The 224,578-nt window shown below is 45.5% G+C and overlaps 1 protein-coding gene across 1 annotated transcript; it reads left to right on the forward strand.

The window, feature by feature from the left end:
• Positions 1-16,142: 16,142 nt before the first annotated feature.
• Positions 16,143-197,441, forward strand: GALNT17 (polypeptide N-acetylgalactosaminyltransferase 17). Its single transcript, XM_052688489.1, has 11 exons — positions 16,143-16,568; positions 62,634-62,817; positions 79,393-79,559; positions 87,284-87,458; positions 89,315-89,512; positions 131,024-131,141; positions 182,808-182,993; positions 185,965-186,102; positions 187,271-187,366; positions 194,996-195,163; positions 195,422-197,441. The coding sequence occupies exons 1-11, from the start codon at positions 16,331-16,333 to the stop codon at positions 195,548-195,550; spliced, it is 1,797 nt and encodes a 598-aa protein (XP_052544449.1). The 5' UTR covers positions 16,143-16,330; the 3' UTR covers positions 195,551-197,441.
• The last annotated feature ends 27,137 nt before the right edge of the window (positions 197,442-224,578 follow it).

Raw genomic sequence — 224,578 nt, forward strand, 5'->3', positions numbered from 1 at the left:
TAACAAAAAAGGTCTTGGCTGAAGCAAGCAGCAACATGCAGGTGTGGCCCAGAGCTGTCAGTACCCAGAGACCTGCTGGTGAGTAACAAACACTGTGGCCACGGAGAAAAATGCCAGGCAAGAGGCTGGACGGTATGGGAAAGAAAAGCCCTGAACAGCAATTCTCAGCCCTTTGGTTTTATTCCTCCCTGCTGTTCTCCTTTCATTTTTTCAGCTTTATCCTTGACCTCAGTCAGTAGAAAACATCTGGCAGGACACAACATGGAGTCCTGTGTGGAAGCCACCTGCACCAGGCAGATGACTATTTCAGTCTTACAGGCATCTCACCTAAAATAGAGCTTTCATAGCGTGACACTGTTGACTTTTTGGTGTGGCTTTGTTCTGATCTGTGGAGCAGCTGGGCTGCCTAGCCAGCAGCTGATTCCAGTGATAGGTGGGCTTTTCCCTCTGGAATCTTTCATTCCAAACTCTGATCTGAATTCAGAGCTGTACTTTGCTCAATTTCTACATTCCATGGGAGTCATCTCATTGGACAAGGAGAAGCAGACATCGAAGGGGAAATGGTGCTGTCTGCAGTACGCTTTAGTGCTGCTAATTAGAACCAGTGTTGCAGCGCTCTGATTGCTTGATGTTCACATAAATTCCCACTTGGGGTTCATAATCCAGCTTCTTGCTTGAAACAACCTCACAGTGAGACTAGGAGAAACTCCTCTGGGGAGCTGTGGGTTTTTAAACTAGGGATAAAAAGCCCATTGCTGAATCTACTTATCCAGTTTTTCTTCAACTTTAACAGCAGACTTAGCACAGAATGCAGAGATTCAGCCCAAAGTTCCAGGAATTCAAACCTGCTGTTTCCTGACGTATGTTGCCTGACACAAGTCACTTAGCCTATATGGAGCATCTTGTTGTTTTTTTTTTTCCTCTTCCTGTTTTCTATCGACATGCTTTGCTCAAAGCTCACCTCTGGTGGAATTACAGAATTGAATCCCTGTGACATCATTCCTGTGATGGGTGTAAATCTGAAGTTGAACAGAGCTTGTTTGATATCTGGGCTCTGATGACCACAGAGGCTGTTTGGACAGGCTTTCTGCATGTGCAGATGCTTCTGGTGAGGAACAGGAAGATGCTGAGTCTGTGTCCAGCTGCTTTTGTACCCCTCGGCCTCTGGGATAGGTTCCCCATGCAGCTGGATGGGGCTCTGCATGCAGGCTTGAGCACTGTGGGCTGTCCTTATAGTCAGAGCCAGCAGGTCTGATTGTGCTTCCTTCAGCTCTGTGTAATGAACACAGTGCACCAGAGTGCAGTGTGCCTTGTCCAGGGACAAAAGCTTTCATAGCTCAGTGTATATGCTAAGATCTCCACTACTCTCTCTCTCTCTAAGGAGATAAATTGAGGAAATAAGTTTTTTTCCCTTAAGAACTATAGTATGTTGCTATTTTGTAAATTCACAGATGTCATCTGGAAAAAAACCCAAATACTGTATCAAGCTGGGATGTGTGAACGATTGTTTTATATTCTAATAGACTTGCTTTGTTACTGAAGACTTGGATCTTGTGAAAGCGAATATGCATGATTTAATTTTTTACAGTGCTACAGCTGAGCAGTTGTAAAATTCTGTTGGTGTGTATTTAGTGTATTTGCAGGGGAAGAAAGAACAACATAACCAATCTTTCTATTGTAAACTTGATGCTGTACTTTCTGGAGTATATTAGTCACAGTATAACAGTCTTTAAGAGAAAGGAAGCAGAAGTATGACTAACTCTTACAAACCTTCACATCTTCTGCTTTGGCTTTGGCTTGCTTGAGTATCCCAGATGATCTGAATTTTTATGTTGAGTTAGAGGAGAGCGAAGCTGCCAGATATTTTAATTAGCTGTATATTTGTCACATGAGGGATTTGGCTCAGAGAAATTGATTCCATGCTTTTGTCTCACTGGAGGGGAAAAAAAAAAAGGGAAAATGTGCAGTACTGTGAGCACCACAAATAGGCTCAAATCATTGCATGCCTGAATGTTCTTGCAGACTTCAGTGCAACAGCAGCCTGCAGTGCTGTCCTAAAGCTGGGAGGTAGGTTGGGCTGCTGGTGCATGAGCTGCCACCTGGAGCTGTGGCCTTTTGGACCCAGTCCCCTGCGTTTCTGCTCACACCTCTCAAAGATGTGGGGCTCTGAGAGGTTCCTTCTGTCGCTGTGTTTGGTTCAGTTGCTCACCTCATTTTTCTTTAAACTGAGGATGAAAGGTAATTTGCACTAATCTTCAAGAGCTAATGCAAAACCCCGGTGTTGAGACAGGAAGAATGATGCTACATCAATCTGTGAGAAACTGCGATGCAAGCATGGGTGATTCTGGAGGAATAATACATTTAACATCTTTACATTTAAGACATTTAACATATGCCTCTTGTTTTGGTGCCATCCAGGTAAAAAGGCCCCTGCTGCAGCTTTGGTGTAGGAATGACTTTGAGTGGCTCAGTCCACAGCACTCAGGTAGGCAAACCCAGGTTCTCCTGGCAGAGACACCTGAATGCTCTGCTGAGATCCTCGCTGGGAAACAGAGGCAGGGGAAACAGAAAGGACCTGCCTGTGCCTCATGTTTTTAAGAGCCATAAATAATACAGCAGAACTTAAGTTTTCCTCAAAAGCATTTTGTGCTATTTGAGTATTTTCCACCACAATTTGTCATCTCTAAAATATCCTGTTTTCTTATAGATTTATTGTTTTCCTTTGGCTAGCAAATAGCACCGTGTGCAATGTATAATAAAGAGCTTGGCAATTAATAAAGCACACACACACACACACACAAAAAAAAAAACACAAGCAAACCAAGGAAATACTTTGGGATTTGATTATCCAAATCCTTGCCTCCTTCCTGCAGAGCATCTCTGCCAGTCAGGCAAATAAAATTTGCCAGGTTCGATCTGGTCCCTTGTAGGAGGGCCTTGAGAGGAGGAGGAAGGAGGTCTGCTGGCTGCGTGTGGGGCTGGCTGCCTGCTGTCACCACAGGACCCCTGGGAGGCATTGGCAAATCGCTCAGAAATGAGGACCTGCTATTCAAGGTGCCCCTCTACGGGCTGTCGGATTCATTAATGTTGTGGGCATGATCCCTTAATAAAAGTAGCAATATGAGGCAGTTCAATAGGTAATTAAACCTGATGAGCCAGGAGGGGGTCCTTTCCCATGCTGTGAAGTGCTTTGTGGCAGACAGAAGCTGTTCAAATTAGGCTGAAGGACTGGGGTTTTGTTGAGAGCTATGAGTGAGGGTGGCACAGAGGAGCACGCAGCAGTGCTGGGTGTTCAGTGGCATTGCTGTGTTGGACTGCTGTGTTGTTTGAGCATATGTAAGCCACAGAGAGCACGAGGCAGGCATAGCATTAAATTAAAATCTAAAGGAAATACTCATCCACCTTGGACAAGTTAATATGCACTAGACAAGTACATACACGAACTGTGCAGATCAAAGACAAGTGCTTGATAATGTCTGAATAATGTTGCCCTTTAAGAGACTTGTGCTGAACTGCAAGGTTTCTCCTGGGATGTGAGTATGGGCTAATTGCAGTGCTGTCAGTCAGGCAGCCCCAGGTGTAGCTCCATCCTTATGCTTTTTTTTCTCTGACAATAATCAAGGCACTGCATTCACAAGCTCTCACTTGTGGCCCTTTATAAATGACCACCAAAGCCTGCTTCTGATATCTGAGATGTGAACAGGTATGGATTTACCCGAGGAGGAGTGGTCAGGAGGCACTGGAGGTTCTCCCTTTCCCCTTTGATGTTTTATGCTCTGAAAAGCTGTGGTGTACGTTGCTGCCCTTTGCAGCGTGGTAAGGATTTGGTGTTTGCTGGCTATTTTAACTGTCGTCAGCTCAGAGCTGAATTGACCTCAACCTACACAGATGTTAACAAAAAAACACCATATAGTGCATGCACTTTTGAACTGGGCAGCATTCTGAGTGCAGGCTGACTTGGGTGGGTCTCTGAGCACTGGCACATCATGTAACATTGCAGGGTTTGCTGTCTGCCTTCCCTGTGACCTCCCTGGGACTGGGGTGTTCCTCAGTTCCTGGAGTGAATACCGACTTTTGGATGCAATTTGATCTCCTGCTCCTCCTTAAGGATCTTCCTCCCAATACTAGCCGAAACCACGCTCCCTGTGTACAGGCCCTTTTTCTTCCTCTTGATGTTTGCCTCTGGATTTGAGAAGTGCTATAAACACTGGCTTGTAGCAGGATGATGCATTATATCAGAGTTAGCTTGCAGACCTGCAAGGCTGCTACAACAGGCATCAGACCTGTGTGTACTGAATCAGGTTGCTGCTGCAAAACAGCAAGGCTCTTGCTGGCTGAAAAGTGTGGCGTATTCTTTAATAATTGTGGAATCGTGCACTCAGGATGTAAAAGAAGGCAAACAATTCCAGTTTTAAACCACTGTCACTGCCATTTCACTCAGTGAGTTATATTTAAGGTGTTTACAGAAGACTGGGCTTTGCTTTTCTTATCCATAACACGATAAAAATTGCTATGTGATCTGTTCCAGGGATATGAATGGGGGTGGTCTCTAAGTAAAGCTCTACTTGGTATTAAATAAAAGTGTCAAATATTAGTCCATGATAAAAATCCAAATAATGGTTGGTGGATGATGGCTTTCACTCTGTACCTAAGCGTCTCACATCTAATATGCCATAAAAGTGTTGTATTTTATAGTCGTGCCTAATACTGAAGGTGAGAGATGTTGCATTTCTCAGCCTCCAGTGCTCGATTTGAACGTGCCTTTATCTCTGGCTACATACCCAGCAAACGCAGATCCCAGTAATGTTTTCATTAAAGGACCATATGGGAAGCATATGGGAAATCATCTCTGGTTGACCTGCCATTTATTAACGATGCTTTATGTTTGTCTTTTGCTTAGGTTTCTTTTTTTTTTTCTTTTTTTTTTTGCCTTCCCTTGAAGTTCAGCTCCCCTCCTCTGAGCAGCTGATACGATACAATTGTTTGTCTGCTGAGGAAATGAAAAAGAAGCACCTAGGGAGGGATGAACTTCAGTTAGGGGAAGAAGCCTCTGTAGCAGATGAGATCCCTGAAAAGGCTCTTGCTTCTGTGAAAGTGCCCTTAATGATATAGAGGGAAGATAGATCAGTACAGAAAATACAACCTAGCTGTTTTTTCTAAGCAGAATGCTTACCACACACACACAGTGCTGTTTCAGGCATTGGAAGCTCTTTAAAGGAGCAACATCAGCTCCTTATTTCAGAGAAATACCACATCAACAGGCTTATTTGCCTCAGCATAGTCCCTAGTGATTAAAGCTACACCTACAAGAAAAGCTGAAAGCTTTGCCTACAAGCCTTCTTCTTTGATAACACAGCTGAAAGACCATTCATTATCCCACCCAAGGCAGAGTTTAAAAAGCAGATCCTTTCCAGACTCCCTGCACTGAAGAAAGAGATTCAGCACGCACTTGTTCAGCAGCAGAATCCACTATACACCAAAATGTTTTAGCATTTCAGCATTGATTGCTGTGGGGATGCCCATAATGCATATATAGACCCTAAGGACTTTCTTTGAGCAGTCGGTTATCACCTTATTCAGAGATTTTGCAAAAAACTGAGCAAGTCCAGGGTTCAAAGATAATTGATGAATTATAGACACGAATAGTTGGAATATGAGGGGTTGACACAAGCTAGAGAATATCATCTATATAAAAAACTCTATTGAGTTGTTTGAGTTCACTGCATCTGAACAACCACGTACAAAACATCAGCTTAGTTAAAATTTACTCCTTATTGGCTTATTACATCTGGTATGTCAAAGTTTATTTTCTTTCCCCGCTGAATTGTAGTCCAAATTAACAGAGTCACCTTGTAGCTGTTCATCAAAAACAATCTCATAAGCCAGAATAGAGCTAGACAAACAGCATGACAACTCAAACAGGCTTGCACATATGATTACTGATGTGATTCAATTCAGGGAGCTATTGTAATGAAATTTTAAACACAGGGTTTAAGCAGGTTTGAGTTAATGCAGGTATTATCCCAACCCTTTACTCAAGAAGGAATTGCAACTTTGCGGAACGACTGACAGGCTATAATGTGTGCCTTCAGATTCCAATTGCACTATGGAGGCTGTCCTCAGAACAGAAATAAAATGCATCTTTGCAAGCAATTCACAAACAAATGGAAGGATTAATTCCAGTCGATAGTGTTTTCTTATGCACAGATTTGTTCTGATTTGATCTCAGTAACTTTTTCCCTCCACACCACCAGTCAATGGAGCCACTGGCTTCTCACAGGACTACGTGCTCACCAGCATCAGGAAGCATGTAAGTGTTCTGTGTGTGGACCTCTGACTCCAGAGGGGACAGACCAAGCCCTCCAGCTGGTGGCTACAACTGGGAGACCTCAGACCTAGAGTAAAGTTGGAGTTCAAAATAATTTGTATGTAGTTCTTCTCATTCTGTTAAACCTGCAAAGGTGTACGTCTGGGCTGCTCTTAGCCTGTTGCATTTCTCCTGCTGAGTGGTGCTGTCTGTGATTCTTCCTTCTTCGATAGTAAACCACTGCAGGCAGCTTAGCAGCTGAGTGAGCGAGAAGCTTTTCTGGTGGGTGGTATTTGTTTTTTTTGTGTGTGTGTGTTTTTCTTTTTAATTTATGCATAGATGAAATTTCCAAAATGCTCCACTCGCTTGATGGAATTTTGTACAGGCAGAAAAAAATCCATCCACAGGATTTGTCACAAAAGTTTGGAAGCAGGTTTCCACTGTTTTACCCACAAAGCAGGCAGGCATGTATGTCTGCTCGGAGCCATACCACATCCATCTCACTACCCAAAGGGGTTTCCTGCTTGCATGTGCCTTCCCCTGTATCCAGCTGGGACAGAAGAGGGCTTATAGTATCAGTTAAGGGAGATGGCACACGTCCCATATTAGCTGTTTGATCTGCTGTAAATATGCCCTGAAATAGTTTAGAGCAGTGTTTGTGAACAGTGAAACCCTGTGGTTCTTGCATGCGAATTCTGGAAGCTGAAGGATGTTTACCAGGCTGCTGGTGGGATGTGCTCAGCCTCCCAGGCCTGCAGATCTGGTTACCATGTGATGATCAGACCTCTGTGGGCTATAAGAGCAGTGCTTTCTTTCCAGAACTATCTGCTCCTCACCACAAGTGCTTTATTTGAAGTGTTTATGACACTGTGACAGCGCCGTGCTATGAGTCAGCATCATACTGCTTACACTCCGTTGAATGAAGGGAGATGAGGTGTAATTTCTTCATCTCTGAAACCTGTTTTTAATAAAATCATAGAATTTGGCTCCTCCTCATATATGTACACGTCTAATGGGTTGCAAGCAAGCACCAAAGCCTTCTGTGAGGACCAGAAGCACACCACTATGCTGATATGCCCCTACTCTTGCAGTAGGAGGCAGGAGCAGCAGTGCTTGCTAATTATTCTGGTACATCCTTTCCTTAATTATCTCTGAGATGTGAGCAGTTTTTTGGGGGTGGAGGGGAAGCTGTTGTTGCACACAGTGGGTTATTTCCCACGGAAAAACCAGAAATATTTTTCTTATGAGCGTTATTCTTTCTGCAGGAATCACTCTGCATAGAAGATGCAGGTATGGTGGGCAGAGAAGCCCACACTGGAACAGCATCACTGCTGGGCGAGGAGAAAGGACAGAGCTTTCATAAAGGGAATGGAAGAAAGGTGGGAGACAAGATTGCGCTTTGGTTTTATGTGTGAGAATCACAAACTGTGTTTCCACCTTGCGTTCCTCAAACATTTTCTTATCCTTCCTGGCACCCCCACCAGCCCTGCCACTGCTGCAGTGCAGCCCTTCGGAGCAGCAGGGCCTTAAGGACTAATGGGTGTGCTTTAGTGTTCCCATCCACAAAATGGATATTGCTCATATCTGGTTGGTTATGGTCAGTGCTGATGGTTCTATAGCTCCTTAAAGGTATGAAGCCATATAAAAATGCAAAAGCTATTTATGGTTTACTATTTTTTGTATGTGATATTTACTACCCTCCCTGCTTTTGTTCTGTAGCATGAGAAACAGTCTTCTGCTTCCTGAAAATGTGTGGTAAATCCATTGCTCAGCAATTTTTTCAAATATCCTTAATTAATATTAGTTTTGATATGCAGATTTTAGAAACTATGTAAAATATGCCTTAAGTAGCAGAATAAAATAAATACTGGGGCTCTAACAGCTTCTCCCACCTGCTTTCAATGCAGAGTTGCCAAACAATTTCAATGCTTTATAGCCTGTTGCCCCAAATCAAATTCTGTGTTGCTTTTGGTTTAAGGGCTAATAGCTTTTTGAAATATATTAGTGCTTTCTGGTGACAGGTCTAAGATTAGCTGTTTATCCATAGTTCTGAGAGGTATTCTATAATCCTGTGGCACAGTAAACTTTATGAGGAATTTTACAAGCGTTCATGAGTGCATTGTGTTTTTAAAATGCTAAAAGAAAAAAAGAAAAAGCAGTTAAGGAGAGAAGAAAACAAAGCACTGCAGTGTCTCCATCTGATGTTCTGCTGGGCTTTCAGTGCAGCACTGCTAGCAAGGGAGGAGGAACGGCTACACGACCTACAGGGGGGAAGGAACCGGCACTGCAGAACTGATTTACCAGAAACATACAGGGCTTATAAACAGCAAGTAACTCTTCCTTGAGCCAAAGCTGCTGATGAGGCAGAGAAGCTTTAGCATGCACTCAGTAGCACCGAGAGAATGACGTCTCTCTGATTCACCTTTGCTGATTTTTTTTCCACTTAATGGGATTTTGGAGGCAGCGTGCGAGCAGGACGCTCAGGCTGTTTGCACTGCTGTGCTGCAGCTCCCCAGGCCGATGGCTGTGCAGGGGAGCAAGGCCGGGGGCAGCTCTGGGCACACTGTGTCTTCTCCACTTCAAACTGTGTGTGAAACCCTGCATCTCCTTATGCTTTGTTCTCCTTTTGCCCTGGGAAAAGGGGAAGCACCCAGGTGCTGCGATAACATTGAGAGAGAAACCTGATAGGCTCTCAGTCTTTTTCCTTTAAAAAATATTTGTCTGCAAGATCTTCGGCCCCAGATGAAAGTGCGCATTCCTTCAGGGGATACATTTCAGAAGCAGAGCCTTGAACATAATTCTCTTCTCTGCTTCCTTAAAGATGTCATATCTTTCACCCACAACAAATGCTATTGTTGGAAAGAAAACAGAAAATTGTCAGCCATTCTTCTGCAATGAAAGCAGCAATCTTCAAAGCTAAAAACAATTGCTTCAGGGTAACTCAATAACTCCTTAGACCATACGAAAACAGGCAGTTTGTATTTTTGAGGCATCAAGATTAACAACTGTTGTATCAGGCTGGAGCTGCCCGTGAGGATGCTCACAACTAACCCTAAGCAGGGCTGGGACGGTGCTCCACCAGTGCATGGGGGTCTGTGCTTGGGTCGTAGGAGATGTCCTGAATCCTGCTTTTGTAACTGCAGAGAAAATCACAGCCAGTATTGAGCTTCAGCTTTCATGGAGCAAGCCATCGGTTTTGGATAAGCATGGATAAGCCTGACAAGAAAGCACAATACAGCCCAAAGTCTGGCTTGTTCTGTCCCTGATCTCCTACAGCAGTTTCACTGAGATGTTAAACAAGAGGAGGCAGGTTTTGCCCTGAATGACTTCCCAGCTGAGAATATTTGGAATAAAAAGGTGACTCCCACCTAAAAAGAGCTGCTTTGAGGAGCCTTCTTGCTCTTTTGCCCCTTTACAGCCCCAAAATCTTCACCCAGGGTCAGCTATGAGGAGAACTTGAGCAGCATTAGTGAGCTGAGGATCACAGAATCAAATAATTATAGAAACATAGAATCATTAAAGTTGGAAAGATGACTAAGATCATCTACTCCAAGCATCAACCCATGCCTATGACTGCTCATTCAACGAAATAATATATAGATTGCCCCAAGCCAAAGGGTGATGATGTGATGGGAGGGAATTCAGTTGTTTAATTCAAAGTATAAGCATATATATATGTCAGTTTCTTGACCTACATAGGCTTCTAAACATTAGAACTGCTTTGAAGCATATCTTTGCTGGGATGAAGACCTCTTGAAATTTTTATGAGAAGTATCTTTTAAATTCTGTAACGAGCACTTTGTTCCTATTTATCAGTGAGATTTAATTAGCGTGATGCACTACACAGTTCATTAAGCAGTTGTTGCAATCTGTGGTACCTCTTTATTGGGAGGTTTGCATTCTTAAGGTTAAAACACCGTGTGCGTGCTACTTCCAGATGGTCAGCACCATTCAGGGTCACAGCAGGATGAAAGCTGCCGTGGTATGACTGGAACATAGCTGGAACACAAATCAGTGCAAGAAATATCTTAATTATCTGAAAAAGGATTACAGGAAAAAGACCTAAAGTACTAAGTTTGTGTGTGCTGGCTTGTAAAATTCACACTAATTTCTTATTGCTTTTTATTTTAAAAGATGCTTTTTTTTTTTTTCTTTTTTAATCAGTACAAAGAGAGCTCTATTAGGTAAGGAGGAAAAAGCAGCTGTCAGTTTTCCACTGATGCCTGCATCTGCATTACAGCTGAGTTTTGAGTGATGCTTCTCCAGCACAGGTGCATCTGCACCCTGCTTGTGCCTGAGGAGCCGCAAGTTGCACCCCAGTGGTCTGTAGCTTCCAAAAATCTTTGAGTCTTCCCTTTCATCCAGAGCTGAGGACTTAATGTAAGGGATAGGATGGTTAGTTGTCCTTAAGCACAAGCTGCAGCATCAAGAGAAGTCTGCAAATCCAGGATCATCGTGCAGCTGGGCAGGGATGCTCCATTTCTAGGAGGTCTTCTGCTGATGTAAAACTCACAGATGGGCTTTTAGGGAGAAAAACTGAACCTTGGAAGGTTCAATTGTATCCAAGCAGATGGGCTTCTTATTTTCATGCTCTGAGATGCTTCTGACAGTCAAATGAGAGGATGGTTCAATGTTGATAGGAACAGGGGTGCACTGCAAATTGTGCTCAGTGAGATTTCTGGATTTCTCTGCTTTCCCTTGTCAGATACTCCACTGCTGAAGGGGGGGCTATCAGCTGTAGGTTACCTATGAACTTATCACACAATCATTGTATGATTTGAGTTGGAAGGGACCCTTAAAGGCCATCTGGTCTCATGCCCTGCAGTGCACAGGGACACCCACAGCTCCATCAGTGCTCACAGCTCTTCCAGCCTGACCTTGGCTGTCAGCAGGGATGGGGGACCACTGCTTCCCTGGCAACCTGTGCCACTGCCTCACCACCCTTATCATAACATTCTTCTTCCTTATTTCCAGTCTTGATGTTCCATTTCCCCTTGTCCTATCAAGGGGACATCGACTTTATATTGACTTCATGTTGATGATCATCGACTTCATGCTCTGATTTAAAGGCTATTGGTTTGATCCTGGCACAGTTATTTTTATCATCTAATTTTCTTGGGAATGTAGAGCCCCTTTTCAAAGGTCTTTAGGTACCTTTTTGTTTGTACATGTAATGTGAAGTAACATATTTCCTAGCTCAAATGAAATGTTCTGAAGGGCTGTGAGATGATGAGGTGCTGTAATAATACGGGCTATGCAGGTATCTTGTTTAATATGGCAAAGCTAATGGGGGTTCTTTTCTGATCATCCAAAAAGACAGTATTTAAATCACTTATTGAAAATGTTTTTTAATGCTTGGTCAAAATTTCAGTGAAGTTGCCCTTTTCCCTGTTTTTGATAAAGAATTTGAAACTTAAATATAGCTTCAATAAGAAAACGATGTAGGAATTAGCATTCACAGTGATAACCAGAATTTGAAATGCAAAGCAGCAAAACTAAAGAATATTTGAGCTTTAAAATATGATTTTGCTGTTTCTCAGTGGGTTCTTTCATTTCCAAACTCAGTCAAGATTTGAAGCCATTCTAGAAACTTCAGAAGTGCTGATCCTGAAAGATACTTATTGATAATCCTTGCAAAGATCTCTTTTTAATATCCTTGAGGGAACCATAAAGCAATCTCATAAGCTAAAAGCACAATATGTTGCTTGTTTTTCACAGCATTTCACTGATGTGTCAGTGATGAGCTGTCCGTGCTCACAGTCTGAACTTAAAAATTCATGAAATATGAATAGAATCATTGTAATGTAGAACTAAATATGTTTCCAAACTTTGAAGATAAAACTGGGGGAAAAGTTGCTTTTGTGTGGTGTAGCAAAGGAGAATTGTAAGGCTGGAGATAAAGGCTTAACTCCCTGATGTTAAAGACATGCTTAATTTACTGCCAGAAATGAATCCTGAAGGAGCACACAATGAGCCATCAACTTTAAAAAGAAAGATCTTTTTTGCACATGCTTACTCATTTGTACAAATTGGGCCTCGAGTGATCAGTGCAACGTAATGCTGTTGCTGGCTCTGGTGGGGAGCACCGGACTGCAGCCTCGTGCACAACAACCTTCAGGTCGTACTGCAGCTGAGATTCCCCGAGTGCTGCTGGTGCTGCTGGCACTGAGTGTGAGCTACGTGAATCCCACTGCAGCCTTTAGCTCCTCGTGGGGCAGATTGCTGCATGGAGGAAACACCGGCGTGAAAAGAAAGAGCCCATCAGCAATGGAGGTGCTTGCATTCAGCTGACCTGGCAATTGGGGCTCTCTTGGTGGTTTCAGACAACACAGAAATAAAAATCGAGTTAAATAATCAGGTATTCTCCAGCATCTGAGAGAAAAATGAAAGGCTGACAACTTTTGGGCACCACCTGAATCCTGCAAACAAGGAACCCCAACTGTGCTAATACCAAGGATATCCAGAGTCTGCCCTAGCTGCTTGTTGGCACCACGCTGCCATTGGATGTTCTGAAGTAATTTGGATGAGATAACCTCTGGAAACCAAGTTATTTTTATACTTTTAATTCACGTAACTGGCAGCTAGCGTTCATGGTATTTTAAGGCGCAGAGATTTTAGCTAAAGGATTACTATGTCGTTAATCAGCCTGCTGAATATTCATGATTTAGTGGATTTTTTTCCCCCCACAGAAGGAGAGAATAATTATTTTGGCTAGCACTTGAAAAGCATGTGTGCTGTTGATAGAACCTCTACTGTAGTAGGCAAAAATAGAACTGTTCTATTAGGCATGCCGATTGATCTTCTCTCCCAACACCAACAAATACCCGTCAGTTCTTCTTTTCTGTTTCGTAACTCTTCATGACTTTTGGGGGGATAAGAAAGTAATGAAAATGCACAAAATGAGGAAAAAACAAACAAACAAGAAACCAAAAACCAAAACTTCAAACCAACCCAACAGCCTCCAGGGAAGCTGCTCATTTGTGAAAGCCCACTCCAGAGAGCAGAGTCCTGACAGATGCTCTCACATTTGTTGTGTCCCAACACCTTGTATTGCCATTTATACCCCAGTGAGGCCAACCTGAAACAGTGATTGCAGGAGGCTGTTCTATGATTTCTATGCCACAAAGCCTATTTCTTGGTCCATCCTCAGTAGGTCTTGTCCTCATTGCATTTTGTTCAGCAAAGCACACTGGTTTCTCCTATATAGGGAATGCATAAACCTACCTGTTGGCAGACAGTACTGCAACTCCTAGTGACACAGTTGTTCCTTCGGGCAGCTGAAGGGCACTTAATGATGGCTGTTAATTCTTTAGGTTTGGAGCCCCAGAAGTTTCTAAAATCTTCATCGTTGGACAGAATGCAGCAGGTCTTTGCAGAGGGAAGGGATTTGTCCAGTTGTATCTTTTCCCTTTGCGGCCAGCAGGAGGATTTTGCATAGAAAAAAGCAACGACGACAATGGATACCTGGAAAAGTCTTTGTAAATCATCCTGGGTACGAGTGGGGCTGATGAAAGTGAGTATCCTTGATTTTATTTACAGCTCATGATTTTTCACAGATGAGATGAGAGGGGACGGCCCAAAGTTGCTCCAGGGGAGGTTCAGGTTGGATATTTGGAAAAGTTTCTCAGAAAGAGCGGTGCTGCAGAGGCACAGCTGCCCAGGAGTGGTGGGGTCACCATCCATGGAGGTGTTGAGAACTGTGGGGATGTGGCACTGAGGGATGTGGACAGTGAGCATGGTGGAGTTGGCTTTGGGTGGCTGTCACACGAGCAAGGTGTCCTTGAACTGCACCCAGCAGCGCTGTAAGGTGGATCATGGCTTTCTTCTCCCAACCCTGCTTGTTGTACTTCAGCAAGGAGCTGGCTGAGGCTCTCAGCCTCTGCTGGCAGACTCAGCTGTCCAAAGGGGCAACCAGATAAAAACAAATGTACAGATATGAAAGTTATAGGACAAGGGGAAATGGTTTTAAACTGGGTCGGGAGGTTTAGGTTAGATATTAGAAGGAAGTTTTTCCACACAGAGGGTGGTGAGGCACTGGAACAGGCTGCCCAAGGAGGCTGTGGATGCCCCATCCCTGCAGGCATTCAAGGCCAGGCTGGATGTGGCTCTGGGCAGCCTGGGCTGCTGGTTGGCGACCTGCACACAGCAGGGGGTTGGAACTGGATGAGCACTGTGCTCCTTTTCAACCCAGGCCATTCTATGATTATTGCTTTAGTCAAACAGCTTTAGAAACCCTCTACTAACAGCAGTCTGGGCTCCTTACACTCAAACTGCAGGAATTTTAGCAAGATGGTAGTTAATTTTTTTTGAAGTAGGAATGTTTTTTTCTTTATACTCATATTCTGTAATAGCTCCGTGCCAAAATTTATTAAATCTAGCTTTTTACAATCGGCGTTTTATAATTAAAATAGATCTTGCTGTTTCTTTGTAATACAACAACACTTAGTTCAGTGGGAGCGCGGCGCAGTGAAAGACTCGCAGGAATAGATTCTGTATCCAGGACTGCTTTAAAACAAGCAGCAGGTACCCTTCTGTTTGCACAACTATTTCTGCTCCTGCTAGTCTTGAGGCTACATGCCTTGCTTTGTTGTAAACAACTCTGCAAAGTGTTTTTTTTCTTTTTTTTCCTGGATTAACATGCACCAAAACACCCCCTAACAACTCCCAGCCATGCAGATATAATACGCTTTCCCTCAATGCCAGCAAAAAGCTGTCCTGGTTGTAGGGAATTCCTTTGCTAGGTGGAGCTTCACATCCTGCAGATCACTCAGCTTTGCCCCCTTAAGGCACCTGGGCCATCTGAGCAGGTAATTTCACTGTGCCTGACGCCCTTTCCTCTGGGTCTGTAGCAGGTTCTTGGATCTGAAACCACAGATCAGCCCACAAGTAACACACTGAAACTCCCAGTCCTTAAAGCAATTTTAGGTTTGTTTCCATGGCCTTCATATATATATATCTATATTTTGTTTTCTAAGTTATGGCTTGAAGGTGAGAGGGGATGCTCTCACCCCTTGGAGTGGTGACTGGGACGATACAAGTCAATGTTTGTATTTCTCATCTATTTTCTTCCTGAGAAGCTGGGCTCGCTGTGGCCCTCTGATCAGACACGGGCTTACTGCATTGCTTTGTGTAAGCCATGCTCTCAGATGGCAACTTCCCATATTCTGGCATTTAAAATTCGAGTTTCAGTTCGAGCCGATGATTTCTACCACCAGAGCTTTTTTGTTTTTGAAGCGCGGTAGATCTGTGCTGGCCAAGCAGGTGATAGCAACGCATTCGGGGGAAGCAGACGCCTGCTTTTGTGGCTGAAAGCCTGGGGATGGAGAGCTGTACTTCCAGGCGGAGAGATACAGCTTTCCCCCGGGAAAGCCGAGGAGCAAAGTCGAGGAAGGGACCGCGCGGCAGGCTGGAGGGCAGGTGGAACCACAGCACCGAACGGCAGACGTGCGTGATTTCCGCCCCTCACATCTACGCGCGTTACAGCCGGGCGGCCCCGAGCGGAGCCCGCGGGGGCTGCGCGGCTCCAGGCGGCGCGCTCGGTGCCGCAGCCCCGCAGGGCCGGCTGCCGAGGGGCAGGGGGCGCTCCCTGCGGCCGCCGAGCGGGGCGGGGAACCGCGCGGCTCCGCGCCGCCCCCGCTCCCCGCCCCGCCGCCGCTGCTGCGAGGAGGAGGCGGCGGCGGAGCGCGGGGCGGGAGGGGCGGCGCGGCCGGGCCCGGCGGGGCGCGTCCATGTCCCCTCGGCGCCGCGCCGCCACGCGCGGAGCTGCCGCAGGGCCCCCCCCGCGCCCCGCCGCCGGGACGCGCCGCGCGGGGCATGAAGTTGCGGCCGAGCGGGGCGGGCGGCCCCGGCTGCGTCTCCCCTGCGGGGCCGTAGGCTGAGCGAGCGGCTCCGCACCCCGACGCGCGCAGCCCGCGGCCGGGCGCAGCTCCCGCGCAGCCGTGCGATGTGCGCGCAGCGGCACGCACCTGCCCGGCCGGTCCCTTAGCGCGGCGCGGAGGCGGGAGGCGTCCCTCGGGAAGTTTGATGGCTTCTTTGAGGAGAGTCAAAGTGCTGCTGGTGTTAAACTTGATCGCGGTGGCCGGCTTCGTCCTCTTCCTGGCCAAGTGCAGACCCATCACGGCCAAGAGCGGCGACTCCTTTCATGACGTCCATCCCCGGGCAGAAGTGGTCAACTTGACGGCCCGCGGCATCAGCTCCATCCAGGACGCTGTGCTAAAGAGGCTCTCCCTCCTGGAGGACATCGTCTACAGGCAGCTCAATGGTAAGAACTGCTCTGCGCATAACGCTGGGCTACGGCCGTGGGGCACCGAGCGAGCCTGGGGATTTCGTGAAGTTTTGGTGGTGGAGCCACGCTCCCTTTATCTCATACGTGGGCTCTCAGCTCACCGGTGTGGCATCTGATTTCCAAGTTGTGCTCGTGCTGATGGCTCGGAGCACCTGGCACAGTGTGCAAGGAAGGCACAGCAGTGTAACACTGCCTTCGGGTCTGGGGTGCCGGCTGGGAGATCACAGCATTCTGGTTTCTGCATCCAGAGAGAAGGACGTTCTGTGGCCGAGCAGAGCAGCGCGCATTATTGATCAGGGAATGGCTTAATTGCCACAGAAGTGCTTTTTTTGGAAAGGAGTTTCTAAATGGCCGTAGGGTCATTTGGGTGCAGAAGGTCGCTAAGCAAAACACGGTGACTGTGAAGTTGAGCGAACAATTTGGTGTTTCCTACGGCTCAGTCCTAACAGCTGCTAATTGAAACCTCAGTAATGCTTCTCTTTATAGCACAGCAAAGGGATTTCTATTAAAATCTCACCAGGTTCAGTAGTTCCAAGATGCAGAAAGGGAGTTCTAAAGATGCCGTGTGGGATAGAGAAACGTTGTAAGGACATAAGAAATGTAGGTGAGGCATCTAATTAAAACACTGATGCGGAAGCTCATCTTTCTTAAATTGCTCCCCATAGACTCCCAAGTGGCAGCGTGGTCCCAGCCCAGGCTCCCATTTATTCCTTCCCATCTTTGTAGCGTTAACGACTCCCATCTTCAGTGCTGCAGAATGAGTGGAGTTGGTGCTCCTGGAAGCGTCAGTGCGATTCCCTCGCTGACTTTTGAAGAGGAAAAGCGATGCTCGGTGCTGTGCTGCGTTGTGCTGACAGCCGGTGTGCGCTGTGCTGTGCAGCAGGAGAGCAGTGTGCCCTTCCTGAGAGGGGTGGAGGGGGGGGAGGTTTGAGCAGCTGTGCTTTGGGGAAGGGGCTGCACAGAGAAGTGCTCAGCTGAGTGGGAAGGTGTTGTTTGTGCTGCTGCTTCGCACACTTGTGTTCATTACCTGTTCTGTTTATTTATTGCACCGCGGGAAGATGAAGCAGCAGTGTGGGGTGGCAAGCAAAGTGAAATGGAAAAAGGAAAGGGAATAAGGTGAAAAAATAGGTTGTAATTGTTACAGAGACTGAAACTGTGAAGCTTGCTGCTGATGGGTGCTGCTTGAGCAGAAGTTTGGGCACTTTGCTTACAAAGGGGCAGCAGGTGCAGTTCAGGATAGGAGACCTCATGCCAGGACCGTGGTGTCAGACCTGTAATCGTGATGCTGTCTGCATCCCACAAGTACAGAGAGAGAGCTGAAATTAAAGTGATTGCTCTACTCTCGTGGAGGGGAGCCTGGGATGCCCTGCGCCAGGGCTGGTCCTGGGGCCACAGGTGTGAGCAGTGCTGTACTGTACCATCTGGGGGCTGCCCTGGGGGAGGTCAGGAGCCTGCTGTGTGCTCAGCAGCAGCTGTGCACCTGGGAGCAGGGGAGGCAGAGAGGGATCACGCACTGCCCACATCACAGACGTTTTCTTAGCGCAGGCAGAAAGCTGAACACATGTATGTGATACCTTACCTGCCCTCTGTGTTCTGGGGTGCTTTATGGCTGATAAGTCTGGCTAGCAGATGGTTCTCATGTAGAGCTATTTTTATGTAACTTTGGGTCAGGTATATATTTGATATGTGTGTTTTAGAAGCGTACTGCTTGCTCTGGGCGCTGGGCAGTGTCTGTGTTGTGCTTCAGCAAGGCTTCGGTAAAGGCAGTGGTCCCCCCACACCCATCTCTCTCAAAGGACACCAGCAGTTGGGATCAGGGGTGCGCAGCCACTGGAGCAGCTTCCCCACACCGGTGCTCATCCCTCCTCCTGGGCACCCACAGAGTGGCTATGACAGAAATCCTCGTGCCTACTTGAAGTGTGTAGCTACGTGCTCACTTTGTTTCTGCTGGTTTTAGGATAGGAAAGGCCAGCACCCAGCAACAGCACCTGGTGCAACACATCCACCAAGAGAATTTGTTCTGGTGCTTGAAATTGTATTTTGCTTTCAGTCTGACTTGTGCTTCAGCATTCATGAGGTGTCAGAGCATCCTGTGGTGCAGCACAGGGTAAGCCTGCAGCTTAGGGAACATCAAGAAGCGTCTGAACACGGGGAGAAAGCGAAGCACAGTTTGGGTGAAAGTGGCTATGGATTCTGTCTGCGTTACAGCACTTGGCTGGCTTTCAGTGGGAGTTGGAGCTATTTTTAAAAAAGCAAATCTCTTAAAAAGCACCGATTCTGTACAGATGAAATGAGTGATCCCATCCCACAGCTGCTGTGGTTTCGGTTCCTTGGAGCAGAAGAACAGAAAGAACAGCAATCTGTGGCGTGGCAGCCCTCATGTTATACCTACGCCTGTTTATTTCCTTAAAGGTCGGTCATAAAAACAAGCTAAGCAATGCTGTGTGCCTCAGGTCTGGTAAAGGAATGGTTTTACACCATCGCTCCCTCTGAGTTACGTATTTTTATGTTGTTCTGCAAGCAGTGCCAGGCTCTGCTCTGCAGTGTGATGCTCTGTGCACAGACAGCTGTCCCAAACACATCCTGACTTGCTGCCTGCACTGCCCCTCACATGGAACGTGAAGCTTGAGCTGGGGGTTGGGCATTAATCACATGAAGCCTTGCCTTGCTTGGTTTTCTCCTTTTAGTCACTCATCAGGAATCCGTGAGAAGACTCAGCCCTGTCCAAATTTATCTATCCAGTCTTTTATTGGGGGAGGCCTAAAACTCCTGGAGAGCTATACACATGCCTTGCTCCTTCTCACATGTTATTCTTGCCCCTCAGCTCGTTGCAGCAGTCCCATGGTTCTCCCTTTCCCTCTGTGCCATTCCCTACAGGTCCCTACCCAGGTGCTGCCCTGGTGCACTGTGTGCTGCAGGTGACCTTGGAGCGATCTGTCGGAGGCTGTTCTGCAGGCATGTGCTTATCTGAGAATTCAGGGAATTTCTAATTCCTGCTGTCGTTTTTACGGATGGAATTCTCTTGTTGAGCAGATGTTAGGAGAAAGCTAATAGGAGTCTGAAAGGAGCACACTGTTTCGTTTGGGATGTTAACCACTACTTGTCTTTGCGATCCAAGGTGTTTTGTTTTGTTTTTTTTTAACACTGACATTTACATAAGCAGTCCAGATTACCTCCAATTATATGGAGATTCACACAAATGAACTTTCGGTTTGGGCTCGTGTTTACAAAGAGAGGATCTGCGTGCTTATGTAAAGGCAAAGCCGAGGTAGCTGGGGAGGATCTGCAGTGTGTGAGCACTCAAGGAGCACAGTCTGCCTCTGCTGCAGCCCTGTGCTGCCTTTGGGGCCACTGTTGAAAGCTCACCGATGAGCACAGGGAATATCAGCCTTCTGAGTGTGTGTAGGGCAGGGGAACCACAAGGCTGGCCCAAAGTTTTTAGCACCGAACTGCCGTGTGCTGAGATTAGTGGCGTGTGTGACAAGCAGTGTGATTTGAGAAAAGCTGTATTCTTCTTCCTTGCGCTTTTGTGTTTCTCTGCTCCATCTCCCTTCATTCTCTGGAGGCTGATCCCAGCCTGGGTGTGCAAAAGGGAAACGTTCACAGCAGTGCAGCACGCATTCACTCCTCTCCCCAAAGGCAGAGAGGAGAAGGGTAGCCCAGGGTGCATCGAGCTGCCGGGATGCAGGTGGGATGGATGGGGCCTGTCAGCTGCTCCTAGGCTCCTAAGTCCAGCATCATTGGTGATGAGTGTTCTGAGCCCTGCTTGCCAGATGCTCTTGAGGTCAGTATGTGAACAGTGCGCTCCTGAAGTAGCACTACCACTTTGAGAATAAGAAGTGCAGGGAGGAGATGTCTGAGTAGACCCCAGATTTGCACATGGGGAAAGCCAGCACCCCTATCAGCTGCCACTGAGTACCTTGAGCAAACAGAAGGGAATCGGTTCAGCTGCCCGCTGGTTATCTGAGGCAGGTACTGAACCACCTCCCAGTTGTGCTGGGGTAAACATCTGCATGGCTACTTGCTAGCAAAGCTCCGGACCGTGCTACCTGTGCACGTTCAGCAGAGCTCTGGGTGCTGGGTTAAAACCTGTGAGCAATGAAGGAGGAGTAAGCAGGCCAGAAAGTGGGTGAGCAGAGGCAGGTTTTCCCTATTGCTGAAGTGCACAGAACAAACTGCTGTTGTGGTTACGTTGAAGAGGAGCTTTGAATTCCTTGGCAGTTAGATAAGCTGTGCTCTTTTTTTCTTTTTTCTTTTTTTTAAACAAGCTTGCGTCTGTGCTTTTGCACATGCAGTGATTTGCACATACTGAGTTATGAACAAGTGTGTGGCAGCAGCCTCCATGCATACAGATTTTGCTCTCGTCTGCTTATCCAATTAAATTAACTCTGTGTGGACATGGAGGCAGATTCGGTAACGCGGCCTTTTGCGTGGTCTTCCTATCCCCCTTGTAAAGTGGCACTTAATTAACTTAAAACACTTCAGAGATATGTGGATTTACTTCCCATAAGAATAAGATAATGCTTATCTTCTATAACACTTATCATCCTCAAAGTACATTACAAACTTAGCTAACTACCGAGTATAAAATTATATATGTAAATAAGGCAGATTAGAAGCCGTTCCGTCAGCCGTTTAGTGGCATGTAGCAGTGCTACACCCACAGATTAGCAATATGAGGATTTCCCAACAGGTAGGTAATATATAACTGAAGCACAAAGACGTTCTCTGATTAAGATAAACAGCTAAACATACAGAGCTGAGAGTAGAATAGCGCTGCTTGTAGGCAGAGCGGGCCAAACTTTAATCACATTAATGAAATCAAATCAAAATAGATCTTCATAGGAGCATAGCCTTGCTGCGTGAAACCCTTTGATATCAGAGATGGTGACGTGGAGATAAAACAGAACAGTGGCACGCTGCGATGGATGTGAGTGCTGTGTTAACTGATGGTTATCACACAGCATCGGATATACTTTCTTCCCTCTCTGTTCTGATACCGTGATGTTTCTGAAGTAGAAACAAACTATATTACTTTATGTGGCCTTATGTAGCAACCTGATAAAAGCCGCAGCTTTCATGTTTGTTGCATACCTAACAGACCGGGCTGCTGTGGTCCCTATTGCGAATAATGCAAGCTGTCCAGATTCAGATTCATGCTTTTAAAAGTTCTCAACCTAAACTCAGTAGCCGCGAGGTGAGCGGTCTGCATGGTCTGTGGGCACCTGAGAGCTGCTGCCTGTAAGTTGTACGTGGAAATTAAGTCTGATACTGGCCAAAGAATGAACAGGATAAGTAAAAGAAATAGTAGAGTTGCAAGGTGAGGCTTCACACAGTCAATTAGGAATCGTCTGGAAGCTCAGACGGTGATGTGACATTTAGTTTACAACCCGGCTGGCTGGGGACTGATAGATAATTTTTGTTTTCGATCGTTGTTTGGCATCATCATCTGAATATTCACAGTCATTGGCAGTGAATGAGTAATGAGCCACTAACACGTTTGTCATGCAGAGACAACACGAAGTCATGAGATGCAGCAGCATTACTAGCAAATAGTGACAACTTGGCATTTTATTCTTGCATATCAATCACATCTGACTGACTGGAGGAACAGATCCTTGGGTCGATGGTAAATTTTCCAAAGCTACGTCAGATTTAGGCGACCAAATTCGTTGTGTGAGCTTTCAGGGATAGAACTTAAGCCGTTAAAATTATTGTAATTACAGTATTATTTCCCAACCTCAGCGACTCCAGTACGAGACATTTGGAAGTGGATGCATTTGGCAAAACACGGGCATCTAAGTGACATTGCAGAGCCCGCGGGCGTCCTGCCTGGCTCCCAGCTGCCACTCCAGAAGGACACGACTCTGCTGTCGGAGCAGTGTCACATCTGCTGGGCTCGCGCCGCATCTCGGATGCCCCAGGGCTGTTGGAGTGGCAGCAGGCATTGCTTGGACAACAGAGTGCCCTGCTTGCTGGAGATCTTCTTTGATCAGAGGGGACAGGCAGACGAAGCTGGCTTAGGGTGTATGCTGACAGTGTGCTTGGCTGTGGGGAAGTCAACCCTACTGTTGGCCATCGCTTTCCCTCGTTGCTTCTGTCCTGGCAAAGGCTGCATGTGTTTCCCACAAGGAGATGCTTTGTGTAGCATGTGAGCACCTCTGATTTAGTGCAAAAGAAAACAGAGACGAGCGTGTCAGGTAATTAAAAAGGTTTTTCTCGTTTTGTGCTCTACACCTTTGATCTATACATAAAAACGCAACAATCTGGTCCAGATGTCACAGCAGGCTGGCAGGCTGCCCCCTCCCAGGCTAGGTGAGGCCATTCTGCTGAAATGTTTTAAACAGGAGATGTTTTCAGCAAGATGTCCTCATCGACGTCTGCAAACGGCCATTCAGACCCAATGCGTGCAGTATTGACCCTACTGTGAGTCAACAGCAGTGATTCAGCTCCACTAACATATCCTAGTGGTACAATATTATTTCCCCTAAGCAGTTTTGGGAATACTGGCAACCGTATTTTCTGGCCCCCAATCCCCGTGGTCAAATTTCTTTCTGAAATTTTTGAATGCTTTTACATTTTATTGCTGCAAGCATGGCTAGTTCTGCCTATAAATCTAATAGCTTATCGACCCGCATTCTGACACTGGCTGACAGTTATCTAAAAATAATGCAGTCATGATGCAATGGGGGCCCTACGTCACGCGTTACGTTCAAGGAGAGCGCAACGTGGAGCTGACACTGAGCCATTCCATGCTGTCTCTGCTGCCTGCATTGGTGCAGGGATACAAAGTTAACCGAATAAGAGCGACAATTCCCTAAAATCAGGAGTGAGTCGGATAAGATTGTTACTTGCTTTCATCTTTTCTTTAATCAGAGCTTGCCTCCTGCTTGCTGTGTGATGGGCGCTGGGTACTGTGCAATAGGGCCCTCCCTGGGATTCCCTCTGTTGCTCAGTATTCACAGACAGTGATGCTAAAGGGTATCTGCTGTATTGCAGTGCAGGAAATACTTGCCTCTTCCCAGTATCTGTAATACAGAAATAATGCGGTAACTCTTCGTAAGTGGATGTTTTAGAGTAGGGATCTTGCTAGGTTACGTGGCCCAGGCTGTGCTGTGAGAGCACCTCTCCCTGCTGATAGTGAAAATGAGTGATTCTTGAAATCTGGGGCTTCCCTACGTGGTAAATCAGTGCTCAGTATGAATTTGGTGTGCCTTGTCCTGCCTGATTGGTTTCAGAGCAGTAAAACCAGCTGTGATGTGCCAGCATTTGGCACTGGAGATGGAAACGGATCCTTGGTCCTTCCTCCCATCGCTACCTTCAGCTAACGTGCAAGCTGCAGTCTCTTCTCCCAGCTTCTCTACATGGCAGCAGTCGGGATCTTGCTGTGTTTGCAGGCAGAGGGATTCCCACTTGCTTTTCCTTGATGTGTCCAAGTGCTGGTGGTATACAGAAAGCAGAAAACCATCAGAAAAGTCCACAATGGGTTAAGAGAGCAGCAATGCCCCAACTGCTGTTTTGGGTGCTTCCTCAACTGCAGGGAGCGTGAGCAGCCATGAGGGCTGAGCAAGTGACCTGACTCTGGGTGAAGTCTTTTAACTTCTGTTGGATTTTGTATTTGTCAGGCAGTATTTCAGAAAGCATAGCAGCTTCCCATGGTTGTGTTCTCAGAGCATAAAAACCAAGGGAGAAGGTTAATACGAAGGAGTGAAACAATGAATTTCTTTCTGGGTCTTTGCCCACATTACACTTTAAAGTAAATCATGAAAGCACTCGTATTTATGCCAAATTACTACAATTCTTTTTGGTGAAACAACAACTTGGTCACACTCTAACACAAAACAAAGGAGAAAAAAAAGGGAGAATCCATTTAATGTTATTTTAATGCTTGCTTTTATTCTCTTACTGGGTTTAAAATAACTTTGGTTGACCTTTATGCGTTTTTTACACTGCACCCTCTTCAGTGAAGGGTGTTGGAGCACTGACTGCTTTAAAGGTTGGAGCATAAAAGCCGTATTCTGCCTGATTTTATTGGAGCTTTTCCTATTTGTGCTGGCAAGACAGTAATGGTAACAACCCATACGTCTTTCTAAACCTGTAGTCCCCCCGTGTATTGGGATCCACCCGCCTGTTTCCATGAAGTTCAGCCTCCAAATGCTTTCCACGTCCCCATGAGGCTGCTGGGGACAGGTGGGCTCAGCAGGACGAAGCCAGCAGCATCGTGCAGGGGATCTGTGGGCAAGCAGAAGCTTTCATTTAGAAATCTGCCCCTCCAGGAGAGTCTGGCAGGCAGCTGTCGGCCTCTCACGATGCCTTGGGTGAAAGGTGCTCCCAGGGTCAGCTCACACCGACTTCTGGTTGTCTTTGCATCAAGCACTGAATCGATAAGTGACGTTCTGGGGGAGCTTCATAGCAGCTCTGCACGGCCATTGAAGGAGGACAGACAGCAGTGTGGGGTTTTACGCTTTCATCAGTCTTTCCTCAGGATGTTGCACAACTTTCCAATACTAATTAATGCTGTGTTCCCTGCACGCATTTCCTCCATCCTGATGCTGCCTCTTTGATCCTGTACAACAACATCAGCCCTTGCAAATTAGAACTGGCTGCCAGGCTGCTACGAGAGAAAGAGGCAATGCGTGGCAAGGAGTGAAACTGCCACATCTCATCCCAGTCTGAGGCACCCGGCGTGATTTATGTCCTTTGTGCAGCTGTATGGAAAACTGTGACGTTCCCCTGAATGTCCATCTCCAGTGATGATTAGTGCAACTGAAATACCCGGCTCTGATTATAATTACTGCAACTGAATGTCTAAAGGAAGAATTTCATCCAAAGGTGCAGGCCCAAGCGTAGACATCTCTGTTAGCATCTTCTTATGAGGCTGCCCAAATTTTGCCATCATGAGAAACTGCTTTCATTTATTTCTCATTTTCCCAGTTAGGCTGAAGTGGTCAGGTACTGTGTGCATCCTCTTTATCTTTCATCCCAGCAAATGATTCCAGGTGTTTCTGGAAATGATGCATGAAGAAAGCAAGTGTTGTTGTGCCCGTGGAGGGGCAGAAGAGGAGCGGAAGGGCTGAAAAACCAGGAGAGCACAGAAAGAGGGAGATAAAGAGGCTGGCATGGGAATTGGGCATGGGGCGAAAAGCTGGGGCAGGGAATGGTGCCTGCCTGTGTGGTGCCCCTCTATTTTGCCAATATTTGTACTACTGTTTGGATACACAGCCCTTGCTTACGGTTTTGCTGTAAGCTGTGAAAAAGTGGCCATCTGCAAAAAAAAATGTGTTATTTGCAATTAGATATTTTCTATAAATGAAGTGTAACTATCCTTTGATGGGGAACTTCCAGAGGCCTTACTGCCAGGTGTATTTCTGCTGGTTTCATGGTTAGCATGGCAGGGCGTTCAAAAGGTGTGGGTACAGGGCTGGGCAGGTATCACAGATGTGTGAAGCGTGACCATACCCTCACCGTGGCAAAATTACAGGGTTTGTTTGTAACCTTTGTTTTTACAACTCCAGAAATGAAGCATTTTGTTTCTTAATGTCGGCTGAACGCTCAGAGTGTGCGCAGGCTGGGTTTTCACATCCAAATGTATGAAATGCTGGCCTATTAAAATCTGCTTTAATGATCTCTTTTCCCATAACTCCTAATATTTGCCATTTACTAATTATGATGTGCCTAAGTGTTTCTCATTTGTAGTACGTATTTTAAATACTGCAGCTGTCCTAGTTCCCAGCTAACTGCTGGTGATTTTTTTCCTTAATGCCTCAGAACAGCGAGTAGCACCATTGATTTTTTTTTTGCAGGTTGGCATTAAGCGTTCACCTCACGCTGTTCTTCATTAGAAAGTTTTTGATGTAAAGGTCCCTGGTGGAAGCAGCCACAGTTGGGTTTGGCAGAGCAACAGCAGTGCTGAGGAGTGCATAGGTCCTCAATGAGCATTGCTTTGTCTTACACTGGTGCTGAGTCAGAGGGGGCAAACCCAGGGGTGGTTGTTGTGAAGCAGTTTTTCATTTGGGATTTCCTGCTCTATAGTATATATATAATATAATATATATATTCCTTTTCTTTTTTTCTTTTTTTTTTAAACAGTTCTTAGGATTTTGTGACAAATTTGTAACAGGGGAGAGTTGGTAATGTGGGAGGCTGCAACCCAAGCAGCAGCTTTGTGAGCTCCCCAGGCCGCCCCTGGGGAAGAAATAAGGTTTTCTTTGTGCTTTGTTTTGTGATGGGGCTGAAGGGAGGAGACCAACTAGGTAGGATGCTGCCAATGTTCCTGAGGCCATCGGCCTTGAGCCCTGGTGGACCTCCCTGCAAAACAAGGAGCAGAGGATGCAAGGAAAATGGAGAAAAGTGGGAGTGAAAAAGAAAGTGTAAAACACAGGTTAGAAATACTGGAAGGAAAAGGGAGGAAATAGGCAGTTCATACCAATTTAGATGTTCTGCAGGCATGGGAAGCCCATTAGCTCAGATGTCTGTCCTCCCTGTGTTTCATTTTACCTGAATTTCACCTGTATTTTTCCTTCGTCCCATTTCTCAATCACCTCCACCAGAAGCAACTCCAGCTGTGATGTGACAGCTGCTACTGTCTTCTGCAGCATGTGCTGCCAAAAATCCCGGCTGATTCTAGGCCTTAAGGCACAATGCTGTCTATTTTCTCTATTTCTTCCTACTATGAAATGGTATATATGAATATTAATAATGCCCTTTCTAAATTTAAAAGCCTCCAGGCGTGTTGCAATTATGTTTTTTTTTTTGTGAATGTCAGTTTTTGGAAGATGCATCCTGGAAGCAAACGCTGCTCCAGAAGCAGGGCCTGGAGTATGGGTGATGCAAGGGTAGGTGCTGCAAGCACTCTGGTGTCATTGCATGCTGTGATGCATCTCTGAGTCCAACTGGTTTCCTTCTCTTAGTCATCCAGGCACTGTTCTCACAAGAAGACGTTGGGCTCCTGCATGCTCATCTCGTGGGGTTGAAGTTCAGTGAGTTGTTGAGCCCAGGCTGGTGCTGCCCTGTCACGGTCTTCCAAGATGCAGGAGGCTCTCAGTGGGAGTTTGACAGGGAGATGGATGACCTGTGTGCATACTTTGGGCTTTTACAGGGACTTGCTGTATTTCCCTGGTGGGAGTCATCCTTTTCCTTATTATCAAGCTGGAAAATAAGTATGAATATATATTTCTACCTAGACACACATCTGTCAGCTCTCCGGCTTTTTCCCTTTGCATCCAGTGAAATAATTCCCTGTGAGTTAAGAGTGTAGACCGGTGCCAGCTGTACGATGAGCTGCCATGGTCCTTCTGCACACACTGGCAGCCCCAGTGCAGCTGTGTATTTCCCAGCTTACTCCTTGTTTCCAAGCCATTTGCTATGTGAAAGCAAAACGCTGCTTTCTGTTGGAGATTCCATCTGACCTACAACCTCGTTTCCCTCCCTTTCCTCCAAAAGTTTTTAAAAATAGATGGAGATATTTTTCCTTTTTTTTGCTTGCTCCTTCATTTCCCTTCCTCAAGCCTCCGTGCTGAGCCTTGGCTTAAAACCTTAAGAGCTGAAACTCAAGAAGTTGCAAAGGGAAAAAAAAAAAGCTGATCTAGGAGTCTTCTGCCTGGATCAATGGAGCAGAGGAAGAGGCTGAAGTTGCACAATTGTGAGTCAGAACTTTGCTGAACGTGCTGCGTCAGGATCTTGTACGATGCGCCTGTGTTCAGAGGTGCACAAAGGCAAATGCTTTCCCACTCTTAGGAAGTTCCCTTATTCTTGACTTTTAAAATACTCAAAAAAATAATAAAAAAAAATGCTGATATGGGCATTGAAGAGATAATGAAATTCTCATGGTTCACTTAAACTTTTTTTTTTGTGTGTGTTATTAAATAAATCCTTTGAATATTTGCCTTCTGTGGGCTCTGGAATTTCTTTTCACACCTTTGAGTTGCGTTTTCTGCCATTTGTGTGCTCAGAGCTTGCAGAAAGGAGCTGAGAGGTGGCCCCAAGGTTTGGAGGTCCAGCTCAGCTCCTTGCAGTGGTTGCTCGGATGTGTAATGGCTGGAGCCGAGCCTGGAGGATGCTGCTTGGGTCAGACCAATGTTTGGTGTGTCTGTGTGGGGATGGCTCTGTGCTGTGAACTTGTCCAGTGAGTGGTGGTGGGTCCTGCCCAGGTGCTTCCATATGGGTGAGCTGGAAAAGCCGCAGGGAACCCACTCTGGTCTTTGCAAGCGGGTTGTGTTCAGTGCCTTCAGCAGCGTGAGGATCGGGTTCAAGTTGGGTGCTTTATTAACTGGCAGTAAGAGTTAGAAAGCTGCATGCTGAGCTTAAAGAAATATAGCAGCAGTGTCCTGTTTTCAGCCTCGGATTGGTGTGAGCTGGGCTTCTCTGCCATCAGTCCCTTAAGCTTTTTTCCCCTTGCCAGGTCAGTAGGACCCTATGTATTTGATTTGCATTGTGTTGTGTCAGAGACTTGGACTTCAGCTATGTACTGAATTCAGAACTGTGTGGGAGATACCTTGCAAGCTTTCATTCATTTTTAATGTCTCAGGGTTTTTTTGACAAGTAAATACAGCTTCATATTTATACCCATGCCAGGGATAAATCGAATTAGTCTGAAATTAACTTTTGCTCTTACAATGGTTTGCACATTTCTAATATTAAGGAGATAAGGGAAGAGAGGAGCAAACCTGCTTTGAAGGCGAGCTGATTTCCATAGCAGGCAGTGACCTACATAGCAGGGGGTGGGAGAGAGCGAGCTGACTCAAATGTGGGCTGTTCTTTATTTATATAATTCTAAGGGATCTGCGTCAGTGCTCCTGGACCGAGTCCTCTTCTGCCACTCACCTGGGAGCTCAGAGCCAACAAAACCTCCTTGTCCTTCAGGAGTTTCCTGTGGATTAAAAGCTTCGTGCAGAGGCATTTGGTAGATGGCAAGGTTCAGGTATGGCTTCAGGGGAATGTTAGCCACAGTTCAGTGTTTTTAGGAAACCCATTCCATTGCTTCACTTAAAGGGGAAGGAGCAGCGTGCCTTGCATTGGGGCATTTAAGTGCAGGAGATTTGGGAACATCCTTGTGGAGAGCTGCCAAGTGGTGGCTGATCTGCAGATCCCCCCGAGCTGGGCTGTAGCAGCAGATGGGTTGGGACATGCGTTAGTTTCTGTTTTCACACACTCCTTGTTGGGCAGCCAGGAGAGGTGCAGAGTTGTACGTACATATATATAAATATACTGTCACATCAGCTGTGCATATGCAGCTTGTGGCCTTTCTCCTTAAAAGAGGGCTCCTGCTTTTCTGTCTGACGAGGAGTTGGTCTCATCGTAGCAGGAGCTGCAGAACAACACTGCAAGGCTGGTGCTGTTCCCAGGGCTGCAGCGTGAGTGTGCACAGCTGTAGCTCATTGCCCTGTCTCTAGGGTGATCATTTGCCTTGGTGTAAAGTCAGTCTGATGTGTGCCCAGATCAGAACGACTGTCACTCATGCCAGACATTGAAATGCATGGATTTCTGCAGAAAAGGGTGATGAGTCAGTACCAGAGATTGTATAACATGTTAGAGAGCCAATACTCATTTGGCTGCAGGGAGCTGCATGCCCTGCTCTCAGTATTTGCCCCATTAAAGCCTTTATGGCTGTACTGACACCTGCAGGTCCTACAGGCTGTCATACAAACTGGGTTTTACACTGTTAGGCTTGATGAGAGAGGGCTTATTTGGCTCTTGCTGGTTCTGAATGAAAATCATACAACGATGGAATGGCTTGGGTTGGAATGGACCTTAGACACCACCTGGTTCCTGTCCCTCATCCAACCTGGCCTTGACCACTTCAGAAATGTGGGGTGTCCTTAGCTTCTGTGGGCAGCCTGTTCCAGCTCCACCATCATACAGAAGAATTTCTTACTGATATCCAGTCTACATCTATGCTCTTCCAGTTATAATCATAACTTGATTTGCATCACCTGCAGAATCGTTCATATAACTAAGACCTGACTTGGGTACAGGACATGCATTGCAAGAAGCAGTGAGAAATTGAGCTCTTGAATGCTGCTAAGCTGATACTCTGCTCCTGCATTTAAAGGATCAAGGAGTTCTGGTAGGCATGTAGGAGTTCTGGGAGAACATGCTGTTGGTCTGAGCTTCTGCTGGGGAACATCTTGACTGAGCTGATCTTAACAAGTTCAGGTAGCGATGGAGATTCACTCCTTTATTCAGAGAATACAGTGTGATGTTTTTCTTTGCTAACCCTGTGCACTGATAGTGTTTTATAAGAGCACCGTGTTCCTTGCCTTTGCCTGAAATATCTTCCTTCTTTTTCCCACTTCTGGAGTGCAATGAGCTGAAGACTTCCCTGCCCTCTGGGTACCTGCATTTCACTGCAGCCGTATGTTGGGTTTGCAGAGCCTGTTGGGAGTTCGGCAGGGTCTATGAACCAAGTTAGAAATTAAGAAGCAATGAGTAGGTGAGAAAAGGCTGCTCACAGCCACCGAAGGGTGTTCATGCTCCCATCTCAGCTTGGCTCTACACAATTACTGTGTCCTGTTGCTTTTTTAATAGAATTTCTTTTTCTCTTTTCCATTCCACTATTCGCTCAGAATAGCAAATCTGAGAGGTATAGAGGAGGTCTCATGGCCCGCTTTAAATGTTGCATGTCTTCAGTAATGTATAAAAGAAAAGCTTATTGGTCCATTGCAGAGAGGAAGGTATTTTGAGTCGATCTAACGGAGCGATGAGGAGGGCAGCTGCCCTGCTCTGTGGTGGTGTTCCTTTCCCCTGGCTTGCTCTACACAGAGATTTGGTGTCCCCCAGCTAGTCTGCTGCAGCTGGGTGGGAAAGCAAGGTCTGAAGGAGAAAATGCTTCAGCCACACATTGGGGAAATGGCATCAATATATGCAGGAATGTCAGAAGCATTCCTTGAAGTGTAAATCCCCACAGTTCATGTTTTGAGTGGCCCAGCCCTCACACGGACAGTTTCATTTAGCCTCAGTTGAATAGTTCTAGTGTTTCAAAGTCCTTCTCCTACTGACTTTCCTGTCTTGGTGCTGCAGAAGGTGGGGATGGATTGTTCCTTCAGTCTCCCAAACCTCCAGGTTGTTTCACAGCATCTCTCGAGTCTCAGTGTGTCAGAAGAGCAGTTGAGTGGCTTAAAGCTGAACACAGAATGGCACAGACCATTTGCAGCTATTCCTCTTGCACAGTGATCCTTGCATCTCAATCTTTCCCAGTCTTGCATGGTACACTCTCTTGTTTAATTTCAGAAAGCAGTAAGGCTTTGATTTTCACTTTTTTTGTAGCACTTGTATTTAATGTGTATGTCGATACGAGGCTCTTCAGATTTGTGTGTGCCGATGGTGCAGAGCATAAACTGCCTGAACTGAAATGTAAAACATCAGATATTTTACAGTGTCATTAAAACAAGTTGTGTCTATAGTAGGGTTTTAATGATTCCTTTCAGAAGGATTTATTTTAATATTAAAAAAAAAGAAAAACTTTAACCAGCTGAACTGCTGGAGAGATAACAAGGCAGTGCTTTCTTAGATGTTTATCCATTTGTATAAATATTAGAACAGGTTAAGTTTAATTAAAAAATCTTATTTTGCAGGGCACTTAGGTAATCCTGAAATGCCAGCTGATTCCTTGCATTGCCCTGTGTGCTCAGTTAGAGAGGAGAGTAAGCAGCGTAGGTGATGCGTGTGGCTGGAGCCTCGGGGCCAGATCCTGCCCTGCAGGGAACCTTGTGGCTCCTTTCTATCCAGCAGGAACGCAGCCTGGTGGGACACGTTACGCTTGCACTATGTGAAAGCATTTGCAATCAAGGGATTACATTTGTAGCGTTCATGCTGCTTGAGGAAGGAGGCCAAGAACTCATCAGGTTCACTGGTGTTGACGTAAAGGAGAGGTCAGGAAGGACAGGATATTGCCCAAATAAAAGCAGTTACTGAAAGAGGATGTTTAGTACTAACCAGAAAGCCAGTTGAGAAGGGAATGTGAGAAGTGACTCTGGCTCATGTCAGGGTTAATTCTGGGGAAAGCTGATCTGAAAGCAAGACTTGGGAATCAGCAGAGCTCGCCAACAAAGGTGTCCTCAAAGGGAATCCAGAATCAAAGCAGTTCTGTTGCCTGTTGTCACAGACCCATCTTCAAATAACTGGTAAACAAAATTGTGGTTATTAATACAGTAGCTTCTTGCCTTTAGCTGAAAGCAGTTTGCTATGGGTGATGCCTTCAGATGGCTGGCAAATCATTTCCAAGGTCCTTGGGGTTTTTGGTAAGCAGTGATTATCTCTGCCAGTGCCCAGAATGTTAATCTGAGATCAGAAGCCCCAAAGATCTTATGGGATGCTGTGAGCTGGTTTCATTTCTCAGCTGGAAGCTGTGGCATTGGTGAGGTGTCTTCTGGAGATGTGATTTAATCTGTAATGCGCAGAAGTAACACAGATGTGGGAGAAACAAGTCCCCTAAGACCCAACATTTGCTTGGCATCAGCAGTCTGCTTCTTTCTCACCATCTTTTCATTCAGTTGTTCTGTGGGGAGGTTATAAGCTACAAAGATTAAACCTCATGCTTTGAAACATCGAGCGCTTCAGCTGTCGGTTGCTCCATATGGACAGCATGGACAAAGCAGGCTGAAGGCCCATGAGAAATGCCCAGGGTTTCTGTCCTCAGGATTTGGGAGCTGGCAGAGCTCAGCTCCAGGGCGGAGAGCTCAAAGATGGTTGAGCAATGATGGTGACAGTGCCCTTTTTGAGATGTGCTTGTCCATGGCACAGGATAAAGACATTCCCATGAGTACAGAGATGGAAATAATAACAGCGGAGCTCTTGGATCCAGTTGTGAGAGATGGAACAGATGGGCCCTTGTGTGCAAACAGAGCGTTTTATGCATTTGCTGGCACAGCAGCCAGTGTGTCTGTTGGAGGAGTGGAGCTTCTGTAACACCAGACCCTAGCAAAGCCCTGAAAAGCATGTTTTCCTAAGAAAATTAATTAACTTGCTGTTTTTCGTAATGCATGTGGACTGACAACTTGTGCAGGTACACGTGGATGTTGTGTATTGCTGAGCCCTGTGATTTCTTCCCTCTTGCTCCTGTGAAGCTCCAGTAATTCCCTTGTGCTGACGGGCTGTGGAACCACCATGCTCTGCTCACAGGGCTCCCAGCCCTCCTCTCTGCCTGCAGGAGCACTAACTGCTTTCCTCGTGTACCTGCTGAAGGAACGTGGTGACTTTGTGGGCTACCAAGTGGGTAAATTAGGGCAAAATGACTGGGACCTTGTCTTGGAGAGGGAAAAAGTTGGATGCAACAACTTTAAAAGGATTGGTGAGAGGTTGCTGGCAAGCCTTTGAGCAAGGCTGTATCATGAGCTAAAGCCATGAGAGCAGATACTGCTGGGCAGGGTGCATCAGCTGACCCTCTGGAAGGGAGAGAAAGATATTTTTAAGGACCAGTATATGCAATAAACTGGGGTTGGAGGGAACATTTCTCATAGATGTAAGAAGGGGGCCATGAAAATTTAGATTTTGAGGGCAGAATACCTTACTATGTTTTGTTTCTGCCCTTAAATCCTCCTAGAATGCACACTCTGTGCAGGTTGGTGGCTCCTTGTTCCCTTGGCTTTCCAAAGAGATCCTGGGGCTCAGATTTCTAATGATCCCGGAGCCAGAAGAAAACACTGGTACTAGTGAAGTGCTTCCCATTCAGGTGCTCAAGCAAAGGGACAAGCCCCTGGGCGGTTTGTTGCAGTTGAACCTTCCTGAAGGGCAAACACTCTGAATGCTGCAAAGTGTAGACCTCAGAGGGGAAAGGAATTAGAAGAGCTGGGATATGGCAGAGCTCCAAATTTTCCCTAGCTTTGGATGCTTTATATTCTTTGCAGCCTCTGCAGAGTGGCTCTATCACTGCTGATAGAAGGAACACGGTGGTGGTGGTGTAGCAGAGCTGGGGTCTGACTCAGAGGAACATCCTGGAACCAATGCAATCTTCCAGTTTAAAGAAAACAACAACGCTGCAGAATGGCATAATATAGCCAGTTCTGCGTGGAACGGAATATAGAAAACTGTCACAGAGAAAATCTATGCTTAGGGTCTGTGAAATCAGGCTGTTAATGTTTTTGAATATCCTTAGTACCTGTTTTCCAAGTACTGCTTCGTAGTTGCTTTCACATACTGAGATGTGCTGTCTGGATGCGGCGTACCTGCGAGCTTTCAGCCTGGACCAAGCCTGTGATAAGCAGCTTCCTTTTGGCAAGAGGTCTCTGCATTCCTCCCACTGCTCTCCCTTTATGGCTTCATTTCTTCTGCTTTGCCACAATTTGATTTTGTTTTACAGCTTGCAGCATGAGATCCTGAAATCGTTTGCATCTGTTGAACAAACATCTATTCCTGGGATTGATGTTTTAATTCAATAAAACACCTTTTATTGGGGGTCGGCTGCATCTGGTAGTTTGTAATGAGCCTCGCTGGAAGCCCTGTGGGGTGGCAGTGTACAGCACAGAGCATGTGGGGATGCTTGTTCTGAGCCCCAGAAGTGGGTGAAGATTCAGAGGGGCTTTGCATGGTTTGTGTTCCTTTCTCTGCTACCTCCTCTTGTGTGATCTCTGAGCTGTAGAGGTCTGAAACAAGTGGTGTTGGGATGCCTGGGGTTTGGATCTACCTGGGTCCATAGTTGCAAATGGAAAAAGCAGACATCTGTGCCAAAGAGTTGTGTGTTAAATGGTGCTGGGAGCTGCTTCTAGATAAGAGAAACTTTTCTAACACTTGAGATTTTGTGCTAAAATGTCGAAGAACATTTGGTTTTAGATGGTAGCAAGGATGCCTGTGAGCAGTGTGTACCCACTTGGGCTAATTGACTTGTTGCTCAGCATCAAACATGTTGCAGTTATTCATGAGGATAAGCCCCAAGACACAGTCTGCTGCTCCAAGTCTGTGCGTAGGCAGAGAGTTTGTACAGCAAGGTGCAGGCTTTTTGTTGAGGTCTGTAGCAGGTGAAGTTAACTGGGGTCTTGTTTCATTTCCTAAAGCAGCACAGAGCAATTCCAGACTGCTGCCTTTATTCTTGGCCATCAGGCAGAATGATCCTTCATAAATTGTATGTTAGTTTGTGTATTCTTTCAGTATGTCCTTTCTTGTATTTGCTAAGCTCTGGTAAATCAATTGTTTTGTAAAAGAAAACAGGCGTGCAAAGTCTCGTGGTAATAGGTTTTTAATAAATTCTCCCTTGAGCCATTCATTTCACTTTTTCTCTTTAACTTGCCCTGTCCCTTCTCTTTGGTTAGCATTTTTAAATGTTCATACATTGCCAGAATTTTCCAAATAGATTTGGGAAGGAACAGTAAGGATCTGATTAAATTTGGTGGTGCTCTCCCCTGAAAATTTTGACTTCCAGAAAGTGGAAACATATTTCTAATGAAAATCAATGAACTTTCTTTCCTCCCAGAAAAAATTGGCTTACCCATCTGCTTTATATTTCTGACAGAGCAATCTCTACAAAGATTTGCAGTCATAATAACCAGTCTATTCTTATAATGGTGCTCTCTTCTAGGATACACATTTTCCCATGACCTCCGATTCTATTCCAAGGCAACTGTCAGAGATGCATTGGACAACAGAAGCTTTGTTGGCATGGGTTAAATTTCAACTGGCAGCTTTAATTGATGAGATTGAACACCTTCCAAACCCCACTGACTGCAGTCACCTGTTGGTATGGAGGGGGGATGCACCGTGTTGTGTCCACCCAATTTCTGTTTCTTCCACTTTTCCTCAAACGGTTCAGCACTGGGTTATTTGGACCACGTGTTGGCTCTAAAGGTTAATGCTCAGACCTCTAGAGAAGGACACTGAAGCCAAAGCTGAAGTTGCTGATGAATGTCATGATTGGTTTGAATGGTGTTGGTACCCCAAGTTATGTAAAACAGGACTGGGTGCTTGATTGCTGCCTATTGACCACTCACAGGCACCTGTTCTTCTCTAAAAATGTTGTCAGTAGCTTCCAGGAAGCATTGTGCTCCACTTATGGCTGGAGCTTTGCACATAAATAACTTATTAAGAGCTGTGGGAAACCTCCTGTTGTAACCATCGTCCCTTGATTGCAGGGAGTTGACTCTTTCCTGTGTTTGCCTTGTATTTCTCTATTAAGGACATAGGATTATCCTGTAGCAAGTGGCATTGCTGCAGAGAAATCTATGCTCAATATCTCCAGCCTTAACCATTATCATGAGAAGAATAGATTTCTCCTCTTCTGTGTATTAAGGACATGTTGTGACTTTGTGGAATCGCTGCAGGAGTAAATGATGTATGAAATGAGAAATCTCTGCTCAGCGCGCGGAGACACAGCCAGAGCTGTAAAATGTTCAGCTCAGATGCAGCCAGAAAAATCTCTGAAGTGTCCAGCATGAGCCCCCATTCCTCCTCCCATAAAGCATGGTGGTGAGCCTGCAGCTTGTGCCACATGTGCTCAGCACTGCAGCATGGGAGGGAGCGTGGGAAGAAAGGTGATGGCAAAAGAGCTGAGTAGAGGAGAGCTCAGTTGGGTGAAAAAGGCAGAGGTAGTTTTTGGAAAAATTCAAAATTGAAATGTCTGGGGAAAGAAAATGAAGGGCTAAGAAACAAACAAACAAACAAAACAGCAACAGAAAACAACAACAACAAAAGGCTTGTATAAAAAAAGTTGCGAGCTATTTTGGAGGCCATTTCAGCACTTTGGTTCACGGACAGCAGCAGCCCTTGCGCTGCGGCTCCCTGGACCGCAGGCGTTTCGCTCCGTGCGCGGTGTAAAAGAAGCTCAGTTCTCTTTATGGGAAAAAAACCCTACTTCAGCTCATTTCAAATCTGAGATCTTCACAGAGAATTCAGTTGGAGAACAATTTGGAATTATTCACAAAGTACGTTTTTCTTCCCGTCTTTAACAATGAGGTGCAACAACCAAGAGAGATAACTCCCTCGGCTTCATGCCAAGAAGCTGCACCAGTGTTCCTGGGAGAGTGCCTGGAACTTCTGAAAAACACGTTATCACTTTGGCCAAGGCCACGTTAACGAAGCACATCTCTGCACTTTCCTACAGCAGTATTAGGGACGAAGCCTCTCCCTCTCAGACTTCCATGGCAGACAGGTGAGGCAGACCCCTAGGATGTTGCAGACCTACTTCACCCCACGGTTTGTGGTGGTGTGAGTTAGTGTGTCTTGCAGTCTTGATGGCTGGGTCGTCTCTGTGCCTGCTGCTTCTCACAGCCCCCCTGCTGCCATCGTGCCTCCCCTGCATCCTTCTGACCGTGTTCTGTGCTACACTGATGCAGGGCTGGAGCTGAGCATTGATAGCTACAACTCCTCTGTGATGGATTGCAAATCCTCCTGGCATAGCTTTTCTCTGTCACAATGTTAGGTATGGATAATATGGGCACAGCTGACCTTTTGCAGCTCTGCAGACACCCTGCCTGCTGGTTTTAGTGGTGCTTTCTTGCTGCATTTGTCACGTGCAGGGAAAAATGACGGTGTTCTGTGCCATCAACTCCTTAACTGTCACCCTTGCTAAGTCTCTGTCAGGGACAAACAAATCTAAGTTGGGAGGGAGGGAAGAGATGGAGGAAAAGTAATTTTTTTTGTTGTCACATAGATGTGGCCCTGTGTGCTTTGCTGTGCATTTCAGGCATGCTTGATAAACTGTAAGAGCTTCTGCAGTGCTTGGAGAATGAGGGTACCTGGCGATTCTGAGGTTTTTCTCCTAAATCACAGATTTATGTCATGTTCTGATGAGAAAATAGCTGTATGGAGAGCGCATCTGGGTTCTTCCAGCAAATTGTCTTAGGAAAGTGTAATGCAGGTCTTCCAACGTCTGATCTCTCATCAAGGGGTGTTCTACAGAGTTGAAGGACCAGCTTTTATGTCCTGAAGACATCGGAAGCGCTTCTGTCCGTGCATGCTCACCTGGAGGTCTGTTTGTGCTGTGTGCCATGTGATGCTCGCGCTGTTCTCCTTGACCTTCTGTACGTTGGGAACAGCTGACTGTCTTATCCTCCAGTGTCCATCTTCTGTGCCTGAACACTTCAGTGCTGCTGGGTGAGACCCAACGTAAAACTTCCCCAGATGTCGTTTGTGCGCTGGGGGGAGGCAACTCTTTTGTGGGCTTTTACCAGCACTGCAGCCACCTGCAACTGGATATTGCAGGAGTGTTCTTAGCAGTGCAGTAGCCACATCTCGGGTTTTTTCCCACTCGATGCATGCTGTAGTGAGGCTACTATTGTGTTGAGCTTCCTTATTCATGCTATGTAGCATTATTAACATTTTATATTCCCTTTGCACTGTCCTGCTGTTATGTCTGCAGAGTTTTTTTCACCGTTATGAGTTTGTTCTGCGCTGGCTGAAAATAGCAGCTCGATGATTCCCAATTAGTTTCTGACCATCCCTCTTTTAACCTTCCTCTCAAATGTGGATTATTTTGAGTACCAGACAATGCAAGTGCCGCAGTGACTAATTGAGCAGATGATATACGAGTAGTTGGGGAGGCATTGGCCGTTTGGTGCTCTTCTTGCAGTCTGCACTGACAGATTGCTGTTGGCCAGCACTGCCAGCAGCCCCTGAGCACAAATGAAGCACTGGGCTGCTGGGACGGCACTGCTGGACCAGTGGGTAGGTGCACAAAGTCAGTAATAATGTGTGCATTGTCAGGGCATTGGTATTTTGAGCCTTTTTGACCACTTGTATTTTGTAAGGTATTAATGCTAGACTGCTGCGGAGTTTGCTACAGCATTTACTAGAAAAAAAGTTAAGCTGGCACAGTCTGATTTTTATTACTTTTATTTTTTATTTTTTTGGTAGAGCACATCGAAACCCAAGTGATTTGTTGTTCTTAATATACTCTGATCAACATGTACCCCCCGAGACAGTGGCACCATATTTCCTTATCCTTTATCATAAACTCAAGAGAAAGCCTTATCAGTATCATTAGGAGACAACTGATGGCTTCTATTTTGGGAAAGATGTGTTTCAGTTTTCCCTTTGATAGGCCTGCAGGGGGTACAGTACATCTCTTTGAGGCTTTTACTTCTGTAGTTTCATTTTTATCTTTTTTTTTTTTGTCCCTTCTGTTACAGGCTAATGTCTATGAGAAACGATAATTAGCAGCTTTGTTTTAGACTTTCATCACAGTCTAATGGTTTTAGATGCATGTTTCACAGTAAAATTAATAGTCTGCATTAAAAATGCAACCACAGAACTTCACTGGGGCAATGGAGTAATGTTTGTAGGGAAATGTAATCAGCTTGTGGTAGAAACCACGTGTGCCTTGAAGCCTGCAGAACATGGCTGTGCTGGGAGCCTCTCTGCCTGGGCTTGGAACCGAGAAGGGAACATCTCTCTCCCATGTTCTGCAGAGTGGTTCAATAAGGCTAATTTTGGGCCATTGGACAGGACCTCTTCATCAGGGTGAGGTGATATCCCTGGGGGCTCGGAGCCCTCTTTAAATAATGCACAGGAGCACTGCATGCTCTGTAACTGTGCAACCTTCCCAGAGAAATTGATGTCTTTCATAAGTCTGGTTCACAGAGTCTCATTTTTTTGTGTCTGAACAGGCTTGCTTCACCTAATAAACTAGCGGTGTGTTGGGCTATAATTTGAGTCCTGGAGATCGATGTATTTTTTTTTTCAGTGTAACAACTTGGGAATGAATGCAGAGCTGTACAAAAGGGGATGGTTAATGCTAGTGATTAGTGAGATGTTAGGGGCAGATGTGGTAGGTAGATGAGCCAGCAGTCTCATGGGTGAGTCCTGGTCCTGATTTATGTTATCCTTTTCCAGTAGCTAAGCCTCGAGTTCACATTAAATACCTGGGATGTTTTGGGGCATCGAAGAGTTGTTTTTGTCTTCACTTGCAATTCACTTGTGTACATGGTGCTGTCTTCCTTCCTTCTGGAGGGGAGAAGGAGGAACAGTTCTTGTCTTTCTGCCAACTTTCAAGCCCAGCTTTCCATTTCAGTGCGTTCATTGGGGCAGACAGCGGAGTGGCTGCTGGAGGGATTGATCTTTTCATACCGACTTGACTGCTGACTTCTCCTGAGAGCTCGAACAGCTCCCTCCACGCTTCTCCAGTAAAAAGCATCATGTCTTTATCCTGCTAAGGAGGGAAGGATTTTTCAGCCCATGGGAGGATGATGTACAGAACAATCGTTATCCTGTTAGGTCTGTACCCTTTGGTTCCTGGCTCTCTAGGCAAATCTTCCTGTCACTGTTTCAACCACAGGTGTCCTTCACTGGATCCTCTGCTCCTGTGAGCCTTCATAGGTCCCCTTGGCCACCTCCTTCTGGAGATGTCTCCAGCTAGGAATGTGTGGCAGCCAGCCCTGTTGGTGTGGGGCCCTGTGTAAAGAGAGCACCAAGATAACAGAATCAAAGATCGGCTTGGGTTGGAAGGAGCCTCAAAGGTTGTTTGGTTCCCCCCTGCCTCAGCTCAGGCTGCCCATCGTGACCTGTAGCACCTCCAGGGATGGGGCACCCACAGCTGTGGGCAACAGTGCCAGGGCCTCATCGCCGTCTGAGTAAAGAATTTTTTCCTGACACCTACCTAAATATCCCCTCTTAAAGTTTAAAGCCATTCCGCCTTGTTCTATCACTATCAGACCATGGGAGAAGTTTCTCTTCCTGCTGTGTATAACTTCCCCTCGGGTATTAGAAGGCCACAGTGAGATCTCCCCAGAGCTTATCTTCTCCAGTCTGAGCATCCCCAGTTCCCTCAGCCTTTCTCCATAGGAGAGGTGCTCCAGCCCTCTGAGCATCCCTGTGGCCTCCTCTGGGCTCACTCTGACATTTCCATGTCCTTCTTGTGCTGGGGGCCTCAGACCTGAACTGAGGATGGGAACTTCTCTGAGGCTGTTTGAGGGAAAGCTTTGCAATAAATAGCTTTCTTCACACTCCTGCATTGTTTAAGGCTTGAGGAGCAGAGGTCAGGCACAGAGGCACTGACTGTGTCACTGGAATATCAGATGGGGCTGCAGCCCTATGAAGTTGTTGGGTGCATAGCTGAAATTCTGGCTGGTCTGCCAGATCAGAAATCCTGGATAATGGTTGAATGTGAATTTTGTCTGCCTGTGGTGCCTGGAGTGCACAAGGACTGTGGACCTAGCAGCAGCAAGGGCAGCAATGGAGACATACTGCAGCTCTGCAGGTTGGTGGCATTGGAATGCCTGGCACCAACCTCCTGTTTGTTGTGCTGCTGTTAGTGCTAATGTTGCACTGTTTACGTTAACATAATTACATTAACATAAACAAAATGTTTATATTAGTCGTTGCAAGAGAATAATCGTTCACCTCCTTTTCCTTTTCCTGTCTCTCATCTCTGTGTTGCAGAGCCTTTTTTTTTGTACCTTGTAGTCTACAATTACAAACGAGGAAAAGCCAAAATAAATCTTGAAAATGCAACTGATAAGAAGTACAATCATAGCATTATAGAATCATTCGTGTTGGAAGAGGCCCCTAAAGGCCATCAGGTCCCACTCCCTGCACTGCACAGGGGCACCCACAGCTCCATCAGTGCTCAGAGCTCCTCCAGCCTGACCTTGGCTGCCTGCAGGGATGGGGCACCACTGCCTCTCTGGGCAACCTGTGCCCCTGCCTCAGCACCCTTGTTGTACAAAACTTCTTCCTTACATTCACTCTAAATCTCCTCTCTTTTAGTTTGAAACCATTTTCCCTTGTCGTATCAGGATGACTTATGCCAGAGAGAGGATGGTGTCAGTGTTTCAGATACGTGTTTTAAAGCAGATGCTCTTGAATCCTGTTTTCTGTGTAAGGCGATTTTCAAGGGAATGGTATCACATGCTCAATTGCCATTGAGCATCAAGAGGATTTAAAGGCTAAACAAAAGAGTTAATGTGATCTGAAGGCCAAACTTCATCAGGAATCATTAAGATTTAGGCTTTTACAGCATTCAGGCATAGGCAGTCGCATGTGTTCAAGTTTGTTTTGTTAGTAGGGCTACTCAGCCAGGCGTTAAGGTATGTAGGATTCTGCAGATCTACAGGACTTTGGAAAATCAAAGTATTTTACTTCCTCATGCCTTTGGAAATCGCTTCTTTCATCTCAAGGTTTAGCTCGAGGAGCCTGGCTTTAGGTATCCAGTACCAAAAATTTTGGCCTCAGTGCCTGTAGCATCTTGTTTCTCCTTCAGAAAGCAAGCTTTTGTTTTGCTGCATTGAGCCCAACAGTTACAGCAATTACAATTAGTAATAACAGTCTCCAGTATCTATCGCTCTTTTTCACCACGACAGAGATTTTAATACATTTTCTGAAATGTTTGCTCTGAGACAGAAGTGCGAATGTCAAGTTTCACCCTGGAGGAAATTCCTATTTTCAACTTGAAGATACAGATTTTAACAGAAACGCTGACAGCCTTCTAACGACGCTGCTCCAGCAAGAGCCAGGGGATAACACATGATGCTCCGGATCTTTTGTGACGTTAATCTTCCTGAGAGAAGAAAGAGATTTGATAATGCAGCTGCACCAGTCGTGAGTTGTTGGTCTCTGGTGTCTTGAAGATGAGTGTCAAGAAGTACCTAAGGCAGCCCGTGTTGTTTAGACATCCCCACTCGATTATTTAAACATATTTGTGTCTGCTTCTGGACTTTGCGTTGAGCGTGAAAAAGACACTGATATCTACAGAACACTGAAATGAAAAGCTGGTTTTCCATGTGGTCACTGCAAAGGGTACCTTTATTTTGTGTGCCTTTTCTGTCTTTAACTGTGGTATCTTGTTAAAGGCCGCATATTTTTCTTTTATGAAATGGTTACTTGTTTTTTTCACTTGATCCCTATCAGGACAATTTGAGCTTTTTGTTTGTGTGTTTGCTTCTGTTTGGTGTTAATCCTGGTTTTTATGTATGTGTTCTACCTCTGCAAGTGCTTTTGTACAGCAAAATGTCCGACTTCTTTTGGCATGAAGGTCCTGTTTTTTGGTTTTTGTTTTGTTTTGAAATTGAAGTTTAGAGGAAAATGCTGTAATTGCATGTAATGGCATGCTCGTGTTAAAATTAAGCACAAATGGTAATTAGAGCTGAGTAGGTCACTGAACCAATGCTTCTGGCCATGCTTGACAGTCGGTGCATCTGTGTGTCCCCTGGCTGTGTGCACAAGGGAACTGGCAGGACGGGAGCTCAGGATGTGGGGAACTGTTATTTTAAATGTAGTCAGATAGAAAAGGCAGGAGGAGAAGACCGAAGGTAAACCATGAGGGTCTGCAGGACCCTAGCGTGGCATTGGGAAAAATCTTTGGTTGCTCTTATGGAAGCTTTGCCTTCGTTGAGACCAGAAATCTGGAAGACTTTGCCAGTCCTCAGGGGTGCACAGGTGCTCTTGAGTTTTCTCTCCTCCTTTCTTTCCTATGACCAGATGCTATGAAGCACTTCCATCCACGTGAATGTTTGTGGGCAAGGAGTAAGCGTGCACCAGGTACCTGTGGCTTTGCTCCTGTCCATGAATTACACACTTCTCTTCAAACTACTTCTTCCTCACCAGAAATGGCTCCTGGGGCAGTTTTAGGCTTTAGGCTTCCATGAGCATCACTGCGGTTCTTTCCATCAGACTTAAATTCGCTTTAAAAATCAATTACAGGTCCTATTATCAAGGGCACTATTAAACCCCTGCAGCATCTATCTCTTTGGTGTGTATGTTAAGTGGATGATCTATTTGCAGAGTAAAAGGTAGTATGGCACCATATATCACAGAGCTGTGGATGACTGTGCCAGCAGTTAAATACCTGCCTTGATTTGCACAGATGTCAAGCACGTGTTGTTTCCTTTGCTGCCAGATGCTGTCAGGTGTCCAGGTAAACTTGGCACATGTGTACTGTGCAAAGTGGAGGTGGGTTGTGTTCTCCCATGAACTTTATGGAGTTGGTGTACATTGCCAGCAGAATTCATTTTCTCTCTGGCACGGGGTGCGATGGGCTTTGTGCCTCAGAGTTCTCTGGTTTTCAGTGTTGTTTTATACACTTACACTGCCATGCTGCCTGCTGGGAATGGGGGCACGTGGGGATCAAAGCATCTCCTTTAGTGCCCCAGGGGAAGGTTTGTCATGAATTTGTCCCACAGCTGGAAACATCTGGCCTGTAAAACAAGTGCCTGGTGGGAGGAGAGCCCATAGATAATATTTGGCCAGCTTGTATAGCCACCAGCAGACTCTGCATGCATTTAATATGTAGCACAATTTGCTGTGGCCAGGCTTATTGCTCTTTGCTTGTACGAAATACATTTGTGCTGCCTCAGTGGGAAGGAAAATCTGTTCTTCGAGGACGTGGGCTGCTGCAGCACATGGGAGCACCGTGCACAGCCACAAGATGGAATGGAAGTGAGTTAAGAGCTCCCGAGATGACAGATTTGCTGATGTACAGAAGCTTGGGAATGCACAGCTTGTGCTGTGAATGAGGCCGGGCTGTGCAACAGGTTGCGATGTGCTTCAGCAGCCTGATGAGGCGATGACATGGGAGATAGCTTGGGATAGAGTAATGCTGCTTGGATCCGCTCCAGCAAACATGCCTCTGTGCTCCTGTAGTGCCTTTTCTTTAATCTCTGCACATTCTTCTCCTTTCTTATCTTAATCACTTCTTGCCGCCTTCGAAAAGCAGCACTCAGATATTATTGGTATTTTACTCAGTATTTGTGCTAGCGCTGCACCGGCTACATCTCTTGTATGGTCTGTTTATTTTCCAGGGGTGCACAGATGTACTGAGATACTAGAAAAAAATATATATTTTTTTTCCCAGAGAAAAAAAAAAGTCACCCTATAAAAGTGCTGATTTTCATTGTGATTCCATTGAAATGTCATTGGGCTGTACGTATTCTAAAGCAAAGTCTGTTCTTCCTTTGCTGTTACACATGCCATGTTTATATTTGCATTTTAAGGTCTGGAATGTTCGTGTCTCAAATAACAAAACCGAGAGGTCTGTAACTGGGTTCAATTAATGCTAAAATAGGAGGAATTGCAGAGAGTTTGAGCAGCACGTGCTGGGTGCCTGCTTGAAAAGCTCCAGCTGCCCCCCAGGCTCCCAGCACAAGCTCTGCTTGCTTGCCTGCTCCTATTCCAGCCAAATCCAAAATTAAACACAAAGAGGCATTAATGGCACTCATTCTTGCCTTTGCCTGGTTTTAATTATTATCATTGTTCATTATGGGATGAATGCATGGCAGTGCTGCCACTTGCCCTCTCTGTTGCAGTTGCCAGGAGCAGAGCAGTGGTTTTACTGCAGCCACACTCCTGCCTGGGTACAACCCTTCTTCCTAAGGCTCAGTGCTCCCTGTCTCAGGGTTAAGGAAAGATCCTTGACTTTGCAGCGTCCTAACACCTGCCAATGTTTTATATCCCAACCAGATGCAAGATGCAAGCAATCTGCACTTCCTCCATCTGTCTTGTATCTTTCCATGCCTCCTTTCTCTATTGGGCTGCTTGCTTCATGTGTCTCTGTGTGCTCCCGGGTGCTAGAAGAACTCCTCCTCCAGCAAATAGGACCCTGAAAGCAGCAGGTGTTTTAGGGTGGACTTTTCAAGGTGTGCTTGATGCCACCTCATATGGGCAGAAGTTTGGTATCTGCCCACTGCTGGGCCTCACTGGGATAACCAGAATGCTTCTGTGAGGGTGGCTGCTTCAGGTCATCCACAGCTTCCTAAAGCCCTGCCTTCAAGGGTGGAATTCTCTAGATCCACCCTGAGATGTGCTTAGTTAATTTGTACACTGGAATGTTTGTTAGGCATAAACAGACTTAGTGTCTCATCTGGAAGGGATTTAACCAGTCCTGTATTTCTATAGAGATATATGATGCACAGAAATCAGAACAGCATCATGGGTGCCTGTGCTGTGGCTGCAGGGGGGTTCCTGCTCCACCTTCAGCTTGAATGGTTGGGGATCCTACTGGTGCTGAGCTCTTGCAGCTGTAGCATCCTTGGGGGCAGTAATAGAAGGAAAGGAGTGGGAGAAGAGAGGGCTGCTGCTAAGCCTGCACAGCCCCATGGAGGGGTGATTAGGCTGTCTTCTTCCACAGGCAGCTGCAGACAGCCCTAATGTGTTAGATAACATTGCGGTTCGGTAGCCGCATGCTAATACAAACTCATCTATCTTCATTTACCATCCTGCTGCTGTCCTTTCCTTTCCTTTTTTCCTTCTCTTAGTGCTCAGGTTGGCTGACATGCTGATAGTTTATCAGTTTGGTAGGGCTAAGCCTTGGTGTTGCAGGGCTGGGATGCCCGCAGTGCTGGAGCCAGCAGCATCTGTGTGCTGCTGGTTGAATTACTGAGAGATTCTCTTGATCCTTAGTTAAGCTGAAGAGCTCTGGGCTCTTCCAGGAATCTGCATTCAGGTAGCAGATTGTCTGCCTAAAACTGCCTGTGTTGTTGCGAGGGTTATTTTCCTGTTCTTTGCCCATAGAAGGCTGCAGCTGCATGCTGTGGGTGGCTTTATGAAGCAGATTGCTTGAAGGTCTGACATGTTAGGAGTGGGGTAAGTGGAGCTTTGTAGAGCTCTTGGTGGAGGTTTGGGCCGCGAGGTTTTTGGTAGCTGGTGCCAGTTGTTGATTTAATGAATCATGTGAATGGGAGCACAGCCTGCTTGTTTTAAACAGGGAGAGAGAGAGTAGGATCAAACTTGAGGGAAAGAATGGAATTGAGGTATTTATTGGCCAGAAATTGGCGCTACCTGAAAACTTGCATCAGAATATCAGAATGTGATCTGCTGTTAATAGAGTGAAACAGGGCTCAGTGCCTTATTGCTGGGGCTGCTATATCACGAGATGAGACCTGGTGTGTGTGTGTAATGATTTGCAGCTGTTTAATATAATTCCTTTTGACTAATGCATAGACGAACACCGAATTCTCAAATGCAATCTCAATAAATACCAGAAATAGGCACAGCAGGGTTCTTCTGATTTCATATAAGCAGCAGGTTACTTTGTGCAGACAATTACAGGCATGTAACACAGGGGAATTACAGGGTGAGGTCTGATTGACATGTATTTGTTTCAGAATTCATCTGGGAAGCATTGATCCCATTGGTGAGCAGTGCCTGCAGCCTGCTGTTGGACCAGGTCCTTGTGGCTGCTGTGCCCCCATGGCTGCCACAGCCCACCCACAGCCCTGGCAGTGAAAAGCACTTCTATATGAGCTTTCAGAGCAGCAGTTTCACTGCTATGTGAACTCCCTGTACGGTGTGAGGTAGGTGATACCCAGGAAAGTTGTTGCCTTAAGTTTGAAGGGTAAGGGAATGTTGTAATTAAAGAGTTTTGGCTGGTTGGCTTACTCTGAGGAGCTTCGTGGGCTTCTCTGACAGCAAAGCCAAGAACCAGCTACATGTCACTCTTCAGATACTAATAAAAGTTTTCTGATAGAAATTCATGGGCCACTTTCCTGTCTTTCCCTTTGTACTTTGTACTTTGTATTGCCCAGCTGAACTCAACAGAAGGCATTTTCTCCCTTTCCCGGCCTAGAGAAGGGATGTTCCTTTTATACAGCACAGGCAAGCGTTGTGAAGAAAGCCAGTGGAGTGGCAGCCAGCGTTGGCTGGGGATGTGAGCTTCGACACCGCAGGAGATCAAGACAGATTTGGGAAAATCCTGCTTAATCCGTGGGATCTAAGATAGTCCAATCGCACGCGTTTCCCATTCGGAAGCACAGCCCTCAGACCAGGTCCTCATCCCCGCTGAGGCACAGACTGAGTGATAAATTTGTACTGATTAACATCTTCTTCCCGGAGCCTTGCAGTCACCCTGAATATATTGCGTTTATGGCTGTTGTCATTGGTTATTTGTACCTGGGTAGTGTTTAGGAAACTGTCATATATCAGGATCCCATTGAGTCAGGCTCTGTACGAATAATGAAACAACTCTGCAGACCTTACAGTTAACGACTTAACTAATTACTCTAATTAATCTGTGCAAAAATTGGAGCATTTGCCCTCAGACCTTTCAAAAAATTAGTAAACATATGTTGTCCTTTCTTCTGTCTGTGTTCTCTATCCGTAGGTTTTTCTCTGCCCTTGATTATATGGAAGCACAAGACTAGCCATGCCAGGCATGAGAGTGGCACAGAATTCCCGTGTAGCCCTTATTTGCTCCAAGTACCTTCTGATATCTGTTCATCCCCTGAGCCATGGAGGGTGGGCTGGTACTGAGCAGTGCTCAGGGGTTTTCTTTGGAGCAGCAGGGATCTGCATTGACTGCCAGAAGGGTGAGGATTGTTTGGTCTGCTTGTGGAGCCCGTTGGCTTTCGTCTCCGCTTTCAAAGGTTTGCTCCAGGAAGGACTGATTTGTTTGAGGCAAGTCTTGTTGAAATGGGCACCATGTTTCATAGAAGAATGTGTGTACTGGAAGTACGATGAAGTATTTGGACTAATGGACATGGTACTGTCCTTCTAAATGTATCCTCTCAGCAATCTGACCTTTTACAAAGATATATATGTATTTTTAGCTAGGTATTTTCTATAAGCTCGTACTGTGCCTTTCTTCCCAGTCTTGTAACTGTACTCATTTTGGAGCTTAAATCTTCCTCAGCACAAACGCTCGACACAAATGAGAATTTGTCTGCATCTTCTTCACTCCCTTCTTGTGTGGATCATTAGGCATCTGTGTGCACATAAAAGCTTTGGTTTAATCTGCTGCATACCTGCGTGGGACAAAAATCAGTGCTGTACCTTCACGAGGCGATGACAGATACGGGAAGTGACAGTGGAGATGTGTCAAAGGGATAACATTTCTTGTGTCTGAAATGAGGCTCCTTAAGTATGCAGCCCCAAATGGTGGTGACCCTCAGGAAATTGCTCACTGTTCTAGAGAAAAAGGAATTTGTCTTAAGGCTTTCTGCAGTGAGGTGAAGAAATCCCTTCAAGTCAGACTCCCGCAGAGCCATTAGCACCTTGGGGTCAGCAGTTCAGGTACTTGTTTTAATCTGCAGAAGTGGGCACAGAGAGCAGTTGCCAGTATTGCAGTGTCTTTGTGTGCTGTCATGCAGGCTGCAAGCTGCATCCCCTTTTGCCCAGGAACTGTGACATTGGTTTGTGAGCCACAGAGTGTAGTTTAACTCACGCAAATTAATAAGTTGCTCTGGAGTTCATGTGGTGCATAGCAAGGCAGCAGCAGCACATCACACTCATGGGCTCCCTCTGCATTCCATCCAGGGAAAACTTTCACAGAGTTATGAAGCTGTACTTCGATTTCAGACTTAAAAGTCCTACAGTCTTTGTTTCAAGCCCACATACGTACCTGAATTGCATATTGATGCCAAAGCAGCACCAACCTCTGAGTGTGTTTAGTTTGGCACTTCAGAGCCTGAATTTCTGATAGTAATATGTTTTGTCAATAATCTGAAAATGGGGTGAGAGAGTATCTGCAGGAATTAATGCAAAGCACTGAAATCACGCTCAGCATGGTTATTAAGGAGAAAAGGTTCTGGTCCCCAGGGCTGTCGGAGGACCTGGAACACGGAGGGGTGAGATGCCTGAGGTGAGGGCTTGGTCATGGTACAGTCGTAGAAGGAAAGGGAGGGCTGGGTGCCCAACTGGCAGAACTCCTGCCTGGCTTGAAACCACTTGACCACAGAGCCAGAAAGAAGTTCATGGGCTCAGAATCATCATGGCAGTGCTGGGTGGCTAAAGCAGAAGTGGAGGGGTGAAGTTCTGCCATGATGGAGAACTGGGTGTAGGAAAAGCAGCACTGTTGCTCAGAATAACTTACTCCTCTTCATCCCACTTTGAGAATATTTATTTTACAAAATTTAAGCCCAAAAGATGAGTTGGGAGCATTTCTTTGCATTGTAGATCCAAGTTCTTCTCAAATGTTGTCAAAAGGTGACATTTCTGTAATAAGTAAGCATGAAGAAATGAATGTAATGCTGTTGGCTTCTCTTTCTCTTGACCTGCATCTGGAGCAGGAGCTATGTTTTGCTCATAAATAAATAATTTCCCCAAAGAGAATTTGATCTCTGCAAACTCAGGATGTGTGGGAGTCTTTGTCATGGCAATGAGGAAGAAAAGGTATCTTTGGGAAAGAGTGGGGGAAGATAATTGATGCCCACCAGCCCTTGTGTGCATTGGCAGAACGGAGCCTGTCCTGCTGGACGAGCGTGTCCCTGCTGTGTGTCCTCAGCTCTTCTTTCAGCCCAGAGCCTCCACTGACGTCTGCTGTTCACTCTGCAGCAAACATGGGATTTGTAATCCTTAAGGACATTGTAAAGTGGTACCTCCCTTTCTTGAGAAGGGACAACATCTTTCTCATGGCATCTTCTCCACAGCACCCCCAGTACTTACTGAGCGGGGAAGGGACAGGGGGTGAGGGTTTGGTGCCTCAGTGTCTACTGCAGCAGTGTTTTCTTCTGGGAATCTGAATTCCTGGTAAACCCGACCTGGAAGGGGCAAGGAGCTGATAAATGAGGTTGCTGACCCTTGGTATTGTACAAGAGCCCTTTTATTCCCCTGAAGTCTTTTAATCTGCTTAAGGTGAGTAGGGCAGGCTTGGTGAGGCTGGTGTTAATTGCATTCCCCCCTAGAGGAAGAGCAAGAGGAAAGTATAACCCGCTGTTTGAGGAGTTGCAATATACATCCCAAATAGCTCAGGATGAGTTGGAGGATTAATTAATATCTTGTTTTTCTCCCTGTGTGTCTGGAAATATCAATGGTGAGGCTTTATTTATTTATTTGTTTGTTTATTTGCTACTTTAAGCATCAGAACAAAAAGAACAGCTGATTTCTACATGCTGTGTAGCAGTGGGGTTACTCATTAGCACAGTTTTTAGGGGTAAATTAGTCTGTGTTCATGGGAGCCTGGGTGGGGAGTCCATGGGCTGATGGTGGCTGCTTCTGAGTAGGTCTGAGCTGTAACTTGGCCCAATCATTGACCTCAGTGGGACAGAAATACATCCCTGGTAGGATGACAGGGAAAGAAGGGCTGTATGCTGGAGGGCTGGGAAATGGCCAGAGGATTGAGGTGCAAATTGCATCTGTGTGGGAAGCCTTGGCACCATGGCAAACATAGGGCAGATCCTAACAGAGAAGAGGTTTGGCAAGGACAAGGATTCATGAGACCTCTCCTATTCCCCTTTCTGCACTAATCCTTTCTAGCTAGGTCACCTTGGACCGACTATTTTCTGTGTTTGACTGTCTGGAAAATGAGTGGGGTATGCTTTCAGGTCTATTCTCTTGGAGTGCCAAGTGCAATGGGACTGAGAGGCTGTTGTACCACGTACCCTGCTGTACGGTGTGTTCTACAGGGTGAACAAGGGCAGTCCTACTTCAGGTGGCTTAAAATCCGAGTCTCATCTTTAGCTCCCTCTCAGGAGTGCTTTGAGCATTAATTATGTTTTTAAAGCACTTAGTGCCTATCATCATCCTCTTTCTCTAGCAACACAAAGTTAAACAGTCACGGATCTGTGACCTCTTAGGAACAGTTGCCAAAGCTGCACCTGATGGCTCTACCACCAGCATCCAACTCATAAATTTGCACTGACAGTAGAGAGCATGCTGAGGTTCTCCTTCCTGGAGACCTGTGTCTGGCATTTAAGCATATACTTGACTTACACACTCGAATGCTTTCACCAGATTCACTAACCTAATTTTGGAAACTACTTAAGTGAGGCTCTGCCTTCACCACTAGCAATACAGAGACAGGATAGAGCAGTTCCAGCCTGCTATCTGAGGTTGTGCTTGTGTTCGCTGTGATAACACACACATTACATAAAACACCTTAGACCCATTAACAGTGGTATTTTGGAGGATGCAGATGTGTAAGAGAACAGAGGCATCGCAGTGGAGAATATTTCTCTCTGATGACCAAATTAATGTCTTTATTTCTGTCCTTAGATGTTGCGAGTCATAGTGTGTCACCCCTATGACCCATTAGCAAAGCACAAGCAGATGGGAAGAAATGTGAAGAGCAGAAGCACTCTCTGGGGTGTCCTGTGAGTCTGAGAGCACGGAATGCACACCAGTAAAGCAACAATAAATTGTTTCAGCTGCTGAGTGAGAACAGCGTCTGAGCACAGCCAGAGCAAGTATTATAAAAGAAATTAAGTGCACTAAGCAAAACCCTGTAAAATAGACTTTCTTGACCTTAAAAAGTAGCAAGTTCACAGCTCAGCAAAAGGCAGTTGGTCGGAAGAAGCGTATACAAAACTTAGTGAAGATGCTTGTGTTAACCCTGAGCATAACTGCATGTTGGAGTTAAGGAGCTTTTATTTATTCTGAGAAAGCCCTCTGTGGACAATATCTTCTTTAATAACCTCACTCTTTACTGGTTTAGTGAACAGGTTTAGGGGTAGCCCAGGGTAGGATGGTACAGAGCAAATGGTCCCTGTGCAGAAACCTGGGAGCACACAGAAGAGGCGTCTGAAAAACACTGTACAGTGTTTCTCACTGTGCAGTGCCACGTGCCTTTCTGTCACTGATTCCAGGCTTTTTGGTAGAGCATTTCACTGTACTCTTGGGTTAGAAATACCACCTGTGCTTGCCTCGCTCCCTTCCCAAGTGAGAATTAGGGAGCAAGAAGGAAGATTTTACAGTCTTTCTGCTGCAGCAGTTTGGTGACTGATTCCATTTCTGTGCCCTGTCCTTCCTTTGGCTCCCAGGGGCTCTGCACGTGTCATGGGGCTAACAAAGTGTGTTACCTGTTGTATAACTAAAATGCCCCAGACAAAACCAGCATTGAACCTGCACTAGAATGGGGTATCCCTCAGTTTCCTTCCTTGCTGCGTGGCCCTTAACAGGCTGACAACCATAGAGAAAGGAAGTGTTTTACAAGGAACACGAACATGCATTGGCAGAAATGACAGACCCTAACGGCTTGTTGTGGAGATGCATCAGCAAATACCAGATTCTTGATAATAAGAATGTAGAATATGATTTTTAACCTTTGAGTTCAAGTTAATGTTGGCTCGTGGTTTTGTGAGTTCCTTTCTTTTCCCACTTCCAGATTTCTTTGAGGGCTGTGAGGGGTGAGCGCAGACTGCAGTGCCCAAAGAAGCTGAATTTTACTCTGGAGCATAAAAGCAGGTGCTCTGAGCCCACCAAAAGGCTTGGCTGGCCCTGAGTTTCTGTCTGATGCGGGTAGGAGTGACTGCTGAGGATGAATAGCTGGCAGGATGGCCCTCACAAACCTCTGCATCAGCGCAAATGAGAGAGATGATGATCTGCTGCCGAGAGCAGAAGAGTTTGGGAACTTGAGCTGTCTTAACTATGAGAGAAGTTATAATGAGGAATGTCTCCTAATTTTCCTTTGTGCTTTCTGGTGCTTGAACTGGGTCTCAGAATAAATGAGACCTCCACGTGCTGCTGCTGCCAGCTTTTCTGAGCGCGTCCTGCATGTGCCTGGGGCTGCTGCTGTGCTGATTCCCACATGGTTCTAGTGGGAAAGCAAGATGGTTTGTAGTTGCTTGAATTTCAGTCTGGCTTGTAAGAACAAAGTTGCTGAGAACTGCTTAATTACTCCCAAATGACCTCTTGGCTGACCAGTACAAAGATGCAAGCATTCATTCTACCCTTGACTTTTCTCATTCAGGCTCCCGTGTCCCCAGCTGTGTGATATTGCGCCAGGTCAGCTGGGCTGTGTGGGAATAGCTTGGGTGCCTCAGCAAAGTCCATCAGATGCAGAGCTGGCACTTCTGTGTTTGCAGAATCAATACCCCATTAGGAGCATGGGCCAGGGGCCTTGTCTCTCTTTTGAATGGTGATGCACCCTAAATTGATTTTGGAAGTTGCTGGAACAGTACCATGTTGTTAATATGAAGTCCTGTCATGTTTTACATTGTGCTACGTTGCTAAGCTATTAATATAGACTCTCCTTAAAATATTTCTTTCTTTTAGGTTAACTCATTGCAAACGTTGTGCTGGACGAAGCTTTTAGCGTTGCTCTTTAACCTCACTGCTGCCATCAGCATGAAGAGAAGCCATGGACACAGATTCACTTCTCATGGAGAATCTGTAATAGGAGTTGCGTGCCTTGAGCCCACTTTTGTCTCTAGCTGAGTGTCCTCCTTACTTTCTTATTGCTATCTGTGTGCAGCGGTGTTTTCTGATGGCTCCTGCCAAGTTAAAATAACAGTGAGAAGATTGCTTTAGAGTATTTTAAACACTTGATGGAAATTCATTGCTGTGTGTTGGTGGGGAAGTGGTTGTGCCTGCATCCTATAAGATTGAATGGCTGAAAGCAAGCCTTAGGCAGGGCTTAATAAAGTGAGCTCTCTGGAGCTCTTGAACATCTTGAACATGGATGCAGTGTGCCTGGAGTCAGCTGTCTCTCTAAATGATCTCAATGATGTTTTCGACCCTGATTTTCCTTTTGCTTAAACCCTTTTGATCTACTACTACTTGGTGGATTGTTGTTGTTTTTTTTTCCCTCTTCTCAACTAAAAGCATATATTTCCAGAGTACAGTGGTACCGTGTGTTAGAGATATAAATCTGTATTCGTGTCATAATGTGAAGGGAGATTGCTGCAACACATTCTTTTCTTTGCCTCTCTGCAAACGCACTTCATCCATCCCCCTCCACAGATCCGAGTCTGTTATCTGGAACTGCAAGTAAGATGCTGGTGCTACATATGTCATTCCTCTACATGGCAACTGCTTCAAATACATCAATACCTCGCCTGCCAAAAGTGCATCCTTTTCACAGCACGCGTGTCTTGTCCCTGCTGATGTAATGATGTGGCTTATTATGGCGTATTTAATTGCAGAGAGCGTGATGAGCTGCCTGCCTGTCACAGGAGTCCCTTTTCCTCCAGTTGATGTGGAGATGCAAACCCCGGTGCTGAGCACCACGTGCAGTGGGGCACAAGGAGAAGGTGGGAGATATGCTGGAAAGCCACATCCATTGGAAATCCCCATGTTCAGCTGTCATCAGTTTGAGATGAACCTTTACTGACCAGGTCTGATTGGTGCCTTGGTTTGAACATCTCATCTGAAAGGCACAGCTGCTGGGGTGGTGATGTTAGTGCTGGGGAAGAGCATTGCTCTCGTTAAACTGCCAGGAGCTCCTCACACACGTCCTGGCTTTTCCTTGGGATATTAATCACCTTCACTCTTGTCTTTTGTATCCAAATTAGATGTTTATGCATGAGCCTCCTGCCTATTTTCCCTGCTAACACGCAGAGAGCTTTTCTTAGCCTGATCTCCTTGGTCTCCTGATTCAAAACCAGTTCTGTTGCTAAATCCTGCTTTTTTTTTTTTTCTTTCCTGACAAGTAACATAAAAATGTTCAGCAGAATCATAGGTGCTAATAATATCTCTGGGTCTTCAGAGAGCATACATCTGTGTCTAAGCTCTTCTACTAGTCCCAGGTTTTAGAGTTAACTCTATCAATCCTTTGAACCAAACGGCCTCAGCTGGTTGAAAGATTCCTGTTATTTTGTGCCCGAGGTGAATCATGATCAGGAAATTCATTTTCAGGCACTACTTTGTAGTGCAATGGCTGGAACAGGGCAAGGCTGGCTTTGAAATTCTCCTGAGGACCATATTCTCTCTGCTACAGGTGCCAGTGTTCCCTCTGGCTCTGAAGGTAATTGCTCTGCGTTTCCATTTCCATATAGATAAGAAAACTTCAATTACCCATGTGTGTATGTGTATACATATAAACACTTGTAAATGTATATTTATATTAAACATTTCAAACCAGTCTCTAAACTCTTTGCAGTTTGAGAGCACGATCTTCATCCATCATTTTCAGAGAGTACAGAGTGGGAAGGAACCTTGGAAGTTGCCCTGCTGCTCCCTGTGTGAGTTCAGCTGGTGCTTACATCCTTCTGGATACAGATGTTGATATAGCCTGTCCTTAAGTGCATTTACTTAGAAGCTGTGGCCATCCTGGGCAGCCTGTTTTGTGCTTGCCTACCTGGGCTGCTGGAAAACTTGTGATTCTCATGCCCATTCATCATAGTGACTTCAGTAAGCTCTGTCTGATCAGCTGGATGAGCACATTTTACTAAGAATTATTCAGTTTTTCACCTACACCAGAGTTTCCTTAGACATCAAACGTTGGATTGCAGGTAAGCTGCACTGTATTTTCAGTTCACCTGTGCCTGGCTGGAATCCCTGCTTACCAAGCATGGGCCCATCAGGATCCATCAGCTGCTTTCTCAAGCTGCCTTCTGTCATTTAGTGTGAAGCCAAAGGTTTGAAGTCTTCTTGCAGCCGCCCTCTGCTAGTTGTGGTGTTGAAGTTTCTCTCTGCAGCAAACCAACATGTCATCTGCATGGTTCAGGTGTGCTAATTGGAGAAGTACCACCCAAATGGAAGCAGACAGCAGCGGTCCTTTGTGAGGGGGATTGGTGCAAAGACTGTTCAGTTTTGATGCTAAGGACATGCTGCTTTCTGGTGAGCGATCAGCTCTGGGTAAAACATTCCTGTCATCTACACTGAATGAAATGGCGTGGGGTTCAGGTGGACTCCACTGGCCCTACTGAATACTATTTTAAGTTCGTTTGTAAAATGTGTGGGGTTTATTTTTTATTTTTCCTCCAAAGAAAGTGATCCTGTGTCTTGCAGTGCTTCTGCTGCTGCATTGGGTGCCTTTTGTGAGAGCTGAAGGATGCTCTGGGGAAGGAGAGAGTGCAAAGGGAGGCTGATGGAGCCGGATGGGTTTTGTACTGCCTGGGCAGCTTCTATTGCCCTTGTAGCACAGAGAGCTGTATGCTAAGCAGATGTGACCTGCAGTCAGAGGAAGGGGCATTATTTAATGTAATGAACAAGTCTGAGCAAAGCCTGGGTAAAAACATAGTGGAAAAACTGCTGCAGGGAGAAAAGATAAAATGTGTTTGTAGGTCCCCGGCTCCACCAAAGCTGTAAAGGAAAATTGGTGCCTGTTAGTCTGCCAATTACCCTTATCTTTAATGAGCCTTCCTTTTAATAGGCTGTATTTGCAGCGTTCAGCAAGACAACACTCAAAACTACAGCAGTTTTCCATAATTTCCAGCGTTACCTATGATGTTCACCCTCTGGTATCTACTCTAGTTTCTTGTACAATTTACCCCTGAAAGTCTATATCCACTGCATCATTTCTTTCCATCTTGGCTGGGAGGTCAGAGGGAAGCAGTATCAGCAGTTTAACATGCAGCACATATCAGGCCATCTTCTCTGTCGTTCTTTTCCTGAGTTGGGGATTTCTGTTCAGCCCACAGACCCCTGGCAGGAGTGAGGCTGTGATGGTACCTGTGATGATCCCTGCAAGAGCCATCCGGGCCACTCCATGCAGCGCAGCTCGGATGAGCGGTGCTCTTCAGACATGGCCTTTGGTGTTCTATTTCTGCATCCTTTATTTTCAGTTTGAGGGCTGTCTCTTGTATTTATCACTCCTTGAGAAGGAAGGGCTTTGTTATTGTGTGGTTACAGATATGTGCCTTGAAGTCCAGACTGCGTGCTCTATAGCTCACGTATTAGGATGGCATAAATAATAAATGCTGAAGGATGCAACTTGAAATTCTTGCCCATTCTTTGCCTTTTCAGAAATCTTTCCTATGTTATTTCTTCTCATTCTTCCCCTTCTCCGCCTTCAGTTTTCAGGCTCAGGACCTCTGCTTGTCAGTTTCCACTACCCTTCTCTGTTCCCCAGCCTTAACAAAGGACATTTCCCTTGCTGTAAGTTTGTATGGGGAGGGTTAACGTTTTCTTTCATCTAGGCTGACACATAGCGAAATGCTTTTCCAACAGGCCTGCTGCCTGGGGAGCCTGTTTGGCTGGGCACTTTATAAATGAAGGCCGTGTATCACACTGTATTGCATTTTACCAAAGGTTTTCTCTATCCCAGAAAGCTCCTGTCTCCCAGTGAAATATACTGCTGGTTTAAGAAGGGAATAATATATTTACTGTAACTGTCTAGGAATGCTTTGGCTCTGGAGATGAAATTTTTATATTGTTTTGAAAAAAAAACAACAAACCAGCAGCTCTTTGTCAGTCCTCAGGGAATGCAGTGTGGTGGTTCCAGCAGGAGGGGCTCCAATATTAGCAGGCGAAAGTGGTGTCTTTCCTTCCTGCTATTCCTGCAGCATGAGAGCAATACACGCCTCTTGTTTCAAAGCTTGGATGTTTCAGGAGGCTTTGAGGAAAAACATCTTTTCATTTTTAAGCTAGTTGTTGGGTGAATGAAGCTCGGAACTGCTCAGAGCTCTGATCTGTGTTGGGCATTTAAACCAAATGCAGCCCATTTCTGTCTCATGGACTTGTAAATTCACTAGAGAGTCTCTCAAGGATCAGCCCTTCTGTGGGGGATTAATGCTGTTTATCACTATAGATAGGCTGAAACAGGCATCAGGAAAGATGTTTTGCCAGCATTTCAGCACTACTGCTTTGGTGCTTGCCCAGAATGATAACAGATCAGGTTCTGACTGTTCTTATATCTTAGCCCTATTCTTCGAGGAAATAAGCTGGTGCAGTTATTTGCTCTTCTTTGCTCTTTGTGTCTCTGTGCTGTGGCACTGCAGGCTAATTTCAAGCAGCTTTGGCAGAGGGCTGGAGGTTCTCAAAGTGCAAAGACACTGCAAGCATATTGCTGCTAGCAGGCCACAGCAGACAGCTGCTGAAAACCAGCCCTGGGCAGCTGTGTGTTGGGAGCAGCTGGCTTCAGAGGTGATTTTGCCTCTCTGCTTCTGCACCACCACAGGCACTTAATTGTTCAGTGCAGCATTTGAACACGGTACTGGAGACTGCTGATTCTTTGAGGACCAAATGGCGTTTCCATGCTGACTGTGATGGGCAAACAAAAAATGAAAGAAGATGCACATGCTGCCTGCAGGAACCTGTGCTTTGTGGCTTCGTGTTCCCAGACAGTTTGCTTGGTTCTGCTGGCTGGAGCCTGCAGGCGTCAGTGGGGAATCCCTGGCTGTGCTGAGGACGATGTCTGAAGTTTTGTCAAAGATGTTTAAGGCTTCTGGAATTGTGTCCTTTGTGCAGCCCTGAAACTGAATGAGTACAAGCAAATGAGTGAATGCATTGGCTGACTGAGGGTTGCGTTAAGCATTCTTTTTTACTTCTGCCTCTCCTGAGGTATCCTTTCAGCTAGCTGGAAGCCAGCTCTGTTTGGACATGAGTTATCTTTCCTGTCAGACATCAGCTGAACTGTGCATGCACGTGCCACAAAGCAAAGTGATGCTCCAGCTGCACCAATGAACCCTTCTGGCAGCCTCGACTGGAGGGTGCCATGTTTAACCATGAACGCCTGCATCTCCCACTTGCATGGCAGCTGGGAACTGTGACTGTCCCTGTGGGTGATTTTGCTATTGTGGCATTGGAAGAGAGACCAGCAGCAGTTTATCTGCAGGAACGAACTTTGGGGAAGGTAATGAGTGAGTCGAGATAAATGGATGCTGGTGTGTGTACGCATCTAGTTGTCACGACTGCAGTCTTGGAAAAAGGCAGTTAATGGCATTATGAGCTTGTCAGTCAGAGCTGCTACATGTGAAGTCATGTCCTGGTGTTTCTCTGGTGCCTCTGCAATCGGCAGAGAGGCATCGTTTTGCCAGACCTGGAGGTCACTGGGGAGCTGCTGCCTTGTGACAGATGGGTCTGGAACGGCTCTTCCTGCTTCTTGCCTGTATTTTGGGAGAGGTGAAGCATGCACCATCTCCTTTTATATCTTTCGAATGGAGTAAAAGCACAGATGAGCAAGTAAGGAGGTTATCCTTGTGCTCTCCTGTAGTTTTCTGCGCTGTGCCCAGCCTGCAAATCCCCTGCAGATGAATTCATTGGTGAAGATATCCTTGCTCCAGGCATCTCCTGCTGCAGGTAACACCAGCTCAGATCTCCAGGCTGAGTGGTTCAGGACAAGCTGGGACAGCTGGCTCCCTTGGCTGTTGGTGAAAGCTACATTCTTCCTGTCTGTTTTCAGGTATTTCACCTAGATAATCAGGAGCACAGTTGCATCGTGCAAGGCAGAGATGAGCACGCCTGGAAGCTGATTCAGATCTTCTGGTGTTTCAGTTAATCTTGGAGGAAGGAGTCTCTCCCTGTTGCCTTCAAGTAGGGAGCTCCATCTATGGAGCCTCTGCCAGCCTCTCCTGCTCTGAAAGCCTCTGCTTCTGTGCAGCCCTTCTTACAGGCACGTAGATTCAGAGCACCATCAGCAAAAGCACCAGGGAAGTGAGAAGTCTACTGAAATGAGTGAAGAAAAGCAAAATCAAGCTTGAAAAGGAAACTGTAGATTCTGAAAAGCGCAGTTGGAAGGGTGTCATAGCGCTGTGTGAAATCGTTCTGACCAAGAAACAGAATTGCTGTGCAGTAGGACAGTTTCTTCCAGCTGGTTTTTTGGAAGAAGCATTTCATGGGGGGAGATGAAGAAAGGGGAATTTTATAAACCGAATTCTCTTCTAATGTATCTGTTAGCGATAAAGCTCTCAGCTGATAACAGAGGAGGATGTTTTGTCTTTTTGGACAGGAGGCAGGACATGATCTAGGAGACACTGAGGAAACGTATGCATTGTCAGGTGTGCCATTCCTGAGCAAAAAATACCGAGTTTTGAGAAAACAAATGGGCATTTCCAGAGCATTTTGTTTTTGTGAGAATGTTTTTAAAAAATACCAAGTTTGTGCTTCTGTCTGTCTCTCATGGCTCTCTACAATTCTCTGAAGGCAGCTTGCAGCAAGGTGTGGATCGACCTCTGCTCCCAGGTCACAGTGATAGGATGAGAGGTGACGGCCTCGTGTCGTGCTGGGGACATTCAGGTTGGATACTGGGAAAAACTTCTCCAACAGAGCAGTCAGGCACTGCCACAGCGATGGGGTCACCGCCCCTGGAGGTGTTCAGAGCTGTGGAGCTGTGGCACTGATGGACGTGGGCTGTGGGCATGGTGGGGTGGGTTGGCAGTCGGATTTGGTGATCATAGAGAGCCTTAATGATTCTGTGATCTGTCTGGCAGCAAAGGCATTTCATGATGGCAGCATGGATACCTAATCCATCCCCATGTCACAGCCAGCTTCTCCTTGCAGATGATTTGTTATTACAGTCTTCAGATGCAATCTGATCAAACCCAGTGAGGTCTGAGGCTCCATCAGCTCTCAGAAGCTCTGGGCTGTTTGGAGGTACCTTGTCAGAACGAATAATAACAACAGTTTACATCCAAGTATTTCAAACTGTGGTTTTCATTCAGAGGTGATTTTCTTACTGCCTCACAATGCTGCTTTTTAAGGAAGTGTTAAAATCTGTATCTTGTAGGTGAGGAGGCAAAGTGTTTTGTGCAGGCTGGGAGATGGACCATGCTCTTGGATCATGGTGCCTTGGGAATAGCCTAAAGGTTGTTGTCCTTTAATAAATATCAGTGGTGAAGTCTGTTCAGCTCGCAGAATCAAGACTCCGCCATTACAACAAAAACAAATGTGTTCTGGTATCTTAATTTAAAAAAAGAAAAAGAAAAAAATAACAGAATCGTCCATCAGATTTTTTGTTTTCTGACAGTGACGAGTGCAAGTCTCTGCTAATGAAAAATATTAAAATCCCAGGTGTCCTTTGTAATAAATAATAACATGAGTACAAACTTGGCTTCGCAATTGCCACCAAATCATCAGTATAGCTCTTTTTGTGCAGCTCATTTTGAACTTTGCCCATTTCCTTCAGCTATGCAGATATAAATAAATAATTCAGCTTGATAAAGGTCTGGGTATGCTATACCATAAAAGATAAGAAAGCTTTGAGGGGAAATTGTTTTTAAATCCATAACATTTGTATGCTGTTCACTGTTCATCCTGAGCGAAAACTGATTCAGCTGGCAGTTAACCAACCCAATTTTATTCTTATTCTGTGTTCCACCTATCCTTCTCCTGAGGACATCTAACCTCATGTGTAATTACCTCTCTTAGAGGGGAAGGGGGCCCGAATAACCTTCCTAACAGCTAAATAAATGCATGGATTCCTGGGACAGGTTATCAGTTGGATGCTGGTAGTAGAGCTGTCAGGAGCAGCATGCTTGAACTGTGAAGAATATCAGAATTTGACTCATTTTCCCTGCTATGTTGGGTCAAAGGACTAGAATTGGGAATGTTCTCAGAAAAGCAAAATAAAACGCCTTGTCAGATTGCTTTTGTTCCTGTTCTGACTTGGAAGTAGCAGTGGTGAATTTAGCAGTGACCGATGGCTCTCTTTCTCTTGAGGTCTGTCCAAGTCACTCGGTCTCATCGAAGGCTATGGTGGACGTGGCAAAGGGGGACTTCCAGCCACCCTGTCCCCCGAGGAGGAGGAGAAAGCAAAGGGACCCCATGAGAAATACGGCTACAACTCCTACCTCAGTGAGAAAATTTCACTGGACCGTTCCATACCAGATTATCGTCCAACCAAGTAAGTACTGCTGGCTTCGTGTCGCTCTGAGAGCCTGGGCCGATGGTTGCTTTCATGTTCTGGTGGGATCATGTTTTCTCTTCCCTGCTTATCGTTCTCAGCGCAGTGCTCAGTGATGAGCAGCAGATGCAGTCGGTGCAGCCTCCACGCCTCTCCCAGCATAGTCCTGGGACACTGGTGGAAATCTCCTCTTGAGCTTTAACTGCCCCTAAAGGATTGGTGGGAAGGAGGGAGCTGAAGCTCTTAAACCGTTTTGCACCTCGGTGGCAGAAGGACTTTAAAAACTGAGCAGAAAGAGCAGCAGATGTCTCCTGAGCAGCGATACCTCTGTCCAGACACAGTGGAATAGGGCTCGGTGGATGCACTGACAATACCTTCTCTATATTATTTCGCTAGATAGACCTTTTAAGGTGATGGTGATGATGAACATTACCTAGTAAGCACCATCTCACTTTAAATGAGATACCAGATCATTGTTAAGAGTGTGAGAAAAGCTGCAGTGAAAGTTATCTGTATGAAAGTTAATTTTAGATATGGCTAGCAGCATGCTCCTCAAAATAGGAAAGTGACAATTTTTCTAGGCCTGGAGTGACAGCTCCGATTGAAAAAACTAAAATAAATAGCTAAGAGAGATTTAGATTCTGAAAGATACATGTCCAAATGCCTGTGTCATTAGGGTGGTGACAGAGCTATTGCTTGGCATCTGCAAACCATTGAAAATCGTGCAGCAAGGAGATGCAGCTACATGTCTCCAGCGTACTGGCAAATTGTTAACGATGTGAGAGCATGGAGAGCTTTTGTTCCTTCACTTCTCTGCATGCTGCATGAATTTCAAGCAGCCACTCATGGTTTCCGAGGCTGTCGACCACTGACAACAGAAATATTTGGATGAGTTTTCAAAGGCATGGAGGCCCAGCCTCCAATCTGCTGCTACGGTCTGTCTGGACAAAATAAATTGCAGGTAGAAATTCACCTTTGGCTATATGATATGCAAATCTCACTACAATGACAAATCCTTTAAAGTGAGACCTTCTCTAGCAGTTACCTGAGTCTGAATTTCCTATTTCATTTCTCATCCAGAACTCTGACTTCTAGCAGAGCCAGCATTACTTTCTGAGAATTAATTTGAGAATTAATGTTTTTTTTTCAGATCTTCGAGGGAAGAAAAGGATTAATTCTGACATTTTTAGGTTTGCATTGTATTTTCCTCGGTCCCACCATCAGACATTTCATGGGGGGGCGGTGGAGAGGACAGAGCAGACACAGCAATTTATTAACATATGCATCATTTTGGAGCTGGGCTAATGCTTTGGAGGAGAGAATTTGTGGGTTGCGCAGCTTAGTAAATTTTTTTCTATGCAGGAACTTCAGGGTGGTGGGTTTTTTGGGTGTGTGTATTTTTTATTAGATCAGTTTTCTTGGTATCTTAAGAGAACGCTTGATGTGGTGATGAAATAAGCTTCATTTTGCTGGAGGATTTGAAAAGTTTCAGCTTTTCCTGCTTCTGACTTCAAGATCCATTCGCTATTTTGTGCATGCAATTTTATGACTGATTTTATGAAGGGTTTAATGCAAACCATTTAAGTCAAGTATCCTGGTCTCTGATTAAAATAGATTCAAGGCAAAGGAAATTAGCCTAAATGGTTTTGAAATTGCAGCATTAGTAGGAAAAATTGTTGAAAACACTCCAGCTGATAAGCATTACAAAGCATGTATTACTTTTAAATATAATAGTGAGGCCTGTTTGTTTCAGCTAAAGGCTGCTCAGTGTCCAGAATGCTGATGGCCCTGAGCTGCTCATGTAGTGGCTCTCACATCCTTTCCTTTTAACTTTCTGCTTTTTACAACCTGTCCTGCTCCTCACCACCTGAGCAGCGCAGGGATTTGTGCTGAATTGATTCCGAAAGAGGCGCTGTGCGTTCAGAGGGAATCTAGAAGTGTTTCACTTTGCCCAGGAAAGCTTTTCTTTTGGCTGAAATACTCCAAGTCTCCATCCCTGGAGGTGTTCAGGGAAAGGGTGGACATGGTGTTGGTTGCACCGTGTGATCCTGGAGGTCTTTCCAACCTTAGTAAGTCTATAATTCTATGATCTCATTTCATGTCTAGCTATTGAACAGCGGGGTTATGAGATAGGCATAAGCAACACATTTCTAGCTAGCTTGATTAGGTTTTTGGACCCTAAGATGAGATTTCTTTGTGTTCTGGGAGTACCTAAGGTCTGGAAATACCTTCATCTGTGATTTCCTGCAAAAATTGGGAAGGATTCGGCTGCTCTGTGAGTTTTATTGTTGATATAGCATACGTTTATTGTATTTTGTATCCGACCTGGTGCTCAGTGAAGTAGTTAGCAACACTGCCCACAGCACTGGGGTTGGACCCGGGTGGTCTTTGAGGTCCCTTCCAACCCAAACCATCCTAGGACTCTGATTTTCTGCCTGCCTATGAAGGGGGAGAGAGGACATTGAGATGTCTGTTATTTTCTTTATTGAAAGTGAATATTTTATTTATGTGGACCCTATGGGCTGCTAGCATTCCCCACTTTGATGCTAGCTTTTACACACATCTGTTTTAATTGGTTGATGTATGATTTAATGGGAGCCCCTCCTACATGTAACGAGAGAGTAAAAATTGCTGCATTAAATCAGCCTGGCTGTCCATCTTATCCAGTATTTAATCTCTTATAGTGGAATTACCAGATGCTTCAGGTTGAAGAAATCATATTAAGGAGAACTATGAAATAATCTGCCCATCTGCTACGTTGTCTTCTCTATTCTCTTTTCTATCCTATCCAATATAAACGTGGAGTTCTCATTATCTCTTTAAAAGTCTGTTCCTTTCTGGAATCCTGCTAAGCTTTTATTCAGTGGTATTTTATGGCATTATGGGATTAAGGAGTAGATTTAAGAAAAATAATACCCACAATTGTGAGGACTATTGAATCATTGGGTGAAGATGACATACTCCTGCTGCTGCAAATCTCCGAGCAGCTGTTCTCATGCAGGCAAACTTCAATTCAACACCGATGTTAAAGTGAAGGGGAAAAACCGTGAGCGAAAAGTAATTTCCACGAGCTTAGTCTGCTGAGGTTTTGAGGGCTTTCTAAGTAGGAAACCCCATCCCTTCCCACTGCCTGCAGTTTAGTTCTCACACATGGCTCTTGCAAAGCACGAGTGCATGGGGAACGTGATCTGCTGCTGATTTTTATCACAGCATGGCAAAAAGGTTTGCATTTGTTAGCTGGTCCACATAGCCTTAGAGCAGTGCCTTGGGTAGAGCTAGACCATCACCTGGAAGCAATTGCTGAATTTCAAACAGTTACGTATCAGTAACTTGATTTTAATGGCATGTTTGGGAGTTGAGTCAGAGTCATTACACTCAGGTGTCTCACGTGACTGAATCAAACCTGTATTTCTAGGGAGCATGGGAACCTTGGGCTTGTTAGCATCACCTGGCTTTATTATCAGAGCCCGCTGTGTTGTTCCTGCTTGAAATTTGGGCTATAATGGGAAGGACAGAGGGTTTTAGAGGAGACTTTGGGTTGTTTGCTGGAAACTTATAGGAGCCAAATCAATTTTTGATTTGATTTTTACCCTTTAGTGACTCAGTTTGTATATACTGGGTGCAAGAATGTGTTTTGGGGTAGAGAAAGTGTGCTGTAGAAGGAGGCATTGCTCCTCTTGGGATATCTGGAGAGCACCTTGCCCCTTGCTGTGGGGAAGATCCATGTGTTTCCTGTGGATCTCAGCCTCCATTCATGTTGCAGGGTGTTACAGGACCGAAAAATGGTGTGTATATATACATATATATTTGTTTATACTCAAAATGGAATGCATCTTTGGAAAGTTATGATGGGGAACATGACTTGGTTACATCAGGACTGTCCAGGAGCGTGAGCTATAGGAGAGCTGTAATTGAGCTTCTTGCCTATGAGACCTCATCTTCCTTTGGATATTTCATGATTAGGAGGAGGAAGTGGAGGAGGAGGATGATGAGGAGACTGCCCTGTACTCCACACATCTAGCGTCCACTTTATCTTAGCATCTCATTTCCTCTTCAAACTAGAAGCCATGCAAGCTCATTCAAGCTTTCCTTGAAACACAGTGTTTGGGTTTTTTTCCCCTCTGAGCATATTTTTCTTGTGGCTGAGATCTGCAAACATTACTGTAGCAAGCGAGAGCTCCTTATTGGTGGTTTCCTCAAGTATTTTTGTAGCTGGCAGTTGCACATTTGTGATATTATGCCAGTTCTTTAGTCACGTCCTGCCCCAGGGTGTTAAACCAGGCTCAATGAAATGAATCTATGGAGAAGGACAGTGCTTAAAAGGCTAAAACAATCTGCATTACATGGTAATATTTGCTGGGAAATAGACTCACGACTCTTGCTTTGTAGTCTTTGCTGTTTACTGCAGACAGAAGAGGTTAAAAGAGCTCTTTCTCCATTGTGTCCAGAGTTTTAGCTTTTGCAAAGGCTTTCTCTTCTTAAACTTTTGTAATCCTATGTACAAACAATAGGAAGGAGAAGAGAAACAGGGTGTAGTAATTTTGTTCTTCAAAGAACTGAAGGAAAAGCCAGCAAGGAGCCAAGGCTGAGTATCCCTGCAGACACCCAAGGTTGGGCTGGAGGGGCTCTGAGCACTCTTGGAGCTGTGGGTGTCCCTCTGCACTGCAGGGAGTGGGACCTGATGGTCTTTAAAGGTCCTTTCCAACTCAAACAGTTCTGTGATTCTGAGAAGGAGGAAAATTATGACAGTGTTTCAAGTAGGAAATCGTGCTTGAAGAGAACACGGCAATGAATCTCTAAAAAGAAAGTGCTAGGATATTTCCTCTCTCCTAGTAGATACTTGTGATCTGAACCAGCAGTGTGTGAAAAATCCTGTCCATGCTTTTTTGTGGCTTCCGCGTGGACAAAGCAGTAATTTCTGATACTTGGAAAGATGCCACTGGAAAATCTGTGCGGAGAGAAAGCAAAGAAACCAAGCAGCGAAGGCCGGTGCCAGGAGTGGTGTGAGGAAAACGTGTCTCAGGGAAGGGCTTACCAAAGCTGGATCGTTTTGCTGTTCAGAGGTGGTTTGATGAGTATTTTCTATGCAAGCACGCTGTCTTTCCAGATCTCTCCTACCTCTTTGTAATTTCAGGCATTTTATTCTGCTGGGCTGCACGTGTTCCTTGTGTTCTCCAAAGGAACGCTGGAGGTTGTGCCAAACCCATCCCGCTCCTAATCTGAGGTTTGGGGTACAAAGATGAATTCAGCTGCAGAGCTGAAGCCCCATGCACTGGATGCCTGGGATGTGATGTCTGCATCCGTGCTGCAGCTCCTGCTGCCTTCTGCCTGATTTGCACAGGGGAAGAGCTCTGCACCTGCCTGCTTTACCACTGCACTGCTTTGCCAGTGCGATACAAACCACTCTGCTACTGAATAAATACTGGTGTGGATCTGTATTCTTCAGTGCATCTCTGTACATATGTATGCAGAGATGATTATTGGACTTCCAATAACTCTTCTCCTTGAAAGCTGGGCAAGTGAAGTCCCTACAGAGACAGTTTCCTCACTGCTGCTTGCTTGATGCAGTATCCTTTGCCTGACAGCTCTGTGTGGAGTCAGAAGTGACAAAAAGCTGCAGAGCTTACAAGTCCCAGCAGCTCCGTTTAACCCAGTCAGTAAGAAAATGCTTCTGGGAGGGTGGCTCTGGGGATTGTTAAGTGGCTGTTGTGGGATTCTCTTGGCACTGTTACTCTGCCTTATGTGATCTTGAAATGCTGTGGCTGTGGATTTATATACAGAGTACCTTCATTTTTTCTCGTAGTAGGTTCCACTAATTGTCAAATTTCCCTTGCTGACTACAGAATTGTTCCCTGTTCTGAGTTGGGAACATGATGCTTCAGGGAAGACTTTTATCTATGAAGTGTGCTGTAGAACACTTACTAATGCAAACATAAGTGTTAAATGTGTGCTTTGGTGGAAGACAGCTTTAGTGTAATTTAACAACTAGCTTTGTGCTTGTCTGAACCCCTGCACTGAAAAATACCTGTTACAAATACCTTTGACTACGCTATGCTTACGAAAAGACATGAACCAAACGAAGCTTTGGATATGCTGCTTCTAAAGTACTTTCCAAAGGAAACAAAGCCTGCTTGTCTGTGCTGCTGACCCATCTGTCTGCCTTGCAGAGAGCAGTTCTGTTGCTTTGGGACCTGCTGAATAAGTTGCAAACTCACAGCCAAGCCAGGGAGAGCTGTGGGTCCAGCACTGCTGTCTGCCTGCATAGATCCTGAAACCATTTATTTGGTTTTCCAGCGTCCAAAGCAGCACAGCAAAGCTGGCAGGGATGGGCAGAAGGACGCAGAGCGGGTGATCTGTCCTGCAGTCAGCAATGTGTCTTGAAGGACAGTCAACACAAAGCATGAATCCATTGAAATAATTCTAGAACTCATTACTTTTCTTCCTCCCTCCTGTCCCCAGCTTGGGGCCATTCAATAAATCCTAGTCTGAGGGTCTCCCAGCGTTCTGTTCCTTCATGAATGTGAAATAGCTTGTGTGCGTGGGGAGAGACGGGTAAGTGGATGTGACACTGAGAATGGCTCTGGCTTTTATGTCCCTTAGACCTGTCTGAACCTAATGACTTTATTACAAGAGCCTGTCACAAAAATAAATCCTGCTCTGCACGTTCTGTTTTTACATTTTAGGAGATCATTTCTTGTTACAACTTGCTGAGTAAGTGATGTGCACTTAGAAATGCCTGAGTGTACCTAAATCCTGAAATCGTAGTGCATGTTTTTGGTGCTGTAATTGTAAAAACGTAAGGCACAACGTTTCTGAGAAGTGGTTACTGGAAATGAGGTGAGAGTTGGGGAAACAACAAAACAGAAAGAGATTTCATGGGAAAAACTTGATGAGTTTTAGAGGTTTAATGATCAGCAAGTCAATTTATGAGAGCCTTATGTTCTGAATCTATAAACATAAAACTTTATCAGATAGTGCTAGACCTCTTAAGATTCTCGGGTAATAGGAAATAATTCACTTTTCCATCTACTTCACAGGGCAGATAGAATTTATTTAATATTGATAATCCCTTTTGCCAGAAGATGTGTGACTGAATCAGCAAAATACCAACTGAAATAAGCAATCAGTGAATGGGGTGTGATTAGGAAGTGGCAGTATGAATGGAGGGCTGAACTCGTGCTTTCTTCTAAGCTTGTTTATAATCTTTACAAAAAGCAAATGAAGATCAATTCATTTCCTGGAGAAGCTTTATTTTTGGGAGGAGAACATGAACAAAGCTGGTTGGCAATCAGTCCCTGCAGTTCCTGGGCTTACTTGCCCATCGGTACAGAAGGACGTGCAAGTTTTTGCTTTTCTACTGAGATTTAAAGCCAGAACCCTTTGTGGATATGTAAGTAAAAGCTGAGAAGCAGTAAATTTGTCTGGATTAAGGAAACTTGAGCAAGCCTGAATCTGCCTGGGCACAACAGCGTGTGCGGAGGCAGCAGCAGATTGTGGAGTGATTTATAACGTATTGTGTTTCAGTCACGGTGCTTCGCAGCCCGATCGTGAGTAAATCATTCAATCCAATCAGTGCTGCATCCATACACCAGAATTTACCTCCCAAGTTTTCAGATGCACCAACACGAAGCGCATAGCAGTTCTCTGTGGCGAGACCAGGAGGATGTCTGTGAGCTGGTGTGGGAGGGAGAAACGTGAATGCTGGGTTGTATTAATTAATGTGTTAGGTTTGTGCAGGTGGGAGGAGATTCGGTTGTGTGTTTGGTCTGTGTGAAGCAGGTGAAAGTCACGTAGAATCACAGAATGGCCTGGGTTGGAAGGGACCTCAAGGATCACGAATCTCCAACCCCCCTGCCACAGGCAGGGCCACCAACCTCCCCATTTCATACCAGACCAGGGTAGTGAAAATGGTGCCAGTTCAGAAAACCGTTCAAAAGATTGAATCAGCCATGAAGAAAAAGGAAGTTGTCTCTAAAAATCAGCTGCTGCTTTTTAAATTCATCATTTTATGTTGCCTGTTAGATGGAGCAATGGCATTGTTCCAGACAGCACTGTGTTAGCCACTTTGCTTATTCACTGCCCTATGTATATACAGGGGACAGCAAGAGCATGAGTTCCATGAGATCTGTTCTGGTAAGAAGCTCCTAAGGTAAGGCAGTACAGCAAGGATTTCATGCTATGTTTGGCTGTATCCCAACATGCCTAAGCAGGGCTGAGCAGCTGGTGGTGGGGTGCTCGTGGGTGCGATTGTCACCATGGGGTCACGGCCCTGAGCGGCTCGGTGAGGGTTTGCTTCCTGGAATGTGTCCATCTGGTGCAAGTTCAGCCGAGGTCTGTCTGGGATCAAAGGAGAGGAGAGGCACTGCTCCCGAAAATAGCTGCATCAGCCTGTGAGCAAGTACCACGTACTTCTAGGAGAGCAGGGTGGCATGAGTTGTCCTTTGGCAGTGCCACTGTTTCTGCACTGACCTCAACAGGAGCTCAACTTCATCTTACGCTGAATGTCTGTTAATTAGCTGCATCCAGCATCGTGTCTACATGATCAGCTACGCAGGTAGGTGACACCTCTAATAGAGAGTGTCAAAGCATACACTGCTAATTTACTGCTTTACAATCCTGCCTTTCACACGGTGATCTCTGAGCACTTACGAGCTCGTAACGTGGAGGATTTGGTTGCCCCTTTCCTGTTCCTCTGCTCGTGATGTTGACTGGCCCAGTGCCCATATGTCCCGAGTTGGAGCTTGGATCTGTTCATCTCCTGGTTGGAGGAGGCTGTACAATGCCAATTTCACAGCCTCTTCCTTCGATCCGTGCATATTTTGGCAGTATTCAGCCCAGTTCAGAGGGGACCATTTATGTAACAGACTGACCGAAAAATGAAAAAGCTTGTAGATGTTCTTTGTGTTTGTTGGGCTTTGCCCAGGATTGCAGGTAGGTCACCAGGTTGGCACTGCCATCACTGCACGACCTGTGGGCTTTGTTCCTGAGTGCCACTGACCTCCTGTGGCCTTGGGTTGGCTGCCTGATTTCTGCAGTTCCTCAGTTAAGGGGTTGATAACAGGAGCTTTGAATGGCATCAAGTGGTGCTTAAATCATCGATGCCTTAATTAAGAGGAGAGCAGCCTCCTCCTCCTGAAGTCTCTTGACAGACCAGGAGTCCCCGCTTGTGCTGTGGGCTTCCACAGTGTCCAGATTCACCTCCCTGCAACATGGCCACATGGGACAATGGCACCAGACTGTGCCCAGCCCTGCATTGTCACGGTGTGATTTGTCCTTATGGGACAGATAAGGAGCAGGTGAAGAGCCCAGGGCTCTACACGAGAAGCAGAGACAGCAGATGTCGTTGATTGAGCTATCCTGGAAAGTATGGGTCTGGTGATAGGCACCCAAAGTCCAGCTGTAGGATTACAAACCAAGCACGTGTTTTGTGGGCTCTTGAGGCCCTTCTGCACAGAAAGAGCCTGGGTGTCCCCCCTGTATAATGGGTTGAAATGTCTTACAGGGTCACTGCTCTAACACTGCAGTCTTGGAACCAATGAGTCCAAGCTTCCTAGGCACCGAGGGATCTATTGATGCCTTTATTTGCAGGATGATGCTCGATCCAGCTTGGTTTTATAAGAGCTTGACCGAACTGTAATCCGTGTGATAGTTAATTTTGGGGAGAATTCAACTTAATGTGCAGAAATTCTAAACAAGTTGACTTGGTTGCACCTTTGCTTTAATGTTACAACTCCATATGTCACTGTGGGAGAGGCATTTAAAAGCATGTGAGCTTGTTAAGTTGAACTCTCTGCTGCCGAGGCACATTTTGCAGGAGAAGCTACAAAATCCTGTAAAAGCTGTGCCAACATATTTGAACGCTTTCACGAGGCTTACTGTTTTTAAGGGCCGTAAGTAACAAGAATCATTTATTCTACTAATCAAAAGAATATTTGCCTATTTAAATATTCAAACCCTCAAGCCTGTACGAGAATGAAATGTCAGTGAGGGATAAGCTTATGAGAAGCACGTTAGCTGGATTTATTTTGTGTGATGGCCAGCAAGGAAATGATTAATAACTAACTTCAAGAACCAGAATTGGGAGCTACTGGGTGCTCAGAATTAAAAGTAAAAAAATAAAGGAGAAGAAAAAATCCAGCCACTGTGGTAAGAAGGACAGGAGGAAATCTGTGAAAAAGCAATCTTTGAGGTCTTTTATGAAGAAGTGTGGTCTCTATAATCAAAGCCACTAAAGTCCTTGTCTGCTTTGTTTTACTCTTTAGGCACCAGCATGAATTTTTTATACTTATTTCTGTCTGTCCAGTTGGTGTCTTTTGGCTGGATCACACGTATGAGATGGGGTGGATCATATCATGGAATCCTAGAATGGCCTGGGTTGAAAAGGACCACAATGACCATCTCGTTTCAACCCCCTGCTGTGTGCAGGTCGCCAACCAGCAGCCCAGGCTGCCCAGAGCCACATCCAGCCTGGCCTTGAACGCCTGCAGGGATGGGGCATCCACAGCCTCCTTGGGCAGCCTGTTCCAGTGTGATCCAGTCGGACCCCATCAGTAGGTGTAGGGGTAACTTCAGAAGGAGCTGTGGGTAGAACTGTAGGGCACTGTGCAGGCATGGCTGCTTGTCCTTCTTCGTGGTAGTTTCTGATGTTGGAATCCCAAAAAGGATGTGCGTGTTCTGTCACCTCTGCGCCGTGCAGAGCAGTGCATTGAGCAGACCTGAAGGGCATTTCTTCAAAGATGAGTAATGGCGTGGAGTCAGAGCTAATGATGATGTAGCCATTAGACAGAGACAGTGCTCATCCATCAGTCTGAATGCCTGGAAGGCTGGCACGGAGGGCTTCTGCTGCTGAGCCCCTCTGCCTTGTGGCAGCCGAAGCAGCAAGTTCATCAGTACTGGCTTGTGGCTGTCTGTGCCTCCTAACTTCAGAGGATAACAGAGCTCTTTGTGCTCCCAAAACTTACCTTGTGTGATGCTCGCCCTGTGACAGCCATTAGTCAGACCAATTAAACTGTTCCAGTGGCTGCAAGAAAGCAGCCCGCCGTTATTTTGTTGACCTTTTCTTCTGTGTGTGTTTTTCATACTCGACATCCATCCAAAGCAGAACCAGTCCTGCTTGGTAATGCAGTGTCTGTCCTTTGTATGGGAAATCTTACCTGCTTCCTGCTGGGGGAAGGACACAGAGCAATGAGGAGGCTGAGGAGGGCTGAACAGCAAGGGGAAAGTAAGAAATAACCTTATTTTAAAGTGATAAAAAGGTTATGCAGCATACTTCTGGGTTCCTGGTCTGCTAGTAATTCATTTCTGGGCAATTGCATGCATTATTCTGCATCACCTTTCCATCTGTCAAGTACTGACTGTTCCTGCTGTTGTGGAAATGGGAAACTTAAAGTTTGCACTGCACTTAAATCTCTGAATAGGATGTGCTGCTCCTCATGTCAACAGTTACCTTGCACTGATGTTGAGGATGAGTAAGTACTGATGCTGTCTGGAGTTGTCAGAGGGGATGAGGCTTTGAACTCGTGCCTGTGCCTGCTCACTGCCCTGCCACACAGCACATGGGCTCAGGAGCTGTTTCCCTCTGCAGGCTGCAGTGGTAGTACTTGAACTGGATCCACAGCAGCTGGCATGCTTTTGATGCCTTACTGCACTTGTGTATGTTTTATCTGGAAAACTTGCCTTGCTCATGGCTTGCACCAAGGACATGGTGCCACCAGATCACTGTGTGCTCATTGGATGTGTTTGGGTTGGATCAGGGTCCTCGACTGCTGCTCATTTGGGTAAGGCTGGAATCAAGGGCAGGCAAGTGCTGGTAGCAGTGGTAATGGGAGGACAGCTGGACTAGATAATCTTGCAGGTCATTTCCAACCTTGTGATTCTATGATTCTGTGACCCCATGCACTGCCTCTGGCTTTCGTCCAGTGTTTCCTGTCCTTCAGTGGCTGGCCAGCTGTGTGCTTAAGAACTAAACATGCAACTTAAGGGAAGCTGCAGTTGTCTCTTAGCAGGCTTTGATTTGGCTGGCACCAGGTCCTGCCCAGCTCCCTGTGCTCCTTCTCTCGTGCTGCAGGGCATGTCTGAGGGCTTCCTTTTGCAGGAAGATTTGGTTTTCCATTGACATTTTCAAACACTTTGTTTGCCTTCCCTTGTTGATGTAGCAGCATCCCAGGCAGCAGGGCACAGAGCTGGATGCAGAGCTGGAAGTGACCTCTGGAGAGTGGGTTGCGCTGATGGGGCTTTAATAGCACCATCTGGGTTCTGTGCCTGCAGTAGCAGATACTTTTCCTTCAGTGGCATTTCTCTCCTATTTCTTTACCACCTGACACTCCTCCCAGCTCATCTGTCTCTGAGTTTTCACCAAAATCTCTGCATTGGTTTTTTTTTTTTTTTTTTTTTTTTTGCATCCTCATCACATGGTTGGAGTGTTTGCTCCAGACTGATAATCCATGGTGAATAAAGAATGGAAATATTCTCTAGAAATAAATCACTAGGAAATTCAGGTTCTGGATGGATTGTTTTCAGACAGCCTGTTGAATTCTGTTTGTTTTTTCTTTACTAGATCCAAGTATTTCCCTTAAAACATGGAGCCTATTTGAAACCCATGGCACATCCCATCCGGAGCAGACTTCTCAAATTTATGGAGTTCTGCCTTCTCGCTAGGAGTGAGAACAGCTATACTTTCTGCTTAATGGTTTTTAATCTTCACGTAAAATTTGGGTAGGCATATTTATATATGGATTTGGGAGGAAGGACTTTGCAGACGGTACAGCTGGGACAAATTAGGAAAAAATGATGGCCGTAATGATTTGAGGTACTGCAGAAAATAGAGGTGCGTGCTGCCAGGAGTGGATGAGCTGAGCCTGTTGCAGGAGGAGGCAGATTGCTGCTGGACTCAGTTGGTGCCATGGCTGGGATCCGTGGTGATGGGGTGTGGGTGGCAGTGGTGTGATGTGCAGGCTGTCCCACTGCTCCTGGGCTCCGTCTGTGTCTGGGTGCTGTTTTTCCTGCAGCACGCTGTCGTTGTTGCACAGCCTGATTTTTGTTGTTGTTGTTGTTTGGAAATGTGCTGACTTGATTAATGCAGCCTGACGCACACCAAGCTGTTCCCCATAAACTCGGCCCTTCCCCCACCTCCTCTTTTCATCCTTTATTTGTTTCTCAATGGCTTCTTGCATAAAATTGTCTCAGTAAAAAAATAATAACAACAAAAAAGCCTCCCTGTAAATATATTTTATTCCACGTGCTCTTGATTGCAAGGTCAGGCTTTTGTGTAGGACAAAGATCTCGGACCAAAGAAAGGTGAAGGGGACCGGGGGTGGAATAAAACCCCGTTTCCTACTGTTGGAGATCAAGTGATGCTTCCCAGTGGTTGCTCAGCTTGGGCTTTATCTTCAGCCCTGATGCTGTGTATTGGGAAGGCAAAACTTAAAGAGGGTTTTGTCAGTGTGATTTAAGGGGGCACAGTCAAGCATGATTTAATGGGACATAAAATGCCTCTTATTCTGATGTCCCATTGATCTAAATGAGAGACAAAGCCGTAAGGGCTCTGTATCTTTTTGCTATTAATCCATGATATTTTGATATAAATCCTGCAAGCAGGTGCCAGCCTACGTTAGCTGAAGAGAGTAGGATTTAGTGAGGAAAATGTCACTGTGTAACCTGTGCTAATTAGCTCACAGGTGTTGGCAAGTGAGCGTTGTTCTGAGCTTTACTGATGGAGTGTTCCTCATCTGGCAAAGAGGAAACGAAGGACCAACTGCAGACTGCTTGATTTTGTTTCCAGTTCGAGGTATTTCCTGATATACAGGGCCAGGTTTTGCCCTTGTATTCCAAAATTGCCTTTTGGTAATGATGGATGACTGGAAGTGGGCAAATTTATGTTAAAAAGAGGTGCTGGACTTTCGCCCCAGAAAGGCTGTATTGTATTGATCTCACCATCATCATATTTACATCCAAAAGTTTTCGAAGTATTTGCAGTTGTTGTCTGAGAAATCCATCCTTCCTGGGCTGGGAGTAGAGCCACCAGCAGATATGGTGTGAACTGAGCGTTAGAAATAAAACCTAAGGTTGTTTTCCTGGAAGATGAGAGGATCTGCAGAGGCTTTCTAGTCTACATAGAGGTCTGTTTGCATTGGTTTTAGTTCAAGTTCTCAATAAGCTTGGCAAATGCCTTGGGACAGCCAGTTTCTTCCAGCACTTCTTGCCTTTCTGTTAGCCTCATGTTCCCTTGAGAATGTTCTAGAGGATCACTTCCATCTCACTAATTTACACATCCCCAAGGAGACAGGGCTGGTGTGTGTGCTGCCTTCTGGATGCTCAGCCTGAATCCTGCACATGGACGTGGTCTGGGCTCTGCGTTTGCAGGCTGCAGTCGCCCAAATGATGTCAGAGGGGAAGGTTTTCGCTGAGAGTTTCTCACTGTCCTGCCCTGAGAGGCTGTGGATGTCCCATCCCTGAAGGTGTTCAAGGCCAGGTTGGATGGAACTCTGGACAGCCTGGTCTAGTACTTGATGTAGTGGTTGGCAGCTCTGCCTGTGGCAGGGGGTTGGAATTGGCGATCCTTGGGGTCCCTTCCAACCCAAGCTGTTCTGTGATTCTATGATTCTATGAAGTGCTTTGTCACCTGGAGGTGAATGCTGTCTCAGCCTGAACCTTGGGACTTGTCCCTGTCTGCTGTTCCTCTTGGGTTTGTAGTCATTATTCCTGCTGCTTTAACAAGTTCTCTGCTAACCCTTCTAATTGGGTCGGAACCTGAGCGCTCCTCCTGTTGCTGGCCCCGCAGAGCACACAGCACCAGGTGCTCTCTGGCATGCATGGATGAAAAACATGGCCCATGCATGAGTTTGGCTGCAGGCAGAAGCTCTGCTGAGCACAGCTGCTTCATGCACCAGAGGGCCCTCAAGAGGGCTGACCCACCTGAGGTTAGCTTGGTTTTAAACGGCTGCTTTCCCTGCTCCAGTGGTTGCAACCACAGCAACCAGCATGGGGTGTTTATGTACAGGGCCTCCTACAGGGAGTTGCACAGGGACAATGTGGGCGTTGAGGTGTCTGCTCCTTTCCTGACTTCTTGTCTCTCTGTAATGCTGTTGTCCAGCCCTCGGCCACTGGGTGATGGAAACAGTGAGCAGAAGATGAGCCTCAAAGGACTTGCTTTGGATTTTACCCCATACCACTTTTATCACACGCTGAGTATTCCCCAGAAACGTGGCCTGGGGACCAGAGGTGTGCAGTCATTAGAAGGAAACACTCCTGATCTTGTGACCACTTTCCCTTCAGCTTAGCAGGTACTGACAGCTATGAAAAGCAGGTTTTTAATCTCTCCCTGTTTAGTTTGACTTTTGTGCCAGGATTGCAGGGTCAGTTGTGTTCATTGTAAAGAGATATCTGCCTTCTGGAAGAGAGATTCCTTTTTGTGGAAAGCTTGGATTGCTTTAGGGTATGCAACAGTTAAATCAGGAAATGCAACCTTGTTTTCATCCAACATGCTTGTTAACTAAAGAGGAATCATAAAGAACTGTGTTTCTGTGCAAATCTCTGTCTCCAGTGTCTCTTTTTGGAGCACAGAGAATGCCTGCTGTTGCCTAAGAAACACCCAGCACAATTAAATACAGAGTCATCGCTGGGGAGTCAAGGAGCTTGAAGCTGCTCCTGGATATCGGTCCTGCATTGTTCTGTCTTTGCTTACCTGGGCAAGATCTAGTTGGTAAATGCTCCCTGCAATTCTGTGAACACTGATGTTGTGTGGCTAATCCAGCTTCAATGGGGAGAGGGAGAAGAACAGCTAATTTTCTTGTTCTTCCCCCTTTGTAACAGGGGAAACTGACAAGTTAGGTTGAATTGTTTAAAGTAGGGAACATGTTACTGGCTGGGGTGCAAGCTGATGGGGAAAATGGAAACACCTTGCATCTCTCTGCCACCAGTACCACCTCTGACAACAGAATTGTGCCCAAGCAGATGTTCAGCCACCAAACCAAAGCTGGAGTTAAGCAATGACTCCTGTAACCCAGGCAGCTGATCTCAAAGCTGTGGTTTAGCCTGTACTGACTGTGAAGTATAAAGACCCCAGTTCACAGCAGCGCCCTGCTGGGATGCTTCAGAGACAGAAGTGTGTTCAGAAGAATCTATAAAGAGAGCTAAAAATGTATATTAAAACTATTTAAACGTGGGTTGTTTTGTATTCGTTTCATACCATGACAGATGGGAGAAAGTTCACAAGTGTGGTTTAAGAACTAAACTCATATCTGAGCATCAATTAATCTTGACATGGAGTAGCAAAGCGGAGCTTCCTTCTAAATGGGAAAGGCTTCCTCTGTTCTGGCAGCCGTGGACATACGGATATGCAAACACAACCTCAGCTGAGCGAGCTGTTTGCACCCTGCCTTGGTGAGCCAGGAGGATGCTCTGTGGTGCTGCCATCTCTTCCTATGCAGTGCTGGTGAAATCACACCCAGGCAGCCAAAATACCGCGCAGAACTGTCAGTGCTGTGCCTTAACTGCTGCACATCAGACGTGTTCCCAAAGCTGAGTGCTGCAGCACGCTCTGCTAACCTCATCTCTTTTTTCCCCTTTGTGCTGCAGGTGCAAAGAGCTGAAGTACAGCAAGGACCTGCCCCAGATCTCCATTATCTTCATCTTCGTCAACGAAGCGCTCTCGGTCATCCTGCGGTCGGTGCACAGTGCTGTCAATCACACGCCGGCCCACCTGCTGAAGGAGATCATCCTCGTGGATGACAACAGCGATGAGGGTTAGTGCTGGGATGTGGGGCACCAGCACAGGAGGAGTTTTGATTTCCACACGTCTCAGATTTGCTTTCCTCAGATCTCATGCAGCGTTGCGTTGCGTTTCCTTTGGTAGCAAAAACTGGTAGCTTTTGTAGCAAAAACTGAAACAGAATCAAACCAAAGTTAACATCTGCAATAATTACTGATTGGAATTGTAATTAAAAACTGGAAGTCTGCAAAGGAAACTAGAGAGCAGTCTCACCTTTGTCTTCATTGGAGCATTCACAGGTTCTGGTTTCGGGTGTATCCTTGTTCTGGTCACAGCGCTCTGCTTGTTGCAGGGGATTACCTCTAAATAAGAGGCAGAAGGACAAGACCCTGGAGCACAGAGATCCAGTTCTGCTTTGGCTCCTCACAGCGGTGTTACACTCTGCATTTCCCCTTTGTGTGCCTCAGTTTCCCTATTTGCAACAAAACTCCAGTTTAAAAAAAAATGTATATATATACTTTTTTTTTTTTAAAAGCTGGGATCTGCAGAGATCCTCATTCCTCTTATATGACGTTTTTGATGTGAGAAAGATTTGTGCAGAGGAGGAAACCAGCGCACCAGACACACGCAAGTTCAAGCCATGACAACACTTGGAGAGAAATGCTAGGTTTCCCATGTTACCTTTGTGTTTTGATTCAGCCTTCTTACAGGCACTGCTGAATATCTTCCCTTCTGGCTTTTAATTACAGAAATATGCAGGGTGTTTAATTTCATATGGCAGCGTTTTCGGTCTTGGATTCTTCCCAGGTTTGTTCTTCCAGTGTACAGTTGGATAACGTCATGAGGGCAGTTAAAATCTCATGAAGACCAGCAAATGGTTGTTGCTTTGATTGCTGCCTTCATTTGCATTGCATGCTTTTGGTATTATTTAAAAATAATAATAATAATAGACATGGGCTGTGGATTCCGTGATGAGAAAAAACAGGGCACAGGATGAGGAGAGCTCATTTCCAAAGGAAGTCTGAGAGGTTGCTTGTCTGTCTGCAGCGAGATGAGATGGTGTGCAGCGAGCTACTCAAGCCTGTAAAAATAGGCACTCAAATATCGCAGTAATGAGCACCATAGAAAGCTGATGAATTATAATTACCAGTAGAAGAAACAAGAGGCCAGCTCCTCAGATGAAAATCGCAGCAGCTCTGGTGCAGAAGCTGAGCTGACGTTCACTGGTGAAGCTGTAGGATTTCAGAGCTCAGGTATCGGTTTGGATATTGAAGAGAAAGTGCAGGCGACCTCTTGTTGTGGTATTGCCCAGTCTGAAACACCAAAACGAGACGTTCCTTCTCCAAACTGAACCGTACCAATGGGGTGAAGAGAAGAATTCTCTTCATTAGAGAACCTCCTGGTAATGATTGCTGAGTTTTTCCACACGCTTCTAAACAGCCTCCACTCTGCAGTTCGCATCACTGACATCCAGTCAGGGACTCTGGAGGCACTATTAAAAGACAGGAGACAATGAAATGAATCCTTTCAAAAAGCATCAACCCCAAGTAAACTGAGACTGCTGGTGTTGAGGATACAGGATGGAATCTGTTTGTCCTCAGCTGAGATTGCAAGGCAGGGCCTTTCCTGGTGGCTTGTACGAGGGTGGTGCCTTGCAGGAATGCTGTACCAGCACTGGTATTAGCAGGGTGATAGCAGGGCTCTCGTACCTGGAGGGTTCCCTCTGTGTACCTGTTTTTGTGCTGCTTGAGCTCCCTGTGCTGCAGTGCTCTGTGGGAGCTGGCCAGGCTGGGGGAGATGCAGAGAAATGACCCACTCTGATTGAGGGGTGGAGGAGCTGTGTAAAACCAATTTGCACGCCTGGGCAGTTTGTGCTGTGTCCCACCACGAGGATGCATCACTTCCATCAGTGAGCATTCCTCATAATGGGATGGTGTTGTACAAAACCCGAGCACCCAAGTGCTACTGTCCTCAAAAGCATTCCGATGGAAATATGAAAGGAAAACGGGGCAAGGCATAAGGAGATGCTGTTATCCACCAGGGTTAGTTAATAATGTTGGAGCTATGCTGCTGAATCTTTGTGGGCATCATAACAAATGAGATTTTGAAGGGGGGGATTTGGAGGAAGGTAATGAGGTAACTTGGCAGATGTTTATGGAGAGCTCCTCCCAAGCGTATAATAACATAGAGTTTTTCTGTAAAAGAAATGATACAAATCAACACGTAGCTCTTGGACCTGTGCACTCGCTCTCTGCATCATCAAGGAGCCTCAATGACAGCAAAGAAATATTAATGGCCATAATATTGTCATATTAATTTGCATTAATGGTAGGAAATAATTGTGAGCAGCGATAGTAACATCTTACAGTTGATGCTTCAGATATTGCAAACAAAGTCATTATAATATATGGATTTATCTCTACAGGAAAATAATTACAGGAAAATAGATTCTCATGAGCTGTGAGATTTAGAGATGACTCCTGGAGGAGTAAGCACTTGTGCCAAGGATGCCAGCAAGGATGGAGCTGTGCGTGTGCATTGTCCACTGAATGAGACAAGGGCAGAGTTGTAGGGGTTGGAAGGGACCTCTGGAGATCCCCCAGAGCAGTTCCCTACAGCAGGACATCCAGGAAGATGTCCAGGTGGGTTTTGAGTGTCTCCAGGGAAGAGACTCCCTCACCTCTCAGGGCAGCCTGTCCTGGCACCCTTACAGCAGTGAACTTCTTTATGTTCTGATGGAAATAACCCCTGTTCTGGTTTGTGCCCATTGCCCCTTGTCCTTTTGCTGGGCACCACTGAAAAAAGCCTGGCCCAAGAAATTCCTAGAGTTGGTTGTGAGCATGGGTCAGTTTCTATGGCGTATGGCTTGTGGCTGAGCCTGCATGAAGTTTTGGGGCTCAGCTTTGTGCACCAGAAAGGAGATGGACTTTCTGAGAGCAGAGGCCCAAAACCCTGGTGGTTTCCTGGAGGTAACTTCTGGGCAAGCAGCTGGAGGGCCAATGGAAGCCCATGGCTCTGGACCACGGGCTGTAGGGTGCTGTGTTTTCGTGTGTTTTGTGCTGGAAAGCATTTTTCCGTTTTTCCCACAAATACAGGAAGAGAAAAATGTAGGATGGGAATATGTATAGGTGTCATAGAATCACAGAACAGCTGGGTTAGAAGGGGCATGAAGGATCATCACGTTCCAACCCCAACCAAGAGCCCTGGGATTTCCAGGTCAGCTTCATGTTTTGGAGTCAGTCACAGGGCTGGAGGTGAGAGCTGAGTGTTGCTCTCAGCTTTGTTGTAGTGCTAGAGAACAACGTAAAACTGTGCAATGAGAGATGAAAAGTTAATAAACAAGGGTGTTCTGATTCTTTGTCTGTGAGCTGTAAGGAGATAAAAGATGCAAAGCTATTGCAATGGGAAGAAATCCCTTCTTGAAGGAAGAAGCGTGAGGAGTTGTAGTTGGAGCCCCCGTCCCCCTTGAGCTGCGTGTCACGCTTTGTAAAGACTTTTTTGGAGGTTTCTTTTGTTTGTTTGTTGCAGGGGTGTGATTACCAGGCTGGCATGCAGGCTGTGTTCCGCACTGATAAGGTGTTTCCCAGCTTGTTGGAGGGATGTGGCCGCCTGCCCCCGAGATGCTGCGTTATCTCACGCTTGCACACTTTGTCTGAGTGCGTCGCTTAAATCAACACCTGCTTTTTCGTGCTGTCTTTTAATGTTTTTAATCTGGGGTAATATCTCTTTGAAAAGCAAACTCCTTGGTATCAAAGGAAACCTTTGGATGAAAGGCTGCTCGGAGCAGCTGGCTGCACCCAAGGGTGCGTGCTGCTGGTTGCAGTTTAGCTCTGTGCAAGGCATGAGCTGTGGCTTGGTGCATCACTTTCTTGTTTTGCAGCACCACCAGCAGTGTACGTGTGCTCCCCTGGGGGCTGGCTCACACGTTAGAGAATAGCTTCAACAAACTTCTAAGAGGCTGGGTCTTATCTCAGCTTTTCCTGGACGTCGGTCCCATCTGAGTGCCTGCTCATTCCAGTTGCTCTACGTAAATGTGGGTTGCTCTATTGCAGCAGACCTGGTGCTGTCCCACAAGTGTTCAGTACTGGTGCTTTCAGGCCCTGCTAAAGAGCAGAGGGGGCAGTGAAACTAATTGGTTTGTCCCTATTTCTTGGGCTCTGGTCAGATGAGAGATGTGCAGCTGAAGGCACTCAGTGTTCCAGCCTTGCCTCTATCTGAGTAGAACCAGCCCAGCCTGTCTGTGTTTGGGAATTGGTTCACACACCTGCTCCCTTGTTCACAGTTACCTCTTTGATATTTGTGCACAAACATGAAAAGCTTTGGAGGCTCACCTGGATCTGAATCTCACTGCCATAATTCTCATGGCCATTTGTTGATCATTGAAGAAGTTTCCTCCGTGGGTTCCTGACCTGTGATGGCTGTGGCACTTCAGGCAGGTGAGGCACTTCAGACAGTGCTGCTGTCCCCATGGCACGGGGCATTCCCAGCCCTAACCCACATGCCCTGCAGTGTGTGGGCTTTCTGATAAAGCCTCCGTAGACTTTTCCCACTTGGCTCAGCCTGGCAAACACTGCCATGTTTTCCTTCGAGGTGTAGAGGAGGTGCAGTTCCTCTGGCCATCTGGTGCCATTGGTCTTTGCTCCTACCTTACTGTGCCACCAGGTAGTTCCCATCTTGAGGGGATTTGGGAAGGACTGGGCAGGATTTGCAGCACAAAACACAGAGCAGTGGATATTCCTGGAAGTTCCCACGGCTGCTTCAGGGCTGCTGTCTGTGACACAGCTGCTTGGAGTGGCAGCCGGTGGCTCTGTCTCTCTGGCAGGCCTATTTCCCAAAAGGCTCATGTAGGTGACAAACCACTTTGCAATACATAACATAAGTCATTACAGCTGACAGCTGGAATTTTTAATAGAGCAACAGGTCTATTGGATTCTACTTTCTTGGACTCGCCTTTCAGTGAGGATCAATACAGACAGATGGAGAACAAAAGGGAGGATTGAAATTGAACCTGCTGGCATTTTCAGTTCAGTTTCTTTCTTCAAAACTTCCCTGGAAATGTCTCATGCAGTGGCAAAGACCGAATGTTCACAGATACCTCAATGTGCAGGTATTGATTGCATCTGTAACGAACGAGATTCAGGAATGATGTGGGTGTGCTGTGGAGGAGCATCCCTGGAGTTTGACCCATGCAGATACCTTGTGAGCACGTGGGCTGCACAGACTCTGCTTTGATGAGGATGAGGGGGAGTGGGGCAGCCGCTGCTCTGCTCCCACCGTGGCTCCTTTTGGTTGTCTCTTTGCATCCAGAGTTCTTCTCTGAGCTGCATACCATGCTGAACTACTCACTGGTGCAGTATGCTGTGGATGTTCTCATTTTCAGCAACGAGCTGATACGAGCAAGAGCATTGCAAGTACATAGCATAAGGCAGAGGCAAGGAGAACAGCGGCCAGATGCTTCCTCCCTCGCTGTAATTTGTGTGGAGTACTGAAAATAGCAAGTTCAAAGGCCAGATTACCAGTCTGAGGGAAAGCTGACTCTATTAAGCAAGGCTCATGGCTATTCCCCTCTAGTGGAAGTCACTTAATTCCTGGCATATTATTTCAGCCCTCCTAACCTTCCTGATATAGCTTAGGGATATGCTGCAGAGATGCAGGAGTTGGAGGTGAAACACTTCTGAAGTTGGTGGCAGATGAAAAGGTTTGCTGCTGCCAACCTTACTGCCGCGGTGCTCCGGATCCCAGCCTGGATCTGCGCCTTCTGACAGCACGACACATCCAAAGCCCAGCCCACTATTGAGCCTGCTCAGTAGGTTATTACCTATTTGGTAATATCACCTGTTTGGGTGCTAAGTGGGAGTCTCCTAATCCCCAAAGTGCTCTGGCATCGTGCTTACACCTGCTGAGCACCATGCTTTCCTGCAGAGCTGTTGCCCTCCTCGGAGGCTTCAGACACCAACCAAGGGCAGCACAGATGTGCAGCCTTCCTCTGGCCAGGGCTTGCAGAGGCACATCTGAACAGCTGATTCTCACCCCAGGGTGCTCAGGGCTGAGGCAGACTGGGAGAGAAGAGAGGGAGTGAGCCCAGAAATCTGCCCAGCATTGTTCCACTTCACACAGTTCCTCCCTGGTTCACTAAATCTATACCCTCCTTCTAGCTGCTCAGACAGTTCCCAGGAACGTTTCTTCCTCTTTCCCTTCAATGAGGAAAGCTAAAAATTCCAATTTGTTGAAAGTGGTTTTAATAGTTCCTTCTAGCCTGCAGTGCTATGGTCTGCAGCATTAATGACAAAAAGACACGAGAGGCTGTGCTGTGCTCGTGGGGCTTCATCTGCCAACAAGTCTGTGTCCCTGTCTCCTTAAAATCATTCAGAAGAGTTGTTGTCTCCATAAAACACTGGTTTTTCTCCGAATGGCTCAGCATGAAATGGAAGTTGCTGAGTTATGTATGTATGTGATGCAGATGCTTTGAGTTGAGGAAGGGGCTCATTTGCTTTATTCTTTTTATTCCCATTTCAGCATAAAAGAGAAATGAGACTTTGGGGAAATTGGTATGTGAGGGGAACAATGCCAGTCTGAAGGAAGCACATTTTATGTGCTTGGGAAAAGGAGTGGAGGGAAAGGGAATCAATGCTGCCGTATCCTCTGAGGGTATCCCAGGCTGGCCTAGCAGATGGGCCTTGCTGTTGACTCATTTGCTCCCCGATTGCTGTTTCCTTCCTGCAAGAATGGCTTTGTTACTGATATGTGCTGTATGCTGTGGATTGTGTCTATCTGGGAGGTAATAACCTTCACTTGGGGTCACTGACCATATCTTAATTTCCTGATGTCTTGGAGCCTTGTAGGAATCAAAGACCCTCATGGCGTTAACAGTGTGTGCTGGTAAACTGTAGTTTTACCTAGGTCTTACAGAGCACTTTTCATCAGCAGATCTTTGTGCATGTCACTGATTCACCAGGAGGTATAAGGACCAAGGTAGAGGCAGAGCACTAGAGTCCAGCACAGAGGGTGATTTTTGTAACAGGAGGCTCTGTACCGATGTAGTAGGGCACAGTTGTAAGCTGGTGTGTTCCGTTAGTTTTCTCTGTTGTCTGTGGTGGTTGGATGTTCATTCATTTATTGTTTGCTTTCTTTTTGGAGTGTTGGGCACAGCATGTTGAAATCTCCCTTGGGAAGCTGGAAGGATGCATGTGACACACAATGACAGGTGATTGCATTATGTCCCTGAATGGGGTTGTTCTCAATCCCAGGACCTCCAACCAAACCTTGAACTGAGAATCTCAAATGGGGCAGTAGAGATTTTGGAGACTTTTCCAAACAGTTGAAAAAACGTGCTGCTCTTTGCAGCCTTTCCAACCTTTCTTATACTCCCAGGTTCAAAAATTCTGTACCTCTCTTTTCACAATGTGTAACTTGTACCTACCATCAAGTTCAGTGCTGGTAATGACTGCAGGCTGACAGCTCCATCATGTTCTCAGCCACAGCACATGTACAGGCTTGGGTAGCACAATTATATGATCTGTGGTTCCAATGAGCATTAAGACACAAAGGATGAAGGTCTTCCAAACAAAGCCAAAACCTCTTTAATTCTATCGGAGTCCGTTCAACGTCAGGTTTAACAAATGCAAAACAGCATTAACTCAAATCTAAGGTAGTTTCAGGTGAATATATCCCTTCTGGCGGTGGTGTCAGGGTGCAGGGGGTTACGTTAGGTGGAAGCTTTGCAACTTTTCAGTGGGTTTCTGGTGCTTCTCCTGGCAGAGGAACTGAAGGCACCGCTGGAGGAGTACGTCAATAAGCGGTACCCAGGGCTCGTGAAGGTGGTGCGCAACCAGAAGAGGGAAGGCCTCATCCGAGCGCGCATCGAAGGCTGGAAGGCGGCCACAGGCCACGTCACCGGGTTCTTCGATGCCCACGTGGAGTTCACTGCTGGCTGGTAGGTGTGAGGACGACGATGGGGGGCAGCCCGTCGTTTTGTTAGGATGCATGAGAGCATTTCCACATGCTCCTTAATCCTGTCTTCCTTCCGTGCTGAGCGGTCGCTAATGGGACACGTTGGGATGACACAGGGAAGGTCTTCTTTATATTAATTGTTAGTGCTCTTGTTTACTGTCATCATTTCCTAGTCCCTTGTTTGATGTTTCCCTGTTTCTCCCTCGCTTCTGGTTCGTTGTTCACATTGATTTCCAGTTCTCTTAGGCCTAAGAACTCTAAGTTTAAAAAACAAAAAGCCCAGACAGCGGGGGATTGAGAAAGAAAGCATTTCCCACATTCTTGCCCTTTGCAGCTGGATCCCACTGGGGGAGGCTGATATCTTAGATTGATTTGTTTTCTTCTGCAGCTAGGAATAAGTGCAGAGGTGCAGAAGCAACAGAGGTATTTCATAAGGACTCTTTTCCAAAGGGATCAGAAACGTGTGGGTTCAAGTGGCTGAAGTTTCTGTGAGTGTAGATCATGAAAGGAAACCGAGAGTGGTTTTTCTCTCCTACCTCGTGTAAAAAGTAAATGGCCCGTGTTTAGGAAACTAGGTGTAGAGGAGACTAACTTGTGTCCAATTTGAACACGAAGAAACATCCACTATAAAAATGCTTCAACATTCAACTCTGCAGCGCAGAGTTCTGTGCAGTCATTGGAGTTTTTATAATAGCAGCACATCAGGAGAGTGCATTGAGGAGTCATTACTTATGTTGATATCTGCCCAACTAAACATTCCTCTCTTCAGGTCATTAAGTCTCCACACATGCTTTTATTGGTATACTGAGAAAGTTACAATTTACTGAACTCTTGAAATAGCTTTTGTAAGGGATGGAGTGGTTCTGCAGCAAGGACTCGGCTCTGGCACTGCATAGCTGCTGCTGTTGCTGTTCTTCCATGGAAGGAGTCTCCAGATGGTCATTGAGTGCCTTCTCTGTATTGCTCTGCCTGCAGAGTCAGTCCATGCTGCAAATCCAGCCCTTAGTTGATGGTTTGTCCAATTTCTTTGCTACCTCAGTGAAGATATCAGGAAAGCTCAGTTTAAAAACATGACAATTTTGAAAATTAAAAAGTTCCAAGTGTGGAATTACTGTTTAATAATATTTTTTGTTGTTGTTGTTTTTGTTTGTTTGTTTTAAGCAAGCATACCATACAGAGAAAACACGGTGTGCTGGCTGTGCAGGAGAAGATAAGGTCCACTTTCAGAGCTTTCATTCATTTCAACAGCTGAATGCCTTAGTTTGTGGAAATTGTTTTTTGCTTCTGCTGCTGGCCTCAGCTCGCCCATGGGTTTTCATAGGAGCAGTCAGAGGTGTAGGAGGGTGCTGGAGTGCCCAGACATGCAGGGCTTTGTCCCTGTCTCCGCTCACAGCCCTGCACAAGGGATGTGTTCAGACAGGGAACCCCGCTAAGTGCAAGCACTGCAACCTCCTGCTGCATCTCCCTGTTGGCTTGGCAGCGCCTTTTAGAAACAACCTTTAGTCCTGGCCGTGTAAATGTGTTCTCTCTGCATGTGGTTTCTGTGCAGATAAAAGCAGGGGCAGATGGGTCAGTAGTACAGAGGCCAGGGTGTTGCAATGTGAATTGCTCAGTGGCTCTCCGAACCCCTTTGTGTGGGTTCTGCTGCATCTCTTTCGTGCCATCTTCCAAATGGCAGCAAGAGATGCTCACAACGTTCCTTTCTATTTACTGAATGGTGACAAGATGCTCATTTCCTTCCCCTTATTTAATCATACAAGCTGTATGAAAGCAACAGTGTCCACGTGCAAACAGGGCAAGAAATTAAATTTCTTCCTGCACATTGTTTCTTTTTCCCAGGGCTGAGCCAGTGCTTTCACGAATTCAAGAAAACAGAAGAAGAGTCATCCTTCCCTCCATAGACAACATCAAGCAGGACAACTTTGAGGTGCAGCGTTATGAGAACTCGGCCCACGGGTACAGCTGGGAGCTGTGGTGCATGTACATCAGCCCCCCCAAGGACTGGTGGGACGCTGGGGACCCCTCACTGCCCATCAGGTATGTTGCACGGCCCGCCAGGTGAGATGTAATAGGGCAGAATGTGGGAAGACATAGTGAGAAGCCAGCCTAGAGAAGTTGGATGCTCAGAGAGGGTGTTGTGTTGTAACACCACCAGTTGAAGGGTGTTACTGGGGTGAACAGTTTTTGAAGAGGGTATTATTTGGCCATGGTGTGCAGAAGCACTGGGAGTTGTGGGCACTGTGTAGGTTTGTACAGCCTTGTGTTTAACTGCACGTGACGAAGGTGCTTTATTTCAATTACAGCATTCAGTTTTTGGAAATCATAAAGAATGAGGTGATTATTGCTGCATAATGATCTGAGTGTGAATTCATGAAATAAAGACACTGCGTATTTTGAATAAAAACTGCATCTCCTTTCAGGGCAAAGTTAGAACAAGCAAAGATATCATTTTACAAGCCCTGAAAGAATAGGTCTTAAGTTGTTCTTACACTGATCTCTGCGTGGCTGGCAGCTCTAAAATGTTGTTCCTGCAGGCTGCAGGTATGGGACAAGTCCGTTTGAGCAAAGTATAACAGCAGGAGGAGGGAGAGCAGCTCGGTGCGTTAGGCTGGGGTTGCTTTGTGCATAGAGGTCAATTATTTCCTCTTGACAACCCCCAAATACCTGAAGTGAAACGTGGGCACTGCTGCCTCAGGTGTGGGGTGTGCAGGATGGGCACAGGGGCTGTCAGAGCCAACAGCCTTGCGATGCTGCTGAATAATTCAACAGCTTACTAAAATAACGTTGTTAACGTGCACTGGGGGAAGGGTTATGAGATAGATGAATAGTAGTGACCACAACAAAAAGCTGATGAAAAATACTCTCTCATTGCATTATGTCGTGGAACTGCCTTCAGACCAGAAATAAATGACCGCAGTTATTTTTTTTGTCACCCAGTGCTATGAAAACTGTGCACTTTATGACAGTGTTTGCATGAGTGGGATACCGATGCGGTACTCCATGTAATTATGCATGGGATTAGTGGAAATTCTGAAGTGATAATGTGCAAAGGTACATTAGTTTTATAGCGAGCTTTTAGGATAAAAGAGTGGGGGTGAGAGGGAAAAAAAAAAAGGCAGTTTATTCCTTCTGTTTGTTTTTGGTTTATACCACTGGTGTGTGGGGATCATGGCAGCATCAAGAGAAACTCCACTGCCCAAGATGGGGGCTCCAGTGTGCCCCTACCAAATCCTTAGCAGTGGAGACCGGAGGCAGACAGCTGTGGGAACGCACTGGCAGGCAATTTTCTCTCATGGTTGATTCATAAGATATAATTATCCAGGCAAAGAGTGCTGATGGCATGAAACTCATCTACAATATGGCCCAGTCTCAAACTGGTTCCAGGTTTATGCTCTATCCAATGATTTTCCCACAAGAAGCAGTCTCTCTTAATGGCTGGGAGGGATGCTGGTGTAATACTTGGATTCTGTAATTCATCTTCTGTGGTTTTTTTTTCTTCCCATTAACATTTAAAATTCTGATACATGAGGAGACCCTCAATCTCAGCACTCTGTTGTGCATGCATTTCACAACTAGACTCTCCTTGCCAGGCCTATGGACTTTTCTGTCTACTGCCCAGAAGATAAAACTGTGATTATGGCATGACATATCACATCTAAATTAGCACTCATAGGAGAGGAAGGCAGTAAGAGATATTTTAAACAGTCATCATGTAGATCCTTATCTGCATCAGCATGACCTCCCATCAAGGCAGTTGAATTTTCTCATTCAGGCGGTGTTAATGTGTGTATATAGAATCACAGAGCAGTGTAGGTTGGAAGGGACCTCAGAGACCATCAGTCCAACCCCCTGCTACAGCAGGTACCCTACAGCAGGGCACACAGGTAGGTGTCCAGACAGGACTTCAGTATCTCCATAGAAGGAGATTCCACCGCCTCTCTGGGCAACCTGTTCCAGTGCTCTGTCCCTCTCCATAAACAAGTTCTTTCACATGTTTGTATGGAACTCCTTACGTTCAAGTTTTAGGCCATTGCTCCTCATCCAGTCATTGCACACCACTGAGAAGTGTCTGGCCTCATCCATTTGCCTCCCACCTCCCTTTAGGTGTTTAAGAAACATTTGTCAGATCCCCTCTCAGTCTTCTGTTACCCAGGCTGAACAGACCCAAGTTACTCAGCCTTTTCTCATATGGGAGGTTCTTCAGGCCCTTTGTCATCTTTGTGGCCCTCTGCTGGACTCCTCCTAGTCCTGACTTTTTTGAGCTGGGGAGGCCAGAACCAGACACAGTATACTCAGTGTGGCCTCCCTAGGGCAGAGCAGAGGGATAGGATCACCTTCCTCAACCTGCTGGCCATGCTCTTGGTAATGCACCCCAGGACATCATGGGCCTTCCTGGCCACAAGGGCACACTACTGGCTCATGGCAATCCTGCTGTCCACCAGAGCACCCAGATCTTTATCTGCAGAGCTTCTCCCATAGGTCTTCCCCTAACCTGTACTCATGCAGTTCTTTATTATTAATGATACCCTTTGAGCAGTTTACTGCCAGCCCAGAAATCCTGTTCATCAAGGGAAAACAGAAGAAAGCTGATGTTTTCTGTGTCCTGTCCCAACCAGGTCTTTGGAAATGCCATAAAATGGTGTGCTGCTGACTTGATCATCCAACAACAGGGTGGGAGCTGCTCTCGTTGCTCTCCAGGAAAGCTTCATCTCCCACCTGGAAGCCCGTGATTTTGGGGGGCTTCTCAGTAAGGAGTCTGCCTGCTGCTGCAGCACTGCTGGTTCCTTCTGCCTGACTCATTTCGTTGGTGCTGCGTCAGGTTTTGTCAGAGAACAGCTTTGGAGAAATTGCTGATATCTGAGATTTCTGGCTGGAGCTGCTGATTGTGCTCCAGATGCAAGACTCATGATTTATAATTACATCTGTGACACCTCAGTGGCTCTGGGGGTCTGATTCAGGAAGACATCTAAATGCACTCTTGCATCTTTGTTTCTTCAAAAGCCAAGTAAGCAGACAGAGCGTCTAACCAGACTTGAGGATGAGGGACACATGTCTGAGCACAGAAATTAGGGTCCCACTTTTCCACCAGCAGCAATGTGTGTAATCACAGAATCACAGAATGGCCTGGGTTGAAAAGCACCACAATGATCATCTGGTTCCAACCCCCTGCTGTGTGCACCGACCAGCAGACCAGGCTGCCCAGAGCCACATCCAGCCTGGCCTTGAATGCCTCCAGGAGTGGATAATCCACTTGCGTGGTTGGTGGGTCCATCAAGAGGCTTGTGAATAGAATATAATGCATTTCTTGACTTCTCTTGGTCTTTTCTGCACTTGCCTGGTGGATTGGCTCAGCCTGAGAGTTAAAAGCAGTGCTGAACGGCTCTGTTAGCTTGCAAGCACCCTAATGTGCTGGGACTGAAGGAGTCCTCGGGTGGCTTCAGAGATGACAGATGTGTGTTTGCAGGCATGCAGAGTCCAGCTGGGAAGCAGCAAGCAGGTTAAATTGGGCTTTGGATGGGGTTTTGCTGCAGCTGTTTTATGTGGTACTTCATCTTTAGTGGTGTTGGAAGACAAAAGCTCATTTAATTAGTATTAAGATCACTGTGAGGGGGAAATTGGTTTTGAGAGTTATGGATTGTAAAAGAACAAAAAAGCTGGTGATTTTGAGTGGTGTTTTTTTTTTTTTTCTTAATGATGAAAATAATTTGAATTAGCCCACCCAATTACCTGTTATCTCAGCCTCAAATGCTAATGGGTTTGCTTTGCTACGTACTTAGGAAAGAGAGAACTCTTGTCGTGGTTGTGTAAATGATGCTGAGGTTGAGATGGGAAGAAAACAAGGGTTTTGGGTATTGAATATGACAGACAAGTGGAGAGAAGGTGCCTAATTCTGCTGCTCAGCAAAATGCTTGTGGTGTTTATTATGAACTGTCACCTCTGTCATAAACTGCAAATAACACTGAGATCTCCCACTCTTGTCAAGGTGTGTTTTGCTTGCTGTAAGGCCGTAGGGGTTTGTGGTGTTGTTTTGCTATTACTGTATTTATTATATATACATTTGGAAACTGCTAGGTATGTCCTTAGTGCTTCCAGCAGCCACCATCCCAAGCTGGCTTTCAGAAGCACAAAAACTCACTGTTTTCTTTAATTAACTGATGTCTCCTTTCCTCCTTATCTACTCAGGCTTTCTCCAGGCAGCTGTTGCAGCTCTGTAGCACGCAGACCATGCTCCAACCTCTAAAGAGCCATAGAAGTAAAATTGTTCTCAGGAATACCCAACATGCAGAATGATGCAGGTGAACCTTTGTTTAGGACAGTTTGTTCCTGTGGTGTATCTGCACTTCTGCAGGGATGAGCATCGTAAAGCAGCACACAGCCCTCAGCAGATAGCTGTGCACAGCCTTGCTAAAACTGTTAAAAATGTTTTCATAGAATCATAGATTGGCTTGGGTTGGAAGGGACCCCAAGGATCATCAGGTTCTTTAATCTCCCTGCCACAGGCAGGGCCACCAACCTCCAGATCAAATACTAGACCAGGCTGGCCAGGGTCCCATCCAACCTGGCCTTGAACACCTCCAGGGAGGGAACATCCACATCTCTCTGGGAAGCTGGTGCCAGCAGCTCGCCACTTTCTCTGTAAAGAACTTTTACCCACGTCTGAGCCCTCAGCCTGACAGTCTTATGAAAAAGCATCCAGGAGGTATGGCAAGCTGTTAAATGTAGGTGATGTTGTGAGAATTTCAAGGATTATTCCTTGGGGTTTTGTTTTGAAGAAGGTGTTTGTATGAAATGCTAAATTAGCTCTTCCTGGTGCTCACTAGCATCTCCAAACTGTAGGGAGGTCCCCATTGCTGTGTGAAGGCAGGTGTAAAATGTTCTCACTCTTCTGGTCTAGCTGCTTTGGAAATTAAAGGGAAGGCTGATTTTCATAAGAACCAGACATGGTTGGTAATGGTAACTTGCATTGGGAAGCCTCAGCAGGTGTGTCTGTTCTGTGCAGGTGTGTGCTTAGAGGAATGGGGTGTGTATGAGCATCACAGCAGCTGCAGAGCACTCAGGGAGTTCTTTAATGGCCACATACAAAGAGTAAATCAAGCACAAGATAAAATAACAGTGCTGATGAGCTGTCTGTCTCTAAGGCCCCTTTTCATAAGCAGCTCAAAGAAGTTCTGCATTGACCACCAAATGCTGATCCCCCCCCATGCTTGCAGCTGCACCCTACTGTCACCCTTATAGCAAAAATCCCCACGGCCTCAGTGGTCATTGGTCCAAACCTGAGACAGATAGGGGATTATCATGATTCTGCTACGCAGGAAGGTTTGTGAGTGCTCCTGGGCAGTGAGGAGGTACAAGCATCTTTCCATGTAAACATCTGTAAATCAAACGCATGCTGTCTGTGCTGTGGTTGCTGGAGCCTCGTGCATCCAGGTACATCATTCTTAAAATTAAGGTCACTCCTGACTGACAGTGGTCAGCACAGAGGCCTCTGACAACTTGCAAACAGCCCAGCAGAAGAAAGGAAGGGATTTTTTTCATCAGTATTTAATTTGGTGCAATCTTATTTGGACCTGTGTTCCAGGAGAGGGAAGGCTTAGGTCAGAATCCTCATCTCAATAAACTTTGTCATCCATCTCTGGATTAAATTACAACTGTCAAGTGCTTTACTGGCTTTAAAAAATGGCTTTGCAGGAAGCTTTTTAGCCCTATCAGTGTGGGTTTGCTTTTAGATGCAGAGTTTCTTTGACTTTCCAGATTTTGAATGGGAATGCACTGGGGAGAAGTGCACCCCGACTCACTGCACTGCAAGTGACTGTCAGCAGAATGCTGATTTTCAGCCCTCAAACTTCACAGGGATTCCCCACGGTGTGAGAAACCTGTCGTGCCTTTTTGTGATGAATTCCCTGACTCTGGTCATTTTGAACATTACATAATTTAGTGCAAAGCGTAAAAGAAGGGCGCCTGATGATTTGTCACTGTGTCAGGTTTTACAAGACGAACAGACTTAAGTTGCTGCCTGAAAGACTATTGAGCTTTTGCTGAGGGTGCACCTGGGATTTCAGCATATGTGGGTGGTTTGCAGCAGCCCGTGTGCTGACCAGCTCTGCCTGTGTGTGTTAGTGCTGCACCAGAATGGTTTTTAATTTCTCAAGGACTGTCCTTGTGATCGCATGCATTGGCTGCAGTGAGGAACTGGCCAGATTCATTGAAATGAATGGTGAGATTTCTGCCAAAGACCAAAGGGGCTGGGGCTCTGCAAGTGTGATTTTTCTTAAAATTGGAGGAAAGCTGCTGGAGGAAAGGATGGGAGAGGTGGTGGGGTCACCCTACAGATGTCCAGAACTGTGGAGATGTGGCAGTGAGGCAGTGGGCAGTGCTGGTGGTAGGTGGATGGTTGGACTGGATGATCTTAGAGGTCTTTTCCAACCTTAACGATTCCGTGACTCTGATGTTTCTGCAGCCTCTGAGCATTCTGCTTGATGCTATTGTAGATGCTGGTGTGCACCTCTGTGCAGAGAGTGGGCTCATGCTTGGTTGGCTTGGCCCAGTAACCGTCAGAAGGCAGCATTTGAAAACCTCTAGGTGGCTCATTTTGGAACACAAAGGGGGAGTTTGGGTGCTGGGCAGGGCTAAGCAGCTGCTCCAGAGAAGCTGTGCATCTCCTGGCATGGAAGAGCCCTCCCTCCAGCCAATCCCAAGCCTCCAGACCAGCTCAGTGCAGCATGATGTGGATGTTCCTTGCATTGGAACCACTTCTCCACGCTGAAATGAAGGCACAGTGCAAGTAAGGCTTAGCAAATCAGCAGGAATTTTTCCCAGAGCCGGGTCAGGGACAGCTGGGATTGTCCCTGCAGGAAGCAGATGGTGCAAACATTCTGCCTCCTGAGAGGGTCGCATAATGTAAGGCATTTCCATGAAGAAAGAAGGCTGGCCATGCTGGAGTAATCTGCCTTTCTTCAATCTTTACATAAGAGAAGTATTTTGATTAAAAGGAGGGAAAAAAAAAAAAAAGAAAGAAAAAAGCATGCTTCTGATTTATAAATAAATAAATAGACGCACAAACAGAACTTTTAATCTGAGCCCTTGTCACAAAAACAGCCTTTATTGATGTCAGTTGCTTTAGAAAAGGGAAGAATAAACAGGATTTGGCCTTTAATTTGTGAAGGGTTTTGATTTTTCGGAAGCATTAAAGAGACAGAAAAGATGGGTATTGAATTATTTAACAATTGCTAGTAAAATTAAGCCTCAGTCAGCCTGCTTTCACTGAAATAATCTTATGAATAAAAACAAAACAATCTGGGGCAACAACAATACACAGAGCTTCCATCCCGCTGGCTGAACTGTTTCAAAGTGGTCCATGAAGTGGTTTTGCAAGTCAGAGCCAAGCAGAGCCTTTTCTGTGGTCTGTTCACACTCCCGGAGGAGAAGGCTGCTGCTGATGGGTGACACCAGTGGCTTTTCTCTCTAAATCTGAAAGCGAGGGCAAAAATATGCAAAAAGGAGTTGGGGGAATTTGGTCCTTTGAATTTCTTTCTTCTCTAGTAGATGGCATTTAAGTGATAGATTGGCTAAAGCCAATCTATTCTCGTTAAGCAGGAAGTATCTAGTGAGTTCTGAGGTGGGTGTTCAAAACAAAGAGGTGATGATCGAGGCAGTTGCTCTCGGTGACAAAACATAGCAGCCCTTCATCAGACAGGACTTAAAAGAGTGTTTGAGAGCAAGTGCTAAGGGCTGTGATTTTCTTTCATGTGCACTTTAATTCACTGTTCCTTTCAGTCAGTGGAACGTAAATAAGCATAGTTTAAATTAAAGGAAAAATAGATCCTTATTATCACATCCATCAGTGGGAGCAAGAAGGATCTGATGCCACAAGCTCCCAGCTGCCTCTGCTTGGGAGTTTGGGGGTTTGCAGAAAGGCTCTCAGCCCAGAGCACCACTGTGCTGGTAGTCTGAATTAAATCTTCTGGAGCTTAAATCTCCTCATGCTTGTAAAGTACCTGTGGGTGTGAGCAATGGCTTGACACATTCGTTGTTCAAAATGTGTCTTGTTCATTGGACCCATGCTTTGCATCCTCAACTCAGTGTGCATTAGGACCAGCTGTGGCATTTGCAAGTGCTCAATTTCTGTGCTGCTGTGTGGGCCAGGGCAGCTGCAGCCTTTATTCCTTTTTGGTTTCCATTGCAAACGTGCAGATGCAGAAATCTGCGAGTGAACAAAGCCAAGGAGGGGCAGCTCGGAATCCCCCTGACCACTGCCTCAGTGGTGGTGTGGCCACAGTGAACATCACAGGAACTTGAGAGGTGTGGTGATGTGGAAGGAGGTCTGATGATGTGACAGCCAGGGAGCAAGGGGAGTGGACTTGGCACAGGAGCTGTAGCTGGGCAGTGCCTTGGTGACAGCAGAGGAGTTATTCTGGAGACAAGCATGATGGGTCTCCTGGCTGCCAGCTCTCTGCTATCCATCGCTGCTCGCTCTGAAGGCAGAGCTTTCACGGCAGGATCTGTTGTACAAAATTCAAGCCCAGATCAAGAATTATTAGCTCTGAGAGCACTGTTAGGTGCAGGTTTGGTCTCCAGCGAGCAATGCTGTGGGCCCTGCAAATGCATCCTATGGATGAAGGAATCATTGCTAAACACCTTTGATGGAGACAGCCTGTCTGCAGAACACAGCCCCCACATCCCCATCATTTTTCAGAGAAAGTGACACATCAAAAAAGGTGCAAACTTCAAGCTAAGCATGGGGAATGTTTCAGGCTTTGAGAAGGAGCTGCTATGTTCCTGGAGGCACGAGGCTCCTGGGGTAGGGATCACTGATCTGCCACCCACAGACATGGGGCACACACCCTCTCCCCACCTCCTGATCTCTGGGGAAGAATTAAAAAGTGTTGATGTTCTTTGCTGTCTGTATGGTGACGGGGGATTTATCACGTACCTTCTGAAGTCCTAGTCCTGGAAGATATTGGTGTTGCTGATGAGTTTTGCATTCATATGGAAACAAAAACACATTCAGACATGTTTGTGTTGCTGTTTTTTTGAGGCTCCAGAATGCAGCTTTCATCAGCACCTTCAAATTACTGCAAGTAGAGACAGCCTGCAGCCAGCTCTGTGCTGAGGATGGGGCAGCCGCCTACCAGCTGTGGGGTCCTTCAGCTCAGCAACACCTAGAGAAGCTGTAGGAAGAACATCAGCTGTGCTGATCCTGAAGGATTCTGTGAGGCTCTGGGTTGTCACTGGCCCTGCTCTTTTGAGGTCCCTACACCAAAAACCTGCTTTGCTTCTAGTCCCAAGATAAGCCTTTGAGGGAAACGTGAGGCTAAGAGTAGGTTTTGCTCTGGTTAGCAGTCCGGCTGGAGTTTATCCCTTGATATGACAGTTGAGGAAGCCTGGTTTTTCCGTGCTGGGCATCTTGGTGCTTAATGAACACCTTTCTCAGATCCTAATTGCCTTGTAGGAGCAGCTGTGCTCCTTAGAAGACAGGCAGGTATTTGCTAATGAGCAGTCAGACTCGACGTGCTCTTAACACGATCAGATGAGCGTTCACTGCTTTGCTCTGATTAATACCTGTGTGAACTCACCTTTTTTTATTATTATTTTTAAATATGTTTTGGTGAACGGCACTGAAGCAAAGAAATGGGGTGTCTAGAAGTAGGGCCGTGCTTTGGGCTTGTCTGCCTTGGGATAGCAGCCCTGCAGCCCATCCTCACCCATCATTAATGCTGTTCTTAAAGTTACAAGCGTGGAGACAACAGCAGTAGTGTGGTATGGAGTCTGTTAGCACAGCCTGGAGCACCAGCTGATAGCAAAGCATCGCTTCTTGAATGCCAACAAGGGGTGTCCTCCTCTTTCCTTATCCTTTCTATCTCTCTGATTTCCCTTCAGAAAAAGGAGAAGGAAAAAAAAAAAAAAGACATGAAATATTTAAGCAAACAGCTGTCAGTACCTTCATGTGGTGCCTGGAGACCTCCGAGTGCTGTGATCACAATTGAGTCCTGTCTGTCTGGATGGGTGGGTTGGGCTGGGGGGGCCTCAGTGCCAGAGGAAGAGGTTTCCTTCCCCTGGTGATGGGCATCTTGATGCTCAGCCTGCAGAGAGGTTCCTTGTTCCTTGGAGGCAGGAAGGCTGTTTGTTTCAGGTTTGCCAATCTTTGTGAATTTTTCCCAAAGTCACAGCTTGGGGGTGTTTTAAATGAGCTCTTGCCTTCTTCTAAGTGCTGGATTGATGTCAGCAGAGGCAATAGTCCATTCTGTTACCATCGCCACCTCAGCCGACACTGCTCTATTTTTCTTGGCAATTAGAAAAAACATCAATCATTTTCACAAATGTGCACCTTAAATTGCCTTCTCTGGCGCTCCAGGTTTAGTGTAGATGTTTCTTGTCAAGTCCAGCCTTGCAGAATAGAGCAGCTGACAGGCTTCCAAGAGCTCGGCACAGGTTTTCCACAAGCAGTTTCCACGTGGGATTTAACAGCCATGTGATTTAGTGTTTCTGACTTCTTTTTTTTTTTTTAAGGGGATTTTTCCCCCCCCCCCCTTTCTTTCTCCTACTGTATTGACAAGAATCTCTCGTTAAGCATGGCAAGTCAGCTAAGGCAGGGAGCCAAGAAGCAGGGGCTGAAATTCCTCACTGGACAAACCTTCTGCAGTTGGAATAATGGAAGGGTTGGGGGACTGTGGGGTAAGGGCTGCTCAGCATGAGAAACCAGCAGCAGCCCTCAGTGGAACTTGGCTATTGGATGTGACGAGGGCGTTTGGGGCCAGGTGGAAGCAGGGTGAAAGGCTGAGAAATGGTTTGGGGATGAAGCTAATACATTTTGCAGAGGATTGGGAAGATTCCCCCATGCTTCATCAGTGGGCTGCTTGCTCAGGAAGGGAGGTGGAGGGATTCCCTGCACATCGCAGGGGGGTTGAATCTAGAGGATCATTATGGTCTTTTTCAACTCAGGCCATTCTATGGTTCTATGCTATGATTCTGTGATTTGATACAAGGCTCTCCAGGAGGGCGACACTGCAGTGAAACAGATGCGTTAGAGACCTCTCTTGCTGAGAAGGGGTCAATGGTTGGCCATAACTGAGGGTGTCATTACAATGTTAATTATGTCTGCTGAATTTGGTTTAAAAAGGAGCATGAGGTGACTCAGAGCACTTCACCCTGAGAATTTCTCTTCTTGGTACAGCTGCAACTTTCGTAACAGTTTGGGATGTGTTACTGTGTCTCTCTTCCTTTTTCTTTGGTAAAGGAATGAGGTACGAATGCTTGCTGATGTTCCATCAACCCAGTGTTTAATTTTGTCTTTCTGGTTCTGTTGGCAGCTGTGTGGGCATCACCCCAGACACAGGCTGAAGGTGTACAGAAGAGAGAAGCTTCGTGAGCAGTTTGTCCTTGCTATTTGTCTGTAGGCTTAGCACTTAGATGTGGACAGTTGTGAGAATGATCACCGTTTCCTATAGGAAAAAAATATATATATTTGTTTTCAGATCACAGTGTTTGGTGAAGATACCTCACCTTCTTTTGAGTGAGTTTCTGGATCTGTATCTGTCCTTTCTAAATGCTGTTCTGTTCTCTTTGCATTGTAAAGCTCTCTGGCCACTGGTCAACGATTGCAATGTTTCCGCTGGGATATTGCTGCTGGAAGAAGTTGTGGTTGTAAGGAAAGAGAAGCTCATAATATGCAGTATGACTTACTGATGGGGAAATTGAGCTCTGAGTGAAGGATGAGCTAAAAATAAAGTGGAAAGTGGAGGGAAAGGAGAGATTCCAGATACTGTTGGAACAGAAACGAGAGATGGGGGAAGCAGATGGCTGGCAGTTGATCGTTCCAGCTGATTTTGGGACAGGCACAGTTAGGAATTGCCAAGGAAACCCACGTGAGTGTTCGTGAAGAGGAGTAAAATAGAGGAGTAAAATAGAGGATTGGTAGTTCTACTGGGCTGTGGCACAGGGCTGATGGCCTCTTTGTGTCTGGGACGTGAAGCAGTGATCAGGTAAAGTACTTCCAAAGTGCTGTAAACTGAGGAGCGCTGCAGCCCTATTAGTCTGCAGGGCTGTACAATAGAGGGACGCTTTCCATTTTAGCAAGAAAAAGCCTTGCAGAAAGACAGTGCAGCATGACTGCTTTCTTTCCAGTGAGTTTGCTTGCTTCTCTTGCTGATTTATAGTTAGCTTAGTCAAGAAATTCCTGCACGCCTAGTAAAATGGGTTCATTTTTAACTGCAAGGGAGCATTTGCTTTATATACAGCAGTTTCTTTTTGTGCTTTTGTGAAATAGGCCGTAACGAAGAAATAAATCATCATAGCATTATTAAATTAAAAATAAGCCTAAAAAACCAAGCAGTGCTGCTAGCCAAGGTTAAACTTGGATCAGGAGATTATAGTTTCATCAGTCCTTCCTCCCACTCTTTGCTTAATTTGGTACTTAAATGAACTTAATAACCATTTCAAAGATATGTACACCCAGCTGCTTTGGAGAACAGTCTCCTGGTCCTTGTGTTCTCATTTTGGGTCACACACATCGTTGCACTGATGTAGTAGAACTGTACTCCTAGATGCCACCATTTATTTGGATGCAGAAGCATTATGCTTGCTTGAAGCAGGGATTAACACGGAGTTTGCCTGTCTTCTTGAAAAAGCAAAACAAGGTGTTTTCATTCCATTGGCAGATTTTGGGTTGATTTTCATTTACTTGCACGTGGCTCACGTTCTGAAGGGTGCAGAATGACAGCGTTCTTTGGAAGGAAGCTCAGCACCAACAGGCAGCTCGGCGCTTAGCAGTCAGAGGGGACGCATTGGCCAAGGGCTGCGGGTGCGTGGTGATGAGCTGTAGGGGATTTAGAGAAATCTGTCCAAGAATGTTTTATTTCTCACAATCAGTCTAATCCAAGAGACCTGAGCTGGCATTTCCAGCAGTTTTGCCTTTCAGAAACATTTTATCCCTTGAAAAGCTCATCTTTAATTACTCTGCACCTCCATTCCTATCGCTTAAATAAATGTGACGGTTTGTTTCCTCCCACTTCTCTTTCATTTGCTGGAGGTGTGACGTGGGGAAATGCTCGAGCACGTTCCTCACTGCAGAGCTTGAACAGGAGGGCTGAAGTGGAGCTAAATGTGAGCTCCGTGGCGAAGTACTTTGCTGAACCCTGGCACTGTTTGTAATGGCTTTCGTGTGGCTCCTTTTGCTATTTGTTTGCCTTAATCTCATTCGGTTGTCTGGATGCCATTGCTAAACAAATGAGATGATAATTAGCATAGCAACATCAGAGGAAGTTGATTTTCCATCTATAATAAGGCTGATGATAATTAAACATGCATGACCTCATTGGATTGAATATGAATCAATTAAAATTAAAGCTGGCTGGGAATTATTTTTCTCCTGTGATTTTTTTTTTCGGAGGAAGTGAGAGCAGCATAACGAGTTGTAATGAAACGAGTTAGAGCTGGTTTTGCACCCTCAGCATTTAAAAATGATAACGTTGAGATGCTTCACTGGTGGACTGTTTGGTGGGACTACCCCAGCCTGGTGCAAAGCTCCATTTCAATGAAGTTTTTCACTCCGGGGGGTAAAAAGTAGTAAAAAAGGCTTCAGCTTTCTCAACCCGGAGCAAATGTGTGTGAATGCTTTCCATGTGTGTGTGTGTGTGTGCAGGGAGGCACATTCTGCAATGCACTGCGGCCAGTGGGGTGCATAAATTACCTTTATAACGCGTTTTAATTTCCTGTGCATGAGTGAACGCCACAATGGGAGCAGTTTCCTTGGAAGGGAAATGATTTATTTAAAGGCAGAGTGGAGGGATGAAACAAGAAGGGTGTTGGTGGCCCATTTGGGAGCTGGCGATGCGCTCACCTGCACCCATGGAGCGGGGCTCCCCTGGAGCGCAGCTGGGGCGATGGATTGAATTTCTTGTTTTTGCCATTTTTATCTTTATTTCCCCCCCCCTTAAAATTGAACTTGTGGTGGCAGTGCAGCCATTGCAGCCAGACCTGCCTACGGCTTTTCTTTTCTTTTGTTTGGGGTTTTTTTAGAGCTGTGACATCTCGTAACTGGCAGCAAGATGCAGCCTGGTTTAGTTCAGTCATTGACCTGGAAAATGGGAAACCAAAGCCTGAGTAGTCCCAGGTCACTGTTTAGCATTTTGGAATATGCTTCCAGGCCCTTCAGTTTGAGCACTTCTAATCTGTATAATTTATCAAACATGAGCAGGGCTTGAAAGCAAAATCCAACCACTCTCTTGCTGTGATGAGGATGCGTTCTGCTGTTAGGGGAGCTCTGAGATCAGCTCCTCCTTTGACTTCGTGATGTCCTGGTTGAATTTCCTGAACAGCAAGTTACTCAATGTGTCTTCTGTGGGATGGGGTCATCTTTTGGTCCTTTCCTACCCTCCCCCAGCAAACAAATGAGTCAATCCCATTTCATCCTGCATCCAGGTGCTGAAGAAAATAAAATGCTGAAATACTGTTTTTCTCACCTTTCCAAATAATTTTCTTTCAAAATAATTTTGCTTCCTGACCACCTTCAGTGTATGGTAACACGTGGTGTATGTGCTTAGAGGATAAATGCAGTCCCTCGTGCTCTCTGGGTTTCGGCAGCTGACTCCGGTTGTGCTGGGGACATTTATGAATCACATTCCCAGGTCACCTTGGAGCTGATAAATAACTGGAGTGAAGAGTCATGTGTGCATAGGAATAATCCTAATCGTGCACAGCACATGTCACGCATTGCCTTGCTTGGCCACGGATTTGTTTTGTCCATCGCCAGCATCTTCCATGATTATGGAGAACTGTTTTGAGAGAGAGACACAAGATGCATTGTAATATATAGCATGAATTTTTGTATATAATATAAATTAAGGAAATAATGTACATTAGACTAGGAAATCCCATTTTGTTGGTTGTTATTTCTTCCTGGGTTTGTCTTGTTTAGGTTTCATTGCTGCAGGAATGGCTAGCCCAGTGTGATTGGTGTGCTTCCTGCTATCTCTGCAGACTTAGCTAAAATTACAGAAACTACTGTGTGCAGGCATCAAGGAAACAGGTTATTGCAGATGCAGAAATGGCCACCAGCTGAGTACAGATGAAGGCTCCATAAAATGTTAAATCATTCAGTTTCAAATGTGTTATCTCACCATGTGCCAGCCCACACCTGCTCATCTTTCATTTGGGCTTTTTCTGTGTACAGCAGCTTGTTCCAGTGGCTTTCCAAAGAGGAAAAAAAAGAAAAAACTCCGTATTTCCATTTGGAAATGTCCACCTGTTGTGGATATGAGACACCATGTGGGTTGTTCATTAAGGAACATCTGAATCTCCAGCACTGCATAAGTAAGAGGGATGTGTGCATGCTTGGTGCAGGGGATGTGGGTTTTGATCATCGCGCTCTGCTGTTTCCTTGTCTAAACCACAGTTTAAGGGGGAAAAAATAAGGGGTGATGGGAGGGGGAAGGATTTTCTGAGCTAGGCATAGCTGTCTGCTGTGCTGGAGGAAGACCACCATACATGGGGGCAGGTGTAGCCAAGGAGTGATGCCTGGTGGGTGGATGTGTTCTCTGTCCAATTCCTTATCAGGCAGCAGGAAGAAAGCCTCCTTTGGTTGCAGCAGTGGGTTTTGCTGTTGTCTCATGGTGTCTGTGGGGCAATGAGGTGATCCAGCAGGGTTTGCTTGGTTGCTGCCATTGGGTGTAAGCTGCTGACTGTCTCTGCGGGGTGGCCTCTGAGGTGGAGGAGACCAGAGCTGACTCAACTGGAAGAGATCCGCAGCGCAAGTGTTTAGGAAAAGGGAAGAAACGATTTGAACTTGTAAGCTGAATAAGCTTTGATGCAGGAGGTACAGAGGGATGGTGAGTGTAGCATCCTGCCAGGAGTGCTTATGATCAAATTGTGTTTCAGACTTGGAAGAGGAAGTTAAAGGTGTCCATTTGAAGCAGATATTGATAAAACATAATGAGTTTGATTGGAGTTCAGGGCTTCTTTGGGCTGGAGATGGCAGCCTGATAAAAGGACGAGGTTTAGCACCAGGGCCTTTTACTCTTCATTAGGACAAATCTTGGAAACAACTCTCCCTTTTGCCTCTTAATGGCACTATCAAGGCCAGTAGCAGAAAGGCAGGATGCAAGTGGCTGCTGTTGCCCAAGATGCTATTACAATTAGAGTAGTCCCTGAACCTCATCCAAACTTACAATGTAGTATCAATTCAGGTTAAATTGGGAAACTGAGCAGAAAATTGCTGTCTGGTGTTTTGAGTGTTTTTTTGCATCTTAACATTATCTGATATTGGATCATTATGTACTGATGCAAAATGGCAACAAGTAATAGCACAGCACTGCAAGTAATGACGCTGGGACGTAAGAGGAGGAAATAGGGAGTGAAATTTAATTCCTGATACGGTTTCATGAAATAGAAGTCAACTCAGGTACACACTTGTTCAGATTAAATATAATGATCTGTGGCTGCAAGCAAACTCCGAGGGGAATGCATATCTATAAGTTGGGTGAGCGGGGGGAGAGTTGCCATGGAAATGCAACCAATGTCATAGTTGCAGCTCGTTGCAAATGGCTCGTGTGTCATGGCTCATTTTCCAGAAGAAGTGGGGGAAGACCCGGAATTAAGGAGAAACGTCTTGAAATGTTTGTGGCAGGATGAGCCTGGGATCGTGCAGGGATGGCATAACAGGCAAACATCACGAGATGTAACTGCTGTGTTGGGAGGGGGAGGCTGGGAGGCAGCCTGCTGCTTCTGGGTGTTGCATTATTGCCTCGAGTGGAGGTTTCCTTTTATGTGTGCTCTGAGGAAGCAGCTTCTGCACAACGCATTGAGCTTTTCCTCACTTTTGGCCTTCCAAGCCTTTGGCAACCCAAATCCTTTCCCCTTGTTTTTGTTCCTTTCGTCTCTGCCATTTGGTGGCCTTAGGGTTGGAACTTGATAATCCTTGGGGTGCCTTCCAATCCAAACCATTCTGTGGTTCTGTGATTGTCACGAGGGAACCCCTGGTGTGTGCAGCAGGTTTGTGTGCACACTGTTACCCGTTTCCTTGCAAGTTGCTTGCAGCATGCCCAATGGTCCAGAAGTATTGTCTGCTCTAATGCTTTAATTGAGAATTGCTCACTGTTGTGTGGACTAACATGTCACTTATTGCAAAAAGGGATGGAGCATTCAAGGATAGTTTCCTTATTTTTCTGATATGGGGGGAATCATTTGTTTACCATCCAAAAACGAGTTTGTATCCTTATAGCCTCTCTTCAGGTAATTGTAGTGTAATTGAGGCTTCTGAAGTAAGAAGCTAACAACAAATAAATGTCTTTACAGTATTGCCATCTCTGTGTATTTAAAGCATCTCCTTTTGCCATAGTGGCTAAATAAAATCAAATGCATATTTGTAGCCAGATATGTTGGAATGACAGTCTGAGGGTTGGATGGCCAGACCCAGCTGGGTGACCCATCTCTCGGTATCACAGTCCTGTTGTTGCTGGGCTTCCCATGTGCTCACAAAGCGTTGATGCTCAAGGCTTTGCTCAACATGAGTGAGATGAAAGTAGTTGTTTGGATGTTTGCTCTGCAAAGTGATTTCTGAGTGTAAGTAAATGAAAGAGCTGACTGGTTACTGACTCTGGTACAAGAGGAGTAGAAGGCAACAGCACTGAAGCACACAAGCAGATGCTGAGCAGCAGATGGGATGAGTTGGGTGTGTTTTCCATCAGTAATACAACCGTCCAAAAATGATGCAGGTTTGACTTTTGAAGTGTCTGCTTTATTGAAATCTCAGCAACTTCACAGCAGAGTGAGATCCTGCAGCATCTCACCAAGCCATGCAGCCCAAAGAGATGGGAAAACTCTGCCTTTACATCTTCAGGTCATCTCCTGGGTTGCAGACCATGGGCAGCAGAAGTGGGAGCGTGGCCGTAGTGCAGAGAGAACACACATCTCCCTTCTTAACCCCCATCTTCTATGCCAAGCAACTCGTTGCTGTGCAGTAGAGTCACACCAAAATGTAGGCCTTTATTTCCCCCACCATAGTGATGATGCTGTCGCTTCTGTCAGCTGAAAAATGATCCTTTTTTGGCTAATTCCACCCAGGTGTAACCAGGGGGCAGATATTCCAGACCTGCAGCGGCTCTGGAGCCTACTTTATTTTCTGAAGTAAAGCAATTCTCCTTAAAATTAAGAGTAATTTCTCTTTTCCTGTTGATTTATTTCATTTAGCAGCAAAGAAAGGCTGCAGAAGAAAATTGAGTAGAGTTTCCCCTGAATTCAAAAACACTGTAGTGATAAATATGGTTCTGAATAAACCTCCTTGTAGTCACAAATCAATTAATCTTTCTTTGCCCTTACACTCCATCCTAAGGATTTACTTTTTCATTGAGCTTTTGCTAGCTTGTGCAAGATACCTAATTCTTCACCTGGATAAATAACTAGTGGCATTTTTATTCTAAAGCAAACTGGCTTTATCTTTCTTGCTGTGTACAAGCAAATGGAAAATAACCTTCATTTATTTTTATATATATTTTTTTAATTTTTTTTCCCCCAGAGCAACCTCTTGTGATTTGTGGCTTAGAATAAACAAGAGTTCAGAGCCCAGCTTTCAGCAGCTGCACGCTTGTCTTCTGAAGTCAAGGCGTAGCATCGCTCTGCTTTAGCCCCTTGGTTAGCAATCATTCCTTATGTAATGTCACACTATGGGTTCAAATAGCAAGAGATGTCCCATTAGTTTGGGTAACCCTGGCCAGTGTGGTGGGCAGGGACAGCTTTGCTCTTTTTGTGCTTGGATCCAGCTGAAAGCTGTGCAGTGGGTTTAGCACAAAGCAAGGGCTCGTTGTCTCCAGAGCCATTGAGAGGATATGTGAGCTGAGCCCAGGGCAGGACAGCATAGACACGTGTCCCTGCTATAAGCCATGGGGGCACTCTGAGTGATAGCATCTTTCTCCATCTGCGTTTTTCTTAAAGCAGGAGGAAAAACAAAACAAAACAAAACAAGAAAAAGACTGAGTGTGCTCAGGCAGTGCACAGCATCCTGCTTGACCCACGTGCATCTCTGTGCTGAAGCCCGAGCAGGTTGCTGCTCGTGCTGTTTGTTGTAGGGAGGCACTAACATGGCTTGAGTGTGAGTCCAGGCGGTGGCTTTGCTACCTGTGCAGGTTCAGATTTCTGGTTCAGGAGATGGGCTGCAGAGCATCCCTTAATCAGCATGTGAACTTGACTGGAAGGAGAGATCTCTGAGTGTATCCTGGCTGCCCATGAAAAACGCCTCTGGAGATTCATCTGTGCACTGGTTCCACACACATCCCTTCCCACATTGCATCTTAATGTCTGGATTCCACCCTTGTTCCCTGCCAACGTTAGGGGAGAAGCAATGGGAAATAATCTCTAGCGTTGCATTTGAAACTTTAAAAATGAGGAGTGGTTCCAAAGGTCTTCTATATGACCAGCTTATTACTAACTGTGAGCTTTTATTGCTGTGCAGCCTATTAGTTGCCCATGCAGAATGGGTTTTTCAGCTCTTTTTTCTTTTCCTATGACTTAGGTTTTGTGAGGTGGCTTCAAGAAGATGCTCATCATCCTCATCCTGCAGCGTGATTGGCTTTTTGGTCTCATTTTTATCCAACTGGTAGAGGTGAGGGATGCTGCGATGCCCCACTTTACCTTGTTGTGCACAGGAAGGGCAGCTAAGGAAAGTCAGCATGACATTCTTTGTAAGCGCAAAGGGTTGTGTTACAAAAGTATGGCAGAGAATTTGGAGCACAAATTGTGGCACCTTTTGCTTTCAGCCTTACAGAAATATTTCTAAGAGGATGGGACACAGGAGCGGGAAGCTGGAATTTGGGTTTCAGAGCTCCCAAGAGCTCTTCTTTCATCCCTTGTAGATGCAAAATGTTGATTGAGTTCTGAAATCCCGAGGAATAGAGGTATTTAAAGTCTCTGACAGGCTCTCCTGCTTTAAAAGATTTTCTCTCATTAACGTCCAACATCAAGGATGCTCCTTGAAAAGCAGAATCTTCACTGTATGTAAGTACAGTGGCCCATTAAATACCTTGCTTGGTTTGTATCCCGTGGTTGATGAGGACAGGATTTTCTTTCTGGGCTTTTAGTGGGAGAGGCAAAGAAAGGTAAGGGAATAGTAATTAATTGCAAACTCTCTTTCAGAACTCATGCAAAGTGTTAGCTGCTGTAGGCCATCTTTGTGGAAAGCGCCGTCTGTTAGATCTCCAGCTGGTGAAAAAGGGGTTTTTCCACCCCAGGGTCTGGCTTATTAGATTTAACCAGCAGATGGTAATACCTATTTGCTGTTAGACATGGTGGTGAACAAGGTGGAGCTGGAAGGAGGCAATAGGATGCCAGCTGGGCTGTCTTTTCTGTCACAAAGAAGTATCCTGCTAACAGCAGTGTGAGTCACATGAGCTAAAACTATTTTACAGTAACATGGAGCTGTCTTAAAATGACAACGTGAACAGCTACAAACATCAGCTACATCCAACAGCAAATTTAAACTGGTGGCAAATGGTTCAAAAAAGCATCCCATTGGCTTCATATTTGGTTGCAGTTTGATTTATTGATGGTACTGCCTTTATCATCAGTATGATCACCTAAATCTCATTCTGGTCAGCAAGATTCTTCTCTTTTTCCCACTATTTTTTTCCCCCATTTCTTCTTTTTCTTTCTTCTATTTAGTTTTATTTTTGCCCTAGGGTGGGAGGGAGGGAGGGGTGTTCAGACTCAGCTCTCATTTATAATACATGCCTTGGTTTTCCTCTCCTTGACCTGCTGGGACTCTGGTGGGTGTTTTTTCTTTGTCACAGTATTTCCCATAGAGATTGCAAACAAGATTAAGCTTTTAATAGACACAAACCAAATAAGCAGAAGCAGTGGTCCCTCATGCAGTGGCCTTGAAGTCTGAATAGGGAGAGAAAGGTGTTTACAAGTAGAGTGAAGCTTGGGAAGCGTAAGTAGCTCAGTCAAGGCCACACATCAAGCTGTGGGGAGGACAGGAACAGAGTCACAGGCTTGCAGCTTGGGGCTAAAGCACTAATTCATATCATCTCTCAGCACATTTATTTACTCTGTCTGTCTAAACTAAGCTCTTCTGCAAGGCGATGTGATCACAGAAGAAAGGAGAAAACAGTTTTGTTGTGAGGAAAGTGCACTGTATTACGTGTTATTCCACGAAAAATCTGCCGGGCTGTGGTGCGTTGTCTCAGCAGTGCTGCATGGTGACACAGGTGCTGGGTAGACCAAACGTGGTGCCAGCAGTAAATGGTGGCAGTCCCTCAGGTTGACCCCTGCACCACCTGTATGTCTTTGCAAATAACCACCACAGAAGATGATGTGCCATGAGCCCCCCTCTCTGTGGGTCTTGACAGCATCAGGATGATGGATTTGGAGCCACTGAGCCAAGAGATTTGGAGAGCCAAAGTCTGTAGTGCTGCTAAGAAAGAGAGAGCTGCTGGTGTTCCAGGTGGGTCATTTTTCTCACCTGGCTGTCAAACATGTAAATGCACGTGCAAGGCACTCAAGGAGGGGGATGTTTCACACTGTTTGCCCCCAGGGCACTAAAGGAGCCCAGTTGTGGAGGGAGAGGCATTGAAAAGTTGTGGCAAAGTACAGAATTTATTTTGATTTCTTCCAAATCAAAAGCTGTCAGGACAGCTACAAACACAACGTGGCTTTGGAAAAATGGAGAGCAACAGTGATGTCTCTCTGAAAAGACTGTCTTCATGGCTGCTTTGGAATAAATGCCTTTTTCTAATGACTAACTACAGGATTGTGGTGGGATAGACCTGCCATGGCACAAAAGGTGATGATTTGGAGTTTACCCCAGGAAGCCTAGGACCAAATCTCTTGGCTGAACGCTGCTTTGGGATTTAGGAATTGCTTTGGAAGGGCTTGGGAGGATGGAGTGGCCATGGGGGTGCCATGTTTGGGGATATCTCCATGGCCCTAAGGATGCAGGGGGCCTGGGTTAGGGTTGGAGTACTGCAGAGCTGAGCAGGGTACCTGTTATTTGTTACATGAGGGCCCAGCCTCAAATGCACAGAAACCATCAGGAAAGAAACCTGAAAATGCAGCTTGCTACCAGCATCTGTTCGCATGTTTTGGTGAAAGGACTGCCTGCTGCTCTGCTAAGGATAAATAGTTGGCTTGATTAATCACTTTATAGTGATAATGCCTTGCTGTTAACATCAAACCTTTCCCGCAGTATTAGGAAAGCTAATGGGGATGCAGAACCATTTTCTTCTTTTCTCATAGCAGTAAGAAAAAGGAAGGGATCTGCCCCAGATTCTTGAGGTACAGGATTGTAGGCTTGTGGGTCACCTTTGAATATTGGATTTTGGTTCTGAAGACCTCTAAGCACTGCTGAGTGACTTGGATCAAAGTATCAGTTGAGTTCTTAGAATACAATTCCTATATGTTGTATCTCATGGGATTTTAGCTCACAATAAGCTATTATTCACCATAAATGAAAATATTTGCAACAGTTGATGAAGGCCAAATATTTGGTGGATTCATCTAAAAGTGCTGATGATTTTGGTGAATGAACTCTCTACAACTGCTCCTGCTCTGAAGCTTCAACTTGTATCTGTTGTTTTCTTACCAAGACTCATATTTTCTCATCCAGCATGTGCCTTTATCTGAATGCTGCTGAATATTCAGCTTCTGAAACAAGAGAGGGGAAATAAGTGAGGCAGTGAAGCTGAAAACACATCTTGACAAGAACAGGGAATGCTAAACTCTCCCAGCAGTAGAGCTGGGATGCTGATGGACAAAAGGAACGGAGGATCCTCATTGCTCAGGAGATTTGCTCTGTGGGTGCATCTCGAAACATTGCTAATAAGTGACACCTGGCAATAGTTGCCCCTTTGTGCAATAATAAAGATGAGACATTTATCTCTTTCCTGAGATTTCATCAGAGAAATGGATGAGTTCTGAATGACTCACCATATGTTCCACATTTGGGCATCAGGCTTGCACTTCTCCTTTGCCGCTGGGGACTGGAGTGATGGAGAAAAGCAGTATGTCAAGCCTGGCTACCGTAATCTTCCTCCTTTGCTCAGCAACTTTAAAATACTAATGTTTAATGCAGTGTCTTCCTTTCCTTCTGCTGCTATTCCCCTCAGACTTTTCCACTCACTTGTGCCGTCAGCATCTTTTGCTCCCCCTCGCATATGGCGTGCATCATTTCCTATATATTAAAACCTGAAACCGGGAAACATTTAATGTTCCTAAAAAAACCCTTAACAATGAAATTTGAAACACCAAAATATGAAGACTACTGAAAGGGAAGGGAATTTCTATCCAGGAAATAACAGAGTAATCTGTCTGTCACATGTCCTGTTGCATTGGTGAGCCGTATCTAGAAGGAGCTCTTTGGAGAGCTGCGTATTTAATCACGGTAACTTTGAGCTTCTGGCTTTGGGAGATGGAGTGAAGAACCCAGATGTCTCTGTAGATGCCCTGCAGGTATGGACGCTGCTACAACCCAGCGTGTGCATTGCAGGATGCTCTGGCCCTTCTCAGCAGCACCCAGCCAGGCCCATTGCAGGGTTGGGCTGATCCAGCTGTGGCACTTGGCATCTGGCCTTCCTGAAGCTTCTGCTGGCCCCTTCCTGAGTCCCTCTGAACAGCTGCTCCAGAGCATTTGCTGGGCAAATAAATATCCTTGATATTTGCAAGAGATTTGGGGTGATCAGAGGCGCTTGTGTTTGCAAGATCTTCAAGTGTGAAGACCACTCCAGGCAGTGAGGACATCCCTGCCACAAGGATCACATGAAGCTTGCTGTCTTGCTGCTAAGCCAAGTCTGCATAGGAATCTCTGGGCCCACGGACGGCCCCTCAGTAATGGAAATATTTGTTAGATGGGGAACAGAAGAAAACAACTTAGGGGTTATTTGAGTTTCTAGCGTATAATGCCCCAAACCAGAAAGCTCCAAAGAATATTGAGTCGGAGATCTGCTCAGTCTTATTATTGTCATTACCATTATTTGAAGGCTTTTGAGTGAAGCAGATACATCTTACAGGCTTCCAACATATGGCCTTAGTAAATGATTGCCCTATTTATATCCCTGGAGTTTTGTCAAGCATCTGTTCTGAGCACAGTGTGGCAAGCACGAAATTCTTGGTCCCCCAAATGCAGTGTGCTGCATGGATCTGCTAAGAAGGCAGATGCAATTTTTAGGTCAGTTGTCTGGAGCAGGCAGTTTTATACAGTCACGTTGACAGCAACCCACGTATTGAAAAATATTTTCTTTTAATCCCAGGAGTGGAGTCTGGATCGTCTTTACAAGGTTCTGTGGTGTCAAGAGAAATGGTGGACTCTCTTTTTCTCCCAAAGACGTAGTGAGTTTATTGGCTGCGTGTGACTCTGGATGCAGCTTGCCTCGATGTGGGCTTCCAGTGAAGCTGAATTGGTTTGAAATGTTTGCCTTGTTACACCCGAGTTCTTGACAGTCGCTGGCTTTGAGCTAGCATGCCGGAGTGATTGCTGCTGTGTTAATTCACACGTGATGGGAAAATGGTATCAAAGGAAAAGCAGAAATAATGTGTGATTGGAATGGCGTTGAGCTCTCGAATAAATCTATTGAGCATGTATGCAGTTCCTGGTGCGGATTGCCCGTTCATCTGAAATGCTCTTTCTTTTCAGTTCACTCATGCATGGAGCAGCTCAGAACTCCAGTGCTGGTTGGAAATGTCAGAAGTCAAAAATGTGATGCCAGGTTTTTGCTGAAACGCATTTGATACAGACTGAAGGAAAGTTCCTTTCCAAGAAAACAGCATTGGAAAATACATTCTGTCTGTCTCTTTATGACCCATCATGTTGTGACATGTACTGATGACTGAGGTGTTGAGGGCACTGTAAGGACTAATGATTTAAAAATAAACAGGAAAATTAATTGCCTACGTCATGGAGGTTTGTAAGAATGATCGGATCTGCTGTAATAAATATCCCGTCCAGCTCCATGTGCTGCCTCTGCCAGTGGGTGACAGCAGGGAGCTGGGAAAAATATGGCAAATCCAACGGGTTCCGCTTCTCCCACTTCGTGCCATAGCGATGCCAGGCTTAGCATCAGTTTGTGCCCATGTTGGAACTGTTGGACCTTTTTGGACCTACCCTCCAGGAATGCTGAGTGCTCGGCCCATCCCTGGATGTGTGACACTGCATCCCCAGCATCGCTTATTTTTCTGAGAGTGTTTTCTTTCTGCAGTTGCCCTTAGTACATTCCTGCCTTTGAGCATCTCCACGTAAGAAGTAGCAGGTAAAATTCACTGCTTTTAATCTTGGAGTTTCACTTCAGGCCTTGACTTACTGAATTGTCATTCTTTTCTCTATTGCTTGGCTCTGCAGAACTGAGACCATGGAAGAAATAACTTGAAGGAACGTTAGCAATGTGATGGTGGTACTCATGTTCCATTAAAAATTACCGAGTAATTTAAAGTCCCTTTCCTAGGCACAGGAGATGCAGAGTGAAGTGGAGGGAGCATGCTCTCATCTCTTCTGCAGGATGTTATTTCCTGAAAGCAGAAGTGTCACTGTTATCATTCAAAGCCTCTCAGGGTGCATCATATACAACTTTTACTAATAGAGGGCTTCAAATGTTATGCTGGTATTGTAAATGCTATTCTGGGCTCCCTGTTGGTGATGGAAAAAATCTCTTATACCATTGGTATTATTCTTTTGTGAAGTACTGTATTAAAGTGCGTTCCATCTTCACGGAAGTGAAAATACCTCATTTGGAAAATAAAACTGAATGACTGTGGTTGTGTTGTCAAGTGACACTCAGGTGGAAGTATGTCTGCATCGGTACGTAACACGGAGATCCTTTAAAAAGAAAGCTGCTTAGAGACTGAAACTGCTGTGGATGCTTTGGTCTGTGGCGTCTTTTACCTGGAGGTGTTCAGTGCAGGTTGGGGAGCACAAGTTGGCTGGGTGCTGTTCTGTGCTGGGATGGTGCCTAAAGCAGCCAGGTGACATCAGCGTCCCCATGGCTGGTTTGTGCATCGAACCCAGGCTGGCATTTTTAAAGTGATGTCTCAGGAAAGACCATCAGAGGTGCAGAATCCTGGATGTCTCTGTGTGGCTCATTGCCCTGGTGAGTTATTCTCCCCATGTGGGGAAAAATAAACCAGCCTTTACGTCAGTCCTCTCCAGCCCTCGTTTTCTTTTTAATTCTTGCTAAGCCATGGTGTGATGTTTGTGGGAGAGTCCTCAAGTGGGAACTCCAGATGTAGATCTTTTGGTTGAGTCAAATATATCTCTAAATCCTGCCTTCTCATGGAGCCACCAGAGATCCTTAATGGAGCTCGAGGCTGAAGAGGTTGGTGAGAGGTTTGTGTTGGCTTCTTTGCAGAAGGCAGCATCCTCTTTTAGCCCAGCTAATCGCCATTTCCCACAGCTACGTCTTGTTGATTGTTTGTATTGTCTAAGTGGGCAGCTGATAAAACTACATGAAATGGGGAAGCAGCTGGTGTTTAATTGCTGTGTTCCTTATATAGCGGCTTGGCCATGCTCTGGTCTCTCTTCAACTGGGCTCAATTCAGAGTCAGCCTTGTGCTGGAGGTTTGCTGGGTTTGGGTAACTGAAAATGTGAATTTGTGTCATGCGTTCCTGCTTTAATTAAAACCTGCTGCTGGCTGAAAGAGCTGGGGCAGACACAAGACTTTGCTTTTGGACGTGGCTACCAAACCACTCTGTCAAAATCCTGAGGATTGTGGCTAAAACCCTTTCTCCTACACAAGCCAATTGCGAAATTCTATCTTCTCTTGTGCCAAGACTTTTCATTTCTAAGTGGAGGGTGTCAAGATTTAGGCCTGGTGGTATTTGTTGTGGCAGCAGCTCTGCTACAGGCTGTGCTCTGCAGCAGCAGCGTGCCTTGTGTGTTTGCATTTCCATATATCCAAGGTACAGCTCCTATGCTCTGCTTCAGTGGGCAGAGAAATTCCCCTTCTCCCTTCCCTCTTGGAGGGAGTGAGCTTCCAAAACAGGATGGAGATTAGATCTCCAGCCTCCTTCAAGTCTGGATGCTTTTCATTTTGGCAGAGATTTTTCTGAAGGAATGAAGGAGCACTGGGGTGTGGAGAAACTTGTGCTTAGATGTGCTGCTGCGAGGTCAGAGATGTTCAGGTGGGGACTGAATCTGCTGCTGCTCCCAGGGTGTAAATGGGCTGGAGTCAGCAGCTGTTGTTTGAAGGTGCCTCATTGTAACCAAGAATTGTGCACCAAGCAAGATGCTCTCCTTGCTGCGGTTTGTGCAGCATCTCTGCCCACACTGTCATTCAGGGAGGAAATGGGATTTCAAGTGCCCCATTGTTGGAAAGGTTGAGATGGTGGATTCATGCCATGCTGACTACAGAGGGACGTAGTCCATGAAGGCCGTATTTTCTAGTGCACCTGGCTTCATGGAGCAGCACGATCATGGTTTGCTGCTCTTGAACCAATCTTGGGCAGTGATGGATGCTGCCTCTCCCCCCATGGTGAGAGCTGACTTTCCATGGTAGGTGCTCCGTGTTAATTCTCCAGTCAGAATGGTCTAAGTAAAGTAAAAAGGAGAAGTTGGAACAGGTGAGTTCCAAGTAAGCATGAAAGTAATCTCATTATAACATGCAGGGCACAGAGAGCTGGGTGGGATGAGGAAGCTCTGCCTTGTTAGCAAGCACGCAGGGCTCTGAGCCCTGGCACTGGCCTCTCTGCTCTGTTTAGTTTCAGCTTCCCTTAAAATTCCTGCTGTTAATCCACTTTGCTCACCCGGGAGCCAGAGGCCTTCCTGCTATTTTCTGTCAAATTAAATTAATGGGGAGAAAAAAAAACAACCAAAAAACCAACAACAAAACAACTACACAGATGCTCTAAATCCCAGGCTAATACTGCTGAGTTTTGGACCTTGCATCTTCTCAGTGCGGTTCAAATGCAGCCCTGGAGACACTGGGGCACATGGAAAGGCAACAGACTGCAATCGCTGCGTTCCAGCAGGGCTGGATTTTTCATTTAGCTCTGGGAGGTGAGATGTGGGATGAAGCCCTGGATTTGTAGGTGATCTCTCTCTGCACACACACGTGGATGCGAGCGGGCTGATTTGCCGCAGGCAGTGCGCAGGAGTTGTTTGTTGGGTGCATTGAGTGCGTGGATCAGCTGTGCTTTTTTGCTGAAATCGCCGCACAGAAAAATTGTTGGGAAGCTCCTACGTGTGAGAGAGGATGCTGCCCAGCAAACTGCCTGGGAAAGCCAGAGTGGGAACTGAGTGCTTGTGGTTTGGAGATCGGATGTTTTTGGAGTGATTGGAGGTTTTCTTTTAAGATGATTTGATGTTCACTGGAACAGGCTGCCCAGGGAGGTGGTGGAGTCTCCTTCTCTGGAGATGTTCAAGACCTGCCTGGATGCCCACCTGTGCAACCTGCTATAGGGAACCTGCTTTGGCAGGGGGGTTGGACTCGATGATCTCTGGAGGTCCCTTCCAACCCCTACGATTCTGTGATTCTGTAATTCTGTGATTTCAGGCCCTTAACAGCCAGCATGGGAACTGGAGAACATGAATCGCCCTGGTCACAAGCACTCAGTGGCAGGAGCTCCTGCAGATTCTGAAGTGCAGAGCTGTCGTGTCCTACAGACACAAATGCCATTTTTGTACAGGGAATGATTAAAGCAAAGGTTGCAACTGCCACAGCATGGCACCAGCCATCTGCCTTTATTTTTTAATTTTTTGGCTTGTATTTTCAAATGTGGAGAAGAGCCAAGGGGAGAGGGAAATGGGCTTTTGGCTATAACCAAATATGAGAAGCTGAACTATATTGCTTTGGTAGGCAGCTCGGCCCTCTTCCTGGCGTCATGGCACCAGTAGCACCAGTAGCTCCTCTTCCTGAGCTTGCTTTCTTTCCTTCTGGATGGTTGGGTTGGAAAGAAAGCTCTCGCAGGCTCCAGATTTAGTGCTGAAGTGTTGTGGTACCGGTTGGATTTTTGAGAAATGAAGCTGTATGCTTGTGTTTGCTTGTTCTCTTAATGGCTGTTACGGGATGAGAAGTTCTACAGAAGGCCCATGTGGAAGTATTTTCACGAGTATTAATGACAACAAGCTGTTTGGGCCTCGATGAAGAGCTGAGTGGGAGGGAAGTGGGGATCTGAAGCTGTTGGAGCTACTTGTGGTCAGTGCCAAGGACGTGCTCCATTGGAGCCTATGCAAGAACCAAAAGTAAGCACCAATCCTATGGAAAATATGTGCTCTGGGCTTCATTGACTTAGCCATCTTTTAGTTGAAAACATATTACTGAAGCCAAGACTTCGGTAGCAAGGTTTGCACGATGAAGACCAAAGTCTGTATTTCTGCTTTTTGAAAATTGCTAGGCAAAAGTCACTGAACTACGTTGTGAACATCAGTTTGGGTTTAAATGCTTTTCTTCCTTCCAATTAAATTCTTCTGCCATCCCCAGTTTAATTCTATGAAATGTTAAAATATCAGATCTATTCCTTTCAACTGAAGCAGGGGCAGTAGAGCCAGTAAAGGGGTTCTTCAGTATAGCATCAGTGTTGAAATGTTTGGATGGTTTTCACATACAGATTGGGAACCTTTTCATTGCAGCACTTGTCCTTTGTAGGTTGCTTACAGGTTACCCCACTGCTTCAGAAGAATTTGGTTTTGCTGTTGGCTTCATGTTATTGATTGCCCCTCTAATATGGCAGCAGCCTCCTTCCACACCTGCTGAAGCAAGAGATCTGGCAGCCAAGGAGGGGGTTAAAACTTTCCTTTTTTCCTTTGCTTTTCTGTTGTTCTTCCTCAGACTGTTAAATTCCACATGTTTTTCTTCTGATTAAAGGAAAAATCGGAGTGAGAGTGCTTTTGGCTCTTTTAGCATGTGGTGCTCTATTTAAAGAGAGGGAATAATTGTTGCTCCGTGTGATAAAACTGGCAGCAATTCCTAGCACATGCCTTTAGTTTTTGTCTTTCCTTCCTGCTGTTAATCTTGCACAAGCAAGAAGCCTCTGCAAAGATGGTTTAAAAGTGCAGTTGAACTTGATATCCATTTTTCCAGAAATCAGCAGCGAGGATCAGAAGGCATGAAGCGCATCCTGACAGTGTGAACTCATTGCAGCTCTTGGTTTGGTTCAGCAGTCTTTGGTTGGATTTCTATTGGGTTTGCAAGACTCCTCAGACAATCGGCTGATGAAGGTTCCCCTCTTGTCTGACTTCTTTTCTAGGAGTTCAGATGCTAACATCCACTCCTCCAGCTTTTTCCAGACCATGGATTCAATCACAAAGTCTTGATTTCTTTCAAGTCTGCAGTGTGCTGGAGGTCTGCCAGGGCAAACTGCAGATCCTGTCCACAGAGGAGGAGAGAAGGCTCTGGGAGGACCTTATAGCAGCCTTCCAGGACCTGAAGGGGGCTACAGGAAAGCTGGGGAATGACTTTGTATAAGGGCATGTAGCAACAGGATGAGGGGAAACGGCTTTAAACTGGAAGAGGGTTGATTTAGACTAGATATTAGGAAGAAATTCTTTACTGTGAGAGTGGTGACACACTGGCACAGGTTGCCCAGAGGTTGTGGATGCCCCCAGCCTGGAAGCACTCAAGGCCAGGTTGGATGGGGCTGTGAGCAAGCTGGTCTGGTTGGAGGTGTCCCTGCTTATAGCAGGGGGTTGGAACTAGACGATTTTAAAGGTGTCTTCCAACCCAAACCATTCTATGATTCTTTGATCTGCAGTGATGGAGTGCCCAACCTGCCTTCAGCTGCTCCTTCTCTGTCCTAGGAGCCTTGCTGCCAGAGTGGCTGTGAAAGGAAGGATCCACCTTCCAGGGCACTAAATGAGCATTCGTGCTGACTTCTCCAGTTTGACTGTGTGCAGCCAGTGAACGATGTTATATTCCTCAGGACAGCAGTCTGAAGGGGAAGAAGGACTCATTTCCATGTTTCCTTTATTTCCTGAAGATGTCTGCTTCAAGTGAGCTCCCACCTTGTTTTGAGTTAAACGTACAAATCTTGGCTTGTGGTCAGGTCCAATTCTTCTTGGGCTGATGCTGATTTTACACACGGCTAAGCCCATTCATTCCATCTTGAGCAGTTACCTAATTACCAGGAGCCAGAGAGTTCAAGCTGGCTGATGATGTGTGCTGACTTTTACACGAGCAACACATAATTCAAGCACTTTTAGTTCTTTTATATGCGTTGAAGGTGAACTCTTGCCACTAAGGAGCTTCACAAATCCAGACTTTAGAAAAAAAGCACTGTTTGGGCTTTTTGAACTAACTGGCTCTTTGTGGTTCATGCTGAGGATGCCCTGTTCTGGCAGAAGTGCATTGCAGGCTGGGCTGCCAAACTCAGGCGTTGTAGGGTTGGGTAATAAGGTGTATGAGCATCAGCTTTGATGATCATCTACCACGAGTAGGCAGTCTATGATGATTTCATTGCTTGCTCTGTGATCTGTGCTGCCTCGTGCCACCATTTCAAAGAGTTCTTGCTTCTCTTGCTTCAGTAGTGGTCCCCAACTTGTGCACATCTATAGGAGGAAATGCTTGGAGCCTTAACATTTTCATAGATCTTTTGGGGATGATAAAGGCACCTGAGGATTGAATGGGATTTCTGCTTGTGAAGCCCGTGACCCTGAGTTACCTGGCCCTTAAACAGGCAGTTTGGTAAAATCCCTTTGTAACTATGGGGACATCAGGTTTCTGAATGGGTAGATCTGCTCTAATCCAAATGGGGGTGAGTCCAAAACTGCCTCTGCACCTCTGAATTTCCTCGCCTGGCAGTCATTTTTTCTGACCTCGCTTTTACATTTTGATACACTTCTTCCCGTATTCATTTTTCTTTTCTATCTGCTTCGCTCAGTGTTTAAAATAAAACCCCGAAGCTTGAGAGATGAGAATGACATTTACTATTAAATGCCGGAGGCACAAAATGTATCTGTTATGTTTCTCAGGAATTGTGCTTCTGTGCTGTGGATGCGTGAAGGGTAAGTTAAACCTGAGAGCTGCCCTCCCTGCGAATGGGCTCCTATCAAATACTTGTCAAAATAAAGGCGTTACTCAGCTCCTTTGAGGTGCTTACAGGGCTATTTCAGCGCACTCTCATTTACCCACAAAGTGAAACTGCTCCATCTGTCAATAACCATTATTCATGTCCCTATTCTTAGCAGCAGCCCGTAGTGAATGTAAACACGTTTACCTAAATTCTGTCTGCAGAAATATCTGTGAAATTCCCAATAACAGCTGTCTCCTGAATCTTTAACTTCAGTATCCATTACGGCAGTACATCTGAAAGCAGCAAGGGCCTGAGCAAAACTGATTTGTCATGAAGAGCTCCATCATCAGCCAATGAAGACTTTGAACGGTGCCTTCAGTTTAGCATTTAGGAGGAATTCAGGTTTAGGAGATACTTCTGAGTGCCTGGAGGAAACCGGGGCCATTTCTTGATGAGGCTCCATTGGGGTGGGTTAATGGTTGGATGAAATAATCTTGGTGTTCTTTTCCAACCTTATTGATTCGATGATTCTGTGCCATTTCAGACTCAGAGGAGGTTTGCTCTCGAATGATGCTCACATCCGCGCCCTAAGAACCCAGATTTTGTACTGTCACCACTTTTTCTCAGTTTTCCTGTAGGATTGCAGTTTCTTCTGCAGTCTGCATACGTGCCTATCAGTGCAGATGTTCTTTGTGTAATAGATAGGGTGGTGGCACAGCCTCCTGCAGCTGTGGTTGGGAAGAAAGCGGCTGTGGCTCATGTTTCTGCACTGAGCTCATTCCTCTTGTAGCCTCTGCATTAGGAGCAGCTGAGCACAGAAGCCCCTGGGAGTGTTTGCCAAGGCATAGGAGCCCAGTAAATTAATTGGGATGTGCTGATTTTGCCTTGGTCATAGGCCAGGACACAACATGCTATGTAAGTCCTTTTGTGGGTACTGAAGGAGTCTTTGGCAGCTCAGACCTCGAGCCTTGATCCTTCAGCCCCAGGCACACCCTGCTGCTGAGCTGGGCTGGAAGCTGTGGCTCAGGCAAGGTGAGAGATGAGTTTGCCTGTGAATTTTGTTCCCTGCAATCTGGAGAGGAGAAACACAACTGAACGTCAGCTGCTTTGCTGCCCTTGAGAAAAAGTATATTCACATTCAAAAAGAAAAGTAAATAACATGTTCCTGTTAAGTGCCTGTTAGTTATACATATTACATCTAAAAGTAATTATCATTTAATTAGCAGTTTAGCAACAGTGGAAGGAGATGAAGTCACAGTTGCATTACATTTATTACCAGTAGCAAGCAAATGGCTGTGGTCCCATTTGAAAACTATTGGGATTAGGATGAGGTGTCATATGAAGTGAGCATGTGCAGATGGACCTACAGCCCCTGCCCTCCATCCTGGGTGCTTTTAAGGATAAACATTTGCTTTTTTATTATTATTTTTGTCTTTTTTACTTCTCGTGCACCAAACATTTTGTTATAATAACTCAGAAGTGCTGAAAGATCACATATTGGAGGAAATAACAACAACAAAAAAGCTTTCAGCTTCATGCAGGTGGAGTCCCAGCATTATGTGTCCTCCTGCCAGTGGGGTTTTGGAAGCAGTGCAAATGCAAATCCTTATGTCTAGAGCTATCTATATAACACTGTCTTCTTGAAGAACTGGCAAACAGTTTAAAGGTGTTTGATGCCTCTCTCTGTGTTAAATCCAAGCATCCTGGACAACTGATGAATGCATCTTCTGTTCTGCTCTGCTTGACGAGGTGGATTTTAGTCACTGCCAATTAGCAGAAAGGAGGTTTGAGTATTCTTCGGGTGAAACTTTGAAGCCAGTTCCTGACGGTGCCCCAGGGAGTGCTGCTTCTAGCATAGAATAAATAGGTCTGATTTGCATGTATAAACACTAACCTTTTAATGAAAAGTTCATGGGAGACTGAAAACTCCCGAATAAGCTGTTCAGGAGGGCACTTCCCACTTGCATTGAAGAGGTGAGTGATAGTCAATAACAGGAAAGGACTGTGACCTTCTGCTGATTAATCTTTAAAAGATGTGTGCTCGCCATACATACCTTGTGTTAAATAGGAGCAGCTTTCCTGTGTGCAGCGTGGGGATGCACAGCAGGGGGAAGAGACTTGTGATTTGCTTTCACCTCCTAGCTCAGATGAAAATTGCAAGCTGCTTTATTTTGCTGTAATTTTATTTCATGTTGGTTAGCAAGTTTTAACTGAAGGAGATACAGGAAAGCATCTATTTTCCTCATGTAGACGAAGCTTTGTGGCTGAGCACCTGGATTTCTCATAGAATAGTTGAGTTGGAAGGGATCTGCAAGGATGAAGCCCAACTCTTGGCCTCACACAGGACCTCCCAGAATTGAAACCGTGTGCCTGAGAGCATCGTCCAAACACTGCTCAAACTCTAGCATGCCTGGGGATGTGATCACTGCTCTGGGGAGCCTGCCCATGACCACCACCCTCTGCTGAAGAGCCTTTCCCAACCTGACCCTCCACCCCCCTTTGGGGCTCCATGAAGAAGATGCCACTTCTTCACGAGGGCTTGGGGATGGCAAAGAAGGAATGAAGGATTTACACAACCATCAGCATTCAACAGTGTGTTTAGTTTTATATTTTGGTTGTATGTATGAAAATCATGCTGTGTTTTATCTCAGCCTCCAGCTCTGAGCCCGTGTGGCCTTTCCAGTGTGACCATCCCTAATAAATCACTTTGAGGGATTATTATTATTTCCCCCAGTTTTACTTTTGTGGATAAATGGGTGACCATTAGGGTCAGCATCATCAGCTTACTGATGTTTGCAAGTGTGCAGTTGTGCTACAGTGCCTTGTGGGACCCTCTTTCTCCACGTTCTGGGCAGGCATCTTGGCTCATCACTGCACGCCGGGGGCTTTCCACCAAGTGAGTAAGACTGGTTTTCCCCGTGAGTGCTTCTGTCTCCAGGAATAGCTCTGCAACTGCCACTAAGCCAGCTAAAATGAAGAACCATCTTCTAAGCTTATCTCGAGGGAGTAGTCTGTAATTGCAACCATTTCCTCAAAACCGTTCCCAAACAGGCTGAGTCCCGACTGAAGGGTAATTACCAAATTAACCTTCTCCACAAAGTGACTTCTTGTACTCTGGAGTTTACCATTTATTTGGTTCAAAGCTGTGTACCTCAAATATTGTGATGCAGCACTGCTTCCTTGTGCAGGCAGCACAGGACCAGGACCATCGGTCAGCACCTGGCACTGTTACCAGGAGTCAGGAGAGTGATGGAGAACAGCCCCGAGATGCATGTGTGTGTGTGTGAGTCTTAGTGACACTGAGCGAAGATCCCTCCCATCTCACAGAAACTGGTATGGAAGGGTTTCTCAAGGTTGTCTTCTTCAGCTGAGATCCCTACTAGATCACCGTGGGAGATGGTTGGAGAGCTGGTGTGTGACCTGAGAATCCTCTGTTTCCATGTGGCTGTGGAAATGGGGTGAGTATATGGGGCCTTGGGTTATGTTTTTCACCCGGCCTCTCTGACCTGGCATGCCATGGTGGTGTGTAGGGCTGTGCTTTATTCACTGGGGTCGACATTTGTAAAAGGCTAAATGGTTTTTAATTAAGTCATCACATATTTTCAGGATCAGTGGGATGGTTTTTCTTCCTTTTGCATAATGCAAAAGGCAGAGGGTGGGAGCTTAGGGGCCGTGGTGCTGGTAAGTGGGCTTCAACATCAGCAGTAGCTTAAAGCTTACCAAAAAAAAAGTGGTGCAGATCTGTGGAGTTCTTTGGGTAGGGAACTGTAGTTCAGCTGACAAAATGTGTACCACTGGGGACTGTTACTGCCTGCACGTTTTGGCTGTCTTAGCAGCATACGTTTGCATAAAATGTCTTGCTAGAAGAGCTTAAGAAAATGGGAGCTTGGAGTTGGGTTTTTTGGCATCCATCTGATCTGAAGCGCTGGGCCAACTTTGTTTTTTTGCAAAATAGGCAAGGACAGAAAACGCTTTTAGGTAATGACCTTGGCAGCAGTTTTTAATGCAGCAGGAGAAATTTTTCAATTAGGTTAGAGTCCAGAAGCTTGGACGGGTAATACAAATCTGCTTTAGATTTGCATGCCATATCTTAACACACCAGGGACGCTATCAGGGCCTGCACATGGCTTTCGTTGCTGCTGGTGGCCTAAAGCAAGACTAGAAACAGCAGGCTGTGTGATCTCTTACTTGTAAGGTTGTCAGCTGCCAGTGCAGTTGACTTCAGATGACTTGACTTTGGGAGGGGTCTGGCATATGTACCAACGGTGGTAGTTAATTCAGCAGATCTAATGCAGAAGTTACTGAAGTGATTTATAAATGCTACTTCTGAAGACCATGTAGGTATTACACTCATCTGGTAGATAAGATACAGAGAGGCTGAACGCCTGGCCTGAGGTCCTGGGTGAGTCATTCCTTGATGTGGGAATCGGAGCAGCCGTACAAGAAAGCAACAAAGTCAAATGGATCTCAGGCAAGGTCACAGCCATGGCAGACAGAATAGATGCTTTCAAAAATACATCGTTTTCACAGCTTCTGTGTCATTAAAAGTTAAAGTTGTATTAATCTCCTGTAAGTGCAGGGAAGGCGTTCAATCTAGCATCTCTTTTATGTGATATCTCTTTATTTTTAATTTGTTCCACAGGCTCCATAGTACTTAGCAACAGCGGGAAAATAAACCTATTTGAAACAGACAATTAAACAAGGTCACTGGGGCAGGGAAGCTAGAATTATTCAAGAAACAACTATTGCAGATGCCATCCTGGGGATGATATTAAGCAAGGTACGCTGCTGTAGGCTGAAGTGCCTTTCCTTCCTAGAAATTTTATTGCATTCTCTTGAAAGACATCCAGCTTTTATCAGCCCACACCATTACACAGGCACTGAAGGGAAGCTGAGAGCCTGGCTCCTGCCTGACTCAGTAAGTGCACGTAGAAGCCCCTCTGTAGGAGGCAGAAGCAATATATATTTCTCCTTCCAGGAGACACTTCATCCGTGACACTGGGGCTGCTGGGATGGGCATCTTGTGCGCTGCTGGTGACGGCTTCCTGCAGCTGCCCAGGTGCTCCAGCACCTTCCTTACTGCGGGTTTCTGGAGTTAATGACCTGAAATTCGTTGTTAAAGCAAATCCTGGCTCTGCAGTGAGCGTGCAGGCTGTGTCTGCCCTGCACGTTTGTTTCTGGGAGAAGCTGTGAGGGCGCAGAGGGGTGGGATGGGTGTAGGGAATCACTGGGTCCGATGTGATTGAGCAGCAGACTTGTTGTTTTCCATTTCATTTTTAATCATTCAGTTCCTCTCCTCTTCCATTTCTCTGGCTGGGTCAGGCACACGAGATCTTGTGGGATTAACCCAGTTCTACAATCAGAGGGATCAGTCCTTAATGCCACTTGATTGTATTTAATTTCCACATGTATTCTCTTCTTAGAAAGCTTTGTTTTGCAAGTCAGTCTTCATTACACAACACATTCACCTTCCCACAGATAAAGAAATATGGAGGTGTATAGCACTGCAATCATTCTTATTTGAAAATTGGGTTCTTCGTTTTATTTAGAGCCAAAAGAAAATTCTCTTACCATAGCTCGCCATGTAAAATTAAGTGAAGGTGATCACCTTAACCCTGATGTAACCCAGGAAGTAATTTATAGGATGCTATTGGAAGCTGTGTACTTACTTTTGCCAAGTTTGTTAATATAACTGAAAATTTAGATGTTATCTGAGTCTGATGTCAGCTCTCCAAGGCATTTCAGCTTTCCAAAGAGCAAAAAGGGCAACCAGGTCTGGTGGGAGGTGTCCCTTCCAACCCAAACCATTCTTTGATTCTGTGATGATTGTTGGGTGGTCACTGTGGCATCCAGGCACAGACCCAGCACAGATGAAGAGTTGATACTCCTTAAGGAGAAGTTTGGGCCTCATTGTCTACTGCTGAGATGGGACTCCCAGCAGTGACCCCCAGTTGGAACACAGAGGTACAGACAGGCAGCAGAAGAGGGAAATAGTGCATATTTTGGATAAGTCTCAGATTTGACAATGCTATATGTGATGTTTGGGTTTCACGCATTGAAGAGTGGCACAGAATGCCCTTCCATGCAGGTGAAAGACCGTCGCAGATGAGCTGGGAGTGGTGCTGTGTCTCCTAAAGCTTTGGGATTGGGTTGCTGTGGGAAGAGCAGCTCTATGACTGACATTGATCAAAAACAACAGCGCCTTCATGGAAACTGGGTGCCCGAGCAAATTCTTGAAGTTCTCAGCCTTCCTGCACCTGTATGACCACCAATTTTTTTTTTTAATCTTTTTTTCTACATATTTTATAACTTGCGCTTTAGCATAAAATTGGAAGCAAGATCCAATTGTGAAGGAAAATTAATTTCCTTGAATTGAAGAAGCAATCTACTTGAGACTTTTTAATCATCAGATGGTAACTGTGTGCTAAAGAAAGGAAGACCATTAAGGTAACTTAATAGAGTAGGATAAATGTTTTCCTCTGTACCTTCTTCATCTTTATTTAGAGATTCACGCTGAGGATATTTCATAAAAGCTGTTCTTCTTGACCTTCTGTCACTTGCAGCATAGAGGAGCCAAGAGAAATAATGGCAAGGATCTAAGGCTGTGGATTTCTGGATGCTAACGCAACGATTGTGCTAAACATTTCTGTTCATCCTTTCCTGCCAAATTCTGCTTTTCCTTTCTCATTAAAGTGAGCGCAGCTATCGGGACAAGCAAATGCATTGAGCTGCGCTGAGCTGTGTGATTTTTAAAAACAAACTGTGTTAATGCTTTTAATTAAGGGGCAGAGAAACAAGAGGCTTTATCAGCTCTTTGTCTGCAGGCCATAATTTTGTGGCGGATGGGCAATCTGTTATTGTAAGCGTCCACCTTTTTGAAGGATTTACTGCAAAATCAAATGGTGTTTTTATTTAAATAGTTGAGCGTTGCATGATTCTCATTTATTTAATATGGAAGCATTGTTACAAAGAAGAATGTAGCACTTAATTTGTATTGCTTGAGGGAGCTCGGATCCGCTCGGGAGCGCTGCTTTGCATGCTTTGTGGTATTGTGTGTTGAAAACAGAACACACAGGAAAATGAAAAGGAGGAAAATGTGAAGGTGAAGTTGCAAAATCCCCATCAGGCTTTTTCTGCAAGTGTTTCTGAAAAGATCATGGACTCTTTGGTCTGTAAAGAGCAGGTGTGTTGCAAAATAATGACGAAGAAAAGCTTTCCTGGGCGGCAGTCGAGGGCTGGTGTTGGCAATTTGGATAAGTTCTTTTTCGTGGTCCTTTGCAATTTGTCTTTTCAGAAACGGCCAACTGGCTGCCCAGAGAGGCTGTGGATGCCCCGTCCCTGAAGGTATTCAAGGCCAGATTGGATGGGGCCCTGGGCAGCCTGGTCTGGTATTAAATGGGGAGGTTGGTGGCCCTGCATGTGACAAGGGGTAGGAGCTTCATCATCCTTGAGGTCCCTTCCAAGCCTGGCCATTCTGTGATTCTGTGTGATTCTGTAATGTTGTTGAAAAGTAAGGTCATTCCATTTGTGCTGGTGAAACCCTTTGGCCGAGAGGTTATCATGTTGTTGTCAAATGCCACCATGGCACATCCTGCGAGTGAGCTGGGGCTCCCCATCCCTACACAGTCAAGCTTCCATGCGCAGCTGTTGAGGGTTGAAAACCTTGCTGATCTGGGGATGAGTTCCCAGTGCTCCAGGTCCCCCGCATCTATTCCCCATGGGCTGGGTTGTGGCTGCTCTGTATAAAACCAGAGCAACTTCTGTTTAATTGCAGCAGGTGATGTAGGATAATGGAGCTATTAGATTTGGCGTCTCTAATGCGCTTATCGTTTCAAAAGGATTGTTTCTACTAATGGCAGCTAACTTGCTACAAATAAAGCAGGAAAATGGAAATCTTAAGTACTGGAGTGGCAGCGCATCGTGAAGCATTACACTGCTTATGGGAAGGAAGAGTGAGCTGGCTGTCAGGGACAAAATCTATTGGAAAAACCCCTCTGATGGATTCTGATGTTGACTCATTTAATATGGCAGCAGCATTCAGCTGTTCTACCAGTCTATTAAAAGTATTAAAAAGCCTATAAATAATAATACTTAAGTGGCTACAGCTCTTCATCCATGGCTCCTCTGGCAGATGTGGGTGTTTTGTGCAGTGTGGATGGCAGGGTTGAGCATGGGCCTGATCCTGTGAGCCACATTTGGGTATGTTTGAGGATGCTTTCCCCCTTCTGCAGTCGCTGGTTGCTTGCCTTCAGCTTCCACAGCTCAGAGAGCCCATGAGCTGTGCTTTGAGCCAGGGCTGGGAGGCTGTCTTTAAAATCTTCTTTCCCTGTTTCTACCTCAAAACCAAGTTTCTTCCAGAAATCATGCTTTTCTAAGTGAAAGCAATTCCCAGATGTGCATGCAACCCCTTACCATGCAAGCCTGCTCCAGGTCACATGAGGTCCTGAGAATGCAGAGGTGTTGGACCAGCTGTCCTGTATGGTTCCCCCTGCTCAAAGCAGCATCATTTTGTTTGCTTCGTGTGGGCAGGAGGGATCCTGAGCAAACAGCAGAACCTTGGCAAGCCTTAACCTGTAAAATTCCGCATCTCCTCCCTGCTGATCCCTGCAGTTGGATACTTATGTTGTTTGTTTTTTTTCTTTACAGAGTGGTTTCAAATGAAAGCAAGTTAAAGGAGCAAATGGTTTTTATATTTCTATTTTAGTATAGGAAATATCCTGGGGGGTAAGCTCTCTGCATACCATAACCACAACAGATTAGTATGTCCCCAAGCAGCAAGGGCATAATGATACGGCTTTGTTCAGTGCCGTGCTCTGTAGCAAAGTGTAATTTTACAGACAGGGTCACAAGTGTTTAACCACTCACAAAAAATGCCCCCAAACGTGATCTCAGCTTGCAGAGATCAGAACAGCATCATCCTCTCAGGGAAGCTGTATCAGATGGAGATGCAATCCAGCGTTTTGCAAAGCAACGAGGGAGGGCTGCTTTATGAGCATGTGGCAGCAGGGGTGCTTAGTAAACACCACCATCTACCCTATCCTTGAAATTGCATGGTAATTATAAATTAACCCCCTGACATGGAGTTTTTCCTCAATCTTTCTGCTGTTACACTGATGTCATTGGTATTGGTAGGACCTCTCCTGTTTTTTTCTGTTGTTTTCCTGGCCTGGGCACTGCTTGGCTGCTCCTGCAGCAGTGTGAGCTGGAGGGCACGGGGGTTCACAGGTGAGTGGGAGAAGTTCATCTCTAGGGCACTGTAGGTATTAGTGGAACTCAGCAAAAGGCACTGCAACGTTTCTGCAAGAAGTTGTTCTCAATTTTTAAAGGATTTGCTCCTTTTTTAACCTTTTTTAAACCTTTCTTAAAAGTTTCATGCTCCTTTATAGCTGATGGCAATGCCTTCATGATATATTATAAAGATCCTAAGTAGAGACCTCTTTTCGTGAACACTAATATCTGTCCTGAAGTCTGCTCTGTTACTAGATGTGCTGGAACAGAATAAGATGAAGGAAATGCCAGTATTCTATTTCCTTTGCACAGGGGGAATGGAAACCCAAAGATGGTCCCCGCCGTCCACTGAAGGTGGAAAACTGTCAATAATTTGTTGCATTTCTGTTGTTTTTCATTTGGTGCAGGACGCCAGCGATGATCGGTTGCTCCTTCGTTGTGCACAGGAAGTTCTTCGGAGAGATCGGGCTCCTCGATCCCGGGATGGACGTGTATGGAGGGGAGAACATAGAGCTCGGCATCAAGGTTTGTGCCACAGCTGTGAGCAGAATCTCACCTAGCATTACTTAAGGAACCGAAAGCAAAACTTCAGCAGGTTAACGCAGTTACTAAAACATTTCAGGTGAATTGTTGGCTTGCTTTAAAGAATTTGTATTTGAGTTTAAAGGTGAAAATGACTTGTTTCTAGGGGCTAGAGCAATTTCTGAGGGCAGTATAAACTGACTTTGGTCAAGTTGTCACGTTGGTTGGTCTGAACCATAAATATCTTAAATATCAGTAGAAATACGGCGCTGTTTTAGGGAGGAAGTGGGCCTCTTGTGAGTAAATCAAAAAGATATCATAGAAGCATTCAGCAGTTGCAAATAAAATGTATTCTTAAATAGGCAAAGCTTTTAAAAGCGAAACACTAACAGCCACGTTTTTAGAGTTTCCTCAATAAATCCACGAGACGTTCCTCGTTACAGCATCTACTGTGACAACATCACTTGATTACTGTGTACAATATCAGATGGGGTTTAGTGATTCAAATGTGTACATACAGTGAATGATTCATAAGCAATGAATTCAGTGTAAAGAAGCAACCTGGGATGGAGAAGTCTGTGGAGGTTTTTCCAGGCATGTTTTGGAGTACAGAAGTTGTACGTTAACAGGCTGATAGGGAGAGACTTGAGACTTAGAGCTGGAAAATTGAATTGACTGTGCTGTTGTAAAAATGAAAAATCATTGTTCAGCTCATAGATTTACCAGAGGATATTTGCTTTGCTGGCAAATCAGAAGAAACTTAAAAAATCTATTGTTATTGACTACAGGGAGCAATAATCTCGTTTAAACAAGGGAGTAGAAATTAAGGGCTTTAAATATGCCACATACTCTTCTCCATATGAAGTGATTATTGTGTATCATCATGCAACTCGCTTCCTGGGTCTAGAGAGATCCAGCTCCAAACTAAGCTTCTCTTGTGACTATCCTAATTTGTTTATCTATGGTTTTTTTTTAATATCATCACTGTGGAACTAGTCTTCTCACAATTAATAATTTCACCCATCTGTTAGGTTTTGGGGGGATTTCATGGAAGATTGGCTTCTTAACTAGAAAAATAAGATGATGTCTCAGGGACAACTGGTGAACATATGTCGTCTTCTTTTTCACGTGGTGAACTTTTCAGAGCCATGCAATAAACATCCTTCTGGAAAAAGATAATCCCCCTCTTCCTCCAGTGACTCACCCAGGCTTGTGTTTGCAGCCTGTGTGTTTCTCTGCTTCTTGCACACGCGTGCATTGCATGTTCTGGTCAAGACTTGAAAAATATTGTTGGTTTTGATAGACAAAATATTTAGGAAATCTCCCTTTTTAGGCAGTAGGTTTTCAAATATCCCTGAGCTTTTCAAATCAGTGCAGGTGACATCTTTGGGCAGCTGGGAGTTCTTGGCACGTAATGTATGTTGGCCATTGTCAGGTAGCTCATGTTGAGGGGAGAGCTCCCATAGGTGCTCTGTTAACAATTGCCAGATATTTTTAGTTCTGCTTTACAGTAAGATTCTGTTTATAAGTAGTTTACCCAAGGCTGATCGTTGGCTGCATAAGGAAGCAGAGGATTGTTGTGGTTTCACACGGAACTCGGGGTGTCAGATGGATTTAAGCTTTTCCCAGTCATCCTGCAGCTCAGAGATTGTCAGCCCTTCCCCACATGCCTGCAACCTGCCATGGCCAGGGTCTGTAACACCCATCTCACGTCATCAGTAATGCGTGACTCTGATGGAACCAAATCTTCTCCTAAAGGTTCAATTTGAATATGAAATGTCGAGGCTTTTATTGCTCTTTTTGTTTGTTTGTTTTGGCTGCAGTCAGAGAAGCAATTTGGTGCTTCCATGTTTGTTGTAGTGATTCTCGGATGAAAAATATGTACAGAGAGGATTGATTTTTGTTTTGATGGTGACGCAAATTCCATTCTGAGAATCGTGGCAATTTTAAAAACATATTATTCTTGTATTAAAAAAACAAATTGCTCGAAGAACAAAAATGAGATAATAAACCCATTGAGGCTTTGAGAACAAAATTGAAAAATTACAGTGTTTCAGGCAAAACCGCAAGCTTTTTGCTAAATTTTAGCATAGTTTTTAATGCTAAAATTAAAGGTAAGTAATCTGAATAACAAAATGCAATAAATAATTGAGGAGTGTAGACTGTCCTAACCTAGGGCCAAGGCTTGATACTACACAAGAGTCTCATGAATATATAGATCTGTTGTACTGCATCTTTGTGTAGGGGAATATTTGCAGATCGCGCTTTCAGGTGCTGATTTCAGTGAGAACGTTTCTGTGTGAGCCACTTAAAAACCCAAACCCCATTACTCACATTCATGAGGTAGCTCCCGGCTCACTGCTCTCCCTTACGTGCTGGGGAGCATCCTCGGGTTGCTCAGTTAATAATAAAGCCATTAAGCATGCTCTTGCCCTAGGCAAATTCTTGTTCTGCTCACGGGGTGTCTTTGGCCCCGGCATGGGGAACACATTGTTCTTTGTATTGTCTTGTCTTTTATCACACTGGAGTGTCTCCAGAATGCTGTACTTATTCTCTTCTTTTGTCCCTGATGTCCACTCTTTCACTTCCTGAGGCAGAATCAACTCTAATTCCCCTTTTCTTGGCAGAGCACAGAAGTCTTTGCTAAGCTAGGCAGTGTAGGCTAATATTTCAACAGAGAGATTTTCAACACTTTTTTTTCTTTTTTTTTTCCCAAAGTGTGCCTTGCAATCTTGCAATCATATTATAAGAGCTCCAGGTCTTTCTCACTGCGTTGACAGCCACAAGGACCCCATGTTTGATCAACCTGTCCCTGAATTAATGCCTCCCAACAGCAGAGTGTTTGTGGAAACCGCCTCCCTGTGCCTGCAACTGGGTAAGACTGCTGGCTGCGTGGAGCCCACGGAGAATCATTCAGGTTAGAAAAGGCCAAGATCACCAACCCCAGACCCAACCCATCCCCACCCCTCACATCCCTCAGTGCTGGAATCCCCACAGTTCCGGAACACCTCCAGGGTTGGTGACCTCACCACTCCCTGGGCAGCTGTGCCACTGCAGCATCGCTCTTTCTGGGGAGGGATTTTTCATACTGTTCAACCTGAACCTCCCATGGCACAGCTTAAGGCCGTTACTCATCAGTGTGGGAAGGATGCGAGAAGGCTTGCAGTTTTCTCCCAACATCAGAGAATGGCACCAGGCTGAAGTCGTACTTCATCTTACTGCATCTCTTGGGGTGCTCCTTACCCATGGGAATGCGACTTTTAACGTGAGGATATTTTTCATTTCGCTGCAGTAGGGATGTGACACATAGGATTTTGTCTGCCATTTGTATTGGTGCAGCTTCAGTTTCCAGCTGTGAAATGTCTGTAGCTTTCAGGCAGCCTCACATCTGATCAGAAGGAGCTAAGAAGCACAAACATCTCCTGAAAAATTGCCGTGGCCCCAACCACTGACCTGGTCTCAGTCCTGCCACAGGAATATGGAAACGTGGACAGCTCTGTCTCATCGAGATCCCACTGCCCATCCCTGGAGCACAAGCCCTGGGCCCCAAAGATAATAGCTGCTCTCCCAAATCCAAGCTTACACCCAATCTTTTCAACCCATTGCTTCACTGAGCAGGTTTCTCCTCTGATTTTGTGAACCTGGTGCCCAGTTCCTATCTCTTGAAAACACTGGTGTTGCCCTGGATCCCCCCTGACTCCGTTTTGTCCATTTTGACACGTGGCCTTCTCCAACAGCCTCCTTTCATTGAAGGTTTTTATTTTATTTTAAGCCTGTTTGTGGCCCTGGCTTTTAGGGACTGAATGACAACGCAGGCAGACTGCTTTTGCAACATCTCGCTGATTCTCTGCATTCTCTGGTTTCGTGGATTTTCATGGTTGGTCACAGGCATTCGCTAAAGATGCTCTGTAAAATTGTGAGTGTCTGTTTGAATAAAGATGCAAAGGACCATTGCGTGACTGTTGCCACGATTTCAAGCCTAGGATGGGTTACAAGGTTATTTTCAGAGTATTTTGTGCCACTGTCATGCGTTGCTAATTAAACTCATTTGAGTTGTCTTTCAGAGATTAATTTAATCAATAAGGATATTATTACTCCTTTGATGGTATCATTTGTGCGAATTGTCACTTGAAGAAAGCAATTAACTGGGAATGCTTATTAGCTGATTCATCCCACACCTTATTTGTGTAGTAAGAATCGATTATTGAATTCATTAAGAAAAGCACAATCCGGGGATCCCTTTGAGGTTTAGTAACTGAGCTACGTTTTATTATGAATTTTAAATTGTCTGAAGCTTGGGTTGGGTTTTTAAAACCAATTTCCAGAGGAAGAGAACAGCGTGTGCCTCAGGTTTGTCTGCCAGGTTCATCAGCCCAGTCTTAGTGCCCCCAATCCCACAGTTGTGTCTACAGAATGGGCAGAGTTTCATCTCCGTGTAGCTGTAAGAGCTGAATCATCAAGCTTGGAGTAGCAAATGGGGACGATGAGAGCATTAGCGTGTTGTTGTTAGAAGTGGTTTCCTTAATAATCACACTTTCATCCCCCAGCCACACAGTCACCTAAGTAACCCCACTGCATTGGCAACGACGCTGATCCTCTCCCAGAGGGTGCGGTGCCTGTGCATCCTTTCATCTTTTGGAAACTCTTAAGGTAGATTAAATAGCCTTTTAATGTACAAAAGCACTTGTGGCTGTTTCATCCATGAAGGAGCCCGTTTTGTTTACATGAGTGTGGTTATTTGTATGCTGAAATGTTGAGAGGGTCAGGCCCTCAGATGCAAAAAAAAAAAGGAAAGCCATCAAACAGATATACTTAAGCTTCTCAAGGGAGCTTGACTTCTTCTGCATGTGTTTTCCATAAAACTATGGTCGTATCTTTTTATTAAGAAGAATATTGGTAGGGTGTTTAGAGCAAGTTCCTCTTTGGTGGATGCCCTGTCCTTGGAGGCATTCAAAGTGGATTGGACCAGGCTGTGAGCACACAATTGATCTGCAGATGTCTCTGTTCGTCACAGGGGAGTTGGACTAGACGGCCTTTTAAGGGTCACTTCCAACTCTTATGACTCTATGATTGTATGATTCTAGCATCCATAGCTGTGCTGGCCTTGGGACTGTGTGGAGGAAGGGCAGCCTGTACCCAGACTCTGAAGTGGAAGAGTGGTAGATGCAAGTGTAACAGGGAGCACAGGGATGCATGAATATTTGGCTAGGGTTTTACTTGCACGAATCTAATACTGAAATAGTTAGTGCCTGTCATCAAAGTCTGAAAATATGCCCTGTTAGGATGGAACTTATTTTTGTAATACCATGCAAATGTGCAGACGTCCAATACTGGGTGTCACGCTTTGACTCTGCGACGTGTGCTTACTGCTGTCTTTCAAAATGTGTTTCACTGGGGCTTTTTCTTTGATCATCCTCAAATGCCTCCCTTTCAGTTCTGCTGATTAATGCATTAAAGTCTGGGTGCAGACAGAGATAGCTCACAGCAGGCAGCTGAAATCCTTTTTGAGCAGCCCCGTCCATCAGTGCAGGGCTGTGAATTACGGTTTCTCCAGTTCAGGATGGGAGTTTGGTCAGGTCTGGCAGATCTGTGCTGATGCTTTGCTACATTTTTTATCACTTTGAAAAATAGAAGGCTGAAAAGCATGTAATTTATTCATAAGGCTTTATTAGGCTTGTGAGGGTTTGCTGAGATGCAGTAGTTAGGCTTGAATCGAGTTTCTCATGGTGTGCAGGGATTTTTTTCCCCATCTGCACCTAATTTTGCTGAGATTGAATTAGTCATGAAGTTACACATGCACCAGCAAATAGTTTGTGTGGAAAGTGTGGGGACAAATTGGCCCAGTGTTCTGACTGACGGGTAGGTTTTGAAGCAAGATGTCTCCCAGGCTTTATTCTCTGGTCGAGCTGCAGGAGGTGTCACCGCATGGACTGACATGTTTCTGGTTACCTTTGGCAGGTTGAACACTTTGGGGGGACTTTATCAGCTATCAGTTGCTTACGTGGAGTGCATGTACTGTTCAAATATCCCCCCTCTTTTGAAATTTTGGAGAATTTATGCTGAGGAAACGTAAATTTCACAACGGTGTTGGGTGCTGATGATGCAGAGAAAGCATTGGTGGGGGGGGATGCTCAGGAGGACCACTGGCAATAGGGGAAGGGCTGAGAAATCTTGGGGCAGAACTCTGTTAGAAAAGCTGAGGGCATAAACCTGGGTGAAATTGGTGGCTTTCCAAGGCCTCAGGGAATCCTGAAGTGTAGGAAGCATTTGAAAGAAGAAACTCACAAAAAGCCCTAAACCTGCCAACAATAGAAACTTAAGACTAGCTTTTAAAAAGTATTTTATCAGCCAGGAACCAAAATCCACTTAGAAATTGAGGCTTAGGGCTCTTTCCAAATGAAAATTGAGTTAACTCAGAAGAAAGTAAGAAGCAGAGTAGGACTGACCTTGGTAAAGGTCTTAGAAATACAGCTTTAGAAATAGTGATACGCCCGTAATGCATTACCTTTGTGTATGGCCACAGTCTGTTTATGTGTACCTGTATGCCTGCCAGGGAAGTTGATTTTGCTCTACAGAGTGATTGTTGTGTGGTTGGAAGAAATATTACGGCCATTGAACAATATCCAATCACTGCATGCATTTATTTTAAGAGCAGAAATCAGTGCAAGTATGACTTCAGATCCTATGTTTGGCATTTTAGTTGTCAGCTCCGAATTTACTGTAGGTGCTTAAAAATGCTTTATAAGAAGCTCCGGCGCAGTTTTCCAAACTGTACAGATGCTTTTTCATCAAACCTATCTCCATGGAAATGGAGCTGTGTTTTGATTATTTCCTAACCAGCTTCTAACCCTCGGGACAGGGAGCTGCAGAGCTGTGATCAGCTTTAGAGCTGTCCCTCCTTGGGGAAAGGAATAGCAGGCAGGCAGCCGCAGCGCTCCTGCCTCTCTCTTTCCTCTCGATAGAAAATAATTTGTCATCCCTGCCTGTTACTGCTGGAGGAGGGGGAGGGGACGGTTCTTTTCACCCCACTTGATTCCAGTGTTTTTACTGACAAGTTGATTTTTATGCCGGGAAGACACCGATCATCTTTACTGGGAAAGATGATAACTCCTCATGTGCAATGAGCTGTGTGTTGTGGATGAGATTGACTGGTGGACGAAGAAATCCATTTTAGGACTCAGCTATGCCTTATCTTTCCTTGAAACTGGCAGGCATCAGCTTCCTACTGATTTTTCACAGGGTCGATGCTTGCCTCTTGCAAGCACAGTTAGGTTTAACACTGATTGGAGCTCACCTTGATCATCCTGGGCCTGCGTGGAGAAAAGCAGTGTGAAGAGCAGGCACAGCACTGCAGTAGCCAGCAGTGCTTCTGCGAAGGCCATGTGGCTATGGAGGCTCCTTAGCTCTCAGAAGGTTGGGCTATTTATGCTTTTGAGAAAGAACTTTGGTTGGCCCAATGGTGCTTTCATTGGACAGAGCCTTGCCATGCTGTTTCTTCCACTGAATTTGTCACAGTGAGGTTTGGACCATGCTGGTGCTGTCAGGTGAGGCTGCTCCAGAGGCTCCTTGGGCAATGTGCTCGCACTCTGCCCGTATCTCAGTGTCAGGCATCTCCAGTATCCCCAGGACAGGCTGTTGCTTTTTTTCTATCACATGCTGTGTTCCATGTGTGTTACATCCACCCTATGAGCCCTTTCCACTCTCACTCGGGGTTTCTGAATTTTCACTCTTCCCTTCTTGTCGCATCCTTTCCTGTCCATATTCCCTCAAAGCTCCAGCATCCCCAGAGAGGAATGCCTGGGCCGCTCTTGGCGAGGCAAGATGCCTGCAGTGCAGTCCCACTCAACTTTCCCATAGCAGGAGGGATTGTTTGGCTGGCTGGGCAGGGGCACACTGACACGTGGAATCTGGCTTTCACACATCAGCAGGCATGTCAAGGATTGTGTGGGGCAGCTTGTTTTGGTGTCATTCCTATAGGATGTCACATCTGGGGGTAAAGACGTTGGCTCAAGTGAGGTCCCAAGACTTGGCATCGCCATGCTTTGGAGTTCACCCTCTGTTCTTGCACAGAAATTAATTACTTAACTCCTCTTATCAACAATGACAGGCACGAGCAGCTGAGAGAAGAATTCCTTACCTTTCCAACTGATGTATTGGTTTGCTTCTTTATGGGCCTCCTGGGCCCTGCTGAGTGGGAGCAGCTTGGGACATCCCTCCTCATCCTCCCTCACGTTTCCAGCACTGAGTTCTCCATAATGGGGGGATGATGCATGAGCTGGGGTGCTGCTGGCTCTGAGTGCTTGGCAGCTTCACTCAGGAACTGCTGAGCTGCAGCCAAGTTAGGCCCCCTGAAACTCAGTGTTACAGCATTGCTCCCTGGAGGACAACAGTCCTTTAAGTATTTCTGGGTGCCTGAAACAATAGTTCTCTGAAATCTGCTTTCTCCTTTCAGTCTTCACTACACAAGGTGAGCAGCAGCACATTTACTCTGTGCACGTGCCTATGATGTCTGGAGTATAAATTACCCCATAAAACAGAAAACAGGCTTGTGTCTTCCTAAAAACCAACTCCAAGCCAAACTGAACTTTGTCTTCTTATAGAAAGCACACTTGGGAAATATCGAGAGAAATTGACATGAAATTACACACCAATAAATGAGACTCATAATAAACCGAGATGAGAAATGCTTTTTTTTCCCATCCCATTATGTTCATAAAGCTTTCAGAAAGCTCCCTGCTCATCATGAGTGGGAAGGCAAGGTTAATCTTTGCTTTTCATCTGTCCTTTCTTATGAGAAAGCCTCACTTGTAATGCACTTTCTAAGACAGTGGGATGCACCGATCTCTTCCCTACATCATCCAGACCCACATGGTTGAGTTTATTGATCTCTGCAATGTCTGGTGTGCAGGTGGCCTCAGACCTTGGAGTGGTCTGATATCACCATCACTGTGGATGAGGCTAAGGCTAAGGCTCATTCATTGACTGTAGGTTGCTCTACAGGCCTAAGGATTGTTCCTGATGGAAATGTAATCAATGCTGTTACAATCGTTTTCAGTCAAAAAGCTTGTAGCAAGAAATTCCCAACCAGTTCCCAACCAGCTCTGGGTGCGTTCTGTGTCTCCGTAAGGCTTTGCAGTCATCGTCTCTCAAGGGTTTTCAGGTCAAACCCGTTGGTTTTCACAAACAAAACCACTGTTTTTGGAGAACCCCTGCTGCAATCACAGCCTCAGCTCTCAGCCGTTCCAGCTGGATTTCATGTTCATCTAAAGTCCTTGGCGATGCTGAAAGGCAACTGGCAGCAAGATGGTGATGGCAAGACCATGTGCATTTCTGAGTCAGCAGAAGGTCACAGCAACAATAAAAGTGCTAATGACCAAGCATTGCCCTCACCGTGTAGCAACACCAGCTTCATGCTCAAACTAAAATTAAAGAAGCCCTCTCCACCAGGATCCCCCCTGCCTCCTGCATAGTGTCCTTGTTGCATCCCGTTTTTGCTGGAAGATCCTTTGTGCCCACCTCAGCCTTCCCTTGAACATCAGAATCCATTTGTGGTTGGCATGCTACTCATTGGGATTGCTTGACATCACCTTCGTTTGTCAGCTTTTGCCAGGTGTGATGGATTGTTTCACGTTAGGTTCCTCCAAGAACAAGAAATGTGGTCCCACATGTTTGTACGCCAGTCACCTGTCTGTGATCTTTTGTTTTCAGTATTACTGGCCATCGTTTGCTGTTGTGCTGCCACAAGCTCCAGCATGCAGTGAGTACAAAGCTGAAGTAAAACACTCAGTATGGATGGTAACGCTTGGTACATGAGCATGCCCAGCTCTGAAACTTTGCAGAAAGCCCTGGAAGGTCTCTGATTTTGGCACGTTGTACTGTATCCAGCCTATGGCTTGCTCTGGCCAGAGCAGATCCCATATACTCTTGAGCTTCCTTTACTTGCTTTACCGTATTCAAGGTAGCTTTTTCATATGTGAAGCATGGCTGGGATAGGAATTGCATTGTCTGATATGTTGGGTGTCTGAACACTGGCAATATTAGCAGCAGTGTGAAGTATCAGCTTATTTGATCATCGTATCAGATTGATTGGCTCAGCTTTTCTACAGCGTTTTCGGTACCTACAGACTGGAGTCACTGCATCAGTGCAACAGGGAGAGCAGAATTCTCAGAAAAATTCACAAGCACCTTATCATTTACCTCCTACAGCACTTTGGGTAAGCCTTCTCTTTCCTTTTGTGCTTAGCAAAAGCCCAGTGCTGAATGCACCTCCCTTGACGTGCTGTTGCTTGAGACTTGCCCTGTGCATCATGGAGAATAACGTGGAAACAACTGGGCACGATTTATGTTTCCCAGTGCATTTATCCTTCAGTCTTCTGTGTCCTTGTGCCCCTCGGTGGAGACTGCAGAGGTGGTGCTCTGTGGGACTCATTTTGAACAGCATTCGCAGGCAGAGCTCCCTGCAGAGTGAGTACTATCACAGCAGTGAACTTTCTGCTTCCCCGTGCTGCATTTATTATTCATAGCAAGACAGTCATCTCATAGATGATCTAATGGCTGTGGTGCACTGCTGCTGTAATGCCTAAAGGGTGGTTAACCCCAGTAACACGGCGCGGTTTTCATTTATCTCCTTGACTTCAGGGTTTTCCCAGGAGTCCCAGGGCAGTGGAAAATGTCACAGCTTGATGTCTGCACTGCAAGCTGGTATTAAGCTGTCAGCCAAATCCCATCCTCAAATTCTGTCAGGGTTCAGGTGTCTGACCAAAGCTTCCTTGGCTTTTCCTAAGAACTCAGAAACCCAGGTATTAGATCTCACGGAGTGAAAGTGTATGTTGGTATTTTTCCCTGCACTGAGGCTTGTAGCAATACTTTCAGCATCCAATTTCTCCCCAAACTGGTTAGAGGCAGCCAGCGCAGGAAGCTGCTGAGGCCAATCGTAGAGTAAAATGAAATTCCACCTTTGACAACACAGGCTGTGCTCCAGCAAATCGCTCAACTTTTAAGCACCTGGGGAGTCCTCTTGATTTCTGTGGCAATATTGCTTCTGCTTAAATGTAAGTGCTTCTTAAATGCCTTTCTGGATTGGGGCCCTCTAGAGCTGACCTTGAGCCATAAGGGTTAATATGTGCAAAATGAAGTAGGCAGCCTTATTTTTGTTGGAGGAAAATGTTTTTGCTTGTCATTTCTTCCCTCCAAACAGTTTCTCTTTATGAACTAATTAACTTGTGTAGCTTTAAAATGTATGTACGTCCTTCTTGGATTTTGCCATGTCTCTCACCACCTTCCAGGGAGTTATTTTGTCTGATTTGCACAGAGGATATGAGAAGACATTGGGAAGTAAACTAACCTGTTCATTAAATGAATTTATACCTACAGCTGCAATAACAAACCTATTATTTTGTATTCATCTACAGGCCCAAAATACGTATTAATTAACCAAAGTACTGCTAGTGGGCATATGCAAATGAAGTGTAATCAATCATGCCGAGATCACTTTCTTTTGCATTTTTGCTTTATTGAGAGATACCACTTTGTGCTGTCTGCAGTCCCTCAGTATCAGATCTGTGCTTTGAAGCTCAGGGACTAAAATAAGAGAATCAGAATTTCCCAGCACTGCAGAAACTGCTGCAAATAACGCAGCTTCTAATGAAGAATTCATATGTAATCCCATAGAGAAGATAACAGTCTACATCTGCCTCGGGCGCAGAGAACCCAGGTTTATTTTTATGGAATGGGGATTTCATTCTGTAAAGCCACAGAGTTAAACAGAGAGGGGTAATTAGATCACAGAATCACAGATATGAATTCACATTTGAGCTATACGCAACCTAATGATAAAATAGGAATTCTAAGCCCACTGCTCTGCTTTACTAAGACTTAGAATACCCAAAGCAGCACATGACAAAGAACTTCCTCCGCTGGCCTGCAATGTGTTCTCTTTAGAAGGAAAATGATCCTTGCTCCCCCATGGCCAGGACACCCAACGGGGGGGATGCTCCAGGTACATCTGATCTATCTCAGGGCAGCAGTCTCATCACTGACCCACTGGGCACACAGCCTCCTCTGTATCTTTTGTCTTATTTGTTGCTTTGGTGTCATTCAAGTATTGATTATGCCGAGGGCTTATCAGTGTTTTTATAATTGCTTCTGAGGATGCATTTTGTTTGTTTTCCAAATGAAGCATCTAGGCTGGGTATTAAATGGTGACCTCCTTGGGTAGGTGCTGTAACTTAGGATGCTTAAGCAGTGCTAATGTAAACATTGCTGGCAAAGACATTGTGAGTGTACTCTGTCTTTTCCATGTAGAGATGTTAACCCTCCACCAAAGGCAGATACCTGTCAATATTCACCTTTTGCTTATGGAATCCTGCAGCACAGATGTGTCTGTGTTAACCCCGATTGCTCTGTTTGTCTGTGGTGCCTGCCCCCTTTGTCACTGCAGAAATGGGAGAATGGATGGAGAGAACTGGTCTGAGTCCCCAAGTGTGGAACATCCCCCTGAGACTTCCATTGGGTCCTCTATGTGGATGGGATGCATTTTGCCCTTCTCAGTTCCCTGCAAGCAGTGGTGAAATCCAGGAGAGAGATCTAAAACCAGACCTGAAGTTCAGCTGTCCATTTTTGGGCTGGTTTGCTTTGGTTGGCTTTGCACCTGTAAGAGTCACAAACAAATGCAAAGATTTGCATCCAGAATTAAAATGTATTCGCTCTCCTTCCTGGGATTTGGGGTTTAAAACCATACAAATGTACACAAACAATTTTGTTTTGTATTTAGATGTCAGGGAGAAGTTTTTCACTGAGAGGATGGTGAGGTGCTGGCACTGACTGCCCAGAGAGGCTGTGGATACCCCGTCCCTAGAGGTGTTCCAGGTCAGGTTGGATGGGCCCTGGGCAACCTGATCTGGTACTCGATCTAGCAGTTGGCAGCCCTGCATGTGGCATTGGGGTTGGAACCTGATGATCCCTTCCAACCTAAGCCATTCTTTGATTCTATGAAAACACCACCTTCGGCCGTTTGTACTTGAAACCCAGTGTAGGTTTGTAAAAGGCTCATGTTACTCACTGGATTTTTCCAGCGTCGGGAGCCAGCCCTGGGCTTTGGCTGTGAACATATAGAAACCACTCCTTGTAGCTTTGGTTTCTGCTCAGCCAGCTCCAGATCCTGTAACATCTCACCGTTCTGGTGAACTTGTATTTTGGCAAGCTTTGTTTCCTTTTCATCTGTGCTTCCCCACGGCATCTCCACTGGGTTCTTAGAGGTGGTGAGTCACAGGAGATGACACATTTCTTCTGCCCCAGAGGCTCCTCTCTCGCCTGCTTTAATGGCCATCACAGATGTCTCCTTTCAACACAATTTGAAAAACCCAGAGCTGGAAAAATATGCCGAGCTCTCTGATCTTCCAGCTCTTGCATAGAATTACCCTGACAGCTCCCGAGCCCTTTTGTTCCCACCAAGGACTTCTTGCAGCTCTACCCAAAGCTGTGAGCATCAGTGGCCAAGGGGCTGAGACCAGAAGAATTATCAGGGAACCCAAAAGGGTCTGAACACTGTCCTGTTCGAAACTGGCATCACTTCCCTCCTGTTTTACATTAATAATGAGCATACATAATCAGGGAATGGCTCTTACTGACCTTACCCGTTTTACTTGTTGGCCAAAGATGAGCTGAATCACAGAATGGCTTTGGTTGGAGTGCTCCTCAAAGATCATCTAGTTCCAATCCCCCTGCCATGGCAGTGTTTCTACCCCCTAGCTCAGTTTGGATTCCATCCAACCTGACCTTGAGCACCTTCAAAGAGGGGGCATCCACAGCTTCTCTGAACAACTGCTGCATCTGCTTGCAGGTCCCTACAGTTGTCTGATGATGCATTTCTAAGTGGTTCTAAGGTTGTGGAAAAGAAGTGACATGAAAGACTTAGTAATTATTTAGAGAACAAACCTGTCTTATTGCCTCCTAGGAGGTCTCGGTTACTCAGATTTGTACAAACTGCAGGAGTGCAGACCTTCTTAAGCAGGACATCTTAATGGTAATTTTTGCTGACAGTCAAAAATCAGCCAAGTGAACCATTCGGAGAGCCTTTCAAAACTGTTCGTTTGCATCATCTGCTGCTTTTGTTAAATTCGTGGAGGAGTCTCTTGTCACATCTTCTACAAGAGTTCTGTTGTCTACTTCGATTACACGAGAGGGGCAAACAGTTGTTCAGGGATTATCACTTGCATGATACAAGGAGAACATGCAGGAACAGTAATAGGATGGTCAGCTCCTCAGCTGAAACTATTTATTTTCCTCGTGTTCAAGCTCAGCACTGACTGAAGGGGCATCCAGCACTGACTGAAGGGGCATCCAGCACTGACTCTGGTCCCCTGCGCAAGCAGGAGGTCTTGGAGATGAATTGCTGGTGAGCAAAACATCATTGATAGAGATCTATGCATCAGGCCAGAGAACTCAGCTGTGTGTTCTGCTTAGATTTCAAGTGGAAAGTTCATGGTATAGTACTCTGTGTGTGTAATGGATTTGCTTTGCTCTTTCTGTGACTTGCATAAGGGGAAAAATGTGTTTATTGGTATTGAATTTAGAAGACCTGTACCATTTAAGAGGAAGATATGTTCAATGTGAAATGGAAAATTGTCAGTTCTGCAATCTTTGCAGAAGTTCTCTCAGCTTTACTGACCAGGCTTCTGCAATGTGGTTTTAATCCAAGTCTTAAAAACTTGAATGTATAATAAAATGCCTATGGCATTTCATCATTTTCAGCTATATTGCTGTAACTGGTGCATATATCTAAAGGCAATCATTGCTATAGAGCAGAGAGGAAGATACAGAGAGGGTTTTAAATTTCTGTAGATGTTGAAACATTAGAAGAGGGAACTGTAATGCTGATACACGACCAAACCATTTCTTTTCTCCTCATAAAATTACGTCTCTTCTCCTTTTCCTCCTAAAGTTGATCCGACTTTGAATGTGCAGCTTTCAGAAATAAAATGATTAACGAAACAACAGGCGTTCATAAACTCCTGGTTTTATAGCAGCATTTGAAGTAGTGATTGATGCTACGTGCGCCTCAAGCAGATGCGCGCAGCCCTTTGGTCCGTTACCTGAACTGTAGATAAATTGTTATATCTGGTAGAGCTGTGTGTTCCGTCGTTCTCATCCTGCTGGTGTAAATTAATGTAGATTTATTGGGAGAGAGGAGAATATTTTTTTGGTAGCTGTAGGAGACCTCAGCCAAGGCTGAAGATCTCTGGATGTTGCGCTAAGGGAATGATATTGCTTTTGCAGATTTTCTGACTTAAGAGCACATCTCGAGAATATATATTTTTTTTCCCCTGAATTTCCATATTTCAATTCCAGTTAAGAGTAAGTCCTGGAGCATTTTGAGACCAGCTGCTTTCATTGCTGGCAAGCATCACTGTAAAGGAAGGAGAGGACTCCATTGCAAATGAGCAGTGTGTAGTAGATTATTCTCGTTGAAAGCATTTAGCTCTTGGCAAACGTGTATCTTGTAAATAGAGTAGACTATAAAGAGTATCTCATGATGTCGACTGAAGAGCATGAAAAGCCCATTGTACAAATGCTCCTGGTCGTCACCTGGAAGGGTCTGTAGCTCTCAGGATTAAACACACATGCAGGTTTCTCAATTAACATTGCTTAGAAGATGTCTGGTGCTTTAAATGGAGAAGTAGTGTTATGGTTAGCATACATCAGCTGTTGGGTTTTATGTGCTCCACTGATCTGTCTGCCAGTTTTTGTCCATCCTCTTTATGAAGCCCTCTGCTCTGTCCTTTCTTTGGGGACATGGGGATGGGTGCTACAGTCTCTCCTCTTCTAGAAAGACCACCTCTGTGCCAGTGGTAACTGGAAAGGCAGCAAGTGTGCAGGAATTTGTTGAGGGAGGAGCTGAGCAAAAGAAGGACATGGCTGGGACTGCACACATCTTGCCCACGCTGCATAGCTCGGGGCCCTGTGTCTGGGAAGGTAGGAATTTGGGATGGAACAGGGAACAGTGAGGTAACAGGGGACATGAAGGGCACTCCTGCATGGGGAGGTTGCTGGTGGGTGGCACCCAGCCCACAGCACGGATGGGGCTGGATGGGCTTTAAGGTTCAGGCTCACCAAACGCAGGCCATTGACTTCTGCCAAGCTTCACATCTCAGAATCTTCCCTTGAATTTGACTGAAGGTAAAGAGAAGACTTCCTGAATGTTATCCCTGCTTGGCTTACTCAGGCATCTTCCACCCCATGCTTCCATTCATTTTGCAGTGCTTACCAAAGTGATGCCACTTTGGAAGCATAGGGCTGTGTCCATGCAGTGCTGCAGTTCTGGGCCTCCTTGTTGCAGCGTCTCCTCTTGAACCTTTCAGAGGAAAATCCTGGAGGGGGACATGTCCTTTATAATGAGAAGTGCATCCTGTTGAACTCCTGTTGTGGGTGTTTGCATGGGCTACACACCCACATTGGGGGTTGCTGAGAAGAGCTGCATCATGCAGTCCTCATCTGACCTCTGTCTTTATGTCCTCACTCCACAATGCCTGTGTGTGTTTGTGTTTATAGGACAGCTCTGGGAAAGCCATAAAGCCCTAAAGATGCACACAAGTTTACAGCAAGTAATTTCTGAGTTGTTTCTGCGCCTTGCCGCCAGCTAAATCATGATATGCAGGGAAACGCTCCACAGCCAGGAACGATTCCTTCTGACAGAGCAAATCAGCTCAAAATCTCCTCGCAGGAGAGGTTAAGCACAGCAGACCCAGATCTGTCAAGAGTGCACTCATTTCATCGTCAAGGCAGGCAGTGTCCTCCCTTCTGCTGCTGGGAGCGTGCTGTGTGTTAACCCCTTGCACCCCTGCCTTCCACTTGCTAATCAGCTTAGGGCCTGCCTTCCTCCTCCTCCTCACTGCTGTCCTTGCCGGCCCATCGCAGCACTGACTGGCGTTGCAGATTTTCCTATTTGATTTTGTCTTTTCTCACCGTTGCTCCTCAGTTGACCCTTGACAACATCACTCACAGAGATGCTCAAAGATTCCGCCTGTTTCCATTTGTGGAAATTTCCCATTTGGCACCTTGCTTCTGCAGCAGGAGCTCGTGCGTCAGCGTTTTCCTTTTAAACCACTTTAGGGAGGTTTAGATGTGCCATAAAGATGCGTGCTGGTCTGAAAGCTGATGTACAGGTAGCACCAGCCCCCACGCTGGAGCTGTGAAGGTGCAGCTCTTGGAGCAACCATCTCAGACGTGCTTTTTGGCACTGCTGTTATCACCAAAATGTGTTGTTTCTTCATGAGGTTCATCCTCTGCCCTACTGATATGCCTCCTGTTTTGGGTGACCAGTTCTGGCCAAATGCAGCAGTGCATTTTTGGGAATTGCCCTGTATCTGCAGGGGTGGGAGGACCTGCCCATAAAAGCTTAATTCCCAGACCCTCACTGTAGATAACGAGCCTTTCCTGTCTCAGTCTCTTTGAAATGCAATGCTATTTAAAGAGAATGAATGTTCCTCCCGAGCATGTACAAATATATAACATATTTCATAACATCTTGCCTTGCAGTTCCTGCGCATTGCATAAGAATTGCTGTTTAAATTATGGTGATGTCCTGGAAATGGCACGTTTGGATCTTGAAGGAGTAAGCAGATGTATTTCCCTATAAACATGCATAGGGCAGCAAGTACTAACTGAAGTTGGTAGAAAATGCCCATTTTTCTGCTTTCCTGCTTTCCAAACTGATCCACAATAAATAACCTGCAGACAGAAAATGGCAACTCCTTGGCATTGGCTAAGGTGAAATCTTAAAACATAAAATAGAGTAAAAGCGCTGTCTTCATGAGTTTCTCATGTATAAAAAGGCAATCTCTATCCAGGCATTTTCCTATTTCTCTTGGTTATCATCACAGTAGGTAGAAATTTTGTGTTGAAATGGGATGTGGTATTACCTGTGATGCCCGGATCTCTGAGATGTTCATCGTTATTAATAGCACGTCCTAGGATGGTGCAGTAATGCTGAATTTAAAGGACCGCAGTACCAGAGTTTATTGCCGAGGCTGTTTGATGATGAAGGAATGATGGTGAGCATGCAGCACTGAAATCCAAAGCTTTGGATTTTCACCATGCAAGAAATCTTTCGAGTATCCAGAAAGTATTCTGAAGCACTTCTCATTTCCCGGAGGACTGCGTCCAGCAGCAGGCTCTTCCTTTTGTTCTGCAAGGCAGAAGAGCAAAACAGAACGTGGACAGGCACATGGCTTTCTTATATGATCCCACTGGCTCGTCCTTGTGCAGGTTATCCTGACCTTCTGCTTGTGGTATCAACATCCCCATTGAGTCGCATGGCACCAGCCTTGTCCTGCTCTCCACGTACTTGGAAATCGTGTGGTTCTGCCCACTCATGACCTGGAAAATAACCCCCCCGGCTGAGGCTGATGTAACAGCATTGTCCATGGATGTTCTGTCAGTCTTCTGGCTTCTGCTTTGGTAATTGCTACTGCTTTGGGGTAATGCTTGTCGATGGTATCTGAGTCAAACCCCTGATCCGTTGGAACTGGGCCTTCCATTTGATGGTTAGAATGATGCTGGTGATACCAAAAGTCCTTTGCACTTCTCCAGGTCGTATTTACTGCAGGAGATTCACACCCTTTGATACTTACTGAAGTCTCTGGAGCCCACTCTGCAGTTGTGCACGTGAGCAGCAGCTAGTGATGAGCTTGAGAACTGGTTGGGCCAGATGTCACAGAGCAGTGCTGTTTTAAACAAGTGCTTTGTGCTGTGGTGAGCTTTACAAGCTGATACATCCATGACATGTGAATATCTGGGGCTGGACAATACACTGCACGTTATAAAACAGGTCGTAAGGGAGCGTGGGAAGGGCAACCACAGCCAGGCACGGGGCAAAGCGTTGTTTCAATCATTTGCTACAGACAAAGTGGCTCCTGGTGTTTTTCCACCAACCGTCTGCTTCATCCCCAGGGAAGGCAGGTTTCTAATTGAGGAGATGCGTGCTGTGTGTTCACCCTGAGCTCTGATTTATGGGAGCTGCTGTTGGAATACATATTCATGACACTCTTTGCATAAAGTAAAGCAAATTATTGTTGTGAAAATATACAGGGCAAGAATTGGTTCAATTTGTTACCTCCTGAAGTGTCTCTTGTGATTCAAATGAAATGCAAAGTGGCGAGCTTGGTTTTCCATTAGTCTACCAGGGAGGGAAGGGCCATACATTACAGAGCTGTATTTGTACAGACGTGGCGTGGAGGATTACTAAACACTTTCTGCACCGTTGTCTGGCTTTGGTTGCATCTCCGTGTGACACCTCATCAGCTGCTAAACCCCTTGTGCTCATTCACACGGCACATACGCAGTGTGTGCAAACAGCTCTGACCATACCTGAAGGCGGTTTTGCTGTACCCACACAGTCCCCCATATTTTATGGGCTTATATAATACCAACATGTGGCAATTCATGGGGAGAGAAGAGTTCAAAATTGTTGTCTAATGTGGATAAATTGTTCCCTGTGCGTTGTTCACCCAGCCGTTGGTGTGATTTAAGGCCAGTTTCTGTGTTTGAGTACCTTGCCTACTTGCATGTGAACAAGAGGCCCTTATCTTTCGTCAGCACTGCCAGAATTGGGCAGATCGGAGGGAAAAGGTGTTCAGCACTGATTTCTGGTTGAGTTTTTAGCGTGCTGTATAGATGAGATCTACCATCAAATTAATGCATTGCAAACTCTCAGTAATTACTTAAAAAAAAATAAAGCTTGGAAGGATGGATTAGGTGCCATTGTGCTGAGGGTTTTCCAAATGGAGGACAGGTTGCTCCTGCTTCTACCCCAGAGGGAAAAATACTTAAAGACCAAGGCAGGGTCTGCCTTGTGCAAATTCAGCCTTCTTCCCTTTTCTGTTTGAATTTTAAAATGTTTCTGCTTGTTTTATGCACCCGTTTGATTGGCTTTGAGAAGGAACATGATGTTATTTACAGTGCTTTAACCTTGCACTTTAATCTGTTTTTTAGTAGCAGAACAAATTAACTGCTTTCTCCGTCTCTAGAAAGAGAGCTCTGGTTCAGAGCCAGCTCAGCATCGAAACAAAGGAGGCTTTCAGTCACCACATCTTCCCAAGCTTCCCCTCTTTAGTGGATTATTTTTTTTTATTCTTCCTCTGATTTAAGATCAGAGGTGGATATGTCTAAAGCCATATATTTACTGCACACCAGGCGTAAGCCCCAGAGAGCTAATGTAGCTGGGCTCGCTGCAATCTAGGGCACTGCACGTTCCCAAGATCAAATGCTTTCCCAAGAAAGTGTGTTTGATACATGTGAGATCCTTTTAAGTGGCGAGTGCCGCACAGGCAATCAGATGTGATTATTAATAGCAGAAATTAATGTGTTGGGAAATTAGAAAGCTAGAGAAAACTCCTGAAAGGGAATCACCTTTTGGGAACTGGAGTACAGCATCCGGAGAGCTAAGAAAGACTGGGAAAGCTAACCATTTCTCTGATAGGAAAAGCACACTACTACTCTGGGGTCAGCCTCTTCTCCCACGTAGCTGAGATAGGACAAGAAGTGATGTGTTTAAATTGTGGAGGTTCAGGTTGGATATTAGGAAACGTTCCTTCTCAGAAAGAGCGGTGCTGCAGTGGCACAGCTGCCCAGAGGGCGATGGGGTCACCAACCCTGGAGGTGTTCCAGAACTGCAGGGATGTGGCACTGAGAGATGTGGGCAGTGAGCAGTGTTGGTGGCAGGTGGACAGTTGGACTGGATGATCTTAGAGGTCTTCTCCAACCTCAGTAATTCTCTGATTCTATGACTCTGTGATTCTGCTCCTAACACCACTGTAAAAGATGGTAAAAAACAGCAACAGTGCTGCTAATGAAGGTAGCGCAAGCACTAAACAGTATGGGGTTTTTTTTGTGGAAATAGTGTTTCAGGAGGGATCAACTCATCTCCTCCAGGCAGAGCCCTGTGAGCCTTGTGTTACAGAGATGCTCGTGGGCTGGAACATCAGGGAAAGCCTCACCGCTGGTAACAAAGTCCCCTTGTGCCCCAGATTTCAGGAGTTTGGAATAAAATCGATGGAGAACCTGGGAAAGCTGCAGGCAACTGGCTTGGAATGAAGCTTTCTTAGCAGATCCTGCGAGGAGGGATTTCATGACCTAGTAGCAGTAAAGTGCCCCAGAAGCCATTTTCTTCTGCTATTGGTCAACATTATCAAGAACATTTTCTTTCTGCACTGGAAAGCTGCTTATCAAAACTTTGCCCAGCCTGGTTATTTCCTGAGTCTTTGGAAAGGATTTTGAGAAAAATCATGCTTATAAATGCACTTGCATTTTTCCCCTGCCGCTTTAGCAGCATAAACTTAAAACCTCACATAAAGTATCTGTTTATTCTCAGTCTTCAGTTACAAATCATTGGATTTCATGTGTTTTCCCACTTGCATTGTTCAGATACAGACTGCATCATGCATACAAAGGCTTAACTATTGAATGCTCAATAAAAAAGGGGAGACAAAGCGTTTCTTAGTTTTCTCTACGTATCTGTGTCTTGGTTTCAAGAGGAAGCCAGTGGGAGCAGAAATCACCTCCTCCTGCCCATAACGACACTCTGGGCCTTAGTGATGCTTTTTGGAAGACAAAGTAAACACTGTAAATTCTCATTCCCCTTTTGGTTCTAATCCCTTGTCTCAGTTATCGCTGTCGTTTGGCAAACAACAAAATTCCTGAACTAAAACCAGATGCAGTAGGAGTTATGTGGAATCATTTCAGTGAGGAGAGAGGACACTTGGAATATTGCTTTCCTGACACTGAAACGGAAACCATTTCTAGGAAACGAACTTTTTTTCATAGAATGATAGAATCATAGAATGGCCTGGGTTGGAAGGGACCTCAAGGATCATGAAGCTCCAACCCCCTGCCTCGTGCAGGGCCACCAACCTCCGTATCTAAACTAGACCTGGCTGCCCAGGGCCCCATCCGACCTGGCCTTGAACACCTCCAGGGATGGAGGGGGCATCCACAGCCTCTGTGCAGCTGTTCCAGCACCTCACCGCTCTCATAGTAAAGAACTTCCCCCTGACATCCAACCAAAATCTTCCCTCCCTTGACTTAAAATCAAAACTCAACAGTTTTTCCTACATAAAAGGAGAAAGGGGAGCACTGCTGTTGCTCAGGGGTCCTTCCATGTTCCCACAGCAGTGGAAGTGGGGCTGGGTACATCCATCTCTGCAAGCATCAAATACTTGCCAGCAGCTCCAAGTCAAATGAAATATCCTCTTTCAGCCCCCAAATTCCCTCACACTTGTGAGTTGTTTGGATCCAGCTGGGTGAGGAGTTAATGGTGTGGGCACTTTGTGCTGTGGCTGTCAGGACCACGACCAAGGGGAGATTTGAACTGGGGTTTGTGGAAGCAAAGCCCTCTGAGCATGAAAATACACAGATACTGAATGTTCTTTTTTCCTCTGGAGAAGCTCCAAAGCTGGGGGAATCTCATCCACCCATAGCCCCCAGATCTCAAATAAAACTTGGACTTGGACAAACACTTCTCTGCAAAAATACTTGTGCAGAAATAGCTTCCACGAATGTTTGTATGTATAAACAAGTCTCAGCTTGGCACAGTGCTAATAGCTATAAGCAGTTGTTAGAATTAATTAAAGTATAATACATAGTCTGGGAAATGAAACTCAATTTCACATTCGGTCTTTAGCCTAGTTATACTGTTACAAATGTGGTAATAAGTGTTGAAAATGCAGGTGAGTATCATGCAAATTAAAGGGAGAATGAAGTATTTTCTAATTTTATCTGGGAAAACACATTAAGGGCTGCAGCAGGTCAGCTGGTGGAGAATTAATCACTTCCCAGCCCCTGTGGTTGGGCTTTTGGGGAGCTTGAATAGCTGCCTATTCAATCAGGAAAAATAAAGGGAGTTTTAGGCTTCCTAGGCGTTTTGCCCAAGAAAAACAAAAGGTGTCATTAACTGGCTGCTAGTGCCTGCTTTTTCAAAGTTAGTTTTCCCTTAAAACTTTTGCTGGAGCTATTTTTATTTTTTTTCTCGTGTCAAATAATACAAGCAAAGAGTTGAAATGTTTGTGCGCTCTGATTACTCCTCATTATCTTTATGAAGTCTTAGGTAATACAGGAAAATATTGACCTTCTATGCTGAGCTAGCTGTTGGGGTTTTATTCTTGCTACAGAGCAGCCAAGAAGCAAGCTTTCTGGCTCTGTAGGTTACATTTTTTCCATCATTTTGTTGTTCTAAGTATGAACTCCTTTTGACTCTTAGGCATATTTTTTGCCAGCAGAACAGATACGTGATATTGAGCAGAAAGAGTGGGTCAGTAAGTGACAGCTCTGGCCCAGATCGCAGGCACGTGGATGGGCACAAGCTGTTCTAGAAGAGATGAAGCCAGCTTGCAGTTTTTATAGCTGGTCTAAATCATTGGATTTGGCATGGAATGAAAGTCCTGCAGCCCAGCATGGTGCTGGTCAAGCACGAGCCACCCAGCAAGCTGTGGGTCAGTGTGGTGGCTGGACTGCTCTTGGGGATGCTGGATGAGGACAGAGGTGTGGGACTCCCATTCTGACCAGCCAGACTTGCACCCCAAAGCTTCATCCCAGAGGTATGACCAAGGACAGTGGTGGTGGTCGAGGTCCCCCATCTCACATACAGACCATTAAAGGCCCAATTGCCCGATGTGCCCAGGGCATGTGCATCCCTGAGCTCATCACATCACATAGAGCTGCAGGGGTAGGATTTGGATTTGTTGTTTTGCAGTTTTGGAATGGCTGTTTGTGTGTATGCTCTTAGCCTCACCTGTTTGTTGTAGATTCACTAGTGTGGTTCAGCATTTTGCATGTCCTGCTGCTCCAGTGTTTTCCTGGCCTGCTTTTTGTTCAGAGGAATGGAGTCAAGGTGCTTTGTTCACCTTCTCCCTATTCCTCCCTCCTGCTCTGTATCAATCCTCAGATTTTCTTCCTTCGAAAGAGTAAGTAAAAAGTAGGTCAGTGCTTTGGCCACAGACTGATCTTCCCTAAGCCAAAATGTCTTAAGGGTTTCATCACGTTGGATGAAGTCACATCTGAGCCGAGTTGCTTTAATTACAGCTGGTTCCTGGGCGAGACATGGAGGGAGATGTATTGCAGGTATATTTTGTGATTTTTGCTTGGAAATAAAGTTAGCGTGGCTCTTTTGCAAGCAGAAAGTCTGTGGACTTGCCCATTTTTTTTGCCATATTCAGCAAAAGCACTCATCGAGGGTGCCCTTGATGTCTCTTGATCTTTTCATTGCTCCAGCAGCTCAGGAATGACTTCAGAAAGGAACGTTGTTGGCTGGATGATACCCATTTCAGCATGTTTTCCATCACTGTCACAGGACTATTCTACCTCTAATGCAGCTCTCTCAAATACGTAAAAATTTCAGCACTTCTTCACTGCAGAGTGGCCAGCAGGCAAGACTGAATTATTCCTTGCCTTTTCAAAGAGAAGGAGGCTGTGTTGACCCTGCTGTGAAGGGAGGCTGTGCAAATAAATGTTTCCTATTACATATCACAGATATCTCAGCTGTGAGGATCTTCTGGGGACTTAGCAGTGGTCCTTGTGGCAGTAGAGACAGATTTGTTGCACTTTAAGCTTTGTTTTTTTCATCAAGTTTCATAAATGTGAATGAAAATTCATGCAGTAGCAGATTTTATGTGTTCAAAGTATGAACTTTTAAACAACGTGGACAGTTCACTATTCACTTTGAAGCTAAATTCTCTTAGGTTTTATGGTTTTATATTTCTACCTGGTCATGAAAGCCAAAGGCAGCCAGCTGTTGAAGCATGTATTGCAGAATTGCATTGCAGTTGCACTGTACTGTGTTCTTGTGCTCGACTTTTTGGTTTTTTATTCTGAAATGTGGAACTCCTATGCATAATACTGAGCAAGATGCCTTGTCCAGAGTTGTCCAGAGTATCTCTTTATTTTTCAATAAATCATTTTTAATGCTAGAAATGATGGGAAAATGATTAAAAGAAAAAAAAACCCAAAAAGATGACATTAAATTGATCGTTTATTGATGTTACAATCCCAATGGGAAAATGAATTTTTGAATAGCTGGTTTTCTGAATGCCTTCAGGAGCGTGCTTACTGTTGCTTTGCCTCTGAAATCAGACAATTTGGAGCACTGGTTTTCCTGTAGAACCAGGAGCTGCATTTTTTGTGGCAGGTGAGGCCGTGACTTAACCTGGGATGAAGTCCGTTGGTGGGCCGTTTGGGCCGTCAGCAAATGTTGAAACAAGGAAGGAGTGGGGTTACCAAGCTATAAGGCTTATTGGAAGCACTGAGTAAAATTAATTTTATGATCTGAGTTAAATCTTTAATGAACAATTCACATTAAAAAAAACCTCACTGCATGTCTAGAAAGACATCTTGATGAGCAGTCTTGGCTCTGGTGGCGTCTCATAAGTGAAGCAGCGAGAAGAATAAATGAGCCCTGTCTCTTACTTTACCTTTTCTCTTAATATCTTAATAGTTGATAAGTTGAGTACTAGCAGTTAAAATAGAAAAAGAAAGGGAAGCGTTTGTCACAGAGGCATCAACATAGCAGCCAGGAGCACAGTCCTCTTGCTTTCATCACTAGAGTGCTTCCAAGGTCCATATTAGAATGGAACTGATTTGAGCAGAGGACTTGATGAAAAGAAAAACGAAAACAGTATAATGTAGAATACTGAAGAGAACTAATGTATATACATATTGCAAAGAAGTATATATACTACGTGCAAGGAAAGAAATTGGAAATGTAGCCTGTCTCAAGGAGGAGTATTTTTCCTCAGGCTTCTCCTACACTGCTTCCTTGCAGCCTCTGTTTCTCTCTCTTGTCACTATGAAGTTTTCCCCAGTTCAAGTACCAGGTTCAGCAATTCCTGCTCCTGATGCTTATTCAGACAAAGCTGATAGATTGACAGTGGCCTTTATCTAAAAGCAAAGGACGAATTGTAGTCAACAGAGAATGAGAGTTGCTCTGAGATTTCATTTTGTTCTTTCACCCCAGTTAATTGTGGGCAGAAATTGATGTGGCTGTCTGAGCAAAGCGCTGCAAGAGGCTGCCTTTCACTTCCTTAATTGAATTCCTGTATGCAAGGAAGCCTCTGGACTGCTGTGAACTCAAAATCTGATTGCATCACACATGAAGGATCAAGAATCCCTGCCAAGTAGCGACCTGCGATGCAGCCAGGGCACAGCTGTGCCCGCGATGGCCCCTGTCCTGCCCAGTGCTCACCCAGAACTTTTGCCCTTCCTGGTAGGTTGGAGCTAAACATCATTGCTTTAGCTGGGGAAGAGGTAAATTGGGGTAGTTTTAGTAAGTAATAAAAAGGGAAAATAAATACCGTGTGTTTCATGGAAGGTGGCTGTTCCCATGGACTGTGTCTTGCACCAGCTGAAATAGTGAAATCTGGGATCGTCACTGAATCAAGAAACACTGGCCCAGCGTGGCTAATAGTTTCTGTTTTCATCCTGTTCACAGCTGCAATATATCCAGAGGGTCAATTGAAAATGCAGGCTTTCCTCCTTCCTGGTGATACTCAATTGAGTTGAGCATTCTGGCCAGGTTTGGGCTTGCATTTCATTCCAGGGCTGTCACGTGTGCTGCAGAGCAGAGCTCCAAGCTGCAAAATGACTTCTCTGCAGCAAGTCAAACCCATTATTGCCAGTGTGAGCTTCCTGATCAGGAAAAAAGATCCATTCCCATGATTCTTGCATGTCCCCTGTAGGGAATTTCCCTGTCTGGCCGTGGTTCTTTACAGGGTGCTTGCAGGGACATCCTCTCCTGCGGTAAGAAAGGGGCTATAAATAAACAAGCAAGATTTTTTCTTTCATGTTTCCCTTAGTTCTTCCCAGCGTTGCTCTCTGTGGCGAATGCATGATATCAGTTATTTCCAGTGCATCAGAAAGGTCATTCATTTGCACAAAAGCAGCGCTTGAGATTTATTTCAGGCTCCAGTTGTTCCCAAGCGCCAACTGCACGCAGCTGTTTTCTTCTTCAGTTCCCCATCTTTAAAATGGGAATAAGAAACTTTCTGTTGCACGCTTTTGTGCAGCAAGGAGCAGCAGAGAATATCCACAGACACAACACTCAGGAAACCCAGGTTCCAATTAATTGCTACAGATTTGAGGAATGAGAAGTGCACATCACCCTGAAACGCCCATCCCCCCTGCCACTATCAGGTGATGACACGCAAGGTTATTGTAACACCATGTAATTGCTACACGCTAATGAGCATCACAGATGCTGTTGGCATGGAGGATCAGGTGAGTGTACAATCCCGTGATCCTGGCTGAAAACCAGGTGCTGGTTGCATTTCTGCCACACCAGGTTGCCAAACTCTTAATTCTCTGCCGATGAAGTGACTGCCTGAGGCTGGTGGAGACTTCTGGGTGCAGCTGTTCCAAGGCCTGCTTAAGCAGGAGTATGCACAGCAAGTTGCCCAGGCCCATATCTATATGGCTTTTCCTCTAAGTTTCCTTAAAAGACAAAAAAAAAAATCTGAAAAAAATACCTTCACATGGTTCCTATTTGGTACCTGCAAGAGCAGAGTGCCATCAAGAGTGTGTTTGAAATCAAACTCATGAAGATTGCATTTTCTCACTGACTTTAATTTGCAGGGTACACATGCTCAGCAACGGAGCCCCTGGGCAGCAGGCATGATGCTTATTCATGGGCTTGCTATTAATGCATGCAGGAACTCATTGTAAACGAATTAAGCAGCTGAATTTGTAAAAGAGACATAAGGGAATAGAATACCGGGCATTTGTTTAAAGAGCACAAAGCATTGTTGTGGTTTGGGCAGCAGACCATTGTGAATCCCACTGGCCCCTCAACACCAGCAGCAAACCTGTCAGCCATAGGGATGTGTTACTTCTGATAGCAAATACTTCTGCTTTTTTCAGAGACCCTCTGAAAGCAGGGAGCACTACTTCTTCAGGTGAGGTGGTAGCTGGAAGCTGCCAGGTGCCAAACCCCAAAATTCCTGCTGCCAGTCACGCTGCCCACCTTGATAATCAGCAAAACCTGCCCCAATGTGAGCATCTCATCTCTTCAGCAGTTTTTCTAACCCTAAAACTTGGTCGAAATTAACAACTGAATTGCCTGGTGTAGGGTGAACCTCAGAATGGACCGAGATGCCAAGGCTCAACGTGGTTCTTCACCTAAGTGGAAATGGCTGGGGAGAACCAGGAGTGGAAGCAGTCACAAAGAAGGGAAGGATGCAAATGGAGCAAAGACTCCAATGCTGACAGCTGAGACAGAGAGAGAGCAGCAGCAGCACTGCAGCTGGTGCTTATAGGAGAGGCTCTCAGTAATTGCTAAAGCTGCTTACAGAGGATTTTTTTATTAGGAAAGATACTAACAAATATTTTAAAGCTGTTCTAATACCTGGAGCTCTGTTTAGTAGCTGTAGACCTAATGGTGTGTTTATCCAAATTCTTCTGGTTGCTTCTGTCAAAGCAGCAGTCCTTGTTGATTTGTCAGCTGCGTAGACTCATGCATGCATTGTGTGGGTGTCCTGCTGGAAATTACATCTTGTTTACTTGCCTTTAATCGACAATTAGCGTGAAGTGTTTCTACCAAATGGATAAAGAAATTAGCAAGTGAGAAAGTAAAATTGTTACTGGGGGAGACATCTGGAAAGACTGGCAGTCATAAGTGCATACCTGCACAGTGCATGGGAAATATTTTGACAGTTCAACCTGAAAGCAGGCTTTGGTGTTGGCACTTTTTTTAATACGTTGATTTTTGTAAAGAGTGGCAGTGAGGAACATGGCTTGGATGCTTTTAATGGAATCTGGAGAGTCTGTAATATGTTTCTGGTTTGGATAAAAGAGGAAAATTGCTTCTAGTACTTTCATGCTCAAGAAAACAAAGCCAGAATCATCATCCCTCTGTGATGTCATATCTATAATTTGTTATCAGAGTGGTATCTACATGCAGCTTTCATAAAGTCACTGAGAATTCTCAGCTCAGAGAGATCCAACTTCGCTGTTTCTGTACGTTGACCCTTTCTTAAAAAATAAAAAGAAGAAAAACAGGAGGAGAAGCCTAGGAGGACGGGTTGGTTTTCAAGGATTGCTGCTCATGGGCTGCCCCTGTATGTATGAAGATGAGCAAATGTGGGAGGACCATGGGGGCTGTAGAGGCTCCATCCTTGAAGATGCTCCAACCTGCTGCAGGCTGGTTGGGGTTGGACTGGAGGGTCTGTAGAAGTCCCTGCCAGCCTCAGCAGCACTGTGATTCTGTGAAAAAGGAAACAAAACCCATTGGATTATGTATTGTCTTGAGACAGATGCATTTTTTCCACTGCTGAAGCTTTCTGAGGGTGAACACATGAAGTTTGGCACAGTCCTCACTTTGGTGGTGGCTCGTCCAGCAGCAACTTCCAGGGTCATTGGAGGTGCCTCTGCAAAGACAGACTGACAGATAGCACTGCTCTGCTCAGCTGAACTGAGCTGGGAAAGTCAGGGCTTCAGAGCAGCATGGCAGTTCACTGTCAGCAGAGCATTTCTGTCGCACTGGGAATTAATCTTCAACTCCCTCCATTTGCTTTAGCTGCTGATAATTCTGTCCTCTGTGATTTTCAGCGAGGAGCCCTATTAGCTCAAGCTGTGTACGGCGCCTTCATAAAACTGAACAACAGAAGTTAATCTTTTCCCTTTCATCTCTGTTCCTGTGTTGGTTCTGAGCAATAGCTTTGTAAGTTTTCACCCTTCTTAGCATGCCAAGCGTTTCCCTCATCTCTTTATCTTCTATTTTCCTTAATGTCCTTATCCTTCTTCTTGAGACAGCCTCATCTGCAGGGACCGATGTGCTGCAGATGCAGAGCAGCTAGTTGAAGGAGGTTTAAGAAAATAGTTATCTGAAGATTAAGAGGAGATGGCAAGCAGTCGGCTCCAGTTTTATCTACTTTTGCTCCTTGTTAATTGCCGTTGGAGAGAAAAAGGGATTTTATGTTTCCAGAGATGGGGAGTTGATAACTTGTTTAATCTTCCGATCTTATTCGTTCCAGTCTCATGACTCACACAGGAAAGGAAAAAGTTTCTCTAAAAGATCACATAAGATAGCCACCAGGCTGCTTCTTTGTCTGGGCCAAGCTTCTCCCCCTCGTTCCCAGGATGAAACTAAGCCAAAAATATCGTGCCAGTCCTTACACTGCAGTCTGGTTTCAGTGAGTGTGGATCAGGTGTCCTCTGAGCTGATCTCTTGCTGTTCTTCTCATCTGCAGAGTGACCCTGTGCAGGCAGAGTTTCATCGGTCCCTGTGCACCCCCTGCTTCCCCAGGGATCAGGCAGGAGCTTGTGGCAGGGGTTTCATTTCGCCCCATGCTGGCTCCTGTATATTTTGTTATACACTGATTTTGGAACGACAGCTTTTCACCTGAAACCTTTCTGGCTGAGGTGAGCAGAGCTGTGTGTCGTCAGTGTTATGGGAACGTGGTGGGTGGTTGTGCACACGCAGACTGTGTCTGCAGCAAGGTGCAGGAAGTATTTGCTCTTGTTTTTTTTCCTTTGCTTTAGCTGTACCCCATTAAAAGGACACGTGGACACTCACTGCACCCACGTCTTTTCTGCTCCGTTTCAATCACTACTAACAATTCCTGCTGGAAAGAGCTCAGGAATTTTTCCCCTCTCCTGTAACCATTTGTACTTCATTATTTTTATGGAGAAGAAATAATGATTTGCAGATGGCAATGGAAGAGCCCTCCAGGAATGCGCCTTTCATTTTGGATATGCCTTTTTACCATGGTTTGAAGCCAATAGATTTAGGAGCTGGAATGAAATCACATGAGGCCGAGTCGACACTGCCAGATGTGATCTTCCCAGCTTCGTATTTTCGATTTCTCCTCATTTTTCATAGGATTTTGTCAGAGCAGATTGCCCAGCCTGCCTCTCAATTAGCCCTTCCCAGCTGTAAAAATCAGCAAGGGGACATCAGCAGGGTGGTGCCTAATTGAAACCACCCAGTAACGTCAACTGAGAATTAACAGTTTGTTCTCTAAGATTTGGGGTGCGTTATCATGGTAGGGTTTTTTTTAATCCACTGATTATCCCAAGTTCCCACTAGTTCTTGCAGTCCTCGAATGAGTCACTGCTTCAGTTTTCAAAGATGTTTTCTTCTGTCAGGCTGTAGACTTCCTGCTGCTTTATAGATTTTCACTTATTTTTTCTATACGAATGACCTCAGAAAACTATAATCACTTGGTCAGCAGTGCCCAGGCCTGGGTGACGTGGGGGGAGGACAAGGTGCCTCTCTTGTGATCAGCTAATGGCAAAAACAAGCCTCGCTTTTGACACAGTGAATAAATCAGTGTGGGTGGAAGGGACTTGCAAAGAGCTGTGGGCTGGATAGGGTCCCTGGCTTGGGGTCCTCAATGGACCAGGCCACACCAAGGCTGCCTCCACCCTAAGGAGGTGAAAGGCCTTTATTTTGTCAAGCTAATCTGCTTAATTTGTTTAATAAAGACCTAATAACATCTGGTGCTTCATTCTGGTGACTAAATATTTTACTCCTTATTCACTGTCTGCTGAGGTTAGTAGGAATTTTTGCACTGATTTCCATGGGCCTTGCCTGAGGCCTGAAGCACATTCAGGCACACAAAGTGCACTTTTGTCTCCAGAGAGCCCAGAACATGGGGATGCCAGCCCTGGCTGAAGCTCTGCTTCACCGGTCCCATCTGTGGATGAGCTGCATGGCATCCATCCCTGCCCGTGTCCCTGGCCCCACATTCGGGCTCCACCATGGTCAATGCCTGCAGAGGGCTGCTCACCCCACCCTGCATCACTGCGCAGTGCTGCTCGTGGACATGCTTTCTTCCCAGAGCAGGGAGGGAAAAGCAGAAGAAGAGGAGTTCTCAGTTTTCTTTTCCTTTTTCGGTGTGGGAAAGCATTGCATTTTCGTTCTCATTGTAGAAAAAGTACCAGCATGAAAATGAAATACAACAAATGCCCTGTCCCTGGAGGCATTCAAGGCCAGGCTGGATGTGGCTCTGGGCAGCCTGGTCTGCTGGTTGGCAACCCTGCACGTAGCAGGGGGTTGGATCGAGATGAGCATTGTGGTGCTTTACAACCCAGGCCATTCTGTGCTTCTGTGAATAGATTTTGGTCAAAGGAAAGCACTTTTAAGAAAAATAACAAGTACAATATCGTTGTTCCAAGTAATTGTTACTGCCTTCCTGAAGGATTTAAATGCTTCTTACTGCTTGATCCAGAGATAGTGTGGGATGCGACCCCTGACAACTTGTAAATTAATTGCTACCTTTAAACCATATATTTGCTTAGTAGCTGCTGTTGGTTCATTTTAAGAGGTTTTAGGGATCTGGGACTAAAACCGAGGCCTTCTGCCATTCCCAGCATCAAGGCTTTGGCTGCATTTTGCTCATCATGTGTGTGTGAACCATTAATATGTGATGTTAATGCAGATGAAATTAAGTCTGGTTGTTACCCTGTGCGCATGGAGCTTAAGAGAAATAGAAGCAGTTTTTTCTACACCAGCTTTCCACCAGCACTGCTGAATGAGGGGTTCATCCATGGCTTTGCTGTACAGGTTTGGTGAGGAGCATCCTTGTATAAATGCTGCATCCGTATGCCCACAGTGCTCAGAGTAAAGCAGCACAATGACTGGTCAAACAGGAGAAGCTCTGAAAAACAAGCATCAGTGTTTCCACTGTTGCCTTTATCTGGGACTTGTGAGAATGTAAGGAAAATTCCAAACTTCAGTGATTTTCATGGAAACAGAGTTCCTGCTATCTGACAAGGTTGACTTGTCTGAGCTTGAGGTTCTAGAAGGGATTTCTGCTGGGAACACCTTGGCTTGCCCTGTTGTTGCTGGGTATGGACACAAGGCATGCAGCTCAGGATGTTGCTGCAGTTTTAGGCAGTGGTTTGCCCCAAACACCTTCAGCATGGCTTTATTACAAGGGGGAACAGAGTGTGTGTCAGTCCCTGGGAAACCTGAGTCATTCCTCCTGGTGAAGGAATCTATCTCAAAAGTAATTATACAGAGATGAAAACAGTCAGCGACGAGCTCAGTATCAGCAGTTTGAGTTCAGATTCTCATTTCATCCTGCAGAAGGATGAGTAATTCTAAATAGCTCTAAAGACATTTAAAAGCACCCAAACCATGACAGACAGAATGCAGCAAATGAGAACAAGGTAAGTTATTATATGCTTTGTGAGCATGTACAAAGCCCTGTTATCATGGGTACATTGGTACATGCATTATCATTGTGTGTGACCAGTAATATGCTTTCTTTGGCATTGGGCACGGCTGGTGACAACAAGCCTGATCTTTTCTTTCCCCAGCAATACTGAAGGCTCTGGCAGTCTTTTCGGCTCTGAACTGGGTCAGAGTGTAATGAAAATAGAGATGCAGCAGCTCTGTGGCAGTTCTTTCAGCAGGAAACTGCTTATTCAAACCTACATGGGATGACTTGCTGATGGGAGAAAAGTCTTCATGTCTACACTCAGGCAGAAAGCTGACAACGCATGGAAGTGCCACGGAGGCAGGAGAACCCCGGCCTTTTCCTATCTGGGCTGTCCATGGCTGTAAGAGGGATGTGAGCAGCCAGGCAGGCTTTTTTCTGCCTCCAGCACGATGTGCATAACTGTGCTTAACGGTGTGCTAGAGCTTGCTCATTTACAGGAAAGATCAACGAGCATCTCCTAGTTAAACTAATGAAGCAGAGCTTGGAGGCACTTCTCAGACCCAGAGCTCTCCATGCGCCTCGGAGGAGTAGATCCTTTTGCACCTGAATGCATCTTTCTAATTAAAATGAAGTTTTATTATCGTATTCTGATTGAAGTCTCGGCCCTGGTACGTGCTGATGGCATTGGCATCTCCCAAGTGAACCGCTGCCGAGTTCAGTGGTGGGGGCCGCACTTACGGCTGATTTAAAGCCTATTGAAGTGGATGGAGATATTTCCATTTTCTTTCAGGGATTTGGCTTGCTCTTCACAAGTGTAATTTGAAGCCGAGCCAGGATGTGGCCCAGACTTCATTTCAGAGGGAATTTGGTTGAAGGATTTTCGTGCTTTAAGGTTTGCAGTCACTTGAAAGCTGCCTGGTGACTTGCAGGTGTTTAAAAAAAAAATAATTAACATGCTGGTGTGTCTTGCAAAGCCACAAACAGCCTCAGAGGATCCCTTCTCCTGCATAACCTTGCTAGAGCAGAGGGATGCATTAAAAGCAAACTCTGCTCAGCAGCTGATGCTGCAGCAGTGGGCACTTTTTCCAACAGGTGTCTTAGAAAAATTTAGTAACGTCAATTGGGCAGCAATCCGGATGGGTTCTTCTGATTTTATGCTTTGTTTCCATCTCTTATGGTTTTGTGTGCTTGCAGGGAATTGCTTTATTTGTCATTTTAAATTCATACAGAGCACATGAACGCCAGTGAATCAGGCAACTAATAACAGTTGGTGTTGAAATCTAAACAAATGAACATAAGAGAAATGAGTCATCATGACCCAGAGACGCAGTGCTGCTCATTGTTTTCTTCTGTGTCGTCCACTTCATATATTCTTGTTTCCAAAACTCATTATTTTGTTTGGATTTTGAAATGCTCTTCAGAAAGTACTGAAAAGTTTCCAGAATTGAAGTTTAGCAATGATCGAGTTGATGGCAATGTTTTGCTTTGGTAAATCTGAATTTTGCTCCAGTCACAACTTCCTTATTTCTTACAATTTATTGCAACTTTTGAACTTAATGCAAAATTCAGAATACACCAGCTGCACGTTTTGATGAACCTTAAATGCTCTGCTTCCTTTTTGAAAGAATTTCATTGACATCAGAGTGTTGCAAATTTTTAAAAAGGCTTAAATCCTTTTGACTCAACTTTTTGAGATATAATCAACTCTTCATATGCCGAATTCAGAGCAAATATCTGCAACCTAAAGGATGGGAACAGAGCCGGGCGCTCCACATTCATGCCATTTGTATTTTTGGTGTATTCATAAAGCTTCCTGGACTAAAGTGTCATGCACATATGCCAGAGATACCTAAAAGCATCTCCTATGCTACTGCTCTGGGGCTTGTAACCTCTGTAATGCATTTTTTTAAGGAATAAAATAGAAGTAGCTACTTCAGCAGAAAAGTTATTAGTGCTGGTGTGCCCTTGAATGGGAAGCTTCGTATTTGGAAGGAAAAGCTGAAATGAGACTTTTTCAATTTCACAATTTTGTCTGTGGAGAGAGTCCTTTTAATCTCAATTTAATGAAAGCCAGCTTAAGATGTGTAAGTGACTGTGTGAGTGCTTGGAACAGGCAGGGAAAAGCTGAAGAGGGCTCCAGTGTGAGGTTAGAGAATGACAGAATCACCGGAGTTGGCAGGGACCTCAAGGGATCATTGGGTCCAGCCCACTCTGCTAAAGCACGTACCCTGCAATAGGTGGGCATCCAACTGGGGAGACTCCACCACCTCCCTGGGCAACCTGTTCCAGTGCTCCATCACCCTTACCATGAAGAAGTCTTACATGTTTGTGTGGAACTTCCTACATTCAAGTTCTAGGCCATCACTCCTTGTCCTATTGCTACACACCTCCGAGAAGAGCCTGGCCTCATCCATTTGCCTCCCACCTCCCTGTAGATATCTATAAATGTTTATCAGATGTGCTCTCAGTCTTTACGCAGGCTAGCAGACCCAGGTTACTCAGCCTTTCCTCATATGCAAGGTTCTGTGGGCCCTTTTTCATCTTTGTGGCCCTTCACTGGACTTCTTCTAGGAGCTCCCTGTCTGTTTGAACTGGGAAGTGCAGAAATGGACACAGTCTTCTAAACGTGGCCTCCCCAGGGCAGAGCAGAAGGGTAGGAGGAAGCTGCTGGTCACACTATTTGTAATGCACCCCAAGATACCACTGGCCTTTTTGGCTGCAGGGACACACTGCTGACTGATGGTCAACCTGTTGTCCACCAGGACCCCCAGGTCCTTCTCCACAGAGCTCCTCTCCAGCTGGTCATCCCCTAACCTGTAGTGATGCTTATGATTATTCCTCCCCAGGTGCAAGACTTTACACTTGCTCTTGTTAAACCTCAACAGGTTCCTCCCTGCCCAACTCTCCAACCTGTTCAGGCCTTATAGATTGGTAGCACAGCCTTCTGACGTGTCATCCACTACTCCAGCTCTCTATTATCAGCAAACTTGCTGAGAGTGGATTCTATCCCTTCATCCAGGTCATTGATGAAGATGCTGAACAAGACCAGACCCAGCATTGATCCCCGGGGAGCACTACTAGTTACCAACCAGACTCTGCGCTGCTAATGACAACCTTCTGAACTCTGCCAGTCAGCCAGTTCTCAACCCACTTCACCATCCTCATCTACCCCACACTTTCTAAGTTTAATAAGAAGGATGTTGTGGGAAACAGTGTCAAACACCTTGTTGAAGTCAAGGTACACAACATCCATCCCCCCATCTATTCACCCCATGATGACAACATAGAGGGCTGCCCGGTTGGCCTGTCATTATTCCTCACTGGTGAATCCATGTTGACAACTCCTGATAACCTCCTTCTCTTCCAAATGCTTGAACGGGTATCCAGAACAAGTTGTTCCATAACCTTTCCAGGGACAGAGGTGAGGCTGACTGGCCTGTTTCGCAATCCTGATTCTTGCTTTTTATGAAATCTGGAGTGACATTGGCTATCCTCCTGTCTTCAGGCACCTCTCCCATTTGCCAAGACCTTTTAAAGATGACAGAGAGAAGTTCAGCAATCACCTCTGCCAACTCCATCAGCACATGTGGGTGCATCCCATTGGGGCCCATGGGTATGTGTGCACTGATTTTGGCTAGGTGCTCTCTGACCAGATCCACCTTGACCAACGGGATGCCTTCCTTTCCCCAGACTCTCTCTCTTACCTCCATGGTCAGGAATTCCTGAGGGCTGGTCTTAGCATTAAAGACTGAAGCAAAGAACGCATTCCCCTTCTCAGTGTCCCTTGTTACCAGTGCACCCATCTTATTTAGCAGGAGACCCACATTTTTCCTAGTCTTTTTTTTGTTGTTGACATAGTTGAAAAAAAAAACAAACTCAAAAACTTTTTTATCCTTTACCTCCTTTGCAAGGTTCGAGACAGAGTTTGGAGTAGGGCTGGGTAACCATCATACACTTTCTTGTTTATAAGAATGTGATGGTTCATTTAGATAAATGACTTGGGAATCACTTCACAGACATGAAGGAGAATGTGGCAGAATAAATTATCTCAGTGACACATCAGGAGCACCCATCTTTTTCAGTCTCTCAGACTAAAATAACTGAGAACAGTCTGGCCTCGTTAGTTGTTTACTGCTAACGAGTGATGTCTTTCATCCTTTGCTCCTACTAAGTGGCAGGGATTGCTTTTCCCACACCGCAGCCTGCTTACAGATACAACATTTTGAATATATTAGTGAAAGTCCTGCTGTAAGAGACTCGCTGTCAGCCTTCACCGTGCCACGCAAAGCTCCACCAGAAGGCCCTACACAACAGATCATGTTACCCTTCCCATCCCTGGTGTGCCATATAAATCCTAAGCCAGAAGATTTAGGCTAGTTTATTTAGGCTTTAGAAGGGAGGGAACAGGAATGTCCTCCACAGACCAGCACCGTTGCAGAAGCTGTAGTGCCCTGCCTTGTACTGTGAACTTGGCTAGATGAGAGGACAACTCCGTGAAGAGCCTAAAACATGATGTTTTTTGAGGTCACAGTATCTAATGGCAGTCTTGTATGGCCCCACAGCATAGGATGATAAATACACGCTCTTGGTTTCTACTGGTGGAAGCCTGCCTCAGTGTCCCTTTGCTTGGAGCTGCCATGAGTACTTGAGGAGCAGCATTGCTTGGGCTGGGTTTCCTATCCTGCTGCAGCAAGAGTCTCTTGTTGTCCATGGGCATCAGTGCTACCAAAGTTCTGTAGACTGATGGCAGTGAAGTCTTGGAAGTTCTCCTCTGCTTCACTGCTCCATGCAGAACATGGAGAGCACAACAGCACCATATGTTGCACCATCACTGCTAGGCTTCCTGGTCCATCCGTTTTCTCCTGTACATTCTGATTTCCTCTGGAAGCTCTCACTTCATCTTCTCTGCCCACACTGCTCTATGGAGACAGCTGATGTGGAGGAGCTGTGGGAGCACTGAGTGAAACCTGGCTGCGTCTGCCAACCCGCAGGATTTTCTGTCCTCTTCTTGTGAGAAAGCTGCTCGAATGAAAAAAAACAGGCTCTTCCTGGAGTCCTTGTTGTCTGGCTGTAATTGGGGGAGAGTGATTTGCTTCTCTTGGGCAGCCTGGCCTCTCTCCTTGCCTCCTCTGTTCAGCCCTCCCCAGCTGTGGAAGAAGAGCTGGAGGAAATGGCTTTCCCACAGGGCAGCGAGTCCAGAGCGTGGATGTGTAATAAAAGGAAAAAATGGTCTGTTGCCAAGCAATTGCAGAAGAGCCACTCTGGCCTTGTGCAGCAAAGCTGCTGAGAAGGAGCAAAGCCCCTAAGTCACCCTCCAAAGCTTTGCTGTTTCTCTTGGATGCTGAAGGAGAAAAAAAAAAAGGAATTTTTTTTAACAGAGAACAGCCCTTTTTCCATGATACAGCATGTGGTAATTCAGTCAAAGAATAATAATTGATGTTCTCTTGCAGACCTCTTCCCTGTCTCTTCTTTGTTGGTGCTAGCTCAATCCAAGCATAGGTGCTGAGGGGGGTGGTCCTACGCAGTGGGGTCATCTTGAATCCCATATGGAACCATGAGAAAAGCAGGCACGTGTGGGATGTATTGTGGCCATGACATACAGGAGCCCTGCCCTGGCTTTTTCAGACACTTAGAAGCAGTGAGTTGCTCTTCCCATGCCTGTCCCTGGAAAAAACAATAGGAAACATAAAAATATCTTCTGGGGGTTACTGAATAAAAGGCCTCTGCTGCTCCCTAAGTCCCTGAGCAACAGATTGCTTGAAGCTGGGAAGGAGCTGGGTGAGGCCAGAGGTAGTACACCAAACCAGTTTGTTGCTTTAGGTCTTTATGCGGTGCAGATAAGGCATAAGTCCCTGCACTCCACACTGCAGAGGATGCAGTTTTCCCCCTGAGGCAGGCACTGGTGGGCTCTGCCCTCCTGGGACCATGGAAACCATCTGTGCACTTGGTGGGGATGCCTAGAATCAGCCAAAAAGGAGAAGACAGAAAAGATGCAGTCATTGTGTGACACTGTAGGGATGGGCATTCATAGTACACACATTGGGCACTCACAGCTACAGCACTGAGGGCGGTTGGCTGGTGGGTGGGGGGTGGATGCCAACACAGGACAGCTTGAAGCACAGCCCCATTTTTTTTGGAAGAGCTGGAAAATAGCAATTTTACCTTACTGATGAGTTTCTACAGCGACTGCCTGTTTTCTGTGCTGTCTCAGACTTTGGCTGAAAGAAGTAGGAATATTCTCTATGGAAATGTCTTATTAGAATATAATCACCATTTTCATACTTCCTGGTGCTTTTTGAGGCTTGGAGTTGCAGAGAATGATAATTGGTTTCTTCGTGTTAGAACAAAGTATCCGAGTGTGTACTCATAAGTGTATATACATATAAATAAATGAAAACATTCATTGTTTTCATCAACACGCTTCATTGGGAAAAAAAATCCTTATGAGCTTTTTATTGCTCTCTAATAGCTATTCAGGTGACAATCTGTCTGCAACCAGCATTGTGGGATTGTATCACTTCTACTGCAGTCATTTCTAATTGGCAAATCAAGGACAAGAGAAGTCAGGGAAGAATGGATAAGGACCGTGCTCCCATTATTAAAATGCAGCCTCAGAATTGGGCTGTGCTGAATGAAATGCAGTGCTGGTAGCCAGGCTGGCAGTTCCCTCTGCAGGAATTGAAGACATCATTATTCTACAGAGGCTTTTAATTTATTATTTTTTTTTTAGGAAGAGTAAATTAATTATGCTTTTACAAAGGAACCAGATATAAAAATAGAAGCTGATGGATATTAGATGCTCTTAAACAATGATTATGCATTTGGGGAGTTAGAATAGATGTTCTTAAGGTCTATTAAATATTTAGCATGACTTGTGTAGATAACATGATGGCAAACAAGGTAACATCAAACAAATGAACTGGGTCCTGTCAGATTAAGCACACAAAGGTGCTAATGTATAATTCTGCCAAACCATTCTGGATATCATGCAAGATAAATACTGTTGGACCCTTATAATAAGTGAACTTAGTTCTGTTTCAAAGGTGTTTTTGTTTCGTTGGATCCATGGCTTCAGCAGAATGCAGCTGAACTATGGAGGACTTTGGGATGAGGTTGTTCAGTGCAGGGATTCACTCCTGAGAAAGGACTGTTCAGAAAGACAGGGCTTTTATTACACATCTCAGTTGCTGAAGGCGTATTCTGTAATACATGGCAATGTGCTCGCTTTGCCTCTCTTCTTCTCTATCAACTCAGCTTCTCATTTTTAAATTTACTGCACATCTTTGATCGACTTAAGTGGAGACCTATAAAAGATTCCTAATCATCTCTTCCTTTCCACCAACTTGTTGTTCTTATTGACCCAGCTGCAGTTAACATCCTTCATGCTGTATGGAGGAGGAGGAAGGTAGGCTCTGATTCATCTCACCTGTGCTTAGCTGTCTGGTCTAGCTGAATCACACAATGAATGTTCCCATCTTCTCTATGGACTAAGGAACCTAGAAGACATCTCAGACCAGATTTTTAGTCTGCTCCTTGTGGACATCAGCTGTTGAGGTACTGTTTGCAAGCAGGTAGGAAACAAAAGTTCTTATATGCTTATATGATAATTGAACTTGGAGAAGTTCCTGAAGGTCTCTTTTCCTCAACTGGAAAATCTGAAATTGCTCAGAGGTGAGAAACATTTGAAAAACACCATTGTATAGATATTTAAATTTAAAATAGCCTGAGGATTCGTACTGTGCAAAGTTATTCCTTGTTTTCCAGTATCTTGAAGGGACCAGTATAGCACAAGGAGCCATCCACATATTGTTACAGCTCCCACCTCACGACATCTGGTTAGATGTGTCATTTGTCTGGTTAGACCACACAGTTAGTGGAAGGGGAGAACTAGGGTAGATAGCACAGAAGTAACTTGTCAGGCTGCTCGGTGGAAGAGCCAAGATGATAATTCACAACTTTTCTACCCTAGCCTAGTGATATCCTCACAGGGATCTCTGTACATCTGTCTTAAGCATCTCTGCACAGGAGTTGCAGAATAATTCAGACTCAGACTTCTTGAGGGCTGTCATCTACTTCAACTCAATGCTGGCTGAGCTTCAAGACTGGATCAGCTTGTTCATGGGTATCCCCAGCCCAGGATGGAGGTCAGAGGCTCCTCAGCCTCTGTGTCCCAGTGCTGGGTGCTCCCATTGTGCATCCTGGCTGGGTGAGATAAGGAGGGTATGTTTTCCTGTTCATGGAAGTACAGATAGTTAAAGGAAAATAGTTACCGGGCAAGAGCTCTGTGTAAGGGTGCACACAGAGGACTGCAGCCATGGAGAGCTTGCAGCCACACACCTGATCAACTGGTTCCATGGGATGGAGAAGCTCCAGCTCTTCTCTCTACCCTGCCAAAATACTTCCAGGATTACATTATATCTAGATGTGCAGGGGTAAAACAAAGAATTGGGGATATTTCAGGCTTTTCACAAGTGTAAAGAAAAAAATCTAAGCATCAAAGTGGCTGTGTAGTCTGCGTTTTATCTTTTTCATGAAGCTCTCGCGCGGACCCATCAAGTGCAGCCGTACGCTGGATTGATTTACAGCAGAGAGCTTTGTTTGTGTGTGTGTACAGTCAGAGTTCAGGGCAGCGGGCAGACACTGCAGCAGTGTGGAGGACTATCCAGCCATCCCTCCTGGGAATGTGACCCAAGGGACACCCTGCTAGAGCAGCCCATCTCCCTTCTGTCACACAGCAGCCGCACATCACCGAAGTCACCCGGAGGCAATGCAGAGCTGCCGTTTCATTGGTGTCTCACTGCTGTTACGTTGCACTGACGGGGTGCAATATAACGAGCACAGCTGGTGTTTGCTGCATGAAAAATCATTAGTGGTCATGCTCTGTGGTGTCCGTGCTGTGACCAGACCCCGAGGGACATAGAGATGCGGCAGAAGCTTTGTGCCTGGGATTTGGGAAGAGGAGGAGCAAGCTGATGGAGTGTATCAAGCTGGTGGGTTGTGCAAGCAGCCAAGGTCATCTTTCAAAACCATTTTGATAGCTGCTGTGGAAATTTGGTCCTGCAGACCAATGGAACAATTTTCAACATGTGTTATAAGAGGAATTAACGTGAAGCAGCGTGCTTTCTGAGCAGCCACAAATAACACTTCCCTGCTGCAGTGGTGGGACATGAGCACATCTGAGGTGTGTGGCCATCCTGGGAGAGGCTTGCTGCTGCTCTTCTGGGCATGAATAATGCAATCTCATGTCTTCCCATGAAGATGTGACTGTTCCAGTGGGTTGGATCACCCTCAACAGTTCAAACACATGCTGTCTCTGCAGGACTCCATAACCAAACAAGGCTTTGATCAGGGTTAGCTTCTACAGAGACAGCATTAATTAAGATTTGTATTAATAAAAAAAGGAATGCAGCTCTGTTTTTAGGCAGTGCTGTGTGGGGGGAAAGCCCCACTCTGCATTGGATCCATTTTTATTTCCCTCCTGTCCAAGTCTGTCCCCACTCACCACACAGCCCCTGTCTTCGTGGCTGTGGTTTTAGTGAGGGAGTTGAAGGCTGGTGCTGGCTGTTGTGAGCAAGTTCAAGTCCTCTGAAGCCAGAGACCATGCACCCAGTGTACTCCCATAACAGGGGAATGCTGTGGTCTTTAGTAAACTGACATCTAACCATGAACGCAAGCCCAGGCCACTTGCAGTGGAAACCTTTAAAGATGAAAGAATTGAGTCCAGGTGGACGGGCACCAAAATAATTTCATGCCCTTGGAATAGCTCATGTCTACATCAAGCAGCTGCACTGCTGTTACCATCCTCACTGCTGTCCCCATGCCAGGGCTTCCAAAATCACAGCTAAAAATCACAGCTCCAGCTCAGTGGCTTATCTGTACCGAAGGGAAATGGTTCCAGAGTTGGCCAGCCTTGAAGGAGTGAGTGGTATTGAACAGACGATGGTGCTGATGAGCAGCTGGTAGGAGGCTTTTCATCTTCGAGAGCCTTTGCGCAATGCTTCACCTGCACATGTGCCAGAATTTGAAGGGAGTGTTTTAGTGGAGGTCGAAGGCTGTCTGTGACAGTCAGTTATCAGCAGTTTTGCTGATGATAGCTTCAGAGCCACAGCAATTGCTCGGGCTTTAAACTTTCACACTTGCTTTGAGTTGCAAAGTATTCATTATTTCAAAGCACAAGACGAAGATGAGATTTTAGCATTGCCTTAGAAAATAAGCAGATGGCAGAGTGAATGGCAAAAATATGACAGAGCAGCCCCAGTCTCTAACCATCTGGTTTGGACCTTATTTTCAGATTTCAAACTTGCACACATTAAGTCTGCCTGCAGCATACGTGGTGCCGTGAGGGGGAATGTGCTGAGCAGTAGCATGCAATAGCCCACGGACCTCAGTAACACAGGCAGCTGGCTTTTCCCCTCTAAAGTTATAGCTAGCTTACAAATTTTGCTTGCCCTACATGAGCTGCTCATAGCTAACTACTGAAATGACGGTCTGATTTCTGCACCAAAGGGTGTTAGGCATGGCACAGCTCCCCAGGGCAGTGGGCACGGCCCTCCCTGATCAAAGCTCAAGGAGAGTTTGGGCACTGCTCTCAGACGCAGGGTCTGGGTGGTCCTGTGTGGAGCCAGGAGTTGGATTTGGTGATCTTTGTGGGTCCCTTCCAACTCTGGCTATTCCATAGTTCTGTGATTCTATCATTCTTTGTTTCTGGGATTCAACTAAAATACAGTGCTAAGGTTTGTAAAGCAGCATTTTTCAGAGGCGTGTAAATTCCTGTGGTCCCAATGGATTCCCCCCCACCCCTTTGGAGATTCCCGGTGTCTGGGTGTGGGGGCTCTGCATCAGGGACAGACAGAGCCCTTTGAAGCCCCTCCTAATAGGAACAGAATCAAAAACTGAGGGTAGAAGCCTCAGGGAAACCTGACAGTCTGTTTCAGTGCTGATGTTTGGCATTCTTTCTAAACCTAATGAATGAGAAAGTCCATAGCAAAAACATCTGAGAGCCCAGAAAGCATTGTCAGTCTGGGTTAGAGCTCTGACAAGGCAGGACATGCCTTGTGTGTCTGTACATGTGTGTATGGGTGTTCACACCAAATAGCAGACACTGCGTACGTTTCCTCCCTCAGTTCCATGTTCTAGTTTTAAACTCATTAGCTGTTCTTTTTGATGAGTTGCTCGAGCAATTTTCTGCAGAGAGGATCATCTGAGTTGCATTAAATCCTAGCCATCTACAAGTATCTACGTCGGAGCTCGGCTTCCTTTCAGTGCCTTCCCCATCAGCGTCTGATGAGAGGATATCTATAATTACCGATCACAGAAGCCGCAGTCGTGATATGCTGGAGTTAAGATGACTGGAAGGAGCTCGGTGAGCTGTCAGCTCCAGCATGCATTGCCTCTCTCTGCATAAATAATTCTGTTTCAGAACTGCCTCTTATAGTTAAACTGCTCCATGACACCTTCCCCCTTCTCCTGCTGCTCCCCATGTGGAGCTCTGTTAGTCCAGAGAACTGTCTGAGGATAATTTTCTCTAACGGCTTTCCATGCATGAAAAATACATCAAAATTCCCTTCAACTGTTTATGCTGCTTTATTTTTACAGCTTTGACAAAAGTGGTAATAAGAGAATGTGATCAAGATGCTTTTGGTACGTTACCAGCAATAAAAAACAAAAGTGAGCAACCTCCAAGTAGATTAGGGTCAAATCCTGCTGGTAGCTCGTGTCTTACAAGGGTGTAAAGCCCAACGTGATCGTTGCCTTCCAAAAGGGCTTACAGGTATTGTTGATGCTAGTTTTAGGCACTCGTCTTTTATGGGTCTCTGTAATAATCTTTGCGTTATGCTATTACAACATAATCAGGTCCCTGTCGTGCTGCCAAAACTGATCAGATTGCATCAGCGCTCTGAGGAATTTTCACACTGAATGTATTATGAAAGACACAGATTTATAACACGATAGCTGCAAACCACTTCAGAGCCTTCGTGCTCCACCACGCACATTAAGAGTGGTAATCCAGTGCCTGGTTAACATCTTGTGTGTCTGGTGCTGTAGAGCAATGAGACAATGCCAAGCTCAGCCAACAGGAGCCGGTGGCACAAAGCTGGGCTCCAGCCAAGGCTGGGATATAGGCGAGAGGGCATCCCTGCAGATTCAACAGGCATACTCCCTTCCTCTTCTTTTGAAAAATTACTTTTAGAAATGTTAAACTGACAGCGCTACGGTAACCCCAGTTGCTGTAGTTTAAAAGTAATTGAAGTACCCGTCCTGATGTGCTGAGAGACAAAGTGGTCTTTTTCCACAGTTCTTCTGAGCCAGGAGGCTGGGGACACATGCCTTCCAGCTAATCCTCCTGTGAGTGCTTTAAACACAGCCTCCCCTCGCACCCATTCTTACGTACCTTATCTGGTGATGAAGCCAGATCAATGCCCAATGTACCCTGCAATGATGCACAATGTCGGACAGGTTTTGTTAGATTTGTTAGAGGAGCACAGCATAAATTTTTCATTGGAAAAGCCTCAAGTTTGAGCAAACACAATTACAATGTGGATGTCTCATTCTCCTTGAACTGTGGCAGCACAGAGAAATCTCTGCTTTGCGTTGACGTGAAGCTTGCTTTATTCTAGCATCTCCAATATGTCAAATGTTAAACTGTTTATGTTCCACGCAGAGCTAAGAGGATGGAATCCGTCACTGTTACATCGTGTTGCTGTAGGTTAGGATTTGCAGAGTGAATTTGGCACCTGGGTTCTGCTTCTATTTGGCATTTCTAAATGGCCATGATAGCAGGAATGCATTTAGTGGTCTCAGCAGAAAAGCTGGGGAGTTTGGACACAAGATAATGTGGATATTTCTAGTCCGGGTCTGGTACAGCAAAGACAGGAACCTGTCCAAAGTCATGACATTCAAGAGGATTCCTTAGGAGGAAGTTTTTCACCCAGAGGGTGGTGAGGCACTGGAACAGGCTGCCCAAGGAGGCTGTGGATGCCCCATCCCTGCAGGCATTCAAGGCCAGGCTGGATGTGGATCTGGGCAGCCTGGTCTGGTGGTTGGCGACCTGCACACAGCAGGGGGTTGGAACTGGATGAGCATTGTGGTCCTTTTCAACCCAGGCCATTCTATGATTCTGTGATCCATCAGTCCCTGCTCACACGGAGTTGCCTTTTTCCAAAGGCAGCGAGTGGTTGTTGGTCTGTAGGTGCAATGCTGCACCTTTGCTGGATGGCTGCAGCACAGTGCCCATGAAAGTTCACTGCTGTTAGGTAAATCCTCTCCTCCAATGGGATCTGTGAAAATCCACATGCCCAGCCTAAAAGAACTAAAAGACAGCAACCCCTTTTCAAGGAGTGCTTGTGTGCACCTCCAGAAATTGTGAATGCTGCATTCTTCTGCCGTAGAAAGAAAACATTATTTTATTTCCCTCTCCCTTTCCCCCCCCATTGACTTCTTAACTCATTTTCAAGTTATTTAACTGAACATTTCTTCTCCAGTTCTTGCTGTGATTTTTACAATTAGACAGTGGTGTTCACATCAGCAATGATATGGCATATAACCTATAGATAGACATTTACGTATATAAAGCATTACCCAGCTTACTGCTTATGAGAGTCTTGCAACTTTGGGTGCAAGGGTTCTTCTTCATCTCATTGCTGACCCTTCTTCTGCAGCGCTGTCATGTTGGCATAAGGGCATAGGAGCCAAAATGGGAACACAAAGGACAAACTGAGGCTACATGCCTCAGCCATGTAGCAAGAAATGTGATGGGGAAAGTGTTGCTTCCTTTGACAAAAGGAAAAATTTGGAGAGAGAGGCCGTATCTCAGAGCTATAGAAGGGAGCTTGTGCAGAAATTAGTATTTCTTTGCCATCTTTTTTTTTTATTATTATTAAATTTTTTGCTCAGTTTCATTATTTAGGTCTTTGTTCTGATGTGTTCTTATTATTTTAGCTGCCCTGGATAATTGTGTTTTTCCCTCAACTAAAGAAGTTGCTTTTAAAAGAAAGGAGGGGGGTGAAGATAAGGCAAAACTGTTAAATGGGAAATATGTTGCTAATTAAGGTACGGTTTTGCTAATCACCTTAGAAATGAACTTATCAGCTGGAAAAGACTGGAGTTTGTGTAATGAAAGTTAGGAGCATTTTTCCCCATATCCTTCTGTCACAATACATTCGGAGATTAGAAGTTTACCTTGCAGACTCACCCTGACACCATTAGACATGATGTCTCTTTGCATTAACTACAGGCAGGCTCGAGCTGTTCTAGGATGTATTTCAGTCTGAATACTTAAAATTTGCCAAAGTTATAAGCAAGGAAAGTCAGGATCCTGTAATGGGAGCTGTCAGTGTGCGTTATGGAAGTCTTGGAGAGCTGCAGCTAGAATGCCACATTCAGGACCCCAGATAGCTGCTATCCCTTCTGACTTTTTATTATGATGATTATTAATGATGTCCCGTGGGTGAGGGGGACACACAGCATTATGTAAGACAATGCCCAAGCAATGGGATATTTTTCCTCACATGCATGCAAATGATAAGAGAGGAGAAGGTGCTGTTTCGGGGCAGTACCAACCTTTTCTTAGTATGCATTAAATTGGGTTTGGTCCCATTCTAGCAACAGAACCTTCTAGCAAACCTCGAGACGTGATAATTCTTGAGCCCGCAGGGGAGGACAGGCGATGCCCTGAGGCTGGTGTAGCACAGGACAGGTTCTCAGTACCCTCCTTTATGGTTGGACTAGATGAGGTCTTTTCCAACCTTAGTGATTCTATGACGCTATGATTCCTGCAGGCACAGCTCCTTTGGGGCTCCCTTTTCCACCTGGCTGGCTCCAGTGACGGCAGGCAGATTGTCAGAAGTCCTTTTGTTTCTTAAATAATGCTCTTGGAGGGTAATTGCTGCTTTTGGCAGGCAGGAGCAAAGCAAATTGATGGTTGCAGTGAATTTTGGAGGGCAAAGGGGATCGTGGACAGTAATTGTTCCTAACTGCATACCACTTGGAAAATTGTTTCTGTGATCACTGCAGTGAGGTGGTCAAGTGAAATGGGGGTTTTCTTGCTGTCTCTGTTACCAGCACAGAGGGCTGTCTGCGTGCTGCACTTCGCACACTCTTGCCCATCCTCCCTCCCTAACCAGCAGGGCAGTAGCAGTGGAGGACATGTGCTTCTTGCCATTCCCCCAAGCACTGCGCCTACTGACATCCCAGCCATCATTAGGAATGGAGACACATTAAAATGCTCCACGTGAGCAGTGTGAAAACAGCTCTGATTTTGCATAAGACCTGCAGGCTGATGGCAGGGCAGATGCTGGTGCCTTGCCTGGGAGGTGGGGGGAATGCCTTACCCTGAATATTGTAATGTATTTGCATGCTCATGCACAAGAGAAGACCCTGCACCTCCCTAGAAGCTCTACTGCTGCATTGCACCACGCCAAATTTGTTCTTGCTTTGCACTGTCCCAGTGCAGGTCAGCATCGTGCTGTTTTGTCGATGCTTTCACACATCTGTGACACCTTCCTGCTCCCTGAGGGTGATGGGAGAGCAAAACTGGGTCACTCCATCCCTAGAGCAAGGCGATGGGATTTTGCACTAACCAAGGGCTGCCTCCCACATGGGCAAACACTTGTAGAAAGTAGATGGCTGATGCTGTTTCAGCTGCACTCAAAAATTTCACTGCTTGAGAATTGCTGGTTTTCCATGTTGAATTCTTATAAAAGTCATCTTTTGCGAAGGACCACAGTCAGACAATGGACAGCAGTTGCATTCCTGTCGCCAAGGACAAAATGAGATGGCCTCAAGTTGCACGAGGGGTGGTTGAGGTTGGATATTAAGAAAAACTTCCCCAAAAAAGTGGTGAGACACTGGAGCAGGCTGCCCAAGGAGGTGGTGTGGTCACCATCCCTGGAGGTGTCCCAGAACCATAGGGATGTGGCATTTGGGGACGCAGATCAGTGGGAGATGATGGTGGTAGATGGATGGGTGGACTGGATGATCTTAGAGCTCTTTTCCAGCCTCAGTGATTGAAAACACACCAAAGCTCTCCTGGCGATGGGTTTGTTTTCTCTTTCTTTCTCTGGAAGTGCTTTACTAGAATTTAGTATTAAGTGTTTTTTTTACCACCCCAGGCATCATTCTGTACATTTGTGTAGACGGGTGGAGGAGCAGTCACTGAGTCACTGTCATTTACTGGAGGGGAATCTTCTATTTTTAATTCAGCCTCTCTTTACGGGTGGATGAATGGCAAGCTAATAGTCATGGTGAAATTTGAATGTCAGAAAACAAGGGGAAACTTGTGACTTGTTCCTCATATTTAGCCTGCTCTATTACACACTCCATCTCGAGTCTTCAAACGTTGTCTTTACACGCTCTCCATGCATGTTTTATGAATGGGTGTAATGGTTATTTGTTCCATTGTAGCAAGCAGTGTGAAAGATTATGCCAAATTAAAGAGGCTGAACATGAATTAATTTACAAGAACTTGTTTCTTCATCGGTCTCGATATTCTGCTTCTCTTGATTACACTTCTGCTAAGAAACATGGACAATTCCTGAAGGAACTGGCAGAAAAAAAAAACCACGCTGGACTGATTGCCCATTTAAAGCTGTGAGTTGAAGCAGATAGAGTACCCAAAGGGACTGGGGCTTCATTTGCTATGAATAAGAAAAGCCTACTTCTCAGTGTCTCCTTATTCCTCACATACCTTCGGTGCAACAGCAGGTTGCTCAAAGGGGCAGTAATGAAGGTTCCCAAAGGAGTTGTTGACAACGGAAAGGAATCTGCGCTGGGGGTCTGAGCATCTGAGGACCTGCTCACCTGCATGCCAGCAGGCTCAAGAAGTCGCTGCCGCTGGGAACAAGCGGCATCTGGGCCCACGGCTTCTCCCCTGCTCAGTGGGGATGGCAATACTGAACACACAGCCCCTCCCTGTGTAACAGCCCCACGTTCTCTTTGTTCCTGTTGTTGCCAGCAGAAATGTTGTAGAAGCTGTTAGATTTTTGTCTCTGTAATGACAGTGTGGATTTACTTACGAGATGATAGACGCATCTGTTTTGTTTTTCTTTCCCAAAGAAGTGCCTTTTTAGAATTAGGGTTTTATTGATCTCTCTGGCTTGTGGATACATAGATAGTCACTGCCGTTTCCAGCGCTCTCTGTTTATTACAATATATGCATTTCAAGATCATTTGTACAGATATTTCCAACGTATGAGGAGCTGTCTAGCATAAAACCGTGTGAATTATTAAAACAAAACTCAAAAGACAAAATTACATTCTTACTACCCGAAGCAAGCTTGGTGGAAGATGGCAATTTAACTACGTGATGGCTTGAAAGTTTTGAGAATGATTCGTTTGATGTCAGATCAGGATGAAGTCTCACACACTGCTCCACAGCACTGAGGGAGATGCGGGGTTCCCCAGAACTGGCAGCTCCAAACAGTTGAACTATTGCCATTTCATCATTCCGAAGGGCAGCTGACTGAGCAGTGAACTAATTCACCTTCTCTAACGTGATTTTGTTAATATCTCCTTTGTGTTGTTTGGATGTTATTAGCACAGGAAGATGCAAATGTTTGGGGTTTGCGCATAACATATCTTATCCTTAGCTAGCTGTGGCCCAAATGCCTGCGTGGTGCTGCTCACCCTGGGCTCCTTTATTGATCCCTGTGAGATAAATGGGGTGAGTTTGGTTGGTTTTTGGTAAGGCATTGGGGGCTTGGAGTCTCCTTGTGGTGCTGAAAGAGCAGGTTGATAACATTTAGGGAACGCAGATGGGATTAAAGGTGGTGAGCCTGGACGAGATCCCAGAAACACTGGGTGTTACAACAACTGTGCAAAAGGATAATGCAAAGCAGACTGCAGAATAGGTGAAACTGGGATTATTAGGCCTGCCTGGCATATGTGTTAATGATGATTGCCCAGAGCCTGGTGTCCTTGCCACGGATTTTTTATATTTAAGATAAATAACTTCTTGGTGAAGGCAAACAGGGAAGAACTCAGGTATGGCGAGTCATTCTGCAGATTCCCTTTGTGTCTGAGAAAAAGAAGCTCTCCAAATATTTTATTAACTTGTAAACTGTGATTTAAGGGAATTTTAAACAGCATGTGAAAGAAAAATAATGAACAAATGTTTTCAAGTGGGAGAAATCTGTCCCTGCCATATGTTTCTCTGAGTCATCCCTTCTGCAGAAGGAGCTCTTGCGATTGTTTCAGTTATTCCAGGCACTAATCCTTTTTATTTAGTAGAAGCAGCTCTGCAAACTCAGCACCCCATCCTGCAACGCAGTAATACCACAGGGTGCTGATGGTGGGGTGATGTAGGTGTCATCCCACCAAATGCAGAGTGCATTTCGCTGTGGGCACAGGTTAACTTCTCCCTCTGGCTCGGTGCTGAGCAGAGTGGTCAAGCTGGTCAAACATGACCACAGGTTTCTGTTTGCAGCTAGATGATGAGATACCGTGTGTTACAGAAACCACAAAGCCTTCTTTCTCTTGAATTTGCTCACAGATCCTTTGCTGATGGGAGTTCTGCCTGGTTTCATTGCAGGTGTGGCTGTGTGGTGGCAGCATGGAAGTCCTGCCCTGCTCCAGGGTGGCCCACATCGAACGCAAGAAGAAGCCCTACAACAACAACATTGGTTTCTACACCAAGCGTAACGCCCTGCGAGTGGCCGAGGTGTGGATGGATGACTACAAGTCCCATGTGTACATCGCGTGGAACTTGCCTCTGGAGGTATGGCCGTTGTGCCCTGCTCCTGAGTTTTTGCTTCACTGGGTTAAAATGCTGAATTGTAGAGGATTTGGTGCTCCCAAGGGAAGAAGAGCCTTAAATACCCTCTGTCCCACCCTTCAGCCACGGAAGCCATCAGGGCTATTTCGGCTTTGATGGAGGTGCTGCAGCACCTGCAGAATTTAAGGGAATTCTTATAGTTGCCATCAAGTGTTTTCATTTTAGCCTCTCAATATTAAACCTGCAGCGTAGTGTTTATCTCCCCACTGAGTGTTTAAACAGCATGAGTTTATGTCATTACGCTGTTCCTCAAATGGAGTCGTAGAACCATAAAATCAGAGTATCATTAAGGTTGGAAAAGACCTCTGTGATCACCAACCCCATCCCATCCCACCATGCCCACTGCCCACGTCCCTCAGTGCCACATCCCCACAGTTCTGGAACACCTCCAGGGTTGGTGACCCCATCACTCCTTTTGTAGAAGAAATTTTTCCTTATATCCAACCTGAACCTTTCCTGGTACAACTTAAAGCCATCACCTCTTATCCTATCACTGTTACCTGGGAGAAGAGGCCGACCCCCACCTCTCTGCAACCTCCTTTCAGAGGTAATTAATAATGGCACTGGGGCTTGCCCTGCAGTTTGCACAGGTCCATGTCGTGTGCAGGCAAACTCAGCACTGGGAAGGATAAAGCCATCAGTGCTTAGGAACTGTGGTAAAGGATCAGAGGCTGTGGCTCACAAAGGGGAGATGCCCTCCCATGCACCATGTTTGTGCTCCAAGAACACTGTGTAACTCTGATGGTTATTATTTATTTCCATACAGAATTGTTCAGATTTTCCCAGATCTGATATTATTTTTCATGTAAATCCTGCCTTGTTGCAGGATGGTGTGTCTTTAGGAAGCTGTGGGATGCTCAGGGCACAGATCCTACACCTCTGTAGGTGATTCCCTACACTTCTGCACAAAGATCTATAAACTGCAGGGGGACTTTGTATACATCCACAGCTGCTGTTGATCTCTGGTCTTTGTACAGGTGAAATCTAAATCACAAAGCCCAAGACGCCATGTAATAACAAAGTAAATATAGAGCCATCCTTTTGGTGATGAAAATAAGGACTCCTTACAGATCCTGCCCCAGCTAAGAGTTGCTCCAGGTTCATGCTCCGTGCTGCAGCAGCATGCCTTCTGGCAGCACAGTGCTTCAGGGCATTTTGAAAGGCATTAGCAGGAGCTGCTGCTGCTGGAGGAAAGGTTACATCTGGAGAGATTTCCTGGCATTTGGAGCCCTTGTAGTCACATCTTTGTACTGCATCAGAGAATAATGGGTAGCTGGGAAAGGTTGGTAACTGCCCATGCTGTTGGTCTGCTCTTTCGGGAGTGGTGGGGAGCCCTGTGTTGTGGGTTTTTTTTGTTAGGAAATAAATGAGTAGGGATGGAAGGTGATGCTGCTTACCCAGCATGTGGCAGGAGGGCACAGGTCCCATGCATCTCTGAAAAGGCAGCATAGTGACAATGTGTCACAGCATATCCCAAATTGGAAAGGACCCATCGAGTCCAGCTCCTGGCTCCACACAGGACCCCCTTCCCAAAATCCAAACCATTTGTCTGAGAGCATTGTCCAAATGCTTCCTGAGCTCTGGCAGCTCAGGTGCCCACCACCTTCTGGTGCAGAAGCTTTTCCTAACACCACCTGACCATCCCCTAATACAACACCAGGTGCCAAATATTCCAGGCTCACCCATTCAGATCTCAGCCTGTCCTACCTACTGAATCATCTTTATTTCACCTGTGAGCTACCAGTCACAGATTAAAATGGTGTCTTCTCTAAAGCAGAGTGAATAATTCATTAGGAGATCATTACAAGTATTGTAATGGAAAATTGCTTTCCCAGCTGTAGTTAATGATCACTGGAAGAGAAAAGAGCAGGAGCTAAAATAGAGTAGAAACCCAGACACTTGCAGGAAGAAGAAGTGGCTGCTTTGTGCCTTTGATTTCCTTCACCTGGTTGCTGCATTAGTTCCCCAAATGTCGTAGTGAAATAAAAGGTTAAAGAGGGGCTGCTCTCTTCAGCTGCTGTGAGTTTATTCCCCCTGGGACAGGTGCTGCAGCTCTGTGTGCTTTTAGATCAGCATGAGCAGTGATGTTCCTCCAGGGAGACTCTTTCAACATGTATTTGTCCAAATTGTCAAAAAAGGATTTTTTTTTTTTTTAGGTTCATTTTCTGTTCTCCTGTGGTTTTTATCCTTTGTTCTCAGCTATCTGCTTCTCTTCTATTTGAGTCATAGATCTTTTCCTTTAGAAAAATAAAAATTCTTTATTTTATACTTTTCTAACCATCCTGTCCTCTGAGGTACCTCCTGGAAGAGTCTCCATAGAATCATAGGATGGCTTGGGATGGAAGGCACTTCAAAGATCATGTAAGGGTTTTGGTGCCTGGTGCAGACAGCGCTTTGCTTTCCCAGGATTGAGCATGCAGCCATCTTTTAACCCTGATGTACATTTGCTGTTAAGCTCTTCTGGAAATCCACTATGTCAGTACCTAAGTGGTAGGTGAGATCTCTTAAAAATAGCTTGGCGTTGTGCCTTTTGATAAACTCCATCGCTTTCAGACTGATCCAAAGGCAGAAGGGATTAATGGGAAGCTTTGTCAGCGCCACGTTGCACTTCTCATATTTCCTCCCAGGACCAAAGTGTGTCTGGTGGCCAATGCGAGAGCGCCTTCAAACCCTGTCAGAGAACTGAGTGCCTCCTTTGCTGTGGCTGTGAAGCCTCTGTCCCAAGTCAGACTTCTCTGCTGATGATTTCAGCCTTGAACACACCTGCCAAAATTTCGTGGCACAGCTTCTGTGTGAAGTTACTCAACCTTTGGCAGTTTCCAAGTGGATTAGAACAAATAGTGAAATCAGTGAAATGCGCTTGTTTTCTCTTTTTTTTCTTTTCCAGTGATGTGCTGTGTCTGTTGTTTTTCAGAATCCAGGTATTGACATCGGGGATGTCTCCGAGAGAAAAGCCTTAAGGAAGAGCTTGAAGTGTAAAAATTTCCAGTGGTATCTGGACCACGTTTACCCAGAAATGAGAAGATACAACAACACCGTTGCGTATGGCGAGGTAATTAAAGCTGATACATCCTTAGATGAGACAGGAAGTGTTTACAGTTGGTGAAGCTCTGATGAGAAGTAGCCTCAAAGGAGTTGAATGTGAATCAGACCTTACTGTTCCCCTGCAGTTGTGTAAATGTTTATAAACCTGTTCACAGTTGCTTGTGAAAACCTGTGTTGTGATCTGTTTCTAATCTTGGAGACTGCATACGGTAGAATATTTTAATACATTATTTACTGAGTTGACACAAAACTGTGTGTGTTGCCTATCGAGTGCATGGATTATGCAGCAAACATGCAGTCATTTTATAAAACCCTTTGACTTAACCTCAGCCTAATTTCTTACATGGTCTCTGTAGGATATAATACATTGTCACAACAGCTTAAGGCTGAGATAAAGCAAGGAGACTTAATTCAATCTCTCTTGGCTTTGAGACAGTACTAGGAATATAAAAACAGGCAACTAACAATATTTTGTTGCAATTGGTCTCACAGAACGGTGGCAGTTCAAGAAGGCTCCTTGAAACACATCCTGAGCACCCCAGATGGGCATCAATTTTAAGAGAGTTTCCTTATTGGATTTACTTAATAGCTTCAGGGCAGCTGCCCCCAAACAAGCAATATTTTAAAGGCAGTATTTCATTTTACTTGACCTATCTGATGAAACTGGAGGGAGGATCTCTGCTTTCACAGACCTGGATTGTAGCAGGAGTCCAGCACTCTCCAATGGGGGTCTTTTAAGCCACCAGCTCTGTGTCTCCTCCTGCATCCCTGTGACAGGTCATAGGATTTCCTTGTGCTATCTGGACATCATTTTCCTTGTTTGAACAGTTTGGGATTCTGATCAAGTAGAAATGATTCCGCATTGATTTGAGGCTCCTGGCAATGTGCTGAAAGCAGTCTAAAAATACGTTTGCTGCTACCACGTGTGACCAAATAAAAACACTGTTCAGGGAAGCTGGCTCCTTTGACTGGTGATTATGATGTAAAAATAGTCATCGTTAGGCCCATGTTTAAAGAAAACATATGGCACAGTAAACTTTCCTCTGCCTGATTATGCCCATTGATACATAATACCACACGTTCTTTCCATGGCCAGAGACATGGCTGCATACCAGTCCCCTGCTGATGTCTGAAGATGCAGGGCTGTTTAACCACGCTCTCTTTATTTCTTACAGCTTCGAAACAACAAGGCAAAAGATGTCTGCCTTGACCAGGGCCCGCAGGAGAACCACACAGCAATATTGTACCCGTGCCATGGCTGGGGACCACAGGTGAGGAGCCCACGTGTGCTGGGAGCAGGTGCTGGAGGGATGGAGGATGGAGCCTGGATGTGCAACGCGTCTGTTGGCTTCACTCTGAAGTGCACGAGGCCTGACTTTTTGTTTTTAAAAAAAGAAAAAAAATCACATAAAAGATGTGCTTTCCCAACTACTCTGAGAGCTATTTTCTGGATTACCATAATTGCGGCAGAGCTGCGAGTAAAAGCGTAATTTGAAAACATCTTCCAGGCAAGGGTAAATAATTCTGAAAGCAAATGGCCAATGAGCAGAGCAGAACACACACAACAAGAGCATTTTAAGACTTTTTCTTTCTCTCTTACGTGATGGAGTAGAAACGAACCAGTTGGGGTAAGAAAACAAACACTGCTTTTTGATGGGATGATAATCAGCCATTTCAGCAGGGCTGGGCTTTAGACAGTGTTAGTTCTAGCACTTCCTTTGCCTCTCCAAAGTTTTAGGAGCAAACCAGAAGCTTCTTATCCTTATTTCAAGCTCATTCTGGATCAAAATTCATCATTACAAGGTTCACACTCTGTCTTTTGGAGTATCATTGGAGGTGTGAAATACTCAGAGTTAGAGATGATGAAATTGTTTGGCCTTTCATGCAGTTTGATAGTGTTTGGAAAAGCAAGCAGCAGAGGAATGCTAGTGGCTCAGTAGCAGTAGGGTTGGAAAAAAACAGGGGCAGTGCTCGCTCTGTTGCTGCTGGTATCTGCAAAGCCAGCAGCAGACTCTGAGCTGGACTCCCAGGATCTGCAGGCTCCAGGTTAATGTAATTTTTCTCATCTGTTCTTCCTGTTGTCCCATATCCTCACTTCAGTATTTTGCCTAAATTGTGTGATTTCCTTCCTGTTTCTCTTTCTGTGTGCCCACTAGCCATCATCTCAGCATGCAGATCTCTTAGCACAATGACGCTCTCCCATCCAGTCTTGAAGGAGAAAATACAACAAGTTTCCTCTTAGTTCTGGAGGTGGAGTAACTGTCTTACCATTCACGTGGTGGTGGTGGTGGTTTTTTTTAATTTATGATGTGTTTTTTTGGGTTTTCTTTCGTTGCCAAAATCATGCCTAGCCTCCCTAAAGCCCCAGTTTAGCAGCAATTATTCTACTGGCACTTCAGCTCTATCCGTTGAGACCCTGGTTGTTCATTGCCAGGGTGTGCTGTTTGTCTGACTTGAACCTCCAGCTTTTGTGTCCATTTCCCGTGTAAATGCTGTGGCCATCTATCCTGGAAATGTAGCCAAGATGCAGGATTTGGAGGTAATAAGTTCTGGAATGAGACAAGTTCCTCTGAAGCATGGCTGTTTCTTCCACTGCTTTTTCTCTTTTGGCAAGTCTGTGGCACCACTAAACTAAGAAACATTTCCCTGCTGCCATTGCCATCAGCCACCTTTCTACTGAAGGAATTTCATCCACTAATGTACTTAGAAACTTGGGCAAAACCATGCCTTCACTGCTGTCAGATTGCTGAGTGTCTGGTCTGAAGACATTTATCTGTGCTCTCTCAAAAGAAGGTGAGATGTTCCACAGGAGCAGCCCCATGACACCTGGCATGGAGGGATAAGTCCTGTTAACTGCTCTTCATTTCCAAGAGGACGAGTCTGACACAGGAAGCTCACTGCTGATTTGGATAAGGTTAGGGGAGACAAACCCATCCAGTTGTGCTAGGATGCTGAGCTGGGTATATGGAGGGCATAGGCAGAGATCTGTATTTATTTGCTGGAGAACAGCCTGTCTTTGAGCTTTCTAGGGAAAGCCCACCTTTGCATAACCTGGATCTTGTGAAGCTGTTTGACAGATATGCTACGCCATGAAATAATGCTGCATCAGAGCTTCAGCTTGTCCCAGAAATGCATATATTACATAGAAATGCTCATTGCCAGTGGAAAACAGCTCCCAAGAGCTTCATAAGCCCACCCAGTGCCTCTGATGTGGTCTCTATGTGGGCTGGGAGAGAGAAACTTCTTCATCACATTGCAAAAGAAAATCCAGTACTGCATTTGCATTCATTAAGACGTTCAATGTTACATAATCGAGACCACCCCCATTAAATGCCTGCAGGTATTTGCATAATAAAACACTGCCTGGATAATTTTCTCCCATGAATCAGAAAAGAACTGGCGGGGAAGGCAACTGCCCACTGTAAAGTAGGCTTTCCCAGTGTATTTGGGGTGATTTGAGATTTCCACTACAAGCATCACAGTTTTGCAGTTGATGCAGAAGGTGCTGTGGCCAGTCTGCTGACTTCAAGTTGGTTTTTGAACAGAACTCGAGAACAGAATTTTCTTTAATTCATTGGACACTGCAGACAGGTCCTTCACAGTGCTTGCACTGCCCATGAACAGGAGGAGGACTTCATGCAGTTACTACCATTGCTGCTTTTCAGGTGGGAAATTCATTTTGGAGTCCATAGGAAAATCTGATACCTGTTCCCAAGGGCCTGGGAGCATTTCTCCCCATTCCTGGTAGCTTCCCAGGATGACGTTTGATTTTGGTCTCTTTTAATTCTTCCTCTGCAGAACTATTTCTGCTAAGGGTAGGCAGGAAGGTGAGTTGAAGACTGGGATGGAGCTGAGTGCGAACATAGAGCTGCAGGACATGGCAGCCTTAGTGACTGTCTGAGGATTGAGATAGATATATGGGAAGACTGGAATGTGTAAGGAGTCCATTTTCGCAGTGCAGTCACGGTCAGCTTCCCAGGTTCACTGGGACTGAGTAATTGCAAAGCTCATCTGAAGCTGAACTGCAAACTTCAGGAGCCACCTGAGCTGAGGCCATGGGTGTCCTCTGAGGTAGAGACAAACCTCACTTTGGTTTATCCTTGTCTTTAAACAGAGATCAGTCAACCGTGGCCTATCAAGTCCCTGCTAAATATAACCTAGCTGTTGCATAAATGCACAATTTCTTTTTCTTAAATGGCACAAACTACCTATTGAACTTCCCGGATGGAAACTCCAACCTCTGAGTGCATTATAATAGGAGAAACTGAATTAAGTCTGACAGTGCCTGCTAAGCCCGGGCTTTAAGACTAACAACTAAAAGCAGGTTACTTATTTTTTCCACAGCTTCTTTTGTGATTAAACATAACAGCGTTTTCTTTTTCCAACCTGATACTCTGAAATAAAATGCTGCCTGTTGCACAAGCTCAGCACAGGTTTTTCTTCCTGCTTTTTCCATCTCACGTCGTCTCTTCCCTCTCCAGCTGAGAGCCAGTTCTTGGCAGTTCTTTTGTTTCGCCATATGTGCAATTAGCTTTAACTCCTTGAAAAGTAACTATCAGGGAGTGCAGAAGCTTTGAAATCAGCCTTTTGCAGGAACACAGGCGCGGCAGAAAAGAAATTGGACTTTCACTGCTACAGTTTAATTAATGGGCTGCACGTTGTAATTTATTACCGGAAATATAATTAGAAGGGATGTAAACACTTTGTTCAAATAGCTCACTTGCTGGAGATATATATATATATGTACATAAAGCACAAGGACTTGCAGTTCCTGTTGGGTTGTTCAGCAGTTCAGCACACAGAGTGGTACTTGCGTTCACATCTTGGCTTGCCATGTCCACTTCTCCCCCTGGTGCTGTAGCCCATCAATGCCACTCTGAAATCCATTTCCCAGTCTAGGAGTAGGTTCCTTGCCTCAGCTAGTAAAGTGTATGCTCTCAGTTGGCTTTTTGACAACACGAGGAAAGCAAACCAAGGGAGGTTTCTTCTCCAATTTCTTCTCCAAAAAAGTGGCAGTGCATTGGCACAGCTGGGATCACCATCCCTGCAGGTGTTCCAGGGGATGTGGCACGGAGGGACTTGGGCTTGGTCATCTCACTGGTCTTTTCCAACCGTAATGATTCCACATAGTGTGTAAACTGACGTGGTTGGGTGCAGTGGATCCCATGCCTGGTGCCAAATGTGGATTGAGTTATTGGCTTTTTTTCTCACAGCGCCTTTGTTGTAGAATCTATAATGGGGAAATTGTTGGGTTTTTTTGTCTTTTTTTCTGTTTTCGCTTTACCTTCTCATTCTTTCTGCTTTTATTCATTTCCAAGTCAAATAATTACCAGATTTCATAACGAAGTATCCTTTTATCCTGTAATTATACTGAATGTGCTCTTTTAGACTTTTTCCTGACGGCTTCATCTTTTAAGCAATACATCATGAAAAAACCTTGCTGTAATGATGTATCACACTAATAATATAGTAATACCTCATTGGAGTGACAGAACGATGGTGATGTATTAATGTGATAGAAAGCACTATAATGCCATAAAACTTAAGATAATGTTCACCCAGCAGAGCATTTCATTTAATTATAGGATAAAATATGTTTTGCCCATTTAATCATCAGAACCTGGGGACAAAGTCATTAATACTGAGATCATCCGGGACACCGAGATGTCAAGGATGACAAAACAGCACATCAGATGAAATTGGGTTAAGAGAAAATACTGTACTCTTTACTTAACAGTGGCTAATTGATGATCTGCTCACTGCAGAAAGGAAGCTAAACAACCCTAAATTATTTTCCAATACAGTCAATGAAGGTCATCAAGGCTTTTATTTCCCAGGTGCTAAGATGTCTAATTAACTTTCTCCCATCCCTGAGATGCAGCCAGCCAGAAAAAATAATCAAAGAAGAGATATTGTTGGTACTGCTTTGCAGTGCATGGGGCACGTGTGCAGTGCCAATTTAGGACCCAGATCCTCATCCAAAGCATCCTTTTTTAGTCCCAACGTCTGTTTTGATGGCATAAAGATTCATTTTGAGATCCCAGAGCTTTTCATCCTTTATTTTTAGGACTCAGTGACTCAACTGGAGATCCAAAGCTGTCTTTTTGTAGCCTAAACTTGGAAATGTGCTTGGAAAATGCTGCAGGCACAAATCCTTTTTTCTCTCTGGGATGTGGCCGAGGGCTGCTTGCAGCTGTAGAAGACTTCATCAAGATTAACCACTTCTCAATGGCAAGCTCATTAGTGTTTTCAGACTGTTTTTCTCTGGTCTATCCCCTTGTCTGCTGATTTGTCCACTGTCCTGTGTGAGGCTGAGCAATTTCTTCAGGTGCTCAACATGTCATAGAATTATAGAACCATACAATGGTTGTGTTGGAAGGGACCTTACAGACTATCCAGTTCCAACCCCTCCCCCAGTTGATTCCCCTCCTGTCTGTAAGCTCCTTTCAAGTACTGGAAGAACACAGCGAGGTCTCTCTGGAGCCTTCTTTTCCCCAAGCTAAGCAATCCCATCTCCCTCAACCTTTCATCATAGAAGAGGTGCTCCAGCACTCTGTGACCTCCTCTGGACCAGCTCCAACAGCTCTGCATCCTTCTTGTGCTGTGGGCCCATCAGGCATCAAGCATCAGCCCTGGCTTATTCACCTTTCACATGGAACTGAAGAGCAAACTCTCACTGATTGCCTTGGGCTGTGCCAGCCACGTTGAAGCAGGCAGCTTGGCTTCAACTACTTCGTTGGTGAGATGGTGAATTGCTGCAACTGCTCACAAGGTTTCTGTGGCAATGGCACAGGTGTGGTTTATTGATACGATGGAGCATCCTCTAAATAAGGCCCGAGTCTGCTGTGAGTGATGAGCTGTCTGGAGCTGCTCTTTCAGATGTAACACTTCTCATCTCTTTTCAGGCAAACCCAGATAAAAAGAGCTGGTTAGCTACTCTAGGGCAGCCCATGGGGCTATCTCAAATGCCTCCTGATCCAGACACATGTTCAGGGCTTTATTTATCTGGCTGTTATACGTAGTGGATGACACATCTAATACATGCACTTGATGCATTTTTCATAATATCCATGTTTGTTTTTCGGCTCATTTAGCCTCCCTGCAGCCCCCACCCCTTTCCTTTCCCGGGGAGAGATTTGATTTTTGCTCTACTTAATTTCCCACCACATTAGGTGATAACATGGTGGGCATGGGGCCAGCTTTTCAGAGGACAAACTGCTGAACAGCGTAAGAGAAGAAAGTGTGTAGCACTCTAATTATGGGCATGGTAGCAAAAACGTCAGGAACCAGAGGAGGAGGGTAACTTGAGCTGCCTGTTTGGGACTCTAGATGCTTTTTCTTTCAAGATAAGTGGTCCCATCCTCTGGGCTCGTGCTCAGATACCAGTTCAAATGAATTGCATGGCTAAAGGCATTGTCAGTCTGAGAGCACCACCTTGAAAATCAAACTGCTGAAAACAAATTACGTGAATCTGAGCCCTATGTGGTACTCAGGGATTCCTTCTCAGGTTGTTGCTGCCTTGTGCAGAGGGCAGCTCCCTCGCTGGGAGCTGTAAGTGCAAATCCTCCTGCAGCTGGGAGCAAAATGCACTGAGCAGCATCTCAAGGAAGAGAGGCACTGTGGGGCAGCAGGAGGATCCAGCACCCCTCTCTCTATAAAAGGGAGAAATAGAGGGATGGAAAACAAGATTCAAGCACTGCATCTGCTGTTACTAGCTCAAGTCAGACCCTTTTACATTGTTTTAACTTGATTTTCAGTGTTTAATTATTCTAACAGAGATAACCCATACTCCCAGTGTGATTTACTGTCTCTTTTTAAACATCTGGGTCACAGATATGCTCAGTTAATTAACGTGCTGAATACTTCTCATTTGTCTGCTAGATAATGGATTGATTCATAATTTAAATAAGCAGCTGTGTATATCTTTCCCCTGAACTATGAAAGGCAGGCCGCTGTCATTCATCTCCTTTTCACTCCTGAATTTAAAAATGTTTAGGGAAACATTGTAGTGGGGTCTCTCGAACACTGCAGATGCAGGAGCCCTTTGTGCATGGTGCCATCACAGTGCCAGCTGCTTCCCATACCCCCAGCCCCCAAAGCCTGGCTCTCACAGCATCCACTGCAGCACCCAGGGCTGGATGGCACGCATGTGCCAGTGCTATTGCAGTGGTCAGGTGTAGTTCTGAGCCTTTGCTGCACGGCTGAGCTTTGGGGGATGTTTGGGCCTGCATCCTGGATAACAAAGTGAGTGATATGTTGCCCTTTGGCTAATGTTGAGGTTGTGGGAGGGCTGTCCCAGGTGCACCAGTGGCATTGCTTCTTGCTGTCCAAAGCAACACTGGCTTGGCAAGCACATGAGCAGCCACACTGGGCAAGCGTGGCCTTGGTGCCAGCTGCCTCCAGCCAAGAACCAAGGCCGGGAGGAGGCTGCCCTGTGATTCAAGGCATTAAGGCTCAGAATACCCTTCCCTTCCCTTCCCTTCCCTTCCCTTCCCTTCCTTCCCTTCCCTTCCCTTCCCTTCCCTTCCCTTCCCTTCCCTTCCCTTCCCTTCCCTTCCCTTCCCTTCCCTTCCCTTCCCTTCCCTTCCCTTCCCTTCCCTTCCCTTCCCTTCCCTTCCCTTCCCTTCCCTTCCCTTCCCTTCCCTTCCCCTCCCCCCTCCCTCCTCTCCCCTTCCCTCTCCTCTCCTCTCCCTTCCCCTCCTCCCCACCTGTGTCTGCAAAACAAACTTAACAGGAGAGAAAGGCTGGAGAAAGGGTTATTCTTTTATCCTCATCAGTTCTATTTTCATCATCCTCACTGATTTTTTCCTTGGGCTCTGCCATGGTTGTCCTCTTCTCTATTGCTTTTAAATGATACTTCAAGGATACTGATGGTCTTTTTCCCTTCCTCCCTATCCCAGCTTGCACGGTACACCAAGGAGGGGTTCCTTCACCTTGGTGCCCTTGGGACCACGACGCTCCTGCCCGACACCCGCTGCCTGGTGGACAACACGAAGAGCCGCTTCCCCCAGCTCCTCGACTGCGACAAGGTCAAGAGCAGCCTTCACAAGCGCTGGAATTTCATCCAGGTGTGTTCTGGGTCTGCCATCACTGCCTCTCGGTCCCATACAGTGGGCTGGTAGTGACCAAGGTTGCTCCAGTCAACCCTGCTGATTATTATGGAAATGATTTTGTTGCTTCAGTTTCACTATCGCCCCACAAAGCACTGTGCGCTTCCCAGCCATGCACAGGGACGCAGCCTCTCCCATAGCATGCAGTCCTGATTTCCTTCACATGCATCCCCACGTGAATTCTTTTTGATGTTTTCTCCATGTCTTTAATTTTAGAACGGTGCCATCCTGAACAAGGGAACAGGGCGCTGCTTGGAGGTGGAGAACAGGGGAATGGCCGGCATCGATCTGATCCTTCGCAGCTGCACAGGACAGAGGTGGACAATTAAAAATTTCATCAAGTAAAGAGTGGAGAAGTCAGAGAAGTTTCACCTGAGAGATGGCTGACTTGGACCAATCCGTCTGGACTCCTTTGGAAAGGACAAAATATCAAAACAGAGCTTTATTCGTGTTATTAGGAGAGGACATGGGGGAAATGGGCATTTGTGTCTTTATTTTTATTGTATATTAGTCTCCCACAGATGATTTCAGCTGTGTGAAATTGGGTCAGAACTCTAATTTTCTTCTGGCAAGCACTCTAAAAGGTACCACTTATTTCTGCTGAAGTAAGTGTAATAAGCTCATGCATCCTTGTGGGCATTTCACTGGCAGGGAAATGCTGTTTTCTCAGATGACTCTAAGCGCTCCCAAGACCCATCCAGGTTTGTCCTGTGATTGAAGTCAAGAGACCCTGCATATCTGCATGGCAAGCGTGCAAAAGTGCGTGCTTGTGAGAGGGCAAGGTCACCAAGCCTTGAAGAAGCTGTGTTTAAACGGCGTGGCGTCTCGCTAGGTGCATTTGTCTTTTCCCTTTCTTGCTCCTGCATCCAGCATCCCCTTTCTTGAGTCTGAGAGAAACAAAGCTCTCAGAGACTCCCTGATAGATCCTGTAGATCTCTTCAGTCCCCCATAACAGATGTCATGTCATGAAATACAGTTGAATAGGAATCCTGAGCTCCCATTGTCTGCTCCCCATTGTGCCCACTTGCTGCTGTTGGCTCAACCAGCCCTGCGCTGCACCAGCCCCTCTGTGGAGACCCCAAGTGGAAAGCCCCACAGTTGATTGCCTCCCTGTTTTGAGGTCTCTTGGATGCATGCCTCATAAGAATTAACCCACAGCAGCCCAAGCATTGCACAGCAGGCTGTTAGCCTGGCACTAGCCCCTTGGGGACTCCATCACCACCTTTTTTGCTGTTGGATGGATGTGCTGATGTGTGCAAGAGGCTGAGGGCTGGTCATGTGAGAGAAAGTCCTGCTCAGGCTTCCCTCCCATGGAGGCTTTGGGGTTTGTTTTAAAGGCATCCTTGCCTCTGAATGAAGACATGAATAGTGGTAGTCTCCTTACCTCTGTAGTGATGTAGTTTTCTTTTTGAGGCTCGAACACATCTATCCTGCCTGCTCAGTGTGCTTCTGCAGTGACGTAAGTTGATGTAGGGAAGGGAGAGGGAGGGCAAGAGATCAGTAAATGGCAGCTTGCCTGAGTTCTTCATCTTGAGGTCACTTAAGGCTTGTTAACACAGTGGGCCGATCTCACCTGGTTTATCTGACCCGCAGGAATCTTGGGAACCAAATCCAGCCACTGTGGGAGACTTCAGTTTGGAGTCCTGGTGTCTGGCTAACTGGAAAAGGGAAATGTCTTGAAAAGTCATTTCACATGGATGTGGGACTAATGGGTGGCCGCAGGCTTTGCTCAGTTGAGAGGGGAAGCCAGCCCATCTCCTGTCCTTCTCACAGAATAATACTCTTTCTGGTTGCCCTCTGGCTAGGGTGCACTAAAATATATTAATATATGAGATGTACGTGTAAATATGTTTCCCAAAGATGGGATGTGCACAGAGTTGTTTGCTGCAGAGCACTCATGCCTGTCTTCCATTTGCATCGGGATAATGCTACCTGGGTGTTTAATGAGTTTGATTTTCAAAGCCATGCAGCAGGTTTATGACTGATGTTTTAGTAATTTATTGAACAGAAACAGATATATTTCATTGTTACTTCTTACAGCATCACATCTGATTGTTCCCTTACACGTGACAAGACTCATTGGAGTTGTCTCTGGGTTTTCTCCCTTGCCTTCCGTAATGCAGTAAAACCTCCTGTTGTCCTGAATTGCAAAGTAGGGACTCAATGTAGAATTTTGCTCTCTTACTCGCTGTTGCATCATCTCTCGTGTAATAAATTTTAGCACTTATGAAACAGACACGATTGCAATGTCTTTAGATGCATGAGGTGTTTCCCCTGCATTTGTTGCTGCCTTCTAAGAGAAACCATTTGCCAATGGAGAGGACTCCAAGAAAGTCTGGGGGGTTTGAGACTTCACAGCTAGTGGCCAAAATGTAAAATTCCCTTTTAATTGAGCAGTCAGTTGCTGTCAGTCATCAGTGGAAGCCACGTATTATTTAGCACTGGGAAAAGCCTGCATGTTTTGGAAGGGGTGGGGGAGAAAAAGGAATCCTTTGGATGTTGCTGTGCTACCATTCACGCTTCTCAGCTCCGCTTTGGTCCTGCCAGTGCTCAGGGCGCCGGCAGATGGGCTTTGTCAGATCTAATTGTGGTGGTGGAAGGTGTCCCTGCCGCCAGCCTTCCATCTGCTGCTGGAGGCTTCTGTCCCCATCACCGTCAGCGCTGAGGAGCCGCGCCGTGCCTGCTGTCATTTGCAGGATGCGCTTCTCCAGCAGGCGGGGATCGCTCTGCTGAACCGTGAGACCGTGGGCTGAGGTCACTCCAAGATGGTGGCGTGGCGGTGTGGGGTGACATCCGTGTGCTTGTCAGCTCAGGTGGCACGAAACATCTGGATCCCGTTGGCGACGGGCTCCGATTCTTCACAAAAAATAAAGCCAGGGATTTGTTCCTTTCGTGCGTATCCCACATGAAGGAGATGTGGAAATGAATGCTTGGCTCCGGGACCTTCAGGTGGAGAAGAAACCCTGCCAAAGCGATTTCCCTCTTCTCACTGCTGTGCGTAGAGTGCTTGGAAATGACTGAAAAGCAGCAAAATCGGGATTAAAATGGGGAGTTTTATCTGCTGCGTCCCTGTAAGTGCAGTTCTGTGCTCATATTGGTTTGTGACGTGCAGAGATGATTGCTGAGGCGACGACCTGAGGTCTGCACCCTCCTAAACCTTAGAAATCAGTCTTAGGAATCTGGATCTAAATGTTGCATCTTGCGCTTATCTCTAATAATAATGTTAATTGCTTTGAAAAGTGATATCAAAGTGGTTCTTATTAAATATATGATTTGAGCCTTGCCTCTTGAGTGATTTTAAAAAGATTCACCGTTGATGAGATACAGAGGCAGTCATTCTTCTCTGTTACTCAGTTAATAGAAAAGTGTGCTGCTGTTTTAATGGAACTTCCATTTTAAAAAGAAATGGAAATGAAGGAGAAATCAAGAGAGATGGCCGGTGCAAATTAACCTCCCGTTTCATCCTCCCATGCTGGCTGCCACTCACCAAGATAATGCAATTACATTCAAGGAGTTAAAAAGAGATGTTACACGGTAAAACAGCATCGCTTGCAAATGTACCCAGAGTGGATGCTTCTAAAAGCATCCTGAAGCTCGAGGTATGACTTACATCCAGCTTCATGTGCCCATGTTGCCATGAAACCCAAGTTAGCTGGTAATGATGGTCCTATGAGGTCAGTGAGATGTGAGTAGATATGGATGGTAGGAGCTGTGTCTGTGTGTGCACCCTACAGCAAGGGCACCTTTGCTGTTTTTATGAGCTGAGTGCATGGCAGGCTGCTGGAAATATTTCAGGTGAGTGTGGCCTCCAGCCCTGAGCTCGTTTTTGCAGAGCGTGACCAATACAGCTCCAGCACAGAGCATCCAATTTGCAGCCACTGCTCTCCTAAAGGATGCCATGGTGGTAGAAAATCCATATACCCTTGAATCTCTATCATAGATGGAAAGGTATGGTGCCAAGCTCTTCTGAGTTTTTACTGAATTATGGAATTCTATTTGCTGCATCACAGAAATGTAGGAATTGTATCAAGTCCAGTCCCTCTGGATGTTCGTGCCTTGTAGCTGGGCTGATCCTGTGTTTCTGGAGGAGGTGATACCTGGAATCACTCCTATAAATCAAAAAAAAAGTCCCAAATCATCAATGGCTTCAGCTCTTACATGATGTTCCCAGACCAATGGAAGCTGCTCAGGTCACTCAGCTCTGCAGCAGTCAGTGCTGGTGGGACCAGGATCCAGGCAGTGTTGTGCTTGGAAGCAGAGTGACAGCATCTGTCCAGCACCATATTAAAATGAAATAACACAGCAGGAATTGCAAACCCAAAATTCAAGCTCAGCAGTCTCCACTTACCCAGGATCCCTGGGGGAGAGCAGCAGGTTAAGTGTAACATCCCAGGAGGAAGACTGTGCAAAGTCCCACTGCCACCTCAGCTCTCCTTATCCCCAACTCAGGCTTAGGGTCACGCTGGTTGTGCTCAGCACAAGGGAAAATACCAACCTAGGCATTAGCTTTGGTGAGCACCCAAACGTGCTCAGTATTTCATTCTGAAGGCATGCAGGAATTGCTGCTGAGAATGGCTATCCTGGTCCTCTGTGTCAAGTGTTATTTCTCTGTCAGAAGACAAAATAGCGAGAAGAAAGACTGTCTAACCCACAGAGCTTTCCAAGGAGGAGTTTCTGATTTTATTCCCATCTGGTGTCTCTGAGACATGATCGGTAATAGCTTTCCAAATGTATTTCCTGCCTATTGTCATTCTAGGTTTTATTGTTATAGGCAAGAATTTCAGAGTTAGGCAAGAACCCACATAGGAGCTAATTCTTATTGTGCTCTTCAGAAATCGCAGCCAGGAGGAAAATAACAGCAGAGTGGGGTCAAGGTGATGTGCTGTGCTGAGAACGGGATTGGCAGCCGGTGGTAAAGCAGCACCAGCTTCTGGCATTGTGAAAGCAGAGCAGCACCCAGCAGGATGCTCTGAGCCTCCCCTGGAGAGCAGAGAGGTCCCCTGGGTGTCCCCGCAGGTCCCCTCCTCATCCCATGGCCTGGGATGGCAGCAGACAGAGCTCCCCAGGAATGTTCCCTGCACTCTGCTTTCCCCCTCCACTCCAGTGTCAGCTCACCACCACCTCCATTCCCATCATGTTTTTGGCTGTGGTGCTATTTTTGTTCCACTCTCTCTTTGTCTTTATGACTGTCTTGTTTTACTTTTTGTGGCTGGGGCCGCCTTACATTCCTCTCTTTGCTCTCAGCAGGAGGTTGCTCTGTCTCTGTCCTTGCTTGCTCCTTTATTCCCCACGTGCTTCCTTCTGTTTGCTCTTTTTCCTTTACTATTTCTTTTGATTGCTTATTTCTCCTGATTTTTTTTTTTTCAGTCTTCCTTATTCTTTCCCATTTCATCTCCTGTTTTACCTTTTGCTTTGCTTTCCCTGTATTCTTGCTCTCTCTCCCATTATTTTGTTCATTGCACATCACTGTTTTGCTATTTAGATTCCCCATCTCCTGTTTTTCTTCTAACAGGTTTGGAGCTGAACCCAGGCAAGCCATCTTTTTTACTTTCCTTAAATTTTAATCACAGTGCCTGTTGGCCAAACCTTTGTTTTATTGCTTGTACGTCGGCACAGCACATGCCATCCTACCTTTGCCAACCCAACAGAGTTGGGCTAGTAGTAGAGTTAGGGTAGATGTTAGATAGTTAGGGTTGAGGTTGGGGATAGGGTTAGAACAGAGGATAGATGGTTAGAGTTGGGGTTAGGGTTAGAGTAGAGGATAGAAGGTAGGTGGACAGGATTGGGGTTGGGCACTGGTTGGGCGTTGGTTCCATGGCCAAAGTGCTGGTTTCCAACCTTTGAGACTTAACCACCATAAAAACCTGCAGGCACCGGGGAAATCCTGCTTTCAGGCAGTGCAGATCCGTGGGGTTTGGGGATGCATCGCTCTGAAGCAGTGGGGTGAACCTGTGGCCATCCACTGAGAGGAGTCATGCAGAGGGAAAGGGGAAGGGGTTACAGGAAGAGGTGGATCCAAGGACTTGGATTCTGTGGGCTGTCATTTTTAATATGGGGGGAAAATAGTCACAGAAGTCCTCCGAGACCTTCCCCAAAATGAGATGATTGAGAGCAGAAGGAATGCCCAGAGCCTTCTTGTCCTGCGCTACAACAGTGGTGGGACCATGAGCGCGTGCCACATCAAGGAGAAAAGATACGAAGGGGAAAACAGCCAGAAAAGGAAGATGGCAGAGACTGGGGTGGAATCAGTCAGATGGGAAATGGGGAAATGTTGAGCTGCAGCCTCCAGGCAGTGTGTGCTGATAACAGAGGTGTCTGGCACAGCATGGGACCAGGGAAGCAGTCAGCCCTGCCATGCCCAGCCTTAACACGTGACCATGGGTCATCCTGGAGTAAGTGAGATCCCCAACCCCTTCCTGGTAGATGCTTGTCTCATCTGCTCAAAAAAGAAAAGAAAGAAAAGAAAGAAAAAAGGAAAAAAAGAGTGAGTTGAATCTTCCATGCTTCCCAGCCCCAAAGCATCACTGCTTCTGCATCACCCACTGCTGGAGCTGAGCATCACTCCCAGCTGTGCACATCCTGCTGAGAGATCACAGCCAGGGGCACACAGCTGCCAACCCTGTCACTGCCAGGTGATAGCGTGGCCCTGCTATAAATCATAAACCCTATTAATTATAAGCAATCTGTACAGCAAGGTCATGGTCTCACATTTACTTTCCCACTAGAATAATTCCATTGACCTCCCCTGTTTAAGTGTAAGAGCTCCTGCTGAGCTGCTTTGTTGCAGTTGATAGCAAGATAATTATAATCCCATCAGTGGTTAAACTGTTTCAATAGGCAAAAGACACACACTTCAGCCTTTGATGGATATCTAACAGCTCCCAGAGATTTGATATTAATCAGCTGCTATCTCTGGACTGTTGGGAGGCAAGTGATCGTTGACAATAGCTGGCGAGGGAAAACATGGTTTTTCAGTGATGCACATGTAGAAAAACAGTGCTCTGAAAGCAGAGTGCTTGTGAGTGCATCCCAGAGCTGGTGGTCACCTGCTCCAGTGCTCTTGCTGGGGGTAAGAGAACGGTGGTGATGGGTTGATGGTTGGGCTGGATTATCTCGGTGGGCTTTTCCAGCCCCAGAGCATCTGTGTGATCTAACCAGAGGAGGGGGATCTCATGCATGAGTTACTTCGTGGCCAGAGCCACACGATGGGGATTGAAAAGCTCCCATCAAAATGTTACTTTATGTTTAAATGCTTGTGAAATCAATGTCCCTCCACATCCCCTCTAGTATTTGAGTCCTTCCTGGGAAAAAGTGGCAGGTAACATCTATTCGTTACTCAAGACACTTAAAATCAGAGTGCTTAAAACCTCAAAGCCAAACGAGCTGCTTCTCATGTTGTAATGAACAATTTCCCCCATGCTGAAAATATGTGCGTGAAATTGCTAAAAGTAATAAGCTCATCCATTTCTCTGCAATTTTGCTATTAAGCTGCAATGAGACAGACAATCGAGTCAATAATACTGATGTTCTTCTAAAGAAATCAGCTGGGCAGAGGGCAGGGAGCTCCTCCCATGGAGAACGGAGTTTCTCCCCAAATCCTTGGGACCTTGATGTGAATAACAACCCCACATTTTGGCTTCTTTAAATGTGGGGCTCCTCTGAGACTCCAAATAGATAAACAGTGCGTAGAAAGTGTAATTATTTCCTGAGGAGGACTTTTTAAATCATTATTATTATTGTTTTTAACCTTGTTAGGTGTACACACCATTCTGTTGTTTCTTTTCCTTTAATTATTATTATTTGTGTGCGAACATCGAGAGCGACTGCTGTAACTGTTGGCCTGGAAAACTACCTGGGAGGTGTTTGCTGCAGCATTTCATGCTTCATCACTGTTATTTTTCAGCTCTGCTGTGTGCAGCCTGCTCCAACCATTTATTACAGGAGGCCCTGCCTGCCCTAACCATTGCAGTCCCCCCATGCTGGGTGCTGTGAGAAGGAGGCAAAGCACAGGGAATGGACCAGGAGGGTGAGTGGCGTTGGGCTGGTGGTGGGGAGACGCCCCTGCATCTCTGCCATCCTGGGTGCTGGTGTCCAGGCAGAGCACCCAACAAGGCATAGGTTGTGTTAGAGATGTGGTAGATTTTATGTTCTCTAAATAGCACATAAAGGCTGCTCTTAGGTTCAGGTCAACCTCACTGAGTGGGTGACAACCAGCCTATGGCTTGGAAACTGATGGGTTTTGAGGTCCCTCCAACCCAAACATTCTATGCTTCATATTTTCACTACAGTCTTGTCATAGAATCATTAAGGTTGGACAAGACCTCTAAGATCCCCAAGTCCAACCCCAACCCACCCTCAGCACAACCCTCAGTGCCTCATCTCCACAGCTCTGCAACACCTCCAGGGATGGTGACCCCTCCACTCCCTGGGCAGCTGTGCCACTGCAGCACTGCTCTTTCCAGGAAGAATTTTTTCCTGATACCCAACCTGGCATAACGTGAGGCCATCACCTCTCGTCCTATCACTGTTACCTGGGAGCAGAAGATTCATCTCCTGACTTTGTTGGCATGCAGATGCTTGTCCCCTTGTAGCAAGGCTTGTGTGGGACATCCGCCATTGCCCATCAGCTTGTGGGATGTGACAGTGCTGGCAGATGCCCTGTGGCTGCTCCCTCAGCTCTGGTGCTCCAGGAAGGAGCTGGTGCCCACTCCTTGCCCAGAGGCCACCTCTTGCCCACGGGGCTGGTGTCAGTGTCCCAGTGCTCATGGCAGAGCCCTGCACTCCCCTTCTGTGTTTGTTCATATACCCCTCCTGGAAGGGAAATGCACCATGATGTATGCACATAAAAAAAATAAGGGTAATCAAAAACAAAACCCCAAAACCTCTACAAGGACATCAGAAACCTTGGTTCATGAGACCCCTGGGGAGGTGATAGGGTTTGGTGTCCTTGCTGGGAGCCAGATCACCAGGAGCAGTGGCTCCGAGTGGGCAACAACAGCACGCAGGCAAAAGAAAGTCGACTCAATAGGATGAGCATGGGCACCAGCAGCATGGGGTGAGGGGTGCTACTGCTGGATACTGAACCTGGCAGAGCTCATCCTTCATGTGCACGGAGAGTGAAGTTCATGCTTTGCATGGAGGGATTTCTGCTGTCCCGTGTCCTTGTCCTCATGGATGCAGTGAGTGAAACTGCAATAGCTGCTCAGCACTGAAAGCTGCTTCCCCAGTGCCACCGTGTGCCTGGAACTAAAACAGCCTGGTGTGTTTGCAGGATTACAAAACACAGCACAATGGCAAGGTTATGGGCAGTTCAGGATTTGCCTGTGGGGCTAACGAATCCCAAACTAGGCAAAAAGTGGTTCTAGAATAGTGCTCCTTGGTGTGGGACAGTGCCCTGGTGACTACGTGACCTGGAGCTGGAAGTTTGGAGCTGGGAGGTTTGGGTTTGGTTTACAAAAAAGTACGTGTGAGGATGGTTGGTGCTTGCACAGACTGGGACAGGAGCATGGAATGGGAGATCCATCTGCCATGCACCAACCTGGAGTTTCCTGCTTGGCAAATAAGGCAAAAAGGAGGAATGTGTTGAGTGTCTGAAACGTGGTTCCCTTACAGAGGTGCTCTCCTGGTGACAGCCATGTGTCCGTGTGTCCCCAGCTTGCCATAGGCAGAAGCCAGATGTGCCATGGTGCACAGCATGTTTCCATTCTACGTGTGTCCAGCCCTCAGACCAACCCCAGTCCTTCACTCCAGCGATGTCCCACCCATCAGTCTGTCAACCAAGGAGTGACAACTTCAGATGGAGACGGATGCTGCTTTGGCATAAGGCCCTGTGATAAGGGACCAGAACGGTTCTGCTTTGGGGTTGCTGAGCTGGGAGTTCCAGGATGAACACAGTGCTGCAGAGGCAGTTCTTGCCTGCAAAGCCAACTCTGCCCCATTCTCTCCTGGAGGGCCAGGTGCTGTCCTGACTGGCCCAAATGCTCAGTCCAGCTGCAGATGCAAAAATAAATGCGAGCATGCATCTACAATTGCTCTTCGTCCCTCTGCTGTTTGGCAGCAAAGTGGCTTCTGGGGTTTGCAGGTCTGGAGCTGGGGCTGCTGTGTGCCCTCAGATGGGAGTGGTAGGATTGCTGCTGTGTCAATGTTTCCATATTAAAACAAAATAAAACAAACAAACAAATAACAAAAAACACTTCAATGTGATCCATCCCTAATGAAGCATTCTTACATGAGAGACTGTCCCAAAAAAGACAAAGAGGCTCCATCTAGCTGTAAGATTGAGTATTTAGTAACAGACTCTAAAACTCTATTTGATGTTAACGACAACAGCCTTGCAAACTGCCTTGGGTCTGGGTCAGAGCAGTTCCTATGTGTCAAAGCCCAGGATGGGCTATGCTTCTCAGGACTGTGATTGAACAGGTCTTGGTTTTTCCAACGCAGGTTCATGTGGGCCCAGTTATGCCCATGGCACAATGTCAGAGCAATATTAGAGGCATCTCTCTGCATTGCAAAATACAGTCCTTAAAAATGTACAGGAGAGTGGGATGCTCCCTTGCCAAGCTTTGCTCCAGAAGTCCTGTGCACTGTGAGAAGAACAGTCCCAAGGCACCCTGGCAGAGGCACAGTGATTAATTGACTACAGATTAATTATTCAGGCACTGGGAGAGAAGAGAGAAATGGTGGTTTAATATTTTAGAAAGGAACCATTGATGGTTGGAATTTCCATCCAGGAGCAATTGTTAGCAGGGGCAGTGTGGAATTGCAGCCTCAAACACACAGCTTTTGTGTGAGGGGTGCTGCAGTGCTGGGAGCTGAGCAGGAGATGCTCAAGGGGCCATGCAGAGGTGGCTTTGCTTTCAGTAGTGCTGTTCCAGCCCTGCACTGTGCTGCAGCATCTCTGCTGAGCCACTGGTGGTGGCATAGGCTATGGCAAGGGCACAGTCATGCTACTTTTTACACTCTGAGCTATTGGGGATGCTGACCAGAGGTCACTTAGAAATAAAGCCTTTGGAAGTTACACTTCAGTCTTTTTCATGGTAAGAACAAAGCCCTTGTAAATAAGTGAGTCGGCAGGCAGAAAATGGGCTGCCTTTGCCCCAGCTCTGCCCTGCTTTAAGCTTGTCTATGTGGTCTCTGCCAGCACCACCAGCAAAGAGGGGGCAGAACCCAGGCATCTGCTGCCAGCAACTTCCAGGCAGAGTCAGTGGTGCTGGCTGAGAGAGGACATCAAACATCTTCAGAGACAAAAAAAAACAACACCCTTCATTCCTTAGCAACAGGTGGGCACGCAGAGACACAGAATCATAGAATTACTCAGATTGGAAAGGATCTTTAAGATCCCCAAGCCCAACCTCAGTGCCCACTGCCCACATCCCTCAGTGCCACATCTTCATGGCTCTTCATGGTACATCTCCAGGGATGGTGACCCCCATCACCTCCCTGGGCAGCTGTGCCACTGCAGCACCACTCTTTTGAAGATTAAATGTTTCCTCATATCCAAGCTGAACCTGTTTTTGCCCTCTAAAATGCCCCCTAAAAATGAAAAGTTGTTTTTAAAAACAAAAACAAAACAAATACAAAACAAAACAAAAAAACAAAACAACAACAACAACAAAAAAAAAACGCCAAAAAAACTCAACTCCTAAATGAAATAGACAGAAGAACCAGGGAAGATGAAGTCCCAGAATGGAGCACAGCGTAGCTTGGGTCCTCAAGGGAGTGAGCAACAAGGGGCTCCTTAGGGGATGGAGGCATCACTGCCTGCTCATCTCAGGGTAGCCCAGTTTGTCAATCTGTGCCATTCACTGTATCCTCATATAAAGGCTGGGGGAAACATCCCTTTGTCTGGAGTACTTGGAAGGAGGGGGAGCATCTGATCTCCATTCCTCTGTTTGCAAAGCTTCTGTAAAAAACGTAGGCGCCCCATCAGCCCTCTGTTCCTCTCCTCAAAAATCACGTTTTTACTTCCCACCACAAGAGGTCCTCAAGATCTAAGGCAAAATATCCAGGAACGAGGTTCAGCTGCGAAGTGTTTTTAAAAGGAAAACACTGCCCGTATCGTTAAGTCGGTAGGGGGAAAGGTTGCTGCCTCTCCCAGACAGGAGTTCTCCAACAAGCCCTGCTGTTTGGGTCTGGAGAGCTGGGGTGAAGTTTCAAACACTTTATAAGAGTGGGCTGTGGTTGGAGAGGTGAGCTGCTCAGCTTTTGCTTCAAGAGAAGACCAACTGAAGTGCAAGAAGTGAGTCCTAAGCCGTGGGAAGCACCAGGGCAATAAGGCAGCTGTGATCTCTTCCGTGGCTGTGGTCAAGTGTTCCAATTCCAATTTGTGTCCCCTTTCCTTGTTCTTCAGCACCCCATGTCCCGATTTTGAGATAAGTGCATTTCCTATCACACGTATGGTGATGTTCTCAGTCCTCCAGCCTCTTTTCTCCTCCTTCCTCCACGCCTTGCAGCAAACAAAGCTTTGCTTCAGCATATTTGAGTGATGAAACACGTGGAGGTGGCCTAGAGGACTGGTAAGAAGAGAAAGTGTTTGTGGTACAGATTTAAGGCCAAAACTGGCTACCAAGCAGACAGCAGTGTGTATGATTTAATGAGGGCTGCTAGGAGAGCCTGTGTGCCTCCATTCATGCCCTCATTGTCCCTGCATAAGAAGGGGTCAGTTCATTTGTAATATACCTTGGAGGTTGTGTTTGGAGACACTGAAATGTCTCCTAAGCATGGCTATCTTCCCAGACAAGAGAGGAAATTTTTTCTCTTCCCCTCCCCACACACCAGCAATGCCTTGGCCATGCTCACTGCATGGAGGAACCACGGTGCACCCCTGGCAAGAGCCCAGGCTCTCTCCCCCTCTTCCCTCATAGCAGAGGGACCCTGAGTAATACTCACCCCGAGCTTTCCTTTCCATAAAACCCTTTGGTGTTACTCAAAGTCTCAGCACAAGATGTCAGGATGGAGATTTATCTGTGGTCATGATTGGTTTCAGCTTATCCCCAGGAAGAAAGGGAAACAATCCTCTCTTTTAAATGTTAATAGAAGCCCTATTCTTGTCTTGCAGGCAGACTTGGTGAAGCTTGATTTACTCCTCTTGCTCTTTCTGCAGTACTGTCTCAATATTGCACGTGTATTTGTGAATATTGGGCATTATATGTTTCTGCACTTAATGATACTCTCTGGTCTCTTCTGAATGCTCAGGACCAATGAGTAGACAGTAGACAGTAAACAACCCAGTATGGGTGGATCCAGTGTGCTGAGAGTGGAGTTGGGAAATTGAGGACTACACAATAGATCATTGGCCATGGGGAAGCAGTTAGCAAGCTCGAGATCCTCTCAAGATCCATCTCCTCCGCACCCCACAGCCCCACAGGTACGTGCCCACATGTCTCCCCAGAAAAAGAAACAAGAACGATAAAAAATGTTATTCCTTCACTCCAGTTTGCTCATTTCAAAAGTCTTTCTGTTGGAGGTTAGGTTGCTGATGTAAACCTTCTACTGTAGGAAGGCAACAGTGCAAGTGAAATTGCAGAAAGGAAGCTGTGAACTCTGTCAGTCCTTCTGATGCAGTACTTCTGAAGCTCTTGAAGTGAAATTGATCTTTACTAAATCAATGAGCTTAAAGTTGGGTCTTCCTGCAAGAAAAAAAAGGTAGTTTAAATGGAGAGAAAAGAGATGAGCTCTGCTAGAGTTACCTAGATAAATGAAAATAGTCCAGGTCTTGTTGTAATTTGACCATGAAATGCTGAAGTCTTCCAAACATTTTCTCATAAGGTACTCAACACATTGCCAAAATTACTCCATTCTTCAATGCTGACTCTTCATCATCATTCCCCTTCATTTTAATGAGCTTCCACTTGTTCAAGGAAAAGCCTGTCTAGCCTCCATGCTGACTATTTACCGTTCTGATTCTCTTCATATTTGTGGTGTTTGTGAATGGCAAAGGCAAAAGAAAGATTTTCACTGTAATTTCTTGATCATGAAGCAGATCCTGTTCCTTTCAAGGATCCACTTGGAAGTATCCCTTGGGTCATTAGCATTGTTGGACATTCAAGCACCACTTCTTCCAAGCTTGAGATCCCTAAGACTAAGGAAGCAGTCAATGCAGGAGACATGCATGGATGAGCAAGGAGCTCATGGAAAATCTCAAATGGAAGGAGAAAGTGGAATTAATGGGGTTGGGCCACATGGGAGGATTATAAGAATGTAGTTATGGCATGCAGGGATGTGGGCAGGTGCCAAGTGGAGAAGACCAGCCTTTTTTCAGTGGTGTTCAGCAACAGAATAAGGGGCAATGGGCACAAACTTGAACACAGGAAGTTCCAGTGAAGACAAGGAAGAATGTATCTGCTGTGAGGGTGCCAGAAACCTGGAACAGGCTGCCCAGATGGAGGAATCTTCTTCACTGGAAATACTTAAAGTCACCTGGACACTTTCCTGTTAAAACTTACTGTAGGAACTGCTTCAGCAGAGGGTTGACCTGGGAGATCTCCAGTGATCCCTTCCAATCCCTATGATTCTGTGTTTGCAAAACACTGCAAGATTTAGTGATGGAAACACGCAAGCTCCACAGCAGCCTTGCAAATAGGATAGGGCTGTTGAATCCTCAAATTCTCACTGAAGGCAATGACAGTTCTGCTAGGAAAAAAAGAAAAAAAAAAAAGAGGAGTTCAAATAAATGCTGGCCTGGAGCTCACATTGACAAGCTGTGTGACTAATGCACTACCTAGAGGAGTCCTAGCAGGAAGCGTGTGGGCATTAATGCCAGGCTGAAAGCAAGTACAGTTCCAGCATGGATGGAGGAAAGGGGGATGGAAGAGGTACCAACATTTGCGTCGCCTGGTCTATCTATAGCTGCCCAGCAGGATGTCTGGGGACTGGATCCGGTGGGGGGACAGTTTGATGAAACGTCCTTGGGGACCTAGATTAAATTATGCAAAAAGTCCTCCTTGAAGGATATCGTTCCAGTAAACCCTGGAGCAAGCAATAGTGCTCCCATTAACACGGGAGAAAAAGCTAATGAAGATTAATGTCATTGGGGGGTGACGGGGAGTGGGGAGGGTGGTTTCATTTTAAATGGTTGGAAATAGATCTTCTCTTGGCATTTATATCCTTTCATTTCTTTTTCTTTGGGTGTATTATTTAACCACAACTTTATACAAGTTCTGCAGGCAGCTCCGTGTGTCGATCTGCTCTTTCAGTTCTTCAGAAACAGCCTCACCCAGCCCACCACCACCACCAGAGCCCTCAGGGTTCTCCTCTCTCTTCATGAGATTTTATTCCAGAATCTCCATTCCTGCAGTTCCAGCCCATTGCTCTTGTCCTTTCTGCCACATACAAGGAGTTAAATCTTCCCACATTTTGCATCTCAGAAAATACTGTAAGGATGTCCTTTGGGTCCATGTAGACTCACCCTGTGGTTTCTTTCATTTCTTCTTGTTGCAGAGAGGAGAAAAACAAAAGAAATCTACCCAGAATTGTGACCATCTCCATTGAAGGAAGTGCAGTATAAACTGCAAAGCTATGCTAATAACGTAGTGCTGACTTTTCTATGATGGAGGGGTTTCTGCAACTTGGCAGAAATGGCAGGAACACAGGATAATATGTTTTTTATCTGATTTGGCTTGGTTTATTCAGCTCAGACCCTTGCAAGAGCTTTAGATAACACTGGGGTCCTATGGAGCAACGCAAGCAATGCACCCATTGCTGTGTCACTTGATAAAGCCCCTCTAAACCAAGTGCTCTGGATCATAGCTGTTAAGACAAGGGGTTTTTAGCTCCAAAAAGGCAGGCATTTCAGGGTTTTTTTGATGGGTACACTTACAGTTCAGAGAATTGCTTTAAAAGGCAGCCAGGGACATGGTTTATCCTGCGCAAACATTAATATTCTTCTAAATTGATCCTGCTTAATTCACTGTGGACAATTCTTAATTCAGTGTTATGCTATTTGTGCTGAGCTATTAGCTAGAGTGATGTGTGTTTTAGAAGCACCATCAAGCTGTGCAGCAGTTAGGCACACGTGGCAGTGTTTACCTTCCCTACCAAGAAAAGAGGCACTCACACTTTTTTCCTGCTTCTTCTTTTTGGGGGTTTGCTGTAGGTCAGGGACCTGTATTCACCTGCTCTGGACATTATCACCAGCTCTCATGGTTTTCACTTGCTGATCTTTGTTGTATATCACAGGAAGACCAAACTGAATCCATATTCAGGGGGTCCACCCTGAGAGGCAGGATGCTCTTAGAGCAAGGTGCTTTGGTTCTCACATCCCATAGAGCCCAGGTTTTGGTGGTGGGGGTCTGCCAAATGTCAGGGTCAAATTCCTGAAGGAATAACACTGCTGCATTTCATAGTAAGTCTGGCAGCAATAAACTTATGCTCTAGGAGAGACTTTGCTGCTGCTCACGTCCATTGGTTTCTTCCAGACATGCTATTCTGCAGGACTGGGGCAGCTTGTATGTGAAGGACGGGGGCACCAAATGACCTAAAAAAGCTGAAGTCATCCCATATCCTAAAGTAACAATGCATTATGACCACAGTGCTTGCACAGAATCTTGAAATGATAGAATATCATAGGATATCCCGAGTTGGAAGAGACCCATAAGGATCATCAAGCCTAACTTTGTACAAGAGAATTTAGGAAGAATGCCAATAGTTGGCCTTGTCATTCTGATATGGAGATTTTCCAAAGCAGAAGAATAGAGGGTGCAGCCAATCATCATTTCTCAGAAGCCAGCAACAAGGTTGGTGATAAAAGCTCACAGATACCTGGGTTTCAGCTGGAGCGATGTGCTATTGTCAGTCTGATATCTGCCCACGCAGAGGGCTGTTTTCCATGTGCAGCATAGCTGGTGGAGGAGCTGAAAGCACTCACCCGTTGCATGTAGCACATTGACTTCTGATAGAGCTGCAAAGAAGGAGTCTGCACTTTGCACACAGATTATTGTCAAGAAGTGCAGACGTAAGTACAGTGAATTTGCTGCCAAAAATAGGCTGGCTCTCACAGCTGGCATCAGTGAGTACGGTAGGGCTCTGTGCAGTGGTAGAGCCTGTGTGCACAGCTTCTTTTACCACTAGATGTCATAAACTGTTTTGTGTGTGTGTGTGTGTGTATCTTTTTGTTCTTTGCTTTGTTTCTTTTTCTTCTTTTCTTTTTCAGATGCTGCTTTCAGTGCAAGAAGCGCTCATATCCCCTGGGTGAGCTTACCTTTTGGAGTCCTGCATCTCTTTTTGTTGCTGCTTTTTTTCTTGTTTTGCAATTCTGTTAATTTTTAAACTAATACTGGAATTTGACACACAGTACCCTCTTTTAACATCTCACATGCATGCCAGAACATCATTCCTGCCATGCTCCAAATCACAATAGAGCATGTTTGCTGCAATCTCAAAGCTCCTTGGGCTTTGATTTGCCTTTCTAACACTGAACTGCTTCAGTGTCCTTCCTGAAAGTGGGGACAAAAGCAATGGACACCTGTTTTCTTGAAGCTCGTATTTCAGCAGAAAGTGAGGATTTTAGATTTTCATAGTTCAAGTCCAGTTGACTGCTTGCTGTGCATCCATTCCATGGAAAAGGTGGGAGGTGAAAGGAAAAGAAAGGATAGCAAAAGAAAGGTGGGAAGGGAAGAGAAAAGGAGAAAGGGGAAAGGGGAAAGGGGAAAGGGGAAAAAGGAAAAAGAAAAAAGAAAAAAGAAAAAAGAAGAGGAAAGAGAAAGCCCTCTCTTTGGAGGCTGATTTATGTTTCTGTTGTTGGTTGTTTTTTGTTTGTTTGTTTGTTTGTTTGCCAAGGGGTGCTTCCTAACAGAGGAACTGGGAAATGCCCCAACGTGAGCTCCAATCTTTCTGCAGCCAGAGCTGCACTTACCACATCTGAGAAAGCAGCAATTTTCAAACTACCTTGGTTTTATTTGAAGAAAACCATTCTTAAAGCCTCTGTCCTGCATTGCTTGGCCACATCAGACATTGTGGATAGAGAAGTCTTTGCTCCTGTGGCATTAGACCCATGGCTGCTCTCTGATTGCTCCAAGAGATCTCAAGACAGCTTTCTGGTGCAGATATATGTATTTGTATGTAAGGCAAGCTCTGCTTTGGGAGGTGCAGGCATAGCCTGTGGGTGTGCAGAGAGTAACTGCACGCTTGAGAGAGATCAAATGTTCCTGCAGGCCCAATTAAGGATCATATGCAAATGCTGTGCAAAAACTGCTCTGGAAAAGTGACTCCTTCTCTCTCTTTCATCTGTGCTTTGGAGCTTACTTCATAGTTATTGTGTTTCCCTGGGTAAAAAGAACTGGAGTATACCATAGGGGAAAAGGAAATGGCAAATGAGGCCATGCTGATTATTCAGAAAAAAAGGCCTGCAAAATTCTGAAGCACAACTTTGTTTGTCCCAAAGATACTCATCTATCTTGCAACCAACACTTAGAAATGTCTTGATAACCTCAAGAACAGGCTTGCTTTCTTCACCTCAGACAATTTCTGGGAAAAGCTGGGCACATGGCCTCCTCCAGCCTTGCTGACATTCTCATACAGTACTCAAAATGTTAATGCTTTGTGCTGGGGAGAGAGCAGAAAATGCAGAAAATGCCAGGATCCCACCGACCTTGCTGCAACCAGGTTCCCCACAAGGAAGCATCACCCAGTCCTTGGTATGGGGAGACCTCATTGTGGCCTTCCAGTACCTGAAGGGATCACATAAACAGGAGGGGGAATGGCTGTTTATGAGGATGGATGGTGATGGGACAAGGGGGAACAGTTTTAAACATTGACAGGGGAGGTTTAGGTTGGTTATTAGGAGAATATACTACCACACAGAGGGTGGTGAGGCACTGGAACAGGCTGCCCAACGAGGCTGTGGATGCCCCATCCCTGGAGGCATTCAAGGCCAGGCTGGATGTGGCTCTGGGCAGCCTGGGCTGCTGGTTGGTGATCCTGCACATAGCAGGGTGTTGGAACTGGTTGAGCATTATGTTCCTCTTTAACCCAGGCTATTCAATCTTTATGATTATGATTTTTATGATTACGGAGGGAAACACATAGAAATCATCTTCAGGGGAATTCTGTAAGGATTGCAACCTGCAGCACCATTGTTTGAACTCTAACTGCCCCCACACCGCTATGGGGCAGCCCAGTGAGAACAGCCATGCCCCATGGGATGGGTGCTGGCTCCAGCCTGCTGCAGGGTGGTCTCTTTGCATGCTGAGGTCAATTCCAACCTGGGGTGAATGTGCTCATGGTGTGCCTGTGGTCACAGTCTGTCGTCTTGTGGACTTTTGTGTTCAACCAAAAGAAGGTTCCATATGGGGGAGGAGGATAGAGAAGCAGGTGAGTACTGCCACCTGAGGCTGAAGAACACCACAGCTGAGTTTACTCTGATGTTGAGAATTTTTCACATCTTTGAGAGAGAGGGGGTGGGATGCTGGATCTGGGTTGCCATCTCTGAGCTTCCTTCTACAAGCTTTCCCTCAGCACACCTCCCCAGTTTTCATTCCCTTCGGGAAAAACTTCCCTGTAGTTCTTGCGCAGATGGCAGAGAAGTTTGACTCATCTCACTTACTGCTGAATATGAGAGTATGGGTTGCATTCCCCATTTTGTGCCTTCTGCCTTGGGCTAGGCCCTTCGAGGGCCAATGCTTCCTAGAAAGGAAACTTGGTCCTCTTTGTGAGTCTTTTGTGTTGCAGATCCATCCAGTGCTGGAGGTAAATGGGAAGATGTGGCCTCCTTGTGTGTCACTGAGGAGCTGGAGGTTGGTTAGGGGGTTGCAGCAACGTTTCTCTCAGTGTTTGTGAAAGAGGGAGGGCAAATGTCTTCACTGAGCAGCAGAATGACCTTTGGTGAATTTAAAACACAGCCATTGATTTGAGCTTGCTGCCAAGTTCAATAGCAAACTTGAAGGAAAAGTGACTTTTTGTAGCTATGATGGATTTCTTAAAGTTAATTTTCAGATATAAGCACAATTACCAGAACTCCTAATTACCCATAAATTATCTTCATGGAATGTGACTCCCTGGGATGGAAGATCTGCTCTGTCAGAAGGTTAGGAAATATCAAAACAAACAAACAAACAAGAAAACAACAAAGAAAGCAAAACTAACATAATTAAGTCCCAAGAGATGTTTATTCCCAGCTTCATGTAGAAATTAAGTCAGCACAATTGAACAGTTAAATATTGACTGAATTGTAATATTTAATCAAGTAGCATTCATATTGCTCCACTTTCAAAAGAGGTTTAGCTGGTTGTTTTATTGACTTTTTAATCAATGCTTTAATTATATTGGTGCTCTAATTTTATAATAAGTTTGCATTAATTAAGGTAGCTCTTCTATATGCAGAGAGTAATAGGAAAATCAAAAAGAATATGCTTTTCTCACTCTCCACATGAGATGTAGACGGTGCTATTTACACTCGCTCTTGCAATGGAAAATGACATTAGGAATTCATACGGCTCAGAATGGCCATGCATTCTGAACTTGCTGCTTAGGTCAGCTGTGCTCGTGAGAAAGATCTGTGGAAATAAGAACTTGGGTCAAGCGTATCACACGAGGCTATTGATCAGATTCTGAAAAATGAAGTGCTTGGATCTATTGAAAGATAAATGGGGATCAATAGAGAAATTCCTGTGCTTACTCAGTCTCTATCTCATCTGGCATCATTCACTTTTGATATCAGCTCTAACCAGAGGGGTCAAGGAGAGTGGTGAGCAGAGAAAATTGAGCTGTTTGTTAAGTGGGAAGATTCGTCTTGGTGCTTAGGATGCTCACAGACTCAGCCTGAGGAGAACTGTTAAGGCTTAGCCAATCATTTTTTTCCTAACAGCTAAAGACACAGCGAAAGGCTTGGGGTTGTTAGAGGTAGATGAGTGGAGCTGAGATGCCTGCAGCTGAGCCACTCTTCCTGTATGAGCAGCTGTGACTCGGGAGAGTCTAAAGCATCATGTGGATGAACAGCTCTTTAAACATTTATTAGAACTGCCTATGCCACCTGTGCCTCACTGCAACCTTCCCTAATAACCAATGTAATCTGGATGACAGCAGTTAAGGTGAACATCCCTAGATAGAGATGTTTTGTACCATAATTGAGATAAATCTCTGAGGTTTCCCATGTCAGCTGCCTCCATGCTTTGACCAACCCATCCACATGGCTGTGACTCGGTGAGACTGGGGACAGTGTGGGGCTTTTGGCAGCCTATGAGGTGTTGCTGAAGGTTTCTTGTGCTTGCTGTACAGCACACCCATCGCTCTTGGGTGTGTGCAGCCTAATTCCGGCTGCAAAAGCCAATGGAAAAGTAATTCCCAGCCCTATTTTTCAGACAGAGAGCAAGAAGACAGATGGCTATTTCTAAGCATATCTTTGCAGTTGCTCAGGAAAGGCAGGCAGTTGCTTCTGGTTTAGATTAGCACAGAGGTGTGAACTGCAATCTCTGCTCCTGAAACCCTACCTTAGCATGCCAGAGAAGTGAACAACTTCCTTGGGATACAGAAGAAGGCATTGTTTCAGCAACAGGCAGCAGAGCCCTGTGGTGAGATCATGTCTTGGACAGGAGCGTGGTTGGAAGGCCACGAGGATGCAGTTATCCCAAGGCTTCTTTGTCATGCAGTAAGACCTTTACAAAGCTGGAGTGTTTCAATGCAAAGGATTTTCATTAGTGAAGTCACTGCGACTGGAAGGTTTCTGCTATCACCAGGGTCACTGTAGCTATAATAACACATTGTTTCACACTTTCAAGTGATTCAGACATGAATGGATTTGTTTGGCCAACGAGACAAAGCATCCCCAAAGTATTAAGAAATGTCTGTGAGTGCATAAATCAGATGTTTTCGATTGTAAGAGGATGTATAACGCGACAGCTTTTTGGAGCTGCCTCCATCTGATGCTTCCACATCTGTTGATCATCATCTTGTCAGAGCGAAGAGGCTGTGAGCTGTAAAGGGATAACAGTTTGCCTTGTAAGAATGCTTCATTGATTTTTATTAACACTGGTTGTTAGCTCTACCTGCTGGTATCTGCTTAGCTCAGCCTGGGGCGTTCAGTAGCAATTTCAGAGCCGATCCTAGAGAAAGGGATGGGTAAATAAACATCACCGAGCTCCCCCTGCATGCAGCGGGGATGATGTCTTTATGGCTTATTGTGAAGGAAGCAGCACGTCGGTATTTCATAAAACAAACTGAGAAATAATTAAATGTTAATTCTCCTACGGGAGCACGGAGTTGGCGCGATTGCGCAGTAACAGCCCTTGTGCTGGAGAGGGGCTTTCTGCAGGGTCGGGTTAGAAGTTCAGCAAGTCTGAAGGAGAAACGAGGTGTTTACCTAGGCTGCTCAGGGTTGCTTCGGGTTTCTGAAAAGCCAGGAATTGATTTTAAACTTGGCAGCTTCTACATAAAGGAGCCATTTTATTTGTGCAAGTTCACTCTTCTGATTTGGTTAAAAACGCTGGAATAATTACTATTGTGATCTACATCCAGCTTCCTGCCTGACAGATGTCAACAGGGTGTACCCTGAATTCTCAGAAGCCATTTATCATGGCAGCACTGTAACTGCTTTCCCAAGAAATAACAGTGATTCGCAGTACCCCTAATTTGTTATCTCTTTTGTAGAGCCTGCTACTGCGACCGGCATAAGCAAACCCATATGCCCAACATTTCTTCTGTTTTGGCACAGTGTAGTCCCTCTTCAATTGTTTCTTCTCTTCTACCCTCTGAACCGATGCTTGTTTTTCCTATTCATAGGGGAAAGCCATTTAAAAATAATTGCTATTTTCATTTGTCCAAAACCAGTGAATCAGTGATCAGTCTCTAAACGAGTAGGGCAATTTTTTTATTTTAAAATTGCCTCTTGAAATTGAGTTTAAGTAATAAAAAATATTCAGAGTAGGTGGTTGAAGGACTTCAGGATTAAAGTATGGGTTATACATTTGCAAATGCATTTACTTTTGGCAGGACTGTGTTGGCAGGGCCTAATCTGGAGCCTGTATTTTGTACCTGGAGCTTTCTTTCAGCCTAAGAGGCAAATTCCATTTTCAGTATTCTTCAGGCTTTTAGATTCTTTCTGGTTTGAAATGAGAGAAGACACTAAAATTGGCACCAGCAGTGTAGGAGCTGGCTCAATGCAAAGTAAAAACATCCCACCATCTTCAGATCCTATGGCTTTGGTCATAAGCTTCCTCATGCATCTTCCCTGGTCTGGCTTTCACAGTGTCTCCAGGCAACTTCTTAAACAAAATCCTCCTTAGAAATAGATACAGAAAACAGTAGATATATCTTGGAGTCTGCGTTTTCAATTTCTGACCATAGAATTTGGGCAATCACTTCTCTTAGCAAGTCTTGCCTTCAGACTAGGGTCAAGAGATCTATCTTGATAGAGCCAGCAGAAACCCGTGGGTTGTCCAAAGAGCTCTGACATATAGGGTGCTCCAAGTCAGTATCACTCTTCTGTAAGCTAGAGACAACACAATTCCCTGGGCCTTGATTTGGATGATATTTCAGATTTAGCAGTAAGATGTACGATCATAGAATTATAGAATATCCAAAGTTAGAAGAGACCCACAGAGACCACTGAATCCAACCCTGGCCCCACAGAGCACCACTCAAACCCAAGCCCTACGTCTCCTTGAGCTCCAGCAGCTCGGAGACATGCCCACTGCCCTTTGGAGCAGAACCTTTTCCTAACCTCCACCTGACCCCCTCAAACGATGCAGCTCCACGCTCTTTTAATTATGATAACACACAGATATCAAGGTTGCCGGTGCTTGTCTGAGCACACGGAGCAGCCCATGTGTGCATACATCTGAGGGGCTGATCACCTGAAACACACTGCCGGGCCAGTCAGGAGGATGCTCTTGCTATTCAATTCACATAGTGTGTTGAAGATGCAGATGAGTTTAATTTATATTTAATCAGCCTCTGCAAACAGCAATCACTGGAGAGGTTTTCCATACAACACGCAGTGATTATGCTTATTACAGTGGTACTGTTCATACTGACAAAGCTGGGGGTCTCTCAGCCCCTCCATTTGAAATCTTTCACTCTGGAGGTTTTAATGTTTGCTGTAGAACAGCCTGCAGGGTGGGACTTGAAGAATCAGGGCACGGCCCAGTAGCAGCAACACTCAATCATGAGAGAGGGAATGGCCTAAAGCTGAGTGCTAAGGGAGGTTCAGGTTGGATATTAAGAAACATTGCTTCTCCAAAAGAGTGGTCAGGTACCAGAACAGGCTGCCCAGAAGGGTGTTGGAAGTGTTTAAAAACCATGGAGATGTGGCACTGAGGGATGTGGGCAGCAGGCACTATTGGTGGTAGGTGGACAGTTGGGCTGGATGATCTTAGAAGTCTTTTCCAACCTTAATGATTCTATGGTTCTGTGTTCTCCTTGGGACTGAGAATTGCCTCTGCTTTGTCCCAGTGGCTGTCCTGGGAGTCAAGATGAGGCTGAGCCTCACCATATGCTAGAGAAGCCCATAACTAGAGATCCCTAATGCAGGTATTTATAGTGGTGGTTTTGCCCAAGGATCTGTGGGTGTGAAGTTCAGCCCTCCAGTCCTGCAACTGTGATAAGCTTTGACTAACAACTGATGAGTCAAAACCGGACACATGGGACCTGTGCAGAGGGCTTTTTTTGGCTTCTCCATTGAAACAGGACCTTATTGACTGATAAAACTCGCCAGCTTCAGAAGGACAGGGGCTGAAAACTGATGGGCTGAGGCAAACTCTTGAATTTTTAAGGAGCTACTCTAAGGAACTGGAGCTTTTGCACAACTTATCCATCCCAGAGTTTCCACTATTTGTCCACATATACATTTTAGCTGAAGCCTAGAAGCAATCCACTACCAGCAAGCAATCCAGGGAGCACCGCTGAATGCTTGAAGTGGTTCCCAGTCCTATCTGTGCAGCCACAGGACACAGAAAATGTGCTTGCCAGCATCATCAGCATCATGCTACAGGTTGCTGACCCAGTGGTTATGCTGTTGCACTGCATTTGTCTCTCTAGTGACAGTTTGGTCGGCCTCTGATTATCTCAGTTTTCTGTCATTACATGAGAACTATTTTTGACAGCTTACTCTAAAGCCATCTCATTACAGGCAAATAGAGATCTAAACAGAAATTGGGGTTAAAAGACATCTATTACAGTGTGGCAGGCGTGCACTTGGCATCTTCAGTCTGATACTACCGCACTTGTAATACTGTGGGCACTCATGGCATTTCCAAGAGGATTTATCCTCCTGCCCTTTGTGGAGGTGGTGGTAGAGCAGGGTCTTCACTCATTGTAAGTGGTACTATAGGAACAATAAAGTCATAGAATGATAGAGAGGTTTGTGTTGGAATGGTCATTCCCTCATAGCCAGTGACAAGAGGAACAGGTGGCAATGGGATCACCTGCTTTCAACCATTTCTTTGCTGTTTATTGTTCAGATCTTCACATCTGTATTATTAGTTCCTTAATTGTACCCTTTCTTTCCCCTTCTTCCCCCCTCAATCTCCTGTATGCTTAGCAATTGGCATAAAAGCATCTCAGCTCCTCAACAGACAGCCTCCTTTCTGAGTAAAGATTAAAAATGGAAATTTTTAGTACAGAATGTGCTGTTTCAGAAAGTTGAAAAGAAGTTGGGAACTGATGTGCAGCATCCAGCAGCCTCAGTGTGAGCAGCAGCGATCAACATCTGCTGTAATTACTTTCTTTAGAACTTTACAAATGTACTGATAATTTTGGTGGAAGGAAGAATAAATGGGGAAAGATCTGGAAGATTGTCTTGGTGAATTTTTTAATTAAAATGTTTTTGATTAAAAAAAAAAAACTCTCAAAGAAGCAATTAAAACAAGATAATATTAAGCCTATACTTTCAGGGGAAAGCCTTCCCAGGATTAAGTAGCTTTCACCAAATAAATTACTGCCTCTGGATTTGCATTAGCAAATACTTTCTATAGATGTTAATCAGGAAGAAGTGTGCAATGAGTGGATGTGATCTGAGCCATCCTGCAGGGTGATGGGCACAGTGTGCATCACTGGAGGAAGGCATCGCGTCTAACTGAAGCCACTGCCTGCAGGGAGCTTTGAACATCAGCTGCCCATTGATGGCAAGCAGATATAAATGGGGCCATGCCTGAATTTTATTTTGACTACAGAAAGCTTTCTTTCTTCACTATTTGTATCCCAATAATTAAATTTGAGGCCTTGGCCAGACTCCATTTAAACAAAGCAAAGAGCCAGGGTGTGAAATACTGCGCTGTGTGATGACCTAATCCAAATCCCACCAAGTCTGGGAATGTTTCCATTGACTCCCCAGGAGCTGGATCAAACCTGCACCGTTCTCCCATGGCATCCAATACCTAAAACCTCCTGGTGGCACAGCTGAAGCATGGGGCTTCTGGATGCTATTTTCCTCTGCTGTGTAGATGGCACTGAAATAACATGCGAGCTAAAGAAGCTTTGGCAAACCTGGAGCCTGCCTGTGGGCTCTTTGTGTGGTGGGCTAGAGCAGTTTGCTCACAGCCTGGATGTGGTATGTTTTTCTATTTTAAAGTTTGTTTTCTCCCTTCAGCCAGTGGATTTCCCAGTGGTATCATACCAGATGCTGCATCACTGTGCTTCTCCTTGCTGAGGGCAGTGATGCAGTGAGTTTTTAACTCCTGAACTGTTCTGGGGGCTGAAATGCAATGTGCAAACGTGCTTCCATTGAGCACATGGACTCCAGCACTCTGATTATGAACACTGTTTGGTCTTCTTTAAGAGGAGAGGGATGTAGAACCACTATCTCCTATCAACAGTGAATTTCTTTGATTACTCACTCGTTCCCAAGATGAATATATAGGAATTCCTGTGACACATTTTGATTCATTCCTATAACGAATTCAAGCTCACTCTTGAGCCATTCATTAAGCTGCTCCCCACTTATATAACAGAAATGGTCAAATAGAGTGTGCAGTGTCATTTTTTTTACTATAGGATCACAAATTTTGTAAACAGGTTTCCTGCATCACTTGCTTTTCAGTGGTAATCCACGGGCAGATAACTGCTCATATCAAAAATTGTGATGGTTCCAGAAATAAGGAACACTTATTTACACATCCAGAAATAAGGAGCCGCCAGGCTGTCATCCAAATACTTACAATTAATAAATAATGTGAATCCATGAAATGGAGTGTGAAAAGTATCACTGATTGGGGAAAAGCACTCATTTTTTAGAGTTTAAATGGAGGAACCAGAGCTGCAAAAATGGTCAGGTCTAGGGAAAGCAGTACAGCTCTATTCCAAGGACAAGGTGGAGAAGATACTCTCCATACGGGCAAGATGGGAGCTTTGGGGTTGCACTGTTTCTCCCAGCAGTCTATCCACTGTGATGGGTCCACCTGGATGAAGACTGCCTGATCAGCTATTTCTTTTCAAACTTAAATTTAGGTACCACTACAAGCAATGCTGGGGACTGTCATCAACCTGGTCCTTCTCTCCTCCAGCCAAATGGTCTGCAGGACATGGTGGGCATTGAGGAACGGCAGCTGTGGGAAATGGCCCACAGTGAAATGAAGAGATGTGGATTTGCTAAGAGAACAGCTGCTGTTCAGTTACACGAGTGTGGTTAAGCTGCACAGAACAGCTCTCATAGCATGAGGCCTTGGCAGCAGCAGAGCCAGGATTAAAACCTGTGGTCAGTGCACTCTTCCCAGCAGCAAGTCACTGGACCCAGGCCCACCTGAGTTCAGAAACAGGCCCTGACTCCCCAGTAGGTCTAAGAAGAGTGGTTTTGAGCCTTTAAGCAAGCGCCAAGGAACAGCACATGGCATGGCCTGACCCTTTGAGATCTGCGTGTGGTGCCCACCAACCACACCAGTCTTGGTTTTGACTTCCATCACTTCCAGAGGAGAAGTGAAATTCATCTCTTTGGCATGCTAACGAACTCTGTGCATCTGTTTTGCTCTTGAAGCGTTGATCTTAGCTCTGAACAGCCAAGGCATCTCTTCAGCCAGGAGCTCTTTTTGTAATAACAGCCTTTAAAATATGTAAATCTATTTTCAAAGCAAAATAAAAAACTCAAATGTTCATGTATCTCTAGGAAGGAAGAAAGGGGCCCTGTCCTAATATTTTATGCAAATCTTGCTTTTGCTCTTGTACTTGGGCATGAATAAATATCAATGACTGCTTCAAAATGAGGGGAAAAAAACTCCATCCTTCATCAAAAGAAAAAAACCTTTATTTCTATTGCATAAATAATGGTAAAATTAAAATCTTTTTATACAGATTATATATTTACAGTAGTGTTTGGTTAGAGGAAACAGCCGATACATATGGCATTCGGTTTTCCTTTTATACACGTCTTTATACACTTGGGTAACTTGCAATAACATAGGATTTATTTAAGTTGCATGCCAAGTTAATTTATATTAATATTTACAGTGTTTTGTACAAAGTGATTTCTATTTTTTTTCTTTTTTCACTATTATGCTGCTGACTTTGTGAGTTGTTGTCTTTAATCAAAATGCCATGTCTTCTGTTAACAAGCAGAAATGGTCAGTTTTCAACAATGGATGGCTTGAAACCAGTGAGAAACGAAACGATGACAAGAAGGAGACGAATGCATTAATGAAGCACTTCCTAGAGATGAATCAGGAGTTATCGATTACTTAGATCCTAGCATGGATTAAATGGCAACAGGCTGGATTCTGGGCTTATCCCAGTTTAAGCCAATTAACTCTAATGAGTTACTTCTCATTTTCTCTGGAGTCCGAGAGGAACTTCAGCTTTTTTCCTCCCACCACCCCAATTAAAATCTGAGAGAACAAGAGCTGCTGCATGAAGCTGAAGTAACTTTGGCTCTTCTGACAGAGATGGTGGGAAACGTAATGCTATTCTTGGGCTGGGGGAATGTGCCTTTATTTGAAGATTGCTGTCAAATGGCAACCCCAGGGACTGATGCTGCAAACACATTGGCAGCACGGTTTGGGTTTGGTGGGACTGCTCACAGGACAGACAAGACATGCCTAAGTGCTGGCAAGACCAGAGGGGTAGCTAGCTCAACAGCTTCAAATGGGACAGCCAAATGTCTACTTGCTGGCCAATGGAGATAGAAGACCAGCTGGTAACGGAAAGTTGCAGTTTGGAGCTCACCTAACACACTGTACAATGAGCAAAGGTTGAAGATGCTTATTTGTGATGCTGGCAAAGACTGGCCATGAGAATCTGTACGAAATAACTGGATGGAAAATGGAAGTTTCATTTAATAATGCTCTTCAAGGCTACAAAGTTATTTTGGTCTGTCTTGACAGAAAATACAAATCCTAAGGTATTTTCATCATCAGATTGTCAAGAGCTGATCGTTAGATTCAAAGGATATATATATATTTTTTTCCTTTTTCCTCTCTTTTCCTCCTTTTTAGGGCTGAAATTCCTTACTAGTGAAGATAT

This window comes from Tympanuchus pallidicinctus, unplaced genomic scaffold, assembly GCF_026119805.1.
Source record: "Tympanuchus pallidicinctus isolate F22 unplaced genomic scaffold, pur_lepc_1.0 scaffold24, whole genome shotgun sequence".
Taxonomy (NCBI): Eukaryota; Metazoa; Chordata; class Aves; order Galliformes; family Phasianidae; genus Tympanuchus; species Tympanuchus pallidicinctus.

Excerpts from the sequence above, each read along its gene's own strand:
- GALNT17 (XM_052688489.1), top strand. The coding sequence starts at position 16,331 with ATGGCTTCTTTGAGGAGAGTCAAAGTGCTGCTGGTGTTAAACTTGATC. Across the intron at positions 87,459-89,314 it reads GTGGAGTTCACTGCTGGCTG|GGCTGAGCCAGTGCTTTCAC; the intron begins GTAGGTGTGAGG and ends TCTTTTTCCCAG. Across the intron at positions 182,994-185,964 it reads CGTGGAACTTGCCTCTGGAG|AATCCAGGTATTGACATCGG; the intron begins GTATGGCCGTTG and ends GTTGTTTTTCAG.